This window comes from Macrosteles quadrilineatus, unplaced genomic scaffold, assembly GCF_028750875.1.
Source record: "Macrosteles quadrilineatus isolate MER2022 unplaced genomic scaffold, UCM_ALF_1.0 Scaffold_6__1_contigs__length_79288215, whole genome shotgun sequence".
In the NCBI taxonomy this organism is placed as follows: Eukaryota; Metazoa; Arthropoda; class Insecta; order Hemiptera; family Cicadellidae; genus Macrosteles; species Macrosteles quadrilineatus.
In genome coordinates this window covers 64271097-64501559 of record NW_026542599.1, presented here as the reverse complement: position 1 = coordinate 64501559, position 230463 = coordinate 64271097, and the positions used below count along the sequence as shown (strand labels likewise).

At 36.9% G+C, this 230463-nt stretch overlaps 8 protein-coding genes across 10 annotated transcripts; 5 read left to right on the top strand and 3 right to left on the bottom strand.

The window, feature by feature from the left end:
- The first annotated feature begins 999 nt into the window (after positions 1-999).
- On the top strand, positions 1000-34101 carry LOC128997581 (uncharacterized). The gene is made up of 27 exons (XM_054423220.1): positions 1000-1291; positions 6009-6240; positions 8522-8620; positions 9820-9927; positions 13620-13748; positions 15358-15477; positions 16320-16481; positions 16933-17229; positions 17532-17666; positions 18717-18901; positions 19920-20063; positions 21684-21801; positions 22349-22588; positions 22648-22719; positions 22796-23032; positions 23089-23328; positions 23385-23624; positions 23681-23920; positions 23977-24216; positions 24273-24500; positions 25756-25986; positions 27034-27207; positions 27444-27746; positions 28211-28308; positions 30792-30919; positions 31616-31743; positions 32100-34101. The coding sequence occupies exons 2-27, from the start codon at positions 6022-6024 to the stop codon at positions 32316-32318; spliced, it is 4734 nt and encodes a 1577-aa protein (XP_054279195.1). The 5' UTR covers positions 1000-1291; positions 6009-6021; the 3' UTR covers positions 32319-34101.
- A 5862-nt stretch (positions 34102-39963) lies between these two features.
- On the top strand, positions 39964-63013 carry LOC128996310 (ATP-dependent RNA helicase vasa-like). The gene is made up of 16 exons (XM_054421553.1): positions 39964-40107; positions 45071-45142; positions 45566-45749; positions 46336-46416; positions 46817-46933; positions 48134-48373; positions 48517-48627; positions 48863-48981; positions 49172-49357; positions 50578-50799; positions 51474-51650; positions 55775-55970; positions 57420-57614; positions 58292-58452; positions 59876-59983; positions 61911-63013. The coding sequence occupies exons 2-16, from the start codon at positions 45080-45082 to the stop codon at positions 61968-61970; spliced, it is 2220 nt and encodes a 739-aa protein (XP_054277528.1). The 5' UTR covers positions 39964-40107; positions 45071-45079; the 3' UTR covers positions 61971-63013.
- A 1601-nt stretch (positions 63014-64614) lies between these two features.
- LOC128997580 (uncharacterized) lies at positions 64615-80752 on the bottom strand. The gene is made up of 5 exons (XM_054423219.1): positions 80683-80752; positions 78945-79121; positions 77361-77509; positions 76168-76286; positions 64615-67244 (listed from the first exon to the last, which is right to left on the bottom strand). Exons 1-5 carry the CDS (start codon positions 80692-80694, stop codon positions 64615-64617), a joined length of 3087 nt encoding a protein of 1028 aa, XP_054279194.1. The 5' UTR covers positions 80695-80752.
- LOC128996969 (NEDD8-activating enzyme E1 catalytic subunit-like) lies at positions 73390-75125 on the top strand. The gene has a single exon (XM_054422534.1). It carries the CDS (start codon positions 73513-73515, stop codon positions 74860-74862), a length of 1350 nt encoding a protein of 449 aa, XP_054278509.1. The 5' UTR covers positions 73390-73512; the 3' UTR covers positions 74863-75125.
- Positions 80753-81606: 854 nt separating the features above from the next.
- LOC128997579 (putative leucine-rich repeat-containing protein DDB_G0290503) lies at positions 81607-97535 on the bottom strand. Its single transcript, XM_054423218.1, has 15 exons — positions 97233-97535; positions 93968-94096; positions 93222-93350; positions 92485-92636; positions 91972-92224; positions 91016-91163; positions 90185-90300; positions 87697-87781; positions 87525-87586; positions 86138-86248; positions 85251-85343; positions 84606-84637; positions 84163-84262; positions 83323-83545; positions 81607-81828 (listed from the first exon to the last, which is right to left on the bottom strand). Exons 1-15 carry the CDS (start codon positions 97482-97484, stop codon positions 81644-81646), a joined length of 2070 nt encoding a protein of 689 aa, XP_054279193.1. The 5' UTR covers positions 97485-97535; the 3' UTR covers positions 81607-81643.
- An 847-nt stretch (positions 97536-98382) lies between these two features.
- On the top strand, positions 98383-176448 carry LOC128997011 (nascent polypeptide-associated complex subunit alpha, muscle-specific form-like). The gene is made up of 20 exons (XM_054422589.1): positions 98383-98495; positions 131414-131439; positions 151551-151662; positions 152406-152510; positions 155697-155876; positions 156490-156690; positions 157197-157355; positions 157459-157619; positions 158407-158515; positions 159125-159250; positions 160142-160405; positions 162121-162285; positions 163168-163374; positions 163924-164024; positions 164725-164912; positions 166180-166405; positions 166930-167054; positions 170820-170967; positions 175404-175593; positions 176101-176448. Exons 3-20 carry the CDS (start codon positions 151579-151581, stop codon positions 176242-176244), a joined length of 2883 nt encoding a protein of 960 aa, XP_054278564.1. The 5' UTR covers positions 98383-98495; positions 131414-131439; positions 151551-151578; the 3' UTR covers positions 176245-176448.
- Positions 176449-177688: 1240 nt separating this feature from the next.
- LOC128996941 (uncharacterized) lies at positions 177689-179526 on the top strand. Its single transcript, XM_054422483.1, has one exon. The coding sequence runs from the start codon at positions 177752-177754 to the stop codon at positions 179513-179515; it is 1764 nt and encodes a 587-aa protein (XP_054278458.1). The 5' UTR covers positions 177689-177751; the 3' UTR covers positions 179516-179526.
- A 1768-nt stretch (positions 179527-181294) lies between these two features.
- LOC128997171 (G1/S-specific cyclin-E1-like) lies at positions 181295-197291 on the bottom strand. Of its 3 annotated transcripts, none has more exons than XM_054422765.1 (12): positions 197063-197291; positions 190270-190314; positions 189800-189851; positions 189208-189267; positions 188581-188696; positions 187499-187627; positions 185632-185830; positions 185184-185295; positions 184482-184612; positions 183829-184084; positions 182678-182862; positions 181295-182289 (listed from the first exon to the last, which is right to left on the bottom strand). In XM_054422765.1, exons 2-12 carry the CDS (start codon positions 190281-190283, stop codon positions 182200-182202), a joined length of 1344 nt encoding a protein of 447 aa, XP_054278740.1. In that variant the 5' UTR covers positions 190284-190314; positions 197063-197291; the 3' UTR covers positions 181295-182199. The 3 variants fall into 3 exon arrangements, with proteins under 3 accessions (XP_054278740.1, XP_054278739.1, XP_054278738.1); XM_054422764.1 differs by lacking the exon at positions 197063-197291 and adding an exon at positions 196629-196734; XM_054422763.1 differs by lacking the exon at positions 197063-197291 and adding an exon at positions 196484-196561.
- Positions 197292-230463: the final 33172 nt, after the last annotated feature.

Genomic DNA, 230463 nt, shown 5'->3' with positions numbered 1-230463 from the left:
AAAATCCAAAATGTATCTTTCTCAATTACTTAAACATCATCACTGTTTTTCACGGTCACGCCAAGGTCATGAACATCTTCCGCGGCCATGTGGACATCATCATGAACTCCCGCGGTTACGGAAACGTCTTCGTCGTCGTCCACGATCGTGGCAAAATCATTAACGTGTCTTGCGGCCATGTATACGTCATCATCGTCTCCCGGGATCGCAGTAACGTCATCGTCGACGTCCGTGATCGCGATCACGGCAAAATCATCTCCCACGATTATTGACTTCCCCGAATAAGAAACTTACTTATAACTTACTATACTTATAAGAAACTAAGTAAAAGCAAGGTCGGCCTCCAATATGTTTATTATTTTCAGGAACAGCTTTAAAATTTAAGATTGTAAAATCAAACATATTTGAAATAGGGGGTTGGTCCAGTCTTCGATGTTGATGACTGTTGAGGGATAAACCACAACATAACACCAAAGAGAAGTAATACTGACAAAACACAATAAATTAGGAATGTGCAATGAAAGTGGCTTGGCATCAGTAAAATCAAATAATTATTTTTTATTTAATGTGAAACATCACTAAAAATTTACAAGCAATAAATTACTACGCATTTTTCATAATTTTATTACACATGTATAAAAAGAATATAAGTGATGTTCTTAAATATTTACATCATCTGTTACAGTGGGCAAGATAGAATAGTACGAATAATATGATGACAGATCGGGGCTGTCTTCTTTACTTGTAAGATTCGATTGCAGATTTTTCCCAAATTCATTGCTTATGTATTCATATTAAAAATATCAAGGAACGTGTTATACGGAAAATTGATCAACAGGGTCAATATCCTCAGCTGCTGAACTGCTGCCGGCGCCTAGAGTCTGTCTCGAATGTCACTGATCAGCAGATGTGCGTGGTTCGTTGATTTATTTGTCTCGGTCTGCCGTCTATGGGAGTGAGGGCGAGGGGCTAGTTTGTATAGACTTTTCTTTTCAGGGGAATCGTAACTGTGTTTGTATGGTGTTTACTAGGATTAGATAGAACGAAAATCTAAATATTTATTTTTAAATTGCAGTGGTCGGGGGTGTGGTTAATGCAGTTGGATTTGCGCTGACTAGGTTTGTTGTTTATTTCTGTCGTCTGTAGCAGGCACATAGCAGACTGATGAGAGTTTTAATATCAAATCAAATTAGCAAAATTTCAATGAGATAAAGGTACAGGGGCGAAATACATAAACTGGGAGCGTTGTAATGTGAATAATATCCAGGCTAATGTGTTTTTATTAAATAAGGTAAGTTTAATTCAATATAAGTTTCTTATATTGTCTTATTTCAGTTTATTAGGAGGAATATAATTTAGCCTATTCTAGTTTAAGAATTAACTTAAGTTGGGTATAAGTGTATTTTTAGTCCTTAGTGTAGGACTGCAGGGAAAACGCCATAGGTGAATTTATTGTAGCCTATTGAACAGTCCAACAATATCAATAAAGACCAAGTTAGCAAATTAGCTCAAAACATAATTTAAGACATAGGCTATCAGCATGTGGAGGTAGGCAAAAGGCGTCCAAAAACCTGCTGCATCTCTGTTACAATCAACCCCTCATGGATATTAGACTAACACATAAATGTGTCCCAATTATATGCAGCTAATAAGTTAAGTTAAGCCCTTTAACAACGAGCTCTGGTCGTAGAGGCCATCGATAACCAGCTCATGCTATGATACCTAGACCAGTCTATTCTACAAAAGAGAAGGTTTATATAAACTTAATCTGATTTCCCCATAAGGTTTGAACTTTGACTGTTTCATAAGTTAATATTTATGTACATTTTGGTGATTCTACCATCATCAGATCCTTAATAGACACACATAGCACCTCACAATGATGTCTTGCTAAGAGAGGTGATGTCAGAAGTTCAGAACTGTCGGGTCAAAAAGTATAGATACTCGAGTTTGAGCTTTTATTGCAACGTAACCAGTAGACGTAGAAAAATACAAGTTACATCATAATTTTAAGAATTTATTTCTGGGTTTATGTGTGTTGGTTTCAAATTTTTTATTCAGATTCAACTCAGCCTTTCAGCGGGTTGAATGAAAAAAGTACAGGTTTTTCGGCGCTTTACCAACAACGGGCGACTTTAACATTTTATAACAATCAAACTACTTATCTAATCGTCATGAAACTTTTATAGCTTTTAGAACGTGTACTTATAAAGCATATTTATAAGTTTTAGAATTTTTCGTCAATAAATAAAAATTCTGTCATGGTTTTTGTAAAGGCATTTTATTTCAGGGACGGAACAAGCTAGAAACTCCGATGAAAGCTTAAAATAAAGCTCTTAAAAAGATACAAATGACAAGTTGAGTTGCACATTAGCTAAGTGGTCTTTAATAATTAAAATGGACGTATAATCAAATCTGTTCTGAAACGCAATAGTGCGTGAAATTTGTACCGCTATCGATCCGCGGGCAGGGAGTTCTCCCTGCACAGGACCGGTTTTGGCAGCACGGACGCTCGAACGATTAATCATACATACCCTACGAGGTTATCTGCCTACGAACCACCCTTACTCCACTCCTACCACTGAGTCATACATAATTACAAACATTCCATTCCTACTATGTTATATTGTGGTCTAGACATATTTTCCTCAGCCTGTCTGTGTTATTCGTTGTAGTCAAGATGCCCAGAGCGCCACATTTATCAGAAGGTGAAACCTACTGTGATTTTAAAGGCGATGTGTTTTGTTCATTTGGAGTCAAGTGTAATGACAAGCGATACCCATTTTAACAGAAGGTTTCGGAGTGCGTTTGGAAGTCGATTGCAACTGTGAAGATATGGTTAGGGGTAGGTTTAATTGTAGTGATGTTCGTCGGTTTGATCCGTGCTGCCAAAACCGGTCCTGGGCAGGGAGAACTCCCTGCCCGCGGATCGATAGCGGTACAAATTTCACGCACTATTGCGTTTTAGAACAGCTTTGATTATACGTCCATTTTAATTATTAAAGACCACTTAGCTAATGTGCAACTCAACTTATCATTTGTATCTTTTTAAGAGCTTTATTTTAAGCTTTCATCGGAGTTTCTAGCTTGTTCCGTCCCTGAAATAAAATGCCTTTACAAAAACCATAACAGAATTTTTATTTATTGACGAAAAATTCTAAAACTTATAAATATGCTTTATAACTATACTTTCTAAAAGCTATAAAAGTTTCATGACGATTAGATAAGTAGTTTGTTTGTTATGAAATGTTAAAGTCGCCCGTTGTTGGTAAAGCGCCGAAAAACCTGTACTTTTTTCATTCGACCCGCTGAAAGGCTGAGTTGAAACTGAATAAAAAATTTGAAACCAACACACCTAAACGCAGAAATAAATTCTTAAAATTATGATGTAACTTGTATTTTTCTACGTCTACTGGTTACGTTGCAATAAAAGCTCAAACTCGAGTATCTATACTTTTTGACCCGACAGTATAATATCGTTAGTCTTAAACAACATTTTGAACAGAGGGGGTTTTCCTCCCTACAAGAAAATTCCCAGAACTGTCCCAACCTACAAGATCTAACTTACCTACTAACTTGGAATTGCAGCTATGTGAACACCTGAAGTCAAACAAATTTCTGATGGAAGGTCCATTTGAATTCCGTAAAGGCCAGAAAAGAGGCGATGAGCGGTCATGAGGCTCACAGGTTTGGTTGGCGAGGCATTTGAGGCTTGTTACACACTCACGCTCACATTGTATGACCTAAGCCGCACATTCGATTCCGTCAACCATACCCTATCGGTTAGGAAGTTAGAGAGTCATGGAGTAGGTGGCACAGTTCTTAGAACAATTAAATCCTATCTTTTGGGTAGGCAGCTGGTGGTCTCCATGGAGTGGGTAATTTCAGCACCTCTAGAGGGAGAGGTACAGTAGCTTACCTTATGGAGTCCTGCAAGGGTCTGTCATTGGGTCGCTTCTTTTTCCCGGCCATGATAAACAAAATCGACAAGACCAGAAATGTACCACCCTTTTGTCACAAAGACCGCAGGTTGATGAGTCTTGCAGGAGCTGAAAAACATTTACTAGAAACTCCAAACTAGTTTGAGGCCAATTGCTTCCAAACTGAATCAAACCAAAACACTTATCTGCAATCTAGTAAAACATGCCACTATCAATACTATCAAGTGCATGCTTCCTGCTTCTAAAAATTAAACATCTGGTTACGGAGAAATACCTGTTGAGCGTGTATCACACAATGTTTCATTGCCATGTGAGCTATGGTGTACCATTATGGGGACACGCACCCATGACCAAAGACATATTGGTCCTGCAAAATGCTCTTAAAAAAAACACCTTCAGCGATGGTCTGGCTCACTGCAACCCTATCAATGCTAGTCTGGACATACAGTATTAAAACACTCCTCATCTGCATAAAACGTGTGTTGGATAATATCAAAGAGTTTATCAACACATCATCATCTTACTAGGCTTCAGTCCGCTTCACCTGACTACATTTCCCTAGAGTTAAGGCTGTCAAGGACCCGGAAGGCCTTCAGTAATGGAGCCATGAATGAATGAAATGAAAACAGTGCTTTATTAAACAAAAAAGAATCCTTACAAACCTAGGCTCCTCGCAGGAAGCCACAATGACTTGCACTAAACCGTAATGGTTCATAGAACCGTCTACGTGGTTGGCATACATCTTTTTTTTACAGTACATTTTTTATTTAAATCTATAAATTCAATACTGGACTAAAATCAAAAGAAAAAAGTCTGAAATCAAAATGTTAAATTAAAGCTAATAAAACTAAAAAATAAAATAGCTGGCTCACAACCCAATATATGTTTTAGATATATAGATAGCCTATACATACATACATACATATACAACTTGTCCTAAAGTCAGTGAATTTCCCTTGAATATAATTTTGGAGTATGAAAATTTCAAATTATTTTTATACGTTAAGTTCGATTATTAATCCCCACCTAAAATGCCAAGCTTCTTTTAAATACCCATAATGGAGCCATAAACAATACACTATAAGTTACCAAACTTCATCGTACTCATTGACAAAAGGAAAATCCTTAAGATACTTACAGCGTATTTCAAAGACAAAGCCTATACTCGCTGAAGAAGTACTTTGAAGATCTAGGCTGAAGTACACCTGTACACAGCCTCAGTTTTAATTATGTTTAATCGTAATCGGTAAAGTATGTGTATGTCAAATACATTATTTTATCCATGTTTGCCTCCTGGATTGAATAATAATAATAATAATAGGTTAAATACCTTGTATACGTCCTCAATCCAAGTCGTCTTTTATAATGACTATAGTTTCGGGGCCAACAGCCCCATTGTCAAATTTTCTGTCTTGTTAATTACTGTTTATAGCATTGGTCACCGTTGAAGTACACATATACACATACACTGACACACGAAACATTTATATTTACACGTAACATTGAAAAATTATACTTTTTGGCCGGCCTAAACAAAAGTGATCACATCATTGTGCGGACCGGTACACTGACTGACTCTCATTGTTTAGGCCGGCCAAAAAGTATAATTTTTACGCAGCATATATACAGCATACATATGCCTACATACAGTGATGCAGCAAAGTAAAGAACAGTTTTTCCAACTATCATGTGACGTCACCAGTCATCATGTCCACAGACTAAGTGACGCAGTTGTGCGACAGACATCCCTGTAGACCAGTGCAAAGAATTTATGGCATTCAAATAGACCGATACCTTCAGTATCCAATAGTCAATGCCGTTACAAAGATGTAAGCGTTTTGACAACATTGGAACACCGACGCAAATATGCAACGTCAGTCTATTTTAATGTGACCAAACAATGGCAGTCTATGGGTAGAAACCGGTTGTCCCATATGTCCGTCGCCGGTCCATATGAATGACAAATGTTTTACTATTGGGGTAGCGAACGTGATAAGTAGACTGTAAACTCCTTTCACGTATCAAAATTTAAAATAACTTATTGTTTTAATCAATCGATTTTTTCAGGACATAATTTAATATGAAGAAGCAAAGTTTGGTTTTGTTCCTCTTCAGTTATTTAAGAGTAATCTCTAGTCAAACAGAAGACTTTGCCTTTGATCAAGACAATTCAGTCGCCCCGACTCTCGCTCCGCTCAAAAGACTTTGGGGTATTCCTGATTCGAAATCCCATGTCGGCAAGTATGTGCAAGTAGCTGTGCCCGGCGATGCCTTTGAAGGTGTCGTCAGCAAATATGAGGTAAGTCAGTTGAGTTTATCTGCTAACATTATCAGTTTAGAAAGATTTCACTGTAACCTACTTGGAATTAATGTAGCCTATCTCATTTTAATTGATAATGAGGAACTTTTCATTAGATAGTTTTCTTATTAAAAGAGCAAGCTTGGGGTTAGGGTGAATAGTGCCCTACGTCTGGAGGCTCTCTCCCAGAAAAAGTTTTGTTTGAGATCTACGCTACCTATTCAGAGTTTTAAATAACGTATGTACTGAAACCACATTGTAAAAGGCCGTTTAAAATTTCTCACTCTGAGCTATAGACTAGTAAAAAAATACAAAAGTCATTGGAAATAAAAAATATAATTTGGAAACTACAGTTTTATTAAGTATGTTTTTTAAAAACATTCTCACTTGCTTTAAACGATAGAACCATAGGCCTAAAAACTTTGGATTTTAGATAGGGCTATGTATGACTCTATATAGCCACTTATAATGACTAATTCCAAGTATTTGCACCATCTAGCAATATAAATGATGACATCAGAATAGTCTTTGTGTTGGAACTCTTTTTGAGAAACATGAAAACAAGCTCTGTATGAAGGTCAGAGTCTTATCAATGGTGGCTTTGTAACTCAAATACCCCAGACTTTCAAGGTCAATGAAAAAGTCATTCGTAATTTGTTGTCTGGGCAAAAATAGCTTCAATGAAGTTTGTTTTTCTCATTCTTAAATTTTATGCTATATTAGAGCCCTAGGGTGTTGAAACAAATTATGTTGAAAAAGTATTTTTTATAGTGTAAATTGCAAATTAGTAGCTCTTTAACTCCACCACTTATCTATACGTTCAAATGTATTTTTACAGTATTCATAAATTAGGTTAGGTTGTAGGTCATAAATGACAATTTTTTGTTAAACAATAAAATAACCTCACATTAACAAAATGAGAACATGCTTACAATAGTATTTAGAGAGTTTATCTGTGGTATTAGACAAACCTGTTAAAACTATGATGTACATTGAACACTAAACCATAATTTTTCCCATCAGTCAGTATTGTTTTAAACAAGAGCAAACTTCTGTCTGCCATTTATACCTGTACGCCTATGCTGATATTAATTTGTAAGAAGTTATGATTTGCTACCATTTTTTATCTTTATGTTTTCTGAATTTTTTAATAGCGAATTTCCCATAGGAAATAAGCTATTACCGTAGGTCTCGTGGTAAGATTTAGTCACAGGATTACTTCACTTTTTTTTTGTCCCCAGAGGCTAAAAACACCATCCATTTTGTGTGTATCCGTTAGCACAATAACTCAAGATGATTTTAATTTTAAAGTTTTTTCTACGCTTATTGGTTAAGGAAAAAAATCAAGAAATTAAAAAATCCCATTTTATTTTTTAGAGAATATTGTAAACTGTTGTAGTTTGTTTTAAATTAATCTGCATCACAACTTTTGTGATAGATGATAGATGACATTTTATAATTTACTAAACTATCAATAATGGTCAATTATCAAACTCAACTCATTTGTTTTGCCAGTTTTCCATAACAATGAATTGATTTTGTAAATTATAGCAGTGTACGGGACAATAGTCATTTGCTTGCAGCATGATGACCCTGTCCAAAGAGTAAATATAGCTGTGATATTCATTGTCTGGTTTTGTCAGTCTTCCAGAAACAGCCTCATTCTTCTATGTAAGAACACTGTCCACTGTCAATTAAGTCTGACATCTGACTTTGTCCTCCTTATTGATCTAAGGAGTTTTCTTCTGATTTTAATTTATAACTGACTGTGTTTTTCTGATGACCTCATCATTTTAACTGTAGGCTAAAAATAAATCTTTGAAAATCACACTTTTCATTAGTGGTAGTAAAATGCATTTTTTACCCAATTTGAACTGTTTTTAAACACGTCTAAAATTTCCATGTTATTCTTACGGAGAATATTGTAAAATGTTGTAGTTGGCTTGTTTATGGATATATATTTTTATCAAACTTGGCGGATTTATTTATTTCATACTAAGCTATTGATATTTTAATAAAACACACTTTATTAGTTTCTCTGTAGCAGCTAACCTAGGTACTCGTTAAACATAAATTTTATTTTAATAGATTAATTGAAAATCAATCCAGACAAATGGAAATTTGCTTAGTCGGCAGATTTGCTGCAGCGGTGGTATTTCTTAAACTGTTTTGGTTCAAAATATTTTGGTTGAGAGACTGTAGTGAGTTATTTATTTTGAGGTTTCTTTTTGATGTTTTCTACATGATATTGGAACTCTGATCTTATCTGTGTGATTGACAGGCCTCAGGTGCCGGTGGAAAGTCTCTGCCGAGCTGGTTGAGGTTAGACTCCTCCACAGGGACACTGGAGGGAGTGCCGGGGGAGGAAGACATCGGGGAGGTAAGTTTGATCTCAAACCGTACGACATCAGTTTGTAAACATAGCCTAACCTCGCTTCAAATTGGTAATACATTATTTACTTATTTAATACGCAAGCAGGTTTTTTGTGACAATTACTCCTCCGAAACTACTGAACCGATTGACATGTTTTTGGTGTCATTGGAAAGAGTAACGTGAAGTTGTGCAGGAAACTTTTGTTTTAGGGAAATAATTAGAGAGTGAGGCCCTTTAAAGTTTTGTATTTCTCCATAAGATTACCATGGGAAGCAAAAATTGTTATAAAACTCCAGCTGTTGTCAGAAATAAGTGAGAAGAACATATGTTAATTGTAAACAGTCATAGTTTGCTAATTTAACAGTTTGCTACAAACATTTACTGAATTAGTTGAAATGAATTTGGGTTGGCGTAAATATTACAATGGAAAAAAACGAGAGAGCCTGGATAAATTGATATAAAGAAAACTGAACTAACACTGTGCTGCATTTCTTAGTAATCATTGAAAGAGCCGATTTGCAAACTATGGAAACACAGGAAAGTCATAGAGCACTACCAAGGAGAAGAAAATATAGAAATAATACTTTTTTTTTTTTTATTTATAGTCGTTATAATGGACAACCTAATGCAGCTATGAGTAAGGCTATTTGTAGAAAACACTAAAAAACAAGATCAGGTTTTGAAAAATGATTGATTATATCGATCTGTTGTGTACATCTTGAGTATTTTCATAATCTTTGAGTCGAATATTTTTAAGTCCTCAGAAATTATGACTGTTATTTGTTTTAAAATAGCACCTGTAATACTTAGCAATTGCTCGAATTCGAGCAACAGGGACACTAGTACATTTTAATTTTGCATAGTAATACAGATGTCATTGACATTGGCTAAGACCCTGTAGCCTACAATTGCCATGTTGCATAAGTAATTTAACAGTCTAAAATATAACGGGGAAAGATAACAAGTTTAGAAAATAATATAATTACCGATCAAAAAACTACAATGGTAACTAGTAAAAATAGAATAGAAAAATAGTCTAGTCTGTAAAAGGTATGTCCCAATTACAGCTTATGTTTGAATTCAAACCGAATTTTTTTTTTCAATATTTTCTCGAGATCGAGTTAGGAACCTTAAAATTACTTATCGGACTCTGCAATCATCGGACTACAACGTTTGTTGAAGGTTTAATGTGGTATTGGTTGCAGGTTTACATTGCGATGGTTGCGGTTGGCCAGCAGCAAAAACACTCAGTCAAGGATTATTTTGCCATTGAAGTTCTTCCGCACACATATTCTCATCAAGTTCTCCTTAAGGTCTGTATTCCTAACGTCACCACATCGCAATCTGAACTTCATTAAGCATTTGTGTAATTTTACTCATAGTAAAGTGTAGCATTTTATGTTATAAAGACTTGAACAAATTTTTATCAAGAGTCCTTTTCTTGGCGAGTAAAAAGTTTAAAATTAGGATATTTCTTACTGTGTCCTTAAAACAAAAAATTAGTGTCTTTGAGGGAAATTGTAACCAAAGTGGGGGAAAAAGGGTAATTTGTAGACTGGTATGTGTAGGCTACAAAATATAAGGTATCTCAGATCTAATAAATTATCATGAAGCGCATTTGGGATTGTAAAAATACCGTATCACCTTGTCAAGTGATATACTTTATCCTTTTTATTAGCTTATTGTGTATAGATAAAACTATTACTCAACATAGTTTAGTGAAAGATAATGTTTAACAAACACTAGATTTTACCTAGGGATGGACGGGTCCCGAAATTTCGGGAATTTTTCGGGAAAAAAATATTCCCGATTATCGGGACGGGATTATATTTGACTCGGGAATTTTTCGGGACGGGATTTGGTCCGATCGTCGGCGATTTTTCCGCTTCGCGAGTGCCGATAACGCCGTTATTGCGAGCGATAGGTCCGCGAACGCAGGAGACGAAGTCATTTCGACGATTACGACGTGACCGCGGAGTCATAACGACGATCGCGCCGTGGCCGCGATTATTGGACCGACGATCGCACCGTGACCGCGAGTCATAACGACGATCGGGCTGTGACCGCGGAGTCATACCGACGATCACGCCGTGACCGCGAGTCATACAGACGATAGCGCCGTGACCACGAGTCATACCGACGATCACGCCATGACCGCGAGTCATACCGACGATCGCCCTGTGACCGCGGAGTCCTACCGACGATCGCGCCGTTACCGCGGAGTCATACTGACGATCATGCCGTGATGGCGAGTCATACCGACGATCACGACGTGACCGTGGAGTCCTACCGACGATCACGACGTGACCGTGGAGTCCTACCGACGATCGCGACGTGACCGTGGAGTCCTACCGACGATCACGACGTAACCGTGGAGTCCTACCGACGATCGCGCCGTGACCGTGGAGTCATGCTGACGATCGAGCCGTGATCGCGAGTCATACCGACGATCATGCCGTGACCGCGAGTCATACCGACGATAAGCCCGTGACCGCGGAGTCATACCGACGATCGCGCCGTGACCGCGAGTCATACCGATGATCGCGCCGTGACCGCGAGTCATGACGACGATCGCGCCGTGACCGCGGAGTCATTCTGACGATCGAGCCGTGATCGCGAGTCATACCGACGATCATGCCGTGACCGCGAGTCATACCGACGATAACCCCGTGACCGTGAGTCATACCGACGATCGCGCCGTGACCGTGAGTCATGACGACGATCGCGCCGTGACCGTGAGTCATACAGACGATCATGCCGTGACCGCGAGTCATACAGACGATCATGCCGTGACCGTGAGTCATGACGACGATCGCGCCGTGACCGTGAGTCATACAGACGATCATGCCGTGACCGTGAGTCATGACGACGATCGCGCCGTGACCGTGAGTCATACAGACGATCATGCCGTGACCGTGAGTCATGACGACGATCATGCCGTGACCGCGAGTCATGACGACGATCGCGCCGTGACCGCGGAGTCATTCTGACGATCGAGCCTTGATCGCGAGTCATACCGACGATCATGCCGTGACCGTGAGTCATACAGACGATCATGCCGTGACCGCGAGTCATACAGACGATCATGCCGTGACCGTGAGTCATGACGACGATCGCGCCGTGACCGTGAGTCATACAGACGATCATGCCGTGACCGTGAGTCATACAGACGATCATGCCGTGACCGTGAGTCATGACGACGATCGCGCCGTGACCGTGAGTCATACAGACGATCATGCCGTGACCGTGAGTCATGACGACGATCGCGCCGTGACCGTGAGTCATACAGACGATCATGCCGTGACCGCGAGTCATGACGACGATCGCGCCGTGACCGCGGAGTCAATCTGGCGAGTCATACCGACGATCATGCCGTGACCGCGAGTCATACCGACGATAACCCCGTGACCTTGAGTCATACCGACGATAACCCCGTGACCGTGAGTCATACCGACGATCGCGCCGTGACCGTGAGTCATACCGACGATCGCGCCGTGACCGTGAGTCATACCGACGATCGCGCCGTGACCGTGAGTCATGACGACGATCGCGCCGTGACCGTGAGTCATACAGATGATCACCCCGTGACCCGCGAGTCACAAGTTTCTATAGGTACCTGTAAATTGTTACCCATTTTTTTGTTTTTATAGATCAGTGCCACAAATGGTAAAAATTGATTTTGTATGTCTTTTTTGGTAACTGCAATACAGTACTTTCTTTTTATGCACAGAAAAAAATCCCGTCCCGTCCCGTCCCGAAAATCGGGAAGGAAATAAAAATCCCGTCCCGTCCCGTCCCGAACTAAAAATTCAATCCCGTCCATCCCTAATTTTACCAATGGTATTTTCTTTTTTTAATCCAAACATTGCATGGCTCAAATTTTGCTCCAGAATTTCACAGCCTTTGGATGATTATAAATAGTGTATAAAAAATATGAAGTAACACTTTTTTAAGAAGAAATGTTGTAACTAGTCCAGTTCTGGGAAATGGATAAGATAAGTGTTGGCTAATTATGAGTTTTTGTTCATTTCATAGTCTTATCAGTAGGCCTAGGCCTACTCATACAACGGAAATGACTGTTGAATCAGTATATGGTAATATTATCATCGTCTAAATGCTCGATTTACTCTCATTAACTTATTTCCTGATAAAGGCTACCGGTTCAGTTAAGAAAACACTACTAACTCCTTTACAGAAATTATTACAGCATTAATTTTACAATTAAAGATTTATTTAAGTGAAAATTACAGAAAAACTCCTCACTGTCTGAGTCTTGTTTTTTATTTCCCCGAGTTGTATGGAATTTATTTGGTTCCCTGTATGTGTTTAAAGTGTAAACACGTTTTCCAAAATACATTCTTTGACAACAATAATCGTAGCATATGTAATAGTTTTGAATCGCCTGGGTAGAATTGGCAAGAACTACTCCATAAAAAATCAATTAAATTTTGTTTGAATATTTACAAAATTTCAGCCAGTCATTTGAGGTCTTCTTTAACTCAAGAAATGTTACGTTAACTCAAAATTCTACTCTGAGCTCACAAAAGCAACAAACTTAACAAAAGTGGCTAAAGAGTATCATATTGTAAAATGACTGATGATTTGGTTCAGCCTATTCTGTTTATTTAATTTTTGTTTGTACTTAACTAACAATAAATTGATTTTAATTTTAGTCACAGTGTTCTAATCCACAAATTTTACCTTGAGCAATGCAAATGAGTGAACTTTCCAAAAACTGTGTTTGCAATTATTTAGATTCAGTCAAACCCTAAAGGCTTTCCATTACGTTTAGAATTGGGTCTAGTGTTAGAGCCTAGGACTTCGGTCTCTGAGGTCCCGGGTTCAAATCTTGCCAAATCACCAATGGATTTTATCTAAATGATAATGCCGCAACTTTTTGCTCTATCCTGAAGTAATGTGAAAATCAATTGTGAGCTTAAGCCTAGCGCCCCAAGAGTAAAAGGCTTTTGAACGCAAAATAATATTAAGGTTTTTCTTGTCGTAGGATGGTTGTCCGCCAGGAGAGGATGTGTCTACCATCACCGTAGTACTGGACAAGGAGTACTCTTCACTCTCAGCGGACAGCAAGATCTCCATTCTGACTAACCTGGCTGGTTATCTGGGAATGCCTCGAGTAAGTTGACTACGAGTAAATTAGGGATGAGGTGTCTCAAGTTTCAGGAAAAATGTACAGTGGCCTCCCCCTTATCCAGACACCCTCTAAGAGTCCTTGGAGCCTAGAGGTTCTAACTCGTAAAATAATTAAAGAACTACGAAAAAATTTCTAATCCTACAGTTTACTAGATGTTTAAATTACAATCACTCTGGTGTTTGAAAAAATATTTTGATATGGTAAATAACTCTTCAGCGGCTGTTTGAAATTAACCTAATTAACATTGCTCTTATGGCGGACAAATTCAAGATGGCCGAAAGCTTCCATAGACTCCCTTTGAGAACAATTCAAAACTACAAAGAACATTTCTAATCTCACAGTAGGCCTATACTAAATATTTAAACTATAATCACTTTGGTGTTTGAAAAAAATTTTTGGACGATGATAATAACTCTTTCTCAGCAGTTTGAAACTATCCAAAATGGCCGCTAGTCTCCAAGGACTAACCTTACATTGGTTTCACCGGACAACACTCTGCAAAAGTTACATCTATTTAACCTCACAATTTTAATCAGCACATTGGTGTAATCGGACTGGATCGGCAGGAAGTGGGCGGTACTGAAACAACTTCTCAAGGAAGATCAAGTGTCGAAATAAAATGCTCTCCTAAGTATAATTTAAAATATTTTAGTTAGTTTTCAATTATTTGTTTGGCAGCACATGTATCGTTAGTTTTAGGGGACGTAGGTTTAACTGGAAAACCCCTTATATGGGCTGGCCTTCATTCCAAGAAGTCCGAATAAGAGAATCTAATGTATCTTCTTGATCTTTGGAGTGGGGATTTATTAATTTAGGATTCTCTCGGGATAGGATTTGTTTCAACAGTTATTAAATGTCATTTGCCACGATCTTGAATTATGATGATGAGGATTTCTCCACGATTGCGGGAGATGTCTATGATTTTTTGTATCTAGGGAGACTATGCAGCTTTCATGGATTATAGTGGCCATGGCGTCAAGTGTGATGAATATAGACTACACACACACTTTATGATTTCCATTACGTATACTTAACCAAATAATAAATTGAGGCTAGCCAGGTTTTTGATGATGCTGAATAGTCCAAAATTTGAAGTAAATTAATTGATTCTAGATAAGATTGCTGTGTAGTTACTACCTATTTGAAAAATGTATGATGTTCTTATAATAAATAGTTCATTGTTAGAAATTTAAAATCAACATGTGTTTTAAAGTGGAAAAATTCTGAGATAGTTGTCTTAACCACCTGACAATGATTAGCTAGCATTGTTTGTAATGCACTAAATAATTTTTGTTTTTAGCAAACTGTTTTTGTTACCCATGTATTTTATTGCTGGTAAAATTTAAGACTGCACAAATAATAAAGACTGCAAATTGATTGTGTTTGTTATGTTTCTGTTTACAAGAATTTACTGAGATTTTAAAACCAAAGGTTTTTCCCTTGTTGCATGGAAAGAAAAATCCTGCCCCACTCCCGTTCTGAAAATCATGGAGCAAATAAAAATCCTGCCCCAACTAAAAGTACAAACACGTCAATCTCTAGTAACATGAATTTAACTGTATTAAACTTAACACTTGTATCTGGATTGCAGGATAGACTGAGCTTAATACCTCATAAAGTAGAAGACATGTTGACCGATTCTGCTATCTCCGCTGGTCCTGGGAATGTGAAGCGGAAAACGTCGACCCAGTCTACAGTCGTCCAATGGCAGGTAAGATGCTCAGATCTTCGACTCTTGAAGAAACTGTTGATACTCAGTAAACTAAATAAGTTCTTGATTAACAAGAAAAAGATTACACCATGTCTCCTTGTAGAAGAGTAGCTTAATCTTGTTGAATGACATGCAAAACTTTTTAGTAAATGACCACTTGTTGGGAGAAAATGAAAAATAATTTAAGATCCTCAAGATGTGTAAAAGAAATATAGTGAATGCTTGGAAAGAATTGTACACTAAGAATTTTAGCTATATATATTTTTATGTTAAGATTAGGATAAATTAAAAAATGAATTAATTAACTTTGATTCCGCCGGAACTGATTGGAGGTTTTTTTTTATCATTCCTGTGAAAGTGAGGAAGACTTGTGAACATTTTGATTCTCTTAGTTTCTGATTTTACCTAACAAAAACCGATGTGATGGTCAAAATAGATTCTACTATAGCTTGTTTATTTATGTTTACCGTTTCTATATGTTTACATTTATGTAAACCATAGGAAAAGTGATTTATTTAATTCTTGTCAATAAATTAAAGCTTACTGACAAAATTTAATATCAAGCAATTTTGTTGGAACCTAACCTCAATATTTAGTTAGTTCGTTTATTATATTATTGCCTGTGTTATTTCACCTATTTGTTTATCCGACCTTGCTTTGGCTGGTTTTTATTAGAATTGACTCAACTCTTAAGTACGAATACAGAATTAGCAATTGTGATGCCTTTTTCAAGCAGTAATTACCTACTTTAGCCACCACTTACCTTCTACTTACCTTCTTAACTACTTACTTTAATTATCTACTTTACCTACTATGGTAATTATTTCTGTGTTTGTCTACAGATTGGCTGCAGTGGTAAGGTGCTGCCCAAGTATTCTACCCAGGTTCAGCAAATCAAACATGACGCTTACGACGGCACTTTGGCGGAAGTGCTGCAACTCCCCATTGTCGGTTGGCACTTATCAGTCAGTTCCACCGGGCCTCCCTTCAGGCACAGACGCCAGGTGATTAAAGTTTGACAGGCTCTTTTAGCGTTAAATTTTCTCGTTATGTTGCTTATTGGTTGGGGTGAAGGATGTAAGGTATAGCACAAGGGGTTATTAGGATTTTAGTGAAGATAGCAAATCCAGTAAAGTGTATCTTTTGTGTTGTAGGCGGACTCGAGTCCCAGCACGTAAACCGAAGTCTATTGTGTTTTATGAATTATCTTTCACCAAAACTTTAGGCCTAGCTGTAAATAATTCTTTGATGAATAAAATGAAGTTTCATGTTTTGATATAAGTTACCATAATCTCAATGGAACGTTGTTAAAAAAACATCATTCCTACATAGGGATTGATGTTTCATTTTTGTTGATTCCAGTTACAATTCAATGAAATTCTTGGTTCTGATTCCAAAAGCAGGGGAAATTAATTTGACACTCATCCCAGTTTTATAATGTAATCCCTTCAACAGATCTTTGGATCGGGTGACAGTGAGAACGACACAGAAGACCTAGATCTGGACGAGGACAACCTGGACAATCTGCCAGAGGTCTCGGGTAAGAACAGTCTAGACGAAGCGACTCCGGAGCCGAGAATCATCCCCATTGCAGCATCCCCCGTGTTCTCAGAACCTTCTACATCCGTCGTACCCTCGGAGGTTCACCCCCACAGACATCATCACGGGGAAGTGGAGAGTGCGGAACCTACGTACACCAGTCTGCTTACCAGTCCTGTACCCTTCGCCACCATCATGCCTACACCTACCTATGTGAGTAGAGTATTGACAGATACTGAAGTAGACGCCCCTATGAACCTTTCTCTAGCCAATTTTTTACTTACCTGTGGTCCGGTTTAGATGAAATTTTGTATGTGAGCACCATTGGACATCTCTAACTCAAACCTTCCTTGGTTGAAAATACTTTGTCAGAAAAATATTCCATTTTATCGTAAACTGTAAATTTTTCTGTTTCTTGTGCCAGCGTGGACTCTTTCTCATTCTGGTATGTCTGCCATCCTCTTAAATATCCTTGAAACTTAAGTACATGTTTCTAAGTATGATGTCTGTGGCAGGATCCTGAGAGGCCAACAGCGTTCTCCACAGTGCTGGTGACTCCCAGCCAAGCTCTGGAAGAGTTCTCCGTGGCTCCTACACCCGCCATCAGTCTAGTGGAGCCTTCTGTCACTCCGGAAATGTCCACCCCTCAGGTAGTAGAGTAGTGATACATTACCTTGTTGTCAATGTCAGGCCCTTCCTTGCGTTTCATCGTTAGCCCCATGTCCTGTTGGTACCAAAATCCTGGTACAGTATACTCTCTTACCCGGACTCCACAGACCCGAGGTCAGACCGGATAACGAATTTTCCGGTTAAGCCGACGTCCCCAAAGACTCGTTAAAACGGACCGTTTAAATGTATACTGTATACAGTATTTGACTTAAATTTAGGAGAGCATTGTATTTAGACACGTGATCACTGGCCTCAAATCTTTCCCACTAGAACAGTCGTTTCAGTGCCGCCCGCTTCCTGCTAATCTAGTCCAGTTGAACATGCTGATAAAAATTGTCCGGTTAAAGATATGTCATTTCCACCAAGTGTAGTCCGGTTAAACCATGTACGGTTAAAAGGGGTCTGGATAAGAGGGAGTCTACTGTACTGAAATCTGAATGTCGGTCCTTCAGGTACTGATACATCACTGTCATAGCAATTTATTCAGTCCTTGAACATCGTAAATATTGTAATTGACGGTCATAAGTACAAAAAGAATATATGTATAAGTACTTGTATGTTAGGGACTGCTAGCAACTAAACATCACAATTTTTAGAATTTGAAAACTTAACAAATGTTTTAATTCTAGGGTGAAAAAAGCTTAATAGTTAACAGTAATAAGGATACAGTGGTATTGATTAGAATTTGTCTACGTGGAAGAATGCCTTTAGACATTTTTTGAAGGGAGGGAATACCAAAAGGAATTTTAAAATTAATATAATTTCAAATCAAATATTGTCAGCTTTTAGAGCCAGCCTTCATTGGGGGATTTTCAATGTGTCATTTATTGTAGTGTGTATGTCCAGGCAATTTTTAAACCCACAAATATTATTTTTGTGTGCATTTATGTGGAATGTGTAAAGTTGAATGGATGCCGAGGTCAAGCTGAAATTTTGTTCTTTTTGTAAAATAATTTCAATTCAGCTACTTTTCTAAAGATATCTTGTACGAAAACCGTTGGTATCTATAATAATTAGTTATGCTTCTACAGGAGACAGTTCCGCTGGTTGTTGAAAGCTCGTCGGAACACTCGTCCACCGAGGCGTTGACAACCTCACCTCCACCTACAGAGTCTACACCTCGGGCGACTACGCCACAGCTGGTGCCAGAGAACACGGCACCCATCATCAACCGCAAGCTGCCCCGTCAGGCCACCACGGCGGGGAAACCATTCAGGTCAGTCAAGTGTTTCACAGTTGATTTTAGGGGAAAGCTGACGAAACCTTGTAACGTTTTTTTTAGAGAAAAAGTACTTGGCTTAGGAATTGACTAAGGAAGAAGGAATGGATATACAAATACATAACTTAACTAAGAAAAGATTTCCAAGTACTTAAAAGCACACAAGAAAAGTTCACAATATTATCAACTTGATGTTTTGCCCCTACAAGGGAAAGAAGAAATATGTTCAATATGAACTTTTTTTGCTTTAACTACCTAGAATTCTTTTTTTTTCTTTTTGATAAGGTAGTTGTGTATTCATTCCTTTTTCCGTAATATGAAACCCTGTAAAGGTAATTCATGCACAGATAAAACATAGGTAGGTACGGTATGCTTAAGCAAACAAAAAAAAAGATAGGTGAATGCTCATATAGATAAAAGTACATAAGTCTAGGAACATATATAACATTTCTAACAAGTCCAAGACATTGGCCAACCACTAGTTTTTAAGACACCTTCTAAAAAAAGTCTTCTTCCTTCGACTTTGTTAATATTTAAAATAAAATTTATAACTCTAAAATGGCTCATGCCTTTCCTTTCTGCAGGAAATGTCAGTGATTGTTTATTTATTTCTAGATATTAAGTAAAAGCCATTTAGTTGATCAGAGAGGTTTGTTTGTGTAAGAGTAGAGTTTAGAAAAACTATTACCAATTGGTGAGTTTGGTAGATTATATGAGAACATCCTATCGTTCAGTTGCTGATAGATACACAATACCTCACTGGCTGGTCAGTTTCCTGCAACAACTAGAGTTGGTAAGAGTCAGGATTGCAACAATTTTAATTTTATAACTGATACTTCTAAAGACAATCTCAATTCCCTAAAGAAGACATATCAAAAGCGGCATATCATATCAGCATCGACTTAGCAGGAAAACTACTAAAACTGATGGTTATCAGCTGTTAAAGGATAATCATAATTTATTCAACTTAAACGTTTTATATTGACAAACCAAAGCTATTTGCATCTTTTTGCAGATATGTTATCCCGGACACTGTATTCTCAGACTTGGAAGATGGCAACACTCGGAAACTTCACCTTACACTCAAGACGCAGGAGGGTTCTCCCCTCAAGTACTCTTGGATCCACTTCAACCCGGAGAATCAAGAAGTTATCGCACTGTAAGTGTTATTTACGACAATACAATGTACATCAGAGTTCCGCTAATCAAATAGCAAGCTAACCCTTTTGGGGGAAAATTTTTTGGCCTACCATTTGTAATTTAAAAATATAACGAGCTGTTTAGCCCGTCCTACGTACGGGAATCGAGTAGTCCATTAAAACTGTATATGATTCAGAACAGCTAGTTTACAACTTGGTGGCCGCTTCACACAAACTGGCTTTGAGTACAGTAGCTACATACCACCTTCCACTGCATAGGCCTACTATCACTTACCGTACCTTATTTTACCACCTTGGCCACTGAAACCTCTAAAATGATCCTGGCCTCCCGTTCTCTTCTATCCCCTGCCATTTCTAAGGAAGATACCAGTCTGAAGATGTATTTCATTACTTGGTCTTCCAAGTGGTCGTCTACCTTGTAGTACTCCTTGGAATACACTTTTAAAAGTTGAAGTATATTCTCTAAGCCATGCAAAGCCTATTCAGCCCATCCGAGGTCTGAGCCTTTTGTAATGTACCCCTTTATCAAGTTTCTGAATCATACAGTACTACTGGGATAGTTATGATATGGTATGAATCGATTTTGGTTTCTACTGACACCCTGCAGCTTACTGGTCAGTTTTCTGGAGACCTACTACACCGGTTGACATTTTCATGTGTACTGTATGCAGTCATACTTATATTCACACATCTAGAAAAAGATGTATCAACACGTAAACCACTTATATCTTAAAGGATTAAGCACTTATACTTAGACGGATTGCATTTATGACAAAACTTGATTATACGTTTAAAATGTTTAGTTCAAAATTACACAATCTTCTGATAACATAGATCTTTTACGGTATGTAATAAACTGCATTTTAAGGGGAAATAGTGTGTAGGCAAACTCTGGATCAATATTTTTGTATACAAACAACTTGTAACATAAACATTTCAATGACAGTTAGAAACCAGCTGTTAGTTAAACCACCACTAAAACGACTTTAACTCGTCCGTCGGCTGCTAGACTTTTTGAAAATTAAAACTTAATTTCTAAAAAACTGGGACCCTAAACTAAAATTATGGCTTCGACATTCCCTAGTTCTCAAAATTATCTTTCTTTCAACACAAAAATCATGAAAATCCGTCAAGTGGTTGATTCAGAATCGTGAAATAAAAAAACCCTGTTTCGTTTTAATATTATAGATTTAAATGACACTATTAGGTTGATTATATTCTACTGGACACAACACGGATTAATGTTATTGTAACTTTAAATACAATAGGCCATACAAAACTTTACCATAGCACACACTCCTGACACAATACTTAATTTCGCACAACCAAAACCTGCGGTCAAGCAAAGATCTACATTGTCTTCCACAATCACAGCCAAATCCTGGACAGCCACCTCATTCAGTCGGAGATCATCATTATCTTCTGCGGTCTTGGAGACATAATCATCGTCTCCTGAGATGACTGAAATGTTAATTGTCGTCATCTGAGATCGCGTAAAAAACGTTAATTTGTTAGACTTAGCTTGGCTCTACATTCAAGCCACTTGTTGAACTCTATATAATAGCGACTGTTCTATAAATGAGGAAGATAAAGTGTCTAATGATATGACTTGTCCGCAGCCCACTGGAGGAGCATGTGTCCAAATGGAGCTTCACTCTGGAAGCAAGGGACAGCGAAGGTCTGGTGGTGAATGACACATTGGAACTGTCTGTACAACACCACAAAGGCAGAAGAACGGTCAGTACTCGTTATAGTTGTTTATTCCCAAATTGTGCCAAACTATATCTTGGCGTGCCCTTTGTTTCGGCATAGGTGATGGTGCCCAATTAGATTCAGAATTTCCTCAAAATAGAAATCAAAAAGACCTAGGAGGGTATCAACTGGAATTTTAGGTCCATATTTACACTACATGATTCTCTAAAGTTCATAACCTTCAATCATACCAAATTATCATGGTTTTGATGAAAAAAATAGGCCTAGGTACATCTCTGTCACACTTACTATGATTAGGAACAGCTGTAAAAGATAACAGCTGATCGACAATGTGCTGTCCAAGTTGGAAACAGTTCACTGATTCATTGTCAGATGTCACCACCTACCGGGTTGGGTAATGACAAGAGTGTCTGGTCAAACTGTAGTAATTTTTTTTATGATAGATTCGTCTAACCGCCTCGAAAGGTTAAGTTAAGGATAATTTTTTCTCATATAGAATTGAAAATCCGCCACCGTTTCTGATTACTTCAGACGTCAAGGTGTAATATAACTCCTATGCTGCTTTGTACAGGTGACTCATGCCCTGACACTGGACCTGGCACTGCAGAGCACACCTACACCAGTGGAGTGGCAGCTACAGCTAGTAGACAGACTGGCAGCACTGTATGGTGATTCTGACAGTGACAAGATCATAGTGTTGATACTCAATATATGTACAGGTGACTCATGCCCTGACACTGGACCTGGCACTGCAGAGCACAACTACACCAGTGGAGTGGCAGCTACAGCTAGTAGACAGACTGGCAGCACTGTATGGTGATTCTGACAGTGACAAGATCATAGTGTTGATACTCTACATAATATGTACAGGTGACTCATGCCCTGACATTGGACCTGGCACTGCAGAGCACACCTACACCAGTGGAGTGGCAGCTGCAGCTAGTAGACAGACTGGCAGCACTGTATGGTGATTCTGATAGTGACAAGATCATAGTGTTGATACTCAATATATTTACAGGTGACTCATGCCCTGACACTGGACCTGGCACTGCAGAGCACACCTACACCGGAGTGGCAGCTACAGCTAGTAGACAGACTGGCAGCACTGTATGGTGATTCTGACACTGACAAGATCATAGTGTTGATACTCTACATATGTACAGGTGACTCATGCCCTGACACTGGACCTGGCACTGCAGAGCACAACTACACCAGTGGAGTGGCAGCTACAGCTAGTAGACAGACTGGCAGCACTGTATGGTGATTCTGACACTGACAAGATCATAGTGTTGATACTCTACATATGTACAGGTGACTCATGCCCTGACACTGGACCTGGCACTGCAGAGCACACCTACACCAGTGGAGTGGCAGCTACAGCTAGTAGACAGACTGGCAGCACTGTATGGTGATTCTGACAGTGACAAGATCATAGTGTTGATACTCAATATATGTACAGGTGACTCATGCCCTGACACTGGACCTGGCACTGCAGAGCACACCTACACCAGTGGAGTGGCAGCTACAGCTAGTAGACAGACTGGCAGCACTGTATGGTGATTCTGACAGTGACAAGATCATAGTGTTGATACTCTATATATGTACAGGTGACTCATGCCCTGACATTGGACCTGGCACTGCAGAGCTCACCTACACCAGTGGAGTGGCAGCTACAGCTAGTAGACAGACTGGCAGCACTGTATGGTGATTCTGACTCTGACAAGATCATAGTGTTGATACTCAATATATGTACAGGTGACTCATGCCCTGACATTGGACCTGGCACTGCAGAGCTCACCTACACCAGTGGAGTGGCAGCTACAGCTAGTAGACAGACTGGCAGCACTGTATGGTGATTCTGACAGTGACAAGATCATAGTGTTGATACTCTATATATGTACAGGTGACTCATGCCCTGACATTGGACCTGGCACTGCAGAGCACACCTACACCAGTGGAGTGGCAGCTACAGCTAGTAGACAGACTGGCAGCACTGTATGGTGATTCTGACTCTGACAAGATCATAGTGTTGATACTCAATATATGTACAGGTGACTCATGCCCTGACATTGGACCTGGCACTGCAGAGCTCACCTACACCAGTGGAGTGGCAGCTACAGCTAGTAGACAGACTGGCAGCACTGTATGGTGATTCTGACTCTGACAAGATCATAGTGTTGATACTCAATATATGTACAGGTGACTCATGCCCTGACACTGGACCTGGCACTGCAGAGCACACCTACACCAGTGGAGTGGCAGCTACAGCTAGTAGACAGACTGGCAGCACTGTATGGTGATTCTGACTCTGACAAGATCATAGTGTTGATACTCAATATATGTACAGGTGACTCATGCCCTGACACTGGACCTGGCACTGCAGAGCACACCTACACCAGTGGAGTGGCAGCTACAGCTAGTAGACAGACTGGCAGCACTGTATGGTGATTCTGACTCTGACAAGATCATAGTGTTGATACTCAATATATGTACAGGTGACTCATGCCCTGACACTGGACCTGGCACTGCAGAGCACACCTACACCAGTGGAGTGGCAGCTACAGCTAGTAGACAGACTGGCAGCACTGTATGGTGATTCTGACTCTGACAAGATCATAGTGTTGGGCGTCACACCTCAGGATGACCCCATCACCTTCACATGGACCAACGACTCCTTGCCCAGGAACCACTGTCCTAGGGAACAGATTGACAACTTGCTCAAGGTATGCTATTGGCTAAGGTTCAACGCTAAGATTGTGATTTTTGAATAAGCGAATAGCAGCTAGCTTATCTTAGCATTCAGGATGGCTATATTATGCACAGAAGAAAGAATTCACAAAAAAAAATTGTAATTTTTTTGTCCAACTCTCTCTCTCGACGTTACAAAATTCCTCAGGGGATGAAATAGTCTGGTTTTATGTGTATTGTGTGTTGTACTCTGGCCTACCTGGATTTTTTGTATAATCACAATCAATATATTTGTAGTTGTGGGTTTATAGTTTTAAGGCATCCCAGCCTGTGGGTTATTTTAAATGCTGATACTACATTCAATTTTTTCTTATCATAAATGTTTTCAAAAGTAAGTGCAGCTATTAATCATGAGTTGTGAGACTTTGTTTCACTACTACTTATACAATCAGTGGAAATAGAGGGTAGGTTTCTTAGTTACCCATCAAAAATCAAGACAGTTTAGCAGACTCAGTAGTTTGGATGTATAATAAGGTTGTGTCTGTACAAAATACAGCTCAATTGTACTGACTTTCTGAGTCAAGAATCAATCAAGAATCAAGAATTTATTGCAACAAATTACAAAAAGAACATTTTGTATAGTTGAGGTCAATATCAGAGTAACTTAGGCTAAGAAGTCTCAGTAATCTGTAAGGATAAAATGTCCAGTGGTTAGCATATCAATTAGGGCCTATAACATTAAATAACTTAGGCTACTTTAAATAATTTAAACAACAAAGTAAGTTACAGATTTAAGGCCTACATCAGTCAGAAACTAAAAACTAATAAGGGTTATAACTGAGTTCCATAAGGGTTGGTGTGGACTTAATGCATGTCTACTATGTTGGGGAGCGAGCTGTCGTAGTGGTTAGAGCGCGGGACTTCAGTCCCTGAGGTCCCGGGTTCGATCCCCGCCAAGTCAGCAATGGATTTTATTTAAGTGATAATGCCGCAACCCCTAGGTCTAGCCTGAAGTAATGTGAAAAACAATCCCAGGCTCGTGCCTAGCGTCCTTAGAATCTCGCCAATCACCAAAGTATTTTATCATAATGCTGTGACCCTCTAGGACTAATCTGAAGTAATTTTTAAATCAGATATATCAAACATTCTTTTATTTTTCAACACTTCTTTGTACCTAAGATTTAGGTAGTGGATTATAGAGAATTATAATCCAAATTCGGATCCACAGAAGGGAAAAGGTAGGTTTCAATAATTTTCTTACAATCCTTACATCTCACCAATGTCCTGCAGGTGCTGAGAGCCAATGAGGATGGCAAGCCGACGGACGCTGTCAGACATCTGCTCTCCCCTCAGATCACGGTGGTGAGAGTGTCGTGGACAGGCAAGGGTACGTGTGACTCTCCGCCCTCCCCTCCGGAGAAGCTGCCCCCCTCCACGCAGAACTTCTCCCCCACCATCCGCAACCAGGTGGACATCATCAACGCCACTCTGGGGCAGCTGCTGGTCTACACTGTGCCCGAGGTATAATTTATACTATTTTTGAGGATTTGATTAATATATTCTTAACCTGTGATAAAACCACTAATAGTATGCAAGTGCATCTGTGGTGGTACGTTGTTGTACAAAAATTATATGTCAAGATTATTTGAACTGTTGCGACTGAATTCATGTCCCATTGCCAAATGTTGTACACTGTACCCAAGGTGTGTAATTTCTAGTGGTTTTGAGGATTTAGATGTGTAGCTACGCCAGTGTTCCCAACCTGTGATATGCTAACCTAACCGCTAGTATGTAGATGCCACTGTGGTGGTACATTCTAAGAACGGGAATTATATGTCAGGATTATTTATGCCGACAGATTCACAAGCCATAGGCAACTGTATATAGTAAACTAGATGATAGAACGAGAACAAGTTTATTTTATCGCTTTGGGTATCTTGCTTGGGATCAAACCAGCTACCAAATGACATTAATTAATAGCACACAGTGAAATTAAAACTCTTCTGCTTCGTGCTTTATACTTTATACTTTTCAATCAAATGGCGACCATACAAAGTAGGTTTTAAGCCAAGTATGAATGAAGATGAGTGTAGGGTGAGTGGCGCGATCTTGTAGTCTTGTTAGTGACTAAGGCCGACATATTCCTTAGGACAGCTGTTAATTAATAGCCCCTACACCTAATGGCAACTAAGGGACCTACTGTTTATTATGGAATCCGAACCACATTTTCTCCTTGGTATATACGAATTGGTCTAATTATCAGGATAGTACTGCGGATAGTCGTTGTACTCACTTGTGCGGACGTTAATCCACACCAGGGAGTATTGCATGCCTATAATATCCACAATTCGTGACCTCCTAGTACCTAGTAGCTGGATTACAGGACGACGCCACCGTCCCAGTCAAGTTTAACTTTACTCAGGTATTTATCAATTGCAGAAAATGTCATCTTCTCGGTAAAGGTGACATGCTTAAAAGTTAGAAAATGGTTCAGTAAAATTAATGCTATTTAATTGGTATGGATATACTTTCCACAATTTGAATCAGTCCAATCGACCTGTGTTTCAGGACACATTCTACGACCCCGAGGACGGCAGCACTCGCAACATGGAGCTGTCTGTGTTGCACATGGACAGATCACCACTGAACCCAACACACTGGCTGCAGTTTGACACCAAGAACCAGGAGTTCTACGGCATACCCATGTCTGGCTCGGATGTGGGCAAACAGGAGTACCAACTGGTCAGTATGACGTTCCAATGCTGCGATAAAGCTTGTACCATTTTAACAATAAATACCACAGGAACCTGCAGAAAAAAAGCATTTGAATCTGTTTGAACTGCTCAAATATTACCATAAACAACTCTTACTTACCATCTAGCCTTGTATAAAACAGTTCCGGCCCATAGTAGTAAGAATATGGGACATAAAAATTGTATCAATGGTGAAACTCGCATCTGACACGACTGTGTCCACAGGTGTGCAAAGACAGTGGCGGACTGACAGCCTACGACGGACTGGTTGTCGTAGTGCAGCCACCAGCCAAGGTGTTGTACAACGTCGAGTTCTCCATGGACATAGACATCGACTACGACAACTTCGCTAGCAACCCTGCGATGAAGCGCCACTTTGTGGAGCGACTAGCGGAGTTGTTCGGGGACAGGAACTCCAGTGCTATAGTGTTTAGCGGAGTCACGGACAACCCGACACATATTGTGTGGCACAACCGATCCTTGCCTACCGAGTATTGTCCTCACGAACAGATTCAACAGCTGAGACAGGTAAATACAGTTGAACATTCGATAATTCAGAATAAAAGTTCAGTTTGTAGACAATACCTTGATATTTCAAAGTGTTTCCATGTGTAATACACTCGGTATTTCAAAATCCAAACAGAGGGCAGGCCGATTTGGAACATGCAGTAATTCAAATTACGGCCTGTTTATTTAGTGTTGGCTTGGTACAGCTGAGGTATTTTTAACATTAGGTAGGTATATGGAAAGTTCCCTTTAGAAAGAAATTACGACCTTAAAGGGCAATTAATGAAATAACGGATTGTTTTGTGCAAGGTTTCTCGTCATGACGAACATTTTAAGTATATGGTTTATGGGAGTGTGACGTAGTTTTCTCTAAAGTTCATGGGTACTTTGGGATTTATATAAATGGATCTTGTTATTTATTTGTGTCTGTTGCTGACACTCCCGAGTAAGCTACATTACAAATTCACTGACATGTTACGTTGCAGATACTCCTAGTAGACGAAAGCCGATTGTCTAACCAGGTGAACACAGTGCTAGGGCCAGAGTTTCCCGTGGTGAAAGCCTCCCTCATCCCCACCGCCAGGTACGTTGAACTTAGTGTCGTCTGGTGAAATCTGAAGCAGAAGTATATTACGTTACTATACTCCGTTCAAAAAATTTAGGCGGTTTAGGGGTAGAAATCTATCCCCTCCACGTCTTGATCCTACCTCAACATAGCTCATCACGTCTTGATCCGAATTAATACATAGCTCAATAGCTGAGATGTTTCAAAACGTCAATCAGATGCAATATACATGAAGCAGAAAAAAGTGGTTCGTGAACTTCCCCTCAAACCACCTAAATTTTGTGAACGGAGTATAGTCTGGAAAATATATGTATACCGAAGGAAGGGAACAACGTCTCCGACCATTTTCAAGTATTGTTTGATCTCAGCTTCTGTCAGGCCACAACATCTAGCCAAATTCTTATTGATCTTATCTTATCTTTTGTATTTTTCAAATTACAAAAAAAATTGTTATTATCTGTAATTTGGTGTATCATTAATTGTTATGATTCTTTTTGTTCAATTTTCATGCTAGTAAAAATTAGAAACTTGTACTCATGATTGAAATGAGTCTTTGGCTAGTCATATACTATACATTTTTGATGTTTTACAATAATGATATTAAAAAATATGTATCACAAATAAAACACACATTACCCAACCCCTCACTATCTTACTTTTTGCTTCATTTATATAATTGTGTTTCGGTTATGTTTGGGTTTTACTTTCCCTCCTTGTACACAGTACAGTATAAGGAGAAAGTATTTATTGTTTAAATTTTAGAGTTTGAGTTTTGCATGGAAATATCCATTTTAGTCCTCCTGAACCCAAACCAGTGGTTTTCGAAGTAATATCTGTGTGTCTAGATGTGTACAAAGCTACAGACTACACATATTGTTCGATTTCGATGAGATTTGGTGTGTTTGTACTTTGTTACTAATCTATAGTACCTCCAATATTTTTTTAAAATTTTTATTTTTAATGGTAATTTTCCTTTTAAACTCCATAAAATAACAGAAAATCAGATTTTTACCACAGCAATGTTTTTACACGGTATGTTATGTTCCTTTTAACTCTAAACAAAATGGTACAACCCAAAATTCTGTAAAAATCGTGGCTCAAAATGTATTACAACTGTTGTGATTTTACTCTGTGTCATAGTTACCCCCGCAATTTGCCCACAAGGGTTGTTGACAAGCTAATGGCTATGGGGTATGTGTCGAATTGCTGTTTATTTTTACAGATAACATTACTTAAGTGATTTCTTTAGTGATATTTTGTCAAATTACACAACAAACTACAGGTATTTAATTACCATAAACACACTGTTTTTCACACGGATAATCACTATCACACACAGCCAGTTATTAGCTCAAGGTGAACTGGATGACTGCTGTAGTTCAACACTATGTAGTCTACACCTGAACACCATAGATAACATACACTGTGTTGTGCTGTCGATGATTTGTCAACATTATGTGGTTGGAGTGTATGTCTGTTTTGTACCTGTAAGTTCATTGTGCAGTTGTTTGTTATTTAAGTGATTGTATTTTATTTCACTGGTTGACACTAATAGAATATCATAATTGTGTAGTTTTGAATCACTATAGTATGTAAATGAAAGGTTATTGTATCTTTATTTGTAAAATCTACTTATGGAGGTTATAGAATCAACTGAAAGAATCAAGGTTATCTTTTTATTTGATCAAATGGCTGTGTACTAAAGTCGAGTAATTGTTAACATGTACAAGTTATTTCTAACACATTTGTTTCAATGAAATGCCCTAAACTTTGTTCTTTTTTATAGTACAGTTAACTGCAATTATCTGAATCAATTGGGACCCATACCACATTCGGATGCAAAAAGTTGAGATAGTTAGATTTTTAGGGAACTTTTGGGTTATAAATAATACAATTGATCTATATAAGTTGATTTCCGAGTATATCCTAAAATTTTGAGTAATCGAGCACCAAGTAAAAAAAATCAAGCTGGAGCCGAACTTTCACTGTTCTGATGGCAGAAAGCATCTGTAAAGATTTTGCAACCAAAATATTTGGCTTTTGCTGTGACCGCAGGAGACAGTTAATTATTATGATGTCTACAAGACCATGGAAGTTGTTCAAGATTTTGCCACGAACCTGAAAGACAATGAAGATGTCTCAAGACCGCAAGAGGTATTCAAGATTTTGCCACGATCGCAGAAGATGATGATGTCTATAAGACCATGAGAGATATTGTAGATTTTTCTGAAATTTCCGTGACCACGAGAGACGATGATGATGCCTATGTGACTGTACAGTAGGAGATGTACAGCTTGCCCCAACCATGTTATACTACTGTAGTTTTAAGTTTTAAAAATAGTTCATCTGCCTCCATTGCTTTTGTTAATTTCAATACCACTAGCAACTAGTGTTTTTGGGGACCTTTCGCTCATCCTCCCAAGTCATCGTAATAGACATCTGTTGAAAATATTAATATTTTGAATATAAGTGTTCGATAACATACAGCATTTTTTTCACAGATGCCAGGGAGCCCTGACAGAGACTCACCCCATTGAGCCAGTCTACCCCAGTGGGGACGTACGGCCCGTGTCTAGGTCTCACGAAGAGTACTTGATCACAGTGGTTGTACCAGCGGTTGTCATAGCAGGTCAGTAAGTTGATGGTATTATCACTGAAATTTCAGCTTTGTACTACATTTTACTACCTTCCTTTGCCCAGGATTTTGAGTAAGGATGGCTCGGATTTTAAAAGTCGCAGTTTTACCAGAAAATTAAGAGCATTTCCCCCGATTGATGCTGTGGGATAGGGTTGACGTTCAATATTTTGGTGCAATGTTGGCAACGGTGATAATGTCTACCGATCACGAGGGATGCTCTCGATTTCACCACTATGGCAGGATTATAATGTCTTCACGAATGCAGGTGATATTCAAGATTTGATCTATGGAAACAATGATCTTAAGTGTGGCCTAGGCTATAAAAGTTGATTTCTCGTTGATATAAAATATATATTGATTTAAAATAGAAAATAATCAAAACTTGACCATCAATAAAACAACTAAAATAACTAGATCAATCAAAATTACAACTTGTGCAACTCTTTCCAAAGGTGTCAAAAAACTTCCTTTATAGCTGTTAAAATTGTTTGTAAAATTTAAATGTATTTTTCATCAATTAGCTTTATTAAATACTAACAATATCTTGGAAAAGTAAAGAAATAGACTAATAATACAACATTTATTCTTAGAGAACTGTCTTGTAATCCTGTCAGTAATTGTCTGTCTGTTGGACTATCAGCTGTTGTGTTATTTGTTGTACTGATGTGCTACGTTTGTCGTCTGCAGCCATGTTGCTGTGTGCCGGTCTGGTGGCCTGTGTGTTGTACAGAAGACACAGAACTGGCAAGATGTCTGTCGGCAGCGAAGACGAGCGCCAGAGCTTCCGTAGTAAAGGAATCCCCGTCATATTCCAGGTGTGTATAGTACAGTGTGATAATATAGTAGAACTTCAATTATTGGCCAACCATATGGATAGTAAAAAATCGCATGGTGTAAAAATAAATTTGTTTGGTAAAATTTAAGTTTAACGTAGTTTTTTTTTGCAGTTTACAGACAATTTATTGTGTTCACCTTGCGGTGAGTCTTTGTCTTGTATGCTTTTTCTAAATCCCATTATCTGGAATTTTTACTATCCGGATGAGGTCCACTCCCAATTCTTCCGGATCGGAGCCCATCTGTAGTCTCTACATTTTAATAACAATAACACTTGAATGGGTAAAACAAATTGCATAAAAACATTACTCCATCAGAAATTTTTTATTTTCCGCAGGACGAACTGGAAGAAAGACCAGAACCGGCGAATAAAAGTCCGGTGATCATGAAGGAGGAGAAGCCCCCACTGCCTCCGCCAGAGTACCACCAGCGGACGGCTCTTCTGTCGGACACGGAGGCGTACCAGCCCCCGCCCCCCTTCCCCCTCTCTAGGGACTCAGGGAGGCCCAAACCCACCCCTACCTACCGTAAGCCTCCCCCCTACGTACCTCCTTAACTTGTCTCCGCATTCACTGCCATACACACCCTTCTAACCCACCAGAGTAGAGTAGCTTATGTTAAGTATATGGTTTATATGATTAGTATTAACAGTCAATATTAAAAAACTTTACAGAATTAGACGTTTTTGCACAACGAATTGGGTCTATTCCGTTAGGAGGTGATCCTGGGTGAATTTAGTGTAAATTATCTCCCCATTTTCACCTTTGTAGAGGATTGCTTTGCTAAAAAACTTTAACTAATCGAAAGAATGGAATTTAGGGGAGAATCTAAATGGGTTAGGTGATTAGGCCGGAGCAGAATTAGGGTACCTAATCTGTAATTAATTGTAACATTCAATGTTTCGGGGATGGTTTTGGCTACACAAGATTTTTGGATGCGCTTCAAAAATGTCAAAATCTATTTTCATGTACCATGAAAACGTCTGACTCTATATATGTTCCACCGATTATCAAAACCTGCAAAACGTAGCACATATCAAAACCTAGGATTGGCCACTTCTTGCTTAGATGGTTTTCAAATTTATCATTGCATCATAAGAAGTTTCAACTCGACATAAACTTCTTACTCATTAGTAGCTTTCACATTTTTTCTGTACATGTACATAAGTAATTTTCCCTTCAAAACCTTTTGATTAGGCTGTAAAGTTTATTTTAATTTTCTCTAATTTAGTAACTGGGCATTTAACTGTACATTAGTAGGCCTACTATCCGTTGTTCACCAATCAACGCTTCATTGAACCAGCTAAGCATTCCCTTTTGTGTTCAGTTGCGATCCAAGATTAGTATAGTAGTCGGTTGCTGTCGGTATCTAACAGTCTTTTCACGAGTTACTAAAACGACTCGGCTAGACTGAATCGAAAGCTAACCAAAGACGTCCTACTGTAATATTTTTAGATAATTGTAGTGAAACTACCGTTAATTTCCATACTCCTTTATGTGGCTTCCAAATAGTTTAGTATGTTACCACGTCCATGGTCTGTTTCGTTCTGTGTTCAACTTTCGATATATTGTTGGCCTAAATGTTGTTATGTTAAATACTAGTGATGCATTACGATCTTTTATCTGTTCGATGGGAAAGATTTGATCATTGTTTTAGTCTGAAGCACAAAAAGATTTGTAGCATATTAAATCTGTTTATTATTTCTAATCGATAATTTTCCCGTTTGAAATACATATTTGGCAAAAGTACTTACAAACGCTTGGCTAATACAATTTGTTGTTTACCGCTGATATAAGTAGTAATGTTTTTAAAACTTGATGGTGATGAAACCTGCATAGTTCAATGCAAATTATTCTAAGAAATTATAACTAGCATATAACCTTAGATATGTTTGTACTAAAGATTAAACCAGACACTGAAAACGGTGTATTGTGTTCGTTTTGAATAAAGCGACAATATTTCATACATCCCTAGATTAAAATGAGGACAACGATTTCCGATTTATGTAATAAATTTTAGTGTTTAACCTTGCAAAATGAACTGAGTCTACCTTTGCTGTAATAGTTTCTATGAATGTTTATGTATTGTATATACAGGGTGTTAAAAAACTCTGGACGTAGTTTTTTTATACATTTAAATTACCAATTTCATTTAGAAATTTTTGTATTGGTAATTATTTGTTAGTGAATAGGTTATTTTGCCTTGGTACGTAAAGGTATTTTAAGAAACAAACAATGAGATTGATTTCAATATTAACACAGAAACTTAATAAAGTTATGGAATTTATCTTGAATTACAATTTGAAGATATCAAATTTGTTGAAAACCCCTCAAACCTCTTACAAATCAAGTTTATTTACATTTAAATTTAAAAAAGAAAATGCAGACATTATTTACATGGGCATTTTGTAGATAAAATAATTTTTATTATCCCTACTAAGCTTCTATTTTTAAGATAAACAATATTTCTACTGTGTTGTTAAAAGAACACTATCCGCCATATTGTTTGTTTAAAAAATTTAATTCTTTTAACAAAAAAACAAAATCTTAGCAATTCCAGAGTTTTGTGACCACTGTGTGTTCGTTCAGTGTTTTATTAATCTCCTTGATTTACGGTATGTTTTATTATTTATGAGCAGCTAACTCTAGTCTTAACCATTTTTATATTTATTTTTATATCCATTTATTCAATGATTATGAACGTTTATGAATTTATTTGTATTTCTAGTTATTTCCATGCCTACTTTTAGATTCTCAAGTTTTACGGTCTTGTGGTAAAGCACCATTATTAATCAATTACGTCTTTAATAATTTTTACCTTTGACTATTAATAGAAGATGTCATTTTATGCCCATGTTAAAGTTGTCAGCAGTTTTTAAATCAAAATTAACGTTCAAATGAGCCACCGACAGATTGTGCTGATGTAAATTACTAACTTCTTTCAAATTTGCAGATTTTTAACCAAGTAAAACTGATATAAAGACTAATTTTAAGTTATAGTATCAACTATCAAATATAATCATGTCAACTGTTTCAGTGACAACAAATAAGGTAGAAAATAGAATTTAAGGCACTCTACGTACCCTTAGCAATATCGGAGTGCCCCCTGAACATATGCATTTCACGGGCACTCCTATATTGCTAAAGGTATAGCACTTACTGTTACTGGCTCACTCAACTTGGTTATTTTCTAATGAAAAAATGCCGACAGTTGGTCCATATAGATGGGATGTCTACTTCAGTATCCAAAACTCGTTTTCACTCAATAATTTTAAATTATCACTATCAATTGGGATGGAGACGCCACCTAGGTGTGAATTTTAACCTAAACATGAGTGAAAGATGAGTGTAGAATGGAGTGAGATGATCTTTGTAGCTTTATTTCTGGCTAAGATCAGCTGTTTCATTAGCCAGGATAATTTATTTAAAGCCTAATGATCAGCAACAGCTGGGTCCAGTTTTGAACTATCAAAAAGCTACTGACTTTTTTCAGGATCGATCCGGCAACCTTTTGATTGCTAGGCAAGTCCTATAACCACTCAAAATTGTAGAAAATGAATCCTAATGATTATACTTAAAGTGATTACTTTTGAGTTTGATCAATTTTAATTTTGTACCTATATATTTCCACATCATTTTATAGTGTACATGTGATAGTTTTGTAGTAAAAGGTCATATTTAAAGTTAATTATGTAGTGGTGCTCCTCACTGTAGTGTTTTATGTTAAGTGTTACAATTAACTTTAAACTCTATCACAAGGCCGTAAAAAATCTAAATATACGCTAAGGCAACTATTGTTGGTAACTTTAGACAGTTTAAATTTTACATTGTCAGCAATTTCTGTTGAAGAAATATTATCCTTGTTTGTTGCCAAATAAAACTCTCGTTTTCTTCTCGTTGTACATATCGTTCAACTTAGTTTTAGATTAAGCATGGTATAAGAAATCAGGGTAATTTATAGTTTATGGAGATTTAATATTTTTTTAGAATTTTTCACCCTATTATTAACAAAATACAATGTGTTGATTAATTTTCTCATAGGAACAAAGGTAATCAAAACATTCTAGTTTCAAAAGTAGTCAAATATTTTATAGTACGTTTTCTTGAGTGTATGTCAAAAGGCCTGTATTGTTCTTACTTGTAAACAGCGAACACAAAATGTCAAATGAGTCATTACACATGTGATAGTGATAGTATTACTGGCCGTGTAGGGAAAAGCCAATCATGCCGCTTAAAACATAAGAAAGTATGTTTTTCAAAGTCATTGCGTTTTTTTGTATTTTTTTACTTGAAGCTACAATTAATTACCAAACTTAGTTTGGAGGTTTGCCAGTAGTCCTATTGGCTGACTGAGAAAAAAAATATAGTTTTTATAAATTAACGTAGTAATGTAAAATTTTGTTACAAATAAAGTTGGTAAGTTTTTTATTTATTTACAACAGCTGTTTTATTCGCGGGAAAACTGGATTGGAAGTTGGCTTCACTCGGTAGGACAAAATGTTTGATCTATTTTATATTCTGTGCTTGCTGTTTGTGTACTAAATGTATCCACTTCTTGAATAAACTCTTATATTAATTGCAAGTATCAAGTTATTAATAAAACTTAATATATTTACTTTGTACATACTATCAATGACTGGCTCTAAGTTTTTAAACTGATTAACAAGTTAATTTATGATATTTAGAATAAAAGGTTTACCTCACACTGATTTGCATTTGATTAAAATGTAAAATTTGTCATTGTTCACTGCCTTTTTGTGGATGTTTCAACTTCCCTGGAGTAAGATCGTATTAACAATTGTTAATTCTTTCTAACAGTTTTGCTAGTTAAGTGAAATAGCCATATCAAACATTCCAAGACTGTACGTGGTTCTGATATGTTATTTTCTGTTGTAGTCGTTTGACATATTTTTTATGGACAAATTTTTAATCGATTGTATACTTACCTTTTCGGTTACTAATTTAGTTATTGTGTAACACATACAACTAATTTTTATTTTACTTTAGTCACCATTTTATCATTTGTGTACATAAAACATCCGTTGTTATTTAACCTTGTGACAACCTATCAATGAAAAGAGCTTTTTATAAATGTTGACAAACTTAGAATTTAGCCTTGGGGTCATTTATTTATACTTTTATATGTTATTTGTCGATGTAACATGATGCAACTGTGTACATTGGACTATTTTCTCATACGTAACCAATGTTATTTTACGTAGTTTTGTGAGGCATTTAGAAGCTGGGGTTGAGTAGATCGTCGTATCAATAGTCCAGGGACAATAATCAATGTTTTCATGTCAATTCCTATCATATCTATCGTCAACTGTCGTAGGATCGGTGACTGGCCGTGTATCGCCAGTGCCAAATGTATTTGTTTTGTTGTACGTAATTTTGTAATTATTGTGAAGAGTTTTGGCTTCATTAAATACTAATTGTGTTTAATACAAAACTTGTGTTTTCACTTACCTTAATCGGTGGTTATAAATTGGTATAATTGTAAAACGGTGCAAGGTTAAACCTCCCATTTCAAAGTGTGAGTAGTAGGAATGGTTTAAATTTAGAATTTCTTAAGGCCATTAAGAAATGTGTTTTTATGACTCACTCTAAATGTAATGAACCACCCCTTATTCCTGTCTGGCCAGTTTCCTGAGTCCTTAGAAAATCTTTGATGATGTGAAGTCTATATAATTATAAAATGGGATAATTGTCCATGTGATAACTTCAGGCCTATATTGATCGTATTTACCCTTTTCTAAGCACTTAAAAAATTAGTGTATTTTCTATTGATTAAACATACATTGCTAGATAACTCTAAAAAGTCAACAAAGGCCACAATATATCATGGTCGGCTTGGTTCAATATATCAGGATCCAATACTGCCTGCTGTGGCTGCTGTTTGTTGTCAAAGGTGAGAAATATTATAGGACTCGGTGATCATGACCTTTCCCAAACAGAAGCTATTCATTCAACATAAAGGCTGCCACTAGATTGACTTACTTCTTACATGCAAAGAGAATACAGGGAGGTGAAAACAGTGATGTCTGTGACTTGACAGATCATCCATAGTCAATGATCAGTGGAGTGCATCAAGGGTCGGTTCTCAGGCCAGTGCTTTTCCTCTTTTTTAACAATGACTTCCCATCACTTGTTTAAAATTGGGAAATATATGTCTTTCTTGATGACACTTCTTTCGCTGTATCCAGTCCAACCCGACTCCAATAAGTGCTTTTATCCAGGCCCCTTTTCTTGTTTGTGGCAGTCGTTTGATTACCTCATCAAAATCAAGTCAACAAAAACAAAACTTTAAAATTTTTTTAACAGTAAACCCCAAAAATAGAACTACATTAATGACACATAAACCAAAACCACTGTGTAAATGAAATTACTAGGCATGTTTTAACTATAGGTTTGTAGCCTACAACATACCTAGTAATTTTCCTTACACTGTTTAGTTATAGTTATATTTTTATGACACAGAAACTAAAACCATTGTGTAAGAAAAGTTATTAGGTATGTTGTAGGCTACACGACACCTTATAACTTTCCTTACACAATAGTTCCGTGTCATTTTGTGGTTTCCTGTTTAAAAAATTATAAAGTTGTGTTTTTTTTTAGTTAATTTTGAGGAGGTAACAAAACGATTGCCACAAGCAAGAATACCTCCGCCGCAGCAAACCTGCAGAATAAGCGAATTTCCATTTACCCGGCTGGATTTCTTCTAAAATTGTCAGATTTATTTCCTATTTAAATTACATTAATTTTAGTGAGTACTTAGGTTTGCTGCTACGGGGAAGATATTGAGGTGTGTTTTTTATTGAAATGTTGATAGCTTAGTATGAAATAAACAAAAATGCCAAATTTGAATAAAATATAATATCCATAAAGCAAACTACAACAGTTTATTTATTCTCCATAAGAATAACATGGTAAATTTTAAATTTTTTTATCTCCGTAACCGTTGGGCATACAAAACACTTCAACGCTTCAATATACAAAATTATTTCTTTTTCTAAGCTATACAAAATGGTCTTGAGAGAAATTATAAAATTTTGTGTTTTTAGGGTCAAAATGGGAAAAAATCAATTTTTACTCCGTAAAACTCCCATAAACCCTCGTTCCCATAGTCTGAATATGCTAGTTCAAGAACTTGTTCGTATAAACGTAGGTTTACACATTTGTACCAAATTTCATCAAAATCGGATCATTTTTGCGCAAATCAAAAAATTAAATCGGTCCCGGGTCTAGATCTTACCATGAGACCTACATTGATAGCTTATTCCCTATATGGGAAATTTGCTAAAAGAAAAGGGACCTGGAAAAGCACTTATTTGAGTCGGGTTGGACTCAACTTGTAGGGAGACAATTATGTTACAGTCCCCACAATTATTTTGTCTGAGTAGGAAGATTAGTCCAGAGTACTTACTCCTGTACTAACTAGCAAAATTGTCAAAAATATATGTTTTTCTGACGAAATCAGGCCTTAGTTCAGGTCTGTAAAATCATGCCTGGAAATCACTTAAAGTTTTGTAAATCTTTTAGACCATGTACTGTAGTGCCGGTAACTACATATTTTAGCCCTCACCCAATAAGAGGTCTTTTTCGTTCAGTTTGCCATTAGTAATGGTTATATCAATGTTTAAAAAAATACCTATATAATACGGGACGAGAGTATGTTTTTTTAATCTATGAATTTTATCTCCACTAAAGAACTGAAAATCGCAGTAATACGAAAATTGTAACAAGGAATTATGTATAAAACGCTATTTAAAGATATCATTGTGATTATGATCAATGGCTCAACTCGTAATAATTTTGCCCTGGTCTGAAGTGAACGTCCGGTCGCGCCAAAAACTACCTGCTAACCAGGGTTGACCAAAAAGTAAAATTTACCCGTTTTGGACATTTCAAAGCTGTGCAGTGATTTTGCGATTAATTTAATCAGAAATTCAAAGATTTTCTTTTGCCTTTGGCAATCCTCACTTCTTAGCTCTCACTAAAGTGGATGTAAGATACTTATATTTACTCTTATTAATTTACGTAATTCCTACATCATTACAAAGTGGGGATTTAAAGGGGAATTTAGCCTGAAATGAAAGCGCACTCTGGCAACACTGAACGAAACTAACCCGGAACCCGGCAATCCGCAATTTCGCGTTCGGCATTGGCATTTCGGCAATCTCAATCTTTATCTTCTTTTTTCCTTGTTGCTGGTTCACTGTCCAAGTCCAACCAACCCATCCCACCACCGCCATCGCCATTTTTCATCCTCTTCTCTCTGTTACAGCCTACAGAGCACGTTGACTTAATTGAGCCCCGGCTTTTTCTTTTGCTCATAAACTCAAGGTGAGTATTACGACTATTAATATTTATTTTCACTACAACAATCAGATGAGTTAATAACAAATTAATACTCATCGGAACGAAGGTTCCTCTCAAGCAGGTCTACTCATGTCCTGCCAAACTTAGACCCATAACCAAATAACTTCACTTAAAATATAGTTTCTTAATACTATAATAGTTCGGAATATGTTGCTTTCGTTATTACATCGGTGTACACCAGACACCTAGATCTGAAATAGAGTAGGCCTATCCCAGCTTAAAACTAGGTTAAGTTAATATCTGGAGGCCATCACTCAGTTGCACCATAGGCTACCCTATGTCTAGCTTGGGATAACTTATTTGCAAGAGACCAAATTAACTTATCCCTCTTTGATTTGGAATCAATTTGTCTTGCCTATCTCCTCAGGCCTAACTGAGTCCTGAAAATGTTGTCACCCTAGGACTGGAGTCTAAACCTTCGCTAACTCATCACGATGTTGTCCCCTGGCGCTGCGGAGTGGGGGAAATGATTCTCCCTCCACCTCCCCTCTAGACGGCGTCCAAACAAGCCCGCGTTGTTTTACATGCATAAAACTATACTGCTGTTTTTCAATAAGTTAAAAAATGAATATTTATAAAATTAAACTGTCGGTAATTCTGAGCAATTACTTACTTGGTCAGCCCCAATTTTGTTCATATTTTACTACGGTCATCAGGAGGTTCTCAGAAAGCAAGAAACATATAATTCAAGGCCCGCAAGGCCATCGTACAGGTTGCCGAGCGATAAGAAGGTTCAAAGTACAAGCGATAACAGTGGCTTGCGGGAGACGCGCGGAAGGCCAGTTAGTTGTGACAGTATCGTTATGGCTATGGCTAGTGGTTCCTCCGACAATCCTTTTCTATGTAACCTAACCTAACTTATTATGTTTTTTTTTTAGTCTCAAATACATCTCTAAGGCCAATTGTAACAGTACCGTTACGTTAGATTAGGTTAGGTTAGGTTAATTAATAACCTAACTTAACCTAACCTAACCTAACCTAACTTAACCTTGCGGGCCTTGAATTATATGTTTCTTGCTTTCTGAGAACCTCCTGATGACCGTAGTAAAATATGAACAAAATTGGGGTTGACCAAGTAATTGCTCAGAATTACCAAGCTGTCATAAACTAACCTAACCAACCAAACTTGCAGATTATATAAAAAAAGATATAAATTAAAAAGCGAATGAAGGTTTGCTAATCGAAAAAATAGTTCTGTTCATAAAATAAAATTATAAATGCCTTAAATTCAATTTTATAATTTACTAGTAGAATACCCGTCCTTCGTACGGGGTTGGCATATAAGTAGAACATGATAATTGCAGTGATGGGAGAGGAAACGGTTTAAGAAAATATGGTCTTTTAATTTATACGGTATCCTATAGTGTAGCACACATATACCTATAATAAAAGAATGTGTTTAATGGTTTGCACTGTAAACGAAAACCTATCACAATATTTCCAAACATGTTAATAGGGCAATTTTCTAACATATTTTAGTGAAATTATAATCAGGCAAACGGGAATTCGCTCAGTTATAGGTTTGCTGGGACAGGGGGATTATATTACTGTTTACAAACAAATAAATCAAAAGAATATACCTCATAACTCAGGATAAGGGCCTAGGTTGATAAGGCAATATAGAATGTTGATTATTTCCTATATCCATCGAATGATTTCTTTTACAATGAATTATTATAAAAATAAATGAATATTATTACAACATTTAATTTCACAAAATTAAGTATATTTAAGTATAATTAACAAACAGACTCAGTATAGTTAGATCATAAACAAATGAAGTACTGTTACCGAAACAATCCTATAATAATGAAATTACATTTACATATGGTTTGGCAGCTCCTTTAGGTAATGTTAAATAATGTTTACATTCAGGCTAGTGACATAATTATTTTAAATTTATAATCCTTACCCTCTCTGTTCTAATATTCGTGCAGTATTTAATAAGGTTTGAACCAGCTGGGTGGAATTGTGAAATCAAAATCAATTTGACAGTTAGTTAGTTCTGCTTGTTTACATTTTTAAACTTACTAGGTTTGTTCTTTGTTACCATGGATACCATCAATCAATATTTACTTTTAAATCTCTCATCTCAGATTTTTGAAAGCCCACGGGGCAAAGCCCTAGGTGAATATCGAAGCGGCAATAGTTCTATATGTATCCTCGGAGCTGTAGCTTCATTTGTGTGCAATTTGAGCATAGTCGGATCAGTATTTTTTTAGATTAGCTCATACAAACACACACACAGACACCCCCTCTTCTTTATAATAGTATAGATTAACTATAAAATTAAACTGTCATAACCTAACAAAACCAACCAAACTTGCTGATAATAAAAAAATCGAACGAAGGTTTACTAATAGAAAAAAAAATAGTTCTAAACTAAAACTATAATAGCTCAAATTGAATTTTATAATGTTTTAATTAACAAATTAAACTGTCATAACCTAACCAAACTTGCTGATCATGCAAAAATCTTAGACAAAAAGTTAGTGCTCCCGAGAGGATTCGAACCTGGTACCTTTACATTGTCAGCGTGGCACGTTATCCATTAGTAATGGTGTTCCCTCAGCCAATAGAATGCTGTGCTTCCCCCACTCCGCAGTGCCAGGAGGGGACAACATCGTGATGAGTTAGCGAAGGTTTAGACTCCAGTCACCCTAGGTAGGCTAAGTTAACTTTATTGTTTTTACCTAGGCCTAAGTTATTAAGGTTAGCTTAGATCCATTTTCCAATCGCTTCTCATTGAAATTTTAATCTTTTGATGTTTAAGTTGTAGGCCTTATTTAGTATTTTGAGGTTAAGTTAAAACTTATTGTTGTAAAGCTCATAATCCGCACAGTAAGGCCCTAGGCCTAACTTAAGTACCGTAAAACAAGTCTAGGCTAAGCTTTTAAGGAATAAGTTCAGGGTTGGTAAGGTCAGGGAATTTTGTTAAGTCTGGGTGTCAGGGTGATGACTATCGATATCGACTTACGGTAGGCTATGTTGGAAAAGGTATAACTTAATATCAGTCTGGAAAACCTGGAAAAGTCAGGGAATTTTATTTTCAAAATTAAGTTTAAGTAAGTAACAACCCTGAAGTACCTAAGGGATGCCTGAAAGAATTGTAAGATCTTAACTTAAAAACTTAACCCTCTAGGCTATCAGGCACTGGTCGATCTTCAACCACTAAAACGCGAGTTCTCAGTTGCGCTGGTCGATTATCGGTACCAAGACGACATGGGTAGTTTTTTTTTCTATTATTAAAATATAAAAAACCGTATTAAAACCCAATTTTCATGCATAATTAAGTTACATTATTGAGTGAGTATTATGAAGAGAGAAACATAGCTTAACTTAGTAGGCCTACTAACTTAGTTTGAAAAACTAGAGAGTTCAAAATAGATTTTGGCGGTGGAAAGTTTTGGTCACCTGACTACAAAAACAGCTGTTTTTGGTGATTGTCAATTTAATTGTACCGTACCTTCAATAAGTATAAGTACATAACTTAGGCCTATTCTGAAATAAATTCCCTACAATTAACTTACCTCTGAATCTATGGGGTTGATTGTAAACATTTTAGGCTAACTTAAGTTATTTGGTTTAAAAAATGTCATAAAAATTATGTTTCCGTAAAAAAATCTTCAAAGTTTTAATATATTCCAACCTAAATTGCTGAGAAATGTTAGAATTCTAACACCATTGAGTTAAATGGGGCTGTTTATGCACGAAGAGCGGTAGCGGTTGACCTCCCGCTGCGGTTTCTAATTCGCCCACTGTGTAGTTAGAAATCGCAGCGGTTGCTTGGGATAGAGCGGTTTTCAACTACATTGAGTCAAATGGGACTGTTTATGCACGGCGGGAGCGGGAGCGGCTGAAGCCAGGGTTGCCAACTTGACGCGCATGTGCACTTAGGACAAATTATGTAGGTAGTTGTGTTAATTGTTTGGCAGAGTTTGAGTTGGCAAGACTGTGTCCCCCTTCCATTCTCCTTTAACCAACCGCTACCGCTGTCGCTCTTCGTACATAAACAGCCCCATTCACAGCGGGAGTGGGCCCGCTATCGCCCCGCTCCCGCTCTTTGTGCATAAACGGGGCCTTATAACTATACATTTTCAGACAGGCCTCAGAGATCTTTTTTTTTTTCCTATTGTACAGAATCATTTTTATGTATTTTCTGTTAGGCTTAATGCATTCTATTATTTCCGAACATACGGTAAGTTACGTTGTAGTTTTTCAAAAAAGAAAATATGTAGGTAGCCTACTTATGTAGAATTTGTTTTTAACTTTATTTTGTGAGAATTTAAAAAAACATAGGCCAAGATGTATTTCTTAGATAAGTTAATCATATTTTACACAACCTTTACATTTAGATAAAATTTGTAAAACAATTATTTTGTGGGTTGCTTTCAAAATTTATAATTTGCATATCCTAATCCAAAAATTTGCAAACCTTTTGCTAAACTACTTAGGCCTACTCCTAAACGCATTGCTAAGAAAAAATATTTTTATATTATTAGGCCTATATTCTACATTTATCAGCTGAAACTGAAAATATATAGGGTGTGTACTACTTATATTCACATATAAATGCTCTTTGCTAAATATATGGTACCACTACAAATCGGCCAAAATATTACCGCCACTGGTGAATAAAATGACCGCCAGATCTAGGGTTAAAGTTCTGTTTGAGAAATGTTTAACTTAAGTTAACTTAGTAGGTCTAGACCGAAACTCCCTAAGTTAAATTAGGCCTAAGATTTTTAATCAGTAGGCCTATGCGTAGGCTATGCATCTAAAGTGCTCAACTTTGTATACCTAGTTTCAAATTGATTAAATTTTTACAAGAACTCTTAAACACCACACAGAGCGTTAACGTAGGCCTAAGCTAACTTAAGTTAGGATATTTTTTTAGCTAACTTAGCCTAGAATTTTTGACTTGCAGAATCTCAACATGGACGATGACTGGGATGATGGTCCTTCAACTCCTGCTGCTCCCCCCGCATCTTCCTTTCAGGTAACTTTAGATATAGGGTAATAGATGTTCAGGAATACTAATTTTTGATTCATGTTAACCTTGTCATGTAAAACTGATTCTAAATTGAATAACTTAGGCATGTCATTTAGGCCCAATAAAGCAAATTGCCTAAGTTATAAATCGTTTTCAGATTGAAGTCGCAAATCGGGAACAAATAGTCTTAAATCCAGTTAATCATTATGTTTGCTAATTTAGGCCCTAAAATACTACATTTATTTTATAGGTATAGATTTTGAGATTTTGATCTTATGATACGTTACTGTCCCCTAATGTCAGTTTTGAAGAATGGGTAGGCAATGAATAGTAAAACCGTGAATGTTCACTTCAGTTCGTAATGTTTATATTGCTACAAGAGTCCATTTTACATTATTTGTATACTAATAAATATTTATCGCTTTCCAGTCTGATTTTGGAAGCAGAGTAGGAAAAGGACGAGGATTCGACCCCGTCGATGACGACAACGGTGGTGGATTCGGAGGAGGCGGTGGATTTGGAGGCAGAGGCGGTGGCCGAGGAGGAGGGTTCGGAGGAAGAGGAGGAGGTCGTGGTGGCGGATTCGGAGGAGGCAGAGATGATGACAGAGGAGGTAGGCCAATAAATATTTAAATCTCTCTAAACTTGTCTCTACAAACCTTCAAATTCTTAAATAAAATATAAAAATGATAATAATTTAAGAAAGAATTTGTCTCAGAGTTGAATTATCTAAACTCTACGCCACAGCAAACATTCAACATTACGGTTTTCTCCACGGATTTGCCTGATTCAATTTCCATTTAAATATTTCCTTAAAAAATCTATTCCCTCATTAAACAACATTAGGTCGAATGAGAACATAGGTTGACAGAAAACCTAACAAAAGGTAGCCTAATCTTTTAGTGCAATTTTCTTAGCCTATGAAAATATATAGAAAGTTCTACAATTGGAATGAAATTGCAAAAGTAATTTTTTAAGCAGAAAAAAATGAAGAGTATCCAATTTTTACTCCATAAACCTTTGTTCCCAGTGGTCTGATCATGGTGGTTCGCGAACTTGTGGAAGCTTACCCTCAATATGTAATGCACTTAGGTCTGGATTTGAGTGGGTTCTGTTTTGTATTGTTTTGAATAAGGTAATATTCACCATCCAAATTGTTGAAAGGCTAATTTAATAACGTAACCTCTGTTTGGTTGCAGGTGGTGGTGGTTTTGGAAGTAGAGGCGGCGGCGGATTTGGAAGTAGAGGCGGAAGCAGAGGTGGCGGAGGATTTGGAGGAGGTAGGCCAATACTTAGTTGAATTTCTCTAAATCACTCACTACAAACCCTTCAACTAACTTTTACCTGACAAACCTGAGTAATTACCTTCTTTAAGATAATCGCTTAGCAGCATCTTGTTTCAGCACCGAGTTTGAGCATGAGAAGAAACTATTATAGTGATCTTAAGTAATGAAATGGTGAGTCAATGAATGGTCAACAGGATTGTGGTTGGGTGTGGAACAGAACCAATGTTTGGATAAAGGATCAATTTAATCAGCTATTTTCCAATTTTCAGATATAGGTACCAATATTGTCTTTTGTCCATGATGGTCTTATTTCCTCATCTTGTGTATCAGTCATACCGGCAGAGATTATCAACCTCTATACCAACAATAAACTAACTGAAATATCCATTTCTAGGTGGAAGAGAGGGGGATTGGAATTGCCCTAATTCTGAGTGTAACAACAGCAATTTTGGCTGGCGCAAACAATGCCAGAAATGTGAGACTGACAAACCGGATGATGGAAACAGTGGTGGTAAGGAATCAAACAATGGCCTTAGATGAACCAACTCGTACTAGATTTAACCCTGTACGATACTTATAAAATAGCTTATGTTTTTAGGAAAAAGCATTTAGCTTGGATTAAATAAATAAATATAGGATGGAGAGGACACAGCTAACTCACCTGATGAAAGGTTGCAGATGAGTCAAAGAACACATAAAATCACACACATAATATACTTAAATTACTTTACACATTATGTGTGTGATTTTATGTGTTCTTTGACTCATCTGCAACCTTTCATCAGGTGAGTTAGCTGTGTCCTCTCCATCCTATATTTATTTATAAAATAGCTTGCAATTAATATTAAAAATCAAATACCAGTAGGTTAAAAGTAAAAGATAAGGACGTGAGAGGTTATATTTAGTGATATTAATTTATTTAAATCAAATGTGTAGTATTGCGGTTCTTAGGATTTTTATAAATGTAATATGAGAAAGAATTTGTGCCAAATAGAGTTGAATAAGCAAAACCTCACGCTGCAGCAAACATTCAGAACTATCTAATTTTCACATTCTGATTGAATTTTCATTAACATAAATTTTCTTTGAAAATATCTAAATGTAGGGTGTGCCCTATTTAAATAACATTAGATTTGATGAGTACTTTGGTTGGCTGCTAACAAAGATTATTTTGTTCAATGTTTATAGTACGGTATGAAAATATATAAATTACTAAAGTTGATCAAAATATAATAAGCACTAAGCAAACCTTAGTTCTACAAAATAAGTTAAGAATAAATAGCAAAAGTTTAAAGAGCAATAATGAGAGTATCAAATTTTCACCCCATAAACCTCCGTTCCTATGGTCCGATCATACTGGTTCGCGAACTAGTGGAAGCCTACCCGCAATAATTATGCACCTAGGTCTGGATAATATTCTTTTCATGTTTTAAATACCCTCCCGCCCCGCCTGAGTACGTGCTCAGATTCCAGATACTGAAGAATTTATTTTTTTACATCTTGAATTGATGCAAGTCACTTGGTTTACCTTACCGATTACGTTTAAGAGTTGTTTAATCAACAATTAATTAAACAATTAGTTTGTTTAAGAGTTTACATTCTTATTACATTTGTGTCTGGCTTTTTGTTCACACGTAGACATGATTTGCCTATTAAGTTGTAAAATGATCATCAAGGCTAATTTAATTACATAATCTGTGTTCTGTTGAAGGTGGTGGCGGATTCGGAGGCGGAGGCAGAGGAGGCGGGGGATTTGGAAGCAGAGGAGGCGGAGGATTTGGAAGCAGAGGTGGCGGCGGATTTGGAGGAGATGATAGGAGTAGTAACGGACGTTATGGATTCAAGAACGACGATGAAGATGAAGGAGGTTCCTTTGGTGGTGGCAGGGGGAGGGGAGGTAGAGGAGGTTTTGGCGGCCGAGGTGGTAGAACTGAGAACGGAGACGGTGAAGGTGAGTGAAAACTATTGTCGTTAGGGAAATAATAGGTTCACCTTGTTAAGAGTAACATGCTGTTGGTCAATGATTTTTCATTCATATTGCACGATACTTGTGTTACCACGTAACCTTGCATTCTGATGGTTTTGAATTTCCAGGTAGGAGAGAGGGAGACTGGATATGTCCCGACACCGAATGCGGGAACAGCAATTTCGCATTTAGAAGCAAATGTCAAAAGTGTGAGACTGAGAAACCTGGCGGTGGAGACGGTGGGTTATTGTGATAATTAAATAGTCTTAAGTAGTGCACTTTCAGTGAAATGAATATGAAGTCCTCAAATTCCTTAAATATTTTTCCCTAGAACGCTCTAGGCATTAGCCCGGGACATTATTGTGCAATCTAGCTTTTGCGTGGTCTGGATAACATGCCTTGATATGGTGCCTTAATAGTTTGGATCGACACATGTGGGTTGTTACCGTATTAATAAATGTTTTGATTTTTCAGAAAAGCCTCGACCTGAGTTGTACATCCCACCGGAACCAAAGGAAGACGACGAATCCTTGTACGGAGGTGGAATCTCTAGTGGTATCAACTTTGATGCCTACGAAAATATCAAAGTCAAAGTAAGCTTTTTGTTTTCTACTCACTTTCACTCGTAACTGTTTTGTTGGCTATGTTGTCGAGAATGTTATTGGAAATCCTTTGAAAACTGTAAAAGGTACTGCACTTGTTTCTATGAATTTTCTAAATTGATTCTATAAGTAGGCCTACTTTTATTTTTTGTACATTTCATTAACGTGATGAATTTTTTAGGTGACTGGAAATAACAAATTGGAGCCACTCAGAGAGTTTGATGACGCAAATCTGCGCCCGTTGCTGATGGACAACATCCGCAAGTCCGGCTACAAGAAGCCAACTCCCATACAGAAACATGCGCTCCCATATGTGTTGGCAGGGAGAGATCTCATGGCCTGCGCCCAGACCGGGTCTGGAAAGACGGTAAGCATGACATTACTGATGTAATAGATATGTTTTTAAGTTATTGTAGGGATGGTCAGGACTGCAATTTCAGTGTTTCAGTGTTTTCTTCATGGTCGCGACTAAATCAAGAACATGTTCTGCACATGGTGGAACCGTGATTGCCTCCCTCAGTCATTACGATGATATTCTGTGATTACAGCGAAATCATAAATTTTTAATCATTGAAAGCAGCAGGATCATTTCAACTACAACATTTTCATTCCAAAACGGACAACATACTTAAATGCAGATGCAGTGTCTGTGTCAAGTTAGCTATTAAACACTCCAGTAATTTACTGTACAGTAGAACCCCTCATATCCGGCCTTGGTTTTACCGGTCCCCTGTTTATCCGGCCCCTTCCAGGAAGCCAATATCAACATTTTTTTCTCACACCTTACAGACGTTTAGATACAAGCACTAGTCTTTGTGACTGCTCAAGTCATAAAATAAATTGTTCTCATTATTTATCTGTTTGTTTATACATTTATTTGCTGAGTCACTATACTCAGTTGAGCTAGTAGGCCTAACCTCTGATCAGTTGGCTGATTATTTCCAAAGTGGGTTTAGTACAGTACAGTACGAGTACATTAATTTTTGTATTTCACAAAATGGTTAAGAATGTTGAGTAGAAATGCAAGTACCATTTAAGTCCTAATGAACTCTAAGTACAATTTATTGTCATTTTTACCTCCATTTAATATGTTTTGTTACCTGGAATCATAATATTTGTATATTCATTTATTACAGTACCGACTTTAACCTACAAATATTTTTTTTCCTTTTTACAGACATGTTTATTTTTCTAAAAATGATCCCAGAACAGAATTAAATGATACTTTTGATTGCATACATTGATTACCTATTATTATTAGGTATGAATTGTCATTTTCATAGTAGGTTGGTTTATCCGGCCAAATCGTTATCCGGCCAGGGGCTTGGTCCCGTGGTGGCCGGATATGAGGGGTTCTACTGTACATACAAAGTGATCCACATTTTATCCAGTGGTAGTTCCTGGTAGCAGGTATGTGAAATAGCACACATTGCGCTGGGTAATCCGCAGCAAAGTCCGAACTAAAGATGGTTTTGTTGCTCCGTTCATCTTCAACTAATTGTTTAAATTTAGCTGTCTTGTACAAAATGTAAAATCGTTAAAATAATTTAATGACTGAAGTTAATGTTGAGATGTTTTTTGTTACAGGCCGCATTCTTGATTCCGATGATACACAAGTTGATGAACGAACCATCAGATCTAGTCTTTGACGGTGAGACTTGTGAACCTCAGGTGGTAATTGTTTCACCGACCCGAGAATTGACGATTCAAATTTTCGACGAGGCGAGGAAGTTCGCCAAAGGATCCATTCTGAAAATATGCATCTCCTACGGAGGAACTGGTACCAACTACCAGGTTTCAAAGCTAATCGTGAGTATAAATCAGCTTTATTCAGCTTTCATGTCCATTTAAAGTTCTTGTTGTATGTGGAAATTAACTTGAGATATCAAGGATAACCTGTAGCAGTAATTGTATTGATGTTCCATACTTAAAAGAAAAATTGTACAGGGATTTTATTTAAAGGAGTTTCAAGTTCTGTATTTGTTTTATAAGGAGTTCAGCTAGCGAGTAGTTCAAAGGGAACCCTTAACCTAGTTTGTCTCAAATCCTCTGAAGAAGTGATTATTATAACTCATTTACTAAACTAAAATATCAATCGACAACATACATTGAGCAAAAAAGTGTGTGGGGGAACTTGCTCTTAAACTGCCTTAATTTTGTGAACGGATTATAGTAGGAAATATCAGTATTATGTTTGGTGACCTTTTATTAGATATCTAAGACCTGGCTCCTTACTCAGGTGAGCTAGCTGAACTTGTCCCTTTACAGACAACTCCTTCAGCCATTTGGCATTCATTTACAATATAACCTTAAGTACTTTACTGGAATTTCTTTACTTATCAACTTTTTTTTAAATTGCATCACATAAATTCAAATATTTGAATTCTGATTTAATTTAATGTCTAGTTTCCAACTGAATACAGGTAGTTTAAAACTCCAGTAATTATTCCTCATGTCATAAATTTATCGAACATTGTCAACAGAACGGTTGCCACATCCTGGTCGCTACTCCAGGCAGATTGAATGACTTTGTGAACCGAGGCAAAGTGAGCTTCGGAAGCGTAAGGTTCTTTGTTCTTGACGAAGCTGACCGTATGCTTGACATGGGTTTTCTGGAGGACATGAAAAAGATGTTGGACCATCCATCCATGATCAAGACCGTAAGTATTGTTCGGTAATATTATTCAAGTACCGTTTCAGTTATGAACCATATTTATGTAACTCTTGGTGGAATTTAATCTTAATCCCTTTGAAAACAACATCCCCCTGCATAAAGGCCTAACCTTTAAACTAGGGGTGTGCGAGTACTCGAACCTTCGAGCTTTTTGGTCGAGCTTTTCATTATTCGGCTCGGCTCGAGGCATTTTGAAAAAGCTCGAAGTTCGAGCCGAGCTTTTAATACTAAGTCAAAACTAAAAAAAAACACTTAATTTGGGTCGTAATTGGAAACAATGTTATCACAATTCTACGTTGTTAAAGCATTCAAGGTTTGATAAGCACGAACCTCAGCTCAGTCAAGACGCAATGATTATCGATCGTAATTTTGAGGAGATAGTAAAGAGACAAACTACCACCTATCGCGATGTCTTTCTAACACAGCTATTCGTATCGTAATATACAACGCAGTGCGAGTGCGTGATTGGCTCGTCGCTATGACGACACACGGTTGCCGTGACAACCTACAGTGCGCACTGAGCACTGCGCCTTGTGTGGGAGGGGAGATTATACCAAAAAACAATTTCAGGAATTCTATTTTGGAACGGATGAAAGATAAGGAAGAAACAAAAAGTGGTCACGTGTGCAAATGTAGTGGGCGACACAATAAGGCTGTAAACAAGTATCAATCGTCGTGTCGTGTCGTTGTTCCTTGTTTGTTTACTTTTTCAGATTCCTTATCAAACGCCCCTATCTGCTATCTCTATTTCTCTCTCTGCTCTCTCTAACAATGTACTGATTGAACAGATTGTGGTTGACGACTTTTCTACTTATAAGTTTCCCTGCGGTTATTTTAGTTCAATCAATCCCATAACCTTTCTAATGTTTATCAAAATAATTAATTATCTGTTTTGTATTTTATTTCCTTTAAACCAACCCATATTTACCATCTGTATTTTATAGAATAAAATGTTTGTTTATAAAGTTTGACTGGCCACACAATTTTGTACCTATTTTATTTTGTATAAAGTAACAGTTACTTTGATGATTATTTAAATATCAATAAGTGGTGCGTGCTGTAATGAATGCTTTTTATTATCAAAATAAGTAATGGATTATTAATTTTTGATAATACATGGGTCATTGAATACCATAATGTGATGTAGTTTCCTATTTATAACTTGCAAATAATAATAATTGATAGTTAATCCTGGAAAATGAAAAATAGTGAATGCATTCATAACCCTGTTGTCAAAACAGCAACGCGGGTGTAAGGGTTTATTGTTTCAGAGGCTAGGGTGTTTCAAGGACAAAGTGCTGGGCCTCCCGGCTCAGGGGGGGAGGGGTGGTGGTGAGACTGAGAGAGAAATGGGGGAGGAAACTGGTTTTGGCTATTTATTGATTAGTTCACCGACCCTTCTAGATAACAGAATTTAGTGACAGTGTTAAATCATCGTGTTCATTATTTCATTTCTTGTTTACTTTGTGTGTTATTCTATTAATTTTAGTGTTTTGGTCTATTTCCTCTATATGTCAATTATATATTTTTAATATATAATTTTACTTTTTACTTTGTCTCTTCACCTTTTTGGATCCAAATCAATCATGTTCTTTTTTTTTATTAATACGATTCATAAAACAAAAATATTTTGTGCATGGAAAACAACAAGAATAATCACGTGTTTTTATATTTATTTATTTATACAAAATGGAATAAAGTATTCATAGTAGTTACAACATACATATTTAATCGACTTGCTAGTTGTTTTGTTGTCATTCAAGTTAGCGCTGTTCTGTTATGAAAGACAATCTGATTGGCTCAGTCTGCACTGCATATCTCATCAGGCCTTCAATCATATCCTTTTATTTCTTGCATCTTAATTTAGTTCAGTTCAGTTCTTATCGTGATTATCTACTATTTGATGTCTTGACAATTCTCAATGTTTTTAGACATATTAAAATAATATTGTGTTTATTTAAAAATTGACTGAACATTATTATTACTATGCACTTTTTGAAGAAAAATGTTTAATAATTTATTTTTTTGATAATGTTCAGAATTCAGAATTATGTTTGAAATTCCAGATAGGGTTAGTTGCAAAACATTTTTTGCTGAAAATAAAATCATGACACTCTCTAATATTTTAATTTTTTACAATTTAGTTTCCGTTAAAGATAATCTGAATAAATTTGTTCCTTGCAACTCAATCCATGGGTATATCACCAGACAATCAAAAGATTTATATATTCCTCAAGCCAGGCTATCAAAATTTATCAAAAGTTATAAATATTTGCAAATAAAACTATTTAATAAACTTCCAATACATTTTAGAAATCAGGAAAGTATTAATTTGTATAGGTCAAAATTATCAGATTGGCTTACAAGTCGTGCTTTTTAGCGAATTTCCCATATAGGGAATAAGCTATTACCGTAGTACTCACGGTAAGACCTGGACCCGGGACCAATTTTTTTTTTCGTTTTGAGGTCCCTAGAGGTCAAAAACACCATCCGTTCAAATTCATATATATATATATATTTATATATATATATATATATATATATATATGTGTCCGTTAGCGCGATAACTCGAGCAAAAATGATCCGATTTTGATGAAATTTGGTACAAACGTGTAAACCTACGTTTATTCGAACGAGTTCACGAACCAGCATGATTGGACCATGGGAACGGGGGTTTATGGGGGCTTTTATGGGGTAAAAATGGGTTTTTCCCATTTTTGACCCAAAAAACATAAAATTTTGCCATTTCTTTTGAAACTATTTTGTAGAGCTTAAAAAAACAAATAATTTAGTATATTGAAGCGTTATAATGCGCCTAATGATTACGGAGAAAATTCCAAAAAAATAGTAAATTTAAAATTCCCATGTTATTCTTATGGAGAATAAGTAAACTGTTGTAGTTTGCTTGTTTATAAACATATTTTGCCCAAATTTGGAAAATGTTTTTATTTCTTACTAACTATTAACATTTTACATAAAAACACTTTTACCCTCCCTGTTGCAGCAAACCTAAGTATGTTTTAAACTGATTCTATTTAAATAGGGAATAAATGTGATATTTTTAAGGAGACATTTTAGTGTAAATCCATTCAGGGAAATGGAAATTCGCTTAGTCTGCAGGTTTGCTGCGGCGGGGGTATTATTCAGTTGATGAGTTTTTGCAGAATGAAGATTTTTTAACGCTTAAATGTGAGGCCAAGCAGTCTTGATGATTCTTTGTTCTTGTTATGGTCTTTTCCCTGTTAATTTTAAAGTTTTTATTATTACTGATGCTTTATCCTTTTAAGATTCTTTTAACTTTATTTTAAAATTTTCTGTAGAATATTTAATATTTTATTTAACATATGTAACAAAACATGTTGACCTTGTCTATTGTAATGTTTATATTACCAAACGACAATAAAGATTTATTATTATTATTATTATTATTATTATAAGGTGACGCTAGGAAAAGCTCGGCTCGAAAAAGCTCGAGCTCGAAAATATTTTAAAAAGCTCGGCTCGGCTCGGCTCGAGGTTGAAAATCACTATTCGCACACCCCTACTTTAAACCCACACTCATCAAACCTCCTACGGGCACCCTCCTGCCTGACTGACCCCTATCCCTACCTCAGTTGGACTATTTATTGAACCTTGACTGCTACCAAGTGCAAGGCCCTCATTGTTTAAATTTAAAACACAACATACTTTCCAGGTTGCCTAGACTACCCTCCATTACACTAGTAGCAAATTACTCATTGTGTGTAATCTTAAAAACATGTTTCATGTCTGGCATGGATTGCAGAGTAAGGTAATCAAAATACAGACAGTACTTTACACGATTAGTCGATATTTTTAGACTTCTCCATTCCTGGTTACAAGATTTAGGATCTTAAAAACACATAAAACCCACATACCAACTATATTACATGAAAGTAAATGTATTCCCCTACATGAATACTAATCAAATGAATTTCTGACTATCGGTGATTTAAAATAACATCCGGCGAAAGCCGAAGTGCCTCAAGAGATGGTCTGGGACGATATGTGTTGGTCAAACTAGGGCCTCAGTTTCTCATAAAGTGTCACAATCTTCATAATATTTAGTTGACCGTAGTTTGATGTTTGCAGGGTGAAAGACAGACACTCATGTTCTCCGCAACATTCCCTGAGGAGATACAACATTTGGCAGCCAACTTCCTCAATGATTATCTTTTCTTGGCAGTCGGCATTGTGGGTGGAGCTTGTGCTGACGTCGAGCAAGTATTTTATCAGGTTGCTCGAAACGAAAAACGGAACAAACTAAGAGAACTGCTTATGCAGAACGGTGAGTTCTCATCCTATATACATGGACCAAGATGTTGTTAATATTTTTTTCTCATTTAACATAGCTGTTCTAGTAAAAATTATATTTTTGATTGATTTTTCTAATACTATAAAAGTTGATTCAACTTGAATGATTCTCAGTAGGTATATTCGTCCTAAGAACAATGTCATATCTCTGTGAAGGATCAGTACTTAAAATGATATATCATGCTCATATTGAATCACATATTAACTATGGAATTAGTATTTATGGTGGGACAAAGAAAAAGAATTTAAAAAAGATTTTGAAAATACAAAAAAAAGCTATCAGGATAATACATAAATTAAAATACAACCAGTCCGTCAAATCTTATTTTAAAGGGATGGGCATTTTTACAGTTCACGCCTTATATATTTTTGAAACAATTAAATATTTTTTAAATATTGTTGAGACTCAAGAATCGCCTGTGCATAATTATAATACAAGGGGTAAAAATTATTTAGCTAAAGAAAAACCAAGACTTGAACTTTTTAAAAATAAACCTTCTTATATTGGAAACTATTTTTTTAGAAAACTTCCTAGCTTTTTAAAAAAAGAAAAAGACAAATCTAAATTTATGAAAAATCTGAAGGCATTCTTACTTGACCTTGCACCTTACAAAATAGAAGATTTTAGTAATTTCAATTTAAAATAATGTAGCCTATAGTATTTTGTTTAAATGTTTCTTATTGCTAATTCAGGTAGTAAGTAACAATAGACAATAGACACTATTCATGTACGAAAATTTGTACTGTGTGTGAATAAAGACTCTTTGAATCTTGAATCTTGAATCTTGAGTTTACAATAGATTGTCATTAGGGGTACAGGTAGGCCATAGGACACACAATTACTTTGTCCCATTAGGGACATAGTCAAGTGTAGAGAAAAAGTCAAAATAATAATTCCTCTTTCTCTACACTTGACAAAGTCCCCCAGTGGTTGAAATAGTGTGTGCCTGTACTTCTTCCGAGGTAAGCTAGCTGCCGTCCTCTTTCTTTCTACAGTAGAATCCCTGCTAACCGAGTTCGGTTTAACCAAAATCCGGGTTAAGCGAAATGGTTCTATAAAATAATAAAGGGCTGTAAAATGCTTAAATAACTTCAGTTGTCTGGTTTAAAGTATTTTCTATCCCATTGTTACTTTTTTGTAGCTAAAATAAAACACTGAATTATTTGTAGACATTCTCTTAAATTCATTTTTCCTACACACTGTGTTGATACATTGGCTATTTTTAGCCTATGATGGGTTAACCAAAAAATTGGCTATCCGAAACGGCTCTCCCCCCTTTATTTCGGTTAACCAGGGTTCTACTGTATTCTATAATAGAAGATTATAGATATTATTTTTAACTTCTTGCTGTATATTACAGAAATCATTTGGTAAAATACCTGCTTGTTACACGGCTGTTCTGAATCTTATGTTAAATTACAGATGACAAGGTGTTAGTCTTCGTAGAGACTAAGAGAAACGCAGATTTCATCGCAGTCTACTTGTCAGAACAACAGATCCCAACGACAAGTATTCACGGAGACAGACAACAAAGAGAACGTGAAACGGCTTTGAATGATTTCAAGTTCAACAGGATGAGGGTGTTGGTGGCTACAGCTGTAGCTGCTCGAGGACTGGGTGAGTACACTAAACTTTTAGTTAAAAATAGTATTTTGTTCCAAAACTCAGTAAAAGATTTAGGATTTTAGGATAGCAGACTTATCTTAATGGGGAAGAGTGCACTCCGGCACAAGAAACACGTAATAACTTACACTACAGTATACTCCTGATTAACCGAAGTTGTTGGGACCGAGGCTACCTTGGTTAACAAGAATTTTAGATAAAACTGCAGGCCGTTTAGATTTTGAGGTTAGGAGTTATGGTAACACATTAGGAAGTCAAATGCTTGTCAAATATATGTTTAAAGAGTACAAAGGGAATTAAAAACAGTAAAATTATGCTAAACCAACACACTTCACTAACACAATACAAGATGGATCTTTCTATTGTAAAAAGTATAAAAAATTGTTGTTTGAGTTTGGTGTTAACATCAAAACATCTAAATAACAAAGACTGACAAAATATTATAATCCCTGTTATTCTACTATTCAAAATCCTGATTTTATAGCCTTTCCTTGAATAAAAACAAAATGCCATTGCCATTACCATGCATAAGTTGCACAAGTCAAACCTGGCTTCAGACTTAACAAATGGATGTGAAGTGTACTTGTACTTTTCAAAGTCAATTACCTAATTAGTTGTTGGCTGCATGAGATAGGTTTTTGATAATACTATGTGCTTATTCTTTGTTTCAGATATCAAGGGTGTAGGCCATGTAATAAACTATGACATGCCCAAATCAATTGATGAGTACGTCCACCGCATTGGTCGTACTGGGAGAGTGGGCAACCGAGGAAAGGCTACGTCCTTCTACGATGCTGACGCAGACAGTCCCTTGGCACCTGACCTTGTAAAGGTATGTTGATTATGCACAATCTTGCCAATAGCGGTTTCCGATTCCGGTCTTTGCAGACGTGTCGGGTATTGGTACACACAATAAAATACTTGTTTTGTGCATTTTACGAGTTTTTAGCGAATTTCCCATATAGGGAATAAGCTATTACCGTAGTACTCATGGTAAGACCTGGACGCGGGACCGATTTTTTTTTCGTTTTGAGGTCCCTAGAGGCCAAAAACACCATCCGTTCAAATTCATATATATATATATATTTATTTATATATATATATGTGTGTCCGTTAGCACGATAACTCGAGCAAAAATGATCCGATTTTGATGAAATTTGGTACAAATGTGTAGACCTACGTTTATTTGAACGAGTTCGCGATCCAGCATGATCGGACCATGGGAACGGGGGTTTACGGGGGGTTTTATGGGGTAAAAATAGGTTTTTCCCATTTTTGACCTAAAAAAAATAAAATTTAGCAATTTCTTTCCAAACTATTTTGTAGAGCTTATAAAAACAAATAATTTAGTATATTGAAGCGTTATTATGCGCCTAATGGTTACCGAGAAAATTCCAAAAAATTTGAAATTGAAAATTCCCATGTTATTCTTATGGAGAATAAGTGTTGTAGTTTGCTTGTTTATGAACATATTTTGATCAAATTTAGAAAATGTTTTTATTTCTTACTAACTATTAACATTTTACAAAAAAAAAGAAAATTTAACCCTCCCTGATGCAGCAAACCTAAGTACTTGTTAAACTAATTCTATTTAAATCGGGAATAAATGTTATATTTTTAAGTAGACATTTCAGTGTAAATCAAATCAGTCAAATGGAAATTCGCTTAGTCTGCAGGTTTGCTGCGGCGGGGGTATTATTGATGACATTCCAGTAATCCGACAGTATCACGGTCCTATATCTGACGGATTACTGAGAGTCTATTGTTGCACATCAAGTAATTTTGCCGAGATTGGTATTTTAACCGTGTATAGTTTATATATATTTTTATTTGTTTAACTTGATAAAGAGTAAATATTAGTTCTTCAAGTACTTTGGGTGATCACCATAAAATAAATACAAGATTTAGAAGTTTCCTTTTCTTTATCAAAACAGACACAAAGTTATTAAAAAAAAAAAAATGCTGGATTAAGATTTTTATGTATTGCCTGCTAAAATAAAAAAAACATCAACAGCATGATACAATTTTAGACAAATTAAAACAATATACAAAATCTTTTTCTCTTTGTTCTTTTTTCCCCGATTTTGAATTTTTAACTAAAAAATAATACACAATCAAATTTAAGGGCTAGTAATCCATTATTTCCTCCCAGAAATAAAGTAAAGGGTTTTGAAAATTCAACAGTTGCTAGTTATAAATTGAATTGACAAAACATTTTCCAGGACAAAGTTGTTAATACTGTTGGTTTTGTGCAGATCCTACAGCAAGCTGGACAAGAAGTGCCTGAATGGTTGGACTCAGGATCTTACGGAGGCGGCGGCGGCTACCAGGGCAGAGGATTCGGAGGACACGATTACCGAAAGGTGAGAGAGAGACTGTCTAAAACTGTCGGCCAAGTAATTGGTCAGCACGGTCAAGTGTTTCCTTGGCTATAGTATGCACAGGGTTATTTGAAACTTATCCAATATCTATATAATTAATACGCTACATGAAAGTTTGTCGGTTTAACTCCTCCGCCATTTCTTAACCGATTTTATCCATTGACGTCTCATTGGAAAGAGCGTGTCGCGTAGATTTGCAAACTGGCCTTACATTTTTTAAAGTCCCTTGGGCTCTGCCCCAGTGGCCTTGAAAGTTCCCATGTTATCCTTATGAAGAACATAATTGTTTACATTTTGATCAGCTGTATAATTTAATTGCTGTTATTTATTTTTCAATTCAATGAAACGTATTGAGTACATTTATTTACTATTTGAGTTTGTGTAAACATAACCCCCAAGACGGATCGTGTTAGTATGGTTGTATCTTAAATTTGTGAATTTATCGTTGTTTTGTGTAGCTATAATTTGTTTATTTGTTGTTTTTTCTTTTAAATGCCTCCGACGCTACTACTGTACAACGAAACATGCACAGGAGGCGTAATCGTGATAACGACCGCAGCTACAGAACAGTGACACGTAATAGGCTTAACTATTAGGTTAAAAATGCGCCCTAACACTACCCCAAAACAACTTTTCGTTCTCAATTGGCCATCTATCAATGACCTGTGTTGCCTGTACAGCGAGGCATTTTGAGAAGGAGACGAAAACCGACCGGAATGCTTTAGGTTTATCAATAACGAAGATAAACATGGCCTGAGTTACACACCGATAATCTTTGAGTTGACTCTTTTAAATTCATTGTAAATATGACTGTTATTCGTTTTGAAATAACTCCTGTAATACTTTGCAATTGCTCGAATTCGAGCAACATGTACACTAGTCAAAAATTAAACCAGTGAAATGACGTTTGCCAAGTAGTTGTGTAGGGTGTCTACAGTTCACTATACCTGATTTCCCAGATAACCACTTGTATTTCAGTTGGTTCCCGAATGTCGCCGAAAACCCTCAGAATGTAGTCATCCTCAATATTTATTACTTATTATACCAAAGAAATAGTTAATTCCCCAAAGCTTGAGATATTTTTCTGTCAGTCAGTTTGGGGTTTTTTTATAGAGTTTGGGCGTGTTATCTTGTTGACTCAAAAGTCGGCAGGACCGCCTGCCATCTTGGATTTTCTGCCCATAACAGCAATGTTAATGGTTGAAGCATATTATGGCATTGTTTATTAAAGTAAAACAAATTTAAAATATCTCATTTTAAAACTATTGAAACCACAATTTGCGATTTACTTTTTAATTTTAATTATTATTTCGTCAATCCACATAATTATTAAACTGTGATTTTTTTCAACCTCTAAAGCAAAAGTTTTAAAAATCCGAAAAGCAATTCACATACAATTTTGTGCTCGGTAATCAAGCTTACAGTGCATGATTAATATGCTTCAACGTGAACGAATGTTTTTGCTGATCTGTGCTAGGACAACTGTTGTTTAGCTGGTATCTGACGGTCAACGAAAATGCAAAACTATTGATTCTTAAGTTAATATTTCATCATACATTACTGTAACATTGAGGGTTTAGCATAGAACACAAGGGCCTAGATTTTTAGGTTTTTTGAGAGAAAAGCAGACTTACCTGTATCGGAAAGAGTCCAATCTGTCATAAGAAACACAAAACTTAACACTATATACACAAAACATTAGAATATTTCACTGTCACTGACAGCATTTTCAACTAAGGAAGAGAGAGGGTTTAAAACTCTTCCTTCTGTTAGGTGCTGTAGTAATTCCGTTGTTGAAGTAAATATCTCCTTTTAGAAATACTGTTAGGGAGTTTGTGCTTTACTATTGGATTTAATTTGGAAAAGTACAATTAATATGATGTACTGACAATGTTATATTACGTTTCAGGCGGACTCATTCAACAGTGGGCCTCAACCACAGGCCGCAGAAACCGAAGAAGTATGGTGATTGTTCAAACTGGTGTGTGTGTGTGTGGTGATTTTCCTAATCGTGAGCAAAACGTGGCGGACTGTGATTTTTCATGTGATACATGCATTCCTGGGTCCTGCGGAGGCAAGACTGAAAAAAACATTAGTGCCTTTGTTAGTGGAACAGATCTTGTTTTGAGAAGGACAATTTATATCACATGCCCCGGTGCGATGTGAGCAGTTTGTATTGTACCTACACACATAGCTATAAGAACGATTTTTTGTTTTTGTTACGTTTATAAGTTGATTTTTAGTTTATACGCGATAAGACGTTCTAGTTATAGGTCTGTTTTTTTACCATTACGAAACAACTTCCATCACTTTTCTCGGTGCTTCAGACCAATGCTATTGTTACTCATGCCAAAGTAAGATTGAGGCAATGAAAAAAGTTATATGTTTATGTGTAGTTCAAAATATGACTTGTTTATGTGTATTCGAGATATTAGTAAGTGACAAATTTTTACTTGAATATGTTACTTGTTGTAAGTTTAGTACTAAACCAGAACTCCAACTTTCCGAATCAATTGAAGTCATCACAACAGAAAATTAACATTTTGGATGATTTTTTTACTTAAATTCGGGGTATTTAATAGAAAATATGCTAAGTTGAGTTGAGCTTTTTACCATCACAGTCGCAGAAGATGTCTCAAAAAGCTTTACCGTGATAGCGGATGAAGAAGTTCCCATAACTGTGGCAGACAGTGATGATGTTCGTGGAAGATGTTCAGGATTTTTCTGTGATTTTGGCTTCTCCCTTTAATAAAATTTTGTATTACCGTAGTTTAAGGTTTTTATAATTCTTTTTGTAAGTACTTCGTATGGTTGGAGTTCAGATAATAGGAGTTCTACTATTTTTCATTGGGTAATAAACAAATTGTACGTATGAGCTTGAATTGCCTAAGCCACACAATTTTGTACAATTTCAAAACTACTTAATTGAATATAACTACTTTGCATTTATTGCGTAATTTAACATCTCAAGTGTTTTTTATAATTTCGAACAAGTAAAGTTGTTTTTATAAAGTTTTGTTTTGTTTGACTTGTTCCTTGGTCCTACTTATGACACATCATAAGCAGGTATGTGTCTGGTGTTTTGGATTTTGTACGTATTTTATGCAAATGCTAAAATAGGAAAAACTTTTCCTCCAAAAAAAATTGAAAACTATTTGCCTACACGGTCAATTGATTTGTACATTATATCATGTGTGGGTTTTAAACCTCAGGGAGTTTAGTTTCAAGTTTTGAATGGACACCTAAAGTAGCACATTCAATTTGTAGATTTCTTGAGTGTTGTCAATGTTTGTTCAATTATGAAAACTTTTCTCACCATTGTTGTGGTACAATATTCTTTTTAATGCATGAAGGAAGTAAACCCACATACACAACTAAGTCAAGAAAATAGTTCCTAGCAGTTATAAGTTATAACACATGTACTCAAATCTTAAACTTGATATTTTGTCTTTCCGGGACTTAAGATGGAATCAGTAAAATCTTAGATAAAACATACTCCCTTAGTATATTTCCCACCCTTATGGAACAGCTGAAGCCAATTTTATTGTTAGTTCTGTCCGGTGCACTTGTGTTTTGTTTCTTGCTATTTCAGTCTTTTAAAACCCCGTTTAGCCAAAGAAAATTACATAATCATAAACAATAACTCATCCTCTAGTTGTAAGTTATAACGAAACAGTAAAGCACTAATCATGAAATTAACTCTAAAATAATAGAAATAAAATTTTTGTAGTAACTAGCCACCAGTGTCGCCGAACATGAACTAGACACGAAAAACGAGCTTCGAGTTAGTCTATGGTAAAATATCAGTTACAAAACTGGCTCTGTTAAATCTTTCTATAATCAAACATTTTCACAATACCTAAATTCTAGCTTACCTAATCATACTAATTAAATTCCGCCATTGAAATTTACTGCCATACCCTTGCCGCAAGAGAGACAATATTCAAAGTAGGGATGAGCATCGATAGGTCAACCCCCCATGTACCGATAACATAGTTGCGAAAACATCGATGTTGTTGGGACTAAAACATCGATGGTTTTTAATAGTTTTTGTCTGCTTTTTGTATTCTCCAGTAATGGAAAACATGGATATCTAAATATGAATATGTGGCCGAAAACATCGGTCACCTACTATCGATGTAAACAACATCATTAGAAAAAGTCATCAATGCTCTAATGCAAAGTGACTTCTGGCTTTCCCAAGATGGCTGACTCATGAGGACACTTGGGTCTCAAGGTATCCTCGCTTAGGTTATTTCCCTCATGTAAGTTTTTCTCTATTGTATATACTTTCCTCCATCAACTGCCAGTAACTCTTTTATTAGGTCGATGTGTGTCCTTTAAAAAACTAACCTTACTATTTCAAACATCACTTAAGTGATTTTGTAGTTACTCCACAAAGAATTTGATGTTTCCGAGATGGATGCAAATATGCCTCAAAACACCAAATACTCTACAAACATCATGCTGGAACTTGGTAAACAAATAAACCATTATACTAAAAAAAAGATGACTTAAATTTTAGTTAGAACATTTATGAATTAAGCACTGAAAGATCAAAGAATACATGCCTGGTCAATATTTTAATTCTTTATACAGTCACAAACAAAACTTTACTTCCTGCTAATGTTGGGATTTGTCAAGTTGAGTTCAGTAGTAGGTGATGAAAAAAGAAAAGAAGAATTTGATATACCAGCGTTGTTCAATTCCTTGATCCTCTCGAACATGGAATATCCCGAAACAGGATTTTCTTCGTCTAGATTACCGGTATTTTGTATGTTTACCTTTTCATAACTTATGTCTAATGCTGATATATTTTGCCCATCCGCACAGTCTTGGTCCGGCTGTTCTTTCCGAACTATACCATAGTAAGTTTCGTTTTTGTCTTTTTCTTTTATCTCCGTTACTGTTTGTGTCAAGAAATCTACCTTTCCTTGGTGGTTAACAGATTCCAGAACTACTTTATAGTCAGGTTCCCTAGACGATTCTACTTCATTCACATTTACTTTTTCCTGATGGAAAAATGGCTCAGAGTGCATCCCTTTGTTTTTGTTTCCCAAGATAGTTTCTTCTGCTTCAGTTCCATCTGACGTAATAGTTCCATTTTTATCATTAGTTCCTTGTATTTCATCCTGATGATTTGCTTGATTGTTATTCCTTATTAAACTGCTGTCTTGATTTTGCACCTTTTCTTCTAATATAGTAAAATACCTTTCTTCATCAAACTCCACAATTCTGCAAAAGATGTCTGCAGCATTCTTGGCTTCATTCAAAGGAAAAATTCCATTTATCAACGGACTGTCAAGATTGTGAGGATTTTCGTTTGTACAATCATATGATCCACCCTGATGATTCGCTTGATGTTTGTTATTCCTTGTTAAACCGTTGTCTTGTTTTTGTGCCTTTTCTTCTATCACAGTAAAATGCCTTTCTTCATCAATCTCCACAAATGTGCAAGGGAGGTCTGCAGCCTTTTTGGCTTCATCCAAAGGATAAATTCCATTCATCAACAGACTGTCAAGATTATGAGGATTTTCGTTTGTACAATCATATGATCCACCCTGATGATTCGCTTGATGTTCGTTATTCCTTGTTAAACCGTTGTCTTGTTTTTGTGCCTTTTCTTCTATCACAGTAAAATGCCTTTCTTCATCGATCTCCACAAATGTGTAAGGGAGGTCTGCAGCCTTTTTTGCTTCATCCAAAGGAAAAATTTCATTCATCAACAGACTGTCAAGATTATGAGGATTTTCGTTTGTACAATCATATGATCCACCCTGATGATTCGCTTGATGTTCGTTATTCCTTGCTAAACCGTTGTCTTGTTTTTGTGCCTTTTCTTCTAACACAGTAAAATGCTTATCTTCATCAAACTCCACAATTCTGCAAGACATGTCTGCAGTCTTTCTGGCATCAACCAAACGAAAAATGTCATTCATCAGGAGATTGTCATGAGCATTATAATTTACATTATCATATAATCCATCCTGACGATTCGCTTGATGTTCTTTATTCTTTGTTAAACTTCTGTCTGAGCCATCTTGTTTGTATGCTTCTTCTTCAATCACAGTAAAATCCTCTTCATCGTCAAGCTCCACAATCTTGCAAGGTATGTATGCAGCGTTATTGGCTTCATCCAAAGGAAAAATCCCATTCTTCAGAAGACTGTCAAGAGTATAAACAACATGTTCAGCTTCCTGGAAGATACAATGGTCGTACATGTTAGCCCAGAAACCATTCATGTAGTTTGGCATTTCGTGCGCAGATTTTGTTGTTTCGTTTTGATTTACTAAATCTTCAAGAACAGCGTGTGTTTCGACATTATTTATGAACTCTGTCCATGTTTTTTCGACAAATTCTGTTGCCACTATGGCACTCGTTTTGACTTCTTCTGATTTGTTTAAATCGGCTACGCCTATGTTAGCTACAAGATCATTCTCTAGATTGGTTTCATTCCAATAGCAGTAACTGGGGGTTTCATCTTCATTCTCGTAAATGATATGATTTTCAACTACATTCTGCAAGACATCAGTTTGATCAACTCCAGATAACTCTTTTTCATAGAATGCACCAGTTACTATTTGATCACTACTGTTTTCCTTCGATAAACATTCAACAAAATAAGCAGCAACTTCTTTTTGAGGTGTGTACACATTTGGGTAGTTGTCATGTTCCTCTTCTTGGGTGTAGAACGAAGACATATAGGAATTAATGACGTCTTTAATATCTTCTATATGTTGACATAGATCTGATAATAAAGACTGAACCTCCATCGATGATGTTTCAACTTTGTCACTATTTACAACATTATCAAAAACTTGGTAGATGTCCAGTTCATGGTCATTCTTGGTTACCAGTATGTCAACTTCATTTGTTGTAACAGCACAATTAACCTTGCATGATTGAATTTCCGAAGGAATTGAAATTTGATGTTGAGATAGTTTACTCTCTAGTAGAATGCCAGAAGACACAACTAGTTGGGATGAATCAACTTCATGTGAATCATTTACTGGGTTTGAAGAACTTATTGTCCTCGAACAATCCTCTCCAGATGGGATTAAGAGTTCTCTTGCTGGGATAAAATTGTCAGACAGGTTTCCGCATAGGTTTGTGGAATGAAGAGATATAAGCAAGGGTTCTTTACTATCATTACCTGATATTGAGACATTGGTTTGAAAATCATTATTAGATTGTATTTGCTTCTCAATGTTTTCCCCCCTCAAAATTTCAGGGTTGCCCATCTCTGAAAAACAAACAGTGTATTTTAAGTTTACAGTTTTTACATGTGAATTTATTTGAATAAAGAACTTCCATGGAAAAATATTGGTACATGGTTGAAATATTGTGCTGTATTTTAAACGTGAATCATGATCATTTATCGTGGTAGAAATTATTCACACTTTAATTAAAATATTAATCAAACACTTGGGATTGAAATGGTGTTTCTGTCAGTGTGTTATGGCTTATGCAATTGATAATAAACATTTGACATGATCTGGTAAATAATAAAATTTTACAATAAAACCATAATAATTATGACTGGTTATTCAATGGGTATTTATGCATAATCTATTCTATATATAATTCAGTTTTGAAAATCTTTGTACAACTAAATCTAGAGTTATACTGGACCGATTTTATTAAATAATGGGTCGTTGGAAAGCTCAAGTCGTGTAGATTTGCAAATAATTATGAAAGTTTGTTTTTGTTATGATTTATGGTGAAAATCTTTAAAAAAACATGTTTTCCATAAGAAATACATTGAAAACGGTGTTTTTCACACTTTTTAATTGGGTGCGACTTTTTGCGGCCTTTTTTGAGTGTTTCCAAGAAGTGTATGGTATCAATTTGTAGGAAATTTTATTCTCTTTCAGAATATCACCTTCCACTTTAGTCGATTTCCTCACCATTTAAAAGTTATTTGCAAAAAAGCTAGGCAACCTCCGAATTTATAGTAAAGAGAAAATACTGAGTTAGGGATATTTTTGTTAAACTTTGTACAACTAAATCTAGACTTCTACTGGACCGATTTTGTTAATTAATGTGTCATTGGAAAGCCCAACTCATGTAGATTTGCAAATAATTATGAAAGTGTGATTTTATTATATCTTTGTGGTAAAAAAGTAAAATTAACAAAAATACATTAAAAACTGCTTTTTCAAGTTTCTGTTTTCAAGTTTCTATTTGTAGCCAGCTTTTGGCTGCCTTTATTAAGCATTTACAAGAAATGCATAATAGTTGTTTGTAGTAAATTGTATTCTCTTTCAGAATATCCCATCCACGTTGGTCGATTTCCTCACCATTTAAAAGTTATTGGCAATAATCTAAGTGATCTCCAAATTTATAGTAGTGAGAAAATACTGAATTAGAGATATTTTTGTTAAGCTTTGTACAACTAAATCTAGACTTCTACCGGACCAATTTTGTTACTTAATGGGTCGTTGGAAAGCCTAATTTGTGTAAATTTGCAAATAATTATGAAAGTTTGATTTTATTAGATATTTGAGGTGAAAAAATAAAAATAAACAATAATACATTTAAAACTCATTTTTTCCAAGTTTATATTTCCAAGTTTATATTTGTAGCCAACTTTAGGCTGCCTTTATTGAGTATTTTCAAAAACACATATTAGTAATTTGTAGGAAATTTTATTCTCTTTCAGAATATCACCTTCCACTTTGGTCGATTTCCTCACCGTTTCAAAGTTATTTGCAAAAACGTTAAGCAACCACCCAATTTATAGTGGTGAGAAAATACTGAATTAGAGATGTTGTTGTTAAACTTTGTACAATTAAATCTACAGTTCTACTGAACCGATTTAATTAAATAATAGGTCATTGGAAAGCCTAATTTGTGTAAATTTGCAAATAATCATAAAAGTTTGATTTTTTAAAAGATTTACTAGGTTAAACCCGTCATAGTCGACAGTTACTGTTGAGGTTGCAAGCAAGATCGTTTGACTATAAATCAATGATAAATAACTACATTTTTTGAACAATTTGTGTTGTACGTCATTTAGCTGTGTGCTTTAGGTACATCCGATTTTAATAATCTATAAATCAAATGGATGCTGGTATTTCACAGAAGGTTCTTAGGTCAAAACAAATAGAATAACGTAATTAGAATTAAGTAAATATATCTAAAACTAAATTCCATATCCAAGATATAATCAAATTTATATTTTCTGATTGAGCGATACAGTATCTTAAACTTAACTGTTTAAAACTATCAATATCTCAAGTGAAAGCCTATGAAGTATTTTAAGACCAAGACATATTAAAATAACTCAAATAAAAATAGAGTTACGTATCATTGATTGCAGATAAGTACTAAAACGATTGTAATTATTGTTGATTTGTGATTCAGCAGTGTGTTTTAGGTAGTCCGATCTTAATAATCAATAGCTCAAATGAAAGCTGGTATTTCACTAAAGGTTTTTAAACCAAAACATATAGGGGTAACATATAGAACTGCTGGAATACAACTTTAATTAAAGTGAAAAATTAAAATAATAAAATTTAAATTCTTTCAAAATATACGTCAAAATGAATGCCGATGCTTTATGGAAAATCTGTGGTACGTCCATACCTTTAGTTTAAGGCCAAAATAATGAAAATCGGTTGGGTAAAAGAGCTAACCCGACTCGGAAAAGAAAAACTAATAATTGTTATAGATGGCAATAATTGGTTTACCAGTATGCATAATATAATTATCTAATGTTATGTGCTTAATCTGTACCATTAATATTAGTGAGTAAAGTTGTGCATGGATTTCATAACCATTATTTTACTAGAGACCGTTGTATTTAACCACAACGGGCACTGTTGCTAGTCTATCAATAATAATTATCAATCAATGAGATTGGAAGGTAGTTGCCCAGTTGCACCGATGGTCAAAGATCCCTTTCGCCCTCCCATCCCATTGAAATGTTGTTAAACATAGTTAGTACGAGTACGGTTACGGTACTTGTAAACGGTTAGGTTAGGTTTACAAAAAATACAATTCAGTAAAGCGAGCCTTTCAAGACCGGAAAATGCCGCGCTTCTGCGCATGCGCTAGTAACTGGTGGCGTAGCAGCAGCTATTTCAGAAAGTCACAGTCACTAACCACTAACTAGCGTCGTTGTCGTAGTATTTATCTTGACTGCACTGCAACTGCAACTAGTTCCTCATAATTATTATTCATATCGTTTGTTATTCTTTATGTTATGATCGAGTTATGTCTGAGTTGAAGTTGGGGTTAATGTTATTGATAGATTTTGATTGCTGCTGTGTTGCGGACTGCAGAGGTCATTTATTATCGATGATGTGCTCCTTCTTCAATGCGAAAATTCTGAGAAATACGATAATGGAAGACATCAATAACACCGGAGTACTTTGTAGTTTATGTGGAAAAGTTTATTTTTAGTTTATGGACGAGAAGTACAGAAGGATTCCAATTAATAAGCCAGCTATGTTCAACAAGGCAAGGCCAATAAAATAATTGGTTTTATTCACTAGCGCTTTTGAATGGAAACCTAGTTTCTGAAAGCGCTAGTGAATAAAATAAATTATTATGTATTAGCGTTGTTGAACATTTACATTTTGTTATAAATTTCATTGTAAGCAAGATTCCAATAATGAATAATTCTCAAAAAGCTTAGACCATTAAAAATGAAATGAGAATTGGGATCTTCTCTTTTAGAAAACATGTTTGGGTACAATTGAAGATAGATGAATAGATGATAACGGTAACGTAGCCCACCCAAGTTACTTAAAATTTGTTTTATAAAATAAAGGAGGTGCCAGAGGTTACAGTAAGTAAAGGAACACATACATAAACATAATCTGTAAAATTCTTCATTCAGTTACAGTAATTAAATGGTTTGGAGTTAAGCGCGGGAGAACCGTTCCAGTTTCAAGTAGATTGTTGCAAGAGTTGCAGTGAAGATACTAGTGTGATTTTCTGAAACAGCTGCAGCTGTTACAAGTGATACGAATAACGCTTACTTGCGCATGCGCAGACGCGCGGCATTTTCCGGTCTTGAAAGGCTCGCTCAGTGCGTATATTTCAAGACAAAGAGGATAAACGTTTTATGGCAAACTTACATGGTGTGTTGATATCAGCCTATGTGTTTGTAATGTTTGTTACTCTTTACCCCGTACCAAAGAAAGGGTTATATATATGCTAGTTCCCTATATATAGTAAATATTTAGCGCAGACTATATACGATGGAACGTAAAAGAGGGGATAGGTATATAAAAGCGTCCGAGGAGGGGAAGGATCATCCAAGGGTCACTCTTGGGAGGGAGTACTTTGTCGACCCTTGCAAATTCCTTTAACCATCGGTGCAACTGGGCATCAGCCGATTAGGACGCCACCTAAGGTGCCTAAAAAATATACATTGCAAAAACTATAATTTTACTTGAGATAAATAATTCCAAAATTTGAAAAAAAAAACATAATGCTTAGTGTATATGTCGGCACAGTTTCAAGTACTAAAGCTGCTTCTTGTCCTAAGAAACTAAGGAAGGAAAATAAAATTAGAAACTGCGTAATTTTCGTTGTTTGGAAATCCATCTTATAATACAGGGCTATTACAAATGATGTTCCTGATTTTGATTATAAATATTACTGGGTTAATTTGTTTCAAGACTATTTTAGTTGGTACCATTGGAAAGGAAAACTCACAAAGTTTCATTTACATTGGTTTGGGTGCATATCAGCTGTTTGTCAAGTCAATTGTTGTAAGTATTGTGTAATGGCTGAATTTGAAGGCAGGAAAGATTTTTGCCAGTTGGAATATTACATTAACCAATCTGTTATTAGTGTGCAACGACACTTTAGAACCAGGTTTAACGATTAAACCTCCTAGTAACCACTATATTGGCAAGTGACACTTGAAATTTAAGAGAAATGGCTGCATTTGAAAGTTACTTGTAGTAGCGCTGAACTTAACAATGTGCTGCCTGAGATATGGAACGAGCTCGGTGGTCCGAATAATGACACACCCCTGAACTGGCCTATACGATCTCCGGACATCACCCCCTGATTTTTTGTGTGGGGATACATCAAAGATAAGGCGTACACACCACCATTATCAGATAGCATACTTGAGATCCAGCAACGGATTACCAATGCTATCGAAACAATAGACCTAGACACACTTTTCAAAGTCTAGCAAGAGCTTGACTACATTATTGACATCTGTCTTACCACAAGGGGTTCCCGTATCGAGCATTTACAGTTCTGTGTATCTGTGTCGAAACTTTTTGAGTTTTTCAAAAGTTGTAACCATTTTATTTCTTTGTATAACAAATAAAACTATATTTTACGTATGTATGAAATCATGAACATCATTTGTAATAACCCTGTATATTGGGTAAATACTATTTTGTTATATTCGACAGTTCAGCTTTAAGCAGTTGGTACGATATCTAGTTTTAGAAACTGGCAACACTGACTCGACTCGTTATCTAGCAGTAGTAAAAAAAGTCGAGCAATTGCCCTCTTTCCGGGTATTTTAGTAGTGCGGGTAATTTTAATATAACGGGAATTTTTTCATTGGTAATTAAAAGCCGACTGGGGAATTTCAGACAGAATCTTAAGGTAATGGAAATAGAAAAATTACAACTTTGTAGTTGTGAAGTACATCACACGCCAATCAATGGTGTCTTTACTTATTTTCGTTTTGTCTCAAAAAAGGTTGTTTTATTAAATTAAGTTATGCAAATTAGGCTAAAAAACAAGACGTTATAAATCATCGGCAGCATTATTATGTTCGAAAAAGAATAACATTCTATTTAAAGACATTCTTTTAGTTTTATAATTGGTTTCAAAGCCAAAGAGCTTTAAACATCTTGTTGTCAAAAGTATTATACTTTTGACAACAAGATGTTTAAAAAGTATTAAAATTCTATTGTCGACTTCCACAGCACCTTCTCAGGAGGCAGAATGGCTAGAAAAACTATTTTATTTTTAAAAGCCCTGAATTTTTGTCTAAATTCTGAACTGATTTTAGAAAAAGAAGTTTCCAAGTCCAAGTTACTGTAACTTACTTCTAAAATCTATCCATTTATTTGAAAATACTTAGTCATGTCATAATGCGGATCAAAACTCAGAAATGAATTACATGAAATGAACACTTTGTAATTTATCTGGACTGAAAATTTTATTTGGGTAATTCTACCTAATAAACGGGAAAATGTAGTAATATTAGGGACATTTTATGATACTGGATTCTCAGACTATATAACGGCAACACTGCCTCACTCATTGCCCACTCCCACTGCCACTAAGTACTGCCAGTGCCATTGCCAATGCCATATTGATATTGCAATTTATTACAGTAAAAAACTCAACTCTCTTGTCTGTCCGTCCGCTGTCGTCTGTCTCTGTGAAGTGTGAATAGGTACTGTCTGAGTCTGAGTCTGTGTGTGATCAAGTTTGTGAAGTTTATGTGTAGGTTATGTTTGTCATGAAAGTAAATGTAAATTAATTCATTTTGTTAATAGTTCAAGTTAATACTGAAAATGGAAGTGGTTTCAAATAGTCCAGACAATATGCAAAGGCGTTGGAGTCATCTCAAGAAAGTGCTAGAGAGATCTGGCCCTTTTTGTCATCCAGATTTTGAACCTTCGCCAGAAAATCTAAATTTTATTGGTACCTCTTGCAAACTGTTAGTTATCGGCGCCGGCGGATTAGGCTGTGAACTTCTCAAGGATTTAGCTTTAATGGGGTTTAGAGAGATACATGTAATTGATATGGACACAATTGACCTGTCAAACTTGAACCGTCAATTCCTATTCAGGAGGAAAGATATTGGATCATCCAAAGCAGAGGTTGCTGCCGAATTCATTAACAAAAGAGTTCCCGGTTGTAATGTTGTTCCGCACTTCAAGAAAATTCAAGACTATGACGAATCTTTCTACAGACAATTCCATATTATCATTTCTGGTCTTGATTCAGTTGTTGCTCGTAGATGGATTAACGGAATGGTAATATCTCTCCTGTCCTACGATGAAAATGGAGATCTCGATCAATCCTCACTGATCCCGCTAGTGGATGGTGGAACTGAGGGATTCAAAGGTAATGCTAGAGTTATACTTCCTGGAATAACTGCTTGCATCGAATGCACCCTGGATCTGTACCCTCCACAGGTTACATATCCTTTGTGTACAATAGCTAACACGCCCAGACTCCCGGAACATTGTATTGAATACGTTAAGGTTATACAGTGGCCAAAGGAGAACCCTTTTGATGTTACCATCGATGGGGATGACCCTAACCACATCAATTGGATATATGAGAAGTCTTATGAACGTGCAAGTCAATTCAACATCAGTGGTGTTACCTACAGATTAGTTCAAGGTGTAGTAAAGAATATCATACCAGCTGTGTCTTCTACAAACGCTGTTATTGCTGGTGCCTGTGTGACTGAAGTATTCAAAATTGCCACAAGTTGTTGCATGCCGATCAACAACTACATGGTCTTCAACGATGTCGACGGTATTTATACCTACACATATGCAGCGGAGAAGAAAGAAGATTGCCTGGCGTGCAGCAATATTGCCAAGTGCCTTGAAATAAAGAATGGAGATATCAAACTTCAGGAGCTAATAGATCTTCTTTGTGATGATCCTACTTATCAAATGAAGAGTCCTGGAATTACTGCTTACATCAACGGGAAGAACAGAACTCTATATTTACCACACGTTGCAAGTATTGAGGCTCAAACAAGGGATAACCTGAAGAAGACAGTTGCAGAATTGGGACTGGAAAATGGCTCTGAAATCATGGTAGCTGATGTGACTAGCCCCAACACAGTAGTATTTAATTTAAAGTTTTCAAACAAATCTGATACTGAAATGGTGCTGGGTTGAGCGTTTTGTTTGAATTTTGAAATGTCTGTGATTTAGGTCCTGATAAGCTTTGTGAGTATAAATTCAAGCTCAGTAACCTATCTTTAACAACAGTAAGTTGTAGGAAAAGTTATTAAGTTTAGGCTTATTAAAATAAGTCTGACTTATAGGCCTACCGGTACTTCTGTTTTTATCTCAGTTTTCTATAAAATTCTATTGTAGCTTTTGTTCAAAGTTGTATCGTGGTTCTCAGACATCATTTAATTTAAACCCAGTTTAATACTTGTCATTTAAAACTTTTATAATAAAATAATATTTCAAAGAGTTTGTTTTTTACCTTTTAATTAAAATAGGTCTACTTAAAGTTTAAGTTAGAAACTTTGGCAATAGTGTTTTAAAATGAGTGGCTAGTGCTCCATAGGATTTTACATTTATTTGTAGTAGGCCTACAGGCTAAGTAAAAGCGAAGAGCTTTTTTATTGCTAGAAACTGGACCCATTTGTTCATTAAGCAAATAAGCATTCTCTGGCAAAGAAAACAGCTGATCTAGCAATGAGGCTACCCTAATATTTTATTCATCAAAAACCCATTCTTCACTTAGGCTACGGTACGGTACTTATTTATTTTATTTAATTATTTATTTTACATTCCAACAGACAGCTCCGTTTTGATATTTGGTAGGCCTACAATTTAGTGCAATACCGGTATACAATACTTGCTTAAAGCTAGTTATGTATAAGGTAGGCCTATACAATAATGTTGAGTGAAAAACAATGAATCAGTTAGCCTAAACAAAACAAAAATGAGAAACGGCAACAAGATGACAAAAATGATAGCGGCAAGCAACAAAACGAGGTACCTATAGTTACATATTTAATACATATTTACATATACATAATATTTCCATAACACTTACGCTAACTTTGCCTTTAAATATGCACCTCGGTGTGTCGGCATGTGTAAATCTTAGTGTAGCCTACGTAGCTGTTTTAACTAAACTACTGAAGGCTATTGTTTGAATTGTTAAACATACTCTTCTAGAATCTCATGTACAGTAGCAGCATTTAAAGAATAAAAGCTTTAACTCTACTATATAGCTTTGGCCTTAATGTTGCCCTTAATTTAAAGTATTTTTTTATGTTTTATTCATCTAGGCCTACAGGGTGGTACTTTAGACTAAATTCCTCATTTGAAACACTCAATAGGCTGATTAAAATTTTAATGCTGACAGATTTCACCGGAGTTGACATTTTATTTACTTACACTTTGACAAAAAGGTGTTTAAGTTACTGAAAGACTCTACATAAAGTGATGGTATGTACAGACCTGTTTCTTGAAAGATGGAAGCCAGGACGCATCCGCTGATTGGCCATGAGACGTTCGGTACCAGAACTTGAGTTTGAGCCAGAGGTTTTGATTTCTTGTTTAGTATCGATTCTAACTTGCTATGGCAAAAATGTAACTTTTAGAATCATAACCCCAGAAAATCTATCCAAGCTAGTGACAACATTTTAATCGCCAAATTAATGAGTACGGTACCTATGTAATACTTATAATGAAAATTGAAACTTGGTATTAAGAAGAGTTAAGCAGTTAAACTTAGGACTACCGTAACCGACCGCTCTAATTCTATCAAGTGTTTTTGTAACGTTGAATCAAGAGATATTTTCATTACATGGGACATTAGAAAAAAAACTTACTGTCGCACTTAAGTGTGCTGGTTGTTTGGCACGCGCAGATGCAAGGGCCAAGGGTTTTGGTTACTGTTTGTAGCACAAATTGTATACCGATTTAAAAGATCTTGGTGTCATAGTTTCTTAAATAATATTGCGAGTCTCTGGCGTTTGAAAATTTTTATTCAGGTATTTGATGTGACACTAAAAGGTTTGTTTTAAAAACAACAAAAAATAAATTTTAGAGAAAAAATAAAACACGGGAGACGTGCGGTAGATTCTTAAAAACAAGAATCTGCAGTTAAACTTAGTTTACTAAAAAGTTTAAGGATATGCCTAACGATGTAATCACCCAGATTCAAAAGGCTTACAAGCGCTCTTCATGGCGCTGTTCGTTCAGTGCTATAACATCGGTGTTGCAACATCGTACCACTGAGAAATCCGAGCTGAGGTAGAGCGCACCCTAACTACAGTATAGTGGTCTTCAGGTTTAGACTGTGCTATATTGCAGTACAGGTTACTAGGACCAAACATTGCTTCATTGTCTGTGCTGATGCTTCTGGGCTGATTTTTAGAGTATTCATCATGTTAAAACATAAATTATTCCTGTATAGGCTGTGTTCTTAAGATTCATTCATTTAGAAAATCAAACCATAAGTTACTGTAAGCACTTCTTAAAAAGTTACAATAAGTTAGTCCTGATCGGTTAATAAGTTTTTCAATCAACAAAAAAATGTTAAAATACAAAATTTATTACTAGATGAACTTAGTTTGCATAGGCATTTTCCACAAGAATACATACATCATTTAGCTACTCGTACAATTTTGTTATAAAAAAAATACTACCTCACAACCATTTTCTTGTAAGACTTCAAACCCCTGTTTTCAACGTTATGATTATTCAGCAGTTCTATCACATTGTTTGTTGTAATGCCATCAAATCCCTTTATTTTTCTTAATTCCGGTTTGTGTAGGTTCCAAAAGGAATTACGGGCCTGAAATAAATTATATTTACAAATAATAATACTATTAACGTGTTCAAAATCAAAACTATCAAGAAAATTAGGCTCTGCGCTTTAAAAACTCAAACTTGCACAGTATTTGTTTAGTTTTTGAATCACCCTTATTTAATATACAACAATATAGGTACGGTACCATATTTGACCAAAATTCACAATAATCCGAGATTTATTACTAAAATACTCTTTACTAAAATTGTTTGATAAGCAAGTCGTCAAAAAAGTCTTTGGATGTATTAGAATCTTGTAAAATTAGGACACACTCTTTCATCCAGTTGTTCATATCTTGTCCTAAATTCTGTACTTCATACTCTATACTTTCATTCAAAACTCCCTTTGTGAGAATGTTGAACACATATACTTAGGTTTTTTTGTTTTTTTAAAGAGGGCCAGGCTTAGTTACAAGTTACCATGGGATTGCATCGCAGCTGGAACAGCTTATTGTGCACCCTCATTCACAGGTCCTCATTCTCCATCAAATCCCAGGTCAGTGAACCATGAGATCCTTTTGACTATGGTAACCTGTTTTTCCCTTTGATCTCCAGTCGATAGGCCAAGGGATATCATACACAAACATTGTAGGGCTGGGCACATAAATATATACTTAGGTCTGGTATAATGAATTTATTTTGAGATACCTTGAACCGAAAAAAGGGTACCTACAGTTCTGCAGAGAACCTATGATAGAATATTATGGGATGAAATATTAGTTTGATATAAACCGATTTGAATATTGAATGTAAATATTGATCTTCTCCTATGGGACTTATCTTGTAGAGTACAATCAACCACTTTTTTAAAGTGTGTTGCGGGGTTTAGCTTTTAGGTTAGATTAATATATGAAAGTCATGAAATAAAAAATACAAATAGGGTACAAGAAAATGTTTTTGTAAGTTTATTTTTAAATTACACAAAATATTGTATTTTTTCTTAAATGTTACATTCTTCAAAGCATAAACTGCCGCAGCACAGTGGACAAAAGTCTTCTTGAAAAACATAGGCCTAATCAATATTTATATCATGTAAAATCTATATCCGATACCAATATCAAGCTAATATTTCATCCGATAATATATGGTAGGTTCTCTCCGGAAGTCTGCCCCCCAAAAATATTTCATAAACAATTAAGTTACATTGCAAAAGGGTTTGGCTTTTGTTTTTGTTTGCAAATTAACCTAATAGGAAGAGTTCGCCCTAGCACAAGTTTACATTAGCTTATTACTGTATACAAAAATTAGAATATTTTACTGTCACTAACAGTGTGTAGACTTTCTTATTTAGAAGCCTTTTATTCTTGCTCGTAAAACTGTTTTTTGTATGTGGAAATTTCTAAAATGCTTCAAGCAAAATCCCTATAACAAAATTAGATGAGAATGTTTTTACACATTTTAATGCCCGGAGTACTCCTTACCTTCATGCCCTGCACACAATTCAGTGTTGTCAGTTTGGACTGTGAGTCTCGCACCAACCTGCAGTCGTCGTGCCCAGTCTTGATAGACAGTAGTGCCAACCCCTCTGCTACCACATGGTGTGCTATTGGCAACACTTGTCCGTCATAACATGGCTGAATCACCGACACAGTCTGACCCTGTAACTAACTCAAAGGTACAACTCGAATTGGCTTACAGAAATGCTCACTTAAGTTGGGGAATGAGCACGCTCTGATAATTCCCATTATGGGGTTTGGGCCATTAAAGATGGGGTCGATGGTTCCCCTGAGTAAAAACTAAACCAAAAGTATAAACTAAGACTTTAATTTTTACAAAAAGTGTCTTAAACAAATCTATATAACTTTTTATGTAGCCTACATCATATTTTTTTCAAATTTTTAGGCCTTTTGCTTCCAGGTTCTAGTCCAGAATTGTTTTCTACATTGCCTCAGGACTAGCAGGGGTCGTGGCATTATCACTTGGATAAAATCCATTGGTTATTGGGCGGGATTTAAACCCGGGGTCTCAGGGACTGAAGTCCCGCACTACCACTTGACCAGCTCGCTCCTCATGGATATAATAATGAAAGTATCATTTTGTTTTAATACCCTAGTTAAACTATCGTAATTGCCTTTTAGAAAGGTGTCGGGCAATCACCTTAGCAGTCTAGGTAGGCTACCTATTGTCATAGGAATACAGTCAAATAACAAATGACTTACAAAAAGCTACTATTACTGCTGACAGGTTGTGTCAAGACCTAATTTCAGAGGTATAGGTCGGCCGCTTAGAAAACGACCTCCTTCAGCATTGGTTTAGCATTAGCGCGCAGGTCGTTTTCTAAGCGGCCGAACTATAGTTATTTGTTTTTCTATGCAAATATGCAATTTCACCTTTTCTGAGTTAGAGGTTAGTGATGATTATATTTCCATTGGATTAGTCACTAGGACAGTACAGTTTTAAATTTAAGTAAAACCATAGATAAAACACACTCCCTTAGGTTGTTAATTATCCTTGTGATGGTTTAGTCTATGGTAAAACTATTTAGGGTACAGATGTTTTGCACCTATTATAATTTTTAATGTGCAACTAGGGCTTTAGGACTGCAAATAGGTATATGATGAGTTTAAAAATAGACAGCTTAAAATATGTTCTTAAGCATTTTAAGTCAAAATTGTACGCAGAAGAGTTTCTTACCCCTCTGGAACCAGTACTGGTTTACTGTGGTTTTTACTGGATTACCCCCATGAGGAAATGTTTCTGCAAGCCGGTATTCTGTTTTTATTTACTTTTCTCATTTGTAGCTATCATAATAATCTCTGTTATGGCCTTTACAAAACATCGAGTAGAAAATGCCTCAATATATATCAATGATTGAAAATTCTTCAGACTCAATGCATATAACATTGGCTAGGTAATGAAAAAGGAAACATTTTTGTACAAAATTACACCAAAGCACAAAATTACACCAAAGCTTGAAATCTTAGATTACACCAACACGGATGTTGGTTTGGCAAAATGCGTACAAATTTCCTGACAATCAAGTTGTATTTTCAATTTTCAATGAATATAAGGGAAATTTTAGTGATTCAAAAATAACCTAATAAATTCACTGTCACTGGATGGGGTTGCAAAATAGACCCAAGCTACAGTTGATTGTAAATCTACACAAGATCATGACCAAAACTATTTCTATAATCTTCAAATTCACTATTTCCTTACCTTTAATGGCATTTTCTTTTTATTAATCTGTCAAAGTAACACATCAAATTTTGTCAATGTTATTGTTTTCTGAAATGTTTTGTTTGGATACATATGATGATAAAACTTAACACACATGTTTCCACTAAAGTTTTAGTAGCCCATGCCACAGAAAACATACTGCCCATGGGCCAGTGTGGTTGTATCTAATCTTACAATAATGATTTATATTTTGTAAGGTTTGTCAAAGAACCAGGGAAAAAATATTCTTTTAGCCTGTCTGGGACTCAAAACCTTTACTGTACCTAACTAGCAAAAATAGTGGGTTATCCATTAAACTTATTTATTGCCATTTGATTGGCATTGTATATTATACTACAGGTACAATAAAAGACATCCCCAAGATTTTATGATTCTAATGAGTCTACGCCGAGGGGTATGGCCCCTCCTGTGTAAAAAACAGTTGAAGAAAAATGTTAAAATTAACTAACTTCTGTGAGTGTTTAGACAGATTGTATCGGAAAAAGATGTATTGTCAAAGTTTGTTAAATATGAGTCCATTTAGTAAACAACAAAACAATTATTTTAAACTGTTTTTTCGCCTTTTTTCCTAAAAACCCCTTGAAAAACAGTAAAAAAGACTCTCGGAGCCGATGGTCTGTGGAGTTTTAAATACGGAAGGTAATACATGTGCTTTTAAGGGATTGCAATCCATTAAATCCATGTATCCAAGTTCATGAATCAAAGCCGCCCCTCACACCGAAGTCTGATACGCTGACCACTAGGCTAGGGCTAGCATATCCTCCCCTAAGCTCTTGTTGAATGTACTTAAATAGTTTGTATGTGCAAGATTAGTTACCACATGCTACTCTTATATTCCATATAGGGATTGAATCTCGAAGAATTAGTCAAACACAGTCAAATTCCAATTTATTTATTCCCATACACAGCAGATTTCTCAAACATCTCAGTTGTCTCATTATCAATCTCTCATCTCATGCTTCATCTGCCTGATGCGTAGTCGCAGGTAGGACGGCGTCATGTTAATATCCTGCATGAACCCGAGGATAATCCTGTCAACGATCCTGGTCAGAGTGATATCCATGGGCGACTCGTCGAACAACAGCATCGAACAAAGTCTCGCCACGGGCTTGTTGTCTGGCAGCTCTGAAATATAACCGAAAGTTAGTGAACGGATCAAAATTAACTCTTAGATATTGAAGTAGACATTGGATTGGTGTATCTAATTTTATGCAAACAGGATGTACAAAATTCCCTAAATTTATTTATGAGTTGAATGAGCCACTGAAAAATAGTGCTATCAATTATATCAGTTATTTATGATGGTGACGCCACTATGTGCATATTTTAACCCAAATATGAGTGTAGGATGAGTGGTGCGATCTTGTAGTCTTGTTAGTGACTAAGGCCAACATATTCCTTAGACACAGCTGTTAATTAATAGCCCGGATACTAATGGCAACTACAGTTTAGTGGAATTTGAACCACATTTTTGCCTTGGTAATAACGAATTGGTCTAATTATCAGGATAGTACTGTGGATAGTCGTAGTACTCACTAGTGCGGACGTTAATCCACGCCAGGGAGTATGGCATCCACAGTGCATGCCTATAAAATCCACAATTCGTGACATCCTAGTAGCTGGATTACAGGACAATGCCACCGTCCCAGTCCACAAAAGCTCTACGGTACTTTCTCCCTTAAAGGCTTTGTTACTGTGTCTGACGTTTGTTGATGTTACATAAAACATGCCAAAAACAATAAGTTGTCCTTACAGTTTGGCTTGGTTGAATAGTTGGTGTGTTCAACAGGAAGGGTAATTTGCAACAGCTGACACTGTTGGCGGCTCAATTTAAATAGATTCATTTTCCACTGAAACTGGGAATGGAATTGAAATGCCTATAGCTTTACCCAAATTCAAAGTTGGTTCTCGATCATGTTATAACACCAAAAACGTAAGCCTCTAAATTTTAGCCTGAGAGATTTTAAAGACTTAAAATCCTACCAACGTTAAAAATTTGCTGTACAAACAGTTATGCAACAAAGTTAGCAGTAACGAAATAGTATATGCTTTACTATCCGAACCAAAATGTTTTCATACAAATTATTCCGCTGCATGTCAGTACGGTAATCATAATCTGATCTGGTGGAGTGATCAAAAATCTTTGCGACTGAGAACAAATTATTGATTTTTTGATAATTGATTTTGTTTTTATACAAAATCTCTGACTCTAGAGCCAAATTTTACCAAATTCAAATTGTAACGTCTTTTACAAATATACTGTCTTGTAAATGTTAAGGGGGTGGTTTGGTCTAGACATGAAAAATGTTTTGGATGACACATATTTGATTAAATTTGTATAAGTATAATATGTAGTGCCAAAACGTAAAATACTTAGCTATAAGCTATTTGAATCTTTGTAACACTTGTATAACAGCTGATGATACTAATGTGGGGAGCAAGCTGGTCTTGTTATAGGCCACAGGACTTAAGTCCCGAATTCCAATCCCGCCAAATCACTAATGAATTTTATCTAATATAAGTGATAATGTCACTACTCATAGGTCTAGCCAAAAGTAATGTGAAAAACGATCCCAGACTAGAGCCTAGGGTACTAGGAACAAAAAAAGGTGCAATCACCCAAAGAATTCACTGTCTCCACTGAAATCCTGTCGTAACTTCTACTCTCGATGACTGACTTCACTCGGCTCGGTATCATTTGCAGCATCTTGTTTGAGATTTGTTGAATTTCTTTGTTTAAGGCTGCTTGTTCGTAGAAGATAAAATCATCTGCTGGAACCTCGTAAAATTCATCCGGCTCCTGGTCCCTGAAGATAGCCTCGGTGAACGTTGTTACGGAGGGCTGTCAACAGAAAGTTAAATTTGACAGTTAAAAATTATAAACTAAACAAAAATTATGAATAGTTACAATAGACATAATTTTAATGTGAGAAACAAAACTCTCAACAAACTATGATTAAAAGGGGCTCTGGTAGTTAGTTGTAATTTATATATTAAATTTCAAAACAGTAAAACTAAAATTGGAATTAGAAATATACATTCCATTACCACGTTTTGTAGGTTTCAGATAAAAATGGGCGTAATTGAGCTACCAACATTGTGCTGATTTAAATTACTGATTTCTGTCAAATACGCCAACTTTTTTGTAATCTAAAATAAAATGTCTAAACCTCATTGTGGGACACCCCTTTATACAAATAACCATAGAAGAGGAATTGCAAGCAGCTGTCTATTAGCATACAAGGGAAATACAAACAGCTGATATCTCCTTGTACGAATTTCTCTAATTTTTCTGTTGTTAAGTTAACAAACTGTTCCCTGAACGCAGATAAGCATCAATTGCTTGTGGGGAATAGTTACCAAATATTGTTAGCATCGATGCTTGTATTTATTTTTGGAAATGTATCCCTTGACTATCTACAGAATAAAGTATCCACACTCTTTATTATGTACTATTACCATTGGCGTAGGTGGTCTGTCTCTAGTCCTTCGGAGATTACTGCGGTCAACTGTAAACTCATCTTCTGATTTGTGTATAGGAATTACCAACTCTACGTTGCTGAAAAAAGTAAAAACATACAACTCCATGTGTAGAACAAAAAAATCAGATTAAAAATATCATAATTTGCTCATTGTGGTTAAAAATTAATCAATTTATTTATTTTCTTAATCCACGCTTAATTGTGTAACCTATCAATTTATTTTTTAAATAGAAATTTAATCTTCAAATTACAGTTTGAAAAAGTAAGTTTTTTTTCTGTTTGGGATTTCATTCTTTTTTATTGTTGGAGTATAATTAAAATTATTTGCATTTAAAGTCCCGGTAATAAATATATATTATGTAGGTACATATATGAACAAAAAATAAACACTAAATCTGGAAATAAAATTAGGTTGATTACCTGATTCTGGTGACCTTTTGTCGCGCCAAAGACTGAAACAAAAAAAATTTACTTCATAGTTTACTATTTTTCAGAAGTTAATAACCATTTATTGTGATTGTGTATGCCTTTAAAAACCCCCAAATTCTCATCCTAAACACAATAAATGAATTCTAGTATGAAAGCAGAATAGGGGAAGCAATTTAAATGAGTTTTTCATGATCAAATATGACAAACACGGTAAAAAACTTTCCAAACATTTTGGTAAGACAGCGCAAGCACAAAATAAGAATTTCTGACCTTTGAAAGCTCTGTATGCTTACTTCAACAAGCTATATCATAGTTGGCCTTGGCACAAGAAACATTTTTGCAATGCTTTAGTTCATTATTCATTACAAAACCAATCAACTACCAGCTCAAGAGGTGTAGATTATTTCAAATAGGTAGTGGATGAAGAGCTCACGATCAAAAAGATTTGGTTGGATCCTAAAAATGCCATATGGTTTTAAACTGGACCCAGCTGTCCTTGAGACTTTTAATAAATTGACCAAAGAAACATCTCATCCTGGTTAGTAACACAGCTGTTGCAGTCATATTGTCGGTTTAACTTTCATCCTTCACTCATCTTTTCCATAAAATATGTACTCTTATACAACACCAGCATACCTGGTTTTTAACAAACTCAGAAGAGCTGGATCTCGTCCTTCTTGAGAAGACTGACGGTCTTTCTTCCGTTTGCGTTTTGAGTTCATCAATCGTCTGAAAAAGTGTATACTCTCAACAAACTGAATCATAAAGTAGGTTGAATATGTTAATAAGTCCAACACAATCCTTCAAAACAGAAAACAAGACACCATCCTAAGTGTTTGTCTTATTTACACAATGTTGGGATGGCAAAAGAAATCAATTTAACTATTTTTTTAAAAAGTTTGAGACAGTAATAAATAATTTAGTGATACAAATGGTTGTGAGAATGATTGTCTACAGAAGAAAATAGTATGTCTTGTCAATTTAAAATAACTTAATGTTTTAACATATTTGAAAAACTATTTAAAACCACAAATCCACAGATGCATAAAATACAGCATCCAATTGTCTGCTGCAAAGTTTGAGAAGAAATAATTTCTTATCCAGTGTCATTTTCGTGATTTTGACTTTTAAAATATACACTGCCAATCATTTAAAATTTGCAAATGCATGGTTTTACAGATTAAGGCTTGTGAAAGGGACTTTTCTTGAATTTGGTAGACACATTATAATAACTGTTAAGATTTTATTACTGTGGTAGGCCTTCTTCTTTTTCTCAAGTACTGCTTGAATTTGTTTTTATTTAAAAGGACATAATATCATAGACTATATCTACACTGTGTAGATATAAAGTCAATGATAATATTTTAAGATGAAAGAAAACTGTTGGTTGTATATTGGTAAAACGTCACAAACTAACTGCAAAACTTTATCTCGGAACTGGGAGTAATCTAATTTTTAGCTATAGTAAGACTATTATGTTTTGTGACATCTTTACATTGGAAATGAGTTAAACGATTACTTACAGTAAGAACTTTCTTAGCTATCTGCGTCATGACGGGTTGAAACTGATTGGCGGTGTACTCAACAATCACTTGCTCCAGAAGATATTTGATGGCAGCGCTCACCGGTAGTGGCTTAAACATGTGAAAAAATTATTACACTTGCGATAGAGTTATAAATCAGTTGCATCAGCTGGATACTAAATACTGAGATTTTTTCTTCATTGTCATTTTCTCCTATACCTACTTTTGAGTGAACCCAACAGAAGTGTTATTTTTTGTGCTCTTTGGAGTTTTATAAGCGTAGTATAAAGATTTAATAATTAACTTGTTTTATTTAAAATAGGGTTCACACTATTTTACATTAACTTATGAATTTTGGATAGCAATGTGATGTAAAACGGTGAAAGGAAAAATTTCAGTTACAGGAAGCCTGAGTTAAGATTTAAATACTGATTTAAATTTGATAACTTATTCTGAATTGTGAACATTGTCACAAAAATGAATTTTAAAAAGAGATCTTTACTAAGAGGACAACTGCAGGGAGGGAAATATTGTGTAAGTCTTGACCGTAAGCTCCCAATTTTGAACCCCTCTCGCTCACAGTCTTTTAACCTGACCGCTAACATACACATTGCACGAAATTCTGACGCTGACACCTATAGTCAGCAGCAACAGCCCTCACACTCCAAGCCAGGATCGAACCACCGAACACAATGCAGCAAGAAATGTGCCGAATACTTTGTGATACTCAACAAAAACCCAATCAAATTGCAAGATAATACTGGCTAGTGGAGTTCACGTTTCTCTTGACTAGTTACCGATGGCATTGGCAATGGCTAAAATTTACTAAACAGTGTTCTGGGTTCGTATTCAGGATATTTAAATTTCATGTCTAAAAATTCCAGACTGCCACAGCTATCTTGGCAATATGGTAGTGCCGCTGAACTTGTATTTTACCTGGCATTCAAGGGCACTCCATTTTGCCAAGGGTATAGGTAGGACTGAGATGGGCTGGACATGTGTGGAAGAGAGAGAATTCATCATTGATAAAAGCTGTTGACCAGAACAACTCAGAAGTCAGGAGACCACTCAGCAGGCCGAGACTGTGATGGAGAGCCAGGTGCTGAAGGATATGGCTGCGTTGGGCACTACACCCAAGGCAGCCGAGAATAAAGAGGACTGGGGACTGGGGAGGCATTGTTGGCGAGGTCAAAAACCTTCTTAGGTTTCAATGGCTAATGAGGTAAGGTAATAGGTAGGACCTCATCGGTCACCAGCCATCTAAATTCAACAGTTTTAATCACACTGAGAAGAGATAAGATTGTCCAGCAGTTTCAGTGTAAACATAATAATAAAATATAAATCTGGTTTACTTATCCTCTCCATTAGTTTATTTTTCAATACATACCACATTTTCTTGTTTCTCCAAACGGCTTTTAGCATGAGCAATCACAATATATGGTTCCAAATCTGCAAAATTGTCAATAAATAAAGTCACAGTTTCCGGTATTTGTAAACAAATTTTGTTAATTTTCCTATGGTAATTTAAATAGTAAAGAAAAAATAATTCAGGGTCTCACCATATCTAATCTCTCGCAGGGTTTGTTGGATTCGTTCATTTAGAGTTGCTAAAGTCTCTTCGTCCTGAGACAAAAACGCAATGCTCTGCAACAGATTATATCATAACAATATAGTTTTTATTTTTGAAAGATACCAATGAGATAACAAAAATAGGTACTAAATTGATATTTAGAAATGAAATGGCTGCGCTGGACGAGACCAAACACAAGTGGTGGAAAACACAAGTCTACAATACATTCAAAGTTCCCAGTTTCAAGGAGTTTTTAATTAAGTTACCTGTTATTTTAGCTGTTATATACATAATAAGGTAGCTGTTATGTCTAAAATAACAGGTAACTTAATTAAAAACTCCTTGAAACTGGGAACTTTGAATGTATTGTAGACCCGTGTTTTCCACCACCAACAAGTTTGGTCTCGTCCAGTGCAGCCATTTCATTACAGCTATACAGCTTACCTTGAATTTGTTGAAGTCCAATTATATACTTATGCACATTTCGCCATAGGGAGTGGCAGGCATCTTCAGAGTTACCGGTACTGTATTCAAAAAATTTCCTACTATACTGTATTTGAAAATGTTTGTGAATTATTTTTTCACATCACTAATATTATAAGCTTGAGGAAGTTTACTTCAATCACAACGGAACAGTTTGACCAACAGTTTTAGGGGTGTGGACGGACTCATTTATATAATTCAATGGAAAACAACGATTTTGTAAACTGGACAGTTAAACTAATATTCAAAAACTGGCCACAGCTGTAATAATAATCAACACTAATCAAAGCTGTAACTGTTTAAGACCAGCTGATTTAGTTTTCAAGATTATTATTAACAGTGCAATGTTTCCAGCAGCTAGGATGCATATGAAATTCACTTCACACATTTCACTTGGAACCATGAGCAATAAATTATGTTCAATGCAAATTCAATTTGATAAACAAGGATAAATGCAATTGTAATTCACCACATGCTGCTATTGAGGTCAGTAAAGTACGCAACTGCTGTAATTTCCACTGGGTGCAAAGTCCTGTAGATCCCCTATGAGTGAGAGAGAAGGAGAATATATAATCAGCTGATCTACAGTGTGTATCTCCAATCAGCTGTTTTTATCCAAGCAAGATGTACCTGTCATTTCCCATTTGTCTGTGTTTATTGTTGTCTATGGCTTTTTCGGCACCGACAGATAACTACTCTCGAAGAGAAGGTAAGTGAACATGAATTTTACATCAAACTTACTGGTTCCAAATGTATCCTTGTAAAACACTTTTGATCAAAATCACTAAGATTTGTTAAGATAAATAGGTAAATATGTATACTGAACACTCTGATCATTTCAGATTCTGTAAAGTATTCTACTGTTAGATTTTGTGTAACAATACTGTACTTTTTGATGGATTGAAACTGGACCCAGCTGTTCTTTATTGTCTTTTCAATATATAAATGGTCCTGGCCAAACATAAACAGCTGATCTTTGTATCACATTAACAAAGCTACACTCACCATACATTTTGTTATAATTTGCAATTGAGAATAAATAGAACTAGTCAAACGATTCCTATGTTAAAGTTGTTGCCATTTTTAGAATAAAACTATGCCAGAGAAAATTAACAATGGAGATATAATTTTTTTGTTAAATTGATCGTAGTGAATTTTGTAAGGGCACTTGCAGTAGCATGACTCATAAATATGTTCTTTTTTGCATCCATTTACAACCTATGTATACAAAAGCACCTATCGCTTCTAGTGAAATTATTATGTGGTTGAGTGAGTTTAATCAATCAATGTTTCAGAGAAGCAGATTTGTAGTTGGGCGGGATTCGGTGCCAAGTCCTTGCTCCATGGTGGATGCACAACTCACTGTATGGTGCTCAAAAGTGGCTTCACAGGAGGACAATGTCACAACGGAGTCTGCAAGTGCTCCAAGTAACTCACTTACCTCAATTATATTACCTAACTCATTTAATCTAAAATTCATTTGTTTTCAATACCCAACTCATCCCAATCTGTCTAGCTTGACTGTGTTGAGGTATTCGCGGATATTTCCCATCACGAGTTAATAAATAAAGTTTTCATGGTTTGGGATGCTTTTACACTCGTTCCAGGTCTGGAAATGAGGTGAAAACTTTGTCTTTTACTAATCCTGATGGAAAGGACCTTGTTAATCCTTTAAGCTTAAGAATATCAATAATATCATCGACTATTGATACAAATAGACATTCCATCGCCATGTTAAGTTATCGAAGTGAGCCACCATCAGATTGTGCTGATAAAAAATAACTGATTTCTGTTAAATACCGGTACGCAAATTTTTAACCAGAGTCAAACTAATACAAAATTGTAAGCTGATGATAGCAACTGTTATGAACTACGAATCGACTATCTCAGCACCAAACAATCAGGTAGAAAATAGAATTTTAGGCACTAGCCCATTCTCACTAGAGCACTGGCTCACTCAACTATGTTCAGGGACACCCTGTATAACACAGTACCTTATTGGATGCGTAGGCTTCAGATACAGATCGCATTATTTGCTTCATCGTTTGCTTGCGCTTGTTCATCCTCACTTTTTCCAAAGTCGTTCTACACTTCCGTTCACTCAGTTCATCTAAACACATCCGCTCAGCATTAGATGATGCGTAAGAGTGTAAAATGTGTGTTTGGGCATTCTAAATACAGTATTGCAGCAACATAATGAATGTCAACTGACTAAAACATTTAGTTTTTAAGTGATAATTGTACAATACAATTACTCTACCTTGGACAGCAAAAAACAACACCTTTTCCAACTAAAAAAGTCTAAGCCACCAGAAGTAAGACTATGAAAATGGATGAAAAATTAGTAAGTTACAGTAATACAAGATAATAAAATGATAAAAGTATGGTATACCTGTTACTGAACATGAATAACAGGACGGTGAACAAATAATGAATTGTATGTTTTAAGAAACAAAAGGATCAGCATGAGTATACGAGTGGAAGTAGATGGCTGTTTAAAGTTGGAATGGGATGAACAAAAGTCTACAGTATTTGTATGGCCAAGGACTTTACAATTAGCGATAAAAGTTATCCAATATTTACAACACTGAATTTTTTTTTTTTAATTCTAATCAGAAATTATATAAATTGTTATTATTTTCACAGGTAGCCATTCCTGTGTTTGTAATAATCATACATGGTCAAAGTCTAACTTCATCAATGATAATTTTTGCTACTTTGAAAAACTGGATTACATACATGAAAAATAATTCAAGGTCTCACATAAGCTGATTAAGATTGCTTTGCCAATCTCCAGCGAAGAAGTTTTCATACTCCACACTTACCCTCCATCCTTGCCCACTCCTTCTCCATTGCTTTCACATATTGCTGCCTCTCTTGTTCCATCGCTGTTTTTCTTTTTTCATACAAGAATTTTTCCTTTTCTATTTGTTTCAATTGTTCATCTACCTTCTTCTTCCATCTAGCCTCTGCCTGAAACATTTACCAAAAGGAACATTTATAATTTTCACTAATTAAGGGTTAATTAAGGGTAGTTAAGTTTTAAGGGGACAGCAGTTCCACCTGTCCAAATCGGTGGGGGGGAGGGGTATAGTTACAGTCTGTACAGATTTGGTTTACCGAAAAAGGATGGAGTGTAATACCGATAATTCTTGGAAATTTTGACCTGCACCAATGAATACAAAACTTATAAGAAGAGCAATACCTTTGTAAAAAATTCAGTCTGGGTTCAATAATTTTTGAATTTTGGGTAGTTCCCGAGGCGGCTCCTAGGTAGACTATAGGGAGTGTGCGGCCAAGTTAGCTTACTGAGTGAGAGAAAGAATCAGCTTAGAGAGAGTAAGAGATAGAGTAGCGCAGCCGTGTCGCGAGCGATTGTTATGGCGGCCCCACAAAGCACATTTCTGCGGCATAATTCCATTCTGACTATTCTCCACTTTTGAAAGGGTCTGTATTCATTGCCTGCACTCTATTCTAATTATTTTTGGAACCCTATCCCTCCTTAGTCTTTCATCATTTCCACATAAAAAATATAGCAAAACAGCTGATTATTTCCATCTTGTTCAATTATTTCAACAAACACGTCTTTGAATTCTTGAGTCAGAGTTGTACTCTGTCCAATTGTAAAGAAATTATTTCTTTTACTGTGATTTATAATGCACCTAGCGAATTAGTATAGTTTTGGATTGAATTATCACTACCTTCGTTGTTTATCGCTTCCCCCCCTTTAACCAGATTGGACTTTCCCACCAACTTTGGAAATAATAAGTAAAAGTCGTACCTTCTGTTTCATCTCCATCTCGCGAAGTTTTGAACGTTTCTCAAACAGTTTCTTCATTTCAACGTCTTGTTTGTACCTTAACTTCATCGCTTTTATCTTGTTTTGCCGTTCAATTTTCTGTGCCGCCTCAATTCTACTGCGTATCTTCCTATCAAATGCATCCATCCTCTCCTTTCTTTGCTCAAGTTCTTCTTCTTTTTTCTTCTCAGCAGCGGCTGCTTTTTCTATGACTCTTTGAAGTCGCTTCTTACATCTGGTAACAAATAGAAGGTTGTTTAAAAGTTAAACATAATATTCTGTGGTTATGGAAAGTAGTGTTGAAGAGTAGGCTACCTAATTGAAAAAAAATACACACTTCATTAAATAGGAAATTCGTCAAAGACTCAACACCCATCCCTCACTTTTCTTCGCCTTAAAAAATACACTCTCTTACATTGGTGTTGTATAGAACTAATATTATACACTTACTTTCTATTTATATAAGCAATACAATGGCAATACCCATCCACTTACTTCAAAAGCCGTTCCATTTCCAGATGTTCCAATCTGCTCATGTTCTTACGTCTAACAGTTGTTGATTCTTCAAGCTTCTTCAGTCTCGCTGCCTCTTTCTCTGCATTCTCAATAGCTTTTCCAACCATCAATTTCTCTTTTGCCAGATTTTCCTGGGTAATTCTTTAGATTAAGCTTAGAAAGCATGTAGGTTAGACAATAATAATGAAGGGATCACGGGGTGTAAAAGTTGGGTAAAGTTTTCTTAACAAAGTTTCCCTATAAATACTAAAAGTTTAAAATTTCTAAACTGTTTCTTGGAAAAATTGTAAAGAATTATATGTAGCGAAATTTGGTTAAAATGCCAACTTTCAAACCCCATTCTATATTTCTTTATCCCTGTCAACATCAGTTTTATAGGTTCTAAGCCACATTTTCATTCAGAGGCATTTCATGAAGTTCAAAATCTTTATGCGTACCCGTGCACAAACTTTACTAGTTTTTGTATAAAACTCAATAATTACATCTGAAAGCCCATGATGGTTCTTTCTCGATCAGTGGATATCATCTTGGACTTTTTTTCCGATCCTGGAGGTCTAATCTTTGTTTACAGGGAAACAGTGTAACTTTAAGTTCAAACCACAATTTTCAATATTAGATTGCTCAACACAAAATGCCACTAGCGAAGGATAAAATATCAATATGCCTACATATCTGTACTTAACAGTTCATATCAGTCAACTATAACCTAGTTTTACCTTTTGTTCTATATCGTTCCTTAAGCTGTTACTGTACAATTTGTACAAAAAGTGACGGTAGTTATTGTATTGGTCGACACTACAAGTAGCTCTCAATTGTGGCACCACTAGTCCTTGCTTCTTCAGGACCTGCGGGAAAACAACGGCAATTGATACAATCAATCAATCCATCAATAATCATTATTCGCGTGAGTTTATGATTGCACCCAAAGTCTCAAAAGTGAGCAAAGTGAATAGTTTAATCCTCCCATGTAAATATCCCTGAAAAGTTTTACCTTAATTGTTATAGTGTTCATGTAATTATTAATTCTGATTGGAAAAGTGGTGTATGCTATGTACCTTCGGACTACATCAATTACATAACTATCATAAAGAAGTAAGGTACAGAGGAAACATTCAATGGTGCCTAGCACTAGTCAATGGTGTCTAGGGTCCAACAATGCCCCCACGCCATTGAGTACTACACCGCTCACGGTGGAGGAAGAACCAGTGCCCTGTGGAGTAGGAACTTCTGCACAGTGCTCACCGCTCAGGCTCTTCCTTGCTCGTCACAAGTCTATTTCTCACACAATACTAGAGCTGTAAGCGCACAGTCGTCCCTTAAGCGTGTTTCCTCCGTACGTTACTTTGTCTCTATGACGTAGTGGAGCTTCAAAGTTCTAAGCTAGAACTATTTAAACTATGTGAGTAATAGTCTAGTCTAACGATCTATAAATGGACACTAAGTCAAAAGAGTTGGACAATACCTGAAGATTCTTCGGGTTCCGCAACCAAGCTCGAAGGTGGTGGTCGTGAACTGACTCATAGTCAAACTTGACCTCATTGTTGTAAGGATCGGAGAGTTCAAACGTGACTCCTGGAGAGCTCTTCCATAACTGTTGAGAAAATTAACAAATTGAATTCCCATATAGATATTAAAAATATATGTTTTTAGTTTCAGACCTAATCAAATGATTTTGCTGCCTGTATACAAATCAAAGGCTGTTAGGGAAGGGTTAATATCGGTAAATAGTATTTACAGTGATGTAGAATGGAGAAGAGTCTCAACATTTAGAATGCATAGTAAATGAGTACCGTCTCTCCTAGAGAGGAAAATATTGTCTATAATGGGGGGCATGGCATGGCTTGGACTTAGCACTCTGATGAGGGATTACTATACAGATACATATACACATTTTTTAGAACAACATAGGCCTACCGTATATACATTTACTTTATAGTTTTTAATTACATAGTTTAGAGTTAACACTATTACCATATTCAGATGTTCAAAAATTTACCATGGTGGTATAAAAGTATCAATGGGGAAAGTTATTTATAGTAAAGCTATAGTTTTATAGTTTATTTCGTTGCAAAAAAATAATATCAACAAACTAACTTTTTTTAACAAAAACTGTTTTATTTGTTTCATATTGTACTAGCTGGCCCGACAGACGTCGTACTGTCCTAATGTGGTTTTATGACAAATGCTCGTTCATTTTCAAGATGAGCACGTTCACATTGCTCAATAGTTTGTTTGCTACGCTTACTCCCCTGTAGGTTGGAGCTCGTTCGCTACGCTCACTTGCCTTCAGTTTAGCTCGTTCGCTACGCTAACTCGCCACCAGGTTGAAGTTCGTTCGCTACGTTCACTCACCTTTTGGTTGCAAATTAGCTGTTGTCATAAATTAAAAATATATAATAGTGCTGCACCCTGTTGGTAAACCTTTTAACTTTTTAATGCTATTGAAGACCACAGAATCAAATTGTTTAGTTGAACCAGCTGTTAAGATTCTTTAATTCCATTTAATTATAAGTACTCATAAGGTTAACATGGGAAAATCCAGAGCCACTGGGGCGGAGCCCTTTTGACGGATCTGCACCAAACTTCACATAAACCATCCTTGAATAATGCTTAATAATGCCTGAAGGTTTCATTACAATCTGTCAAGCGGTTTCGGAGTCCATAACGTTCAAATATATATATATATATATATATATATATATACAAACTTCCTCTTTTATAAATATAGATTCAGTTAATCCCCAATATTTTTAAGGTAAGAAACCACTGAAAATATAATTAATTTTTTTCGTAGACTTTAAAGTAGGCTAACTTAAGTACGATTACTTACGATTACGGTTACTTAAGTAGGATCTTTGTAACTTAATTCTCAATTTGACAACTGCTCTGCATGAAAAATGTTTGACTCTTCCAATACATTTGTAATATGTCTACTGGAAATAAACATGTCTTACGTCTTATAAATGCATCAAAAGGACTACTAGCATAGATAAAAGGAGTATAGACATATATGTCTACTTTTAATCTATGCTACTATAATTATAGAGAACGGTTGCAGGAGCTAAGACGCAACCAGCAGCACACACCTGTACCTAAATTGCGGTATAAGTTAGTACGGCGCACACATAGCAGTTAATGTCGTATTGAGAGATATTTTTTATTCAATCATTTTAGCTAATTTACCTGTAGGAAGAAGCTATTTCCGTAGTTGGCACGGAGATACCAGTGATCGATTTACTTTTTAATTTTTATGTCTTCAGAGACCAAAAACCCCATCCGTTCAAATTCATATACAGTTATTTTTATATACATTATATCTGTGTCAACACCATAACCCGAGTAAAAATTATCTAATTTTGATTGAAAATTGGGGTGTAAAAATACGTTGATTTGAACAAAAGCTACTGAACCGAGCTATGGGAACGGGTTTCATGGAGTAAACATTTTTTTTACCCCTAAAACTACCCCTAGAATTTTGCAATTTATCTTTGACATTTTTAAGGAGACAATTTGTTAAATCGTGAATCACGTTAATAATAGTTTTACAAACTAGGAAATATAAGTTATAACACTAATCTATGAGTACCTACACGTTAATGATGTTATTCACAGCTTTGCTGTAGCTGCAGGCACGATAGAAAGTGGTATAGCAATCTAATATGAAGGAAACTAGGCTTCCAATAATTGAGATCTGTTGCTAACTAGTCTAGATTGTTAATCTAAATCTTACGTAATAGAAAACGAGAGCGTGTAGGCCTACTACTTATCCATATATCGGCCTGTGAGAACATTGCGATGTTGATGATAAAGGCTATAAAATCATGCAAATTATCATGTCAACATAGGCGTACTTTTCTATTCAAGTTTTAAAGCATTTAGTTTTCAAATTCAAAGTATTCTTCAGTGTTCTTGTTAATTAATTTTTGTTTTCAATTGTTCAAAGCCGTATGTTCTTGAAGGAACCTCCAACTTGACCCTATATCTGGCGTTGGGCGTTTTTGAACCACAAAAAAATTAAGTATAATTTCTATAAATAAACCTATATACAGTAGTACTTCTTTATAAGCTCTGAAGGGTTTTCAGTTGATTCCAAGCGGGTTAGATTCTATATGCAAATTTGTCATTGGGCTGAATTAATTACGGCAATCCAACAAAATTTCGATATTATACATTTCAACGTATGTTATAGATGGTGACGTTTGAATTTACGTTGGCCCCGTTTTGGACCGTCCCCTCACATTAAAAACGTAGACGAATCAATTCCAATGGTGATTAATACAGCCAAATAAATAAAAACTGTGCTATTGCCAAACTCGAAAACAGTGATTTTGTCCTACTTTGCAAACGCAAATGTTCTATCAATATAGTAAATATGTTATATAAGTTATTTCGTCGTCTACCGGTAAGTATAGTGTGCTCATTGAAACCTGATCAAAATGAAAATAACTGCTACCGTTTACAGTTTGTAACGCCTTCTAAATACTTAATTGGTATGTGGAACCTGCCCAACCTGTATCCTGACCCTCTGCCATTAGTTTAAGGCCTGGAACAGTCTCTGATGGTAAGTTTGACCATAGATAAAAGGAGTGTCTATACTCCTTTTATCTATGGTTAGACGAAAAACCAATAGAAAGATTCCTTCATACAGGCTATAAGTAGGGGCCTTGACCTAAACTTTCAGTTAACATAACCTATACAATTCTACAGTTGAACTTGAACTGAGTTACCTTTACTCCCAGCTTTCCTCTGGTGAAGACCAAAGGACCGTCAGGACCAGACATCAAGGGTAGCTTGGCATTGAGGGGAGCTGTCTCCCACAGTGGTAACCCCCCGGGTACGCGGGCCCCCCTGGGTCGGGGCACCGAGGGGGGCGGAGCCCTCAACATCAGCATGTCCGTGTATGTGTATTTGGGGGATTCCTCGAGGACGGCCTGCTTAGCCTTCTCCCTCGAAGCCTTTTTGGAAGATCTGGCAGACATTGCAAACACAAACGTTAATTTTAAAAACGCGATTAGAACGTATTTATCAGATGTTTGTAAACAAGACGTTAGACTTATTGATGTCCGTCATATGATATTTCGTGATGGTGGTACTGTCTTACGTCGCACGTTATGCAACAGAATAGTTAGAGAGGTAAGGAAGGTCATCCAAGCAACGTCACAGTTTCAATAAACATAAATTATTATCGGTACAGGGTACAGAGTACAGGCATAGACAAAAAAAAGAATTAAATATAGACCTGGGTACAGTTTAATGAAGTGCAGAATTATATTGATTGTTTTAGATTGATACGTAATCGGTGTACATAACGATAAAATACTGACAATTTTTAGATCCCTTTATTTATTTATTAGTAGGTGTATATGAGGAGTGGGTTGTTTAAACCAGTTTTATCCAAGGGAGGAGTAAAATAATTAATTTTTAATGAGTGTCCAGCACCACAAAGATAAACATAAGGGGTGCATCAGATTCTCTTACACAAACCTAACAGAAGTAATCCTTCCATACAAAATATTTCAATTAAATTAATATTATTTACTATAGTATAGAGCTAAGTTACTGTGTTAGTTTAGTTAGAAGAAATTCGCGGCCAAACTCAAAGAAAGTAAGAGCGCAGCGCCAAACTTAAACCAGCTTGAGGCATGGTCACTAACAAGGTCGAAAAAGGTAAAAACCGAAAGCGCTTTAATTAAGTGGGGAGCGGCTGTCAATATTTTGAAAGTAATAAGGAATTAACAAAATGTCCCGTACTTTCGAACAGGTTAAGGTTAGAAAGTGGCAAGCCTGCCAGAGCTGCGCGCGCAACTCCCCCCTCCATCTGCGAGTGGACTCGTCCACCTGTTGATGTTGTCTTCCAATCAAATCACAGTTCGCAAAGTTCGAGTTACTAAGTCTGTCGTCTGTCGGGTGTTGTGAATTTTATTTTGACAGATCGCGTATTGTGTTAGGTGAAGTGTTTGTTGGATTCTCTATTTCGTCTATTAATTACGGTAAGTCCTTCAAGTTTCTTTATAGAATAGTTTTCTGTTAATTCAGCGAGCAAACTTGCGTTTGCAAAACCAAAACAGCCGACAGCAGGCTACGTTGGCCCGTTATATTGCACGCCAGTCGCTTCTCGCTTCTTCGCTGCCCCGTTAATTATCGCATGTCTCAGATTTTCCTTGCAGTTCTAAGTTATTAGTTTAATTCTCAATTAATGTTGGAACGTAACTAGTTGCCACTTTATAGATGCTTTAAATGACATTGTAACATTGTAAAGCGCGAAACACTTCTTGAGTTGGAGAACTTTAGAATAATAACCTACTACTACCCACCCTGCCCTATTGAAATAATGATTGTGATTGAAAAATAGGCCTAAGCCTACAGTTTTAAATAGTTATAACTTCTTTTTCGAGGGAAACTTATAGTCCCCGTGATTGGTAAACAACAACATTTTTATCAGTAGGCTATCCAATTAAGGTTTCAATCTTGTAAAGCGGAATTTATTTCTTTATTTCAATGGGATAACCTAAGTATTTTAAGTTACCTAGTTGGAGTTTCCAATATGAACAGCATAGTATGATACAAGACATCAGTAAACAAACATACGTTAAGGAGGAAATTTTAAAAAATCAACACAAAGATTAGAGATATACTAATACTGTACTTAGCAAGTTGTAAATTTAATAACAGTCAATCCTTACATAATAACAATTACAATAGTACAGCATCTACATCATTAGCTTGATTAAATATTACTAGTGTACAGCTAAAGGCGTTATTTTAAAACGAATACAGTCATAATTTCCGATGACTTTAAAAGAGTCGACCCAAAGATTATGGAAATACTCACAATTTACAAAAAAGCTCGATATAATCAACATTTCATGTAAATATCTTAAATATTTCATTTCAACCAAGTCAGTTTTTAGCACACTTTTCCTTAAATTGCAGCTAAGATATTAACAGCAATTAAATTATCCAGCTGATCATAATGTAAACAAATATGTTCTTCAAAAGGGTAACATGGGAACTTTAAAAGCCGCTGGGGCAGAGCCCAAGGGACTTTATCAAAAATGTAAGGTCAGTTTGCAAATCTACACACTTAAACAAACATTTTGGTATAGGCTATAATAAGTAAAGTTAAAAATCTTAAAACGGAGAAGCCTGTTGTTCACAAATTTTCATGTAGCGTATTAATAATATAGATAAAGTTATTGGATTAAAACAATGAATTTAAAGTAGGACTGTACAAAATCTGCCGGCAAATATGCATTAAACATCTAGCCAGGTCGATTCAAACAACCTAAAAGCCTTTAACTTTTCTCAGGATCGAACCGGCAACATTTGTTTTAAAGGCGAGCACTATATAACTTACACTCAGCTATAAATAAGTTTATCTTACAATCAAGACTTGATTCAGTGGTTACTTTACTAATCAAATGTTGCTGGTCCAATCTAGAGGAAAGTCTGTAGCTTTTAATGGTTTAAATCTGGACCCAGCTGAAATTAATAATAATTAGGCCTAGGCTCTTCAATTTTGATCGTCAAGGTGTTACTCCCATCACTCTGTTAGCCTATACTCGGCTCACAATAATCCTAAGCTGTGCCTCTATGCAAAAGTCAGAAAGACGGCGTGGGTCTTCTAACTTTTTAAAAAATTTCTCAGTGCGCTATCTATTTTATAGTTCAGAATAGTACGTAGCTACATTCTTTTCATACCAAAACAAGTTCATTCTTAATCTTACATCATGAACATGCTTCCCTTGAAAGTTTGATGATGAGAATTATCAGCAGCCTTTTTGATGGTTTGAAACTCCACCCATTATGGTCCTAGCTTAGTAAAACAGCTGGTCTTAGTCAGTAACAAATCCCAAAGGCATTTCCATACTTCACTTGTCCCTTCACTCAATGGGCCAAATTTGTCCAGTTGCATCTGCCACATCAATTGGTAATAAATAAGCATGACTCTTAAGAAATACTTTCTCTTGGCCTAGGTAGCTTTGGTAGCTGTTGTGTTTGTAATAATTGACACCATGCAGTAATTGACTTTGTTTGAGTTATTGTACTGAGGGAGAAGGAAGTACTGTAGTGTAGAAGCCATACTATAAACCCTTCCAAATGTTTGAGTGCTTGCCTTGGTGGCTAACTGAGTAGAGAATTTTGGTTTTGTTCTGTTCAATTCATACCTAAAACACAATCTCACCCAGCAATTAAATATTTTTTGAAAACAAATTTGAATCAATCTCTATTATTTTTTAGCGAATTTCCCTATAGGGAAGTAGCTATTACCGTAGGTCTCATGGTAAGACCTAGGCCCGGGACCGATTTACTTTTTCATTTTGATGTCCCCAGAGGCCAAAAACACCATTCGTTTAAATTTTTATATATCTATATATAGATATATATATATATATATATGTGTCCATCCGCACGATAACTTGAGTAATTTTTGTCCGATTTTGATAAAATTTGGTTTGAAGGTGTAAGGCAGGATAAACTCGAACGAGTTCGCGAACCAGCATGATCGGACTATGGGAACGGGGGTTTACGGGGGGTTTTATGGGGTAAAAATAGGTTTTTCCCATTTTTGACCCAAAAAAAATAAAATTTTGCAAAATCTTTTCAAACCATTTTGTAGAGCTTAAAAAAACAAATAATTTAGTATATTGAAGTGTTACTATGCGCCTAATGGTTACGGAGAAAATTCCAAAAAAATATAAATTTTAAATTCCCATGTTATTCTTATGGAGAATGAGTAAACTGTTGTAGTTTGCTTGTTTATGAACATATTTTGATCAAATTTGGAAAATGTTTTTATTTCTTACTAACTATTAACATTTTAGCCTACAAAAAAAGTTTTACCCTCCCTGATGCAGCAAACCTAAGTACCTGTTAAAATAATTCTATTTAAATAGGAAATAAATGTTAAATTTTTAAGTAGACATTTTAGTGTAAATCCAATCAGATATATGGAAATTCGCTTAGTCTGCAGGTTTGCTGTGGCGGGGGTATTTATGTAATAAGCCATTAAGATAGATTTAATTGTTGTACAATTGGGTATAAATTGGAGGAAAGAACATAAAGGCACTTGAAAATTACCAATAACTAATTTAGAGCCGGTTAGGGAAAGATTACCCAAAAAGTTGTTTCCCTCCAATTGTACTTAGGAAAGTAAGTTGAAGTAATTAGGCACTCAGATCTCTAGGTTGCATACTAAATACTGTTTAATTATGTCAATATAGTGCTCACTTAAAGTCTTTTACTAATCTCAATTAATTGTCATTACATCACAGTAGCCTAATTTAGATGAGAGAAAACAAGGGTTTAAACAATCTGACATTTGACAGAACTTAGCTAACTCTTTTAAGGTTCCCCAAAATTAATAATTTTTTTTAAGAACTATAAAAGAGGAGAGGATACTTCCACTTAACTCTGAAGCAATTTAAGTTTGTAGGGTGTGCGTGTGACATTAATTATGAATAGGAATTTTGTTATTTTCAAAATCGAACGTTTTTTTATGTGTTGAAGCCAGGGTTCCTTGACCTGATATGTTACATAAGATAAAAAATAATATTTCTAGAGGAGAGGAAACTTTGATATTTGCATTCCCAATGCCAAAATAAGACACTTTTCAGTTATTTTTGACTGTGGATAGAGCTAGATATTCCATTATTGGAATGTACACAGACCCAAAGCATAATTCTAGATCAGCTGATCGGCTGAAGGTGTTTAGCATAATGTCACTTTCCAGCTGATTTTACGAGCAGGATTGCCACCTCACACTCACGCACACCACTTTCCCTCGCCCTCGGGCCTTACACGCATTCCTCACCAAATTTACCTTTGTCCCTCATTTACATAAGGTTGTTTTCTAATTTCACTCTCAATGTCACCGCCATAAATCCAACGAACCCTCCCAGTGAAATCCTCCGCTTAGAAAATAGGCGCGGGATTTTACACGTGCTTTCTTAACTTTCTTTGGCCGTCTGTTTTTGTGCGAGTGCTGTGTCTGTGATATGCTCCTTGTTTAAGTGATCGGTCGTATAGGTAATGGACATAGTTCCCTATCATTGGGAGAACTCCTATTTTGTTTAAGAATGAGGTGAAGAATGTTAACTGTCATTAAAATGTTAATGTTATTATGGCCTATTTAAAAACACCTCGTTTGGTTGCCAACTATTCCAGGATTCAAACCATAAGATTGCGAAAAGTTTTTTTTACAAATGACGTTGACTCACCACCGGAAGTTGCCAGTATTGTTGCACTTCTGTCACGTTGCACAACCTGCTTCCGGTGATACAGTGATTGAGGTGATGATAAAGTGCGTTCACCTCTCGTTGAAAACTGGAGGCGCTGCGACTTTGGTGGTCTTTGGTGTCAGTGCGTAGTTTGTGTGATCAGAGGCGTTTAGAGCTCTGGAGGAGTTTGTGGTCTTTGTCTTTGGAATTGTTAGGGCTCTATTCTATCACTGAGCTAGAGATACAACAGGGGCACTGAATGAAAATTTCGAGACGGCCGTCTTTTGTACTAGGGGATAAAGCACATTTTTCATAGTACATTTTAACTCTGGGATTGTAGGTGTACATACATAAAGCCAAATGAGCTGATTCCCCTAGTTGGTACCAACCTAAACAAATTACAGCAACCTCATTTTTGTACCTCCAGTTGTATTTCTATCTCAGCGGCTCTATCGAGGATTTTTGACGTCTTTGGAGAGGTTTTGTGTTTTGAGTCCTTTGGTGGCATTACATGGTGTTTGGGGTGGTTTGTTGTACCTTGAGTTGTTGGGGGAAGTGTGTCGTATCGTTGGAGGTTTTAGTTGAATTGATCCCAAATACCCTCCCTCTTCGAACGTAGTTTTAGAATGGCTTTAGAATCTAGATGCCCGAATTTTGAACGCTCTACCAGTACCACGTACAGTATAGCTGCACCGTATTGGTAGGGAAGTGTTTTAACAATGAGTCAGTCGCACAATGTACACGCGCTAACCCATAGTGATGAGTGCTGGGCGATCCCTACCTCGCCCACAGTAATGGTTTTTGAAACGGCAATTGTTAACAGTTCAGTGTAGCGGTCAGGGTGCGAATATTCCTTCCTGATCAGGAATCTGGTTGTTTCTAGCTAGGGCAATGATTCCGTGGCTGAACATTAATATTCCGTTGAGAAATGATTTTAAAGTGGTTAATGTATGGGTAAAGTTACGGGCATGTGTGACAATACCTCTACGAAGATCCATATATAAATCCAAAAGTACTCATGAACCCATAAACCATATACTTAAAATGTTCGTCATGACGAGAAACCTTGCGCAAAACTATCCATTATTTCATAAATTGCCCTTTAAGGTCGTAATTCCTTTCTAAAGGGAACTTTCCATATACCTAATGTTAAAATACCCCAGCTGTGTTTTTTTTAGTGTGGCCTTGGCTGTACTCATTAGTTTGTTATTCTTTCAATTTATTACCTTATTAAAATCAGGTGTGATTATTTGTTTGCATTACTGTATTCTGTTTTGTTTATTTTAGCTTAACTTAACCAATCAATACTTTTACTTATGAAGTAAAGCGGGGTGAAGCCCGTGGGTAACAGCTAGTTTTGATAAATGTCTATTTTTTACCAAATTACCTATTAGAAAAGGTTTTTTTTTTGTCAAAATCCAGCGCAAGAATGTAAAGGTGAGTTAAATTGTGTGTATTGTTAACACATTATTCGTATTCCCGAGAGTAGAATGACTGTACCCAGCAAGAACTTTTTTTCGAATCCAAGTCGTTGTGGAAAGCCCAGCGCCCAGTCTGGCCGGAGATAGCTCACTGTTTATTTACGAAAATGACTAAATATTTTGTTTAACAATGAATTTGTTAACTCCCGACAACTTTAGCCAGTGGTTAGTGAGCATACATGGAGGTCAGTAGAACGCATAACATCGTGTGACCAATTAACATGAAGTCACTGACCAGAACTCGTGGTCTACATGGCTAACCATACTGTAAACCTGGTTGTGAAATATCAAAAACGAGTTGCAAGGGTTTAGGGGACCTTTAGAAATTTGTTTGTAAAATCATTAATTAACTTGGTATGTTTGTCTTCTTTGTTGGGCGATGTCGTTGACGTGTGTCCTAGGTCGTGCATTAATTGCGCCTAAGAGTTCCTTAATTGCGCCAAGCCCTCAAAGGACCCCAAAAATGTTCCGGGGGTGAGTTTCTGGCAGAAGGAATGTCCAGCTTTCGGGAGACGGAATCATGTGTCATCCTAATCTAATCTAACATAACATAACCTACTAAAATATACAGTCAAAGCGGGCCGCCACTTGGCGCAGTCAAGGGACGACTACCCTGGAGTAGTTGGCGCAATTTAGGAATACCTGACTTAGGTAAGTTGGCGCAATTAATGCCCGCCCGTGTCCTACGTTTCGGTTAAGTGTTCCATCGTCCATCAGGAAAAAGGATTCAGTAAATGCTCCACACACTACGCAAACTATAGTCTGTATGATGGAACTTATCCCCTGACTCTTCGTCTACCTGTGATTGGCCTGAGCCTTAGTTAACAATCAGAGAGAAGTTGAATCTTACTTCTCTCTGATTATAAGAAGCCTACATACACATCCAACTGTTCTCTCTGTTCTAAATAACGCATTTGAAAAATCATACCTTTTGGGAAAATATATTCCACTTTTTTCTTGGTTGAAAAACAGTTCGTGAAAGGTTTCCAAAATTAACATTTCTCATGACAGATCCCATCTTGTCTACCGCTACAATCATTAAACGTCATCGTGCGTTAATAAGTTTTTACCTTGTTCGGAGTAGGCCTACTTCTCGTCCCATATTTGTTTGGACCTCCGTGGCGATGGAGATATCATGTTTCAATTACTTTTGTAGCGCAATAACGGTTATTGCAATACAGTAGTTTGGCTTGCGGGCACAACAGATGGAGGAGGGTCCACATCTGTTCAGATTCAAATCTTGGGTCCCTCTCGACGATAACGAGATAATGATAGGTATAATGAGATTCAGGCACTACTCCAAAAGGCAAAGCTGCGTAGGCACTGTGCATAAAATGTCTTTCGGAGGTTGGGGTTTTTGGAGCAGTGCCGCGCAAATGAGTCAAGCTAGACAAGTACAGTACAACGGATCCTCTAAACAATTACTGTAATATTTTTGCAGACACGACGAGGAAACGAGCTCATCTTGGATTTGTTTTGGTTTGATTTTGTTTTGATTTTAGCTCATTCTAATTATTGTATCTTATTCTTAGTAGTATGACAGGTTTATGCATCCCCCATGATTTTTAGTTTTTCATAACATTATGTGTTCACTGTTCATGTAAGGTTCTTAACCTTTTTCATGTTGGACGAAGTTCTTTTGGAGTCTTGCTCGAGACTAGGGAAGTCTTGGTCTCTAGTTATTTTGTCGTCATGCAAGTCAAAAGGGCACCAATCTATCTTAAGGGATTTCAATGGTAGTTCCGTTATGGATTATGTTTTATTGATAACTTAAAAGTTCTTGAAATTTTCACAGACTCGACTTTATTTTCCGAAGCAAAAAACGGAGCATAACCAAGAATAGTCTTTGCCTGTCCACATCATTGTACTTCATAGTGAGAACAATGTTAGGCGTTTGCCAACTGTATGATGTTTGATATTCTACCGACGACGTTGATACTGTTTCCGGTGGCAGCTTCCTTCCTCTCTCGTGACACAAGGACCGCTGATGAGAGGAACCGGAAGTCTTGTTAGTGATGAAGTGTTTTAACTCACGAATCTGTTAACGTCGAAGTTGTTGCCCTTGTAATAATTAAAATACTGAGAGGAGCATGTGGTAGTGATCCCCGCCAAGATCTCACTTGAACGTTAAAGGGGATGAAGAAAAGGTTCGAGATTTTAAGAATTGGAAATAACTAAAAACGTGTGAGGATAATCAGGAATTAAAGCTTAAGAGGACCCAGCGTAGTCCAACAAGTCCTTTAAAAAATATACAATGACATCTCAATATAACCCTCAACGTCTCGAATGAGATTATGTGTAGGCCTACACAATCACTAAACAATAGTTTTAATTTTCACGAATCATCATTGGGTAGCTGAGTTATAGTGTTCGCCTTACAATCAAAAGGTCGCCGGTTCGAATTTCAGAAACATATGTAGCTTTTTGATGGTTAGAAACTGGACCCAGCTGTGCTTGATCATTGGGGCTTTAATAAATGACTCTGACTAATAAAACAGCTGGTCTAAGCCACTAGCAAATTTACACAGATCATCTCACATGATCTACAACCATCCTTTACTCATATTTAGGTTAAAATGCGCAACTAGATGGCGTCCTCATTTGAACTGGTAAAGAAATTGAACGTTCATAATTTTCCCACAGGACTTGAACACCTTTACACCATATCCTTCCTCCCTGTAATATTTGAAATTCGAGTGTTCCACAAGGATGTGTGTTTGAGCCTACTTTGATGCAAGTTTTCCAAGAAAACGTTTGAATTCTGCAAATGAGCATGAAACCTTTGCACCATTGCTTTCCTCTGCAACATCTGAAACTACCGAACGCTCGTTCAAACTCAGGAGTGCCGCAAGGTAGTGTGATAGGACCCACTTTGATTGACGGCATTGTGCAAGATTTCGCACGATGCTGAGTTTTTGCAGTCGCTCGCGTGGAAGGAAAGTGTGTTAGCAACATAACCACCGCGCATGCTACGGACTGGGCTGTAGTAATTAACCTGATTGTCGGTCAGTGACAATTGTCTATGTGGCTATGTTTATTGTGCTGTCAAATAGGCCCAATCTAGGTGCTGTTGACAATTAAAAAAGATTTTTCATTAGGAAGTATGCCTATGAGGCGAATAAAATTTTTGATTAAAGTTGTGAACCCCTGCATAGCTAGGGCATTCTACAGATGCAACCCTTTTGTACAGTACAGTATACTTGCTTATATAGTAGCAAGAACTCCCAAAACTTGTTTCTCAAAGCACTTTGTGAGTGATGTGGTAGTCACGAATGATCTTAGCATGTTGTAGATGTATTTGGACTGAAACCGGTTGACAAAATATTCCTCATGAGCCTCTTTGACTCTTGGTTGGTCGACGGTAATGAGTTGCTCCTTCCTAAATTACGTCGGAGAAATCCCCAACTTGGAAATCTGAAAGTGTAAATACTCGTTATGTAAACAGTTTGAACAGATGTCGAGTCGTTTGCCTTTAAGCACACAAGCCGAACATAATTTTCCGTCATAATTTGACCGCGACACGGAAGCCAAGCGAGTCTCTCTGGATGCGCGTGCTGGAAGCGCAATAATTTGATGCTGTTACGTTGGCAACAGTTACGTGGTTGTGGAACTAATTAACGACACCTTCTCATGCAGACTGCGGTAGGTTGGTATCTCTGTATCACACGGGAATGGGAACATGCGATGAATAGCAGGTAATGAGAAGCAAAAATGCAGTTTGTGTCAAAATAGTGGAGCTTGGGGGTTTGGTTTGAGGTTTTGGAAGCAAAGATGAGATTGAATACTGACGATTGTTCAATTTCGAAACTCAAAATGTCTTAAATTTTAGGTAGTTCTAAGTTAGAATAGAATAATACACGTCAATGTGTGTATTTTAAGGCGAAGGACGAGTTTTGTAAGAATTAGAGGACAGTTTAGCCACACTAAGATTCTTAAGTCAAGGCCATGTATTAAAATGCAAATGATCAAGGACAGCTGTTCGATAGTTGAATCAGCTGTCTTTGGATTAAGCGACTGAGTACTGTAACCTCTTTACCATCCAAATGTTGGCGGTTTCAAACCTCAAGAAGTTCCCCAATTTGCAAAATTTCTTGCTACAATGCTCAAATGTTGGGGAATTCTTGATCTTTTGGCTGCACCATTTGTATGGGTAGCCAAAAATGGTTGTATTGCTCGCCTCTGAAGGTCGCTGGTTCGATTCCAAACAAGTTCGTTACTGGACCCAGATCATTGGGCTATCAATTAATTATGCTTTCTGACAAAACTTTAAGCAGTATCAAGACCAGGGTTTGGACCTTTCCAAAAAGTTTAAAATGCCAATGGTGTAGCACACAATATAACAGAAAATAATGTACTTCTTGGTGTGTAGGGTCACAGATGAAGTAAGAATTGCATCGTCTATGGTGGGGATTTCAATATTGTTTTTCGAGACATTTCGTGATTTACGTACATTTAGTGTTCCAACATTGCCTAATCAATTACGAGAATTTACAGTAGGTGAATCTACCTTTAGCAGAACAAACCCGACTTTTGGTCTTGCCTCCTTTCCAACATGCTCCAAAACAGTTTGTCACCCCATCAACCGTTTCCTTCATTCTGAACCCAATGTTGTTTGGGCGCCACATTCGGACGGCCTTCTCTTCCACTTTGACAAAAAATGGTCGAAAACAGCAGTTAATCACCTTTTAATTGAACAATTTCCTTTATTCTTCACCCAGTGTTGTTTGGGCGCCACATTCTAACTTCTCTTCCACTTTGACCAAAATTTATCGAAAACAGCTGTTAGTCACCTTTTAATTCAACAATTTCCTTTATTCTGCACCCAGCGTTGTTTGAGAGCCACATTCCGATATCCCTCTCTTCCACTTTGCCCCGACATGATCCAAAATCCAATCCAATTACTGAGCCGCGTCGGACACGTTGTAGTGTGGGAGGCACAATTAACGCGGCTTTCTCCGATTGTTCGCGGGGAAAGCAGCCGGAAGCCCGTCCTTGTAGTCTGATACGGCGGGTCTACAGTCTAGGCTGATTAATGTTCCGTCATCACCATCAGAGGTCTGTCAGATGCCGGTGACTTGGGAGTTTGTAGTAGACGCGATTAAGTTGGCGGAAAGTCATGTGGATATTTGATAGGTCTAATTTTATCCAACCCAACTTTCATCTTCATTGCAAAATGAGCTGTTAAAATGTGTATTCGATCTCAGCATAGAACTCGGCAGACGTGCTTTTTCTCTAGAAAGATCCCAAATGTCACGCGTAGCATCATTTTCAGGGATTCTTTTTCTTTTATTTATTCAAGGCCCTGGTTTCAAGGAGACTTTGAATTGTTTTTCGTTTAGGAAGACTATGGTATAAAACAACCGTTAGCCATAGTGGTTCATCGTTTTCGAAAGGTTTGTTGTTCCAGGTGTCCATATTTTTGAACCACGACTTCAGTAATCACCATCTTCAGAAGTCATCTTTAATTTCTGGGATCTTTAGTTTCCGAGACATTAGCTGTTGAGGCGCATCGTTCCATAGAATCCACATAGAGATCCACTACTTCAGAGATCATAGTCTCAGGACTCCATCATCGCTATCAATAAAGTTCCAAAGATCAATAATTTCAGGGACCCATCGACTCTGAAGTCTGTCTTTTCTGACAGTCAGAAATTCATAGTTTCATTGGTCCATCGTTCAGGGATCCGCCTCTTGAGAAGTCAACCAATCCAGTAATCCATGGTTTCAGATACCATCGTTTCAGGATTCTATCGTTCAGAGATCCGCGGTTGCAAAGATCCATGACCGGGACATGACCGGAGATGCGGCCCGCCGATGAAGAAACAACATGACGCAACTCACTAGCCATCTCACCACTCTACTCGCCGACAAACGGGGAAAGTCCAGGGTTGATGGGCAAGATGTGTCGTTTGTTTTACTGTCAATCTGCAGTGAAAGTGTTTTCCTGGACATCAGTCACCTCCATATGTGAGGAGATGAATCTCATCCTGATGTACGAGCAGAGAGTGATATATGTGTCGTATGAAGGAGAATAAAATAGAACCATGAATCAGTTTGTTACATTTTTAAAATTCTAGATCAATAGAATGCCTCATGAGAAAAGATTTGTTTTTCATGATGTTTCAAATCGGATAATTTACAGATTTTTGGACACATTTTGCCAGATTTTGAAACATCGTCACAGAGGTCCATATTTTCTGAAAGATGTATCGTTCCAGATGTTCATAGCTTAAAAATTTACGATTTCAGATATACGCCGTTTAAGTCAATCGTTCCATGGATCGGTGTATAAAATACATAGCTGCGTATAGGGACATAGGACATAGCATGGTGGAAGTAAATATACCTCCAGAAGTATATATTTACTTCCACCATGGGACATAGGGCATAGGGCATACGTGAAACTTGACTCGGTCACATCTGACAATTTTAAAAAGATGTAATGAAAAATTTGGACTAAAAGGTTTCGCTAACTAAAGACCTTCGTACCACCTTAAAATACTTGATAACAAGATTTGCTCCCTTCACATTACATTTTTAAAGTGCCACCGGTATCTGCATTATTTATCTTCTAATCCCTGAATTTTCCGATATAAGGATACAAATTGACTTGTAGTATTGACAAGGGGTTTATGGTGTAATTTTCCATAAAGGAAAGAGTCATATTCCTTTTAGGGCGTAAGACTACCTACCCTTTATGTGCCAAGATTGACAAGAGAAAAAAATAAAACATCAATAGCCTCCCGTAAGAGTTGACTTACAACTACAGCGAAATCTATTAAGTATCTAAAGCGTCACTGTACCAGGCCAGCTAATGTTATATTTCCCGGAGACGTTTGGCGCCACTTATCACCTGTAATGGCGGGAAGGACGCGGATTATCCGCGGGAAAGCAGGAAAGTGTGCCAGGCGGTCATCCAGGGACTGTGGAACTGCAGGACGCCGGGAATCTGGAACTAGGAACCTGGATTGTGAACTATGCGTACCAGAATCCATCGTAGCGCGAGAGTGAAGTGGATCTAAGCCGATCTGTAGGTTATAGGGTTGACTTTTGAAGTTTGTTTACTCTTGGGATTTTGAAAAACAGTTTGTCTTAGGCTATACTGTATTTTGTGGTATTTGTGTTCGGATTGCCGGAAAATAGTTATGCAATGCAGTCGACAAAGGAAAGGACGAAGAGCAATTTCTGGGTAGTCGATTGGTTAGTGGCTACCTTCAATCTTCAAATCTAACGGGCACTGGTTCGGTTGCAACTTATTCCGGTTCTGGATCCAGATGCCATTTTTTGTCGTTTGATTGTTCATTAATTGTAATGATGCTATCTAACAAAACTTTGACGTTGGATAGTAAGCAATGTTCTTGTTAATTCCTTCAAAAACTTGTAAAAATGCCAAAGAACTCAAATAACTTATGCAACAGGGGGAAATTTTACAGTAACTCATATTAATCTTAAAAAACTTGATTGAATGAGATTTTTAGACGACACTTTACCTGAATCTGATTTTTAACTATAACCTTTACAACGACATTAAACGATTGTTATGTCTTGGTATTCTTAGTAGACTAAACGTTTATTTCATTCCAAACCCGTTCCAGGATCACAAATCATCCTCGCAAATCAACGATAACATGGTTTATTTCACTACGCAAAAAATTCTGATTACTGCTTCCCAACACTTCGCACAATCTTACACGGATTAAACGAATGTACAAGTTAGCGTAAACCTCCACCGTATTATTACGGACTGACTGTAGGTTCCTCAACATTTAGCAGATGGATATCTGGAAGATCTGCTGGCCAAATTAGCGGTCCGGGGCTGCTAATTGTTGGGAACACTTCCCTGAGACGCTGGGAACTCCTGGGACCGTTTCACAACCTTGGAGTCTGCAGTCTCAGTCGTCTGTCACGTGGTCACCTGACCGTGTCCTGTTAGTCGGGTAATCATCCTGAGGGAAACGTCATACTCAGACTATTGGTTTCAGAGACGAGAGGAGTGGTGGTTCATGAGTTGACCACAAGGATGAGTAAAATCGCTGGAGTTGAATCACAAGACTTAGTTGACCCACAATGGTGAATCGAATCACCTGAGTTATTTGGCTCACAATGTTTGGTCTAATCAAAAGAGTATCGTCTTTTTCAAGATGACCCAAAAGGGTTAGTCAAAACACAGGAATCAGTCGTCTCACAATAGTGAAATCACAAAAGTCAGTCGACTCACAATTGTTAGAATAGAAGGCCTCCGTTTTCTGTGACAAAAGAGAGGTACCCCATGTGATTTGACTCACATCAAATGAGGTAGTCGGCTCACAAGTCACAATCACAGGGCAATGTGACTCGGTTCTCAAGGTTTTGACAGACCACAAGAGTTAAGTACCACGGAGTCGTAGTACCAAATCTTCAACAGCCACCTTCCAGCCATCTTCAATATGCCTGGTATTGGTAACCACGGATGTTGCTTTTTACCCTAAAAATGAAATGTTTTCTCGTATCTGTCTTCTTTGATGCAACTTCATTTTTGAAATGTACAGCTATCTTCCTCCCGTAGATAGTCGAAGTTTCATAAATCACCCATCTGACGGAAGCCAATTTTCTACCCAAAGATGGTTTAATTTCGCTAAGGGATTCTCTCGAGGTCGGAATAACATTTTCTTGTCTGAGCTTACTGCAAGAAGGTGACGCAAACCTTGCTCAAAAACAGCAGCTCAACGATTCGTTTTACAGCATTTCCAGCAGGATTGGCTGGTATACACAAAACAAGTTAGGCAACACTAAAATGGATTGTCTTGAACTTCTGTACAGAGTTACTTTTTACTCATTAGATCCATGTTTGTCTTATCTTAGTTGACACCAGTACTCTATTCATAGTAATCCACTACAACTTCTTCACGGTGAAACAATGAAGAAATCATACAATTTTGGAATTGAAAATTCGTCGAATTTTCGTGTAGTAATCCCTCAAGTGCCGTTGCTCAATATCGACAATCGACCCCGGGCGCGAGTGAGTGGCGAAGAGATGGCGAGTGCTGGATTGCCTCATAACAGGTTTGGCTATACCCCAGTCCCACTGCTCTGGCCATTCGCCAAAGCTGTCAGCGTTATTACGGGAATGGAGGAATCCTTCGGTAATTTGTCGGTTATTTGTCGGTAATGTAGTAATTCGTCGGTAAGCTGTGATTTGGGTGCGGAAGCGAAGAATGGAAAATTGACTGGTGGGAATGTCGGTACAGTAACGGGATATCAAGATTTGAACACTTTGGGGTTATTTATGGTTTCAAACTCTAAATGAAAATGGTTTGTGGAGGATTTTTCTTTAGGTAAACATCTAATTTCAGTTGGAGAACCAATGTAAATCTGACAAAATTAATGATCGTCTGAAGTGCGTATTGTCAGATCGTAAAAATGGGTTCACAACTAAATCCAACTTTTTTGCTTCTCTATGCCCCACCTGACAATGATCAATAGAGGAAGAATAAGTCACCATGTGATGATAGTTTTTGTAGTTACCATCTTTCTGTTTGATTGTTTCAAGAGACTTAAGTAAAATAGCTTGTTTAAATTTCTTTAGATTAGATTTTCTACTCTCGTAAAGGTCGCCTCGTAGATTAATAACATAAAACAGATATTTAGGCTCCAGTGAAGTAGATAAGATTCCGAAATGTTTTCGACTCTGTATGAAATAATTTTTACTGAGTTACTTAGTCAGTCACAAAGATTTTGATTCAGTTTGGATAATATTTGAATAGGCGATTGGGATTTTCTTCTATTATGAGGGGTGTATACTCCTTTGAAAAAGTCAGAAAACTACGGGATTGATTGGCTAAATTGAAGAATAAAATAGGTTTCGCTAGTCGGGTGAATTGAAATTTTGTGTACGGGAAAGGGGGGGATAAATTGTGATTTATTTTTCAGAAATGTGCACATAAGTGCTGTTTCATTGCCTGAGTTTTATGATAAAATATTACAATTTTGGCCGAATTCCGTGATAAAGTTTGATTTCGGTGACTGAACCGTGTGATATGCTTGATAATACGGCACTACGCTCGAAATCTCCCAATAGTAACTCTCTCCAGGAAAGTGCAGCAATTCAGTAGTCACTCATTACGCTTACAAGTGATCGAATGTTAATGTTGCAGGTTGAGAAACCTTTCCCCGTCCGTCCTGAGGTCCTCTAAAGAAGGGAGCTTTCTTAGTAAAACACCCTTCTAACAACAACTATCATCATCAAATTCCCCTTTCCCATGGAAAAGCCGCGGATATTCCATGGATTAAAACATAGTAGTCTAAACCTCAGAATGTTTGCAGAATGGTTTAGACTACTACAGAACTTGTACTCTCTTCCCCAAATGCAATGACGTAAATAATTAACAATTTTTAAATATCCTAGTTTTTACATTTTGCAATTCACTTTTGGCTACTGATGTAGCATGGCCTTCTTTAATCCCTTCCATATTACGGACCAGCTCTTTTCCATTGTTTTCATCAAAACAATTAATTAGCCTAACCTAGTTAAACGAGTCACTCTTATTGTCAATGATCACAATAGTGAATGGTTCTGCTGTCAGGATTGTACTCTCTCTTATTTTTCCATAGGATATAGAAATATTTGTAATAATTGTATCCGCAGTCCACTGTTAATCCGTATTCATCCCGCTTGCTTTGGCATAGACTTGGCCAGTAGTATCTTTGACTGTACTAGTCAATGGTATTATATAGATTGGATTGGTGGAACAGCCCAGAAAGAAAGAGGTGCCTTGTTAATCATTTTTACTGTCAAGAACTAGCATATTTATTTGCTGGGTTTGTCAGAAGAAAACATACCAAACATCTTCCAAGCTCTGAAAGCTCCGTTATCCGTGTTTCCAACTAGTTAATCCCAAGGTTTGCTGTTTACATCGTCTGATTTACCTGTCTCAGCGTAGTTGAGGTTCCCACAGCCGTGTTCCGCATACTCCTCACCGTCCTTGGCCTGTTGTCGTGCAGATGGAGGCCTTCAGGTGGCAAATGCCGCGATCTGTTGGTCGCCACTCTCCATGCTGGGGAAATGTATACATTGCTGTACTATGTTACATCGAGAGATACTTTTAGAACAGGGTTAAGAGGTAAGATGGGTGTGAAATACTTGAAAATGCCACCACGAGCAGTGTTGGCTTGCCAATTCAAGTTTGAAGCTCCCACTCAGATTTGTAATCGACTCACCTGGGTGTGTACTTAAGGCGAAGACGAGTGAAGATGGGGTGAATAGAAGCATAGCCTCCTCTGTATTAGAGGAGGCTATGATAGAAGAGATGATAGGGATTTGTGCAATAAGCTGGAGTATCAACTCAAAATCTTTCACGTAAGAAAAGTGGAAGAAAATTGGATGAAACTGGTTGCTTTGCCATGTTTTATTGTCCAACGGAAATCTTTTGGCTGTTTTGTTGCTCTTTGGAATGAAGAAAAAGATTAAGGTATCCGATAGATCTCATGGACAACTAAACACTTCAGAATTTACATAGCCTGAGTCAAAGAAAGTCCTCAAAAACCTAGCTTTGATCTGTGCCAAATGCCGTATGCGTAATTAGGACCGGCTATCTTCATTAATCGCCTGATTCAATAAGAAAGCGAAGTAATTTTAGTAAGCATTGCTGAATATGTTTACAGAATGGATGATCAATGTAGATTTTACTGACTAAGAGCCTTAATTTTAACTGTCTTTCATCCAGGACCACTTAGAAATCCGAACTTCTCTGGGCTAGAGCTGAAACGAAGTTTCCACATTCCACAGTATGTGTGATGGAACCTGTCTTCTGACCCTTCGTCTACCTGGCTTGAATCATTAGCTAGTCCCTAGGTATACGGAGGATCAGGAGGCAGGTTCCATCATACAGAGTATATAGTTTCGGTTATGCATAATACATTCTACTTTCCTCCCTAGCTTACAAATCCACTTGACATAGACAATAGCTTTGTATCTCGTAAAATAATCTAGCACTTCGGAACAATACGTGTTAGCGGAACAAAATTGCTTTCATGCGGTAAACTTCTTGCTTCTCCACGCATTTAACTGCAAGGCTTTCACACAATGCACGCGCCTTTGTCAGCTGAAAGTTCACAACTTTCATAAGTCACGAAAGTAAACATCCGCCACTTTACTGACATTTTGTGCACATTAACAGTGTGGTGGTGAAATTAACAATGACTGGTTTGTCAATTTGCAAGAGGAATTTCGGGAGTTTCTATCGCAAATGGGGAACTAATTAAAATACGTTTCTCTTCGTATTTTTTCTTTGATTATTCAAAGCTCCATAGGACTGGCCCAAGCCTCACACCATTGGCCACTTCCCAGGTAGACCGGTCAGGAGACAGGTTCCGTTATACTGAGTATAGTTTGTTGAGCCCCGTTTATAATAGCTGTACAGTATTAGTTTTCGAAATGGATCGCGCTAATAATTCACGTTGACGTGTTACACGGCTGATTATCACAGAATGTAGAAAGTGTTCTGTAGCGCGCGTGACCAAGATACCAGCGTGGCGGGGAATTAGCTTAGTTAATATTTAGAGTGGCTCCAATCTTCGTGAAATACCCTCAATCATCCACGCCTTCAGTCACGTGATACAGCTATGTGCTGGAAATCAACGGAACAATGAAGGCGATGAACTAAATATTGAAGTTTCCATTCATTCAAAGAACACTCTTTTAGGGATCGAAAACCATCAGCAAGGTTTAAATCGAACTTATATTGTCAACCCTACCCAAGCGACTATGGTCTGTATGGTGGATCCTGTGTCCTTACCCGTTGTTTACCTGGGACTGGTCTTGGATTTAACCATTTAACGATTTGCCAGTCTCCATGTAGAGGAGGACCAGGAGACGGGTTCCATAATACAGGCTATAGTCCTATGACAGTGGGACTGATTGTCCGATAACCCGGCGTGCACCCTATAGTCTGTATGGTAGAAGCTGTCTCCTGGCCTCCTTTTAATTGGTGACTCCAAGGCCAGTCTCAGGTAGAGGAGTCAGGAGATGGGCTCCATAATACAGGCTATTACATATTACATATTACAGGCTGATTGTGCGTCAACCCGGCTTCCACTCTATAGTCTGTATCATTGAACCTGTCTCTAGACCCTCTGCCTACCTGGGACAAGCAATAGTTAAAGGCTCGACCTTGTCACAGGTAGAGGAGGGTGAGGAGACAGGTTCCATAATACAGGCTATAATCATATGCATGTCCGTGGGTCTGATTGTCTGATACGCCGGCGTCTACCCTATAGTGTGTATGGTAGCACCTGACTTGTAAATTCCGTATATCTGGTGACTCTGACCAGTCCCAGGTAGAGGAGGATCAAGAGACAGGTCCCATCATACATACTATACCTCAAGCGTCGCTCACCGCGGCACGAGAGTCTGTATCTCACGTAAAGGATCTACTGCAGTTTTGATTTATTGTTAACGCGATTGTGAAACCGATACAGACCCTCACTAGACCGTATATGGCAAAATAGCGGCGCAGGGACTAGTGAGGGTCTAGTCCTTTCACTGGGCTGCTGGCTGCTCTCGTTGTAATTGTACCAGATGGCGGTGGCTGGCTGTATACACCGCTTCACTTTATTGGGTATTGAACTTTAGACTTGTAGTGTAGCTCATTGCTAAACAGTTTCGTGCAAAATATTGATCATCGGGAACCCCGTGGCCTTTATTGTATACGATCGTGATATTTTCATGAACCCTTGTTTAGAGGGATACTTGTGGGCATTATCCATCAGAATTGTAAAATAATCAGTTTTCAGGGCGTTTCAGGATCGAATCCCATCCCGAGATGAGAAAGTACTAACCGGACTATTACACAAATCTATCAAAATGTGGAACATATAAAACCCGATCCACCCAGAGAACTGTATAGCAGTCTAATAAAAAAAGAAATAATCCTTGATGAAAACATATCTCAGTCTAACATTAACTGTAATGTTAGACTGAGATATGTTTTCATCAAGAAAATACTGATTTTCTTACACCGAAAATATTCTTCAAACAATCAAGTGACGTTTGGGACAACTGTAGTTTGTGTTTATTTTACATTTTGCTGCTAAAATCATTCTGTTCCAAGATTATGATTTACATTGTTTTCCCAAATCTGTAACACTAACATGTTTCCTTGGTTACATGTTAATGTTTTCATTTTTGTATGATTCAGGTGCATTATAGTCTGTGTGATGGAACCTAACCCTCCGCTAACCTGGGATCTAACCACTGGCCAGTCCTAGGTAGACGAAGGGTCAGGAGACTGGTACAAGCATACAGACTATATAACTCTTGCCATGGGTGCCTGCGTGGTTTGTATCCAGTTAGACGGTACAGTACAAGAGTGAACTGAACTGAACGCAGTGGCTGTCTCAAAGATACACTCACGATATCACTGTCATAGATTCCTACAGTCTGTTTGATGGAACCTGTCTTCTGAACCTCCGTCCCCCATTGACCTGTCCCAGTGTGCACAGAGGGTCAGGAGACAAGTTTCAGCATACAGACTATAATCCAACTACAAACTCTAAGTTCACTCATCGATTGGTTGGATTTTTTATACATTTTGTATCTTGGAGTTAGTGCGAAGGATTATAATTTACATTGTTTTAAAGTACCAACTCTTCAACACCAACTTCTTTCAGAAGCTCATAGTTAAGATTTCACTTCTGTGCAGTTTACGTGCATTGCAATAACTTTGATGCTTCTCGAGTCACTGCAACAGTTTACTTTCTCTAAACATTTATTTTGTGGCGAAAGCATAACTTTTATGTTATTCAGTAAAAGTTTCATGCTCGGGGTTTAGTGTATTGTAAATTTACTTTGTGTAGCTTTCGATTTAATTGTCGAACAGTAACTTTTAGCGGTGGTAAAAGAAAGGAAGTTTGCGAGGAGTTCAAACAAGTATTTAAGAGGCTATGGTTTGGCTATATACTATAAAACAGTGACCTTCTAAAATACTACATATCGGTACCTTGTTGACATTGAAGTTCGCGTTGTACGTAGGCAGTTTGAGCTTGACACTATTTCTGTGTTTGGTATGATTTCGAACACCAGTCTTTTTGCTTTGGTAAATGAGACCTATACGTTATCTTTCAACTCAGATTTTCGGTGTCACAATGGTATATAGTAGTGACACCATTTGGTACATTGTTTACTAGGATCCATGACGTATACAATTTTAGTTTGTCTCATATCTCCAAGGATAGCTTATATCATAGATCTTATGTCCTCTACAGTTCCCCAGCCATCTTAGTGAATGAGTGAGATCGTTTGGTCCCTAATCGTATACAAAGGTTAGATTCATCCCTTCAAAGATGATTTCGTTCTATAACGTTTAAAGGAATCGTCATGAGTGATATTTGGTTACTTGTATAGTAGCATACAATAACTGTCTGACGTTATGATGAACTCATTATATTTTCTATTCTACGAGATGAATCACGTGATCATGAATCATAGATAGTCATGTGATCGCGAAGTTGCCTCAGTCTGATGACGAGAAAGTGAATACCTGAGTAGGACCCTCGGAATACTTTCCAGTGGCCTGAGGTGTTGAGAGCGAGAGTCGACTGACTGGTCCACAGTTCACAGGCTGCAGTTACAATGCTACAATGTCACCATGTCGTCGTTCTAGTTGTGGTATTGTCACTTCAGATCTTCAGACAGTTCGCAACCTGAGTAGGACCCTCGGAATACTTTCCAGTGGCCTGAGGTGTTGAGAGCGAGAGTCGACTGACTGGTCCACAGTTCACAGGCTGCAGTTACAATGCTACAATGTCACCATGTCGTCGTTCTAGTTGTGGTATTGTCACTTCAGATCTTCAGACAGTTCACAACCTGAGTAGGACCCTCGGAATACTTTCCAGTGGCCTGAGGTGTTGAGAGCGAGAGTCGACAGACTGGTCCACAGTTCACAGGCTGGAGTTACAATGCTACAATGTCACAATATGTCGTTCTAGTTGTGGTATTGTCACTTCAGATCTTCAGACAGTTCGCTACCTGAGTAGGGCCCTCGGAATACTTTCCAGTAGCCTGAGGTGTTGAGAGCGAGAGTCGACCGACTGGTCCACAGTTCACAGTCTGGAGTTACAATGCTACAATGTCACCATGTCGTTCTAGTTGTGGTATTGTCACTTCAGATCTTCTGACAGTTCGCAACCTGAGTAGGGCCCTCGGAATACTTTCCAGTAGCCTGAGGTGTTGAGAGCGAGAGTCGACCGACTGGTCCACAGTTCACAGTCTGGAGTTACAATGCTACAATGTCACCATGTCGTTCTAGTTGTGGTATTGTCACTTCAGATCTTCAGACAGTTCACAATACCTTAGTAATAATCCATCTTTTGTCTCTCTGGTAAAAAGAAACGTTGAGTAACATTCTGAACACTATGTACAAAAGCAGTTTGTCGTTATGTAATTACATCGGTTTTTTTTTACCACTTTCGGGTTGGCTGGCCAGGTAATGAAAAGTCAGGACGCCCAACTTTCGAACATAAAAAAGCGCATTGAGTTCTTCAGTTCATGTAAGTAAGAGTGGATGGCAATATCATGTAGAACCTTGTCGTCTGTTAGACATAAGACTATTCTAGAGGTGTAATAATATTTGTGCCATAATATTTGTCCCTGATTATAGTTAGGACAAATCGTATTTTTAAACCCTCCACCTTTGCATACAGTAGATATCTTCATGTATCAAATACATGTTATGTCAATGACAAATGTTTTAGGTTCGAAATTGTATACATTATGTATTTATACAGTGTTGTAGTGTTTATTCGACTCTAAGTTTAGTATAAAGTAGTTTATGTCCTCCCTTCGTATGGTTAGCAGAATATTCAAGTAACAAGCTAGACTTATAGACGGCATCATAAATATAGCTAAGATTTTGGCGATTGGATTTATTCGAACCCGAGACCTCGAGAACCGAAGCTTCAAGCTCTTCTCCACCAGCTCCACCTGTATAAAACAGTAAACCAAAGTCGAATTAGAAAGTAACATGTCGCATATCTGAAAACATGCAGATTTGCTCTTAACACTTTCCCTACACAAATCAGAGATTTCATCTCTGAAGCAATATGTAATCATGTGTGGGTGTCAAGGTGTAAGGAAAGTGAAGATGCTGGGTCAGGGAAACTGTAGGGTAATCTTTGGACTGAACACACATCACTGGACCTTGGGCACGGAGGTCGCAGGTCAAATCTTCAACTTGGTGACCTAGACATGAGGTGGTGTTTTGGCCAATTTACTCTTTAAACGATGTAACTAGTTTATGGATCTAAACACCTTAAGTAAATTGAGCCATATACATAGCGTGCTTCTGTAGATTACCTTTTCCATCTAATATTCCGTCTGTAGTTGTAGTCAGTTAAGTGTACACAAATCTTATACCTAGTCTGTATGATGGAACCTGTCTGCTTAACCTCCGTCTCATGGGGACTTGCCCCTATTGATCACAATAGTTTAAGGACCGGGTTGGTCCCAGGTAGACGAATTGACAGGAGACAGAATCCATCTTCCAAACCATCATGCCAAACTGAAAAGGCGACTGAGATTGAACCAGAAACTTTCAGATCAGTTCCTTTCACGATCTAGAGTCTGCTAAATATAGCTGTTAACAGACACCCATACACCCTAATCTGTACCTTTGACAGACAGCGGTGACCTCTGGACTTTGCGTGCGTGGGGATCAAGGACAAGAGACTGGCAGCATTTGGCGGAATTACATTACTCAACCGATAATTAACCTGCTGAACAAATATATTCTTGGAATGTCCAAATAGTTAAATTGTATATTATATTAAAATTTTTATTAAAATTTTTAGCTTGAATCCAATAAAATAACCTAAATTTGTATGATTGCTAATCAATTTTTTGTTTTCAGGTAAGCTCTCGATTGCGCAGTGTTAGTGGGCGTAAGTACAGATAGAATTTAAACTTTACTCCATTAAAAATTATGTCCGATTCTACAGACGGACAACGGTTGTAAACAAGTTGATTAACTAAATAATTATTGTATCCATTGGGTTATTACATCTATAGATCTATGGCTTCGGTCCTTGATGTTTCGGGTTCAAATCCCGTTAATCGCTAGGCTTTTAGATGTAATAGTGCTGCAACTCTTTACTACTGTATGTCAAACTGTAAAGCATAGCGTTCTAGTATGTGAAAGGAAGAGCGCCCGACTTCGTTGTCCCCGAGGTCTCGGGTTCAAATCTAGACAATAAGTGCATTTTAGCTGCGTTATGATGTTATGATATCTCAAACGTTGATACTGTACAGTAAAACAGTTTCAGGGCAGATCCTATTGTCCTACGATGCGATACCTTCGCATCAAGAACAAATCTGGTCGTCGTATATTCCGTCTAGTGTAACAATTGTTATCAATCAATTATCAATTATTCAAGATGGAGACGCCACTATTTGCGTATTTTAACCCAAATGAGTGTAGGATGAGTGGCACGACCTTGTAGTCTTGCGTGACTAAGGCCGACTTAGTCCTTAGATACAGCTTTTAATAATAGCCCATACAGCCAATGGCAACTGACCTACAGTTTATAGTGGAATCCGAACCACATTTTTCCTTGTTAACGAATTGGTCTGATCAGGATAGTACTGCGGATAGTCGTAGTACTCCCCAGTGCGTACGGTAATCCACACCAGAGAGTATCGCATCCACAGTGCATGCCTATATATGCACAATTCGAGACCTCCTAGTAGCTGGATTACAGGACAAAAGTCATCATATTTACCTCATCATATCACATATTATGATAGAACACCAAACGCCTGTATTCAGCTATCTCGCTACGCACGTATTCAATACATCTTCATCGTGGTGTTTTCCACGACATCATCATTGTTTATCCATTAGACACAGTGACAACAAACTAATGGAATCCTCAGTTTTAACGACAAAACTATTTACTTCACCATTAGCCTGGTGCGTGAAGGTTTTGTTTGTTTTGTTTAACATAAGCGTTTTACTTGGTCCTCAGAGGAAATATTTTGGGTGAGTACAGTATATAGCTTATGAACATATTTCGAGTGCAGACATTTTTGGAGGACATTTTTCTTTCGGGTGCATTCGATGATCTTTTCAAAGCATTATGATGTTTTTGGTGTTATGTTTGTTTTTTATGCCTAATCTATAATATTGGCAAATGTATTTGTTTCATACTATAAACATTTGATAAAAATCACTTTTTCCCTTCCCCGTTGGAGCAACTATAAGTACTCGTTGGACAAAATTAGAGAATAAATCTGAATTGTTTATGGGAATTTATTTTTTTACCCAATCAGACAAATGGAAATTCGCAGGCGGCAGGTTTGTTGTGGCGGGGATATTTTTCTCCCTAGAGTTGGTACGAGGGTTTATTCCGGGGATTTTACTACTGTTTAATCCGTGGAGGGTTCTCGTCCGGATCGCAGCCGGTGAACCTTGTCAGACGTTCGTCGTTGTTCTGCATGGTTTGCGGAGGACAACCACCTCAGTGTTTAATGTTTTCAATTATTTACCGTTTAAATATATATTACGTCATAGCCTCCTATAAGACGAGGCCGCGAGAAAAGTGGCAACGCCGCACCACCGGCCTACGCAATGTTTATGTGTACACTTTTGTTTATTACTGTGATTACCATGGTAACAACCCGGCCGGTGCGACGTTGCCAAAGTATTAGAAGAGGCTATGATTCCACCCTTTTTCTATAAATTTAAACTAGCTAAGTTTTACAACATTATCGACTGTTTACTTGCCACCGTAAAAATCTGACAGCCACATATTTCAGTTAAGATTCCTAGTAGTACATAGTAAAAATACATTTAATTTTCATCAAAAACATTGCCCCTGTGGCCCGTAGAACATAATTATTGTTATTATTAGGATATATTTTAGACGTAATGAGCTACCACGAATGATCATTAACTTTGGTGATAATTACGCCCTTATCTTAATTATTAGTTGCCACTTTTCGTTTCCTATCGCCACTTAATGTATGATTTGTTGTCTCCTTTCATTGTTTGGGATAGCCTATTATGGATTTTTTACACATGGACTAATAGCCATACAATTACCACTGGATGTGTAGATTTTAAGTTGTTATATCCCCTTTTTTGTCAAGGAGAGTAGTTGAATTTATTAGTAACAGTTCTCGTTTAGTACTCTGACGGTAACGCGCACGAAGAAAAGTAGTACCCATTTTGATGTTTTGAAACTACAATTTGTATCCTTAGGCGAATCGTTCTTACTATAGAATCGTTGGTCCTCAGTCAATAGCAAAGTTACAAAAGGTACATCGACAATTCCACAATTTTTTTGTCATATCTTCAAAAGCTTCTTCTCAATATTATTTAAAAGTGAAAGTACAATTAATTGGTGAGAATACAAAAATTCAGTTAAACTACTAAACATCGACACTTATTCGACTCTATCGATGAATCGATCCATGCACCGTAGTTTGATGGAGACAGATCGTCCGGACCTGCGGGGGTTCGGTTTATCCGTAGTTCCCGGGCACGACAGACCCCCCAGTGATCCTCTGTCCCACTTCCGGTCCCCACGTCCACGTCTTGCAGGAGGGTGTCCAAAGGACGCGTAGTTCCGGGGATGGTGGGAACGTCTATAGAAGGTTCCCGGCTCAAATCCCGATAATCGGCAATGGATTTTATCGAAGTGATAAAAGGCTTAAAGCAATGTGAATTCCTCTAACCTCTAGGATGCTCGGGCTAGATCCTAGTGAAGGTGGGACGACAAAAAAAAAAAAAAAACAAATGTGCAAGATACAACATTTATTTTCCTTGGTTTGACGGTATTGTTAGTTCTTTGAGCAACTATCGACCCTAAGGTTCGAAACAGTAACATCTTGAATAAACTGTATCGTTGCAGTGTTGTCTGTCGACAATAATGTCGTCAGATTATGTTCAGTCTTGTTCGTACATTTGCTATTTGCTCTACAGTACGCAAGGCCCGTATTGACAGTTAAAAAAGAAATTAGTAACAAATATGTTGCTTATACTAACTTCAAGTGTTGAAAAGATTTGGACCATCTTTAAAATGTTAGATGCAGGATAACAATTGACATCCTATTTTATCGTTCTGCTTATAGACAAGTAAATATTTTTTCCCAAAACTTTTTGTGAACTGATATTGCACGTTGTGCTCTGTTGTCAGCGGTCATTGACTGTTCCTTCTGCAGGCCGCAGACCGCTGATGTTACAATAGTGTTGCAACAAGCGAACATCACTTCAACATCGCTTGCGTCACATAAACAATAGACCCGGAATGTCGGGGGAGGACGAATACAATTCCACGTCCTTGCATTACCATACACTTTGGCGGATCGGGCCTGACAACTTAGCTGCCGAAATTTTACATTTGGTTTGTACTGTGTTGCGTATTTCAATGGTATTTCTCTCTGGTCGTGCGTTCTCAATCTTAGTCGTAAGCACGTGCCATTTTCCGGCAATCGTAATGTCTGTGCCATTTTTGTCTGCGTATGACATTTGTCCAAGTCCTAGTCGTTTCAATAGTAATGCCCGTATGATATTTTGGCAGTACAAACGTCATGATGTGTGATGTTTTGTTCTTTCAAACGTCAACTTTGTGAAATTTTCACTTCTTACGTCATATATGTGTGTCGTTTTGTGGGCGAGCATTATTTGCGCCAACTGACCTGAGTCAGGTAGTCGGGTATTCCTGAATTGCACCAACTACTGCATGGAGCCACCCGATGGCCAAGGGGCGGCCATCTTTGGCGAGTAGGTTAGGTTAGGTTTATATAGATTAGGTTAGGTTAGGTTAGGATAGGTTAGTATATGATAGTATAGCTTAGGTTAGGATAGTATAGTTTAGGTTAGGTTAGGATAGGTTAGTATATGTTAGTATAGGTTAGGTTAGGATAGTATAGGTTAGGTTAGGTTAGGATAGGTTAGGTTAGGTTAGGTTAGGTTAGGTTAGGTTAGGTTAGGTTAGAATGACACGTAAACAAGGACATCACTTCTGCCGGCAACTCACCCCTACACTTGGGGTTGGCGCAACTAAGGAACATTTATGGAGTTAGGACTTGGTGCAATTAAGGACCTCTTTGGCGTAATTTGTGCCCGTGTGACGTCTCCCGAAGGTGACCGAAGGAGACATTGACCGTCAGTTGTGGTGTACCGTTGCACCGCTGTAGCGTTGTAGCGTCGTAACACAGCACCAATGGACCGTGGACACTGGGCGATTACTCCATTCACTCACGGCCAACGGTTGTTTATGTTTATAATGTCCACTGTGTGATCGGCTGAAACACTTCCTAGTTCTACAGTGATCAGAGATAGAGCAATCTAAGACATTGTAAAAGGTGAGTTGGGGCGTGTACGGGGTGGAATGTGGATGTTTTAGTTCCTTAGGGTCAATTTATTTCCCTGTGGTTACTAAACGACAGTCGTTTAACCACCATTTGGTCCAAGTTGTATGCTCTTTAGTCTGATCTCCTGACCGGGTCTACCTGGGACTGGGGTTGACGGAGGGTCAGGAGACAGGTTCCATCATACAGACTATAGAGCTATAACGTGGTGTTTCGGTGTCTAGGTGTCTTAATACAACCACATAGAAGAGTAAAACATCCAAATTCCAAACCGCATACACCTGTATCGTACACTCCTGACCCTTTGCCTACCGGGGACTGGGATAGACAGAGGGTCAGGGGACAGGTTCCATCATACAGACTATAGAGCCCATAACGCTGTTTTTCGGTGTCTTAATGCAACCACAGCTAAGAGAAAAACATCCTCATTCCAAACCGTACACACTTCTCCTGACCCTCCTATGTTCTTCGTCTATGTTTGACTTGGGTAGATGGTGGGTTAAGAGACAGGTTCCAACATACAGACTATACACTAATGCATTATAAGGATGACAACTTACGGCCTTGTAAGGAGAAGGGGTGTGCCCTTGAACCCAGGACATGTCTATTGGCAAACAATTGACGACCACCTGTTCGACAATTAGCAATCAGCTGTTAATTGTCAGCTGTTCCCACATCACTGCTATCAAAATTCATGAGTGAATTGTCACCTGTTGACGAGTCGTTGCTAATTCTGCGTCCTTGAATTTCAAACAACTTATTCTGCTGAGGAGAATGGCGTCATTCCGAGTATTCATATTCAAAACTCTTTGTCTTGTCTCTGGTGAGTATTTCCAAAAGTTGAGAACGGACCTTGAATTTAAATGAAATGCCAACGTTGCCCCCGTGCTATTTAACACTGGAATTTAAATCAGGAGACAATCCTGAGTCGAAAATGCTTTGATTTATTGTTACAAGTTGTAGTTGTTGTAGCTTTATCTAATCATTGAACACAGTTTATGGCTTTGCCCTTCTATACTTAAAACCAATGTGTCTGCCAATCGATAGTCAGATGAAAAGCACCTTGTTTTACTGAACAGAGGTTATTACAAGAGTTTCCTTCATTTTCAGCATCGTGTTGAAACATTTGTGAGTAAAAAATTAGTGTGAGAGTTAGTTCCTATAGCTTTAAAAAAAGTTTGGTTCCTAGTTGGATCGAAACCCCAATGTCTAAACCACTCAACATTTCAAATAAACTATAAAGGGCAGATCAAATACACGTCCTCGTCCTGCTTCTATGTGTCACAACATGCATTATTTGTATTCCTCTAGGAGTCCGGAATTGTTTTCCACATTACTTCAGGCTAGGAATAGAGTCGGTCGCAGCATTATCACTTTAGAATCCATTGTTGAATCGCAGGATTTGAACCCGGGGCTTCGTAGAAAGTCCTGCGCTCTGCCACTAAACAATATTGCTCCCCACAGCATGCAAGTAAACATAGCTTTGATGGTACATTTAACTCATGAACTCTTAAAAACGCTAATAATACAAGTCCTTTAACAGGTTTGTGATTTCATTTTACTCGCAGTGTAAAATAAATCTGGGCAAAATTCAAAGGGTTTTGACCTAACCAAAAATGACTTACATTACATCATCAGTAAAGCATCCCAGCAAAATTGTTTACAAAGCAACCTGTTTAATATTTTGCTTGTTTCCTGTGTTGGTGAAGCCAAAGGCGTACGAAATGTTGGATCCTCTCCAACTCCGACATCGTAGGGTAAAGAGGCGTATCCTTAACCTTGGTGTAGGATTCTTCCACACGACTTTGCCAAGGTCAAACGCTTAGGCCTCTGTAATTAACCAGTTTAGCAAACCCAACTTTGAGGAAAATATCCTTTGGTCGTCAATCTTCTGGATGAAGAAATTTTAATCTAAGGTAATCGGTGTTTTGGGTACAACTTTATGGGTGGTCCTAACAGAGTTTTATCGTTGACTGTTGGATACTGAAGTAGACATTTCATCTATGGACCAGCCGTCGCAAATCTTTTATTTGAAAAGAACATAGTTTAGGAGCTAATAACATATTTCGCTGGTGTCTAAAATGTATTGTCTACCTTTCTTCGTGACTGAGGTAGTTGAGGTGACATAACAGATGATATAGCTCCCAATACGTCGTCTCATCAGTTTTACTTGGTTAAAAAGTCTGAATATTTAACAAAAATCAGTAATTTACATCAGCGCAATCTGTTGGTGGCTCACTTGAACTACGTCCATTTTGACTTAAAAACCGGTGACAACTTTAACATGGAGATTGAATGTCTAATCAAGTCAGATGTTTCATACTTTGATACGATCAAAACACTCTTGGTAAAATCCTAGTTGACACCACATTCATTATTGATAATCAGTCTGTTGAAGATTGAAAAGATGTAGATACTTTGAAAAGATTTGCATCACGATCTTCTCAGCTCAACGAATAAAGTTAAAGAATACTGACGTAGTAAAATAGAACATAACGTTTAACTACTGACACTTAAAAAGAAACAATACACAATAAAACAGTTGTAAAGACCAATTAAACTAAATTAACTGGTCGAGTTAATAAACAAAGGAAGGGATTGTATTGTTGAATTTAACTGTCGTAGTTATGTTCTTTCTCTCCATTAACCAATTCCTCAGGAACGCACGGTTTTTTACGACTTTTCTAAACACTTGAACTTAAAACTTCTTGTTCATCATCATCAAAAATTATGATAATGGTAAGAAAGTTTCAGTAGAAAAAAATGGATGGATCTAGAAATTAGAGTAACAAGAATGCTCACCATTCTATTCGCCCATAATTTTATATTTTTAACATATCTTAAACGTGTAAAAAAAATTAGGTGGAACAGCTTTAGAGAGGGTTTACTGTAAATTATCATATATTTTTAATGACTATCGAGTTTTACTGAACTTCGCATAACATTTTTGTGTCTTTACGTAATTCTTGAAACGTTCTCAAGGGTTGGTTGTTATAACACTCCGCCATACACCTATGTACGATTTTGCATCTTGACCTTGAGTCTTAGAGTGGTTTCTATAATTTCCCAATGTGTAGTAAAGATTTTAAAATGGGAATCATTGAAGGCTAGTGACAGATCAACTTTCTTTTGGTAGTATCCACGTTTTTGAAGTCTTGCCTCACAATTTTAGGGTTTTTTTGTCATGTCCTAGATTGTTAAGTAATAATTTAAAAGAGCCCATCTTGACTCATAATTTATTCCTTTCAACGATTTACAAGCTATGTCTCATCTTCGTTTTTGAAGTTTTACCTCACTATTTTAGGATGTTTTTATTATGTCCTAGAACGTTGTAGTAATTTAAAATTGACTCATTATTTATTCGCTATGGTGTTTCCTGTTGTTTCACCAACAACCTTACCTACTGAACCCATACCAACCTAACCTAATCTAACCTAACCTTACGCTACATCTCCTCCAGATCATCTTCCATATCGACAGAAATGAACATGAATGAATGGAAAGTTAAGTGGTATCGGCTAGTGAATAGTGGCAATGAAAGAGATTTCCCCTTAATAATGTCTATAGTGTTCAAGTAGGAACCAGAAGATTTCCAGTCCTAAGTCATCTAATTTATTCATTCCTCGTTCTCACCTGAATATACAAAGGAACATCGTATAAATATGATCAAATTGTATGCAAGTTCAACGACATTTTCTAGTGGCTATAGTCTGTATGATGGAACATGTCTCCGCCTTAAACCGCTGGCCAGTCCCCAGGTAGACGGATGGTCAGGAGACAGGCTCTATCACACAGACTATAGTGGCTAGGTCAGTGTCAAGATTGACGACTGAGTGAAAGCCGTCGGTGTAGGGGTGACATCCTAGTGAAGGACTTTCTTTCTCTTTCTTGGAAGGTGACTCTGGTAACCTAAATGGGGAGAAACCAGGGGTTGCCTTTCTTGGATAGCTGGACAAGCGAAATTACTGTTGACTTTGAGTGTAAAGAAAAGGTGTAAAGGAAAGGTTTTTATTCAAAGATCCTGAAGTTGCAGATATAATTGCAAAGATATTAGTGCAAGAGAAATCGAAAAAAACCCCTCCTTTCGAGATAAAGCTTTCAGTATTTAGGATTGATAAGAGGGTTAGTATCCCAACAATATTGACCAGCTGTAACAAAATGTTTCCATTAGCCTCCCTGTAGCAGCAAACTTAGGTACTCGTTTAACCTAATGTTATTTAAATATTGTATATCAATCCAGGGAAATGGAAATTCGCTTAGTCTGCAGGTTTGCTGCGGCGGAGGTATTTTTCCTTTAAAAGAGGGTTCTACCAGGTCAATTCAAGATGGCCGCTTAACATGCTAATGTTCCTGAACATGCCTCTACGGTACAAGCTTTCGACATTCAAAAACTAATTTGTTTCCAATGATTCAGAGCTTGACATTGGGTAAAATCGTGAGAAAGACTTAATTTACGGATTTTCAAGATACAATTGAGAAGTTTCAGTTCATCCAGTGCATAGTTTAGTTGTGAATATTTTACAATTCATTTCAACTTGAAAAACGCTTTAATAATGCCAGGAGATTCTATTTTGTAGGACCATGTTTACGTGTAGACCGCTAGCGGTGAGACAGAAATCAGTACTGTTTTGGCACTATGGTGGCGAAATTCAACTAGAAAATTACTATAGTCTGAATGATGGAACCTGTATCCAATCCGGTCTACCTGGTACTGGCCAGGGCCTTAAAACATTTTTACCCCCGAGGTAGATGGAGGGTCAAGAGACAAGTTCCATCATACAGACTATACTTCTCCGTAGTCTAAGTTATCAGCCTATCATGTTGTGTTTCAACTTATCACTAATTATGATGTGTTGTTTCAGATAGGGGACCCAGCCAGTCAGTGGAGGTGAGTTTAGAACTTTTCCACTTTAGACCTTGGTATACATCATTATACAGTGTATAATGTTATAGTGTATCGTGTATGGTGAAGGGACCTGACCTTAGCACAGCATTCCTCCACCCACAACTGCACTTTCATTCCTTCAATGGCCGGGATTGTGTCATAGCCACAGCCTTTGGGCAGGCGAGAGTGTACGGTGGAAGTGCACGACGGGTCTTGGTAGAGCGTGCTTCATGTCACTGGGGGCACCGGGTTCACATCCCGCCAATCACCAATGATCATGATTAAGTATATACACTTTTCATATACTGTAATTAGGGTCTTTTACACGAACTTTCTGATATTGGAACTTCCTTCCTAAAGTACTATTAGTTCTTTGATGGTAGAGTGAAAATACTTGTCACCTAAAACAACATCCAAACGGCACAACATATGTTTCTCAATATATGTGACTGTTATGTCCGTTAGCACGATTGCTCTAGTAAAAATAATCCGATCTCGATTAAATTTGGTACTAACGTATAAACCTATGTTCGACCGAGTTCGCAACCAGCATGATCCGACTATGGGATCGAAGTTTTATGGGGGTAAAAATTGATCTTTCTAATTGTTTTAAGTCTTAAAATTGCAAACCATTTTGTGCTTGGATAACAATTATTACGCATACTGAAACTTTGTGGGGCCTCTTGGGTTCGGAAAAATTTCCAAAGAACTAGGTTACAAATAATTACTCTCCCTGTAGCAGCAACCCCAGTAGTCGTTAAACGTAATGTTATTGAAATAATCTGACATGTGTAAGGAAATGTTTTTGTAAAAATCCAATCAGGCCAATACAATGTAAATTCGCTTATGTTATTTGCTGCGGTGGTGGTATTTAACTTTACTCTTGTTAACAGTTTAAATATCATGTGGGCTATATCAATACACTCTTTAAGTATCTCTAGGGGCAAGATACAGTTAGTATTGACGTCTGAAATGAACCACATCGGATCTGGTGTGAAAAAAACCGTTTTGCAGACCGATTTCACGTCTATTGTTTCACACTGTTTTTCTAATGAAGAATACCGGGTTTGGCCGATGTTTTGTGGGTTGAGCTAGTTTCTGGTGTAGAGCATTATGCTGTTATAGTATCTAAAGATGTAAAATACCCGGGTGTCTGTGCGAATTGAATGGGGGTAAATAACAATTTTTCGTTAGTATGCGGGAATTTATTATTATTCGGCTGCACACTATTTTACACTATATTTCCCCGGCGAAGCACGAGCCCGGTTTTGTTTTTCACATTACTTAAGACTAGACCTATTGTAGGGCATTATCACTTGGATAAAATCCAATGGGTGACATTTGAACCCGGGACCTCAGGGAAAGAAGTCCCGCGCTCTTACCACTGGACCAGTTCACTCCCCCTTCAAATAACGTTGAAAGCTGTTTATTATTTCTATTTCCTTCGTAAATACCCATTGTGGGAATTTTTTGGGGGTTTTGAGTTTTAATTCTCCATATCACAAATTATGTGACAACAAAATGACCATGATATTTTACTCGACACACCAACAATGAGGGTCGAGCTGGTCTAGGTAGAACGCTAGGTTTCGGCCATCGAAGTACCAGGTTCAAATCCAGCCAATCATTAATGGTTATACATGTGCTAACACCGTGGTCCTCTAGGTCTACCCTGAAACGTCACACGGAAATTTTACCTTATCACACTTTCTTTGATCAACCATTAAAATTAGCACGACACACATAACAACAAGGATCGAGCTGGTCTTGGTAGAACGCTACCGGTAGGTTTCGGCCATCGAAGTACCAGGTTCAAATCCAGACAATCATTAATGGTTATACATGTGCTAACACCGTGGTCCTCTAGGTCTACCCTAATAACGTCACACGGAAGTTTTACCTTCTCAGACTTTCTTTGATTACCATTACAATTATCACCACGACACACATAACAATGAGGATCGAGCTGGTCTTATTAGAACGCTAGGTTTTGGCCATTGAAGTACCAGGTTCAAATCCAACCAATCACCATGTTTTTGCTAGGACGCTAGGCACGAGCCCGGAATTGTTTTTCACACTACTTCAGGCTAGACCTAGGGTTTACGGCATTATAACTTACATAAAATGCATTGGTGATTTGGCGAAATTTGAACCCGGGACCTCAGGGACTGAAGTCCTGCGCTCTAACTACTACACCCTAGGTCTACACTAAAAATTAAAAACTGAAATTTTACCTTCTCACACTTTCTTTGATCAACCTTTTAAATTGGCACGACACACCCTCGATGCAGTCAGCTGCTATCCCGATCATGATCTAAGGCCAGAGGTGTGGGAATATGCGCGACCTCTCCAAAACCTGTAACTTTTTGATCGCCGCCGCGACGAAAGTGGTCGGACAAGTTCGTTTTCTAATCTTTATGCCTGAGAAAGTGAACTGAGTCGATCCGAAATTGGGCAAAAGGCAGGAAGAAAGTAGGATCGCCCCGGGCCCCTGGGTCAACGACTTTCCTTACTTTCATCTTCGGAAAGTGAGTCAGTCAACTCAAGGTTAGGTGGGTGTGCGTCTAGACGAGTCTTCCCCTTTCCGTCAATACCTTTGACTATTGTTAGACATTCCATCACCATGTAAAAGCTGTCGCGAGTTTTTGAAAATTGTCGTAGTTGTATTGATTCACCAACAGATGAAAATTACTGTTTGTTGAATACGCTATAGTGTGTATGATGGAACCTGTCTCTTGACCCTCCATCTCCCTGCGAATAGCCCGGGTCACCATTGACCAGTCCCCAGGTGAAGGGTAGGGAGACAGGTTCCATCACACACACTATATTGACGTACACTGAATGAATACGGCACAATAAGAGTTTGCCATAGATTCGCATCAGAGACTTTAACGGTGGGTTTCACCAGTTAGGTGGTTAACAAAGTTTATGTTTTGAAAATTACTTACCTAAAGGGCAAAAATCATTTTAATAAACTGAACTAACAATTAGTGGTGAAACACAATCGATAAATACACTATTATCAGAGAATGACATTGTTTCACAGGAAAGAGACTTCATTCTCTCACGGTTGACCCACTCATGTATCTCAGATCATGCAACAATTGTTAGTAAATTAACGGAGGGTCTAGCTAGTTAGGTTAAAACAGAATTCGTATTTTGATAATCACCTTCCCAAACAAGGAGTGGAACCCAAATAATATTAACCATCAAAAATATTTTCCAATAAACCCGTTTATTATTACGCATGTCGTTTTATCAATGAACCTAGGAACGATTGTTCTAAGTCCAGATAACTAAAAAATGTTATAGTCTGTATGACGAACCTTTCTCCCGTCCCTTCGTCTACATGTAGACTGGGAAATGGTTTAAGGCTCGGGCCATTCCCAGGTGGACCGGTAAGGAGACAGGTTCCATCATACAGTCTATAGAAAATCGTAACTCAAGACGAGTGTGTCAATACAAATCTTCACTATCACTTCACAGTTTCAAAATTGCAACAATTTGAACCCGTACAAAACCGCCGGACAAAGGCTTTCTTAGGCAAATCTACTTTCCCCGCAGTTCCGCACAATGCCGGTACATTTCTGTTGCGGTGGCAAGTGTGTTTACACTGCATTGTGCCGGGGACCTTTCCCGCCGAAATGACCTCCACTTTCCCGCGGTCGCGCACTTCGTCACAGTGTCGATGTCTGACCAGTCCTGAAGTGGACACTTTCACGCTGACTGTGGGAATTCTAAAAACTGTAGAAAGGAATTCCCGCGGTGTGTCTTAATTACTCTGAGGATTAAGTTCTAAGTAAAACGAGATTCCTAAAAATATAGTCCTTGCTTGAATAGGCTACCTGATCAGTTATAGTCTGTTTGGTGGAACCTAAAAATATACTAAAAATATATTTACGTAATTTAGAGGTTAAAAAATGTATATGGTCAGACCACTTCATACGATTGTCAAAAATCACACCTAAATATTTAAAGTAAGTTCCTATAAATATGTAGGTGTGATTTTTGACAATCGTATGAAGTGGTCTGACCATATACATTTTTTAACCTCTAAATTACGTAAATATATTTTTGCATTTAGGAAACTGCGTGACATATTAACAATGCAGGAAATGAAGCTAGCATATTACGCCTATGTCCAGTCGTTACTTTCATTTGGTATTATCGTATGGGGCGGAGCTTTTCCCACTGTTTTAGAAACTCTCTTTGTCCTTCAGAAGTTGTTACTCAAAGTTTGTTTCAATAAGCCAATACGATACCCCACTAACACATTATTTCGTGAATTATCCTTACTCAGTGTAAGACAGTTATTTATCAAATTTCTTTCAATTCATATTTTCAAGAACTTCGATTCTATTTTTAACCAAACATCACATTCTTATAATACCCGATATGCACAGAATGTCGGAATAACTACCTCCCATTTAACCAAGTCTTACTCATTAACAAATTCCTCTTACATTTCTGAAGTTTTATATCGTAATGTTATCTCCCGTTGTAATTCTTATCATTTGTTCCATTCTCCATCGATTACTATTTTCAAAAAATGCATCACTGGCTGTCTGATAGAGTGGGGTGTAGATGAATCAGAACTCCTAATCAAAGTAGAGTACAGGCAGACTTGACCCTACTTTATCTCTCGTAATTATTACTGAATTACTGACATCGAACATTCTTAACTATAGTATGTCTATGCCCTCCGCCTTGCCTCATTCCTCAAATGCGCATTTCATTAATTTAGCCTCAGTATAGTTTTACAATTATATTAAATCATTTGTTTTTAAGATTCTCTGAATATTTATGAATATAAATATTATTTATATTCATATTATTTTTCTATTTTATTTATTTTTCCAACAAATACGTCAGTCACTGATAGCGACTGAGCCTACGCACAGGCTTCCAGCCCATGTAGGCTTATTTCCTTAATGTATATGTTTAACATGGCTTCTCTGAGACCTTACATTCTTTGTTGTTATTTTTAAGTTTATATGTATTTTTATATTTAATTAGGTATTTTTATCTATGCAATAGCAAGTAGGATGTCTGTCCACGGGAAGTTATGTTATAATTTATATTCTGTATTATTTTTGGAAATAAAGTATGTTTGAGTATGTAAGTATGTTTGACCTGTCTCCAGACCCTTCACTGGTTACACGGGCCTTAAACCTTTGGGCAGTCACTTGAAGGACGGATGGTAAGGAGACAGGTTCTATCGTACAGACTGTAGGAAATGTGGTGCTCCATGAAATACATCACGCTTATACAAATGCAATAAAATTGACCTTGAATTTGATTGTGTAATTTTACGCAATTGGATTTTTTGTAAGGGAACTGATAAAATTGTGGTCTTTTTCTTAACGTGGACCCTTTGTTAGATGACATAACTAATTGCATCTAGGTCCAGAATCAGCTTTGCTTGGGATCGAATTAACAACCTCCAAATTTGAAATAGCTATAACTAATCAGTCACCTAATCAATTAAACCTTCAATCCAACAGATGAACTCTAGTCTACTTGAAAATTCCAACCAATAAGAACCTCTTTGTTCGAAAACGTCCTCAGTATGAATAACAACATCGTTGAAAATTTTAAAGCAAAAGCATGTTTTTGATGTTTTTTAGGACGCTCCAGATCAGGATAGTGTTTCTCACCTCTTCAGGCTAGGCATTATCACTTCGATCCATTGGTGATTATAAGGGATTTGAACCCGTGACCTCTCGGACCGAAGTCCCACTCTCTACCACTAGACCAGCTATTGTTGAGATATTATGGGTCTTCTAAAACCTAAACGCCGTACAAGCAATTTAAGTTTGTCTACTCAAAAAACAACCGAAGATGTTTAATGTTGCGAGGTCAGTATTCTTCGCAGACTGTGGCAAAGACTTTCTTCGTCGGCCGGCGGGCTGGAACAGCTTAGTTTCGAAACTGGTCGATTACCCCAAAATTGGCTCGGGTAATAATTAAGGTAGCGTGTCGCGGGCAGCACGCGCCAAAAAACGCCGCCCTTGGCTACTAGGTTTTCAAAACGCCAATTATACTTAGGCTCCAAACTAAATGCCCAAGAATTACTCATGCTTGTGAGAAGAGTGGAACCATTAGATTGCATTTTTCAACTCAAAGTGAGTTACGCTAGTAGGTAATGCATGGTGTGTAGTTGGTGCTAATTGTACTACTTTGACCATTGTTAACACTATCTGTGTACAGTTAAGTGATAATATGATTAGCTTATCCCTGCAAAACAGCTGTGCTAATTGCTTGACCCTAATTAGTCATTAGTACATCGTGGAAAAGTAGTTTGCATTACTTTGACTGAAATAGTTACCTGTCATCCTTTTAAATAGGTAAATACATTTTGTACGTTATAGATCATAAAATTTTAATATTTTTTTGACTTAGCATTTTAAGGACTAGTTATATAACCTAAATAAAAAAAGCTAAAACATACAGGCGTCCGTATCGTCCAACCAGTGAAATAACAAATTTGCTTTAATTTTAGTCAGTAGTTGGATACAAACACAAACGAACCAATGTTTTATCTATATACAGGGTGTCTTGCATATGAACAAACTTTGTCACGTTATTTAGCATGTCAAAAGAAACAAAAAATGTAATTCAACACATAGTCTATCTCATTCCGTTTTCGGTCTGTCTGTCTATATGTGATTTTTTACAAAAACATTCATAACTCCCTAACTAGGCCTATTTGAGCTACAGCGTTGAAATTCTGTAAAAAGTTTTATCTTATTGACCACAACGTTTCTGCAAAAAACGAATAAAAATTCTTGAACCGTTTAAAAATGGTTTTTAAAAATATTTGATGCCAAATTCCATACAAACCTTCAATTTTATTTGCAGGACATGTGAAACCTAGTAAATTTTATGTTGATTACAACAATATCTTATAAGTTTAGTTTGGACAAAGAATAACTGAGACATTAATTTTTTTTGCCATACCTTCAGTTTTTTCTCAATTTGAACAATGTTAAAAAGTATATTTTCAATTTAACATTTTATAAACCTTTATAAGTTAAAGTGTTTTCTATACATTTACTCGAGAGCCTTTAGATAACGACCGCTTAGAATTTTCATGATCACAATTCAGGAATCTTAAACTCAACGAAAACTTACCTTACATCGTATCTCTCGATAATTTTACCTTTGCCTTTTTATGTTTCATGATTACAATTCAGACATACGTCGTACCTTTACACGATAATTTTACCTTTGTACGTTTCATGAGCTCAATTTCACGACCAGACCCGATCGTGGGAACATTGTTTACCAGTAGAAAGTACTGATATCAGGTGTAGAGGAATGTGATGCAATATGGCAACCAGCGACCAGCAACCAGCAACCACGCCTAGGACTGGTTGTGGTTGGCCTTGCGATCTGTTTCTGATCCTCTCACAAACATCGCAAGGACGGCTTGCGTGTATATATACAGGAATAGTGGGATGTACCATTGACTATATAACACTACGATGTACCAAGCCAGAGGTGGGTGTTATTTGACGCAGGATGAATACTAATTGTGTCTCCTACCTTGGTTATAATTAAATTAAATTAAAAATGTCTTCAATGAGAGGTTAGAACTTGAAAGTTTTCTCTCCGTCTACCAACTAATCTGTACAACACAAATGCAACTATTCACTTATACACAACATAAAATCATCCTTAGCACCGGTATCAAATAAAAAACACGATGCAAATAAAAATTACCACTAAAAACCTTGTCTGCGGTATCATATAGCCAGCAACAACCTGTCACACCAGCATCAGAGACTCACTGAAGAGTGAGCTGCTGCTGTTCAAAATAATTGCTTTCTTCTCTGCCCCAAACTTTGTGCTGTTTTCTTTGGTTTATATGTGACCAAGAATGGGATTCCACATTTAAATTGCAGATAGGTGACTAAGATCAGCTTATTGAAAACCTCTTGATCGGTGAATTGGTGTAGATAAAAGGAAAGAACGTCTACGAGTGGCATGTGCGCTGATGTCAGAAATAAAGCGAAAGTCACCAGATTTTGGAATGTTATTGTTCATAATGGAGTGTAGAAAACGGAGGACGTGAAATTCTCGAAGATCATCTAATATTGATGAAAACAAGTTGAAATTATATTATTCTTGTGAAGTCGCCAGAACTAGAACTGTTTAAACGAGCGAATGGAATAACGCTGATCTTGCTTCCTATAGATAATACACTCTGGAACGTACTGACCAAGAAAGTAATAGGTGACGGAAACAACAGAATTTTTTTACCTATTACTGAAAAGCCACGTTCCTGACTAAGAGCGCAAATTGTATTACACATAGTTTATATAGACATGTAATTAGAAGACGGTTGTGATAGGAATGCTTGTTCACCTTGCGAACTCTGGTCATCCTTTCTGATCTTGTCATAAAAGATTGCAAAGACTACCGGGCATTAGGTACTTGTACCTAGCGTATGAAAAATGTTTTCTCTTCCAAGTTGGTAGTGTGTTCGCCTATACTCTCAGTGACAACCTATCTAGCTGATCTTGTTTTCGATCATTATTTTACCAACCAACGAAATATCGATGGTGTTCTTGCAACAATTAATTATATTAAACTTGGTTTTTAGATATGAATGAAAATTTGAATGTTGGTCTGAACAAGAAATTGAATTTTCGTATCTATTCGATTGAAAGGCTGACGAAATATCGAATCTAAAAATATCGCGAACTAAACTAACCTTAGACAAGAGTAGAATTAGAGTGAGATTACTAGATCAACATTGTGGAGGTGCGTTTTATAAATGCTGCAAAAAAATCATTTAGTCAATCGATTTCAGCGACAGCACTCCTGCTCCTGCATATCGATTCTTGCATGTGAAAGAGAAACTGTCCATCTATAATACGTCTAGCACTTTATTAGCAGCTAGGTTAATTTATATCGACTATCGATGTTTTCGTCCCAAAATATCGATATTTTCGCGACCGATGTTATCGGTACGTCGATTGTGAACGTCAATACTTGACCTATAGTCCCGTGTGATCGCCTGTATCATCTCTTCTGCAGTCCCCATAGGTCAGCCAGCCTTGGTCGCAAGGCCGGCAAGACGACACACTTGCAATGACACACATACGCACCGTCACAGACACACGCGCAGACTATAGATGTGTCGAAAGCGGCTAATTTCACTCCTTGTCTCGGAGGAAAGTGTGTGTCAAGTGAGAAAGGATTGTCGTACGTCGTCGGTCGCAGTATAATGGCAATGTTGGGTTTAACTTTGTTGGGAAAAATTTCAATTATCTTAATTCGTACTTTATTCTGTGCTTATAGTATGGTTTTACGGTTGTACCGCTAACCTGAGGTTCTACTGTGAGAGATTTGCCGCCTATGCTCTATAGTCTGTATGATGGAACCTGTCTCCTGACCCTTCGTCTATTTGGGAATGGCCTTAAAGCATTGGCCAGTCCCTAGGTAGACCAAGGGCTAGGAGACAGGCTATACCATACATACTATAAGTCTAGATCAAATATAGTACAGCACCATCTAAAGGGTGCGTTTGCTAACTCCGCGATCATCTTCTTGATAGATTTATCTGATCAATTGGGCGTTTGGTCATGCTTTCCCAAACATTCATCTCGTAAAGTTATGATCCGTATTTACCCCTTTTTTGTCCTAAGACGCTAGGTTCAAGTCCGGAAACCTTTGAACATTACTTCAGGCTGCACCTAGGGGTTTCGGCATTATCACTTACATAAAATCCTCTGGTGATTTGGTAGGATTTAAACCCAGGACCTCAGGGGCCGAAGTTCAGCTCTCGACATAATGTGTGTGAAGGATGAGTGTAGAATGGTGTGAGATGTTCTATGTAGCTTTGTTACTAACTAAGATTTGTTTCATTAGCCAGGATCATGATCAGGGACAGCTGGGTCCAGTTACGAACCATCAAAAAGCTACAGAACCTTCTCAGAATCGATCTAGCGACCTTTTGATTGGTTTCCTTTGCAATCTGGAATCTATACCTTACAAGATAACAGTTTTTGTGCCAGGTTGTTATTCATTGCCGGCAAAAAATGAAGCTTTGAACGATGTTTTGGTCTGCAAGTTCATCAGCGAATGCAGCCATTCATTTCACTCCGTTTCTCTCTCTCTCTTTCTCTCTGCGCATGTACATTGTCGCAGTGTCGCACTGGTTCACTCTCTCACTTGTCCCCATTACTGCTGCATTTCCCCAGTTCCAGTAATGGTCAAGCTCTGCAATGGATAATGGCTGAATCCATTCATCTAATGTCTACAAACGTAGGGAATTCGCGGGGAATTCTTTGATCTGCCCGAGAGTAGAAATCGTAACTTCGTGAATTGTTTGAAAGGTTTTCTGAACGCTATTCTAGAGGTATAGCTTATGATGGAGTAGAAAGTTCGTAGACATGTAACATAAACATGTATTGACCTTGTACATTAGGCCTACTTACTCAATTCTATATTTGCATATGTGCAAAAGATTTACTGTGTGGTTCAAATTAGAGACGTATCAATCGCATTTGCAGTATATCGAGTCCTAACCTAACTACAAACGATTTTCTGAAGTAAACACGTTGAGTCAGTTCCTTGGTCTATGAGTTTAAAACACCATTAGACCACATTTATCTTTGTGAGAGGTTTAAGATGTTCGCGTCTTCATCCAAGTTTTATGCAGGAATTCAGTGAGAAATTAGAAACAAAGTGATGAGAAATGAATTGAGACGAGACGAATGGGTTCCAGATCAGCGAGTAGACTACATCTGCCTCGGCTTGAGTTGAGTCTTAGACAGTTCTACAGAGAACACTTACCCGGTAAAAATAACAAACTTATAAGGTACTAGGATTCCCTGCAATAAGGATGCTTGCCAAATGTGGATTTGAATTGAGTTTTAACATTGACGTGACAAATAATGTTCCCAATTCCATCCAAATACGTCCGCAAACAAGGACACCTCGTCAATTCAAAGGTTTTCAAAAGATTTTGTTCTATAAGTAGCTATTGAGATGGAGAGGAAGAAACTGAAAATGCGAGAGGTATTTTTTTGGAAGTCAGTGTTTACATGTTGTTAGATATTTGCTGCTAACTTTCAATCCGTATAAGCTTTCATTTTATGTCCTGTTCCTAACGAAAGTTCTAACTGATCACCCATTTAGAAAACTTCTAAATATAATGAAAGTTGTTTAGATTACGAGGAGGGAATGTTGCAGAAATCACCTTGTTGCCAATGGATTCTCCAAACATCGGTTTCACTTTTAAACTGCATATTTACCGCGACTGAGGGCGCGATTACGCGGGAGATAAAAAGCGAAACTGGATGACCGAGCTTTGAATGTTGAAGCGGTCGTTGGACCGGTCGTGAGTGAAATTTAAGGACCGGAGCTGTCGATACTTGCATTAATTAAATAAGAGAGCGGAGGCCGTTGAACCATGTGTGGTGAGAAACAGGTGAAATGAACTTATCTCAGATAAATTAGTTGGTTTGGAATAAAAATGTATAGTTTGTCTAGCAGAAGGTCAAATTATCCATTCGTATATGTTGGCTGTACGACTTTTATTGGGAACAACTTTTACTCTTCAATGCCATCCAGGTGAAATGAATAATTTCAAACTGTCTAGTATAGCTTATTCTTGCACCATACAGCGCTGGAAGTCTTGAACATGGAAACATAATTTAATATCACACTCATAATCTGGTATTGTTGACTCACTGTGATCACTGCCTCGGTAATAATTTCATCACAAGCTTTGCCACCTAGCATTGGTTGCAGATGCAGTGAAGTTTATACCTCATTTCCTCTAGAAGGTTTTGCTACTTTAACCAATGATGTACTTTTACAATCATGTAGATCGAAGTTTCACGTACTTTACAATGCTGACGTAGATTACTCATTGATCCTTCGTTTTGCAAAATGTTGGACTTTTTACGGATTATCACTATCAACGTGCTCGGGTCTTTTCAAGAAGAGGACCGCCACACGTAAAAATCGCTCCTAAGACAGATATTTACAGGCTAGGATAGTTTCGTTTACAGCACCTTCATTTTCATAGGGATATTTGGATAGTTGCGGCCGTCTTCACGAAATAAATTTAACACCACATGTTGAGCTGGGGAGAAAACATTTTTTGTTCACTTTGAATCCCGCACTTGAGCAAAGCAAAAATCCGGCCCGAAGGACCATGCCCGGAAGCAGCGCGAACACGCATGCGCAGAGCCCGCGCAGCCGCACCACGCACGTGTGCAGCGCTGTCAGAGGTAATTGCTTCCTCGTCGCCGCGTTCCTTCCCGTCGTCGCCCCGTGTCGTTCCCCCCGCGCCAGTTTTGCATACAGTTGCTGCCGTCCCGTTACGCCGAAGCTGGAGCAGAGGGACGTAGTGTGGTCATGGGAACGTGAAGTAGCTGCAGGAATGCGAGAGGGTTTTTGTTACGGGGAAATGCACGAATGCTTGAATAAAACTGATCTTGATGAACGTAAGTGGATTCCTCTTTTGCAAAACTGCCAAGTGTTAAGCTTGGGCATGTTTGAGTCAGTCTTCTAAATGCAGAATCAATGGTTTGTTCTTTGATATTTTATGGTAAATTTCAATTTGTTGCAGGAACTTAGCAATCTTTTTTTGAAATGTTTAAGAAGAAAACTAAATGTTGGGTATTCAATCTAATTTCCATGACGTTTCACGTTTGAGGGATGCTGCAGTTATTTGATTTTTGTTTGTGAGTTTTTTGAATACGGTTACGCACACTCTCAGTCCTTGAGGGTAGTGTGCGACACCAATCTTCCTATCAGGCATGCTCACCAAAGACTAAGCACCTGCCCCCTCCACTCAAATATGTAGGGGGATTCATCACAGCGAGTGATTCATCTCTGCTGCTGGAATATGTCTTGGAGTATTTTAACTGAAACGAAGATAGTGCATCGTTACATTTCGATGGGATAGTGTGGTTATGGGAACGTGAAGTAGCTTGATGAATGCTATAGGTTCAGTCGCGCTATTTCAAAACGTTTGAATGCAAGTGCCCAATACTATTCACCAGGGAGTTTATTCTTCTTCAGCCTAGAATTACTTCAAATTAATGCAAGCAACTCAGCAGTCTTTTTAGAAATTTGGTTGGTATTCTTTTTCGTGACATTTCAAAGACACTGTAGTTTGTTTTTCGTACGTGAACTAGCTTGAGGAACGGGAGGGAGTCAGTTGTTCTATTTCAAAACTGTTCAATTTGTTCAAATCTAGGTTTGTGTACTTACTAGACACAGCTACTTCGACGGTTTAATTTTTGGTAGGATTTCTTCATTTGCAGTGTTTAAAAAACATTGTGAGACACATTAAGAAATCATAAAGCCCAGTTGCTAGTGACAAGCTTTCGGTAGGATCTTGGCCTGAACGATTCAAAAGAGGTAATACCTTTAATTTTTCAACGTCACACTTCTCTTGATTTCCAGAAGGTTCATTTCTATCCTTCTCTATCAGTCTACGCTAGAAGTTGTGTAACTTGACAGACGGTTTTTTTTCTGTTCACACCATTGACAAACCGTCCGCGTCCCACGACGTTGGGGAACCTGCTTGGTAATTACAGGCCGATATCCATTCTGATCTCTTTTGTTGATAAGAGAAAAAATGGTGTAATTGATCCCGTGCGAACTGTTGGCGTGTCTCTTCGCAACACCTCACTCTCACCTAGGTTTTTACAAAGAGACTAGGTGTTCAGAAGTGGCAAAATTGGTTTAGATTAGATTACATCATGTGGCTGTTTCATCTTCATGTGTTTTAAATGTGCCAGTCTTTTAGTAAATGTTGACCGTCCATGCTTCAGTGGATTAGGTTTCGTTATTATTCCTGACTTGTCAGGAAAGTATAGCCAAATATGTGTAAATTAAATATATGGCTTCCTATTCTCTTTATACCCTCCTTTTAAGAATAGGGGTTATAGTGAATGGAAATAGGCACTATCCCCCTAGGGAAAAAAGAAGGGTGTTTCTGATTTATTGGAGGAGTGGTGATGAATGATGTGTTTGCGCTCGAGTAGTGGATATTGCTATAAAATGAATTATATTTGTCATCAAGTGCAAAATGTTTACTTGTTGAAATAAGTTTGGGTTAGTAATTTGTCTTTAGCCAAAGTTTTCAGCATTTTCTCTCTCTTTTGAAAAGAAATGGGTTTTTGTTGAAGCTTTAGTCAGTTCGAATAAGTTTCAACGTATACCTATATCGATCATAAATAGGTGTTGATGTAGTTTTTGTGAGGGCTCTAAGGTTTTCATGAACTTGGGAATGAATTGAATATTCTAGGGGAGCACAGGGTGCAGTTTTGATTTCCACGCTTATTTCTCGATATTTTCTTATAGTATTGGTACTCTTGTGCCCTCTTATAAGATATTTTTGTATTTGAGACACCGTTGCAAGGTGCGGAGGATGTGGCCCAACTACTGTTGTCTTCCGCTGTGGACCATAACCACAACGATGGGCGCCCGACAATACAACAGACCTTTGGGCGCGTCCAGCGTCCTGTCAACAACCGCTTGTCGACTAACTGTGTATCATAATCCTTTGTGAACCCACCACCATTGTACTAATATACTCTATAGCATCGAATAATAGGATTGAGAAGGGTAGTTAGTTGATCTATTAGTGCGGGGATTTTGTTTCTAAAGTATCGGGTTCAAATCCTGCTTATCACAAATTTCTCATAGCTTGGTGATATTACCGCGAACCCTTTTAGGCATCACTTGAAGTAATGGGGAAAACGGATTTAAGATAGAGTGTCTTAAGGCGTAAAGGTAGGACACACCAGGGGTTTCCAAGATGGAGTAGATAGTTTCTACTCCATCCTGATGCTTCAGCTATTACAATCAACGATATACTTTTAGTATGACTACGAAATGGTATACAAAATTCTCAGTTTACTTTCTTCACAGACTATCTCTAGGATTCAGCATTACAAATGTTGGTCACAAACTGGGTGTCAAAGGTTAGAAGCCACTTTCTCATTGACCACAGATCCACTTGCTGGCAGTTTGTAGAGTTGACTGGTGGAAAATTGTGAATTTGAATTTGTGTGTGGTGATTGTAGGAAGGAGATACGAAGTGGTTGTACCGCAAAAGTACTTACAAAATGTGGTTCGGCTGCAGAGACGTTTTGTACGCCATGTTTGGATAGGAATAGTGCGAGAAATGAGCAAGTAAATTTTCAAGCATGGTTGTAATGTATTCCGCACTGTTTGAAACTGTGTATAACCCCTGAATTTGGGTTCTTAGGACCCAAGTAATATCTTAATCGATTCGTACGTGTTTAGAATCCTTTCAATAGTCGATTCTGTCAACATAATGGATGAAGAGATTTTGAGATTTTGTAGTAGGAAACTGGACTGAAGAACAGATCGTTGGGCTTAAATCTCACTTAGCTAGAAATTCGAGACGCTGTAAATTTGTTAGGTTGGTACCAACTGAATCAGCTCATTGGCTCATGGCTTTATGCTTCCCTGCAATCCCACAATTCACTAGTTTGAATTTACTAAGCCCAATGTACTTTATTCCCTAGTACAATTGGGGGCAAACCTTTTTCAATTTTCTTATGCAGTACTACCTCCAATATATCTATAATATCTGCAGCAGTTCTGGGTAGAGGTAAAACACCTGATCCTGGTAATGTCAAGGCTATAATCCCATTCATCATTGATCCATTTACATTTTCCAACAAATTTTCTCAGCGTCTCAACACATGATTGGTACACGCCTTCAGCACACGCACTAGAGTGGCCACTTGAAATGTCTGTCAACAAAAACAATACTTTCTCCATATACTACATGTAGGGAGAGAAAGTAAGATCAACCCGGCGAAAGAAATGCCTTCTCAGCAAGAAATCAAAAGTTATCACGGCTTCATGGTATTGTAGTCGTATCTTGCATATCTTCGCATATTTGCATATGCGAATTGGCGTTCCTTGCGGGAAAGTGATGGGCGATTCATCATCTGTGTGACCGAGGTGAAACCTGTATGACCTTGCATCATCTACCCGGGTGTGTCAGATCATCAGTGGTCATAGGGCAAATTAAATAAATCTTCGAAATATGATGGTAGAGAAAGTCGTATGTATAAGTTGTATTGATCATGGGGCTAGAAGTAGAATGGATTGTACCGTAGTACAAAACATGGCTTGGTATCAAGCAATTTTGATGTTATTTTAGATTCTAGCTGATACAAGAAGCTCAACAAACCTAAAAGAAAAGAATATAAAATTTCCTTCTGATGCCTTTCATAAAGCGAAAAGGATAGATTCCTAGCAATTCAATTAGTACTCTCTTCAATAGGTGAACGACAAAATAAGTTTTTCCCCTCGAAAGTGTTCCAGTTTTTCTCATTTTTTTTCCAAGCAGCTATTTCCATTCAAGATGGGTAACTATCGAGTGGTTTCTTTTCCTCAAACACTGGACAATGGCAAATCAGTTTTGAGGATTTCCCCCGCACAACATTGACCCAGTTAGGGTTTTTATTTCAAAGTTAAAGACGTACCTTTGACAATAGGTTGCTTGGGTGTGTTATGGATTTTGGACTCAATTTCCTCATAGAGAATAGTGTTGTAATTGGAAGACGTGTAAAAATTTACACCATTCAACAACTGTAAAATCGTTCTTTGTATCCTTGTTAATTACGAATTAAGATATGTCAAATAAAATAATTTCAACGATGACAAGTCTAACACGAGAAATTGACAGCTATGTGAAAGTTGACAAGTTCCTCTAAGTGGCAAGTTCTTTTTACGACGTTTCACCGTGCTCGATTTCGATCACCGATAGTGACATGTACCATGTACTATCCCTATTAACCTCTAACTATCGCAACTAGGTCGTCATTTATCCTCTAGTTAAGCTGCGTCAAGGTTATGGTTACTAGACAGTTTCGGAGACTCACAACGTTCCGTCAATTTCCGCGGGTAAATTGCTTGTTTTCCGCGCCAAATGTGCATATGTCAAAAGTAACGGCGCGTGCAACAGCTGGCTGCATCGTGCTGAAAGTATGCGCCATGAAGGTATTCAATTCGTGTGAAATGCAACATTGAATCTTTTTTTTATTTTGAAAAGTCAAGTTTTTCAACTACTGTACTTAGTTTCCGTCTTGCCAGTATGCGATTCAAGCATTCCTTTATGATTGCTGTAGAGAAAGAAGACTAGTTTTACCACTGAAGAAGGACAATATGGTATGGAAACTATGTGTCACTTCCATCTCTTAGTGTACTTTAAAGACTTTTCTCGTGAGATTTACATTTAACTAAACCCAAGAGGGTGATCGGTGAACTTAACCCCGTCTTGAATGGCTTCCGTTGGAAAATCAATCCACCTGGAACTGACGCAAGGAAACATATTCAACAGAATGATTAAACAAAACACTTGGAAAGATTTGTCGTTCTTAATCACTCCACGTCTTTCTTCCTTTGCGGCCTTGGCAGAACTGTATATAGTATAAATCGCTGTCATTCATTACTCTATGGTTTATACTCTATGAACATATGTTTATCTATAACTCTACGTGTCTCTTCCCTATCGGTCTTGATGTAACTCCGTAATGTAGTGTTCGTCGCTAGTACACTACCCCACGCTTCTGTTCCTTGACTGAACATCATATAGTATACATCGCTGTCACTCAATACTCTATGGTTTATACTCTATGCGGCCGCTCCCCGGCCTTGGATGTGTTGTGCAACGACTAGATCCACTTACATTTGGCAAGACGCGGGTCGAGTTTCGGGCGTAACCTTTGCTGGAATTTGGCGCCCTCTCTCCCGCCCCCGCGTTTGTTGACGCCCCAGGCGGTAACTGAAACTGATGGAAACTATCGTGGTTCATATGGATGTGAATGTAAACTTTGCCATGTGAACATGTGTTTGCCATGTACAAATGAATCGGTGAACGTTGAACGAGTTCACATTGATCTTTATAAGATTTAGTGGAAGAAAATTTGTATTGTTTCCATTTTTAAAATTGTTATTCAGCTTTATAGCTGAAACCAAATCAGTAATTTTGATGAATTAAAAAAGATTGTTAAACAATGTAACAGTATGTACATTAAATGGAAAACACTTTTTACGTTTACTACTTCGGAAATTCTCCTCAGTTAGTTCAAGAACAGGAAAATGGATTTATGTCTTCAAACAGCTTGGGAATATTGTAAGAAGGAAATTGAAAATGTTATCCTATATAAGGCTAGCATGTTTCTTGAAAACCTTTTACCTCAGCTCGTGAACATCGCAAGGAACATCTATGCATACTGTTAGAAAGATATTTTCCTGTAGGTGTGCAAAATTCCTTTATAAATTTAAATAGACTCAAAAATACGCCAATAAAATAAATTTAAAATTTAGAAAAATTAACATGAGCTTTATGGGTTGGCATGCTGGTGACCAAATAACAACGAAATATAAACCGAAAAAAAAATAGAGAAGTCTGTACATTAAATATTTTTTTGGTCGAGTTTTCGACCACTGGACTACCTCTAGTCTTTTAAAATACAATAGTTCAGCTTTGTTTTAATTTTGTTTCTCGTACGAAAAATCCAATTCAAAACTTTGCAAATGTAGCTGAGTCTCACTTTAGATCCATGAATCTGTTGATATCTAACAACACGTTGCATTATGCGACCAATTAAGCTTATAAAGAACCAATGTTTAAGGATTTCAAAGATAAAAATGTTAAAATTCTTTTTAGATTTCACTTGTATTAAAATGTACCAGTCCCCTAGCATTTGGACCGTTGTTCTTCCTCAATCAATACACCTTTTTATGCACAAGGATGGCCCTGAATACCTCTGCTATGGCATGTGAGATTGCTGAGGTTATAAGAAGGTTGTGTTACTATCTCCCAAGTACACGTCTTCCGTTATGTTATGAACCTTGCAAATTGAAGGGAAATGGTGGCCTTCTTACATACCATTACTAGACCCACTGTCAGTGGTATAATCTATAGTACATGATGAGTGTGGATTGTTATAACTGATTTGGTCTTGTTTGTAGTGTAAGTTTTGCCTTTGATTTTTTATAGTAGTATACATCCCATTTCCATGTTAAATATGTTGCTAGTTTGATACAATGAATGATTCACCGATATCAAATACGTATTTATTTTAAACTAGCTGTACCCGCGGGCTTTGCCCCTTTTAACTTCATAAGTATTCACATGGCTCATTCACGTCCTGGTTGAAGTTCGTTCGCTACGCTCACTCACCTTTAGGTTGGAGCTCGTTCGCTACGCTCACTTGCCTTCAGGTTAGCTCGTTCGCTACGCTCACTTGCCTTCAGGTTAGCTCGTTCGCTACGCTAACTCGCCTCCAGGTTGAAGTTCGTTCGCTAAGCTCACTCACCTTTTGGTTGGAAATTAGCTGTCATAAATTAAAAAAAAAAAATAATGCTGCACCCTGTTGGTAATCCTTGTAACTTTTATGCTATTGAACATCATAGAACAGAACCAACTTGTTTAATTGAAACAGCTGTTAAGATCATCGATGTATAATAAGATTCATTAATTCCTTTTAAATATGAAAAATCATAGGATTAACATGGGGAACTACAGAGCCACTGGGGCGGAGCCCAAAAGGGTTTTTGAGATAAGAATATGCTTTAATGTTAATCGGGAATGTGAGCTATCATCATGCCAAATTTCAGCCCAATCCGCCCAGTAGTTTATGTGCGATTGAGTAACACACACACAAACACACACACAAACTCATACAATTTCAGATTTATAATATTAGTAAGATAAGATATGGAAATTTTTAACCGAACCTAGTTTAGGCACAGCTTATTTGTAAACAATAGCAACTTTTATTTCACATACAATTTTAAGCAATTGGATACAGCTGTTGTCTACTTCAGTATCAGAAAGTCAATGGTTTTACATTCAATACCTATTTATTATAGTCTATGATTAAGGAAGAAGGAATCCATACACAAATAACATCCCCAGAAGGTAGCATCATAGATGAAGTATACAACTTTTTAAGTGTTGTAAACTGTTTGGACCTTTTTCTTGGGCAAGTCAGTTGTGTCCATTCATCTTTCTACAAATCCAAGCTTAGTGTGATTTCCTTGAATGTTTATGATGTGTGTTTGACTTGACTTGTGTGTTGTTGCAGGATGGTCGACTGATGTTGGCGGGGGCAGATGGGCAACTCTGGCTCTCAGGCGGGGACGGGCGGGGACACTAGGCGGGGCTGGGCACACTCTTACCCTCGCCCTGCCCATAAGGTGAAGCATAGGCTACATGTTTAGTATAGTTTATATGATGGAACCTGTCTCCTGAGCCTCCATCATGGGTACTGGCTCGGTCCTTAAACCATCGGTCAGGAAACAGGTTCCATTACACAGACTATAGTTAATGTGGTTACATTTAAGTTGATTACATACCAATGTCATGCAGTAGTGTTTCTCAACTTCTGGTATGCATAGTACTATTGGCGACTGTAGTAGTCCATTCAAAGGTCATAGGTTCAAATCCCGCCGATTACTAATGGATTTTAAACATTTACTCGTAGTTGGAAAATAGTTTTGTTAGATTAGGTAAATTAGATTATGTGAAATATTTTTGTCCATCAAGTGGTTAATCAGAAAAGAAGGATGAGAAACTCTGCTATAGTGTATGTGGCAGACATTTTAAACCAAAGGTCAACCAAGTCACTTAATGAATTATTATTACCATTTAAGAAGGGAAGGTGTATTTTAACTCAATGAGTGAAGGATGAGTGTAGAATGTAGTAAGATGCATTGTGTAGCTTTGTTACTCACTATATAGTATTTGGTTGGATCTCAGTCCTACTCACACACACACTCAAAAGTTTTGCTCAAGACCAACGAGTGACTTTTTGAGTGCCGAGTTTAGTATAACTGCTCAGCTAGTTAATAGTGAGCTAAAATTACTTTAAGTTTGCCTGTAGATTGGGATTCAAATGAATATTCTAAATGCCTGTTTGACCGAGATATGTTTGTCACAGGTGTTGCCTGAGAGGGTACCAGGGCAGCGGTTGAGACTAACTCACAACGGAAACATCCTACACAGCGGCGGAACTCTGACTGGGCGTAAACATGTCAACCATCAGGTAATACATGACAACCAGCTGGTAAACTTAATTTATCTACCACCAGCTAATATGGGACATACCTACCGCTAAATTAAACAAATGTGCCAAACATTTCTGGTAATATACAACTAACGTGCTAACCATCTATGGTGAACTTGACCTAACTATTACCTTGGCAAAACATGCCAACTAGTAGGTGTAAAACGAGTAGCTGTAACCATTCAACTGCCAAACTGGTTGGTAAAACAATGGTTTCAATCACCAGGTCAGGGGGAGCAAGCTGATCTCATGGTAGAGCGCGGGACATCGGTCCCTGAGGTCACGGGTTCAAATCCCTCCAAATCACCAATGAGTTTTAAGTGATAATACCGCAACCCCTAGGTCTAGCCTGAAGTATTGTAAAAAACAATCCTGGGCCCGTGCCTAGCAGCCTAGGACAAAAAAATCTACCAGTTCAACTTTTCCAAAGATTCCAGTCCTCAATAATAATAGTACTATGACAAAATGGCATGGTTTACACACACCCTCTTGTACTTTACCAAACTCATCAACAAGTTATATCATATCACACTAACCATCACGAAAGAAACGTGCTAAATACCAGTGTGCCACTCATCTGGTAAACCATCACAAAACATTTTAACCATCAAATAACACACAAAACCTCTTTGACAACGTAATCCTTGGGATGAAAGCCATGTTCGATTTTGATGGAATTTGGTATGTTGGTACTAATCCATGGTATCTTCAGGCGTTTTTTAATGTTTTGGAAATTTTATTTTTATTGGTGATTTTTATATAAAACCCATGAAAAAAGTGAATTTTCACAAAATAAGCTCAAATGATTTTGATCATAAAATTATGTATAACCCCCAATTCTATTAACATTAGGATTCCAAAATTATTGCAACTTTTGTGATTTTCCCCTTAAAATATCATAATTACTCGTACAACTTGCCCATGATAAGGGTTGTTGACAAGCTGGGACAATGATACTGTTTATTTGAAATCAATATCCATAACATTCCGTGGGTTTCAAGAATGTGGTCAGAGGAGATGCAGTTGGCAGTTGGCACACATGTTCTGGTCGGATGCAGAGATTGGTATGCCTGGAGCACAGCCAACTACCAACTTTCACCTCTCAGCTGTTCGTTAACATTACGTCAGCTGATTATTGAAACACTCCTGTGCTCGGAATACCATTAACTCCACTTTATATATATAACACATATCAACGGTTCACACCATCACACTTCCTTTATTTCTCAATGGAATTACATTTTTGGTTACGAGAAGTTCAGAAGTGTTGGCACGTGATATTTGATAGTATGATTGTAACTCATTGGTAACACTGAGAAGTAATTACTTCCCTATGGTAGTACTTACAGAAAGAAATGACAGTATAGAAAACAAATTGTAAAATAATGACTTACTGTCTATACATAATGATGGATTTTAGATATTTGAGAGGAGTGTTCAACCGCTATTTTCACTCTTTACAGTAATGTTGTAGGGAAGCGAGTTAGTCATGTGGTAGAGTATATTACTTCGGTCTTGGAGGTCGTGGGTTCAAATACTGTCAATCACCAATGGATTTTATCTAAGTAATAACGCCATCCCTTGGAGACCTAGTGTGAAGTCATTTTGAAAACAATTTCAGGCTAAAACTGAGAGGGATAAAAAAAAAACTTAATTAAACTTAATTACTTTCTCAATACAGTGACAATTTGTTTGTACTTTTGAAGCTGAAATATAAATGCAGTGTCAGTGTAGAACAAAACAGGATGACCTATGTAGCTTTGCTACCAACGGTCAGCCGTTTCTTTAGCCAATGCTATAAAAGACAAATGATCAAGGACAACTAGGTCCAGTTACCATTTTAAACCATTTTGGATTGGAGTCTTCAACATTACTAAGTTAGTAGGTGAAATTGCACCTTTGTATTGTTTTACAATCACTGAGTAACAGAAGTATACAGTGATATTGCTAGATTGAAAAAAGATTATATAGGTCCTTCTCAGATGTAATTTTTCCAAGTTAAACATGAAATATCAGCAAATTTTAATGTAGGGAATATAATATTACTGTAGGTCTAATGTCAAATAAATAAATAACAATTTTCTTAATAGCCAGCGTTTCTCTGATACATATCAGTATTTTCAGAACAACTTTGGTCATTAAGTTATCAAAAGTTGTTGTTAAGACCTAGACCCTGTGGGCAGTAAAAAGATGAAATGTGAAGTAAATTAACTCAATCCAGAACCATTTAGTAGTTAAAGAGAAATATACAAATTCATATCTTCGGATCTACAAATTATTGGGCACTTAGTGGTCCTAGGGTTATATAAAATGTCTAGCAACTGGTCAGTGATGATATTTCAAATTAAGTGAAACACATAATGAAAACTAGAATTGTTACCTTGAATCTAATTAGTAAGTATGTACAGAGGAAGGCGGGAACGTCGTCAACGGTGGTGTCGGTAATCATAGACCGATTGCTTCTTTTTAAAACAAATCATTAAAAAATGCAACATATCCAAGATCATGGATAAATGTGAGCTCACGAAAACGTCAAAGTCATTATACATCAAACGGAATGTCTTGAAAATGACATAAGAGCGCTGTTTTGAAAGTATTGTCGGATCACTTGGCAAAAGCACTGAATCACAAGTTAGTTTGTACTCTCACAAAAAGGGGGTTATTTACTGTAAGGAAAGACGGCCAGATAAAAAGCTATGGTCTAGACTTGAGGTGGCGAGCTATTAAATGGGCAATTAATTACCTGAGAAGAGGGTGATATAGGAACGGACAAAACAAGAATATTGCAACTAACTCCACAAGATGTGGATGCCAAATAGGACTACACGTCAACCACGTCACTTGAAAATACAATGGTTCTTAGAGGGTTCTGGCAATTCGTCTGTCAATCAGAAGCGTGAAATAGGCTTACAAGCCACCGGTGTGTTATGGGTAGTACACGAACAAATGGACTTTCTTGACTGGTGGGAGATTTGAGTGGGCTTAACATGAATCAAAGAAAGAACCGGAATCTATTTACAAACTTTTTATTGAAGCTAAATAATAATAGTTTTGATATAGAGAGATGGTGACTTAATAAAAACATATTAAAATAACTGTTACTTCTCTAAGATATAAATTTGTGAATACCAAACGCCTAGGACTGATTTACTTTTATTTTCACAGGTGCGTCCCCGTAGTTCCAGCCAAGGCAGTCACTATGAGCCTACCAAAGTGTTGTACGGCAGCGAGCCTGACCTGCGATTCACCGGGAGAGAGTATGAGAACCACAGTCCTGCCAAACTGCGCATCTCTCGGTCCCGCAAGAAATACAAGGCTCCTCCCGCACCACAACACAGCAACGGGGTCAGTATCTCAATGGTAACAGTTGTAGTGGGAATCACCGGAAAATATGTCCATCACGATTAATAAAAATAGTGTTAACGACAAAATTGGAATATGATCCTGTCCTCAGTTGAGTAACTTCCTTGGCCTAATTAATTAGTACACGGAGATTTGGCAAATGGATAGAACTACTTTTCCATGTCAAAACTGTGGCTAGTTTTAGAGTAAAAAAGCATATAGTTGATTTGGAGGGACTTGCAAAATTTGCTGATGAAAATACCTAGAGAATAGTCATATTCAAGAATCTTTATTTTTAAGTAAACATAGTTGAACGTGAACGGTAGGTGTATTTTGTTTGAGTTTCTCTGTGTGGTTCATAACAAAACTAGACCTGAATGGAAAGAATTCTATTTGTATTACTGTGTTATGGATGGAAAAAGAATTCCCAAGATTCGTAGGAAACTAAGGTTAAACGACCAGTTTTAAAATTTAGGACGGATTAACCAACCTTGCCGAACAGAGGCGGTTAATCCGATTTACGTTCTGGGTTCAGTTAACAAAGGGTCTATTACATTTCCCCGTCTACGTTTTGTTTTAAAGAATTTGTTAAAGAATTGCTTTGTTGGCTCTGCAGATGGACAGTTCGTCACCAGACTCGTATCAACACTGGGAGATGACGGGGGCGGAGGTGGTTGCCCCCGTCAGGCGACTCAGGCTGTTCAAGACCAAGGCAGAGAGTAGCAAGAGGCGGGGGGAGACACACCATCACCCTCCGCCCCCGCCGGGCCCTCTACAGCGCAGTCTCTCCTCCCCTCAGTTCCAGATAATCAGCCCAGTGAGTCGAGTTAGATAATGTTGGAGTGTATTCTTTTTGATGAAATACCAGGATTAAATTGATCGTACAGATTTGTTATAAGACATTTAACCCTAGAGCCTATTGCCTCAACGCGAGAGCTCGTACAGTGTAAATATTTACCCCATCATTTTTTATTGGATACAATTTAAAAATAAGCAGTTTATTCGGAACATACAACAAAAATCAATATAAACTATATAATACTTATATTAACTATTTAAAAAAAAAACTCAATATTAAAGCTTACTTTTTAGGAATTAGGCTATACAAGTTTCTAAGTACTTCTTGAACCTTAGAGACACTTTTACCTCAATTAGGACAGCTCAAGGTAGTCTAGATTTCTTAGACAGATATCACATCTGACATTATTCCGAGAGAGTTTTTGCACTGGTTCTTGTTGCGCTAGTTCTGAAGCCAGCATAATCCGCATTTTGAGGTCACTAAGCTAACATTTTCCAAGAGTTACGTTCAATCTATGATCACAGGCAGAACTTCTAGAAGCAGCGGAGAAGCTGAGGCCTGTTCGAGAACCTCCGGTCGGTAAAGCGGCAGACAGTCCACCCCTTGGTCATAGAGCTCGGGAGAGCTACAACAAACCTACGAACAAGGAGAACAAGTCAAACAACCCACAACGAACACCAAAGGTAAGAAAATTCATTTGACAACCCTTGAACTGCTGGCTAGTAAAACTACTTTACCTCTCGAGAAGAGTATACCATAAGTTATTGACCTACATTGATCCCGCAGGATGAGCTCCTGTCAAGAGGAAGGAGTCAACCGATCCAGAGGTTAAGAGGAGACGGTGGCGGGGAGAGGAGAGGGAGGGGAGAGGGTTCTCCCGCTCAGGAGTCTACGCCTGAACCTCCTCCTAGCAGACGACACAACCACGACAAGAACTGGCCAGAGATGTGAGTAGCAACAGATTCTGCGGTCTTACAAACACTTTGTTTGCTTTTTCTCTTCTACAACAGATAGACATAGTTTGTTTTTCAATGGTGTATCATTATTATTACCGGTACATAGAAGTGCTTCAACTTCCAATTTAGACTTTTGGTCTATGTGAGATGAAGGCGTTGTTGAATTAGTGAAAATATTGGTCGAAGTTTGAAAGGCGTTGCTGCAATCCATCTTCAAGGCACCATCAAAAACTTTGGCCATTATTTTCACCAATTCAATGATGTGGTCCTCTCCCGAATACCAAGATTCGACTATCAAATGGTTCAAAATTGAATCACCCGTGTTATCAGTAGAATGTGATTGTAATGACAACTAGTTCTGGTTCACTATCATGGAACTATAATCAGGAATCAAAAGAATGAACAACTTTGATCGTTGGAAGCTTGATGTAATCTTTTTTCACTCACTTAAAACACAAACACGTAACACGCATGACTAGATAAATTGAATTAGGATCAAATTAAATCATAACACAACCTGGCGGGAGTTTAGATCTAGACTGCTTTCATTTTGATATTTTCCCTGAAGATATAGTTAAGTCACATTCTAAAGTGTTTGGGGACTAGTGCTGTGATCAAGTCAGACAAATAAATAAAAAGGTTTATATTCCTGATGGTTGCCTTGTGGTCCAATCAATTGGTCTGGAAACACTACAACCAAAAATTAAAAACCCTATGCATGAATGTCAACGTGATTCCTAGTTCTAAATGCAACCTAAAGCTTTGTTTTGTCTTACAGTACTCCAACAACAAAGCCGACTGCCCCTGTGAAGACTTTCTACTTCGGCATGAACGAAGACGAACTTCAAAACACAAGCTCAGGAGCAGGCTCCGAGGACAATCCTGAGGTTAGTAAAGATTAGATTATCTTTTGTGATTTTTATCTCTACTTCCAGTAAACTTTAAAACCATCCCTGATAGCCTATGAGTATTGATTGATCAATGGCGTTCCTTTGATTCTCTTTTAACATCTGTGTGCTATGAAAGCTGTGATGAAAGAGTCGATCGTGATGTTGCCGAGATTGCGGTTAATAATCATGGTGGTTGCCGTTTAAGGAGTTTGGAAATTCCTGGATTTGACCGTCCCTAATGAATGTCTTTAATAGTGACAATGGCCCAAAGCAAACCATATGAAGCATGTAAGAAAAGTTTGTGGAATAAACCTTCTCTCCTCTCTCTATTTTTTATAATTTTTAAATTATTTTTATTTACAAGTAAGAACTAATAACTTAGTTTTACTTTGAACTTTAAACATGGAAAACCTTGAATTGTCTTAGTATTTTACTTTTATGTCTTGCTAAGAAAAGGATACATATCATATATTCTAGATAGGTTGACTACTGTACATTCTAACTATGATAAGGAATCCATTGCAACGTTCAAATCAAGCAATCATACACAGGGGTTTGTGAGACAATGATTATTGGTAAGCTGCATTGTATGGTTGTGTTGAACAGGTGGACAGGTTCGCGGCCAGTATACAACGTAGGATTCCGTCCAACCCTACCCAACCTCCACCTCTGGTCACTCACAACACCTCAGGCAGCGACAGTCTCAGCAGCAACGACCCTGTGGGCGAGGAAGTGAGTATCCAACTACAAACTTAGGTTAAGGATGTATATAGAAAAATAGAGCAAAAGGAATTCTTGATAGCAGGTTTATGTGAATACGAAAATTGCACTCGAGGACAAGAAATACAACAATTATTAAATAGGATATTTCGTTGTCAGTAATAGTATTTTCAACCGAGAAATTTTTGAGTTGGGAAGAGAAATGTCTTTTAATGGTGGCTGTAAAGAGGAAGATATTTCTGTTTTGCCAGAGTGAACTCTTTATTGTTCTTTAGTATCTGATATGCTAACAAAAATCCTAAAACCTAAGCACTTTGGTTTACGTTACATCCTTAAACTTAGGGTAGGAATATAATTTAGGCAGAGTAATGATATTCAATCTTTTTTACACATTTAACTAAAACATAAACACAGATTTTTTTAAGGAGAAGAGTTCAGCTAGCATATCTGAGAAAATGAAAGTCCAGAGGGTAATAGATAGGCCTACACAATAAAAGAACAAAAAATGCAACACTGATATTTTTGTCCTGATGTGAGACTTTGTCAGAAAGTAGGTCGAAGAGAAAATAGATTAGCCCCTGGGCTCTAATTTTCTCAGGTACTCTATTCTTTTTCAGAAAATTCATTACCAGCCGATTGGCATTCCATTTAAATATAAAACACAATCAAATCACAAATGTATGTACTAACAGACACTGTATAGGATTCTCTAAAACCAAACCTTTTACTTTGTATCTTATCTTTGTATTTTGTAAATTCCGTAACCTTTGATAAGTTCTTAGAGTATGGTAGCCTTCCGGAATCTCAATAATTAAATTAGTAAATTATATCTGAAAGTCGGAAACCAATTTAACATTTGTAATGAAGTATCAGAGACATTTCGACGATGATGTTTGTTCACAGAGTAGTCCCCAGATCTCCCTACAGTTGCGCCCCATCCTGCCCCGCAAACAGCTGGAGATTCCCCGCTTCTCCCCCACAGCCGCGTGGAGGCTACTGGCAGCTCTAGAGTCACCCCCGCCTAGTGACGGAGGTGAGGGCGAGGGCGAGGATGAGCTGATCATGCCCCCGACACCTCGGCGGGGCGATAAGAGCGGGGACAGTGGTATCAGCGGGGATGCTAGCCCTCAACATCAGGACTCTACTCACTATTCCCCTCACATAAGGGTAACTTGGAGAACAAATGGCTATAGTTATAAGCCAATTCAACTATAATTAAAACAATTTAGCTTGTAGTATTCTAAAACTTGTTCTGGATATACAGCTTAAAGTTAAGAGTGCATAATATGAGTAATTTTTGAACCGAGTCGAGCCTAGCCCAAAAACTGGAAGGATTGAATTAAACCGAGCTGATTAATATGTTTTATATTAACTTATACTAGTGTCCCTGTTGCTCGAATTCGAGCAATTGCTAAGTATTACAGGCATTATTTTAAAACGAATAACAGTCATAATTTCTGATGAATTTAAAAGATTCGACTCAAAGATTGAAATTCTCAAGATATACAAAACAGATTGATATAATCAACATTTCTTGTAAATATCTTATCATTTTTCTAAAGCTGATCTTGTTTTTCTATCTACAAAAGGTTGTCCATAAAAACAGTTATAAATTCTAAGAAAAAAACAATAAATCAGTAAATGTATATAGTTTGTAAAATTTGCAAAACTGTCAAATTATAAAACTTATTGACTGTTTACAATTAAAATATGTTCTTCTTCTCACATTTAATTTCTTACAACAGCTGGAGTTTCATAAACATTTTTGTTTCCCATGCTAATCTTATGGAGAAATACGAAACTTTAAAGGGCCCCAGGGCCTCACTCTCTAATTATTTCCCTAAAAAGAAAGTTTCCTGCACAACTTCACGTTAAGCTCTTTCCAATGACTTCAAAAACATGTCAATCGGTTCAGTAGTTTCAGAGGAGTAATTGTCACAAAAAACCTGCTTGCGTATTAAATAAGTATAGATATAGATGCTGTTTGATGTTTTGTCTTTGTTTTTGTACATACAGTAAAAAAATATAATTTCTGTTTAGGTCCTATAGGTATTTATTTGAAGAAATACTGTATTCAGGATTGTGTTCCTATACTATTGTGATTGATACTATTACGTTTAAAAGTAAACTTTTTTGCTGGTTATTAAATCACCCTTTTTATAGTTTAAGTGAATTTTTCATGTCTGACATTGATATTAGTTTTTAGTTTCTGACTGATGTAGGCCTTAAATCTGTGTAACTTACTTTGTTGTTTAAATTATTTAAAGTAGCCTAGTTATTGAATGTTATAGGCCAAATGCTAACCACTGGACATTTCATATTGACCTCAACTATACAAAATGTATTTTTTGTAATTTGTTGTAATAAATTCTTGATTCTTGATTCTTGACATCAAATATAAATGTATACTGCATTGAACAATAAAGAATTTTCAATTTCAATACGGTATTTGACATTTTGACACATTCATGTCCCATGTACAATATGAATCAGGTTTTAACAATTGATTGGGTGAGTGGACATGTATTACACTTCTTTGTACAGGGTGTGCCAGAAGTAAACAGCCAAAGTCAAAATTAAGAGAATTTTCTCTTTATTTTGACCCATGGAGTCATTTTTCTGAGTTTGACTGTTTACTCATGGGACACCCTGTAAGCTGTAATAGTGGTGTCATTACTTTGTTTGTGGTTTCAGTGGTTTGTAATATTTACAATGGTTTTTAAACATTTTTCCCTGTTATTTCTGTATCTGAGGAGTAATGTTTACAATTTCGCAATGCTTGATTTGTTATATTTATGTACAGGTTAAGTTTAAGAAATGGCCATGTAGCCCTAACTCTTTGCCTGTCTAGATAAATAATTTTTCATTTCATTTATTTGCAGGCTGCTTGGACTCCTCAGCAAGATCTGGAGGAGACCAGTTCAGACGGGGGGTTGGAGTCCGCCCCCCTCTCCCCTGAGAGTTTACCGCTCGCCAAGTTCTCCCCTCGCTTCTCCCTGTCCCTTCCTAGGGATGACCGCCTGGCCGTCTACACACAGACAGACAAGGTGTTTATTTTATTTTTTGTGTTTCGATACCATTGGGTTTTTGCAAGGGAACAATCAAAACCCTAGTCTTGTCGACCTTTTTTAAGATGGCCTCGTTAATTGATAGATCAATGACAAATGGCATCTGGGTATAGCAGCGATGTCTCTTAAAAACATAGTAACCTTCAGATTTTATGATGAGCACTATAACCAATATTGCCAACTTACCAGCAAATCTGCCACATTCAATACATAAGATGTCCCCTAACTACTCATTTCTTTTGACCACTGATCTAGCACTCTGTAGCTATATTCTTCATCATTTTATACCTCACATCTTAAGCTTGTTTAAATTTTCTGCACCTGATCTATCCTTTTCCATAACTATCTTACTGCATTCATTTTTCTTAAGTAATTTTCATTTTACTGGATGTTTAAAAAATAATGGTGCAATAAGCTGGTGATTCCAACAATGGAAAGAGCTTGTTTATTTTTTTATATGGTTATCTTTTGCATTGAATATTTGATTAACTGAGTTACAGACTTGTTTATTAAATAACTACTACCAACCTATGAAAAATGGTTCAAGTGCGAGAATTTGTTTGAAGTGGAGCTGTTGCAGCTAATCAATGTAATTACTTCCCAAAATATGCAGTACAATGTAGAAGTGCAATAGCTTGTGTTGAACAGTCACAACTCCTTTGAGTTTGAGCTATCTCTGACACACAAAATGCTGTTTTTGCGTTCAATAAACAAGTCTATCACAGTTATCAAGTAGCCAAGGCAAAACTTGGACCTCTTTCCATCGTTGGTTATTAACAGCTGTTGTACTCAAGGCAAACTGAATTCCTCCTTTTTAGTTTTGCACCAGCCACCCATTATATTTCTTTTAATCCTTTGCAGACAAAAGAAGAAGACAGTTTCCAAAGCCTGAAGAAGCTGAAGAGGTCGATGTCAGGCGCGTTGGCTCTAAGTCGTTGTGGCACCAAGGAGACTGGTGCTAGTAGTCTACCTCTAGACAACAACTGGGTGTTGAGCCGCAGTGTTCCTAACTCTCTCAACACTAGCTTGCAGAGGTGGAGCTCCTCTAGTCCCTCGTCTCCTGACCAGGTAGGCTTTGGAATCCTGTAAAATCAGCTGGAGTCGGTTAAATCAGCTGGAGTCAGTTAGAATCAGCTGGAATCCTGTAAAATCAGCTGGAGTCTGACAAAATCAGCTGGAGACTGGTCAAATCAGCTGGAGTCAGTTAAAATCAGCTGGAGTCTTGTAAAATCAGCTGGAGTCTTGTAAAATCAGCTGGAGTCAGTTAGAATCAGCTGGAATCCTGTAAAATCAGCTGGAGTCTGACAAAATCAGCTGGAGACTGGTCAAATCAGCTGGAGTCAGTTAAAATCAGCTGGAGTCTTGTAAAGTCAGTTGGAATCCTGTAAAATCAGCTTGAGTCAGTTAAAATCAGCTGGAGTCTGGTAAAATCAGCTGGAATCCTGTGTAAAGTCAGCTGGAATTCTGTAAAATCAGCTGGAGTCGGTTAAAATCAGCTGTAGTCTGGTAAAATCAGCTGGAGTCAGGTTCATTCATTCACTCATTTGATTACATAGGTATTACATTGCAAAGCCTCTTAGATCTTTAACCAGCTTATTACCGTCGTCTGTTGTACAGGAAGAGGAGTTGTCTGTGGTAAAGCAGCCTTCGTTCTCATACCTGGCGACCGGAGGACACGTCATGTACCTGCCAGAGTACTCTACCCCCCGGTCTCACAGGTTAGTTTCCACAAACCTACAGAGTAGATTTATTGGGTGAACTACTCAGAAAAGCAATATCAATATCATTGCTCACTTTTTTTATCCAAGATTATTTCAGGATACTTACAGTATAATCTTATCAACTTATTTAAAGGACTGTTGCTGATTTATACTTTTGAACAAAACTTTAAATTTGTTATGTAAGGATTTGTGTTCAAATAAAAGGTTTACCTAGATGATAAAGACTCCACTCCAAAAGGAAGGGGACGTGTTGGCATTTTTGCACTTTAAAACCTAAACTTGTTATTTGCACCTAAAGCAATTTATTTCCAAAACATTTTTAGAGCTCAAAAAAATAAATAATTTGGTACATTGAAGTTTTGTTGTGCACTTAATGATCAGAGAAAAAATTCCAAAAACTGCAAGTTAAAAATGCTCATGTTTTTTTATGGAGGCTGAGTAAAATGTTGTAGTTTGCTTGTTTATGGTTATAACTTTATTATCAAATTTGGCAAATTTATTTATTTCATACTAAACTATTAACATTTTATATAAAATTATTTTTATTAGGTTGCCTGTAGCAGCAAACCAAAAGAAATATTTTAGTGAAAATCAACTCAGGCACATAGAAATTTACCTAATCTGCAGGTTTGCTGCAGAGGGTGTATTTTTATTCACTAGGGTCTCCCCCATGTAATATAAATTCCTGGTGTTGTAGGGACAGAGAGAGGACGCCGGCAGCTCTCTCGCTCTCCAAGTCCTGTGAGGACCTCAGTCAGCTAACGCCAGGGGTGTTGCGAGCGATGGAGCCCAAGGGGCGCAAGAAGTTCACCTTCCAGAGCACCATCCGGCAGATCGAGAGGCGGCGGCTGGCGGAGAAACTGTCCAAGGAGGCGGAGCAGAAAGGTATAATCCTGGGTGCAAACACTCTAGAATCTCTGTTAACCAAAATAAACAGCGGGCAGGTCATTAATTCTACAAATGGCTTTTGAACAACCCTTTTTATTCTCTAAAAGATTTTTTTGAAATGCCTTTTATTAATTTTTAAGTAGGAGCTAGCAAATTTATCAAATTACTGTTGGATTTAGTTGGTTATGGGGTTTAATAACTTTCATTATTCTAAATGCCTTGCATTTTTCTGAACAATAAGATTATTTGGTTGTAATATTAAAGTATGTATTGTAACATGTCTCCTTGTGTGTAGTATTCTTGTAAATATTGTATATTGTATTCATGCTAGTTTATAGTTTAGTTAGTATATTGACTATGCTAGTTTTAGCAGTTTTTCGGACATTGTCAATAATTTGTATAAATTCACAAGACAATAAACACATTTCATTTCATTAGGATAACTAAAATTTCTGTAAATGCTTTTCACCGTTTAAAGTTCAGGTAATAATGTAACTAAAGTACTTGCCAAGGTGGTATAATTAACTTTAAGGCCTAATATGGGTCCAATCACAGAGAAGTGTACAGAGGAATCTTGCTTATGGAGCGACCGTGCGCTTTCAGTTCTAGGATGTTGTACCGGAAATATACTTGTGATGAGAAAAAGCCCGAACAGTGAGCGGTGAGAACTGTGCGAAAATTCCTATCGCACAGGGCACAAGGGTCTTCCTACACCATGAGTGTTGTACATGAGGGCGAGGGGATGGTGTTGGGCTTTGCCCTATACACCAGCGGCTAGTGCTAGACACCACTTAAGTGTACTATTGAATGAGTCTGTACCTTACTTTTCTGTGGTCCTATACATTTATTTTGATTCAGCATGTTTTTCAAACTACTGCAATCCTACTGTGTTTGGCAAAATGTTCCAATTTTTTGTTTCTTCTTTTTCACAACGATTTTGCAACGATACCACCACTTTGAACAGAACTGATGGACTAGGGTCCATTTCTTTATACTTTTAGCGGACATAATTTATAATGTAGGTTCAGTGATTGATTGTAGTATGCATTTTCTAGCAATCAACAGCCTTAACGCTTAACTTTGTGCCACCCATCATTGTCACACTGCCATTTAAATGTCTAAAATTAATTTTGCTGTTTTAGTTTTCAGCTGTTTCTGTAAATTTTTATTTTGATTACTGAACATAATGTACTTGTGCTTAATTCAGTCTCTAAGTAACGTAACCATTTGAGTGCCAGTGCTCAGAACGTTTGCCATTTTACAGAGCGACAGAGACTCAATGAGCTAGAAGCAATGCGAAGGGTCGAAGAGGAGTTTCAACGCAAGCGAGAGAGAGAGAAAGCAGATATCCGTCAACAGCTGAGGTTGTACAGTCTGACGCAGGGACGAGACGCTCCAGAGGGGAAAGACGCACCACCACCTCCGTCCACGCAGGTGTTGAGTGAATACCGACAACCTAGACATGACTACAGGGACTTCACACCTCACAGGTGAAGATCATGTAAATTAGATGTGGATGTGATGAGGGGAAAGGCTCCTAACACTGAGAGTTACACTATTAAGTCGCTAGTGGTTTTACATTAATCCAATGACAATTAACAAGTGGGATGACTGTATGAAATAACTCGGTGGTGGGGAAGCAATGATTGTGCGCACATCCTGCTTGGTACTCTAATTGACACAGTAATGTCAGTAGGGGAGAAATTTTGTATAGTAAAGTTTTTTTAAGAGGTTGGCAGGCTCTTTTAAGCTTGCATTTGCCCGTCCTCATAGACTATCTGCCCGTGCGTGTAACGTATCAAGCAAAGCAAGGGGTAAGCCGGTACAGTGCAAAGGAGAACAGTACTGATAAAATGTTTGCGGCATCGCTGCCTTGAGCCTGAAGTCTGTGATGCTACCGACAGCCACCGACTCACCTAAAACAAGTTACAAAGTTTACAAGTTAACTTTTTGACCTTTCATTTAATAGTACACCTGTATACTCACCTCGAAATTTGGTTGCCTATTGTTACAGGTATCAAGAAGAACCAGTGTTGGAAGTTCCTAAGAAGTCAACGGTTCATCCGCAAGTAGTTTACCAGATGCCAAAGAGTACACAGGTCTATGTTGCGCCTCACCTGCACTCGAACAGTGGTTCAGGTTAGTCCATGGATTACAAGATAATTATTCCTAACCATTGTTAACATTACCATACAAAAATATTTTAAAAGGTTAGTTAATTTAAGAATATTTTGTTGTGAAATACTTTTATAAGGTATAAAAACCTGCAGAGTTCAAAACATAATTTACTACAATGAGTTTTATTGGTGTAGTATTTTTACTCCTCTTTGGTTATTCCCACGATTACTAGAAAAATACCGGTATGGATCATAAAAATAAACAAATGGCGTTTTTGGCACGAAAATAAACATTATTTAACATTGCTTAAATGGAACTGTCAAAACATATGTTCAATGCTATTAGTATAGGATTCGGGCCAATAACGTCATTTGTTTATGTTAATGATCCATACCGGTATTTTTCTAGTAATTGTGGTTATTCCTAAGAGATATGTTTTCTTCTCTGTCCACACCCCTCTAGCTAGAGACTGTTATATTGTCAGTGTCTAACACAACTGTTGTCAGGTGTAGGCAGTGTAGGTGATGGAGGGGGAATGTCCACACCTCGCTCATCATGTTCAGACAACTATCGGAGAGACTTTGCTCACGGAGCCGTGCCTCACTCTCTAGCTAGAGACTGTTATCTTGTCAGTGTCTAACACAACTGTTGTCAGGTGTAGGCAGTGTAGGTGATGGAGGGGGAATGTCCACACCTCGCTCGTCATGTTCAGACAACTATCGGAGAGACTTTGCTCACGGAGCCGTGCCTCACTCTCTAGCTAGAGACTGTTATATTGTCAGTGTCTAACACAACTGTTGTCAGGTGTAGGCAGTGTAGGTGATGGAGGGGGAATGTCCACACCTCGCTCATCATGTTCAGACAACTATCGGAGAGACTTTGCTCACGGAGCCGTGCCTCACTCTCTAGCTAGAAACGTTTATATTGTCAGATTCTAACACAACTGTTGACAGGTGTAGGCAGTGTAGGTGATGGAGGGGGAATGTCCACACCTCGCTCATCATGTTCAGACAACTATCGGAGAGACTTTGCTCACGGAGCCGTGCCTCACTCTCTAGCTAGAAACGTTTATATTGTCAGATTCTAACACAACTGTTGTCAGGTGTAGGCAGTGTAGGTGATGGAGGGGGAATGTCCACACCTCGCTCATCATGTTCAGACAACTATCGGAGAGACTTTGCTCACGGAGCCGTGCCTCACTCTCTAGCTAGAGACTGTTATCTTGTCAGTGTCTAACACAACTGTTGTCAGGTGTAGGCAGTGTAGGTGATGGAGGGGGAATGTCCACACCTCGCTCGTCATGTTCAGACAACTATAGAAGAGACTTTGCTCACGGAGCCGTGCCTCACTCTCTAGCTAGAGACTGTTATATTGTCAGTTCCTAACACAACTGTTGTCAGGTGTAGGCAGTGTAGGTGATGGAGGGGGAATGTCCACACCTCGCTCATCATGTTCAGACAACTATCGGAGAGACTTTGCTCACGGAGCCGTGCCTCACTCTCTAGCTAGAGACTGTTATATTGTCAGTTCCTAACACAACTGTTGTCAGGTGTAGGCAGTGTAGGTGATGGAGGGGGAATGTCCACACCTCGCTCGTCATGTTCAGACAACTATCGGAGAGACTTTGCTCACGGAGCCGTGCCTCACTCTCTAGCTAGAGACTGTTATATTGTCAGTTCCTAACACAACTGTTGTCAGGTGTAGGCAGTGTAGGTGATGGAGGGGGAATGTCCACACCTCGCTCGTCATGTTCAGACAACTATCGGAGAGACTTTGCTCACGGAGCCGTGCCTCACTCTCTAGCTAGAGACTGTTATATTGTCAGTTCCTAACACAACTGTTGTCAGGTGTAGGCAGTGTAGGTGATGGAGGGGGAATGTCCACACCTCGCTCGTCATGTTCAGACAACTATCGGAGAGACTTTGCTCACGGAGCCGTGCCTCACTCTAGCTAGAGACTGTTATATTGTCAGTTTCTAACACAACTGTTGTCAGGTGTAGGCAGTGTAGGTGATGGAGGGGGAATGTCCACACCTCGCTCATCATGTTCAGACAACTATCGGAGAGACTTTGCTCACGGAGCCGTGCCTCACTCTAGCTAGAGACTGTTATATTGTCAGTTTCTAACACAACTGTTGTCAGGTGTAGGCAGTGTAGGTGATGGAGGGGGAATGTCCACACCTCGCTCATCATGTTCAGACAACTATCGGAGAGACTTTGCTCATGTTACCGTGCCTCACTCTCTAGCTAGAGACTGTTATATTGTCCGTTTCTAACACAACTGTTGTCAGGTGTAGGCAGTGTAGGTGATGGAGGGGGAATGTCCACACCTCGCTCATCATGTTCAGACAACTATCGGAGAGACTTTGCTCACGGAGCCGTGCCTCACTCTAGCTAGAGACTGTTATATTGTCAGTGTCTAACACAACTGTTGTCAGGTGTAGGCAGTGTAGGTGATGGAGGGGGAATGTCCACACCTCGCTCATCATGTTCAGACAACTATCGGAGAGACTTTGCTCACGGAGCCGTGCCTCACTCTAGCTAGAGACTGTTATATTGTCAGTGTCTAACACAACTGTTGTCAGGTGTAGGCAGTGTAGGTGATGGAGGGGGAATGTCCACACCTCGCTCGTCATGTTCAGACAACTATCGGAGAGACTTTGCTCACGGAGCCGTGCCTCACTCTAGCTAGAGACTGTTATATTGTCAGTTTCTAACACAACTGTTGTCAGGTGTAGGCAGTGTAGGTGATGGAGGGGGAATGTCCACACCTCGCTCGTCATGTTCAGACAACTATCGGAGAGACTTTGCTCACGGAGCCGTGCCTCACTCTAGCTAGAGACTGTTATATTGTCAGTTTCTAACACAACTGTTGTCAGGTGTAGGCAGTGTAGGTGATGGAGGGGGAATGTCCACACCTCGCTCATCATGTTCAGACAACTATCGGAGAGACTTTGCTCATGTTACCGTGCCTCACTCTCTAGCTAGAGACTGTTATATTGTCCGTTTCTAACACAACTGTTGTCAGGTGTAGGCAGTGTAGGTGATGGAGGGGGAATGTCCACACCTCGCTCATCATGTTCAGACAACTATCGGAGAGACTTTGCTCACGGAGCCGTGCCTCACTCTAGCTAGAGACTGTTATATTGTCAGTGTCTAACACAACTGTTGTCAGGTGTAGGCAGTGTAGGTGATGGAGGGGGAATGTCCACACCTCGCTCATCATGTTCAGACAACTATCGGAGAGACTTTGCTCACGGAGCCGTGCCTCACTCTAGCTAGAGACTGTTATATTGTCAGTGTCTAACACAACTGTTGTCAGGTGTAGGCAGTGTAGGTGATGGAGGGGGAATGTCCACACCTCGCTCGTCATGTTCAGACAACTATCGGAGAGACTTTGCTCACGGAGCCGTGCCTCACTCTAGCTAGAGACTGTTATATTGTCAGTTTCTAACACAACTGTTGTCAGGTGTAGGCAGTGTAGGTGATGGAGGGGGAATGTCCACACCTCGCTCGTCATGTTCAGACAACTATCGGAGAGACTTTGCTCACGGAGCCGTGCCTCACTCTAGCTAGAGACTGTTATATTGTCAGTTTCTAACACAACTGTTGTCAGGTGTAGGCAGTGTAGGTGATGGAGGGGGAATGTCCACACCTCGCTCGTCATGTTCAGACAACTATCGGAGAGACTTTGCTCACGGAGCCGTGCCTCACTCTAGCTAGAGACTGTTATATTGTCAGTTTCTAACACAACTGTTGTCAGGTGTAGGCAGTGTAGGTGATGGAGGGGGAATGTCCACACCTCGCTCATCATGTTCAGACAACTATCGGAGAGACTTTGCTCACGGAGCCGTGCCTCACTCTCTAGTCAGTTCTGACTCGGAGATCTCTCAACCCAACACGAGGCCGACGTCTCGCAACATACACCGCAGCAGGTAATACTAAAAATGAGTGACCAAAAGAAAATTGTTTAGGAAATGTTATAATTTATTTTTCAAACCATTCATGGAGTAATGAAAAAACAGGAAAATAGTCGGTTACTAAAACAGTTAAGAATTCCCTATGTATATTTTTTTTACAAATAGAAACCTCCAGTAAAATATTTATGTTCAATACTATGAATGGTATGGAATATTTAAGTAATATATAATTTGGTAGCATAATTACCAAAAAGGTTTTTTCTAAGAGTTTCCTAGCTCACAAAATCACATTTTTTTTACAGAACTTGTGTATAACATAGATAACAGGAATGGTAAATATTTCTTCCATATGCACTGAAGCAAATTTTTTCTACTTTTTGCTTGAATACCAAGACTCTTGATATAATTTCATTTAAGACATTTTCACTTGCACTGCTTTCAAGTTCTTTTCACGTTTTCTTCAAGGCTCACCGCACAAATCTTAGAAAGTTTTAGATGCACAAAAACAAGTTTTAGCTACTAACATTAGGTTTGAAAAGTTTACCCTATAAACTTGAAACAATTGTAGTTTATAACTAATGAGAATTTACAGACATCTTGATTGTAATATAACGATCAAAAAACAATATTCCCTTCCTCTAAATAAAAAATTATGGTCAACAAGGTATTCACTGAGTGTACTATCCAAGGTCACGCCGCTAGAAGTCTGCTTGACAGTATATCATGTTCACTCTTTGCTGGCTTATGGCATCACTCTATGAGGTAACTCTGCAGAGGCCAAGAAAGTGTTCACTTGCCAAAAGTCAATTCTCAGAACTATTTTTCACCAGATGTCTAAAAAAACTGTTAACCTTTTTTCAAAAAACGTTCCATTTTAACATTACCATCTCTTTATATATTTGAAATAGCAAAGTATGTTCATGCAAATCCTTTCTTTTATGAAAAATATAAAATAACTATCAAACGAGAAATAATAAAAAAATTTCAAAATCCCAAACCTTTGCACACAAAATTTGAAACTGGGCCTCTACATGAGATTAAAAATCTACAATCATTTACCTAATTCATACAGAACTTTATCAAAATCAAATTTTACATATAAGCTGAAAGAGACTTTGAGCCAGAAAGCATATTAGAAAATTCAGACTTTTTTAAGATAAATTTTTATAGTTTTTACTCTTGTTAGGGTATAATTAGAGAACCTAGATAAAAATTAGTTATAAATTGACCATGTACCAGCTTGGGAATTACTTTTGTAATTATTGTACAGGTGTCATGTACAATAAAGCTTTCTCTTGTCTATTGTCTCATAGTAGCAAAATTGTTAAATCTAATGTTATTTTATGGGAATAAATGTAACTTGTTTATTTATGGAAATATTTTAGTAAAAAATCAATTGGACAAATTGATATTCGCTTATTCTGCAGGTTTACTGTGGCAAAAGTTTTTTATTGCTTTATAATTTTGTATTTTAATTCAAACTGATTGTGTAAATTTAATAATATTAAGATATTTTAGTTTTATATTTATCTAGCTGGAACTCCTACTGCTGGACATTTACACATGGTAATTAGATTTACTCTACTGCTTGCTGTTACCATTGACTGTAAGACGACATACTGACTGAACCTGGCAACAGATTGTTTGACTGTTACCAAAGTTTTTGCATGATTATCTTTACTAACACACTGGGATGGGTTTTTAATTGCATGTTTAACAGTTTACTTGCATGTGACATGCAGCTCTTGTACAGCTATTTAGACGTATTTTCTTCCAGTTCAAAAGAATACCTAACAGTCTTGCTAGATAATAATCCATATGCACTTTTCATGTTTATTCAGTTTGCGTTTGCATAAATTATATTTTGAAATAGAGCTTTAATCAATTGAATCCATAATCAGTAGTAATTGAAAGTCACTGATAGTCATAATCCCAAGTATAATATTTTGATAGAGCAAATAAATTTCAAAGCTTTAATAAAGTTTCAACTTATGTAACTGGAGGTTCAAAATGTTATTTTGCATATTATTAAGGTTCATTGGGTGTTGAAGGAAATCTTAAATTTTTTATGGTTTAGGATATACAAATTTTATGTTAGCTGATGATACCAAGTTATGGTCAATAATTGAAACTGGTGAATTTTGACACTGAGAGTAGACTCCTCATTCTATTGCAAAATCTTAAGTCCATTTTGATGTGTGTTTTAGCTTGTGTGTGATGGTGTCAACCAAATCTCTTTTCTTATTTTAGGACATATCTTACAGTATAGCTTTACTCTTAAAAATATCAGGAGGAAAAACAATAGTTTACAAGTAGAATGTTGCGTTGAGTAAAAAAATTAAGTTTTGCAGTTGATTAAGTAAAATTAATTAAATAGTTAACCAAAAAAACACCCTCTACATCCCTGAATAGAAACACACTTTTAAAATGGTCCTCCATTACAGTGGACTCCCTCTTATCCGGACACCTTTTAACCGGACATCTGTTTAACCGGACTACATTCGGCGGAAATGACATCTCTTTAACCGGACAATTTTTATCAGCACATTGGTTTAACCAGACTAGATCGGCAGGAAGTGGGCGGTACTGAAACGACTATTCTCGTGGGAAAGAATTGAGACCAGGAATCACGTGACTAAATACAATGCTCTCTAAAATTGAAGTTGAATATCACAGTAAACGGTCCGTTTTAACGAGTTTTTGGAGACGTCGGTTTAACCGGAAAAACTGTTATCCGGACTGGCCTCGGTCCCGAGGGTCCCGGATAAGAGGGAGTCTACTGTAATCCATTGGATGGCGGATGTGTAAGGGACGTTTAATCCAAGGTGAAACTAATGGTATTTGTAAATTGTATTGTATTATGTGTACAATATGTGGTTCGTTGTATAGACTAAAGAAGGCTGGGAAGTGTGGCTTTGGTGTTTATCTTTGAAAAACATGTTTAAACAGTTTTTAGCATTAAACATTTTTTTGTGGCTACATTTTCTCTTTTACTAGGATGCTAGGCTCTTTCACATTACTTCAGGCTAGGCATTATCATTTAGATAAAATTCACCGGCTTTTGGTGGGACTCGGACCCGGAACCTCAAGTCTGAAGTCCTGCGCTCTACCAGTAGACCTGCTCACTCCCGTTTGTGTGTACACTAGTGGCATGTCCAAACAAAATGCAAACAAAAACAAAATGTTTTGTGGATCACGGGGGATCAAACCTGTCCCTCTCGCACCAAGGTTTTTTTCATTTTGCACGCAAATTCGGTGACATTTTGTTTTTTTTTTTTACATATATGGTTGTTTGTTTCTCATATTTCAAACTTTTTTTGAAATTCCTAAATGAAAGAAAGCCAAGCCACACTCGACGGCCGCTGCATGGTTCGTAGGTTTGGACTAACTGGTGTTTTTTGCCAATAACCAGGTTTTAGCTCGGCTGGTTGGTGTATTGATTTATCTAGTCAACTTCACTGCAAGTACCTTCATCTTGGCAACTTATAACAGGTAAAAACCTAGCTTAGGTAGACAACTGAAGCTTAAAGAGCGAGATTTACTGTTGAAAATCTTATCATTTTGATCAAAATCGCTGTCTTTTATGCTGAAATAGGTATTTGTATGGTCCTGTTGGATTTTGTGTGGCTAAAAGTAGGGATGGGTAAGTTACAGGGATGAGCATCGATAGCTCAACCATCGATGAACTGATAACATTGTCGCAAAAACATCGATGTTTTCAGGGCAAAAACATAGATAATCAATGTTGTATTTTGAGATTTTTTCTGCTTTCTGTCGCAGCTTAATTATCCCTAGGTTGGAAACTAGCTAGACGTTCATAACCTCAACAATGTAGATGGTTATCTTACTGTACTCTTGTCCAGTTTGCAATATTTTTTTAAATTCGACATTTCATCAGCCTTTCAATGGAATAATAAATAAATATAAATAAAAAGTTCAATATCAGTCATGAAAAAATTATGTTTTGATAGGTAGTTGGCCAAAAACATCAATTTTTGACTAAAACATTGATGTAGCCCAACTAAAACATCGGTAGCCTACCATTGATGTAAAATTATCAAACATCGATAGAAAAACAAGTCCATGGTTCTAAGACTATGGATGCTCATCCCTAGTAAGATACAAGAGTTATCCGGAAATAAGTGGGAAAGTTGTTGATTTGACAGCCTTACAAACACTAAATTCAACCTCACCATATGACGCCTACATCTCTGGCCACACATACTAGAAAATACAGTAAACTCCATCTACAATAATGTCAAATTGTTAGTACTGAGAAATAAGTTTTTTTGTGTCCCCTAGGTGAGTTATGCCCTAAAGACTTATTTTGTAGTAGACTTTGCAAATGAATATATGGCATTACCTAAACTAAAGGGGATTGTTTAATCGTCTGAAAACGCTGCTTATTGCAGTAATATTTTTGTACATGTTAAATACCGTGTGTTTTCCAGGTCGGCGAGTCCTGGTCGCAAGTCGCCTCGGGTCGTAAGTCCGATGGAGATCACGTTGCATCTGAAACAACTCAAGATCCTGCAACAGCCGGCCAGTCCGGTACCGTGCCCTGTGCCGGACACGGTACACCCAGTGCCGGACGGCACCACGGAGGCGCCACCAGAGACCCCTCCTCCAATCATACCACAGGTGGGAGTAGCACTGTAGCCAATAAATAGTAACTAAAGCTCGATAGGCTATGCTTAAGTGTCATTAATGTAATTTTCAGGCTTAATGTAAACATCATCTTTAGACCAACAAATGAAAAATGTTGTAGAAAAATCGAACGATTAATGCGAACAGATCCTGAAACATCGAGAACACTTTGGTTTTTTTTAAATCACAATGAAACTTTCTGCAGTAATCTCCTTAGATCAAATAATCCAACCAATAAACTGGAAAGAAATTGACCTTTGAGACAAATTGACAAAAATAATTCAGTTTCTAAGTAAATCAATACAAACGCTTTTAAATGAAAGCAGTCCAAACCTATTGGTGTTTTTGGGATGTGCCGGGAATTGAACCCATCCTTCATGCACCAAAGTCTGAGACGTTAACCTAGGCTAGCAACACATTCAAAATTGGTCAGATATTGGGCATGTCCATGCTGTAGAGGATTCAAAAGTTTATTTTTCCACCATTTTGTTTCTGTTTCAGCCTCCGCCACCGCCCATGTTGTCGACCCTGGTGCCTCGCCTCGGACTAAGCTCTCTTGCTCAACCTTTCGCCCCGAAGCCGAAGGCGTTTCGACCAATCTCGTTTAATCCGACTTCCAACAAAGTTGCTCAAACCGCCATGTAACGATTTATATATTTATCGGTGTATTATTGTATGTAAATTATTTTATGATTATGTACAATTGAATTATATATAATGTATAAACATGTAAATAAACTGTAAGTTCTGTGGTTTCGGTTGTTCTTTAACATCTGTTACTTTATTGTCGATTAACTCTTAAAATCTTGTTTCTTTACTAATTGTATGAAATATACAACTGTACGTAAATTGTTGTTTTATATAAATACCTACCTTTATGCAGATATTTTTCCTAGCTACAAAATTGTTATTAATATGAAATATAATAATCCATTTTGATTATGGGAATTAGAAATTCACTCTAGAGATTAGACAACAATTGCAGACTTGCAATGAATTTGCTGCTATATAGTTGCTGGCTAAATATGGCGAAATATTTTCATTTCAAAAATTGTTTATAAAAACTTCTAAAAGCATAGAGCCAATGAAACCTCTTAAAAGTTGTCTCAAAGCTACTTTTGAACTTGATATTTCAAGAAAGGTTTACAACACTATTTCTTTTACCAGATTTAAGTTTCTGAGAACTATAATGCGTGTTCATAAGATCTGGACGTAGCTAAATATGTAGAATGGTATGGCCACAGGCTTAGATGATTTTTCAGAATTCATCAAATGTTCCAGTTCAGGTATAATGAAAAGTGACGTTTTACAGTGTCAACATCATATTTTGAAACTTGTGAAATCCCTGGTATTTTTAAAAGGTTAACAAATTGATACTGAATTTAAACCCTGAAAAAAGTTACATCAGCCTGAGAGCTACCACGTATTACCCTTCTTAACTTCTAAGCATTTGCTAAATTTGGGGATGTTCTGAAGGGAAGTACTTGAGACAACTCGAGTATGGTTTTCGCAGAAGTGAGCTATTTATCCGTTTCTGTTTGGAAATTAAGCTATCATGTTTAAAACCCGGCTTCCTTCTACATTACTAAATACTCATTGGTTGAAATTGCAGTCAATGACAGTGAAATAATAACTTTTTATAATTAAAAAAAGGTCATTGAGTGATTGAGTACTCAACTTTTAATAGTAACGAATTTTGAAAAGGAATACAGTTCAGCTAGCTTGCCTGAGAAAATTAGAGTCAAGAGCAATACACAACACACTAGATTAATAGATACACAATAAAATAACACAAAACATAACACTGGTATTTTGTCCTTTTGAAGATTTCTTTAAGGATGAAGAGGAATTAAGTTGTCAGTTGTTCAACAAAACTGGAGTGATCTTCATAGTTGCCAACTTTGGCCACCGAAAAAAGTCTAGACACTGATACTATACTATACAAAAACACATAAAAGGATTTTACTAAACAAACTAACAAAGCTACCTTCAATCTACATTTGAAATGGATTTTGAAATTGAATTACTTATCAGCTGATGGTGTTTATTTTTCATCCCACCAATGTTTGTTTTGGTTGGTCTTATTTGTTTTCTGACATAGAATTTTATTTATACTAACTCAGATATTCTTAAGAGTGATTCTAGATTCAAAATGAAAGGAAGTTTGAAAACTTTAAGAATCAACAACCATTCAACTAAGACAAACTTCAATGATTGGTCAGATCCAAAGTACACAATACCTTGTAAGAGAGAGACTTCAATCTTTGATGGTAAAACTTCCTTACCATCAGAAGCAGAGCTGAGTGATAAAGATGATGTGAGGTCAATTACATCCAATACTTATGTTGAACTAGGAGAATTACGACATAGGATAAGAACAGGATCTCCCCTGATGACCAAAAAAGAAGTGAGAGAGTACAGACTACCGTTTCATGAGAGTTTACTTCTCAATTTAAAAGATGATGGGTTTTTGTTGACCCATGAGTTTGTCAAAGACCTGATTGCTGTTGATGAAGCATATCACAAGGAACCAGGAAGGGATAAAACGGAGAAAAGAAAAATTTTGAAATATACTAAATCTGCACTGGTTCCACTTGCCAATGGATTGATGAAGGCTGAAAGTTCTCGGTTGAACGAAGAAAAAACCCAAGAGGCAACAGCATTTCTAGATTTGGCAACGTACTTTGGCAACTCCGAAAATTCATGGTCTTGGATCGCTCTTGAGATGTTCGAACAATGCATGGAAGTGATGAAAAATATTGAACAGCCTGACCCTCAGTTACAAGCGATTTCTAAACATTTATACGGTTCTTTTTTGTTTTACAAACAGCAAGATTTTAACGAAGCAAGAGCTCAAATAGAAAGCTCAATGGCCTTGTCTGAAGGTAAATATTGGAAAGTCGGTGAAACAGAGACAAATCTTTACCTTGAATCTTGTGGTCTGCTGCATAAAATATTTCTGGAAATGTCTCAGAGAGAATTGATCCGTGAGAATATAGAGGAAGCGATACAATTGTGTAGAAACAGTTTACTCTGGGCTAAGGTTATCAGTGACAAGTCTGCTGAAGCTGATGCGCTGCACAAGTTGATTAAGATTTATCTGTCAGCCCAGCTACTCAACTCAGTCCCAGAGCTGCTGGAGTGTTACATGAAGCTTTGTACAGAACTAGGAAATGTCCAAGGCCAGTGTGAGGGTTACATCCTGAGTGCGAGATACAACAGTTATGTTGATAACAAGTCCAATGTCATCGAAGACATGAAAAATCTCTTAAAAATTGCAACAGAAAACCACATAACAAAGATGGTCGCTTTAGCCCATCACAAGTTGGCCTCGTACAGCCTACTGGCAGGATCAGATCAAGAACTGCTTGAACATTCCATCAAAGCTTACATGTCCTATTTGAATTTGAATGCGAATATGAAAGAGAGAGATGAGGCGAAATGTCTTGTTGGAATCGCACAGGGTCAGCAAATGGTGAAAGCCTATTGCAATTTAGTTTTCGAAGCTGACAATAACAATATTAAGCAACAATCTAGCTTGTTTCATTGGAAAGATTTGAGAATACCGTTCTCTGAGCATAAACTTGAGTTGATACCTGAAATATCTCCAAATGTCAACCTTTTGGAAAGAGTGGAATGGAAGAGAGCAGAAGAAAATTTAGATCGAGTCCTTAGACGGCAGTCGATATCAATGATGACTTCAAGAAGAGCTTCGACGATTATGTTTCGTCCAATACGTCCTTCCCATTCTAATACCACACACACAACCATAGCAAAAGACAGGAATCAAACGGTAAACGAGCAAACATTTAAATCGTCCAATTCAACCATAGAAGAAACTAAATACAGAAGCATTAGTTTCTTGGATAACAGCCAAAATATACAATCTGCCTCAGAATTAATTGAACAAGATTAAATATGCTTGCAGTGTATGCTTGGATGCAATTCATTTAGTTGTTTCTTGTAATTCTTGTAAAAACTTTGTATTTTACACTGGAGGTTTTGTAGTGATTGGGGTAGGCCTACATATCCAAGTTTTTTTTTTTTTTTAAGTTTTACCTACCATAAGAATTTGATTCAGTTACCGGTACTATTTTCTCACTTAAAAACTACGATATTTGGTGGATCGGACGTACCCAAAAACAAAATGTGTTCAACATTTTTCCTTGTGCTCTATAACCGTATTCATTGAAAACAACTGAAAATTAAAACTTCCAAATTCATGGTCAAATTCTTAAGACTAATAGTTAGACTAATAGGTGCATACAAAATCAAAGCACAGGTTAGTCACAGCCACTAAAACCACTGCATTTTTCACTTTCCTCTTTTAGGTGGCTAAAAAAATGCACACAAAGGTCTTAAATAGTGATTGATTTCTGCTTTAGTTGCTTTATTTATATTTTAAAATGTCACTAACAAGTATTTCATTAAAATATAGAATATTTTATTCTACTGACATTGACTACAACTAAGTAGAAAAACCATGATTTTTGTTGAAAATTCAGGTTGCATAATCTTGTACCTATGTTTTTATTAAAATAGCATCTGTCTACAATTTTCATACAAAGAGGCATTTGTTCACTTGAATTAGTTTGCTAAACAGCAGTTTTTTCAATAACTCAGCTTTTGTTGTTAACTTTTGCTAAGAGGGTTCTATCCGGTCAAGTCAAGATGGCGGCTAAACATGCCTCTACAGTACAAGCTCTCAACACTCTAAAACTAATTTGTTTCCAATGATTGTGTGCTCTTAACACATCAGAGCTTGCAATTGATGGGGATAAATTATTAATGTTTAACTATTATTTAGAAGCTAAAATGACTCATGAAAAGACTAATTTACAGATTTTCAAAGTGATCTTGTAAATACTTTAAGCTTTAAGAAACAATTATGAAGTTTCATCCGATATTTTACAGTTTATTTCATCTCGATAAACACTTAAATAATGCCACAAGGTTCTTTTTTGTAGAACCATGTGGTAACCAGCCGGGTGGAACCCTCTTGAAAAGAGAAATTAATAGAAAATGGAACACTTCCTTTTCTCAATGCCATAATACCTCTTAACCGTTTAACAAGTTAGATTTAGGCATGTAACTGTTGCAACCAAGTTCTGGTACTTATTATTTTTTTCATTTTCATTGAGGATGAGTTTGACAAATTGAAAACCTCTGGTGCTTGCATTGACCTAGGTGAACCTAACCTATGGTCTTCTCAAATCCGGCATATATTTATGTGAACACAAGTTTTTGCTTATAGCTTATATTTTCAGTCAAAACTGGTAAACTTATGACCAGTATAGAAACTATAATTCATTATCAAGGCAATACTTTTTTTAATTATTGTTCTTTTGTGAACAAGTAGACCTAATTTGAGGGTTGTAAATTAAGGTCCCCATGGAGCTCACAAAGGAGCTAGGTCAAATCCAAGACCAATGTGGTTTTCCTTACTTAACTCACAACCATTCTAGGTCCCAACCTTGTGGAGAGGATTATTCTTGTCGTATTTAATGACATTCAAGTGCATCAATATTTTTCTATTGTTTAAAGAAGAGCTCATTTGCTTACTTGTTGCACAAATGACTATTTCTCTTTCAATTCTAAATACTTTGCAAATTGCAAATATTGTACTTTGTAAGTTGCAAATCTCAAACTGAATCAAGAGGGTGAATAATCGAGACAGGACAGAAAACAATACAAATTAACGCAATAAACTTTATTGTTTCGTATTTTACAATAAAACCGAAGTTATATATTTTTACAATCTATTCATTAGATAAACCTTTTAATAACACTCTCTAAATATATTCTTATTTATCTTTACAGTCTCTTTAACCTATTTACTAAAAGGCTACGACTAATGGTAAGTTAAACAAAAGAAAGTTCTTACATGTTCAAACATAAGATTTGAGTTCTAAAAACAGCCAATCCTGTTGCAAACAGTTTTAAAAATCAAAAATTATTTTTAAAAAAACGTGATAAAATACAATTGGTTTTATCAAAATTCCAATGTTTATGCATCATTCGGGATGATTTGTCAGGAACAGAACTGTTTACAAAAAAATATCAAAACACAACCAATAATAAGTAAACATTTCCAAAATGCTACCCAAAATCAAAATCTCGCAAGATTACTATGGGTACGAATTACCTCAATAAAAGACAAATACAACTAGGAAATCACTAAGATGTTTTAAATATTGCTGATCCAAGCTTTTCAGAACCACGATGCAATTGAAATCACAAACTTCAGACAAATACACAAATCTTCAGAGGTTTGTCTTTCTCGAGCTAACTTAACATCCTAATAGTAAAATAGTAAGCGTATTTTATGTTAAAAATCACGACTGGTAATCCGTCCGACACCAGACACATACCCACTGATGTATTTCCGCTGATCTATCGCTATATACAATTGTAACTAAAATCGATGTCTTCCTAAAAGTTTTTCTAAAAACGTTGATGAAAAAAGTAACGAATCCGCTCAGTACAAAATTGTTGGAAAAGAGGTGGAAATTAATTAGCTATGATATACACTCTTTGGCCAACGTCGCTATATTGCTTGAAGTGTATGGATGTCGAAGTTTCACGCCAGTGTTGTAGTCTTTACGTTCGGTCAGTCTGTACGCTGCTCTTCTTGCTGCTGGACGGCGGAGTCAGGAGGCAAGACTTGGCAGCTTCTTCCAGTGCTGAGTCCTAGGGAAGAAAATATGTTTGAAACAAATCTTTGACTTACACAACTAGACGTTCCATCACGTGTTGAAGCTGTCACCAGCATTTTAATCAAAATGGAGTTTGACATCAACTGAGTTCAGCTGATGAATACACCAACATTTCAACCAAACTTAACTAATAGGATAACTTACTGTGAGCTTTAGCATGTCACATTACCTATCTCAGCAAAAACAAAGGGAGAAAAGTGAATTTACGATTGCAGGGAACTGTAGAATTTTCTACTCAGTCTTGCTGAAGCTTCCATCTTATGCAAATGTGTCCATTATTTGTTCCTATGAGTGGTATTTTTTGTGGTTTTCCAGCTATATGGCCGAGTTTACTACATTTGGATGTGTGACGCATAACTTACCAGCAACGGAAGATTGACAGGGTCATGCTTCTGAAGGTTGAAAGAGTCGTCCACCAACGCAGCCTTCGTAATCCCAGGGGGAAGTCGAGAATACTTCTTGGAGTATTCCGTGTTCTCATCCTTCAGCGTTTTCCAGAATACGGACATCCAGTCGACACATGGCATTATATCTTCCTCTGCCAAACCTATGACATACACGATAATTAGGCCTACAAAAAAAACTATTCTACTACACTAATTATTGACAGTTAGCTTCATCATGATGTCACACACCATTTTATTCAGTACTAGTGTTTCTCTGACTCTGAATTAACATGATTTAAATGACCTTTTACAATCAAAAAGGTCACAGAGCATGAGGTAGCGATATGCAAAAACTATTTCTTGTGCTACCAATAATAATCATGAGGTATTGCCGACAAATTTAGGATGCAACTGGGAATATTTTAATCAAAAAATTATTAAGGGATGAGGGTAGAATTTAGTAAACGCTCTGTGAAGCATTCTAACTAAAATTAAGACCAGCTGTTTCTGTATCGAGGATCATTTATTAAGAACCAAATGATCAAGGACAAGTGGTCAAGTTTCAATCATCAAAAACTCACTGAAATTTCCCAGGATCGAACCAGCGACCTTGTATTGGGCAGGCTCAAGGCACTGTAACCACATAGCTTTCCAGCTATTTGGTGAGACTAGAAAATAAAATATATTTTCCTTCTTTGATTTAATATTTCAATTTTTAAAACTTCTAACAAATTTTCACTTATTTTCAGGATGGACGAGTCTAGGAATATACAGTTGGAAAATTCCAAAAGTTTTCACGTCCATAACATATATTTCCTGGAATTGATAGTTTGTCAGAAATCAGTAATTTAGATAAGCACACTCTGTTGCAACAATGTATGGAAATTAAATATCTAGTGTAGGCGATAGTGAAAGCTGTAACCTGACTTTACAATGACACTCATAACGTAAAAACTAAAAAAAAAAATTGTAGTTCAGACAACTACTTCCTTGGTAAAGAATTTTCATTTACAAAAATTTAGGGAAGGTTGGGGATGTTTTGAACCCTACTGAACCATGAAATTTTCAGAAGATAAGAATATCGGGGATATCTGGAAGTGAACGTAAGGTAGACATTTCCGACTCACCTGAGACTTGAACGGCCAGCTCTGTGCTACAGGCGAGGTAGATCGCCGCGGCCGCCAACACACTGTAGGAAAACCTGAGGGATCCAACGTCCAAGGTACAAAAGTCCAGCAGCGTTGCCACCCGCGTGTACAGCGTCGGGGAGAATTGGGGAAAGTAGAATCCGAGGTCGTGGCGAGCCTGGTTTTGATATGCGATTTGCAGAAACACCTTCAGCCAGTAAAGGGGTGTCACGGGGTTCAGCAGCCAGCCCAACGCCTACCAAACAAACACTTGGTTAGAGGAATTAGTTGTAAAGAAAAACAGGCAGCTGTAACCCCTGAGCTTTTTAGAGATGGACTACTTCAAGCATGTGACTTTGGACGATAGTGCCCTAGTCCAAAAAGACAAATTAATTATCAATTATTGAGATGGGGATGCCACCTAGGTACGTATTTAACCAAATATTCACTCATCCTAAGAGAAGAATGAGTGTAAAATGGAGTGAGATGATCTGTGTGGCTTGTTACTGACCAAGTCCAGCTGTTTCATCAGCTAGGATCATTCAATTTAAAGCCCAAAAATTCATCAATGAAAGTGTTCATGGACAGCTGAGTCCAGTTTTGAATCATCGAAAAGCTACTAACTTTTCACAGGATCAATATACAACACCTACCTCGCAGACTACTAATTCCTTGGCAAGAATTTCCGCTTCACTGCATGCCCCATCCGTTACATAAGCAAAATCTACCATTTTTGGTGGGTAAATTTCTTCATTTTTGGCGGCTAGTTGAAGACATGTGATACCTGAAAAATTCCATGATCGTGTTATTGAAATGCCATGACGTAAAGTAATCTTATATAAAACTTGACAAAGACTGATTTTGTTGTATCACCACTTTTAAAGTAATAATAAAAATAATAGTCATTGATTTATTGTTTACTGTTTTAGTTCAACCTTAAACTAGAGGTGTGCAGTCTGAGATTTTCAATTATTTTAAATATTTGGTTACATGTATATAGGTCTAATATCATATAGTAAGTGTGGTGATGTTTTAAGCTAGTCACAAACATTCTTCATAAAAAAAACAATTCAATGTAATTATTTTTTTTTTTTACATTTATTACATTTTGTAATCATGTTGACAAAATTTTAATCTCCAGCCATCGCCTCAAAATATTGAAAACCTCCTGTGGTCACCGAAACATCATCATTGTCTCCTATGATTACGGAAATGTTATTGTCATCATGTGCAATCGCGGAAAAAGAGTGAATTTTTAGACCGTTCGATTTTGACAGGGTCGGCTTGAAAATTGAGCCAATCGCACACCCCAAACTTATATTTAATCACCTTGTTGACTACTTTCGGTGACTCACCTATCAGTTGAAGTTGTTGTTTCGGAATGTCAGTTTGAGAGGAGAGATATCGGTCTATGTAGTCCAGCGTAAGATGATACGTTTCCCTATGCAGTTTGTACACTTCACAAACCTGGAGAAAAAAATAAAAACAAAATAAAAATATGGTGGAAATCTTTTCTTCTCAGAGAGTGAGATAAAAAGTTACTGTGTTCCTATTTTGAACTCATTAATTGATATGTAGACAAGAAGCTCTGATGTAGATTACTGATTTCTGTTACCCTAACATTATCGATCAAGCCAAACGGATAGGACGACTAGTTGTAAGCTAAAGCATATTGTATTTCACATAAGCTATTCAAACTTGATTGCTTTTAATAAAAATAGCCTACAGTTAATCCATAATCATGACTCTAATTCAGTATGCAAAAATCAACGGTTTCTACTTGTGTGTAAAATCAACATTTACCTCCATAATCCAGTCTAACAGTACGGAGCGCATGCGGAACTGTAGACTTGGATGTTGTGCGAACAATTCCGAGTCCCGTAACTTGAGGCTCTCTTCGTCTTTGTCGCACATGAGTTGCCACAGCGTCGGCAGGTCGGCCCAGGACATCGGGGGGAGGGGGTTGAGCCTGTCCAGCCTTAGGTCCTCGTACTGGTAGTTACTGCAACAAAATATAACCTCTACTTAATTGAAAAATTGATGCCTTACTTTGTTTACCAACAATTTGGTAGAATTATAAAACAATATTGGACTAACCCATTAATATCCCTCTTTTACCATCACCGAGAAGTATTGGTGGGTAATTTCTAATAACATCAATAATAGTTTTTAGTTTGTTGGTACTTCTTCAACTGGTAAGTACTGCTACAAAACATGGCCTCTGCTTGATTATTACGCAGAGATCCTCAACTTTAATCACTAAAATGTTTATTTTAAATTGATTAAGAAATATTCAATTGGACCTTTGATTGTAATCTATCACCTCATACCACCTTTTATGTGTATTTACCGTCTTGTGAGTCAACAGTATAAGTGTAAATGTATTATTACAAACGTCATTAGACATATTTTTTCGGACTTTCGGATTAAAATTTATTCCCAAAGTCAATGCTCTACTGTACCACTATTTCAGTGGTAAGTCTATACCGGTTTTGATTTGTTTAAATCGGTTCTTAAGGATTTTATCTTCATTTATAAAGCAAATAAACAACTTCAATATCTTGTTTCAATCCTGAATTTAGGTCTTAACTTAGAGATTTATCAAAACAGATAGCAAAACAAATATCTCATAATACATTTCTGTTACATACACAACACTCAATTAGTTAATTATAAACATAGAAATGTAATCAATTAATTGTTAATACAACATAAAACATGAAACCAAAATAACATCAAATTAAGGAGTACATGCTACACAAAAAAATGTGATTTAATCAAATTGTTCAAACCTAACGATCCACACATAAAAATACCATCAAAATACTAAACAACTCAATAACAATTTACACAAATAATGCTAGTTTCACAAAAACAACGATACATGACAAACAAATACCTCAAAGGCAATTTATATTCCCTTGAAAGACCTGAAATGTAAAGAAAGTACTGAAAATAATTTATTACATAACATTACAGTAACGTTAATTGCCTAACAGCATAGGGAAAGGAATTTAGCAGATTTGTAAGGGTCAACAAAAGTCAGCTGAACAGCTAGTTTGAGTAAGTAAATGTCTACTAAAATTGTTATAGCTATTTACAGATTGATGTTGGTTTAACATCTCTATATTTACAACCATACAAAATTATGAGGTAGCAATGATATCCCATTCTTCAAGTTGTTAAGAAAAGTTAGCAATTGATTTCAAAATTAAATTTCAATATGCTTACTAAGAAATTGATCCAATGTTGAGGCCCAGATTCACAATTAATTTGCTTTTCACTAAGGATGTTTTTTTAACATAAAACTTAAAACTAATAAAAAGTAGTAACTTGATATGTCCTGTTGTATCTTTATGACATAGTGCAGGATTTAAAACGTTTGCGGTTCTAGGCCAAATTAATTTAAACAGCCTCTGCCCTTTAGAATTTACTTGTGATCCCAGCAAAATTGTAAACATGTCCCCCAATCACAGGGACATTGTCAGTTGTTTTGGTACAAAATGCTACGACCCAAGGTCGTGTTGATGTGGGTGTGACCTAAAATAAAAGGGTAGGTAGCCTCATACTGTGAGGACGGCGGGTTCGATCCCGACTTATCCACAAAGAGAGGTTCACCCCACTTAACCATGGCTTAAAATGCCACTGGTGTCAACACTATAGTTCTCACCTAAGGGCTTGGACGCTGGAGGTACCGGGAGTGAGTGGGCAGGGAGACGCTGACGGACTGAGATCTGACAACCTGGCGACATCGCAGGAGCCGAGGGGAGAATTTGTCTCTACGTCTGACAGTGACAGCCTGTGGGAAAGATACAAAGTTGAATAACACAAACCGCAAACTGAAAACCCAATAGTTTGGATTTCTCAGTGTACCTAAAAGGAATTTGAAGTTCCATAACCCAGAATTGGTGTTAATTACAATCCTGTAATTACTGCAGAACTGTGTTTACTGCAGAACTTGGTAACTTCATTCATAACTACAGTACATTGCCTTTGCTATTAGCAACTAGCACTAAAACTCTCGATTATCCACGATAATCAGTGGCTAAGCGATCGTAGATAAAGATAATGCAGGCCTAATCTAAAATGCCCAGGAAATAGCTAACATTCACTTTTTCAACAAAGTTAAATTTATGTATTTAATGTTATAAGTGTCTTTGAAATGCTTCTTAACTTGAGAAAAACAAGAATAATATCCTATATTATGTATCAGTTTTGTTTGGGAAGAAGTTAGATAATGTAATCACTGTGTAGGCTACACTATGCCAATGCCTTATTCATATATTTATCATCAAAATAGTGATGTGAGTTTATTTTAGAGCCTCTAACTTTACCATTACCTACTGTTCATTCACATACTGTACTGTTTACAATCACAGACAAAACTAAATACTTAAAAGCCGCATTTACACCAGAGTTAAAAACGCGTGTTTAAGACATAATCAAAAGAACGCTAATATTTTACAATACTTGTATGTTTTCAACAATGTTTGAGTGTTCACTAGAGGAATTTTGTTTTCCACCAGAGGTTGACAACATATCATAGTGTATTGTAAACATTTGAGGTCACTAAGCCGCCAACACATAGTTAAACATCAGAGTTGACGATCAAATGTTTAAAACGTTCTTGAACAGCTGATGTCAATAAAAGTAAACACATAGTTGTTCACTCCAATGTAATCACAGCTTATAAGTAGAAAAGTATGCCTACAAGATTAAAGAAAGTCATTCTCAAATTGTATATAAACCTACCTCTCCTGGTCTGACACGAGGGATTCGATGTTTGAGTCTTTTACGATCTTGAGTTCGGAGAACGGCTGTCGGCGTTCTCCTTCCCGCTCAAAGGAACAACTAGCTTCAACACGACTCTGCAACACATAGGAAAATTATTTACATCAATCGTTGCTTGAAGACAGACGAACATATTTTTAGACTAGGGCATCACAATAAGGTAAAGTCAGGGGTTTCTTGGCTTAATTTGGCTGCCAAAAACAGCTGCTTTTTTGCACCAACAGAAACTACAACACTTCACAGTACAAGCTTTTTCCTAGCCGCTAAGCAGCCAAGGAAGTCTGTGCCTAAAAGACTTGCATGACATTCACTACTCCGCAGGGTATTTGGCAGTAAGATGTTGAAATATTACATATTTATTCATTATAATGAAGACAGAAAATATTATGGGTAAAGGACAGAGGTACAAATGGGTTAAAAGTAAAGTCGATCTCAAAATCCTACATTTCTTTTGTACTTTTGATTGAGTTGGAAAAATGAATGCAGTTGATCAATTTAAGCCAGCATTACAGTGACATTATAAGTAGAAAAATTCTACGAGTCCTTTATCTACAGAAAAAAAATTACTCGTACACCTCCACAACTTACGTCATCTTTGTACTTCTTCTCCTCATTTTTTGGCAGATTTTCTATGTCTTGGTCTTCATCCTGTTAAAACACAAGCACAAATTGTAAAGTAATGTAGGCTATGTTATTTCGCATTCTTTTTTCAAGAACCATATTTAAAAGGGATGTAAGAAATTAAACTTTTAAAATTGATGAAGGCCTAGTAGAAATAAAGACATATATATTGTAGTCTTCTTTTATACAACTACGATTCTAATTAAATGTATTCAATGAAAATATTTTAAGAGGTCAACAGGCTTGCATTTGCTTTTCTTATAGGCCCAGGGCCTGTACGTGGAACGTATCCAGCAAAACAACGTGCAGCCATGAGGTGAACCGGTACTGTAAAAGAGTGAACTTTTACTCGTAAAATGTCTGGCGAGCACCATGATGCAAAACCATGAAATCTCTACCTAGGTGCCTAGTCCGTTGCGCTATCACCTAACTCATCATTTCACCAAATAAAATTTATTGATCCATATTATTAGAGTGTTAGTAGTGAGCCGAAAATCTTTGAATTTTTGAGGCAAAGTGAAGAAAGTAATAACAGTAGCCAATGGTATGGTATACTTACAGACTTATGTTCTGATGAAAGCCTCTTTCTCTTCAAGTTTGAAGACTGGCAACTGGAAAATGATAAGGTTAAGTTGCGACTCCTCTAAAAATAGTTAACCCTTATTTTAAAAAAGTACAGAAGTCCCTATGTACAGGTCTTAGGACACTTGGCTCTAGCAAACGTTTGTTTTTCACATTTTTTAGGCTAGGCCTAAAGGTTGCAGCATCATCACTTTTTATTGGTGATTTGGCCGGATTTGAACTCAACCGCAGAGTCCCGCACTCTGCCACTAGACCAGCTCGCTCCCCTTTAGGCCTTACCATATAGACTATGCTAATACTATTAGCCAATAGCCTATACGGAAATCCTCCAAACTAGGTACAGCTATGTATGTTGTGAGAATTTGAACGTAAGCTTTGTTCTAGACTTACTTTCAGCTTTAAAAATTGTTGTTCAAAAGTTAAGTTTGTTAAAAGTATAAAACTTACCTTGAGGAAAGCATGTCGTCGCTAGATTCGTTTGGATCAGACTCCCTGCAAACAAACGTTTTATTAACATTTTGTTACATCTACGTTCATTTGGGTGGATATATAATGCGTTCTCTTACATATCTAAGGACAGCCATTTACAACAAGGCTGAAAATTTTAGTGTTTGTTTATAAAGTTACTTAGAACAGTTCAGGTCATATCTAATGCAATAACAGATCAAATTTACATAAAAACCACTTTCAAAGAAAAATTTTACAGATAATTTTTAAATTAAAAATGAGAAAGGATACTTCTACAAAATACTTGCACATTTTTTTAAATCTTTATTTTTCCGACTTAGAGTGGTGAAGGATCTTAAATAACCCTCGGTTCTGACGTAATTAAAGAATTTATTATTTTCTGAGTTAAAGAAAGGTACTCCTACAGATGAGTCCCCGTCAATAATTTAATGAGAACCACCTCTAATAATTGGTGGAATTTAAAACGGAATAATGTGCTCCGATCAGAGCATAACCCTTCCCAAGGGGCGGCTGCAGAGCAAAGCCCTACTCACTATGCAACAATAATTTGGTTGGGGTTAAAAAAACTATTTTGAATTGTTGATGTTTTCCACTTCTATCTAATGGTTTAAGTTCAAAATAATTACTTAAAATTTGTATGACCTTAATTGTTGCGTATACGTTCAACACTCACTAAGGAATGCATTGATCTGTATGGATAAGTCTAACACTTGTAAACTTTGATTACGAAAATCATTTTACATGTAATAAACTAAAAAGGTTAATGAGCTTTTAAAAGTTATTAAACCGGAAGCTACGAGGGATGTTGTTGAGAAAAAGAGTGAAAACCTTGGGTCCTGTTACAAAAAATAGGAGAGAATTCGAAGAGCAATGAAGCTGAATCTTACAAGGTATAACACTGTGGTACTACAAGCTACTCCATTTCCCAAAAGACCAGGAAACTGCAAGAAGGTGTTTAAACTCCAACAGCCATCCAAAATCATAGTTAAAGAGAACAGAACAATCCTGGCCATTGGAGATGTAGACAACATAGGCCTACCCAGAAAAAAATATTTTTTTCTTTCTTCTAGGTTTTAGCCCGGAATTGTTTACCACATTACTTCAAACTAGGTCTAGATGCGGTCACGACATTATCACGTAGATAAAATCCATTGGTGATTGGCGTGATTTGAACCCTGGACCATGGGAACCGAAGTCCCATACTACTCCACTACTAGACCAGCTGGCTCCCCAAAGTTATTAATATATTCCGTTTTTCTTCCCAATAACATGTAGGCTAAATTGAAATAGTCAAAACCAGTTGTGTATAGAAATTCCACCTCACAAATGTAACTTAAGCCCCCATCAGAAATGCCACTTTCTATTCTATTAATGAAATAAACTATTACACTGCCTTGTGAGATTATTTTTTAGTACTACTTTGCTAAACTGTTTTACGCCAATGCCTCATTGATATATTTACAATCACAATATTGATGTGATGAGGTTTATTTTTGAGCCTCTAACTTTACCATTACCTAACTGTCCTTTCACATACTGTACTGTTTACGATCATAGACAAAACAAAATACTTAAAAGCTGCATTTATGCCAGAGTTTAAAATGCACGTTCAGCTGGTACATTTAGGTTTTAGTATGTAATGGGGCAGAAGTGAGATATTATAGTCAGAACGGGGTTGTGAACCTCTATTTTAGTAAAAACCCTTTAATGTCAAAGTTATTGAAAACCCTCCAAACATTTGCAAAGCGGCTTGGGACATAATATCAATTATTTAAGATGTGGACGCCACACCACTATGTGAGTATTTTAACCCAAGTATGAGTGAAGGATGAGTGGCGTGATTTTGTAGTCATAGTGACTAATGCCGACGTGTTCCTTAGACACAGCTGTTAATTAATAGCCCATACAGCCAATGGCAACTAACACCGGGGCCACGCTCATCTTATCTCGCTGAATTTTTCCCACGGACGTTTCTAGTTTTAACCTGTCTGATTTACTGTGTAGTGAGCGTGGAGGGGGGAAGTGCGTATCACGGACACGGAAGATTTTTATTGCCAGTTTGGCATGCTCTATCAGTCTCACTGGTTAGCCCGAAAAACCTATCTCGTAAGACTAGTGTGGCCACGGCCAAACTCTTCTACGTGCGTCGCACATGAAAACAGAAAAACCAATATTGCTGGTAAAAAATTACAAGTATGGCCCCGGCCTAAGGGACCTACAGTGTATAGTGGAATCCGAAGCACATTTTTCCTTGTTATTAACGATTTGGTCTATAGTCCTACCACTTAGAAAAAAAGCACCCATCTGTTAGAGTCGCGCAGGTAGAGAATCAGACTGGTGGAGAAAGACCCCTCGCCCCACGGCAACGACTTATCCCCACCACCGTTCCAGGCCCTTCCCCGCCATCACCCCTACGTTCGCGAGACAGCCATTGTTCTGCGCAGGTTCTTTTTAAAGTTGTAGGCCTATTATTATCAAAATAGTATTGCGGATAGTCATAGTACTCACTAGTGCGGACGTTAAATCCGCACCCACAGTGCATGCCAATAAATATCCATAATTCGTGACCTTGTAGCAGGATTAAAGGATGACGCCACCGTCCCAGTCAATGTATAATAAGGCAACATAGGCCTAATAACCTGTTTGTCCTTATCAGTTTTAAAACTTTTTTATAGCACTGTACTTCTTCAGATAGTCTATGGTTTGCCTGCGGTGACTTGTGACCCATTGAGCTTATTGATGGGCTATAGAGCATAGGCCCACTCTTGATGGATGGAGGGAGGTGAGTCCTGTTGAAGTTATTAAAATAGTTAAAAATTTAAGTTGTCAAACAGCCAGGACATATGATGTTTCCTGTAGGACTTTGAGGCCATTGCTGTTACAGTTTCCTGATCCACTGAAGGTGGCAAAAACCGACCCTATCCACAAGAAGGGCGACACAGGGAACTTGGCTATCGCCCCATTTCAGTCCCCCTAGTTATTTCTAAGGTGCTAGAAACTAAAAAATTCAACTAACCAACTTTTTGGAATCAAACCATCATCTCAATGAAAATCCAACATTTAGGAAAGGTTGCTGTCCCTATTATCATTCTGCCCTATTATCATTAGTCACAGAAATTACAGACTCCTTTGAAAATATTGACATTCTGGCCTTAACCATATGCGACTTGAGTAGATCCGCTCTAGAGAAGTTGGAAATCTCTGGCTGCAGGGATGTATTACAGGGTGTTCCACAGGCCTCTGTTATTGTTAATCCTGATAAATGACCCAAATCTTGATGGCAAGACTCTGCTCTTTGCAGAAGATACCACTTTGGTTGCATGAGCAAATAACTTAGGAGTTATAATATAGGCAGACGCAAAAGAGTGGTTCACAGCAAACAAACTCCAACTAAATGCAAATAAGACTCGATTTATGCATTGCACTCTTAAGTGAAATCTTCCCGAGGAATTTGATGACCCTGCGCAGCTTTTAGGTCTCTGGCAGGACTCTAAATTAACCTGCAGGTCTGAACTAAGTTGTCAAGAGTGATGTGTATGCTGAGGAAGCTAAAATATGTTGTTACTGGAGATACTTGATTGATGACTACCACACACTCTTTCGTAGCCATATCTCTTATGGTATTGTACTATGGGGACATTCGCCAGCATGCTCCAAAATCCTCCTTCTACAAAAGAAAGCCCTTTGTATTATTACGTCGGCTGATTATCTTGCCCATAGTAGGCCTATTGTCCAACAACTAGGTATTTTGATGTATGGCAAGTCTTCTGATTTTCATACCTATTTCAGAACAAAGATAACATCTCATGCTAAGCAAAGCGGCTTGACATTCACTCATACTCTAGGAGAGAGAGAGAGAGAGAGGGAGAGAGAGAGGGAGAGAGAGAGAGAGAGAGACATTGACATCCCCCCCTGCAGACTCAAAAATTCTACATAGCGTTCCTGCATCAGCTACAAGATATTACAATAGCCTTCTGGAGGAGATTAGGCAAATGGACAAATCCAAATTGAGGGAAGGAATTCATAGAAGACACGTCAAATAGACCTATCTACTCACTGGTCAAGTATGGCGGCAAAATGCAAATGTAAAAATTATGACGAAGCCTGGCCCAATCTATCTTGAAATCCAGTCAAAGATGAAGACATCAAGCATCAAGTATCAAGCCATCATTTCTCCTAAGCATAATATCAAGAGCATTACAAAACGAAATCCATTTATCTTAAAAAGAACCTTAAGTTTGCCTTGTAGGAAAAACAGACAGTGCGGACCTTTATGAAGGAAATTTTGTACCACCAACATTTAGATCTGGGCCAAAATAAATTAGAGAGATAAGATTGGGTTAAGCATTTGATATTGGTGTGCCAAAAATATGTGCAAAACCCTTCTGCAGGTACACAAGTCATCATCGCAAAAGCATTCCACATATCCGTCAATACTGAGTTAATGATTGATATTATTCGATCACTTACTTTAAAAAATTAAACCTTGTGATGAAAATGATTTTACCTAAAAACCACTCTCTGAAAATAGTTAAAAAAAAGAATACAAAGTCGTTTAACATTAGTTAAGAGAGAATCGCCATGTTGTTCCTAAAATACCTTCGGGTATGCATATTTAAATGATTGACCTACCGATGCACATTTTTTATTAACAACATCTAGAAGTAGGCTAGCTTGAAAAATAGTAAAACAGAAAAAATAAGGCTGAATATAAGGACACCAAGCAAGGCTAGGGATGTTAGGTACAGAACCTATACAAAGAGAAGTTCAAGGACAGCTGCCAAAGTCACCTGGACCACACGATAGTCAACATTTAATTTATTGATCAAAATGTTGATAAAAAAAAACCAGTTGGGAACCACTAAACCTAGTACCAATGACTGTCTTACTTTACCAGTTAGACCTAAGTTTCCTACGAGTTCTTTCAATTGAAATATTAAAAACAAATAAATATCATCTTGTTTCAAAGGCTACTTATCATTTTAATTTGAAGGCAGTATCACTACCTATTTCCATCTGAAGTAGATTTTGATGTGTGTCTATGATAGGCTAGTTGCAAATAAAGCCAAGAACCTAAAAGGCTAACAGCATTTGAAAGGTTTTTTCGTACATTGTGAACACCACGGCTGACAAATAAATTTCTTGGTTTAAGCTGCTCGAAGCGAGGGGCACCTTGTTAAATTTTTTAGACAAGCGTCATTAAAAGCTAATAGTAACTTAGCCTATATTTCAAGTTCCTAAAGACTTTTAGGTAATCCTGTACTTGAAAAACAAGCATGGGGCTCAAAAAATTGATCTCAAATGCACTAGTTGTGTCTCCAAATTAATACTGGACATAAGAAATTTGTCACTTCAAAACTTCTATTTACGAAACAGACTCGAATATTAGCTCAGCCTAGAACTTACACTATCAAAAATTAAGCCAGTGAAGGCATTTCAGGATAAATTGATTCAGAATCACACTCTCTAGACTCCAACCGGCCTGTAATAATGAGATATGGTTTAAAATTGAACAAATTAATAATGCTGACGAGTTTAGGCCAGGGTTGTCCCCTTTGGTTGGGGAAAAATCGGGACAGGCCCTCCTACTCCGAATTGAAATTGGCATAAACACGGACACAAGTGAAAAAAAATCGGGACAGTCCCAACATAATAAGGACGGGTGGCAACCCTGGTACTGTATAGGCCTAACTTACCTAGGTCCCTTATGTTTGCTTAAATAGGCCTATTTTAAGGATGATTTCCTTAATGGCCTTCATATTGGGTTAGACCAGAATACACTACACAGCTCTATAGGTTTTAAATAAAAAAATTCATTTCTTATACCAACACTTGGGAAATTAGTAGGATAAAGCCTATTCCAAGTCATCACTTAGGCTGCAGATGAACAACATACAAGGAACCTAATTGAGTCCTAAACCCTTTTTCTTAGAGATCGAAACAAGCCGGCTAATTGATAAATAAGCATAATTTAACAATTATAAGGTCCAAAGTTACATATTACAACATTTTTAACAGCACTTCTAAATTCCCAAAATCGTCGTATCATGATCTTGAGGTTATAGCTATAAGACATTATATCCCCATTATAAACATACAAATTCGCTATTCTAGGAAATATAGCACTCATATTTAAACAGTTGGAACTTTCAATGTTATAATAATTACACTAGAAAACACTCAAGTTTCCTACATTTCTATAAATACGTATAATTCCTTAGTGCCACACGTCTCCGTTCCCGCCGAAGTAGGAAAATGGTCGACGTGTGATGCGAACAATGGACGGCTTAAAACTAATCAAAATTCGAGTTAAATACAATATACCTTTTGTAACTTACATTAGACAATAAAACTTCTTCTAAATAAGAAAGAAAGAAACGAGCACGTTTTTAGGTATAGGCAAAAACCTAAAGGTTAAGTCGGACCCTCTCGGTGACTGCGCCGTTATGGCGCGCGAATGGACGAGATGATGAAGATGAACCCCCCTTGAAGAATGACACGTAATGGTTTATAGCGTCAAAATGCCAAAATATGTTATGGAGTGTAAAATTCATACCCCGATATTGCTGTATGATTAAGGAAATGAACGTAATTATAACTGATAATTGTTTGATCATCCACAAACTCTTTTGCATGTGATTCGTGTTGAAACTAGAAATTGTATGAAAAATATTCATCGTCTTTAGAATAATTAAGGCTAAAATTGGTGTTAAACTTATCAAAATAAGACATAATTTTTTCCTTTACATATGATATAATAAAAAATACTTACAGGAGATCGACACTGGACGTAATCCGGTAACTATAAAGAGGTGAATCTATCCATACTCGTTTCCAAGATTCACGAAATACAACACAAAATACACAAAAACTCCGATTAAACTTGACTTAAACGAAAATACTAAAACATTTGAGGGGTACTTTAATTCATGAAATTCTTATCTTATTATAATTTATCACACCTTTCACTTAATTAACCCGAGTCGATACTGTGAGCTTGAGATCAGAAGGAATAATGGCAGAAACGAGCCGAACTGGAGGGAAAGTTGGTGGGAGAATGTTTTGCGGTTCTCGCGCTCTCATTGGCTGAGCGCCCCCAACAGCTGGGGAACCAGCTGATTCGTGACATCATACTGAGCATAGCACAGTGTCAAGAATATTGCAAGTAGGCTTTGATTAGATTTTGCCTTTTTATTAGATTAGTGGGATCATTCCAGAAAATTTTTTTACTAACGTAGACATATTATGTAATCAAAAATGTTTTATTTTATTAAATAACTTCTGTATTCCAATTAAATCTCAAATACGCCTAATAAAAATCATTTTGTATAATAATTCCACCAAACGTTTTATTTCTATTAAACCCTACAAGTTTAAACCTAATAAATTTTAAAATTAGAAGTTTTAAAAACATTTTTAAGAAATATTTGCACTATAATAAAATATTTAAAATACAAATTGCATCCCCAGCCAACAAGCTTACCCTTATACAGTATTACAAATTGCAAGCTGCTAGGCCTTCTTACAAAATTAAATTTTGCATAGTATAAACTCATTAAATTGCACTAAATTGACATTCGTTAGACCAGGGTGACTTGTAAATAATAAATATATAAACACTCCTTGCGCAATTTATAATAGAGAACCACACCATACATTACAATACGTATGGTTATGGAACTGGTATTTTTTGGCGGTGCTTCGATCAAGATCAAGTTCAAGGCAGGATACGCAAGTTGTCATGAAGCTTGACCGGCTGTTGGCTGTTCCCGCCACCGCCTTGGCGGGAATTGTAGGTGTAATGCCCGCGAGAATCGAGAATTCCGCTCTGATGACGTTTCGTATGCAAGCTATAAATAGACACAAGACATTTTATGATTTTTATGGCTCCAGGGGGTTAAGGGTTTTAAATTAGGTAATCACTATTCAAAAGCATCGTTTCTTGGATATATTATCGTACCCGGAAAATCCAAAAATCGTCATAGCTTATAACATTTTGTTTTAATTAGGTTAGGTAGAAAACAGATATGCAACAACTTTCACTTTTTGCTGCACAACGAACATTTTGAAAGTAAACACATCGACAAAATACGTGGCAATGGAAAATATCACAAGATAAACAATACACAGTAACTTTTCCAAGATAGTCTAATGTCTACTGAATTGTTATAGTAATGTTAGATCATAGAAATACGAATTTAACCCTTCGTATAACTCTCTATGTAGTTAGAAAATAATTCGGCGTGCACGTAAGTTTCGATCAAATTAGATTATTAACAGATTGTTTTCGTGAGATTAAGGAGAATTCAGAAAGCTTAGGTTATAACCAAATCTATAGATTTTAGATACCGCTTAAAATCTTAGATTTTAGAGGACAAAAAATATTCCTAGCAAACAACTAGTAAAAACGGACGTGGTACTTCGATCAATCTCGTGCTGAATTTATGATCTAATTATTTTTAATTCTGACCAAGATAGTTACATACTTAGATTATCCTGACATCGTAGCTGTAAACTCGAAATGAACAATCACTTAAATTTCACGCCACACATCAAGAGCACGAAAAGTATTATAAAATTATGACAAAGAGCAGATAATATCACAACATGGTTGTATGGGCAGAGAGCACTGACTGTTTATCAATTGTACGGAATTTGTCAACCGAGCAAATGATGAAAAGTAGGTCTCGTGTCTTCATCGGTCATTCGTGAGCTTTGTTCAATACCAACATATTGAATTTTAAAGGGGTTTTTAAAACTGTGATGCAAACATTGGCAGGATGAATGACTTGCATTCTCGTAAATGTATTATTATGAGCAAAAGTGTAAATTGAGGTAACCAGTTTTCGCACGGTTCTTAGATTTGTATTATTGCATCCGCTGTTCTATTGTTTCTGGGTTCAACAACAAACATTTTTTATTATTCAACATTAGGGTAATAAATCTTTAACATAATAATTTTAGTTTGTGAACAAGTACAGCATTAAATTCATGTAAGTATGATTACTGTTTGTATTTAATTGCGTGGTTGTGGAAAACTACGTTTTAATTCCTTTCATGAATAATGTCTAATAAGAACCTTTCTATGTTTCGGCTATTGCTTACTGCACAGCTATACATTTTCGAATATTCCTGTGTTAAATATCACACGTTTGAACAATATGTAAAAGTCCACTTTCCCTAGGTCAAGTCTACCCAATAGGAGAATATGGGTGTGCTTTTAAAACTGGTTTACGTATATAACTTACTATAGAAATTTAGGTTCAAAATGTACGTAAGTAAACAAGATTCGTGAAATTCTATTCAAAGAAAGAAATAATAACAAAATCACTATGCAATAGGTTTAAAGTACATAAACTGTTTCCTGAATGTATGTTATCGAAAAAATAACTGTAATTAAAAATATCCTAATTTATAATTTGGTGCATAGGAATTCTGAAAAATGAATACTGGATGACGTATCCATCAAAACCACGCCATTCATAGCTTTTGTAATATGATCATTAGGGTCTCGCAATTGATTCTGCTATTATGAGCTACACTACATTTCTTGTAATATTTTCATCTAGACCATCAGCTATAGTAACAATAATTACACTTATGTTATAGCACATAGCACTGCTCTGCTGAGCGATTTAGTTACAATTACAAGTCCCAAAATTAACGATTTGTTGGATTTTTTCAACACAATTTTTTTTAGATCATTGTCCTCTTTGTTTGCACTCATAGAGGAGCAGTGCGATAGTTTTGGCGGGTGTGGGGACGCTCCCGGTTTGGCGCGAACCCCGGACGCCGCGGGTAATCAATAACAAGATACCCGGCAACTTTTGGCGGGAGCGGTCACAGAGCGTGGTAAAGCATCGTTCCGTGATATGCACATCACTTAACAGGTCTTTGTTCTATCCTTACATCTGGGGTCACGTGATCACGTATCCTGTTATAAAGTGAATAAACAACCTTGGAGTCATCTAAAAAATTTGTGTTGAAACAATTAAATTGCTGTATTTATATGAATGCTTTTTGTTACATGTTATGTATGGTAATATGGTACTAGTTAGTAAAGTTGCAATAAACTAAACATGTTATTCATGACTTCAAAATATAATTTTTCTTTGTAAAGTATTTTAACAAACAAGATCGCAATTTGTGCAACACCCTAAATTGCAGTTTACACGAATTTAGAACAGAAACTGTATGGATCATAAACATAAACATATGACGGCACTGGACTGAAGAACCAAAAAAGGTCAATTTTTGTATTAACATTTAGATGGAACCGTCAAAAAACTTCCAAACCAGCTGTTGCCCAACACCCTAAATTGCAGGTTACACGAATTTAGAACAGAAACTGTATGGATCATCAACATAAACAAATTACATACGTCACTGGACTAAAGGACCGAAAATAGCCTTGTTTTTAACATTTAGATGGAATTGTCAAAAAACTTCCAAACCAGCTGTTACAGATACGAGACTGATTCGTATAGACCTATATAGACTTTTGGGTCAGTGAAGTCATTTGTTTGTGTTTATGATTCATTATACCGTTTCTGTTCTATAGTATCCGTGACTGATGAGCATTTTTACGTTAAATGTTTCTACAGTAATCTTTTATGTTGTAAGTTGACGTGCCTTTACATCGTGTTCCTGTACCTTGTCAAAATGCGTTGATTCGTTCACAAATTAACTGTTTAACTCGACATCCTCGCTTTTAAACAATTCAACTCTGTGTATTTTCGCTGTTAAACTGATACACCCTTACTGTCCATTTTTCAAATTTTTCAGCTATTTTTCAAATGAATCTGTTAAGACACGTCCAAACAAGATGTTTCGATTACATTAGGATGACGTAATTTATTTTTATGGGCCACACAGTTTATTTGTTCTGATATCCTTGCTATCTACTAGTTTCTATTGTAAAATTATTTTTTTAGTTAAATAAACTCTATACGCGTTTTCAAAGAGAAGTTTTGATTGTACCATCGGTCCCAACTTATTTTGCAAAGCCATTGTTTCTCCATTCCTACAGGAACAGCTCCAGACAATAGTGATGTCTTTCCCGCTCAATTCTGGACCTGACGCCACATCCGCTCCCGACATCCGGACGAGAAATATTTCCAACTGAAACATTATTACAATATTCTAAATGTAATAAGTCGATTTTGAGTTTATTGCGAAATTAATCCTGACTTTACTCATGTTTAGATGAAATTGTAATTGAATTGCAACATACAATTGAAAACACCTTCATTTCACACCCAATCTATTACACACCCAATCTATTACACACCCAATGAGTTGGAAATATTCATCAATGTATTAAGTTAGAAATGAGTTTTATTTAACTAAAAAAAGGAAATATTATTCTTGAAAGCCAATGATGATAGTTTACATTCTAAAAGTTGTCTTTTATACATTTTAAATTGTGGCTCAAGATTGGATGTTTCAACCCAAATGACAAGTGGGAAATGAGTAGATTTTATATAGCTTCTGTCGCTTTGCTTTAAGACAAGATTATACTGTAGCCAACGTGTTATCAAGCATTTAATAAATGTGCCTGATCATTTATTAAATGCTTGATAACACGTTGGCTACAGTTTCAACTAGCACCACCTTTGTACTACACATACAGAATTTAGAAAGCAAATTATACTGTAACCGACGATTTCCTTATGTTTCCATACAATTTTCTACTGAACAAACCTGGAAATCACGAACCGTACATACTAAAATTTCACCAGAAATTTAGACTTCACTACCTGACGGATCAAGAAATAAAGATGGTCTTTTGTCAAGCGACGGTTTCTATTTCCGCGGAACTCGGTGGAAAGTATAAAAACAGAAGGCGACGAGGTGAGGTTCCCGGGTAATCGACCTCGACTCTCCCGCCAACAGGAACGCCCACAATCAGCTGATCGTATTGTTTCAGATCAGCTGGACGAAGAAAGTAACCACGCATTCCGATGCTCAGATCGACTTCACTTTCGCTCGACCGAAACTCATTCCAATCCAATACGATTCTCATTTGTTTTACTATCTTATTTTAATTAAAATTACTGTTAATTTAGATTTTAAAGATTTGTATGTACAAAATAAAATAATAAATTAAGTGTGTACTTATTGTGTGAAATTATATCGCTCTATGCTAATTTCCTTTTCACATTCTGCAAGCCTTCATTCCCATTTTGACACATATCTGGTTCAATAATAACTCCAATCTGAGAAGTTAGAATACCAACATTCAACTACCTTCTTTGAAAGACATCTCAATTGTCATCAAACTTTTCAATTCTCCCCTATCAAATCAAGTAGTCCACATCACCACCGGAGAGGCTTCAAAAGGCGTTTATATACAATCTTTGACTCTTCTGTATCCAATAGTCAATGATACAATACACTTCAGTTTCGTTAAATAAATTACTGTAATTATAGCCTAGTTTACTTTTGAATCTTTCCCGGCTCAACCATTCACTTACAGAAAATGCAATTACGGTTTAAAATTTAATTAATATTCGCCTAGTGACTTTTTTTTCAAAATGTTTAGTCCACCTTATACCCTTAACCAGGCACATAACGTCATGACGTTATTATTTTTCCCTTTTCCAACAGAGTAGTTCTCTCTATTTCATTGACTTGTAGTATTGCGCCTTTGGTGCGTTGATGCCACCCGCAACACGCTTGTGCCGGCAAGTGTAGTGTATTTGCAATGATGAAGGAATGGAAAGGCATTTTGTTATTGGAGACACAGACGATTAATCCAACAGTTCAGAGCTGCCCTCACCACAGCCTTCTAACTCCGTTAAATTAATTAAAATAAATTTCGCTCAGTTCAAACAGTGTTGGTAGTTTCATCAGCGCCCCGCCATAAAACTCAAAGAGGAACATTACTTTACTGGTACCAATAACAGGATATTACCACAAAACCTATTTGAGACATCCTTCCTTTTCGAGTCTGTATGAAGGAACCTGTCTCTTGACCGTCCGTCTTCCTGGTGATTGGGTGATACTTCGAGGCCCGGGTCAGTCCCAGATAGACCTGGTCAGGAGACAGGCTCCATCATACAGACTATAGGATTAAAGCCCGGGCCAGTTCCAGGTATATGGCAAACCCTTCTCACCTAGGCCACACACTAGTAGAATTCTACTGTAGAGCTACAACAGTTGGGTGGTTTCACGACACTCTACTGCCATATACTTCTAACATGGGCCACAAACTAATTAGAATCATACTACACTAGCCAACACAGTTCAGTGCTTCACAAAATCAGGAAACTCTACTGGCAAATCCTTTTCACCTAGGCAAAAAACTAATTAGAATCCTACTATAGGAGCCATCACAGTTCGGTGTTTCACGAAATTCTGTTGGTAAATCAAAATCCTTTTCACCTCGGCCACAAACTATCTTGAATCCTACAATAGGAGCCACCGGACCTTAACAAAGACAAAATTCTATTGGCAAATCCTTTTCACCTTGGCCACAAACTAAGTAAGAATCAACTGTAAGAGCCACCACAGTCGAGTTACGTTAGCTTCAGTTTACTTCAGTTAGCTGACAAGTTTACATGACAATAGTGGGGTAAGATGTGTCTCCCTTGCCTCTGTGTCTATTGTACGTAAGACTCGTGCCCCTCGGTCTCGCCCTCTAGGTCTTCGCCCTTCTCTAGACTTCGCCCTCGTCTAGACGTCGTCTGCTTCCTCGTCATCCAGATCCGTTACAAGTCTGGACTCTGGACTACGGGCAAGTCTAGACTGTTTGATGTTTTGCGCTATAAGGGTGTGTCTAGCCACGCCTTTGACAATATATTCTGAATTATCTAACAAATTACTATGGATATTCCCCTATTACGAGTAGTAAAAAAAAATATCCACAACTTTTCGAAATCTGTAATCTGATCACGTCCTCAGGTGAAGAAGTTTAAAAACATTAGAATTGTACACAAACCTAAAACGGGAAACATATAAACACGCCATCACCAATAATGAATTTTAAACCAAGAATGGATTCTGGTTTTCAAAATAGCAGAATGGAAGGATATAGTTAATTTATTTCAAAGTTTTACTACTAGGTATTTAAAAAATGTAGAAAAAGTAATAATATATTTCAAAATGAGAGTTTGGAAGGGTTGATTATACGCTACACAATTACAATTTTCAAAATTTCAATCACTAAACATCACGGAGTTTCCAAAGCCAACTGAAGTTTTGACAGGGATTAGAATAGAACAACACACTCTGTAACATCCTACAAAACATAGAATATATCAAATTTTAATTATTTTAAAAATGTATCTCAGGCTATAGCTTCTCCATTTTTTCTTGGGGCGCTATTTCAAGCAAGAAACCCTCTGTTCATCGTTAAGATGCCTTGTTTCACCAACAGTTTTACACCACTAAAGATTTCCTCTCGCTGTATTTTTGTGGTGATCTGAAGCAATGAAAACCCCAAACAGTGGCGGATCCAGAGGGGGTGAAGGGGCCCCGAACCCCCCAGACCCCTGGTTCGCCCCCCCTTGTGACTGTTCTAGATCCGCCACTGACCCCAAGACTGAATAAAATACCCCAAACTGAAGAGGACAAGTCCTACAAGAGCTCCAGTAGGCTCGTCCTACTGAAAAGTCACGAAAACGTCTCGAAATAAACAATATCAGCAAGCTAACTCATACTTTCTTCCATTAGCTAGTCAAAACCCCTTTTAAGGGGCAAGTGGTGGGAGTGAATATGATACCAAAGATTGCAATAACTTTTGAACAGTATTTTTTACAGCATTGGCGATAAGACAATTTTGTTTGGATTTTGCCATAAATATACTAATGGTCATCAAAATAGCTCGGCTATTTTGTGAAATTCCGTTATTTTGTAGTGTTTTATGAGAAAATCCAAATGAAAGAAAAATAAAACGGAAAAAGTGACTGGAGATAACATGAACCGCATTTTTCATCAATATCGGACCACAGGTAAAGGCTGTAGCTGTACTCGTCCACACGAAGACATCACTTCGAAATCAACTTTTTGGTCTTAGGAAGACCTAAATAGCTATTTCCACCCAAAACTCAAACTCGGCATTTTTTTAGGAAAGCCGTACCACTTTCTCCACATACAGTAATATGTGTAGGGGTAGAAAGTAAATATTTTCACGTCGGTCAGATATACAGTTTCATCAAGCATTACCCACCTATGCAATGTATCACAGATTATGCTCGAGGGTTGTTCAATGCTCAGTACGAGCATGTGCCCTGACAGCTGGTACATACACCCCTCACCAGGTGCTCACTACCCCAATGCAGAGCCACCCTTGCAGTGATAGGCCTACTTGCTGCGCTTGCTAATTAATCGTATGAGTCGTCCGGACTCGTAAATTCTCGGGGACAGTCGTAATTCTTAACTTAATTACGTTGTTTGAAGGTGTTAAAACTGTTTTACGATTTACCGCAGCAGTGATGTTCTTAACCGGTTTGATTTCAATCGTCCTTGTAAAATGATTCAAGTTTTAATTTACCTAATGGGGTTTAAAACTTAAGTTTTTCATTGTATGAAGATATTGAACAGATTTGCCACCTCTCACAGTAGCTCTAAACCAGTTTCTTGGTTACAATCAACAACCAACCCCAATTAAAACTATTCAAGCCATAAAATAACGTAATGGCATTAATAACTTAAACCCGTAATATTTACATTGTTTGAAGATATTAAACATTTTACGATTTGCCACTGCTTTTAAATAGGCTCTAAACCAGTTTCTTCATTATAACTAACCCCAAGTAAAATTATTTATTTTGCAGCATTGTATAATGGTTTAAAAACTAAAACAGTAATGCATTTTTTGAATTGCTCACATTTTATTGCAAGTAATATTTCAAATCTCGGTTTCCTAAGTTTCATTTAGGCTTATTACTTAGAGCAAGTTGCATTCCAAATGAGTTAGCAATTTTTATGAATAACCCTTAACTACAAATTATTTAAACCGTAACATATTGTAAATGTTTAAAAACAGAATCTCGTAGTTTGTACTTATTAAATTGAATTTGTAACTTAAACCAACAGGGAATAACACAATAAATAGCGCAGTTTTTGTATTAATGAAAAGTGTCTTCAAAGGTATTGGTTTTATCACTGCTTTGAGAGAACTATGTTCCAAACCATTGAACAAATTATAAAACCCACAATAACTGTGAAATGATTCAATGTGAGACATTCTTTGGTTGTGTGAGGTTTGGTTTGTGTTTAAAAGAGAATGATCTAAAGAAAATCTATTTTTAAAACTGCACTTATATTTAGAAATATTTTTACTAAGTCCTGTATGCAAAATTTACATGTAACCATATGTAACCTGCGAGAAAAGTCGGTAGCTTTTTTTTGTTTGGTTTGAAATTGGACCCAGCTGTTGTTGCTCATTTGGCTAAAGAAACAGCTGATCTTAGTCAGTCACAAAACTTCACAGATCATCTCACCCTATTCTTTACTCATTTGGGTTTAAATATACACCTAGGCGGCGTCCTCATCTCAATTAATAATGAAAATGTCAATAATTTAACTTAGTGTGGAAAATAATTTTCATTGCCCAACGATTGCTTCGAGACAAGGTGTGTTTTAAAACCAGTTCACTATTTCAACCCCAGTTAGTGACGCTGGTTGGCTCTGGTGTAAACCAGTTTGGGTTTGGATTTAAAAGTACGATTTAAAAGACCACAGTCAGGCTGAAATAATACAGCTGCGTTTTTTAAAGGCAAAGATGAGAAAATGACAAGTGTTTAGTGAATGAATAATAGTGAACGATAAGTGTAAAGTGAATGAATACTGATTAAGATCATCTGGCTCCTTAGTCAGGACTTTGAAGACTTGACTATCAAAGACAAATGTTATTGTTGTTGGACTAAATAATGACAGTATGATCAAATATGTTGTTTGGTCAAGTATGAATTGTCAAAAACCCATCTGACAGGATCGAACCGGCCATCTTCTAAATAGCAAGCGAGCACTGTATGCAGTCACAAGACGCGTATATACGGCTGTACTTTTTGTCATTAGTTTCCCTTTACAATCAGTGATAAGATAGTTTAGATTAATTTTTAATATATTTTGAAATAACAACTATAATACGGTTGATGAATACTAATATAATTTGAACACTTGAATTCGATAATTTCAAACTGTGTAATTGAACGTGTTCCTATTTTGGGAAACTTTATCAACTTAAAGCTCGTTATTCTAACGTGTTATCTATATTAAGGAACGCGGCAGCGTTCCGCCCCGCCAAGTCCCCCAGCGGTACACAGCTGCTGCAGTGTATATATACATGACGTGACAAAGTGGCTTTTTTACTCGTCTATAGCTCTGAAGAAACAAAAGCTATTAAAATAATTGTTCATCCACTGGATAGGGGCAATCATTCTTGGTAAAATAAAAATAAATTTAAAAAAAGGTTGTGTTTGAGCCAAGAAAAACTAGTTTGAAAATTCACAAATTTTCCGTGTTCTCCTTCTTCTCCTTAAATGTTGACGGACCTACAGCCCAAACCACTGGCTCAATTTTAATGTTTTTTATGTTGTTTGAAAGCCCTTAGCGTGTAGATGTGCCTTTTGAGGGTCACAAGTCGGTGCGTTGACCCATAAACCCTTGGCAATCCCTCAAAGTACGATTTTGGCCCATTTAAATAACATGGGATTAAAATCAAAACAAAAGAAGGATCAGCTGCGATTAAATCTCAATTAATTTAAAATGTTAGAGAAATTCATAGGAAAAGCTGAAAAATTATTTTAAAACTTTTATAAAGTATTTTTTTCAGGTATACCGAATGATTTGAGCTACTTACTATATAAAATTACTTAGAGCAGTGATATTCCCCGATACTTTCCATTGAAAAATGCAGTGTACCGATGGTACACTGGTACAGCAGCTCGTCATTTTTAACAGTTTAATATTACTTATCAAAACATATGAAACCTAGGAACTTGAAACTTAGTACTAGTACTAAGGTTAGTTTTATGTTTTGATACACTAAAACAAATAAAACAATCGGGAAAATCCGTCTACGTATGTTAAACAAGCAAAAAAGTGAATGTAAAAAGTGATATGTAAATTTAGGATAAAAATGAGTTTTTCAATATTTGTTTTGCCTTATGCTATTTCTAACAAACCTAATCTGTTTGATTACATTTTTACTTCTCTAATAAGGGCTCAATTTACACTAGTCTTTAGATATACGGGTTTAATTATCGGAACACTAATGTAACACCAATGCATTTTATATGTAGTTGTGCCCTGGTCTATATATAAGAGAAAAGAGGATTTTTATTTTAACTGTTAATTTTCTACAAAAATAAATACAATCTAACAAAAAACCACTAAGTGGTAACACTTCCCCCGCCAAGTCAGCAACCCAAAAAAGACAATAAATCACCACTTTTCCGCCAAGTAAAACAATGTAATGTATGTAAGTTTGGCCACTTGGCGGCAGACTTTTGCTTGATCACTTTAAAAAATACCATAAAATTAGTTTCATTGAGCAAGTATCTCTCCCAATAGTACATTGCTAGATGAGAGCTTATTTTACAAAATTTGACCTTATTTGTGTCACATTTCATAAAATCATAATAGTGATGGTTTTATATTTACTGATTACCTCGAAATTATTATACTTAGTTGGACTAATTAATTAGAGAAGTTGATTTGTGAAATTATCCACCAACGTAACTTTAATGAAAAAAAAAACAAGCAAAAGTCTGCCGGCAAGTTGCCAAACTTACATACATTACATTGTTTTACTTGGCGGAAAAGTGGTGATTTATTGTCTTTTTTGGGTTGCTGACTTGGCGGGGGAAGTGTTACCACTTAGTGGTTTTTTGTTAGATTTATTAATAGGCAAGCATGTTTAGAACCTTTTTTCTCAGCTCCTGTGCATCGCAGGGATAATCTACGTATACTCGAAAGATATTTTCTTGTACATGTGCAGAATCCCTTTATAAATTAAAATAGGCTAAAAATAAACACAAAAAATGAATTTTAAATTTTAAAAAATTAACACGTGCCTACTAATGGGTTGCCATGCTGGTGACTAAATATGAATAGAAAATCAAAACAAATTGAAGAAATTCCAATCACATATTTTATTTGCCTGGGCCAAAAATAGAGAAATCTGTACATTAGATATTTTTAGTCGAGTTTTCAACCACTGGACGACCTCTTGTATTGTTTATTAGGCTCAGGTGTTTCAGGACTTTACATTGTATTGTTTTCTAGTTAAACTGTTAATTATATTGGATATATTTGACGGCGGCATCTCGACCTTAATCCGAAGTTTTGGACCTTCTTGGAAAGAAAGTAACGCATTGAAGCTACCCAAAATTCACGGCTCTTCTAGTGCTTTGGGATCCTGGTCGTACATAACTTCAAAAATTCCATAATTCTATCACTCTTCATGAGTATTTCACAAGTTAATGACTCCTCATTTATAGTTCTTACCTTAGTATTTACTTTTAAACTAGCATTAAAAATCTTTTGAAGCACTCTCAACACACCTCAACTTCAGTTAAATAAGTACATTCTATTGTACAAGCATCCTCTATTTTTTTAGCAGTTTACTCATTAAGAATATGCAATCATTGACTTTTAGGTATTCAAGAATGATCAAGAATCAAGCGTATTTATATGCCATTAAATAAAACTTACAATATGCGTTGTAACAGCAAGAACACGTCAGTTTATAATACAAATCTTACATAATTTAAATATTCTTCTACCGCGTAGAAAGTCTTACTTTTTTAGCCATTTTGTTATAACATGATTAAATTAGACAAGACATAAAATTCACTAAAGTCCGTTTGGTTCTAGATTGTATTGAAGTAGACATCCAATTTATATGGCCCGTTTGTAGCCAATGTAGCAGACTTCAACATTGGTACAATTTATTTTTCGTACTTAAAAAGTTGAACTTAAAATGTCCTTCGAGTTTTGCAATTTTCAATTTAGCCTCTTTCAAGAATAGAGCACTCAATTTTGCACTTATCGAATTTATGCTTTAACTTAGGTTTGGTACTTAAAATAGGTAACACTGATTAAGTTTTATTGATTTTCAATATCCTTCGAGTTAAGGATTTCAATGCTGTTGCTTTCCGAGAATATGACGAATAACATATTGCACTACTTGTAGAATTGTACTTATGAATCTGATCAAAATCAAGTCAACGTTACAAGAACTTCCCAACTGTTGGTTCAGTTAAGGGAACGTTGGCGGAGGTGGCAGGTCGGTTTTTCTCCAAACTTGTTTTTTGATTGTCAGTTTGGACCAGACCATATCACGCTAGCGCACTTCCTACACCTCAAGTGGGGAAGTGGCCCAGGACCCGACCGAAGCTTCTTCCTTTGACCATATAGAGTAGACATTCCATGCTTTAAGGTTGTAGCTAAGTTGAAAAATTAAATGAAAGTAGTTGTGACAATTCCAGATTGTTGAAATCGCTGATTTCTGTCGAATAAGCCAAATTTTCAGCCAAGTCAAGTGAAAGGATGAAATATTGTTGATGGAAATCCAACTTCAGCTTCTTCCTTTGAACATTATGCATTCCATTCTTATTGTTGTAGCTAAGTTAAAATTGAAATTGAGCCACTTGAGTCCGTTGATGAATCAGCTGATTTCTGACGAAAACGCACAACAATTAAAGGACGACCTATTTTCGACCATAGAATATTTTTTCACATCAATCGACAACTATCTCAGTACCCCAAAACTAAGGGGAAAATAGAGCTTTTAGATGTGGTATGCCCTATGAGTGACTCATGTTCTTTTTCTTGCCATTCCTCCTCATAGAGATGTCTTCGTATAAAGCCTATTAAAGTCAATACTTATACATAAAGTGCTATACCAATTGTTATATCGGTGGGAGGCATCAAATACATTTATTTGGATACCATGAAATCTCATATTACGCTATTTCAAAATTTGGAAGAAAATCTGATGATTTTTATAACCGTCCAATATTAAAATAATCTATTTTGATCTAATCAAACGCAATTTTTAAGTTGGTTCGCTTAGTTATTCGTAGTGTATTTAATCCAAATATGCATTAAATTTTATTGAATATTACAAGCCTGTTTTCTGTATGTACGGTGATCAATTGTGATTATTAGGTGATTATTAGTCATTTTCAAATGTCAGTTAGTAAATTATGAATCAGGCTAATGGCATAGGTAATTTTTATTTTGTGGCAAGGCACTATATTTATTGTTAATAATTCACAAAGTAAAATCTTTATCCTCAATTCATCTCTTCAACTTTTTCAATATTTTCAACTTATCTCATGACCTATAATTATATCGAAAGAACAGCCATAATGATTTTACTCACTGGTGAATAAACCACAGATTTACCTGTGGCATTTAAATGTTCAGTGCCTCACCCTGAGGTGGAGGGAATTCCCTACCCTCATCCTTCATGGTAATAAGTGTACGTTACTTACAGGGGGGACAGCTGTGCTGTTATGTGGCATGTGCTGGAGTACACTCCGGTGGTGACACTGTAGACCTGGTACAGTCTGGTTAGAAGGGCTTTGACCTGTGTAATTGTCAATCATTTTTTTATTTTATTGTTGGGAATTTTTCGGATTATTTGGAATTGGAAATTTGCAATTTGTTAATTTTCTATGTTCTATGTTAACAAATTATGCTCAATATGAATTGATTACGATGTCACAAGGTATCTTCGGGGATTATCAGATTTTCAGGGGCATTAGGGGGATTTTATGGTTAGGGGAGAATTATTTTCACCATCGGATGTTTTACAAAAAACTTGAGAAACCTCCTTTTCAAGATGCGTTTATTTTAAGCTAAAATACATTTTTGGTATAGATTAGGATGAAATAAGTAAATTTTTAAGGTTTGATCAGAATATAATATAAGCAAACTACAACAGGTTACTTATTCTCCATGAGAATAACACGGGAATTGTAAATTTACAATTTTATGGACTTTCCTCTATAACCATTTGGCGTACAAATACGCTTCAATATAATCAATTATTTATTTTGAGCTCTACGAAATGGCTTGGGAACATTGCAAAATTTAATTGTTTTGAAGCTCAAAATGGGAAAAACTTATTTTTACCCCATAAAACCACGTTTTCATAGTCAGATTATAGTGGTTCGCAAACTAGATCGTATAATTACCCATTTCGTATAATTACGGGGTTTACCCGTTTGTTCTAAATTTCATCCAAATCGGATGATTTTGACTTGAGCTACCTATCGTGTTAACGGACATACACACACTTTAGTTTTCTAAACTAGGTATATTAGGTTTTGTAAATATAACTTCTGGATCAGCATCGTACGTGTTATTAAATTTCCTGAAAGTACAATACGCAAAATAACGCTAGTAAGACAATTGTCAATTAGTGCGTTTACAAGTAGTGTTATTTGATTTTTTTTTATCAGCGTCATACGTGTTATTAAATTACCTGAAAGTACAAAAATGCGTCAATTAACGCGAACAATGTAGTGTATTTGCAAGTGTTGGTTCTTGCATTTTTTTATATGAAGAACAAAGCGTTAGGCCTACCTAAAAAAAATCTATTTAATTTTGAACTTCAGGAAAAAGCAGCTAAGGATGACAATCTAGGGGTTTAAGATCCGTGATAGCATTGATAGTATCAAGGGAAATCTTTGTGAGGCCGCTAATCCCAGGGTCAACATACAGCAACGGTGGGGGCGAAGACGGGGGGCACGTGCCGGGACATTGGCCACCTGGCTTCCTGTGTCCAACGCGCATGTGTACAAAGTGACGTCACGGCGCATGCGCGTACGCGGACTGCTCTCTTTGCGCACTGTAATGCCAAATTGAATGCGTGAATCATCCCATACACTGATACACTATCAGACAGTGCAGTTTATCTGCAAGTAAATTTCTTATTAGATATCTGAAATGATGTGGAGTGCTTTGGGGTTTTCAGTTTTGCTTTGGATCCTCTCAGTATTATTTTGCAACTAAGATTCTTCACGAGTACCGTACATCACCAAAGAGAAGAGGGGTTATAAACGAAAATTACTCGTCTAAGGAGAAAAGTCGTCCCTTTTTCATTTTCTTTAGATATCGAAAACTTAAATTGATTTCAATCGATAGTAGTTCATACTGTTTAAATATATAAATGCTACTTACAGTCTTCGCAATCCTGGGCACTTTGCCGTTTCGGAGATAACTCCATCGTCGGGTGCGTCATCATACTCTAAACTGAGTCACTATTTACGTTTTTTACGCGGTTTCTTCATTACGTGCAGTAGCACGTTCTGTGAGTGGCTTACTACTTTATAGTTGAATAAAAATTACCTAATGCTGGTCCGTATACCAGATGTCACCTCTACTTTCTTCAATTCAATTGTTGAGTATGGAAATACATATACAACCTTATGATCCATGTACTGTAATAGGCAAATAACTATAGTTCGGCCGCTTAGAAAGCGACCTCCTCCAGCATTGGTTTAGCATAAGCGCGCAGGTCGTTTTCTAAGCGGCCGAACTATAATTTTCAATTCCACACAAAGCTGCGCACGCTTTTACCCAAACTCAATCTTACAGGAGTTGTCGGGAACAACCCTAGACGAGTTAAAAGGCGGGTAAATTGGGGTGACTTGAGGAAAGAGGGTATCTTATATTGTGATTCAAACAATGGTTTGGTGAACAATAAGTCAAGAAAAGGCTGATTTAGGGGAGGAACCGAGAACAGCTGCTGTTTAAAGGGAAGACAGCTGTGGTTGTTGACCTTTGGAGATAAGAAAACTGTGCTACAGCGTAAACTATTCAAAGAATAAAAATAAAATATAAAAAATTGCGTAATGTAATATCTTCTAGAACCTATAGCACATTCCGTGTCAAATGTATTACCAATTTTAGAATAAAATGAACGTTGTTACTTCCACCGACAGGACATTAACTTAATCACTCACATTTACTGACGTTAATTTATTCGTTCTCAAAAGAAATTACATGTTGTATTTGTATTGCTAAAGGTACATACAAACAAATTTTCTCTCACTACTTCAATCGTTTTTGGTATCTAATATACCAACTGAGAACCATTACATTCAACACACTCATGTATGTACGTAGTTCATGTGTTTATGAGTCGATAAACCATTTACGATTGACCATTTTAAAAGTGGTTTGTAGTCAATACTTTTACGTTCCACCTTCAAATCCTTTGGACGCTGCTAGGCTCAAATAAAACCTGAAACCGTTTTACACATTAATTCAAGTCAATCCTTTTAGAGCCTTTTTTTAGTGATTGGCAGGATCTGAACCCAGAACCTAGAGGACCAAAGGCCCGCGTTCTACCCCAAACCAGCTCCCACGGCTCGCACTCGCACCCAGTCAGTACCTACCATGGACACTATATTTTTGTATACAGCAAATGCTAAAACATTCTATTTCCTGCTCGTCCTAATCTCCATCAACAATTTAGCTAGTTATCTTTATACTTCAGTAGTACAGCATATGGCTCTCGTTTATATATTCACCCATCTACGTCATTTGGAGATGCTCTTGCTGTTCCGCGTCAACGCCGTGAGAACTTCCCGCGAAGTGTTTCCCCGGAACTTAAACAGGAAGGCTGCATGATCCATCCCAGTGCCTTTGCCACTAATTGAATTGCAAATAGATTCAATAGAGTCTATGACGGTAGACCTGGAGCTTACGGTATAGTCTGTATGTTTGAGCCTGTCCTGGCCTCCTACAGATGTTTACTTGATGTCTACTCAAGCCTCCGCCAATGGTTCAAGGCTCGGGCCAGTCCCAGGTAGACGAAGGGTCATGAGACAGGTTCCATCATACAGACTGTATCAAAATTTCTTGTAACATCGTATGAGCTTTCATTTTGTCATTCATTTTGTTTTTGAAACTATGCTACATCTAATTTATGAAGTATTAAGAAACATTAGATTCGTGCGCGCTGACAAATCAAGAGTGCGTGCTTTCAGACGAAAATGAGCCACAATGATTGAATGGGTCACATAGTTTGATTACCAAGATTAAATTATTCTTCAGATAGGACCACTTTAACAGCCCAATAGTCAAGGGAATCTCCAGTTTTACCACCAAAAAGCTCATGTTGAACGCTGAACGCAGTAACTTATTTATCCCTTTTGGAATCGGGTAGTATAATAGTAAAAAAACTCATGTAAACCACTAATGAGCTGATTGAAGCAATCATACTACTACTCTACAATCCTGTCTAGTGACAAGTTTCTCACACCGGTCCTAGTCCCAGGTACAGAACCGTTGTGGGGTTGCTACTACTCGAGTTACAATATTTACATACATCGACCGTTCCTTAGGAAATCCGGCTTTGGCGCCCTTTCAACTTGCTTACGTCCTCAAGAGGCTAAACTATTTTGATGTAGACTAAATTAATCTTTTTAACAACATTTTGTAGAAACACATCAATATTTTCATGGACCAATATCAAACTCCCATACATAGATCCGTACATACTTCCGTACAACTTCCGTACATAGATGTTTAATATCTGTGCCCTAACTTTTATTTTTTATCTCAATAACCGTTAGAGATAGAGCAAACCTTGTAGTATAAAAAGATGTATTTTCAGACGTTCTTTAACTTTTGTGTTTACAAAAATTCTCTAATACCAATAGTTTGTGAAATATTGTCAAAAAAGTGAAAATTGTCCGCCATTTCCAAGATGGCGGCTGAAGCACAGCCAGGATTTATGGGAACTTTTGATATTTTATTTATTTAGGCTTACTAAACAACTGTGCAAAGTTTCCACTTAGTACGAATTTGTTAGGTCGAATGGCAGTTTTATCCCTAAAATTCTTGGACCAATAGACGAAGAAGGTTGTAGAATTAAGAAAAACAGAAAATTGAGAGATGTATCACCACCCAAATCTGCATACTTTGATAAAAGCAGATTGGGATGGGTACAGGTGAGATGGTACCTCCAAAGTTTAAGTGGATTGATTCATGAAGGTACGAGACAGCTAGCAGGACAAGACTGGAGTGGAAGAGCTATATGTTATATTCGGTGGAAACAATATCTCAAGTAGCAGAGGACATTGAATGGGGTAACGTCGTTGGCGAAGCAAACCCCCTGCTTTGGTATAACTGGCCATGGAAGGTGACAAAATCATAAACAGATACACACGTTGAGATGTGTGTAAAATCAAACTGACACACTACATTGAGCTCTGCTGCAATAGACATAGGACGTGGACTTATTACACAGTTGGGTTGGTACTAATTACAAGACACGGAGTTAAACCTAGGATGTCCGGATGTCCGGTCTAGGCTCATGACGACTTTGGTGATTTTAGGAGGGGCGACTGGGGCGAGAGATTTACCCCGGCAAGGACACCTAGAGAAAAAGAGGGCGGGAGAGAGAGGGAGAAATAGAATCTACCCTCAACCTTCACAAATTGGCGGGAACAGACCTTTGTGGTAACTGTGAATTATGCGAAAGTTTAGGAAAAGTGCGAGCATTAAAAAGGACAAAAGTGTTTTCATTTTAATGCAAAAATATATCTAGGATATGAAAATTATCAAAATCGGAGTAGTTGAAAAGCGTAGAAGGAATTACAGTAACTAAAAACATAAGCATGTTAAAATAATAAATTCTTAACCAATGTGTCACACATGGTCATAAAACATCAATTTTTATCACTCGTTCAGACTTGTCAGCACTCCCCTTAAAAAAAAAACATTATTTATAAAAACTAGCTGTTACCCACGGCCTTCACCCCGTTTGACTTCATAAGTATTAATAAAACTATTGATTGGTTAATAAGTTAAAATAAATCAAACAGAATACAGCAATAACGAACATTTTAAGCACAGTATATGCATGGTTTGTGGGGGTGTGACATTTAGTTTTCTCAAAAGTTTACGGGTACTTTGGGATTTATATATGGATGAGTTAATATCATTTAGGCCTATATTACTATTTTGTGTTTCGTTTGACATAAAGCCGAGAAAATCAAAATATAAGTAAAGTACAATAACTGACAGTATCACAAAACATAAAATAAGAAACTAAAATGAAGAAAGATTCTATACATGCATATAACCGACTCGGCAAACCTGCAGACTAAGTGAATTTCAATTTGTCTGATTGGATTAAAAAAATATACATTTCCATTACCAAGTCATATTTTTATTTCCCATTCAAATAAAATTAGATTTGAAAAGGACCTAGGTTTACTGCTACGGGGTTTAGGGAATAAAGTGTTTTCTAATGAAATAGTAATAATATAATAATAAAATAAATGTAATACAGTAGTGTATTATGAAATAAATGAATGTGTTAAATTCTAACAAAATATATCCCTAAGTAAGCAAACTATAAACGTATATTACCTTTTCTCCATGAAAATGATATGGGAATTTTAAGTATATTATAGGCCTACATTTTTTTTAACTTTCTCCATAAAACTTTAATAATTAAACAACAACGCTACACAATAATTTCGATTCTTTTTTAAGCTCTAAGCGATGGAGCTGATAAATTTTTGTTTGTTTGAAGGGTAAACATAATTTGAAATACAATTAAGAAAAATTAAAAAGCGCCATAACACTCCGTTCTTTTGACCCAATCTTGCCGTTGGTCCGTGAAATTATTTATTTAGATGTATCCATCCAGCCCATCCAGGCCCCGTTGGGTCCCATCGCTTCGACACATTCGACTCCGAATCGCATTGTAATAGCTCCGAATAATTTCAAGTTGCAATAGCTCAGAATTCTTTGAAACTATTGAACGATTTGTACATTATTTAGGTGATATGAGATATTTTTGAAAATCTTTGGAAACTAGTTGAGTTTAAGCCTAACTATGAGTTTAAGTTTAATTACTGTATACATCTCCCGGGCAGATGTATAATCAATGTTTTAACTGAGATATTGCATTCGGATGAATGGGACCTTCCATTGTTTTGGCGTCACATCTCTTGGGGGAGAGATATAATCAATGGTGTTGGCCTCTTGCCTATGGGACATGGAAAAGTAAATAAGTCTCGGGGGAGGGAAAAGCAAGTCACTCTACTAGGTACAATCATTGACTATATATACCTTAGCCAAGGATGGGGGTATAGTTGTTGATGAGTTCGTCATCTATTTATAACTGCCCTGTTGGTCCTCTAACCCTTGCTGGAATCCGCGTTTAGGTCGTCTGTCTCACGGTTGCGCAAATAGGGGGTAGTAGGACGTGCCATTGATAGTTAAACATAATTATTTTTCATTGACCACATACATTTTGTTATCAGTTTGTTCACTTAACCATCCGTTTACGTTTTCTGTTATAAGGGTAGGGGGGTCTTACCACGAACCTGTTTGCTCTGTCCAAAGTTGGTTTAGACCAGAGAGAACTCTCGTGTTGGTTAGTTGCTATAATATGTTAACCATTAATTGGACGGATCTGTTATTTGTTTCCCTATACCTACTATTAACATTTTATAAAAAAAGGCATCAGACCTAAGTACTCGTTAAATCTAATGTTATTTAAATAGAGAATAATAATAAATATCTTCTTTATGGAAATATTTGAGTTAAAATCCAATCAGACGGATTGAAATTGGCTTAGTCTGCAGTTTTGCTGCGTCGAGGGTATTTAATTTTTATATAGTGCATATAAAAACTATAAAAGGGGACAGCTCACTTACTCTACAGATCATAGACTATACGAGCTTTTTAAATAATATTGAAGGTTCACTTGCACTACAGGCTCGTATACTATACGAGCCTATCGAAAATAAAAAATAAATGAAGAGGGTTCACTAACTCTACGAATCATTGTGCCTATGAGCCTCGTGTATTATATTTAAAAATACAGTAGGAAGGTTCGCTTACTCTACAGATCATAGTGACTATGAGCCAAGCTTACGAATTATTTGATAATTTAGGAATCGGCTCGTATAGTATACGAGCCAAAATAATGAATAATATAAATTATAGGAATAGGCTCGTATACTATACGAGCCTGCAGAAAAATATTAGATGGCTCACTTACTCTACAGTTCATTGGCACTATGATCCGTAGAGTAAGTGAACCCTCTTCAAAATATTAGATGGCTCACTTACTCTACGGCTCATTTAGCTACTCGTTGCGCGGTTTGCGTTCGTGAAACTTTAGGCGCTATGCCCGGATTCGACTGCTGCGACTGCCTACATAAGTGTATTGCATCACCTCAATTATTTATTAAAACGAAATAAATATGTATGCACAAGTAAATTTATTACATTTTTGGACTGAATACTTTAAAAATGGAGGGAGCATGACTTTTATGTTTAATTAAATTAAACGTTATAGAATAAAACATATTTTGACTAATATCAGGTTATATAATACACACTTGTATGATCCAGATACAGAGCTACAGACAAAACCTGTGGTCCGATTTAGATTAAATTTCGTATCTGGATTTATCCACGAGTCACTAATTTTTTAAGCACGGGTTGAGAAATAATGGCAAAAATTTATAAAAACAGTTCACCAGTTTAGAATATTTCTCAGTTACTGTGAGTTGCAAAAACGTGTATACAGAAGCATTTGTGTACACAGAAAATATAGAGGACTATATGTATACAGAAGATATATTAAAATACAATACGCACACAACTATCAACGTTTACATATGTAAAATTAATGAATTTGTTGTATTGAGTATTTTTAACATTATGACGAAGCCTTAACAAAACATTTTTTTTAAGGAGTTCTAGGGTGTTGAACTATATTGTATTTATCTTTTGTGGAAGATTCTGTCCACGATTTATGATTGCTAACAATTTAATACAAAGATTTAAGTCTCTGTACGTGAGGACTAAAAACACGAAACAAACTTTAAAGTGATAGAAAAGATTTGATCAGGATCTGGCGTTTGATACCTTTTGGGAATAAATATAGCCTCTACTTCAAAGGTATACATGGTGAGGTAGCCTCTGGAAGTCCATCTTCAGGTTAACAAAAACGTCAATAGGTCATCTAACCAATTTGGTTAGATGACCTATTGACGTTTTCTGAAGATGGACTTATTTTCAAGTCCGAAACTATAGTAGTGTGATACTGAAGAAGGATCACTTGACTAAGCCAGGTAACTTAAACCATTTAGCTTAAAGTTATACAAGTTGGTTTCACACCAACATTTCATGCACATATGAAATCTATATAATTAATACGCGAACACGAAGTTTGTCGGTTGAATCCTCCACCATTTCTTAACCGATTTTATCCACTGACGTCTCATTGGAAAGAGCGTGTTGCGTAGATTTGCAAACTGGCCTAAATTTTTTGAAAAAGTCCCTTGGCCTCTGCCACAGTGGCTTTTTAAGTTCCCATGTTATCCTTTCGAAGAACATAATATTGTTTACATCAGCTGTTTAATTTAATTGTGTTCTTTGTTTTTCAATTCAACGAAACGCATTGGTTACATTAACTGATTTTGTGGAAATTAAATATCTATCTATATATTAATTACGAAAGCCGATTCTTTGCGTCGAAATTGTGGGCGACTGGGTAGTCGTAGAACGACGGGAGAGGGTTCAAATTAAAGGTCTCGATCCCGGAAAAATAGTGAAATTCCCCAAATTTTAACACAAAATTAGATAAAACCTTTGACTTAGTCAATAATAGTCGTAAAATGTTCTCCATAAGAATAGCATTAGAAGCCATTTGTCTGTTGATTTTTGTTTACCTCAATACAGCTGATCGTGATTCATCTAAGCCAGTAAGCAATATTACATTTGGATTTAACTCATTTGCCAGTAAATTCTGCAATGTACTGTATACTATATAAAACCAGGGATGACGTTACCTACAATTGAGACTTTTGTCGTTATGTCTTAGAATGTTGAAATTAATTTTACTGTGCAATTTGCAAATTTGTGTATTTGTATGTAAATTAGCCAAGCGCATGAAATTTAGTAGAATCGTGGGAGATGGTTAAAATCAAAGTAAATGGAAGTAGAATGGCTGAAACATTTAAGATTTGGTTTCTTTAAACATATGTTCACGAAGTTTACAAAATTATTTTACTTTGATTACATTTCTTCACATTAGTAGGTTATTGTTGTGCTGAAGGAATGTTTAACATGAAATAGCCCCATTGACTAAATAATCAACGATGCAAGATTAGTTAGAAAACTTCTGTTTTGTTTTTATTTCAAAACATATGTTGAAAATTTATTCAAAACTTTTGTTTTAAATTTCATAACATTTAATTTGACACGTAATTGTAGTGTTTAATCTATGATTTTATCGAGTGGAATAACCTTAAGGGGATCCAGGCTTCAAAAAATACATTTTTTAAATTTTTTATGTTTATCATTTTTTTAAGATATTTATTATATCAAATGGGCCTAAAAACTGTTATTTTATTTGTTGTAGCCACTCTATGTACCACAGTACCATTTTATGTATTTTTATGTATCATAACGTAACACATTTTTATTTTTGATATAACTCATAAAATAGTTGATCAATTTTGTTCAACTAGGTGTCTTTTTGTAGCTATGTACACTTACTGAAATCCTGGGTATTACTTTGTTTGTAGGATAATTAGTTTTTATTTTATAAAGGTTGAAAAACAAAAAAAAATTCTTATACTATATTTCAAATAAAATTTTTTTTATTATTTTAACTATTTGACTTATATTAATAATTATACCCAAAAGTTTGTAAATACTATAAAGAACATCTGGTAAAAATGTCAACATGATAGGACAAAAATTGGCTGAGATATATCAAATTTTCTGTTACAAAACACTAAAAACCACAACTTTCGGGGAATCGCGATCGAAGTCCTAGAAAATACTAAGACGCGAGCATGTAGTATCTGGGGAAAATATATTTTTTGTTATGAAAAACGTGTAGGATACCTATAAAACTTATATTTTCTTGTACATAAATAACCAAATAACAATAAAATACTATAAAAAAAGAAGTGAATTTTGGCAATTTTTTCACTTTCTGAAGCCTGGATCCCCTTAACAGTTACTCTAGAGAATAACCTGGGAATAAAATTTGAAATAGGTTTGTACAGGCAATACATATATTCCTTTCATTAATTACTATAACAAATTCCAATGGGCGGAAAAATAAAATTGTTTGGAGTAGATTTTAACCAGGTATCTACTGTCTGTTGCTCCAAGGAAAAAAGGTTAAAATAATATAGCCCAACATGCATTGTATATATATACAATCTATATAGATAGTAAAGATAGAATATATAACAGTAAACCCTGGAGGTAGTTTCCGATTCTTTATGTTTCACTAACCAAAAATATGTACCTATATCAATGCTGATGAATTTGTTTTCTTGATTGGTTTAATTAACATGATAATGGAACCCTAACCAATGGCAAGTAATCAGTCGATGATTCGCTTTTTTAACTGTAGGCTAAATAAATAATATAAACGGTAAAATGTTTTCAAACAAAATTTACATCCATTGAATGAAAAATAATATACTATTAACATGACTATAGCTGATATGGCTTAGCTGTCGGCTATCTGTACATTGCATCATAACATCAGACAGCGCTGTGTTATTAACTTAAAAATTATAACGGATTAACAAATAAATACTTTACTATGGTCTTAACAAACTATGAACCCATTGAACGTTTAAATTGGCCTATTTTAAAGAGTGTATAAAATCAACCACAGCTTTAGGAGGAATACCACCACATAAGCTGACACAGAGAGTAGTTTATATTTTATGTTGATCAGAAACGAAACTATAATCAACTATAACTTATAGGGCAGCCTTTACACTAATTCAGTTGTGCCTTTACAAAAGGAGTAGAGCTATAATATTAGAAATAATAACTGGGCCAGGGTACTAATATGAGTACATGTAGTATTGTAGCACTGTATCGATTCTGACACATAGATAATTTTATTCTGAGTTTGTTTAAATATTACAATAGTTTGTTTTACATTTGAGCTTTTTAGGGACTTATGTCCCTACAAGCCACTAGTTTATCAATATAAAGCCCAAAGTACACATGAACTTTTGTGAAAACTACAAGTCATACCCCCATAAACCATATACTTAAAATGTTCGTTATGACGAGAAAACTAGCGCAAAACTATCCATTATTTCATAAACTGCCTTTAAAGGTCGTAATTGCTTTCCAAGGAAACATAGGAAAGTCATAGAACGCCACCAAGTAGCAGAAATCGAGATTTTTTAAAAATATTATCGTTATCATCCTATATAAAAGAAGAACACCTACAATACGAAGATTCCCACAAACAATGAACAAGGATGTTATCGGAAGTGCTACTATTTTGTAGGAAACACGGACTTAACTTTATGATGATTTGCAAAGGAAACCCCTCTAAGGCTGAATTAAACTGGTACGGCAAGGACATTATATATGTTTTCATAAAAGTCAAGTGATTTTAAAATAATATGACTACATCCAAGAAACCTTATTAAAACTTGCATTGAAGGATCCGCATTATTCACATTCAAGGGAAACAAAAACCCATCTGAACAACAGTAGGCCTTACAATTCTGCATATTTTCAGGTAAATATAACTTACGTTGTAACAGTAACTAGCCAAATTAATGCCAATTGAGGCAAATAAAATTGTGACAGAGAGGTTATGCAGAAAATCAGGCAGTTCTTAAGTACCTGTTGTAAACAAAATTGTATCTCTATAAAAAAATTACTGAAATTTGTACTGGTGACAATGGGTAGTACCATGCTGACTACGTTATCATTGACGAAGATCAACATGGACTACCTATGTGGCTATAAGTGGGAAATATTTGTAGAATACACTAAAAACCAGATCAGCTTTTGAAAAATGGTAAAATATTTACAAGAAATGTTTAGGCTATTATATGGAAATGTTAGGTACGTTCCATCTATGAGTTTAGTCTTTTAAACTCATCGGAAATTATTACTTTTATTCGTTTTTAAATAAGTTAATAATTGTTTTTAAATAACTACTTTACTTCTTTGCAATTGCTTGATTTAGAGCAACATGTACACTAGTCGTTAATTTACTAGCACATTTTTGACGTGAGATAATAGCACGTTTGAAAAACAATGCTAATGACATCAATACACACAGTAGGAATTTATTCGATAAGAAAACTCCTTAAACGATCTATTTTTAGCCTTTAAATACTACCCTGTGTACGCCACTATCTGCCCTGTATTTTGCTCATTTTCTTTACGCTGCCTCTACCCTAATCACTAATTCAACTGAACAAAGGAAAAATATGTGTGTTATAACATTTTGGATCTATGGTATTGCGTTTTAAACCATAATAAAAGCTAAAATACAATTTAAGAGTGTTACTGAGAGAAAGTCACGTGACCCTGTAATTTTTCTACCTTTTTTCTATCCCACCAACACATCTTACGCTAGTTCTAGCCCGTAACAGTTGAACACAATATTTCAGGCAAGTCCTAGATCGTACTAAGAAATAATGTACAGACAAAACTCTAATTTTATTTATATAGAAGATGTCTCGTGTTCACATAATCTCTCAGTGAACTGATAATTTGTCACTTAGTAATGCTATCATACTTCATTTAAATATTGATATCAGTAAACCAAACTATGAACATCGGTTTTTATATGTAATTGTTTTGGCAGAGCTTTGCTACTGCTAAAAAAAAGAAGTTTCCCTACTTCTATTTATTTCAAACTAATTAATAAAACAAATAATAAATAAACATGCCTTTATTTATCAAGCCGTTCTCTCAAATTAGTTGAGACAAAGTTTGACATTAAACATTTCGAATCCTCCATGTTAAACTTGGTGTGTAATAATATCAAATGTTAATAAAAATATCTTATGGTACTCCTTATATACTGTATAATACGTGAAGGTGATTTCTACGAAACACCACTCCTCCGTTAATAATGGATGGATTTTTAAAAACGATGTGTCAAAATGAATCGACATCATTCAGTTAGTCTATATAACTTTAAGTACTCGGACTACTTTTACCATCGGCACAGAAAACATACTACTATCTGATTGGACCGTTAATACCCTCTAACATTGAACCAAAGTATGCCCAACTTTATGTATACGACTTAAACACAGCTGTTACTTACAGAATGGGCCACAATCCGTGAAATGCGAACAACTGCAGATGCTTGATCTAAGTGAATCTATATATTAATAGGCAAGCAGAAATCTATATATAAAGCCAAAAGTACCCATGAACTTTTGAGAAAACTACAAGTCACACCCCCATAAACCATAAACTTAAAATGTTCGTCTTGACGAGAAAAACCTTGCGCAAAACTATCCATTATTTCATAAATCACCCTTTAAGGTCGTAATTTCTTTCCAAAGGGAACTTTCCTTATACATAATGTTAAAAAAAAACCCCAGCTGTCCTTATTTGTATGTTATTCTTTCAATGTATTTCCTTATTAAAATCAGGTGTAATTATTTGTTTGTATTTCTGTATTCTGTTTTGTTTATTCAAGTTTAACTTAACCAATCAATAATTTTATTAATACTTATGAATTAAAACGGGGTGGGTGAAGCCCGTGGGTAACAGCTAGTATGCTTTAAAACCTTTTATCTCAGCTTATGTGCATCGCAGGGAAAATCTACGCATACTGTTAGAAAGATAGTTTCCTGTGGATGTGCAGAATGCCTTTATAAATTAAAATACAAAAATAAGCACAAAATTATAAGTGCTTCGCTCAATAATATAAATGGGGTATTTGCATTTTTGTGACGCTTAACATCACGCACACTGCGCCTCTGCGATGAAATCAAGCAGTAGTGAGTATACAGACACAGCAAAAAACCGCCAACCGGGCGCTCGAAGGCTTGTACAATAGGAAACAATGCCATTGTTTGCGCTTCCGTTGGTAACGCAAATATTTAGAGCTCGATATACTAGGAGCAGCACACTACTATAGCAGGGTTTATTGAAATCGTATTGGTGGATCTTTTGCAGTTAAACACTTTACCTGCTCTGGTTTAAAAAAAAAATGCTAAATTTTTATAATTTTTTAGTAGTGATTTCTATATGTCCGCTATTTTACCAGTGTAAAGCAGATTAATCTATGATTTTATATAAGAAAAAATATCTGTTTGTTGAGAAGGCACGTTGTAACTTCAAAGGGATGTATATCCGTTTTTGATTTTTCCTTCGTCTTGTCGCGTCAGTTCATATCGTACATATGTACTTCTGTGCAAATGAATAACCCTCTATCATAGTTTTGAGAAATTGGTTGTGGGGTTACTGTTAAAGCTAAAATTCATTGACATGGGGGATGTCAGTTAGTTGTCTCAGCCTTATACATAGGCTACATAAAGTTGTCAATTAATCTCTCTACGTAATGTTAGGGGCTTACTCGTTTATATGGTCATTGTGGCTTCTTTTGCAACAAATGATGCAAATAAAATAGCAATGTGGCATTTCCAAAAAGCAAAATAAATACTGTAAATTGTTTGTTACGTAAATATTAATTTGTCTGTATACGTAACTAGCCAAATTAATGCCAATCTATCTATCAAATATGACAATATGTATAATTTTACACTACTTTTTAATGAAACAGTATGTATTTCTTGTAATTTCAAGAAATACATAATGGTAATTTGTAGGAAATGTTATTCTCTTTCAGAATATCACGCTCCACTTTGGTCGATTTCCTCGCCATTTCAAAGTTATTTGCAAAAACGTTAAGCAACCTCCAAATGTATAGTAGTGAGAAAATACTGAATTAAAGATGTTGTTCTTAAGCTTTGTACAATTAAATCTACAGTTCTACTGAACCGATTTTATTAATTAATAGGTCATTGGATAACCTAATTTGTGAATACACTGTATTTGCAAATAATTATGAAAGTACTGTTGAGGTTGCAAGCAAGATCGTTTGGATATAAATCGATGATAAAGAACTCAATTTTTTGAACAATTTGTGTTGGTCGTGATTTAGCTGTGTGCTTTAATGAAATGGGAGTGGTATTTCAATGAAGGTTCTTAGGTCAAAACAAATAGAATAACGTAGTTAGAATTAATTAAATATATTTAAAACTAAATTCCATATCCAAGATATAATGCAATTTATACTTTATGATTGAGCGATACAGTATCTTGAACTTAATTGATTAAAACTATCAATATCTCAAGTGAAAGCTTTTGAAGTATTTTAAGACATATAAAATAACTTAAATAAAAATAGAGTTACGTATCATTGATTGCAGATAGGTAATTATCATTGATTCGTGATTCAGCAGTGTGCTTTAGGTAGTCCGATCTCAATAAACAATACAGTAGCTCAAATAAATCTGCGGTACGTCCTTAGTTGGCCAAAATTATGAAAATCGGTCGGGTAGAAGAGCTAACCCGACTCGGAAAAGAAAAACCAATTATTTTTATAGATGGTAATAATTGGTTTACCAGTATCTATAATTTAATCATACGAAACATGTGTTAATAATTCAACAGCTTATTGTTATCTAATTAATTTTTCTTTGATTAAATTTTCTACATTCTAAACATTCTAATGTTATGTGCTTAAACTGTACCATCTATATAATTAATACGCTACATGAAACTTTGTCGGTTGAACTCCTCCGCCATTTCTTAACCGATTTTATCCATTGACGTCTCATTGAAAAGATCGTGTCGCGTAGATTTGCAAACTGGCCTTACATTTTTTTAAAAGACCCTTGGGCTCTGCCCCAGTGGCTTTGAAAGTTCCCATGTTATCCTTATGAAGAACATAATTGTTTACATTTTGATCAGCTGTATAATTTAATTGCTGTTATTTATTTTTCAATTCAATGAAACGCATTGAGTTCATTTATTTACTATTTGAGTCTGTGTAAACATAACCCATAAGACGGATCGTGTTAGTATGGTTGTATGTTGTTGTATTAATAGTCAAAGGTTGTATCTTAAATTTGTGTATTTATCGTTGTTTTTTTTTTTTTTGTGTTGCTATGAAGGATCGGGTTAGCATGATTGTAACTAAAATTTTTGCATTTATCGTTGTTTTGTGTAGCTATAATTTGTTTATTTGTTGTTTTTTATCTTTTAAATGCCACCGACGCGACGACAACGAAACATAGACAGGAGGCGTAATCGTGATACCGACCGCAGCTACAGAACAGTGGCGCGTAAAAGGCTTAACTCATCACAGTCAGCACCTGACCCTGGACAATCTCAACTATTAGGTTACAAATGCGCCCCAAAACGACTTTTCGTTCTCAATTGATCCCCTATCAATGACCTGTGTTGCCTGTACAGCGAGGCATTTTGAGAAGGAGAAAACCGGCCGTAATGCTTTAGGTTTATCAATAACAAAGATAAACATGGACAACCTTATATGGCTATTTACACAGAAAATATTAGTATGTTTTCTGTGCTATAAGTCAAGAAATGATTGTCGAAAACATTAAAAAGCAACTCCAGGGTATGAAATATGATGCAATATTTACAGGAAACGTTGATAAATGTTATATAAATCGTGAATAGCTTTTTTTGTTACACGTTGATAATCTTTGAGTTGACTCTTTTAAACTCATTTTAAATATGACTGTTATTCGTTTTGAAATAACTCCTGTATTACTTTGCAATTGCTCGAATTCGAGCAACATGTGCACTAGTTAATATTAGTGAGTAAAGTGGTGTATGGATTTCATAACCATTATTTTACTAGAGACCGTTGTGTTTAATCATAACGGGCACTGTTGCTAGTAGATCTATAAAGCAGTTCCTTTGCTTCCTTCATTAGATATAAAATATGGACTAACAAGATTGGGTAACATTTAATTGCGAAGCATTCGTTTTGGCTTGAAACTGTCAGATATTGTATTTGGGAAGGTGTATATGTATTCCTATACAGTAATAGTTTTCCCAGCATATCTGGAAAAGTGCACACTAAATATGGAAACCAACTCCTGTTCTGAATTTAAGAAATTTCTACTAAGATTCCCGTACGTAGAATGGGCACCAGCTACCTAATTCCAAATCAACTAATTATTATTTATTATTTAATTATCGTCTTCAAATTAAGTGATGGTTGCTCTTAAAATAATAAATTTAACATAAGCAAATCCATATATCTATACTTATTTAATACGCAAGCAGGTTTTTTGTGACAATTACTCCTCAGAAACTACTGAACCGATTGACATGTTTTTGGTGTCATTGGAAAGACCGTAACGTGAAGTTGTGCAGGAAACTTTCTTTTAGGGAAATAATTAGAGAGTGAGGCCCTGGAGCCCTTTAAAGTTTCTTATTTCTCCATAAGATTAACATGGTAATAAACACAAAAAACCACCATGCTCATGTAGGGTGTGTTTGTTGACATTGTTATGCAACTCCAACTGTTGTCAGAAATTAAAAAGTGAGGAAAAGAAAATTTGTGAATTGAAAACAGTCAATAAGTTTGCTAATTTAACAGTTTACTACAAACCATTTACTGACTTTGTTGAAATGAAATATCTAGAGTCGATTTGCAAACTATGTAAACATAGGAAAGTAGTAAAACACCACCAAGGAGTAGAAATAGAAATAATGTTTTTTTTTTCGTTTATAATCGTTATTATAGACAACCTAATGCGGCTATGAGTAAGTCTATTTGTAGAAAACTCTAAAAAACAAGATCATCATTTGAAAAATGATAAGATATTTACAAGAAATGTTGATTATATCGACCTGTTATGTACATATTGAGTATTTCCATAATCTTTGAGTCGAATCTTTTAAAGTCATCAGAAATTATGAATGTTATTCGTTTTAAAATAACGCCTGTAATACTTAGCAATTGCTCGAATTCGAGCAAGAGGGACACTAGTACTTATTTAATACGCAAGCAGGATTTTTGTGACAATTACTCCTCCGAAACTACTGAACCGATTGACATGTTTTTGGTCTCATTGGAAAGAGCGTAACGTGAAGTTGTGCAGGAGACTTTCATTTTAGGGGAATAATACCTTTTTATTGTTATCTTGCAAATACTGTCATGACATCCACTTAACCCATTAGGCCCATGTTAAATTTCTAAAAGTTTAAATTCACATAGGGAAAACCCCCGTGGTCCGATTTGTTCCATTTCAGATTTATACCTTCCCGTGGTTGGGTACTATGACTGTGCTAAATTTCATGCAGATCGCTTCAGCCGTTCATGAGGAGTATTTGTAAAACTAAAGCAGGAGTGTAGTATAAGAGCTTCGCTCC

Bases quoted from the DNA above. Each gene is read 5' to 3' on its own strand.
- LOC128997581 (XM_054423220.1), top strand. From the start codon at position 6,022: ATGAAGAAGCAAAGTTTGGTTTTGTTCCTCTTCAGTTATTTAAGAGTA. The intron at 25,987-27,033 runs GTATAATTTATA...CCTGTGTTTCAG, and splicing joins TGGTCTACACTGTGCCCGAG to GACACATTCTACGACCCCGA. The intron at 27,747-28,210 runs GTAAATACAGTT...GTTACGTTGCAG, and splicing joins AGATTCAACAGCTGAGACAG to ATACTCCTAGTAGACGAAAG.
- LOC128996310 (XM_054421553.1), top strand. From the start codon at position 45,080: ATGGACGATGACTGGGATGATGGTCCTTCAACTCCTGCTGCTCCCCCC. The intron at 48,374-48,516 runs GTGAGTGAAAAC...TTGAATTTCCAG, and splicing joins TGAGAACGGAGACGGTGAAG to GTAGGAGAGAGGGAGACTGG. The intron at 59,984-61,910 runs GTGAGAGAGAGA...ATTACGTTTCAG, and splicing joins GAGGACACGATTACCGAAAG to GCGGACTCATTCAACAGTGG.
- LOC128996969 (XM_054422534.1), top strand. From the start codon at position 73,513: ATGGAAGTGGTTTCAAATAGTCCAGACAATATGCAAAGGCGTTGGAGT.
- LOC128997580 (XM_054423219.1), bottom strand. The intron at 76,287-77,360 runs GTAGTATTTTTT...TTTTTGCCATAG, and splicing joins TACAAGAAAATGGTTGTGAG to CAAGTTAGAATCGATACTAA. The intron at 67,245-76,167 runs GTCTGTACATAC...TTTGTTTTTCAG, and splicing joins TTCCATCTTTCAAGAAACAG to AGATGGGCAACCCTGAAATT.
- LOC128997579 (XM_054423218.1), bottom strand. From the start codon at position 97,484: ATGTCTGCCAGATCTTCCAAAAAGGCTTCGAGGGAGAAGGCTAAGCAG. The intron at 90,301-91,015 runs GTAAGTGTGGAG...GGATGTGTTTAG, and splicing joins GGAGTGGGCAAGGATGGAGG to ATGAACTGAGTGAACGGAAG. The intron at 81,829-83,322 runs GTGATTGCACCT...GTTATATTTCAG, and splicing joins GGAGACAGTGAATTCTTTGG to AGCTGCCAGACAACAAGCCC.
- LOC128997011 (XM_054422589.1), top strand. From the start codon at position 151,579: ATGGGCAACTCTGGCTCTCAGGCGGGGACGGGCGGGGACACTAGGCGG. The intron at 157,620-158,406 runs GTGAGTAGCAAC...TTTGTCTTACAG, and splicing joins GACAAGAACTGGCCAGAGAT to TACTCCAACAACAAAGCCGA. The intron at 158,516-159,124 runs GTTAGTAAAGAT...TGTGTTGAACAG, and splicing joins GCTCCGAGGACAATCCTGAG to GTGGACAGGTTCGCGGCCAG.
- LOC128996941 (XM_054422483.1), top strand. From the start codon at position 177,752: ATGAAAGGAAGTTTGAAAACTTTAAGAATCAACAACCATTCAACTAAG.
- LOC128997171 (XM_054422764.1), bottom strand. The intron at 187,628-188,580 runs GTAGGTTTATAT...TCTTTCCCACAG, and splicing joins CTCGTGTCAGACCAGGAGAG to GCTGTCACTGTCAGACGTAG. The intron at 185,831-187,498 runs GTGAGAACTATA...ATTTTGTTGCAG, and splicing joins TCCAGCGTCCAAGCCCTTAG to TAACTACCAGTACGAGGACC.